Source organism: Cervus elaphus, chromosome 24 (assembly GCF_910594005.1).
Source record: "Cervus elaphus chromosome 24, mCerEla1.1, whole genome shotgun sequence".
Classification (NCBI taxonomy): domain Eukaryota; kingdom Metazoa; phylum Chordata; class Mammalia; order Artiodactyla; family Cervidae; genus Cervus; species Cervus elaphus.
Window position 1 is genome coordinate 24,255,653 of NC_057838.1, and position 284,914 is coordinate 24,540,566.

Genomic DNA, 284,914 nt, shown 5'->3' on the forward strand with positions numbered 1-284,914 from the left:
CTTAGTCATGTCCGAGTCTTTGCCACCCCATGGTCTGTAGTCCACCAGGCTTCTCTGTCCTTGGGGATTCTCCAGGCAAGAATACTGGAGGGGGTTGCCATGCCCTCCTCCAGGGGGCCTTTCCAATTCAGGGATCAAACCCAGGTCTCCCTCATTGAGAGCAGGTTCTTTACCCTCTGAGCCACCAGGGAAGCCCAAGAATCCTGAAGTGGGTAGCCTATCCGTTCTCCAGGGGATCTTCCCCACCCAGAAATTGAACCAGGGTCTCCTGCATTCATTGCAGGCGGATTCTTTACCATCTGAGCTACCATGGAAGCCCCTCTGCTCACTATATGACGTTTGTTAATTTCTTTTCACTCTTTAAAATTTTTTTTTAATTTATTTTTGGCTACGCTGGGTCTTCGTTGCTACTCAGGCTTTCTCTAGTTGTAGCAAGCTGGAGCTACTCTAGTTGTGGTGAGTGAGCTTCACATGGCGCAGTTTTCTCTTGTTGAGGAGCACAGGTTCTAGAGTGGGCGGGCTTTAGTAGCTGCAACACGTGGTCTCATGGGCTCTAGAATTCGGGGTCGGTAGCTGTGGTGCCCGGGCTTCGTTGCTTTCTTCACTCCTTAATGAAAGCATGCAAGAATATACATTTATCTTTTGAGTATGTGTATCCCCAAAGTTCTGAAAAGGATGTTTTCCTTTTCCTGGGTTCTAAACAGTGTGTTGTATTTTGACTTCCTCTTTGACTCAGTAATTATTTAAGAGAATAAGTTAAAAGTACTAAGAAGCCTGAGAGCCAACCCATTACTGCTATTTTGTTTGCTTGTTTTCTTTTTCTTTATTATTTTAGTCTAAAAGTTAAAAGCTCAACAAAACAGAGTAAATTCAAATGCAGAAGTCACTCCCTAACCACCAGTTTCTAAGTCCCACTCCAACAGATAATTGTTAATAACTTAGAGGGGCTTCCCTAATGGAAAGTGGCTAAAACTCTGTGCTCCCAATGCAGGGGGCCCAGTTTGATCCCTGGTCAGGGAACTAGATCCCACATTCCACAAGTAAAAGTTTGCATGCCGCAACTAATACCCGGTGCAGCCAAATAAATATTTGAGTCTGTCTTTGACGGAAAATAAACTCATTAAAAACAAAACAAAACTTGAAGTATATATTTCCAGACCTTCCTTTCATGTATACAGAACTACAGGGTTTAATTATCTGCTTTAAACACTCCTGGAACAGGAGAAATTGAGATTCCCAGGGATAAGAGCAGTAAAATCAGGAAAATTCAAGAGAAGAACACCAACATTTAGTTTTCCTAAATCAAATTCACTGCTGAGGTTAGTACAAACGCAGAAAGAGCAGGAGCTTTTCTCCTCAAAGCTCTTTAGAATCAAAGTCCATCAAACTTTTCTCCAGATGTAGACACAAAATAGCTTTAAAAAAAATCTGAATCTCAGCTGCTCGAGTTACTTATTTAACTAGAGGCAGGACCCACCCCTCACGCTCAGACTTGGATAAACAAATCTGTATGACGTTAGACCTGCTAAGGGCTATAGTTCAAAACATTTATTTTCACTCATAACAGCGTCTCACTGATCTTACAAAAATTTTGTACTACCTTTGAGATAGAACAGAAAGAAGAATTATTTAATTTCTGACATATCTCAAGATGAAATCTATAAGATTTCAGACAGGTATAATAAATTATTGAATATGAAAGTCACTCAGTTGTGTCCAACTCTTTGTAACCTCATGGACTATAGCATGCTTGACTCCTCTGTCCATGGAATTCTCCAGGCCAGAATACTGGAGTGGGTAGCTGTTCCCTTCTCCAGGGTATCTTCCCAACCCAGGGGTCAAACCCAGGTATCCCACATTGCAGGCATATTCTTTATCATCTGAGCCACCAGGGAAGCCCTAAATTAGTGAATCTGAATTATAATTGATTTTTTAAAAACTTTTATTTTTTGGCCACATCATGCAGCTTGCAGGACCTTAGTTCCCCAACCCAGGGCCATGGCAGTGAAAAGTGCCAAGTCCTAACCAGTGGATCACCAGAGAAGTGCCTGAATTATCTATTCCATTTCCCAATTTCTGATTACTTTTGATTCAGTGATTTTATCTTTGTGTTAAAAGTGGAAGGGATAGGTATATATATACTATATATAAAGCTTTATATATAGTATATATATATATATATAGCTTTATATATATAAAGCTACCAGTATACTCCTAACTTTTCACTCTTAAAACTACTTATTTAGAAGGATGTATATATGCCTGAATGGTTTCAGTAGAATCAGTACTAATGAACACAGCTTGAGGTAGGTTGGATAAAAACAACTAGTCTGCTATTATTACACAAACAGAATAAAATATATTGGAATTTAAAAACAGTGCATTTTTATCCAGAAAGCATATTTCTTCAGAGTTTTTCTCAAAGAAAGAGGTTAACTTTGAGAAAAATTCATGTTGTGGCTGCAGACTTTAAAGAATGAAGAGATAGTTCAGGGGTGTTTCATTGGTGAACAGAGTATAGAAACTGAATTTATGTTTGTCTCCCTTTTCCTATTTTACAACCAGTTCTCATTATTATATCTACTAAATGAAATGTTTTTCTTTTTCTGAAAAGCTTACATCTAGTGCTTACCCTCAGATAGATTAGTTTTCACTGACTTGTGTGTCAAGATGTAATATATTCAGTTAACAAACACCTAGATTGAAGGAAAACTTGATTCAGTCAAAGACCTCGTTCAGTTCAGTCACTCAGTCATGTCCGACTCTTTGTGACCCCATGGACTGCAGCACACCAGGCTTCTCTGTCCATCACCAACTCCTGGAGCTTGCTCAAACTCATGTCCATCGAGTCGATGATACTGTCCTACCATCTCATCCTCTGTCGTCCCCTTCTCCTCCTGCCTTTAATCTTTCCCAGCATCAGGGTCTTTTCAAATGAGTCACTTCTTCATATCAGGTGGCCAAAGTATTGGAGCTTCAGCTTCAGCATCAATGCTTCCAATGAATATTCAGGACTGATCTACTTTAGGATGGACTGGTTGGATCTCCTTGCAGTCCAAGGGACTCTCAAGAGTCTTCTCCAGCACCACAGTTCAAAAGCATCAATTCTTCGGCGCTCAGCTTTCTTTATAGCTCAACTCTCACATTCGTACATGACTACTGGAAAAACCAGTAGCTTTGACTAGACAGACCTTTGTTGGCAAAGTAATGTCTCTGCTTTTTAATATGCTGTTTAGGTTGACCATAGACCTTACTAAGAGAAGAAAATGTAGGCTAATATCTTTGTAGAAAATGTCAGAAAGTAGCTTTGTGGCTTGAAGGTGGAGAAACACTTCTTAAACAAAATCAATATGGAGAAAAACTGACAGATTTTATTACATTCAAATTAAATTTTTCCAGCCCATAAAGGGCAAGATGGACCAAGTTAGCAGATAAATGACATATTGGGAGAAGATATTTGCAATACCTAAGACCAATTGGAAACTTACATCTTGAAGTATAAGAAACTCCTGCAAATCCTTAAAATAAGACAAAAATTCCCAATTTGAAAAATGGGCAAAGGGAATAAGCAGGAGATTCACTGAATGGGAAATCCTAAATGGCTAGTGAGTGTATATGAAGAGAAGCTCAAATTCATCAATAATGAGAGAAATGCAAATTAAAGCAAGAACGAGAAACCACTCCTCACCTATTACACTGGCAAAATAAAAAAGGATATAAATGCCAGGTACCATATATAGGATGGAGAAGTTCAGGTACCCTTGGGCATTCCAGGTGGGAGTGTTGACCAGTATAGCGATTCTGAGAAGTAATCCAGCACTCTGATCATACGAGTTAGGCACACGGTATAAACCCTATTCTTGGATATTACCCACCCCCCAAAAAAAAATTCCCTCCCAGAGGTCCGTAGAACCATGGATGAGGATGTTTCAACCCTGTGCTACTTGCATCAGTGGGGAACTGGAGTCCACCCCAGTGTCCCTCAGGGGCAGCTTGCGCAGCAAAACCTGGGGTCAGTGCACTAATCAACACAATAGAGCTGTTACAAGCAACCAAGTGGATCAGGGGTTCCCACACACTTTACGCTTCATGGCATCCTTCAGAATCTTAGTTTTGTCATGTGCTCCTTGGCCAAAAGAACAGGTTAATGGTTCTGTTTATTAAGTATCAACAGTTAGACCCAAACGGCTTCATATATACTTGTGTCCTAACAACTTAAAAGCTCTTTGAAGAAATTAGTGCACATAGGTAGGGAGAGAAAATAATTTCATTTCCTTCTTAAATAAGCATAATTACTCACTAAGGGGATGTGTGTGCCTGTTGGGTGTTGCACAACTCTTCAAAGATTAGGATCAGACTGAAAACCGCTGCCCTTATTTTTTCACTTTAATTTTCCTGCAGTACTTGTTTATCACCATGACTGCTTAATCACCGCGATTTGCTGATCACTGTGACACAGTTGTGCAAAGATATGATGCTTTATCCTAGAAAAGAATCTAGCAAATCCAGTGTTAGAACCGTTGACTGCCTAGTAGTCGACAGTCAACGACTTACCAGTGCCCTTAGAGACTGACAAAGGTTGAGATGAGTATTCCTGTGTTTCCCTCCAAAAGTAAAAATATCCCGCTGCACCCCTGTGGGTTCCCTGCACCTTCCCAGAGCACCTGGGTGCACGGTTTGGGAACCAGAGAATACATATGAGTAAACTGTAAAAACAGTGCTGAATTTTTAAAAGTACTTCAAAACTAACGCCTACGGAATTTCCTGGTGGTCCAGGGATTGGGACTCTTCGCTTTCACTGCCGACAGCGCGGATTCAGTCCCTGGGTCCATTTCCCTGTGTCCCCTAACTCAGCACCATGAGTGGACAGCTGCTCCAGTACCCGAGAGAGACGAACTTGGAGGTCCCAGACTCCGGGCTCTCAGAGTGACAGGTAGGAATAAGCCGGCCTAAGGATGAATCCTTTGGTCCAGGGGTCCTCCAAGGGAACGCAGGCCGCGATAAGGCCGGGTCCGCCCAGGGAGCACATTTGGATGCGAGGCGGGGCGAGGTGGGGTTGGAGGGAGCGGGCTGCCGGTCGATCGCCCAGGTGCGAAAAGCAGGCGATGCCGCGCTGCGGCGCGTCCTCACCTCGTTCACCCGCAGGTGGCGCAAGAGCGCAAGGCGGCGGGGGCCCCGGGTCCGGGAGGTGGGCCGGGCGGGGCGAGGGGCGGGCCCGGCGTGTCTGCGCGTTGGAGCGCGGCGACAGTCCGGCGGCGGGAAGGACTGACGGAGCCGCGCGCCGCCGGCTCCTCCGCGGCCATGGCCGAGCGCGCCGCTCGCCGCTGCTGCCTGGGCTGGGACTTCAGCACGCAGCAGGTATCGGCGCGGGCCCGAGGGCGGGCCCGGGTGGGCCGCTTCCTCCGCGACGCCGGGCGGGCTGGCGGGGACCCCGGCACCCGGAACCCTGGGCCGCGCTGCGAGCGCTTCCTTCTCGGGCTTCCCCGGGGACCCGGCACCTCCGCCAGGCCTGTACCCCGGCTCTCCCAGAAAGGGGGCCCTCCACCCCCACTCCTTCAAGGGATCCGTGGGCACGTGGCGGGGAAATGCCCGGGGAACCGCAAAGGCTCGCGCGCCTCCTTGAGCACAGGTTGCCAGGGACCCGAAGGAACTCGGCTCCTTTAAACAGAGGGCCAGACAGACGGGCAGACACGCAGGCGGAGCCAGTGACCGGGAACCAGATCACCGCTCGAAGCTTTTTTTTAAGTGAAATGGGCACGATGTACACCTGAACTTTGTCCCGCCCGTGACAGCCCTTGGATGGCACCAGCGTGCCCAGGTCAACCTGCCCGACTGTGCTGCTCCCAGAGTCAAGCACGCAGGCAGGCAGAGTCAAGATTTGCTTTCCAGTTTGGGGTATCAAGGAGCTCGTTCTCCTTAACTTAGGACATGGTCGCAGTTAAAGACAAACCGCTCTCCACAGATGGGTCAGCGGAGCAAGGCTGTGGTCAATCCCTGACCAGAAACTCCTGGGAGGACCTTAGATAAGTCAGGTTGTCTTGCTAGGCCTGTTTCCCCATCTGTCCAGTAAAGGAGTTGTACCCTTGAGTTTGGAGGTCTGCTCCATTGGGACATGTATCTCTGGTCCTTGATCGTGGCCTTTGGGAACAAACCGGGGACCTTGCCTGGTCTCTTAGATCCCTGCAGGCGTGGACACCCCAGAGACGTCTCCAAACCCTGTCTCCCATTCCTTTCCTCTAGGACTTTCTCAGACCTTCTTGCCTGGCACAGGAACCAGCTCATCTATGAACATCTACTTCTAGAGGATTTTGGCTTTGACTGTTTGGGAGGGCAGAAATTCCCTGAGTGTTTCGGGGTGTTTCTGTTTAGCTTCCACTTCTTCATTTTACTAAGTCTTTGGATATGTTGTCAGATGAGGCCTCTTACTCAGATAATTGCAATGATGCACCTCAGCCTCAAGGAGGTCTCCAGACTGAACCACTACTAGGGGGCCGGGCTTCACTTGGTGATGTTCATATCCCTGGACCAATATAGAAGCTGAGCAAAAGTCTATCCATTATTTTTAATATTTTACCTTCCAGGTAAAAGTTGTTGCTGTTGATGCAGAGCTGAGTGTCTTCTATGAAGACAGTGTGCATTTTGACAGAGACCTTGTAGAATTTGGGTATGTACCTAGGGTGCCTGTGTGTGTGTAGGGGGTGGTTTGGGGGTCCACCCTAAACCCCCCCTTTTTTTTTTGCCCCACTGCATGCCACTTGTGGGATGGTTGTTCCTTGACCAGGGATCGAACCTGTGCTCCTTGCAGTGCAAGCATGGAGTCCTAACCACTGGACTGCCAAGGAATTCCAACTTTTTATATTTATAAACCACACTATTCTGGTTTCCTCAAATTGCAAGAAGGGTGATCTTGACACATCACTCAGCTTCTTTATTTTGTGCCTGGAATGCACTCTCCTGCATTCTTTCCGAATTCTGCACATGGCTTCATATATGTAGTAGGTATCAGCTGACACTTACTTTGTACCAAGCACTGTGCTGCATGCTGGGATTTGATGGTGAAGCAAAAAGAGTCATGGTTCTTGCTCTCCCAGTTCTTCACATTTAGTGGGGAAGATTAATATCAAGCAAAGACTGATTGATTTAAAAAAAAAAAAGAATGTTTTTTTTTTAATAAACTCAGAGAAAACCATTGATGGACAGGAACTCACTTCTTTAAGTACTTACTGTAAAGAAATGTGATCTAGACTTGGAAGAGTAGGTTAGAGAATGTTTCTAAAGAGGTAGTGCTTAAGCCAAGATCTGAATGAGTGGGGTTAGCCAGGTGATAGATGGTAGAGAGCTTTCCAGGCAGAAAAAATAGCACATGCAAAGGCCCTGTGGCAAGGAGCACTGCTCATTCATGGAGCTGAAGAAGGCTGAGTGACTAGGGAGCAGAGAGGGTGGGTTGGGCCATAGAGGTGGAGGCTGGGTTGGACCATATAGGCCATGGAATGGAGTTTATCTTTATCCTAAAAGCTATGGTCACCCACTGTAGGACTGTAGGGATTGGGGGAGGGTACAGTGTGAGATGGTTGTTTTTGTTTTTTAAAAAGATCTTTCTGGGTGCAGTGGCAATGCAGATAGGATGTGGCCAAAGTACATGTTGGGAAACCACTGAGGAGGTTTTCCAAAGATCATCCGGATGAGAAATGATATTGATTGGATGAGAGAGAGCTGGGTGGTAAAATTGACAGGTCTTGGTACAGAATTTTTTATGAGATATGAGGGTGAGGCTTCTGGCTGGCCTTCAGGGTGGATAGCAGACTGTGAAAGAGAATTCGTTTCTGGGAAAAAGATCATGATTTTAGATTTTTGTATTGGTTTGGTAGGGCTTCCAGAACAAAATCCCACAGACTGGGTGGTTTAAACAACAGACTTTTAAGTAAATTAATTAATATTTTGGCTGCGTTGAGTCTCTGTGGCTGCGAGAAGGCTTTCTCTAGTTGCGGGGAGTGGGGGTTGCTCTCTAGTTTCGGTGTGCGGGCTTCTTATTGGGGTGACTTCTCTTGTGGAGCACAGGCTCTAGAGGCTCAGTAGTTGTGACATAGGCTTAGTTGCCCCGAGGCATGTGGAATCTTCCTGGACCAAGGGTTGAACCTGTGTCCCCTGCATTGGCACTGGATTCTTAATGACTGGACCACCAGGGCAATCCAAATAATAGACATTTATGTTCTTACTGTTCTGGAGTCTGGAAGTCCAAGTTCTAAGTGCTGGCAGGGTTGGTTTCCTCTGAGATCTCTCTCATGGCATTCCAGATGGCTGCCTTCTTTGCTGCCTTTCACATGGTCATCCTTCTATGTGAGTACACCCCTGGCATCTCCTGGTTATTTATATCCTTGTCTTTTATAAGGACATCAACCATACTAGATTAGGGCCCACCCTGATGACTTCATTGTAACTTACTTACCTCTTTAAAGGTACTATCTCCTAACACAGTCACATTGTAAGGTACTGGGGCTTGGGACACGGTGAACTTCGAAGGACACAATTCAGTTCATAGCAGTTGTGGATTCATTGATTTTGAGGTGGCTTGGAGTGGTCCTGGTGGAAGTGTCCGTCCATGTCTGTTTTAGATAGCACTTCCTCCTTGAAGCCTTCCCTTCTGGCCTCTCCGTCTCACTGCCCATCACCTCATGTTGCCATCTACTTCTTCCCCAGCTCATATGTCTCCTTTGAGCTAAGATTGGAGGCTCTCTTGCTTTCATATTTTATATTACTACAGGCCACCCCTCTGAGAGTTTTGGTAGTTTGTATCTTTCTTTTTTTTTTTTTTAGTTTGTATCTTTCAAGGAATTGGTCTGTTTCATCTAGCCTATCACATTTGTGGCCATAGAATTGTTCATGCTGCTGCTGCTAAGTCACTTCAGTCATGTCCGACTCTGTGCAACCCCATAGACAGCAGCCCACCAGGCTCCCCCATCCCTGGGATTCTCCAGGCAAGAACACTGGAGTGGGTTGCCATTTCCTTCTCCAATGCATGAAAGTGAAAAGTGAAAGTGAAGTCGCTCAGTCGTGTCCAACTCTTCACGACCCCATGGACTGCAGCCTACCAGGTTCCTCCGTCTATGGGATTTTCCAGGCAAGAGTACTGGAGTGGGTTGCCATTGCCTCCTCCGGAGAATTGTTCATAATATTCCTTTATTGTTTTCTGATGTCTGTGAGATCAGTAGTGAAGATCCTTCTCTCGTTTCTGATGTTGGTAATTTACGTCTTCTCTCTTTTTTTTTTTTCTTAGTTAGCTTGACTGGAGGTTTATCAGTGGACCTTTCCATAGGATCAGCTTTTGGTTTCTTTGACTTTTCTCTTTTCATTTTCATTGATTTGTGCTCTGCTGCTGCTGCTGCTGCTAAGTCACTTCAGTCATGTCCGACTCTGTGCGACCCCATAGACGGCAGCCCACCAGGCTCCGCCGGCCCTGGGATTCTCCAGGCAAGAACACTGGAGTGGGTTGCCATTTCCTTCTCCAATGCCTGAAAGTGAAAAGTGAAAGTGAAGTTGCTCAGTCGTGTCCGACTCTTTGTGACCCCGTGGACTGCAGCCTACCAGGCTCCTCCGCCCATGGGAGTTTCCAGGCAAGAGTACTGGAGTGGGGTGCCATTGCCTTCTCCGACTCGTGCTATAAGTTTTATTAAATTTATTATTTCTTCTCTTCTGCTTGGATTATTGTCCATGTTTGAGCTTTTGTTTTTTATGTCATTGAATATCTCAGTCTCTCTTTCTGTTGCTTCTTGATTTTGAGTCATCATTTAAAAGGCCTCCTCACTCCAAAATTAGGAAGTGGACTTGGTAGGGCTTCTCATCCAACGCCAAACTTTCCCAACCCCTTTATGCCCACTGCTCCGAGTGACAGCCTTGCAGGGTGAACACCTTATATTTAGAAGGCTTGTTTTTGCTGGTGCTTTCGGAGAATTGCCACCTCTGAGCCACACTGGGCAATTTCCATGCCTTCTCTCTCCACCTTGCCTGTCATCTTCCCTGTTCAATCTAGAGTTCCCCCACGAGGCTGGGGGTGGGGTGCTTTTCCTTCTGCGGGAGGGATCCAGGATCTGCCACTGCCGGGCCCCCACCTGAGGCTCTGTCCTACGTTATCTCTTCTGCTTGTAGGACTCAGGGTGGAGTTCATGTTCACAAGGATGGCCTGACAGTGACCTCTCCGGTCCTGATGTGGGTCCAGGTAAGCCACGGATTCCTGTCCCTCTCTTTTCCCAGCCCGTCTCACCAGGAGACTTGGAAATTTGCTCAGAAGCCTGAAGGTGGCAACTCATGAGAGCGCTTGTTGAGACCAGGTCCTCCTGGGCAAATGGAATCTGCACAGTCCAGGGCCAGCCTCGGTCTTTGCTGGTGTCAGGACTCCTGAGCTGAGGAGACACAGAGGGCTTCCAGGTGCTGAAACCAGAGCAGCTGAAAAGTCCTGCCACCTTTAAAATGCCACAGAGCAGACCTCTCCCAGACATTCTGCTTTCAGGCCCTGTGTCCTCCCTTGTACCCTGAGATCCAGACATGGCCCTTACACTCTTCGCTTAGTGCTCAGTCCCCAGACCCTTCCACTCCAGGGGCAGGGGCCCTCAGCATGGTGACTTGTGACCTGCCCAGTCAGGCTTAGATCCGTCCCAAGCCAGGCCTGCCCGCTCAGGACCAGTGAGGAAGCAAGATGCCTGTTGCCAGATCTGGGTTACCTGTGAGGCCACAGGACTAGGGTGTGGACAGCACAGGCCGGTGTGATAGGAGCCGAGGGCTCTCTCATTGACCACAGGGGACCTGAGACCCTGGAACTGGGGGTCAGACAAAGGTAGCAACTGAATGTCCTCTGCCCACAGGTTTTTCAGTTCTCGGATGCTTAGCTGTGCTGCATGCCATGGGGGATCTAGTTCCCTGACTGGGATTGAACTCAGGGCCCCCTGCACTGGGAGCTCAGAGTCTTAGCCACTGGACCACCAGGAAAGTCTCTGAAGCCTTGTTCTGATGGGAGCTTCAACTTTGCTCTTTGCTTCTCCATTGCAGTGAAGTCATATCAGTAATTGGTGCACTGAAAATGCAAATAAAAGAAACAAAAATTTGAGCCATCTGGTTTCGGCTCTTCCCGAATACTTGCGTGTGTGCTCAGTCCTGTCCGACTCTTTGCGACCCCGTGGACAGTAGCCCACCAGGCTCCCCTGTTCATGGAATTTCCCAGGCAAGAATACTGGAGTGGGTTGCCATTTCCTCCTCCAGGGGATCTTCCCAACCCAAAGGATTGAACTGGCATCTCCTGCATTGACAGGCGGATTCTTTACCACTGAGCCACCTGAGAAACCCTCCGGAATGTTTGGAAGTCACCAATTGGAGAGGCAAAATTTGAGGATTGCTGGTTTCTGATTCCATTTATTTAAAATATTTTTAGCATAGCTCACCCTTTTATTTGGTTGATGCCTACTCTTTTAATTGATGTACTCTAGTGCTTCCAAACCCTGAGTCATCCGTTCCTTCTTTATCTCCACTGACAGGGCAGGCACTTAAAATCCAGGCTTGTGCGTTACCTGGTTCCGTGGTTCAGGACAGTCATGGTGGATTCTGTGTTTCTTCTCAGGCTTTGGATGTCATCTTGGAGAAGATGAAGGCTTCGGGCTTTGACTTCTCTCAAGTCCTCGCCTTGTCTGGGGCGGGCCAGGTTTGTTTGCTCAGCCTCTGTCCGCAACATTAGGGGCGTCTGTCTTGGGCAGTGGTGCAGATGCTGAGGTGTTGGCCCCCCTCAAAGGAAGGTGCATGTCCTTGAGGGTCACTGTACATGTTTCGAGGCAGTGCAAATCCCTGTAGCTGTTTGACCTTGGAGGATGAAACAGAGGATCTGAGACAGTGCGTACAGTTAAATGTTGTACCGAAGAGGACACCGGGTAAGGAGGAACTGGATCCAGGTCCTCCAGGGGATGGAGGAAGCTTTTGACATGAATTTATTATGACTGTTTGAGGGCACACAATGGCTTTTCTCTTTTCTGGAAGTAAAAATAAAGTCAGAAATCATGCTGATAACGATAGAAGTGTAATAATGACAAAGAATATTGAACGCCAAGTGTATGCCAGGTGCGGTGCTGACCATTTTACCTGCGCTAACTCAGTCTTCCTAACAGTTGTACCAGGAGGTATCGTGCATGGTTAGCACAGGGGCTCCAGGTTTGATCCCTAGCTCTGCCATTTGCAAGCAGTGACCTGGGGCACGTTGTCCAGCTTTCTGGTGCCTCCATACTCTAGTCTGCCATGAGCTCAATGTGACTGTTAAATAGATAGGACAGTGTGAAAAAAAAACCCCAAGTTTTAGCTACTGTTTTTATTATCATTGCCATTTACACGGGGAAACGGAGGCACTGAGAGGTGATGTCACTTGTCCAAGGTCACGTAGCTGCTAGGAGGGGGAGTGAGGATTCCAGTCCATTGTTATCGTCTGAGTCACTCTGCCCCATGCTGGTTTAGCCCTCATTAGAGAGCGCTCACCAACTCTTCTGAAGATGCCTCTTCTTCCCCTGACCTGACAGAAGCGTATTGATTGTGTCCTTGTTCCACTAAGCAGAGGCCCTGGTGGTCTTGGCTGCATCCCTCAGCTGAACCCCCAGCCTGGACACCCTCTCCCTCCCACACGTCCCATCTGCCCCCTTGGCCAGGTATCCCAGGAACACCCAAAGCTTAGCATTTCTCTGCCTGAGCGCTCCATCTTGCCCCAGCTGTCCTCCTTCTGTGCCCTTTCTCAGGGAGTTGTCCCTCTCCACCTGGGACCACAACCCAAGGGTCACCCTTGATTCCTCCGTCCTCCTGCCCCCACATTCCAAGGGGTCCCCGAATCCTGCTCATTTGTACCTGACTCCCGAATCTCCCACCTCTTCTCCAACTCCACCTCTGTGGCCCCAGGCCTGGTACCCACTGTTTCTCTGGGCCTCTGTTCCACCTCCCTGCCTCCAGCCTACCTTCTCCAGGACTCTCACAAGCCCTTTCATCCATTCTCTCTGGCCATCCAGAGTCCTCACCAGCCCAAGATAAAACCCAGCCTCCCGAGCATGGATGTCAAGGGGTAGGCTGCCACCTCCCCATCCAGTCCCTTCTTCCCCCACCCGAACCTCAGGTTCCTTCCCTGCACATGCCAGCCGCTCTCAACCGCAGTTACCCTCTTCATGGAGCACCCCTGCACCCAACTCTGGGATCCTTTCCTAGTCATCATATCCACGTCTACGCACGTACACCCCCAGCTGGCTAGACTCCCCTGTGTTTCCGCAGCCCTGCCACTGCCCTTCACAGGGTTTTTTTGGCTGCGTCCGAGTTGTAGCATGCGGGATCTTATGTTGCAATGCAAACTATCTAGCTGTGGCCCATGGGCTTAGTTGCTCCGTGGTAAGTGGGATCTCGGTTCCCTGACCAGGGATCGAACCCATGTCCCCTGCATTGCAAGGTGGATTCTTACCCACTGGACCACCGGGGAAATCCCTTAATAGAGTTTTGTAATTGTCCACTGTGTCTTTTTCCCTGACTGAACTCTAGTATCCTTTAGAATAGGGACGGTACTACCCAGCCATCTGTCCTATCCTGGCGTGATCTAGGTGATAAGTCAGCGTTTGTTGACTGAGTAGTGGTAAATGAGTAAATGAGTGCGTGTCAGATGATATTCAAAGCAATATATTTAAATACAGTTTTACAAAGGCATCAACATCTAGACCCATAATTCTTTGTTCCTCCATGTTTTGAGGTGGACAGGGCAGAGTTCCTCCTCATATTATAGAAATGAAAACCAAGTCTCATAAAGGTGATGAGCTCTGTTACTTAGAAGTACCGGGGCGGACTCGGAGTCCAGTTCTTTGGCATGTAGTCTGGGGTCTTCCCGGTCTCCAGGAGGCTGACACGGGCTTGGGTTTTCCCTTGGCAGCAACATGGAAGCGTGTACTGGAAGACGGGGGCCGGCCAGGTGCTGACAAGCCTGTCACCGGACCTTCCGCTGCGTGAGCAGCTACAGGTGACTATGGCTGGCTTGTGGGAGGCTGAGAAACTTCTGAGGGAGGTGGGAGGGAAGAAGGGCCCCGAGCTCCGTAGGTCCTGAAGCCTCGGGCTTTGGGGCATCGTCAGGGGTGTGGGAAGATGGCTGAGCAGCAGTCCTGTGAGCGTGGCCTGCCATGCACACCCCTGTGGTCGGGACAAAGGCTCGGGTGCTCACCGCCCTCATCACGTGGGGCCCTTGCAGTCCAGCACGACTCTGGCAAGCCCCCTGCTCAGAAAACTCCCCCAGGGACCTAGTGTTTCCCCTGGTGCTGCTAAGGCAAGCTCTGGCTTCTCCTCTTCTCCCAAGCTCCACGTGCCCCGGCCAGCCTGCCCTAGGCTGCAGCTTGGGCCCCCCGCCACCCCCTTGCCGTCTCTCGTGTTGCCTGTGGTGCTCAAATATGCTCACCAGAACCTTCTACCTAGAGCTTTCTGGGGAAAGACCCCCCCTCCACCCAGGCCAGACCAAGGTTTGGACGTGAATGGCTTACCCACGGGTCTTCCAAGGTCACGTCCAGGGAAGAGACGTCTGCTTCATACCTGCTGTGCTGGGCAGGGTGGCCCCCAGGGTCAGCAGGCGGAGCTCACGCCCATGCTCCTTCTTTCCAGGCCTGTTTCTCCGTCAGCGACTGCCCGGTGTGGATGGACTCCAGCACCGCGGCCCAGTGCCGCCAGCTGGAGGCCGCCGTGGGCGGGGCCCGGGCCCTCAGCCGCCTCACCGGCTCCCGCGCCTACGAGGTGATCTGGGGACAGGGGCTGGGCCAGGAGGAAGACCTGATTGCCGGCCCTGGTCCCTTCTCCCTGGGGGTCTGGGAGGACACGCTGGTGACCGGCCCCTGTGGGCATCGTGGGAGGCCGTGTGGCTGCTGCCCCGGGGAGCCAGGCCCGGGCACTCTGGCCTGCGGTTCTGAGCTAGACCCTCTGCACTGCCCGTCCAGCGAGGGCAGGCCTGCTAATGCTGCTCCCAGGTCAGAGCTGAGCTGTGTCTGTGGGTGGTAATGGCTCCTCGATCTCAGCCTCTCTGACTTGGAGATACAAAGAGCACTTACGTTTTGGGTGGTTTTGAAGCTGAAAGGAGTCAGTGCTTACAGGCACTTGGTGCAGCTCCTGGGAAAGTAAAAAAAAAATTGAGTACCTCTTTCCTGTTGGCTTCAGCCGCAGTCCCACCCCCTCCCACAGGGTGGCTGCTGTTGGCTTAGCCAGGATCATGCCACCCTCCCTGGAGTAGAGGTTCTGGGGATAAGACCGGCCCTATTTGGGCCACCTGAGGGAGGAAGGGTGTGGGTTAGGAAAATACATGAGTCCCCTGCATGGGCGCCTTCGGTCAGAGCAGACATCCTGCCACGTGAGAAGCGAGATTATTACTAAGGGTGTTCAACAGACATCACACATTTCCAGATTTCAGAAACCTTCCTAAGCTCTTATTCGGAGCCTGCTGTGCTAACTCTGTACTTTATGGAGTTGATCATTCTCCATAGGACATGGGTTTTTAAGCACTTGCACTCTTTCTCTAGCGATTTACAGGAAACCAGATTGCAAAGATTTACCAGCAGAACCCCGAGGCCTACTCACGCACAGAGGTTGGTTAAACGTTCCTCTTTGATTACAAGTCAGGGTCGAATTCTTTCTGTAATTTTGCATAAATATACATCTCATGTACATGGGCTAAAAACATTGATGAGCGGACATGAAAAATGATATATATTCAATTTGCTTTTATTCTCATTGTCAGGCTTTTTCCAAAGAGGAAGGAAAGAACGGAATTGTAGGAAAGGAAAGTCAGAGACTCTCCTGACAAGAGGGTAGAGGTCAGGGTCAGAATGGGAGCAGGGGGCCTGGTGTGTTCCGGGGACCACCTGATTGGATCTGGGTGCCCTTCATCTCTGTCTCCTCAATTTCCTGGGCTTCCCTGGTGCGTCAGGCAGTAAAGAATCTGCCTGCAGTGCAGGAGACCTGGGTTTGATACCTGGATCAGGAAGCTCCCCTGGAAAAGGAAATGACAACATACTCCAGTATTCTTGCCTGGAGAATCCCATGGACAGAGGAGCCTGGTGGGCTATAGTCTGTGGGGCTGCATAGGGTTGGACCCGACTAAGCGACCAACACTTTTACTTTTGGGCTCACTATCCTGTCGTTGATGCAGATTGCCTAACAGGCGCTTGATAGGCTTGGAGTCTCTGTTTTCTTAGGAAATTTGTAAACCCGGACCAGTGTGTCTCTAGCTGTGGCCCTTCAACACCAGAACCTGTATCCCAGGAACCCAGGTTCCATTCCTTGAGCCACAGTTGCTGAAAGCCGGAACTTAATGCCACCTGAGGGGCAGCTCAGTGGCCTGGCGTCTCTAAGTAACTAGAAAATGATGGGCTTGTGTTAAACCATACTGCTTTTTTAATCTTAACATGCAGTTTACTATTTAGTGAGTCAAAGTTCCAGATTATTCTGCAGTGTTAGCCATTGATGAAGTGGACGGGATGATAAAAATTCTCCAGAGTCTGTGTGTAGAAGAGGTGGCTCGATTGTGAACAGGAGGGGATGGCATTCTCTGCGCTGGTCCACGTGCCTGTGATTCCCATGTGGGACAGACCCTCCGGGTGACATTTGAAATCAATTATCAGTTCCTGCCTTTCATGTTTGGGGTCTCTGGCTTCCAAAGGGGACGGCTTTCACTTCTACTCATTCTGAACTCCTGAGACGGTCTTGCTTGGCTCTGAATTCTGTGGCCATACATCTACTTCCTCTGTGAATAAAGGCCATAGAAATGGAGGAAGGAAATCAGGGCACCACACTCCCCGGCATATGGATTCCGGTGAAAACTGCCTTCCCTCAGGCTGGCTTCTTCATAGCGTTTTGTTTCTGTTGTTTGGCTGCGCTGCGAGGCTTGTGGGCTTCTTAGTTCCCTGACCAGGGATTGAACCCAGGCCCCCAGCAGGGAAAGCCCGGAATCCTTACCTCTAGGCCACCAGGGGACTCATTTTTTCCCTCTGTCGTTGTGAACCTGGCCGTTTTATGACTTGTCAGAAACCGCGGAGCGAGGGGCTTTCCTAAGGAGTCACCGCATGGTGTTCCAGCCACTCAAAGTGCCCTGCGAGACGAGGGATCCTCCGTCCTCTCACTGCTGGGGCATCTTGCTCCAAGTTTCTACTTCCCTCCCCAACTTCAGGCTCTCGTCCTGTTGTGTGTGTGTCACAGGTAGTCAGCTGTTCATGAAGGTGAGTCATAAATCTCCCTGTACCTTTCTCTTTCGCAGAGGATTTCCTTGGTCAGCAGTTTTGCGGCTTCTCTCTTCCTTGGGTCTTACTCCCCTGTGGACCACAGTGATGGTGAGTCTTCAGCGTCCAGGGATGGGCCGGGTGCGCGGCAGCGCGAGCCTTGTCCAGTCTTCCATCCCTACTGTCTGTTGCCAAGAAGGGAGTGTGTTAGTTAGCTTCTGCGGGTAACAAATGACCCCAGTGCTTTGCAGCTGAGGGCCATCAATGCGTATTATCTCACAGAGTTTCTGAAGGTCAGGAATCAGGGAGTGGCTTGACTGGATGCTTCTGGCTCTGGGTCTCTGAGGAAGTGGCAGTCAAGCTGGCCTCCAGCATTGCAGTCACCTAAAGGCTCGACTGGGGTTGGAGGATCCACTTCCAGGCCACACACGTGGCTGTTGGCCGGAGGTCTCAGTTCCTTGTCCCAACCCCCCCAACACCACCATTTGGGAACTAGATTTCACCCCAAGGGAAGGGTAAGAGAGACAGCAGCCAAGCAGAAGCTGCAGAGTCTTTTACGTGCTAATCTTGGGAGTGACGTAGGTCACTCTCCCTGTCCCTGGTCACACAGACCTCTGGGTACCAGAAGAAGGGACCACAAATGGTGTGAACACGAGGACTGGGGGATGAACAGGCACCGTCTTGGAGCCTGGCTCCCTCAGAAGTTATATTTTGAAGTTCTTGTTCACATTTGGAGAACTCAGGAGAGTGATGAGCTTCTGGAATCAAAGCCCTGACAAAAATAAACACAGGTGATGCCAGTGAGGAAGGAGAGCTGGGAGGAGCTTGCTGAAGGAGCTCTGGGTTGAGGCTAGAGCGGAAGGAGGGCCCAAGGAGGCAGAGCAAGAGCCCAGGCCTGCGAGAGTGACCTCAGGAGACCCTTGGGACACTCCGAGTTTCTGGGAGTTCAGCTGAAGTGTCTGAGTGCGTCGTGTGCCAGACACTAGTTTAGTTTGCAAGGAGAGAGAGTGAAGTGACTCAGGAGTGGTCCCCAAGCTTTGCTCACAATCTGGAGAAGAAAAGCTTCCTCCCGCACAGGAGCCCAGCTCCTTGGAGCTCAGGCCGGCAGAGTGCTACACGTGGAGCAGCCTGTTCCCACCAGTGTTCTCCACACTCAGCGGGGCTGCTGATTGCTGCCAGAGAAAGTTCCATCGCTGCTCTGGACATTACTGAGCTCCACCCGTTCCCCTCACTGTCGCCTTGGAAGTCACCTACTAATTTACCAGTTGTCTAACCGTCTCACATGGGGACAGGGCTGCAGCAGCACCCAGCCCGCTGGTCTGCCTCCTCCTGGACCCCAGGAAGAGGGCCGTCCACCTGTGCTCTGGATTCTCCCCACTCTTCATCCTCAGGAGAAGTAGATTATTTTAGGGAAGAGTTAGCTGATCACCAGGGCTTCCCTGTTGGCTCAAAGGTAAAGAATCTGCCCGCAGTGCAGGAGACCGACCTGGGTTTGATCCCTGGGTCAGGAAGTTCCCCTGGAGAATGGTATGGCTCCCCACTCCAGTATTCTTGCCTGGAGAATTCTATGGACAGAGGAGCCTGGCAGGCTACAGTCCCTGGGATCGCAGAGTCAGATACGACAGAGTGACTTTGACACACACATAGCTGATCTTAGTGATGAATATGAGGAAGTTTAGAGGCACATGAGAGCATCCCCCGAAAGGTTAGATGCGATTGAGAAATCCCACATCAGTGCCAGGGCTGCCTCAGAGCCTTGAACCCCAGGGGATACTCAGAGCCATCCCAGATGCTGCTGCTGGGAGCTGCCCTCCCCCCGCCAGGTCTTAGAGAACCAGAGGCCCCCTGCAGAGTGACCCAGAGCCATTGTATACATTCCATCAGGGAAGAGCTCCAGGTACAGGTCTGCGGTGAGAATGATCCGCTCTTGGCTAGATTTGTGCATTTTTACAAAAGTTTTTTTAAAGATTTCTCTCAGAACTTCCCTGGCAGTCCAGTGGTTAAGACTCCACACCGCCAATAGAGGGAGCGCGGGTTTGCTCTTTAGCCGAAGAACTAAGACCCCCTCATGCCACAAGCTGTGGCCCAGAATTTGGGGAAAAAATGAAGAAAGGACACATTAAAAAATTTTTTTTGTGTTTTCCTTCTTGTATCCTTCCTTCCTTAGGTTCTGGAATGAATTTGCTGCAGATTCAGGACAAAGTCTGGTCACAGGCTTGCCTTGGAGCCTGCGCGCCTCGCTTGGAGGAGAAGCTTGGCCGGCCAGTGCCATCCTGCTCCGTTGTGGTAGGTCCCCTGCCCGGCGGCGAGGCTCACCGGGGAGCTGGTTTGCTGCTGGGGAAGTGGTATAGTACACACACGCACCCACCACCCCCCACACACATCCACCCGTTTACACAAGGGCACGCACACATGGGCCTTTGTCTAGCACAAGGTAAGTAGTTGACATGAGTCAGAGAAATGTCTGGATCCCTGCCTTGCACTCAGATGCTGAGGCCCAGTTGCAGATTCCTGCCTCGAGGCAGGAGTGAGGGGGTGAGGGGGTTGGGGAGTGGACTTTGGAAAATTGCACCCTGGAAAATAATTAGAATGGGAAAAGGACTGAAGGCATGTGTTCTGGGTGATTGCACTCCTTAGGAAAAAATGCACAAGATGGAAATTTAAGGGATAGGGACCGCCACTGAAGCTTGGGGCAGGCAGTCTGGAGAAAATAAAAAGAAGTGCCAATGATCTGGGGAGAGCATGGGCCTCGGAGACACACTGTCTGGGGTGGAATTGGGCTCTGCTGCTAACCGCCTTTGTGACCTTGTGCCTCAGTTTCCTAGTCGCTTCCACTGTTTCTGGAACAGCAGGAATACTGCTACTTTCTATCTGTCAGGCTGTTGTGCAGAATGAATGAGGTGATACATTTAATGTACTTAAGATGGTGCTTGGTCCCAGGGCTAATATGAAGAGCACTTGGGACAGCCACATGCAGAAGAATGAGACCGAACCACTGTCTTACTCTAGATAGAGAAATTAATCTATAATGGATTAAAGGCTTGAATCTAAGATTTGAAACTGTGAAACTCTGGGAAGAAAACCGGTGGTTAGCTCCTTGATACTCATCTTGGCAGAGGTTTTTTTGCATTTGAAACTAAAAGCAGGGGGCTTCCCATCGTGGCCCCGTGGCTAAGATGGCACACTCCCAATGAAGGGGGCCCAGCTTCAAACCTGGTCAGGGAACCACATCCCACCTGCCACAGCTAAGAGTTTGCATGCCACCAAAACGAAGATTGAAGATCCAGCGTGCTGCAACTAACACTTGGCGTAGACTAATAAATATTAAGAAAAAAACCCTAAAAGCAGAGGCAACTAAAGCGAACTCAACAAGTATAACTACCGCAAAATGAAAAGCTTCTGCACAACAAAGGAAACCATTAACAAAGTGAAAAGGCAACCTACCAACTGGGAGAAAATATCTGCAAAATCTATATCTGCTTCCCTAGTGGCTCAGATGATACAAAATCCACCTGCAATGTGGGAGAGCTGGGTCCAGTCCCTGGGTGGGGAAGATCCCCAGGAGGAGGGCATGGCAACCCACTGTAGTATTCTTGCCTGGAGAATCCCATGGACAGAGGAGCCTGGCAGGCTATAGTCCACAGGGTCTCAAAGAGTCAGACAGGACTGAGCGACTAAGCACACATATCTGATAAAGGGAACAAATCAGTGAAAGAACTTTGACCATCAGCACCCATATTCAGAATAGCCACTGGCTGTCCATGCTCTGGTTTCTCCTAGTTGGCCAGCTGAGTTCTCGGCTACGCCCTGCACTCGGCCATTTGGTGGGAAGCACCTGCCCCACCCCAGAACAAGTGGGAGCGCTGGGTGGGGCAGAGCGTTAGCTGTGAGGGAGACCAGGGCACGAGGAGAACCAGGCTACCACGAGTGCCTCCTGTTGGCAGTTCCAGCCATGGAAACACTTTTCTATCAACAGTGAGCAGCTGAAAACAGCCTTTGCCGCCATGAGCGAAATGTCAGAGCCAGATCGTCATCATCATCCCGAGGGTGGGGTTCCCAGGTGGCTCAGTGGTAGAGAACCCTCCTGCCGATGCAGGAGACCTGGGTTTGATCCCTGGGTCAAGATGATCCCCTGGAGGAGGAAATGGCAACCCCCTCCAGTATTCTTGCCTGGGATAGAATGACCATGGGATCATAAAGAGTCAGACGCGACCGAGCCCACACGTATCTCGCAGAGGGTGCCGTGAAGCCAGCGCGCAGAGCTAAGGGTGTCCTGCCCCATAGAAGCAGGAAGGAAAGAAGGAAGGGCGAAGAGAAAGCAGCCCAGCCTCTGGGGCTGGTATTGCACTCGGCTCTTCGTTTCCAGTCAATGGAGAGCGGTGTTTTGTCCACAGCAGCCAGCTTTGTTTGCCTTCCACCAAGAACACATGCCTCCGAGAGGGGCCTCGCGCAGACACGAGCAGCTTGAGGAGCAGAAAAGAACTGATTTGGAAAAGTGTGTTTTCGTTTGAAACATATGTACCCACGTGATGGGGGGAAACAAGCAAAATTCATGTTTTCTGTCATCTCTTTTTCTGAAGGTGGTGCCCAGATGGCTTCCTCTCCTTGTCTGCAGGAAAATTTGTGGAGATGTCATGCAGCGACGCCTCCGCCTCGCAACCTCCCAGCCCCCCTTTTCCGCCAGCAGTCATGGCCTCTCGTGTCCCTTGGTGGCCGCCTGCCTGAGCTGGAGCTCATTTCCCTCTTCTGCCCTGGGGCCTTCTGGAATTCTGCACCTGTGCCCTGCCAGCCTGGAGGATCGGGGAGTTAACCCCCCACACACACCTTTCTCCTGCGAGGAGCTGTGGCGAGCTGCTCCCTGTCCCACCCCCAAGAGGACAGCCTGCCTCAAATGCTGCCCACAGCCAGCTCCGGCTCCCCAGAGTACCCTTGGGTGGGCTTTCACCCCTTCCGTTTCATTCTTCCAACCCCCACCCTCATTTCCTGGGGTGATTTCCCCAAATAAGCCACCTGCACAAGCCCTGACTCAGACTGTTCTCTGAGACAACCCAGGACAAGACATTTATCTCCCAGGCTTTATTCTCATGGAAATCTGAAATTTTGTTGGATGGAGCAAAATGGTCTTCCCAGACACTGGGAAATCCCTTTTTAAAAAAATTTTTTGCCTGTGCCACTGGGCACGTGGAACCTTAGTTCCTCAACCGGGGATCGAACTCACGCTTCCTGCAGTGGAAGGGTAGAGTCTTAACCACCGGACCACTAAGGAAGTCCCAGGAAATCTCATCATTTATTTAAAATTTTTGGAACTAAGAGAAAGACAGGGAAAGCTGAAGGTGGCAGGGGGAGGGGGAGCTTTCTTTTCATAACTATGCTTTTTAAAGACTGTAGGTCTGTCTAGAAGGTATCCCTGCCTTCTGATCCCACAGGAAGTCTCGAAGGGGCCCTGAGAGCCTGGTGGAGGCTCCTCTCCCACACCGCCTTTCCTTGGTTTATTTTCTTTAGAACGTTGACCTCCGTGCATGCATGTTTGATTGCTCATGATCTGATTGCCGGGCTGGTAGAGCATGTGTGTAAGGCATTATCTACTTCCACGAGTTTGTTTAATGATTTTCTCCTCTCATTTACTTATATTTAATGCAACATCCAGAATTTGGAGCTTACAAAGCAAGCCCACGTTGGCGACTGTTTTGTTCTAGCTGCCTTGACTCAAAATCAAACAAGCGTGCCTTGAGGCAGTGGGACAACTTCATGTTCATGGTCCCAGCCCTGTGCTGGGCTCCTCTGGTGTTCTGTGAACAGGATGTCCCGGCTGTGATGAGCCTCTTGGCCTCGCCCAGGCCTGTTGCTTTCCCGTGGCCTGAAGGGTGGGCAGCTGTGCCAAGCAGGTGGGATTTGCTTCTACAGAACGCACTTGCTTTCTCTCCTCAGGGAGCCATCTCTTCCTACTTTGTCCAGCGCTATGGGTTTCCTCCAGGATGCAAAGTGGTGGCCTTCACTGGGGACAACCCAGGTGAGTACCTCTTGGGACTTCACACCCCCAGAAGCCTGCCTTGGTCCTTGCTGGACACTGGCAAATGCCAACCAACCTCCTGGGGAAGCTGGTCTGGCAGGCCCTTTCTCCGTGGCCACCTACCCCCCTGCTGACCTGGACTCTGACTCCTTGTCCCTGTCCCGCCTTGGCCCTGGCTGTACCCACAAGAGCCACCCAGGGCTGCCCAGCAAGGTGAGAACTGATCAGTGGAGGAAGACAGTCAAGCCCACCCTCCCTGACCTGCCTTTTCTGTTCCAAAGTAAACATCTCAGTTCCTCCATCTCTTCCTCCAGTACCCAGCATTAAGACTCTGACCCCTTTTTTGACCTATTGTTGCTTAGTCACTCATTCATGTCTGACTTTGTGACGCCATGGACTGCAGCACGCCAGGCTTCCCTGTCCTTCACCATCTCCCAGAGCTTGCTCAAACTCATGTCCATTGAGTCAGTGATGTAGGTACAGCTTACTCTTCATCGAAGCCTCTTGTCTCCTCTTCCTCCTTCTCTTCTCTGGGGTTTCCCCACAGGTCTCTCAAGGAAGGCCAAGTGGCCACAGACTGCAGCCCATCACCACACCCCTGCAGCTCTTTTCCTAATGAGCCACCAAATCAGGGTTGATGGATAGAGTAAACACAAATAGAATAAATGCAAATACAATACCAACGTGAATTCAGAGAAAGGTCAAATGATGAGGTAGGATAAGTGTGTCCCAGGCATTATTTGAACTTCAGAAAACAAATGCTTTCTCAGTGTGTGTCCCAAGTATTATTTCTCTGAAATTGAAACGTGACTGAATGCCCTGTATTTTATCTGGCAACTCTATGCCAAATCGCCACCCTATGCAGCCATTCCTGCTCTAAGAAAGTGCGCCTGAGGTGCACATGAAAGGATTTGGGCTGCTTTGTGGGTGGAGGCTGGGGTGTGGCTTCAGCCTGTCCCCTGGCTTTCACACCCACAGCCTCCCTGCACTTACCTCCTACTGGTTATGCAGATGAGGATGTGGACGGCAAAAATAAAATAAAAAGAGACACTTGTGCTTAGAACTGGAGCTGTGTCCCTAAGAATGGAGCTGAAGGTCTTGTTAAAATGCACTCATCCTTACAGTGTGTTGTGTGTTAAGTCGCTTCAGTTGTCTCTGACTCTTTGTGACGCTCTGGACTGTAGCCCGCCAGGCTCTTCTGTCCATGGAATTCTCCAGGCATGAATACTGGAGTGGGTTGCCATTTCCTCTTAAAGGGGATCTTCCCAACACAGGGGCTGAACCCGTGTCTCATGTCTCCTGCATTGGCAGGTGGATTCTTTACCGCTAGCGCCACCTGGGAAGCCCTTCATCATAATGATGATATTAAATTCCATATTTCCTGCAGTATCTATGTGTACTTTTGTGATCAGGAGAAAAAAACAGTGAAGTTGCCATTACTACTGTTTCTGTCCCCAGTATAAATAACACTCGTGCTCCGAGGTCTGCTCTGGGCCTGTCTGCTTTGGAGCTGGGGGTGCGTGAGCATGTCCCTGCTACCGTGAGGTTGCATCAGTGTCCTGGCTGTGTCCCCCCACTTCTAGGGTTGTCTGTTTTGTGTATATTAATGTGTATATGTTAATTCCAACCTCCTAATTTATCCCCTCTCCCCTTTCCCGTTTGGTAACCGTGAGTCTTTCTAGAGAAATGTATATTCTTTTGCCTACTCTATCAACTAGAAGAATGTCAGGGAAAATAATGGGCCTGCTTTTTTACCACTGAAGCGTGAGCTTCTGGGCATGTTTGAGAGGGAATGACAAAGCAGCAGCTTTTTAAACCTTCCTTTGGGGCTTTGCTTTCAGGTTGAATTTTGGAAGTATCAGGCAGGTAGCCCTCAGCCAGTCCCTCCCCAAGTCTGACCTTCACTTTCCTGCTGCCTTAAATAATGTGTTAGTCTTACGCTTTTTTCTTATATACAAGGGATACCTCTTAGTTGCAGAAACAAATTTTAAGTACTGACAGACCAAAGGAAGAATGTAAAAAAATCATCCATGATCGCTTAATCCAGAGATAACCACAGTTAAAATTTTGAGGACTAGTCCTTCTAACTTTCTTTTTCTGTGCCCATAAATACACATTTTAATCAACCAAGGCAGGATTTTTGTGAACTTCATTCGTGGTTGTCTTGGGTTCCACTGTTGTGGCATTTACTTTGCCAGTCTCCCTCGGATGGAAGTGGGAAGTGAGATAGGAGTGGCTTCTAGCATTTAGACAGTGCAGACATTGTCCTGTCCCCTGTCCCGGAGGGATAAGCTCTTAGAGGTGGGATTCCTGGGTCCAGAGCTCTGACACGCTGGTGTATCAGTGAGCAAGGCAGATAAACAAGCTGTCATTGGCCTCATGTCAAAGGGAACAGTCAATATAATCTTGCCCTTTCCTTCCCAACTGAGGTGGGGGAAAGCCCCATACTCTGACCTCACCTTTGTCTTTCTTGGCCTCGTGTATCCTAACAGTGGGTGGGGAGTGTGGATCCCACTAGATGCAGCTTCTGAGCCCAAATCAGAGACCTGGAGCACAGAAACCCCAGCCTCTGGCCTTTGTTGTTGTCTTCAGTCCCTCAGTCTGACTTTTTGTGAGCCCATGGACTGCGGCACACCAGGCCTCCCCGTCCCTCCCTATCTCTTGGAGTTTGCCCACGTTCATGTCTGTTGAATTGGTGATGCCATCCAACCATCTCATTCTCTGTCGCCCTCTTCTCCTTCTGCCTTCAGTCTTTCCCAGCATCAGGGTCTTTTTCAGTGAGTCAGTTTTTTGCATCAGGTGACCTAAGTATTGGAGCTTCATCTTCAGCATCAGCCCTTCTAATGAATATTCAGGGTTGATTTCTTTTAGAGTTGACTGGTTTGATCTCCTTGCTCTCTAAGGGACTCTCAAGAGTCTTCTTCAACACCACAGTGCAAAAGCATCAGTTCTTCGGTGCTCAGCCTTCTATATGGTCCAACTCTCACCTCCTGGCCTTTGGGGCGTCCTTGGCCCTCATCTCACCCTGTTCCTGCCTCTCTCTCAGCTTGTAGGCTGGGGTTGGAGGTGGGGGCCTCACTCCTATCTGAGGGAGGTGACTGGTTTGCTAAGTGGCTCCCTTGTGACCTCCAGCTAACCACAGGCTCCCCTCCCGTTCTCAGCATCGCTGGCAGGCATGAGGCTGGAGGAAGGTGACATTGCGGTAAGGTGACCTCTGCTTCCCAGAGGCAGGGTCAGCTCCTTCTGCCCCAGGGGACGAGGGTACTGGGTGTCAGCAGCATCCTCTCAGTGGGGCATCCAGGTCAAAAGGCAGCCGAGGGAGGGGAGAGGGAGACCCAGGCCCCAGGACCTGCCCACAGCTCCTCTCTTAGAAGGTCAGTTGCCTGTGCTGAGTAGACGGGTCCCCTGCCTGCCTTAATAGTGAGCATAGTGGCAGAAGGCTCAGACCTCGGGCCAGAGGGCTGTGAGCCCTCCAGGCAATAAAGACATAACCCAGACCCTTCTGCTTCTAGTGGGAAACCAGTCATCATCCAATCCTTGACTTAGAGGTAGTTGTAGTAAGTTCTAGAAAAACAGCCCGCGGAATTCATGCTAGCTCGAATTCGGGGAGCTGACTTTGGATTTTGGTGTGGGAGGGTCAGCAGAGGTTTCTCTGAATAAATGGCGTTTAATCCAAGGATCTGCAGCCTGGACAGTGAAGCGAGGAGGGGGTCAGGGCGCCTCTGCTGGAGTGGCAGAGACAGAGCCGCCTCACTTCTGCCTGTCTCTCTCCAGGTCAGCCTGGGCACCAGCGACACGCTGTTCCTCTGGCTGCAGGAGCCCACGCCCGCCCTGGAAGGCCACATCTTCTGCAACCCGGTTGACCCCCAGCACTACATGGCGCTCCTGTGGTAGGCGGGGGGTGGGGGAGGAGGTGTGGGCAGGGCCAGCACCACATGGAGCCCCCGGGGCATTCCACTGAGCAGGCTCTGGGGGCACTGGAGACCCCAGGGACTCACTGGGTCTTGCTGAGAGCAGAATGGGTGCGAGGCTGGGGTGGGGGGAAGCACCCAGGACCTGAAGTCTCTCCCAAGCCCAGGTACAAACTCCATCCCCAACACTTGTATTGTGTGTGGCCTGAGGCAGACCCCAGAGCATATCTTAGCCACACTTTGCCCATCAAATGGGAGGAACAAGAGGTTTACTTCATAGTGATGTTATGGTGTGTCTGGCACATGGTGGACCTTCAACCAATGGTAGTAAGGACCTCCTGCCTCCTGACAGTTCTCATGAAACGGATCTGTTCTGCACCTTCCAAACAGGCATTTGGAGACCTGCTGGAAGCTACCAAGGGAAGGTTAGCCTTTAAGCTCCAGGAACCCCTGGAGAATATGTAGGTCTAGTAAGTCTGGCCAGTTCTGCCCATTGTCCAGAGGGTACAATGTGCTGAAACCCCAACTCTGTCTCTTCCTGGGACTCTTTTGTGGCAACCTCCTGTGTAAACAGAGCCCCCAGGACAAGTGCATTTTCTGGTGACTCCGGGGGAGGTGCCCTGGGCTTGCTACAGGAGGCGGAACCTCAGATCCCTGCTGCGTACTGGCTGGGGTGGGGTCCAGCCTGACCTGCGGCGCCTCTACCTGGGACTCTTCCCCAAAGCCCGTGGGTCCACTCAGATCGCACCTAGCCCCTCCCTCAGGGTTGTGTGTGTACTTCTGCAGCTTTAAAAACGGCTCCCTGATGAGAGAGAAGATCCGGGATGAGTCTGCTTCAGGTTCCTGGAGCGAGTTCTCCAAGGCGCTGCAGTCCACGGAGATGGGGAACGGCGGAAACCTGGGTAGGCTGGTGAGGGGGCCTGTGAGGGGAACGGTTGCCCCGGAAGGGGCAGGGCCGGGGAGGAGCCAAGGGGACCCCTGACTGTCTCCACTTCTGCTCCATGGGCCCTAAAACTCCTGTGGGAGCCCCCCGATCTGAGTGAGGGGGGAGCTGCAGACCAGGCCCAAGCTGCATCTTCTGTGCCCTGAAGCTCCCAGTGACAGCATCAGAGGTGGCAGCCATAGTGTCTGCTCTGCCCTGGTGCATCCCCGCATGCAGCTTTCCGCCCCAGACACGAGGTCCTGTTAGGAAAAGTGCCCCGCATTGGGGCAGGCCATCTGAGCAGGGAGGGAATGGGCCTCCCTGGGTCAAACCCGTGCTGGCATTTTAGGGTTAGTTGGACAGCTAGCTGCCTCCTGGCTTGGGCTGCCAGATGAGTGTAGGAAGAAGTGTCCCCATGAAGAGCTAGCCTAGGCCTTTCCAGTTGCCCTCTGTCTTGCTGGAGAGAAGGACCTTAGAATATTCACGGGTCTCCTCCAGGGAGTCGGAGGCCCAGGGAACATAGGGTCATTTCACCCTGCTTTTTTTCCAAAGCTGTTGAGAAGCTGATCTTTTATTTTTGACCACTGATAGCTAATCTTATCCTGGTCTTGTTTCAGGTTTTTATTTTGATGTCATGGAAATCACCCCAGAAATTATTGGACGCCATAGGTTTAGTGCAGAAAACCATGAGGTATGTATGTTATCGGTCAGTTGGAGCTACGTTGACTCCATTTATGACTATTAAATTTTAAAAAATACCTATGAAATTATGCTAGCTTTAGGGACCTCATTCATTTACTCAGCCAGTGATAAAACAAATACTTGAAAAAGATTTTTGATTTGAGGTATAGTTGATTTATAATATTGTGTGAGTTTCAGATGTGCAGCACAGCGATTCAGTTTTTCTTCAAATTATATTCTGAAAAAATATGTACCCTGTATATATGTTATAGGTTCTTACGTGATATTGAATATGATTCACTGTGCTCTACAGTAAATCCTTGTTACTTATCTATTTTATGTACAGTAGTTTGTATCTGCTAATCCCATAAGCCGGAGATTAATCCCACACAGACTGAGCCTGAGCTCTCCCGTGCTCTGACTCCCCACGGTGACACACGAGTGAGGCCGTGAGCGTGTGTGTGTGTGTGTGTGTGTGTGTGTGTGTGAGACAGGCAAAGTCAGTGGTTCAAGAGCACCACTATGGGTGAGCTCCAGTGGAGGCCTGTCATGAGCGCCAGATCTAGGCTTTTGTTTAAAAACACACCACACACACACACACACACACAGAGACACACAGACACACAGATGCATACCACACACACAGACACATACGCAGTGAGTGGACAATGAGAGTGCTTCACTCTGTCCACTTTCTCCTGGAGACAGGTCTCGGCATTCCCCCGGGATGTGGAGATTCGAGCGCTGATCGAGGGACAGTTCCTGGCCAAGAAGATTCATGCTGAGGCGCTGGGCTATCGAGTCAGTAAGTGAGCTGCTGGTGGGCTGTGTCCTGGAGCGGGGTCCAGGGGTCCTGCTCACACACCGAGGTGCTTGAGACCCTTTCTGCCTTCAGACCAGGCCTCGTGGACACTCTGAAGGCTCCATCACGGGGGCCTTGTTTTTGCAGGAGGGAAATAGAGCCTGGGATGAGGTGGACGGGCCCTGTGGGCAGGCTTAGACTAGGAGGCGGGTTGTTCCTGCCTCTCTGCTCTGTCACCAGTAGCCTCATCTCCTGGCGAGGAACTGTAGGACTTGAGAGAGCTTTCTGTAACCCTCAGCTCCATCCTGCAGACGAAATGTCCTAAGCTCGGGATCTTGAGGACGCAGGCAGTGCAGGTGGCAAAGGTCTGGGCTGGGGCCATCACTGAACCTTCACCTTCTGGGCACGCCCTGTCTGCCTGTGGGGCACAGCTCTGGGCATTTCAGCTTGAACAGGGAAGAGAAGGGATGTAGAACCGCTGTCAGAACTGAGAGACCTGCGGTGGAGAGGACAGAGCCAGGGCCGGGGGAGACCCATGGGGAGGAAGGGACTCCAGGAACTGAGCGATGGAGTGGGCAGCTTTAGGAGGTCAGTGGGTTACCCCTACTGATGTTGCCGGCATGGTCTGGGGGAGTCTGAAGGATTTTGGACCAGCCCACCACAGAGTCCAGGTTTCCGAGATGTATTTATCCCTCTGGGCAGCAGCTGTGGTCAAGAGAAGGTCAAAACCCCTGGAATCCTCTCAGCTTGAGGGTCTCCTCATGATACTTCTACCGACAATCCAAGTCCTATGTGGTGTGTATTTTATGTCTTTGAACCTGTCAGGTGAAAAGGACACTTTGAAAGTAGGCGCTAGGTAAACCTTTTTAAAAACCTGCTAGGCAGCATCTGCTAAGGCTGCGTACACACCCACCTGGCAACCTCACTTCCCGGCGGATGCAAGACAGAGATGCGGACACGTGCCCACTAGAGCCGTGCGGGAGGCCCCTCCCCGTGGCCCTGTGCGTGACACCCCGTGCCGGAAACAACCCAGGCTCTGTCGATGGTGGGATCAGCGCCTCGTGGGGTGTTCAGATGACATGATCCTACACAGAAATGAGGGTAAATCAGCCTCAACCAAGCCCAGCAAAATGGACGCGTCTCACAAATGAAAATGCCAAGAAGGAGAAACCAGCCCCAAAGTATGTGTGACAGACTCTGCGTACAGCAGGTTCAAAAGCAGACAAAAGTATCTGCTGTCGTTGGAAGCCTGGTTGATTGGTAGTTACCTTTCCGGGGGCTGTGGTGCCTCTGGGGTGCTGGTGAGGCTCTGTTTCATAGGTTATACAGGTGTCTTCCGTCAAAAACATGTCAGGCTGTCAGCTCATAGTGCATCTGTGCATTTGTTAGGATGTATACAGTTCAACATTTTTTTTTTATATTTTTTTTATTTGGCTGCATCATGTCTTAGTTGCAGCATGCAGGATCTTCATTTCAGCATGTGGGATCCTAGTTCCCTGACCAGGGAAGGAACCTGAGTGCCCTGCATTGGAAGCGTGGAGTCTTAGCCATGGGACCACCAGGGAAGTCCCTCAACAGCGTTTTAAAATAGGATGAACTTACTTTTATAAACCCCAATTCATGGCAAATAGATGGGGAAACAGTGGAAACAGTGATAGACTTTATTTTCTTGGGCTCCAAAGTCACTGCAGATGGTGATTGCAGCCTTGAAATTAAAAGACGCTTGCTCCTTTAAAGTTATGACCTAAACCTAGACAGCATATTAAAAAGTAGAGACATTACTTTGCCAATAAAGCTCCGTCTAGTCAAAGCTACTGGTTTTTCCAGTGGTCATGTGTGGATGTGAGAGTTGAACTATAAAGAAAGCTGAGCGCCAGAGAATCAATGCTTTTGAACTGTGGTGTTGGAGAAGACTCTTGAGAGTCTCTTGGACTGCAAGGAGATGCAACCAGTCCATCCTAAAGGAGATCAGTCCTGGGTGTTCATTGGAAGGACTGATGCTGAAGATGAAACTCCAATACTTTGGCCACCTGACGCGGAGAACTGACTCATTTGAAAAGACCCTGATGCTGGGAAAGATTAAAGGCAGGAGGAGAAGGGGACGACAGAGGATGAGATGGTTGGATGGCATCACCGACTCAATGGACGCGAGTTTGAGTAAACGCCAGGATTTGGTGATGGACAGGGAGGCCTGGCTTGCTGCAGTCCATGGGGTCGCAAAGAGTTGGACAAAACTGCACAATGGATCTGAACTTTTATAAACAGTCCCACTCCTCTCCATTCTTCCACTAAAAGTGTAAAAAGAAGTTCCCCAAGGGTCTCCACAGGCCTCTAAGCTCCCTGAGAAGTGAGCACAGGTGAGCAGGACAGGGCCGGTGCTGTGGTGAACATGAGTGACTGGCCAGAAGGGTTCTCTGGTCATCAGCAGAGGGAATTTTGAGGGGCTGTCCCCACTGGCCCTGTATGCAGGGAGAGGCAGTGAAGGCGGAAAGGCCTTCCTGGGCTCCAGGGGACTAGTGTGATCATGTTAGCATTCCCAGCCTCTGAAGCAATTCCTGTGCAAACAACGTAAAGTTACTTATCCTCTTAGCAAGCTTAAGGGGGCGAATCAAACCTGTCTTTCCAGCTCTGCTGAGTTCCTCTCAAAACAAGATCACATGAATGAACACGCTGGAACCTAAAAGGGCACAAGGGCTGCACGGACTGCAGGCATCATGTTCCCGGCTGAGCAGCTTGCAGGATCTTAGTTCCCAGACCAGGAATTGAACCCAGGCCCTGGCAGTGAAAGTGCTGGGTCCTAACCACTGGACCGCCAGGGAGGTCCCCCTCATTTCTTTATTGAACAGTCATCATCTCGTTTTAATAACATCTAAGAAGAATAGAAAGACGTCTGAAGTAAGACTGGTGATCATGATGATAGCAGGTGTCAGTATTTACCGAGTGTCCACTGTGTGCCCAGCCTGGTTCCTAAGCACTTTATCTTTACTAACAGCAGTATCTCTGGGGTGGGTATCACTCCTGCCTCACAAAGTAGGAACCCAAGACTCAGGGTGTTGTCTCACTTGTTCCAGGCTGGCAGACCCTTCTGAACCAAGCCAGTCTGGTTCTAGACTCTAGATTCTTAACCACTGGGTTACATCTGCTCTCTTTAAGGAATGATCCCTGTCTTGATATTTAGACACCAGGAGACCGAGGCACCCGGCTGGGCGGGGCTAACGCCATGGTTCCTTTTCAGCTTATGTTTCCATGTATATTTCATTTGGTTTAGGTTGACTTATAAGAGCAACAAAGCTTTATAGGGACTTCTCTGTGGTTCAGACTGTGCTGCCAGGGTAGGGGGCATGAGTTTGAAACTTGGTTGGGGAGCTAAGACCCCACATCTCGTGTGGTGCAGCCAAAAACTTTTTTTTCAAAAGCAGCCTTATAATAGCAAGTTTTGAAAATAAAGGAGAGAAAAGTACCTATAATCCCATCTCTTCTCCCTAACCACTCGTGCAGTCTGGGAGCACTTTCAGTCCCCTTTATGAGCTTATTTTTATAAAGCCGGAGTCCTGTTCCCGTTTTACCTACGAAGGGTACATACAAACCCAAACTCTATCTAAGCCTTCGTGGTGCTTTACATCACACCCAGCTGACTCCTCTTGCAGTTGTGAATGGAGTATGTTTTGCTTTTCCAACATGGAATCACACAGGAACATGCATCCTGAATTGTCTCCGTAGCTGGCTGTCATCCTTTCCCCTCTTCCCAGCCCAGGCACTTTCTTCATGGCCGGAGGGTGAAGATGGGGGAGGCTGAGAGGGGCTTATAACATTTGTTTTTAAATACTTGCATAATAGATACATGCCTTTTTATGGTAAAAGAGTCCTGTGACACAGGAGGTTAGGGATATAAGCACTATGAGATTACAGAGCTCTCTCTCTGTTTTCCCGCCCTGCCCCTGGCTTCCACATCACCACTTAGAGGCCCCTGGGGGGGATGAGGAGGACTGGCTCTGCCTTTGGGACACCTTTCTGGTACCAACACCACCTATTGATTGGCGGGTTCTCTCTTCTGGCAGTTTAGATGCCTCTGGAGGGTCACTACACCACCTATCTTGTACTATGGTATGGCAAGTCAGCATTTAAGGGCTCATCTCATTCCAGAATTTAATTTATTTACATTTCTTTCCATTTACAACTTTTTTGTGGGGGAGGGAGGCATGCTGCATGGCTTGTGGGATCTTAGTTCCCGACCAGGGATTGAGCCCAGGTCCTTACCAGTGAAAGTGCCAAGTCCTGACCACGGGTCCACTGGAGAATTCCCTGCGTCTACCACTTTTTGTTAGCATTAAATATATTTTTTTTTTTTTTGGTTCAGCAGTCTCTCATTGTTACAGTACAAGGGATGTTCTGTCTTGACCATCTCCATTTTAACCTGAAGTGGAACTATATGTCTTTTACTAGATGGCACTTTGTTATTTTTTATTGCAGAAAATATCTTGCATGCAGCAGAATATATGCTTCATGCAGCTAACTGCAAAGACAGATTAAAAAATCAAACACCGGTTCATTGAGCACTCTGGTTAAGAAATACAACACCGGGGCTTCCCTGGGGCTCAGCGGTGAATGATCCACCTGGCAATGCCGGACATGGGTTCGATTCCGGGTTGACTGTGAGCCTGTGCGCCGCACCCACTGGAGCCTGCATGCCCTACAGCCCACGCTGCACGGCAGCTGAAGCCACCGCAGTGAGAAGCCCTCACCCCACAACTAGAGAGGAACCCGCACAGTAGCAAAGATCTAGCATAGCCAAACGTAAAGAAATAAATAATTTTGAAAAGGTAAAAAAAAACAAAACCTCTGTCCTTGTATTACTCTGAACCAAATGACATAAAAAAAAAAAAAAAGAAATGCAACATGGCCGGAACCTTAGAACCATCCTGTGTATCCTCTTCTCCCAAGAGGTGGGTGAGGCAGTGGCCTCACAAGCAGATTTTATATGACAAGTCTACATGGACAGAGCCAGCTTCAGATCTCCCCCCAAGCCCCGTGTGACAAGCAAGAGGCATTGACCTGACGCTCGCCTTTTGTGGCAGAAGAACTCTGAAAAACAGCCTTTTCTGCCGTGGGGGAATTGTCACGGCCATTTTTTGGTTTTGTTTTTTGTTTTTCCTTACAGTGCCCAAGACAAAAATTTTGGCCACCGGAGGAGCATCTCACAACAGAGACATCCTACAGGTGAGTGCTGGTAGCAAGCTCCGCACTAGGGCCTCGTCCGTGTCTAATACTTCTAAGAGCAAGAGACTCAGCAGTAATACTGCCCCTGTTCCCACTCCTGCAGAGATGGGGAACTTACAGCTCATTCTCTCCCAGGAAGCCAGCTCTTTACAGCTCACAAGGAGAACAGGTTCAATCTTACACTCAAATGAAATCCATTGCCCTGTCCAACTCCACTCTCTGATCCCAGCATCGGCCTCTGGAGTCACACAGAAAGTGCCTGTCTTTCACGGCAGATCTTCTGACATCTAAGGCCACTGTTCTTGTCTTCCTCAAGGTTTCCCCCTTCCAATTTAAACGTCTCTGATTCTCCCAGCCATTCCTCTTGTTATACAGTTGCCAGACTTTGTCACTGTCTTTCTGGTCCTTCATTGTGTTGGAAATATATGACCCAAAGTGGAGTCCACCTGCAGATATCTGACAGTCAGGCCGTCACATCATGGAGCTGTCAGTGTCTTACTGGGACACTGAGCAGTTTTAGATACAGCCTGAGGCTGCCTTAGCTGTTTGAGCAAGTGTATTGACTGTTGACGTGTAACATACTTGCCTTAGGTAAGGTTCTCTAGAAGCAACGCCTAAAATGGGAATTCTTTTAGAAGTGATTTGTTGGGAGAGTGCTCCCAGGAGAGAGGGAGTGAGGGAAGCAGGCAGGGCAGGGGAAGAAGGATAAGCAAGGATGTGGTTCTGGCTAGAGTCAGCTTCAGCTCCATCCCAGGTGGAGATGAGGCACGTGAACTATGCTGCAGACTTGGCTCCACCTTGGAGTAAAGGGGGCAACTAGCTACATGGGAAGAGGTGAGAATAACCTCCTGTGAGAGGGAGCCTCTGTTCAGCCAAGAGCAATTTTTAAAATTTTTATTTATTTTTTGACTGTGCCCTGCGGCATGTGGGATCCTTGTTCCCTGAACAGGGATTAAACCGCACTCCCTGCATTGGAAGGCACAGAGTCTTAACCACTGGACTGCCAGGGGAGTTCCAAGAGCAATTCTTTCTTTTTTTTTTTTTTTTCACTTTTACTTGCATTTATTTTTTGCAATTTTTTTGGCGTTTATTCCAGGGCCATAAGTTTTTGTTTCTTCCATTTCTTCTGGAATATCTTTTTCTTTTGTGCAACCTCCTCTTCTGGTTTAGGAGCAATATGTTCTTTTTTCAGTAAGGATTGCCTCAATGTGGCAAAGAGAGCTCATGTACAGGTTGATCTGACCGTGAGATCTGTAAGTCCTGCGCCCCATTTTGGGGGCTTTGTTCACTTGGATGTATTCAATGACCAGAGAATCTGTATCTAAGCCCTCTGTTCAGCCTCACTCTCTGCATTTTTGAGCATGTGCAGTTTGAAGAGCAATTCTTTTGAGAGGCAGTCATGAACTGTTAGCCAATACTCACGACATGTGGGTGAGGGTGCATGCCAGCCCAGTAAGGGGATCTGGATGGGACATCAACAGTTCTGTCATTTAGTCGCCAAGTCGTGTCCGACCCTTTTGTGACCCCATGGACTGTAGGCTGCCAGGCTCTTCTGTCCATAGAATTTCCTATGGCAAGAATATTGGAGTGTGTTGCCATTTCCTTCTCCAGGAGATCTTCCTGACCCGGGTATCAAACCCGTGTCTCCTCCATTGCAGGCAGATTTTTTTTTTTTTTTTACTGCTGAGCCACTAGGGAAGCACATCCCTAATATCTCTCATGAACTAAGAACCTCGAGTCTTTTCCACATGAGCTCCTCTTAGTACAGGTCCTCTATTCTAAACTAATACAGTTTATCTGGGGGACTTACATGGAAAGCTTTATGTTTATCCATATAAGACCTGTTCTTGTTAGTTTGGGTTTGTCTGATCTTGTTAGTAATAGTCAGAGACCTAGCCGTCTCCACCTTGGCTGTTTGCTAAGCATCTAGTCTAAAACTTCCTCCTTGTCTTTGATAAAATGGCTAAACAGTGCAGGGCCAACATGGAGATCCTAGGCCCTCCAATGGAGACCTCTCCCAGGTCACCCTGACCCTGGGATCACCAGGGTGGCAGGCATGGTCAAATGTACTTCCTTTAAGGCGGTAGAGGTGGAATCGAAGGTATCAGAAGGCATGAGAAAAGAGAGCCTGGAAAATTCAAGTCTGTGTCCACAGCCCCTCTGAGGAACGACTCGCCACAGTCAGAACCTCTGTCCTTTCCAGGTGCTTGCAGATGTGTTTGGTACGCCCGTGTACATCATAGACACCGCCAACTCTGCCTGTGTGGGCTCCGCTTACCGAGCTTTCCACGGTAGGTGGATGGATGGGGGCAGACACCTCTGGAAGCGGTTGGGGAACTAGCTGGGCTGAGGACAGTGGAATGGGGAGATTGGGATGTTCCCAGTCTTCAGGAACATGGCGGGCTTCACTTTTCTCCCCTCCCAAACCCTCTATGCCTTTATTCTTTACTTAAAACTGGAAAAGAGAGGCACAGTCCTAACTAAATGAAGCCTGCTCAGACATTGGCTGAGGGCACTCGGTCTGAGTCTGGACAGTGGTAGGTAGGAGGGGTGGATGATGCCCAGAGCCGTCTTTTCAACGAGAGCAGGAAATGGACACAAAAGTGAACGCTTCAGAGCCAAGCAGTCCAGGACCCTGGACAGCTCCACGGGGGGACCATGGCTCTGACCGAGGCATCGCAGAAACTAGGGGAGCAGCAAAGGCCCACAGGGGTGTTGTTTCACCTGTGTGGTCCATTTGCCATAGCCTCTGCCTGCTCAGGTTGCCCACCCACGTACCTCAAGGGCTGTGTCCTTTCCCTCTGGCGGTTCCATTCTTCACACATGTATCCTTAACTTCTTAACACACTTATTTAACCTTGTATTTTTTTCTTTGAACATTGAGAATTAATCAGGGAGCATAGCCTCCTCTTAATAAACTGTTACTCTTTCATTCCCTTCCCTCCCCCCGTCTTCCTCATCCCACATGGTGCCACCTCCGTATAGAGATCATTGGGCAATTCATCTCTAAACTCTTGTTTTTAATCAAACTTTACATCCTGTTGACTTTATCTACACTTTGAGTTTGTCTTTGTTTCCTTTTTTTTTGGTGACTCCCTTCAGTCTTTTTCCTTCTTCATTTCTATGCTAGTTTTGTTAGAATATACAGCCTGAATACATTTTTAAGAAAAAATCCGGTAGGTGATAGTTTTCTGAGGGCTTACACGTCCACCCTCCCAAAGAATGCTACCTGGGCTGGACAAAGGGCTCTAAAATGTTTTTCTCAGAACTTTGAAAACTCCACTCCATAAGCTTCCAGCCTTCAGTGGGGTTCACTTTATACTCCTTCTGCCAAAACAGGAAAGGAACTACTCTTTGGGGCCTCCACTGCTATTCTGCACTGTTTTTCTTTCTTATTTTTCTGTGCCATTGTTTTTTTTTTCCCCTGCACTGCTTGGCTTGTGGGATCTTAGTTCCCTGACCAGGGATTGAACCAAGCCCTGGCAATGAGATTGCTGAGTGCTAACCACTGGACAGCCAGGAAATTCCCTTCTGTGCCTGTTTAGTTGCCAGAGATTACCTGTGGATACTGCCCTGTACTGCCATGCAAAACTAAAACCTGAGCTAAGTCCTAGAACACCAGTTCCCACTTTATGTCCACACCCATTCTCTCCAGCTATGTCTAGGGACAAAAGCCAGTCACACAAAGCCAGGCTATAAGTGGAGCAGGACCAGAGTCTTTGGAGAAGTCTCTCTGGGGGCCACCCTGCCATCCACTGGCCCCTCATCCACACAGCTCTGGACTGGGATATTCCAGCATTCCGCACGAGAACCAGGCCTCCCATCTTTAGTGGGCCCTCCTTCCCTCTTGGTCTTGAGTTTCCCTTCAGTCTGATACTGCTGCTTAATTTGCTTGGAAATTCCTCTTTTTTCCTTGCCCACCTCCGGCCGCCTTCCCTCTTTCCAGCCCCATCTCTCCTTTGCTTGGTGAGCCCTTACTGAGTGCCTCCTGGACGCAGGCAGTGTGCTAGACACCGGGGCTCCCGTGGAGACCAAGGCCTGGCCTCTCGGAGCTTCCGTCTCAGGCAGGGAGAGCCCTTAAATCTGTGGCAGTGTGTGACACGCCCTGAGGAAAGCGGACGGTGCTGAGGGGCGGCAGGGATGTTCTTAGGGGCAGCTTCGTTGAAAAGAGAGGGGGGAACATTCTGCACAGTGAAAAGGCTCTGGGCAGAAGGAATTGAGAGAAGCTGGGATGACTGCAGTGTAGTGGGCGATGGGGAGAGTGGAGTCGTGTGAGGGAGGGGAGGCAGGCAGACCCTCCCGTCTGTCAGAGCTCAGAGGTTAGCTGCCTCCTAACATGCACTTCCGACAAACTAGGCCCTGCTGAGGACGAGGGCTGCCCTTGAAACTTGTCTTCACTTTCTCCCCCTTTTTAAGATGGTTTTATGGAGGTACAATTTATATGATGTAAAAAAAATCACCCATACTTGACTATACAATTCAGCGTTTTTTAGTAACTTTACTAAGTTGTGGGACTTCCCTGGTGGTCCAATGGTTAAGAATCTACCATCCATGGGTGAGACATGGGTTAACTAAGATCCCGCAGGCCTCAGAGCAACTGAGCCTGAACTCTGCAACAAGAGACACCCCTGTGCCGCAACAAAGACTCGGCACAGCCAATATAAAGGGGAAGAAAACAGCAAACATTTTATTAAGTTGTACAACTGTCACCATAATCCAGTTTTAGAACATATTCTCACTCCAGAGATAAAATGCTATTTCCGGGTAACACCTTCATTTGCAATATGCACTGATACAAAACGAGCTGTCCCTTCTAGGCCTTGCAGCTGGAGCAGACGTGCCCTTCGCAGAGATTGTGAAGTTAGCCCCAAATCCCAGATTAGTTGCAACCCCAACCCCAGGAGCGTCTCAGGTAAGAGACCATCCAAATGTATTTGTGGCACTTGCATTGTGAAAAACCAACTAGGTTCTTATTTCCAAAAGGTAAGTATTTTCTTTGTCACCTACATTACAGTTGATGTGCTCAACTGAAGAGGAAATCTACTTTTTTTTTTTTTAATTGTCAAAAAAATGGAGCAAAGGAAGCAGGTTGTCTCTGAGATTCAGAGATACCTCTAATCTTGTAGCCCCAGGGATCAGATGGCCCACTGGGCGCATCTTCCTTGCTCTGATACCTTGGAGTGGGTGCTTGCTTCTAATTCACAGGGTTACAGAAGCCGCTGAAAGACTCTGTCACTTAAGTGTAAGACACCCTGGGTTTCTACTGTTCAGATCTGAAGTCTGGATCCAAGACAACGGTGTGGTTCCTCAGTTGGGGAACACAGACCCCACTTGCTACAAGTTGCTACTCTGGAAAGCAGACCCTGAGTTGTTGATGAGAATGCAAGAGATTTATGGGCTTCCCTGGTGGCTCAGATGGTAAACAATCTGCCTGCAATGCAGGAGACCCGGGTTTGATCCCTGGGTAGGGAAGATCCCCTGGAGAAGGGAATGGCTACCCACTCCAGTATTCTTGCCTGGAGAATCCCATGAAAGAGGAGCCTGGTGGGCTACAGATGGGGTCTTGAAGAGTCGGACACGACTGAGCAACTAACACTTGCACATATAGGAGGTTTATGAGGGGCACTCTTGGAATCTGCATCTGTGGAAGGGCAATGGAAGAGGCAGGGCTGGGCCGAGGTGGGAGAGGAGCTGCTGCGGTGCCATCTCAGTGGAGCCCTCGGCCAATCCTACAGGAAGTTCTGAAGCTGGGATGACTCTTTCGAGTTTTACCCAGTTGTAGCAAGGGGCAGTCTGGACAGTTTGCACCACCTTTCCAGTTTGCAGAAGGTTCTTGCAGCCCAGGAGCAGGGGCGACCCAAACAGAGGGCTTTATTACTCACAGTACCGCAGGCCGTTTAGGCTCCATGTTTGTATCAGTGTTCCTTGGCCTTGGAGAGCCATGCGACAGTGTGGAGTGGACCCACGTGATGGCGTGCCCTCACGGTGTCTGTGACCCAACTGAGGGGACCCCAAGCTTAGGAATCCCCCAGCATCATAAAGGAGCTGCCAACAAACCCGTCCAGCCTTGGCCCTCAAAAGAGTCCTTATCTTTCTGATCCTGATCAGCACACCAATTTCCCCTCTGTCCATCTTCCAAGGCTGTTTGCTATACAAACACCCCTGAAGAGATAGTCAGGAACAAAAGCTGTCACAAGGTGTGTAGGAACACCCTGGAGAACTGTCTCCCCGCCTGTCTTGGAAGCAGAAGCTCCTACTTTCCAGGTGATTAGATAACCCGCCCACATGGGTCTGCCCAGGCTGCCATTACTTTCTGTTGTGTGTGCTGTTTAAAAGGCAGCTCAATACGGTGGAAAGAGCCTGCCTTGAGATAAAGGGCCTTTGGGTTCTGATTCTTATCATGCCTCTCCCTCTCCATGTGACCTTCACGTGACTTTAACCCGCACTCCTCGTCTGCAGACCTCTTGTTTCTTCATCTGGGAACTGGGGGACATCTGTCCAGCCTGCTTTTAACCTACTCATAGTGAGGCTTAAAAAGAATGCTTGCCTAGCATGGCTTTGTTATACCACAGGAGGTCGGATGGTGTTGCCAGTATTGGTTCAGTGGTTCAGCTGTGTCAGGGCCCTGGGTCAGATTCTTTGACATTCTCCAGATCATCAGTGGACAAAGGGAACATCATGAGAACCATGTATATCATTTAAATTCTCTGGTAGTCTCATAAAAATAAAAAAAAAAAGTACTGACTTTAATATATTCAAAATGTCCAAACTACTGTCATTTCAACATGTAATTAATAAGAAAAGTTGCTCGTGTGATATTTTACTTTGTGTGTGTGTGGATGAGCTCTGAAATCTGGTATGCATTTTCTACTAGCAGCAGCAGTCACATTGCAAGCACTCAGGACCGCATATAGCTTGTGGCTGCCGTAGTGGATCGCGCTGCACTAGCTGTGTTCCACATGGCCACAGGATGTTCGTAGCTGCTTCTAACATCCTGTCTGCCCACAGCTGCATTCATAGGCAGGAATCAGAGCATGGCATTGGGCAGAGAGTGTCTCCTCACACACTCTTGCTTATCAGGGAGAAACATACTACACTGTTCCCCTCAACTCCCCCAGTGGATGACCACTTGGTTATACAGTCAGCCTGGGGTAGAGTCTGGCTGCTCTTTTATCCTCTCTAGAAGGAGGCCAGAAAGGAAGAAGGGAGCTGGGGAAAGCTTTAGGGTAACAAACAGCTGCGCCTGCCTCATGACAGGTGGCAAACACTTAGAGTGTGTCCTGCCACTCTCCCTGGCTTGCTTATGACCATGAGCTAATAGCTCATGGAACTCTTTACTGTTAAACCCAAGTGTAACCTCAGAATCCTTCTCAGCACTAGCTGGCAAGCAGTGACAGCCTGTGATTGTTGGCACAAGTGACTTATTTGAGGACCGGATTGTAAACAGCCGGGCAGCATCCTCTATTTGCCTTCTATGGCGCACCTGTGCTCAAGTGGAAACTCAAGACAGGAACTGTATTTTCCCTGTAGGCTCAGCTGAATGTTCCAATTTCCTCCTTGGGGAGGAGATCAAAGGCCCCCTTACTTCCCCAGTGAGTTCATGGGCAGAGGCCCTGTTGCATAATCAGTTGCTCAAGTCCTTGCTTTAGGGGCCGGTTAAGCCAAATTGAGATTGGCATGACCTCCTAGTGGTATATGTGAGTCCCACTGAAATATGGATCCCTGGTCTTCAGTGTTGCTGGTCTATGATGTCTTATCTGTAACACACACTGACCTGAACTGCAAGGCTTACACTTGTGGAAGCTACAGGCGAAAAGAGCTTTAAACGAAAGGCATGAGGAGGAAGAATGTGGGGTTGTGTTTCTTTCTGGCCCTTTTTCCCTTGTTGGTTTTTTGGTTTGGGTTTTATTTTATAGCACATTATATACATAATTTTGTAGTCCATTTTAGTTTTTTTTTTTCTTTTAGCTCCTTTAGCCACAGACTTTATTGTTTGAATATTTGCAACTATTACTCTATTGACAGATTTTAATGTTACAAATCTCTACATTCCATATTGCAAGCTCTCTTCACTCTCCATTTTATGCCTCATTTTCATCAAGAGATATTTCCCCAAATCACAGTTTGCCTGACTGTGTGTTAAAGCATTCTTTCAGATGTATCCCACTTTTAAAATTCTGCATTACAACCAAATATTTATATTCTTAAAAATGTGCCTACATGTTATTTTTAATGACTGCATAATATTCTGACTGGCTGATGAATCACATTTCTCAAGCATTTTCCATGTCTTAAAAGCAGTTGCTTCTAGTTTTTTGTTTATTATAATTGATCCTATGTGGGTAAAGGATTAACAAAACCTCTGCCTGTTCTGCATGAGAATTTGGGCTTTGGTTAATGTTCTAGCTCTGCTTCCTTCGAGACTTAATAAAAAATGGAATGTCAACAGTGTTACGAGGCAACATTGCTTATGGCCATATGGCCTTGAATGAGGAAACTGCATCTTAAGTGGGAAAAAGCAAATACCTAAGGGTGAGTCAGACTTAGGGCTCCCTGAGTGCTGTGACCTCTCACAGGCACATCTCTTGCCCACAGAGTTGTTGGGAGAGATACTTCTGTGGGAAATGAGGCTACTGCACCTGTAAGATGTGGATTTCATCTCCTTGCATCTGAGCTGTGACCTGGGGGGTAGGGAGGGAAGAAGGCAGGGAGGCAGAGACCCTTCCCCGGACACCTGTACAAACTGTTCATGGGCCCTTTCAGCCACTGTGCCAGCACTCTTGTTTCTCCAGTATATTCTGTTGAGGGTCAAGGTGTAACCCATGGTAGTCTTGTGAGTCTGAATGTTTAGTGGTGTCTGAGAAGACCTTTGGTGTACCTAGCACCCTACATTTAGGATTATTTCCTTAGGAGAGCTTTGCGGAGTAGAATAACCAGGTCGAAAGCTATGGGCATTTTCAAGCCCCTTTATCCAAATGTAAAGTTGAGGTGATTTCCTAAAGTGTTGCACCACCAACTTCTACCAACTGTGCAAAGAGACAGTCATTTCCAGGCACCTTCACCAGAATTTTTAAATGTTTTGTAGATTTAAGAACCAAAATTGGTTTCTTGTCTTAGTTCCCATTTTTTAAAGATCTGAAAACTACAGGTTGGGGAACTACTACCATTTCCTCTTTTGTGAATTGACACTTCTCTTTTGTCTGCCCAGCAAAAAAATTAAATTGCAAGTGAGCGGGATGGAAAAGTTTTTAAACTGTAATTTGCAAAGAGATGTAAGAGGCACCTTCCCTTCCCCATCCTAAACTGCTCTTTCCACCCCTCCAGGTCTATGAGGCCCTCCTCCAGCGGTATGCTATGCTTGAGCAGAGAATCCTGAGCCAGACCCGGGGGCCTCCAGAGTGAATTCTGCAGGCCCAGGCCCCCTGACCCCACCTGGAGATGTGGCCTTGGACAGCTGGGATCCTCTTCCCTATTCTGGGCAGCTCTGCCCTCCCCACTTCCCCACCTGATTTCTTGCAGTGCTACAGCCCTGCCTAGGACCACCTTAAAGCCCATCTTAGCACATCCTCCTGAGTCCAGATGGGCTGATTGCGTCCCCATGCCGTTGTGCTCAGGGCAGGAAGGCATCTCTCTTTTCCTGTCTTTATCCCAGGAGGCAAGATAACACTGAGCTTGGGATATAGCCAAGAAAAGTTGTGACTTCTCCCCTTTCAGGACCTAAATCAGCCGATTGGGAAAGACAAAGCGAAATAAATAGATTCTTTCCTCTTTATTCACCAGTTTTCAGGATGATAAGTTGATCCCCAAACATGCTCTGAAAGCAGTTAGGTTTTTAGTATCAGTATGATACATTTAACATACTTTGTATGTCTTAATCCATTGCAGTGATGATTCTTCTTTTTGTCTTCTTTATGACAACCATTCTCTCCAACTTTTCTCCTCCTTTCCTTGTGTGCATGTGTGCGCAGTCATGTTCAACTCTGGATGCCATGGACTGTAGCCACCTGGCTCTTCTGTCCATGGGATTTCCCAGGCAAGAATGCTGGAGTGGGTTACCATTTTCTTCCCCACCTGCTTTCCTTATTTATCATTCATTCTTTCTTCTTTACTGAGACTTCTGCCCTGTCTACTCTTCAATTATTGCTGGGCCCCAAATCGCTGTTCCCATTCCTCCTTCCCTCCGATTCTGTCCCCTCTTGTTGGATGATTTCATCTAGCCTTGGACCTCAGCTGCTCCTTAAATACTAGTTACACCCAGCTCGGTGTTTGCAGCCAGAACTCTCTGGAGTTGGTCAGCATTCTCACAGGGGTACTTCAGACGCAACTCATCTTCCCATGCCCTTCCCCAAACCTCCTCCTCCAGACTTCGTGTTTCAGTGAATTGGTACCACCATCTACCCATTCATTCATTCATGAACCCAAACTCAGAACTCAGATATCTGCTTTCCCACCTCAGATCCGTCACCAAGTAACTTTGGTTATTCCTTCAGTAGTCCCTTAAAAGTAGTTCCTTTCTCTCCACCCCTCCCTGTTTTACTTTAGACCCTTTTATTCCTTGCTGAAATTATTGCAAAAGCCTCCATAGAAAGTCCTCTGTGATCTGCCTCCTGCACAATCCTCCAGATTTTTCTGTTGCTACAGGCCTGCACCTAAGTTGAACTTGGGTTAAACCTAACTACTTGCGGTCTCATCCAGAGGACACAAATGCTGCAACAGGTTTGAGACCTAGAGGATCAGAGCAGAGACTGGTGGGAAGTCAAGGGAAGGAGTTTAGAGGTTTAAGTAGGATAAGAGATACCACATCTGAAAAAGATGAAGTCATCTTGAAAGGGAGTGATACCCTTCTAAGCTTGATGGATGAAGGCAAAAAAGGAAGCAAAAAGCTGAAGACCACAGCCCATCAACAGCAGGTCAAAGATTCAGAAGAAAATTAGACAACTCTCCCCCCACCTCACCACCACTTGGACTTACTTATTAAAGAAATTCCATTACTGACCAACAAACAAGAAGTCTCCTACCAAAAAACAGAGAAAGTTGCTCAATCCACTCCTCATTTTACCCCTGCCCCCATAGAGTTGCCCATTATTACAGGGATATCAACATAAACAGAAAAAGGAGCTGATTATTTATACAAATATGAGAAGAAAACAAAGTGAGAATGATAACTTTTAAAGCTAATGAAATACTTCACGTAAAAAGGAACAAAGGATAAATTATAACAACCCTCTAACATGAACTTCAAAAAATTAGAAATAATTGTGGCTATGAAAGAATACCACAGATCAGATATCTAAAAACTCAGAATAAAAATGAAAATGTGAACAACAGATAACGTGAAAAGAGAATGGACCAAACTTGGGAAAGAATTTGAACAGAAAGATAAAATCACCCTAGATGATGAAGACTAAATTACAACATATCCAAATGAAAATAAGAATGACCACAAGTACTATAAATCATATAGAAGATAAGAATGAAAAAAGCTAAGGCAGCAAAAACAGCATGAAGAGCTGGAAAGGCCCAGAAAGAAAATGACAGACAAAGTCTCTGAAAAGATCAGGTTGGCATCAAAAAGCAAGGTAGCAGTGGAGCAAATGTTCAAGAAACTCAGAGAAAAGTTATGAACCGAGTGTTTTGTGTCTAGTTAAACTGCCCTTTACGTATCAAGGATTTTTTTTTTTTTTAAGTTTTAATCATGCAAGAGCTGAGGAAATATTGTACTCAACTCCTCGGTATTCTACTAAAACAAGCCTCATCCGACTAGGAGATGATTGGGGAGACTTCAGCAAAAGGATTGCTAGTGAGCACTGAATCGTTTTAGATCTAAGACCAAAGTGAAAGTGGGGATTAGGGTGGAAGAAGAGTATCAAATGGTACATGTTTCGACAAGGTAGAAGTAACAACTAAATTAAAAAAAAGAAGAGGACAGTATAAAGAGCTGTCATGAGAATTCCCTAGTAGTCCAGTGGCTAAGACTCTGTTCTCCCAATGCAGAAGGCCTGGGTTTGATCCGTTGTCAGGGAACTAAATCCCACTAAGACCTGGTGTAACCAAAGAAGTAAATAAATAGATAAATGTTTAAAATATATATATATATATAAAACCTCAAAGAGCTCTGTTGCAAAGGCAAAATGTACTCCTGGGGCAAAGGGAAAACATAAAGCCAAATTTCAGAGTGTCCAATGAAGTGATTGAGGGAATGCCCTGATGGTACAGTGGTTAGGACTCAGCATTTTCACTGTCTCTGTTCGATCCCTGGTAGGGGAAATGAGATCTTGCAAGTTGTACCGCGGAGCAAAAAAAAAATAAAAGTGTTCAAGATCTAGGTGTAAAATACTTATAAAACTTATAGAAATGTGTTAAAAAGAAAAATTAATGGACAGAAAAAAGATTGATAATGAAATCTATAGGATATAATTAAAACAGTGACAGGTGAAGTATAGCTTTATAATACTGTAACATTGATAAAAATAAAACAGTTAAATGAATTAAAAATATAGGAAAAAATAAAATGTCAATTCTACCCAATTAAAAAAAAAGACACTTTCTTTTTTGTTTGTTTGTTTTTTAATGGAAAGATAAATGCTTTACAGAATTGTGTTGGTTTCTGCCAAACATCAACATGAATCAGCCATAGGTACACATATGTCCCCTGACACTGTATTTCTTTTATCTCCTGAAAGTCCATTTCTGAAGTATTTCATTCTCTCTTCATGATGTTCCTGTTTCCAAATGTCTTTCAGCATGTTTAAAATAGCTTTTTAAAAATTCCTTGACTGATAGTAACATCATTTCTGCCATTTCTGTCTGTTTCTAATGACTGATTTTCCTCCTGATGGGTTACATTTTCCTGCTTCTTCTCATATTCAGTTATTTTAAAAATTAAATGTTGGGCATTGGAAATTCTTTTATGGTACAGTGCCAGATGTGTTGAATTCTTTTAAAAAGGTGTTGACCTGTTGTCTGGTAGGTATTTAAGTTACTTATAGACCAGCTTGATCACGGCAAGGCTTGGCAGTGTGCCTTGACTCCAGGGCTAGTTCATCTCCACTGCCCTTGGAGTGACCCTCTGAGTCTTTACTCCCAGTGTCCTGGGTGTTGAGTAAGGACTTGTCCACTTTGACCAGTTAGAAATAAAAAGTGTTCTGTGCCAGTCTTGGAGCTATTCAGCTTGCTTGCTTCCCTCATGGAGTTTGATTCTAAGTATGTGAAACCCTGAATTCAGCAAAAGCCCCAAGGAGACTTGTCTGCAGACCTCCAGCTTTCTCAGTGCCGTGCCCTCCTCTCTCTACTCTGCTCCTTCAGTTTTCTCATCTCCAACCTCTGTCTGCGATCCCAACTCTGCAAGGTGGCCAGGTTCTGCTTGTTTTACACTCTTGCTGCACTGTGGACTGGAATGTGTCTCCAGGCAGAAAGCGGGGGCAATCATAAGCCTCACTTCAACTATTTCTCTTTTCACAGAGTTTCAAGATGGTGCAAAATCCAAAGATAGTTGACTCCTATCTTTTGTCCAGTTTCCTTGTCATGGCTCCGAAGGGCAATTAACTGTTCCAGCTACTGCATGGTGACTGGAAGTAAAACATCTTATCCAGCACTTCCAGAGGTTTCTCCACCTTGTGGGAGCCTGACCTAAAAAGGAGGCTTGGCCTGTCAGTTTTAAGAGTTCACAAGGATGGACCATTCTAGTTTTTTTCTATTCTTACCAGTCTCTTTGATTCACTCACTGTTGAATTGAAGGAAAAAACCCCTCCTAGTTTCACCAACTGTTCTTGTTACTGAATCAGTGCTTTCCAGTGACTATCTCTTAGCTATTTCGGGATTCTGTATTTCCCAGGTGCCTCTTCCACCCCATTCCTCAGCTTCCCCTTGCACAGACTAGTCCATGAAGCTTTTTTTGCAGTTGGTAGTTGTCTCGACTCATTTGTATTTTGGTGTTTTGGGGGAAACCTTGTCACCTGGTTTTATTGTAAATGTACATGGATTTTCTGTTCTTTTTTTTTTTTCTTCTTCCATGTAGTTACTCTGTGAGAATTTTGGAAGATTCAAAAGCTATGCAGCCACCAACCTAGCCTCCATCTTCTCAGAATCTGGTAGAAGTTTTAACAGCTTGAATGTACTTTACCAGGCTCTTGTCCCCCTCTCTCTGCAATAGTAGAAGCATGTATCAAAGTGTAGCCTCCACCAGCCTGTGTCACTAAGTTACTATAATGAGTATAGCTTGCTTCCGGACCCCCAGCAGACTTACAGTATGAGAGAAATAAATTTTGTTGTTTTGAGCCACTGGGGTTTGGGGATTTTCCATTAGCACAGCATAATCTAATCTGTTGTAAGAGCTATGGAGAGTTACCTTTTTACCTAATTACCATCTAAGCCAACTGATTTAGTTGACCTCAAGGTAACCACCACTAAGTTAAGACAGGGTGGGAAGAACTGTGGGGACAAGAAAGAAAACAGTTTTGAAATATCTGGGAAATAACTTTTGAAGTTGATGGCACATGGGACAGGTTGGAAGTAAATGGATACGTTTGGGGAGAATTGTATTGCCAAAAAAGCCATGCACCCATCCAATTAACATACCCCCTGAAATTGTTTAATGTACTGGTAATTTAATGTACCTAAATTACCCACTAATATATATTCATGTATGTTTCCCATAGTTCTCATAATTACCCGCTATGGTATATCTCTATAATCAGGGCCTTTCATGAGCTGAAACAGGCTGGGGCTACTTCTGTATGTTTAAGTAAAAAGGTCTCTAAATAAAATGACAAAAATTGTGCTTCCTTTAAGAGTTTATCTTGCCAGTTAAATATACTTAAGCTTCACATTAGAACGCGTTATAACTATACAGATACCAAGTAGTATAACACTATAGTCTTCTGTCATTAACTTGATATGGAAGGATGCCATGCTCAGCTGTTTCTTCCTGATCCCTTGGTTTCCCACTTGATCACTGAGGAAGGAAGAAAATGGGAAGAGTGGTTCGAACACACAGAATTCCTGAATGGCAGAATTCCCTGCCATAAATTTTAGAGTGGACATTTGCTGGGTTTTTGCCTTTCAACTTCCCATCATCTCATGCCTGATATTTCAGATACTCATCATCACCTTCCCATCATCTCATACCTGATATTTCAGATACCCAGCATCACCTTCCCAAACAGCCTGTGAGCACATGAGCAAATGGTGGTCGAGACAGAGGCTAATCCTATGAGCCTAACAACATGGATTTCAGCTCTGCAAGAGAATCATGGGAACTCCCCATGCCAGTGGGGAGTTCAGCTCCAGCCTTGCCAGGGGGGAGTTTCCGGTGGGGGGCTCTAAGGCAGAAACCACCTTAATGTGTCTTGGGAACAGAGAGTAGGTCAGTGTGTCTGGCTGATGATGGTGAGATGGTGGAGGAAGTAGGGCTGTTCATATACCAATTTGTTAGCCATCATAATAGGAAGCCATGGGAGGATTTGAAGCAAGGGAGAAATGTGAAGTGAGTCCCATTTTGAAAAGATCATTTCAACTGCTATCCAGAACATATAGCCAGGCAAGAATGAAAGAAGGTGACAAGACATGATTTTAGCTCACTGCTCTTGCAGTGGTCCACAAATTAAGATACTGGGTGGTGATAGTCTATTTGGAAGAGAAGTGGATTGATGGTGGATGTGTTTCTGAAACTAGATTGTTGATGGACTGAATATGGGAGGAATCAAGAATTACATAAAATTTCAACTTGAACTATTGGCTGGTTATGCCATTGATTCAGACATGTACAACTGGAGGAGTAGATTTATTGGGGAATGAGGACCTCTGCTTTAGTTAGGGCAAGTACTAGATACCTGATAGGCTGCCCAATAGAGATGTCAGGCAGGCATTTGGTTATATGAATTTGAAGTTCCCAGAGATGCCAGGGTGGAAGATGCAAATGTGTTGGCTGTTTGGACCACCCTGAGCCTTTATTGTGATACCCTACCTGGTGTGGAGTAGCAGAGAAGCAGCAACCAGTCTAATTGTTGGCACGCGGATTATGGTCGCTACCTTCTAGTAGCAAGGAAGTGACAGTTGCTTTTCTTGTCATGTGTCCATCAGTATAGCATCCTATAATCTGTAAGTGACTCCAAAGTGTGGTCCCTGAGGTGTTCCTAGTACTGTGGAAACTAGGGGTGGTGGACCCTCATTTCAACTTCATTGATACACTTTCTACAAAGTGGACTTTTACGTAAGATTTCGTTTGAATGAGGTTTCTGCTATTTAAAAAATGTAGAGCATGGAAGGAATCTAGCCTACTCACATTTTCCCCTTATTTATTTAGCCTCCTCGCTTTCTGTAAAAGGAAACTGAGGCTCAGAAAAGTAAAACAACTCAGACTTCCAGGCTCCACCTCGAGCCTGGCTCCTCTTGTCCTGCTCCAAGAAAGGCTGTGGCAAATCAGGAGCAACCAGAGGACCATTTCTGTAACGAAGGATTCCGCCCCGCATCCCTGAGATGTGAGCGGGCTTTCCCTCTTTAGCTGGGAGCCTCATCTGCTGCTGCTGCTAAGTCGCTTCAGTCGCGTCCGACTCTTTGCGACCCTATGGACAGCAGCCCACCAGGCTCCTCTGTCCCTGGGGTTCTCTAGGCAAGAATAGTGGAGTGGATTACCATTTCCTTCTCCATCATGACCCTCCCAAGCCCTGATTGTAGTAAGGATGGTGGAAACCAACCCAGAAAACAAGGGGCTCTCAAGAAGGCATCTGGGGAGTGAAGAGGGTAGCAGAGACACCCGCTGGACAAGCTCAACTACGGGAACAATTGAGAACAGTTTTGAAGGTGCATATTAAAGCGGGGGTGGGGTGGGTTGGGTTGGGGTGAGGGTGGGCGGGCGGAGGCTAGGTGGGTACAGTGCTGAGAGACCATTCAGGGTTAAGGGTAGAGAGGCAAGTTGCTAGAGGCCCTTTTCCATCTGCTGCTGCTCTGCGGGGGCGGGGCTCCCACTCTCCCTCCCCGGGATGTGTCCAATTTCAAGATCCCCAGCTGTGCCTTTGTGTGTGTTTGGGGTTGGGTTGCAGACGTAACAGACCACTTGTCATTTTAGGGAAATCAGCCTTTTTTTCTGCATATTAGTTCGCCTATCAATACAGACACGTCTCCTGTGGTTCACTGTGACCCCCATCTCAGGTGGGGAGACGGAGGCGCAGAGCGGAATCCAGGCCAGAGTCCGGGGTGACCCAGCCTCTCCGCGGTGGCAAAGCAGCATGCATTCGGGAGCGTGGGCTCTAGAGTGCAAAGCAGGAATCACGGTGCCGCGGCCACGAGGTCCCGGGGTCCCGGGGCTAAGTGGTCCAGGACCCAATCCTGCCAGCTCGCCCTGCCACGCCCTCGGGTCGTGCAGTTTGCACAAGCCTTCCGGACCACGCCGGCCGGGGGGCGGGGCCTTCGTTTGTTGTTTATCTGGGGCCCCGCCCCCGAGGGGGGCGCGGACCACGCGGCCGGAGGGCCCGCCTCCCCTCCCCCTCCCCGCCCAGCTCGCCCGCCTCTTTGTATCCAACATCCGGGTTTCCCCGCTGGCTCGGCTCCGCGGCCGCGGCTCAGGAGCCATTTTGGACTCGGTTCAGCTCCCCTCCCCCCCACCCCTCCCCCCGTTCATGGCCCCTCCGGACTCGGCCCCTGTGCCCGGGGCCCGGGCCCAGCCCCGCCGCGCGATGCCTGAGTCGGGCGCGCCCCGGCCCGCGCCCCGCCGCCGCCCCCCGGCCCCCGCGTCGTCCCGGAGCCCGGGCCGAAGCCTGCGCCGCCCGCAGCGGCCCTGAGCCCGGCCCCGCCGTCCGGCCCTTGGAGCCTGCACGCTGCCGGGGACGAAGGCGCAGGAATCGCGCGGGGAACGAGGCCGAAGGAAGGAGCGGGAACGAGAGCGCAGCCGCCGCCGGGCCCTGCGCGCCCCGGGAGCGCCGCGCGGCCCTGCCCGCGGGCTCCGGGTGTCCGCGGGGCGGCGCCGCGGAACATGACGGCGCCCTGGGCGGCCCTCGCCCTCCTCTGGGGATCTCTGTGCGCCGGTAAGAACGGGGCGCGGCGTGGGGGGCGCAGAAAGGGCACGGGGCGGCTTCGGGCGCCGCGCGGTGTTTACCAACAAAGGGCGGGCCCGCGGCCTCCTTGCCGCGCCACCTGCACCCAGCTTGCACCTCCCGGGGCGGGGACAGGGGGCGCGCAGGGCGCCCCGCTCGCTGATCTTGGTGGGGGGATGATCTTGCCTGTGCGGCGGCCTGCGGGGCTCGCGTTCGCGGAGGCGACCCCAGGGTCGGGGTTCAGGCTATATGGGCGCGTGGAACCCAGAGATAGTGAGATGAAAATCGGAGCATGGGGAATGTGGCCAAGGGGGGCGGGCAGATCTTATACGGACGTAGCGGGATTGTAGGTGCAGCCTCGGCTGGGGGCAGGATTGCGCGACCCTCAGAGCCACTTAGGTGTAGCGGAGCGAAGCGGGCCGCTTCACACAGCCCAGAGGAGTCTCTTGCACTCCACCCCACCACGTCTGCGTGGTGTTCCCCGGGAGGCGCGCCGTTGGCGCCAGCTCCCACCTGCGCCCGCTCTCCCTGCGGCGCCCCGGTACGCGAGGTGCGGTCACCCTGAGGAGCTGCTTTGTTTTGGGGCACCTGGAAGGAGAAGTGGGGCGAGAAGAAAAACCAACAGGTCTCTGTTCGTCCTGACCTCTGGGAAAGCACGTGGCGGGGGTGGGTGACCCTGCTAGCGTTCGGCTTGCGTGCTGGCGGCTGAGGGTGGGTGGGTGCGGGTGTATACACGCGGAGTTGCGCTGGGAGATCGCTTTTCCCCCTGGCCGGCGCACAGATTTTCCTCTTTTAGCGGTACTGGGACGCGCCCTACTCTAGTGTGCGCGCGCGGACAGGCTCCGCACTCGGCTTCGGATGACTCTGGGCAGCCCTGGGAAGCCGCGCGTCAAAGCTTCGGGGAGAAGCTCGGGACGGTCTCTTAGGCTGGTGCGCGGCAGCCGGGGAGCTGGTCCTGCGCGTCTTTGTTCCCAGCCCCCATTACACATGCAGCGCGGGTCCCCTGCCGCCCGCGGTGGCTGCAGCTTAGAGTCTGGGAAACCCGCGAAGGGCGGGGCCGGGAGTGCAGGGGCGGGGCTGGGATCCCCAGGCTGCTGCGGGGGTGGGGATCCCGGATCTCCTTATCCCCACTCCCACTCTACCGGCCTCCTTTCGGGTGTATCGTGTCTTAGCCGTCTGCACCGAAGGCAAGTAAGTTCTCCTTGTGGGGCTTGGAGCTGCGTAACTTGAATGCAGCGACTGGAAGACAGAGACCCCTTATTGGTGGATGCATGCGTGCTCAGTCATGTCCGACTCTGCGACCCGTGAACTGTAGCCCGCCAAGCTCCTCTGTGTCCATGGGATTGTCCAGGCAAGAATACTGGAGTGGGTTGCCATTTCCTCCTCCAGGGGATCTTCCCAACCTAGGGAGCCAACCTGGATCTCTTGCATTGGCAGGCGCATTCTTTACCACTAGCCACTGGGAAGCGCCCCCTTATTGGTACTTAGGCACAATATGGAAGGGGGTCATGGATCTTTTGGAGTCATTTCATGTGTCACAGAAGCAAAGTGTCGGTGGTGTTGAACCTGTTCCCTTGTCTGCCTTTGAAGTTTTGCTTTGAGATGCTTTACTCCCAAGTGAGATCTCTGAAGTGAAGAAAGACATTGGCCTCTAGAGGGAAGGGCTGCAGCTAGCCTACTTACTAGGCAAACAGCGGCTCATGTGGCTGTCTCTGGATCCCTCCTGGAGGTTCTGGGCTCTTCCAAGACCAGGCCTTCAGAGGTGGCCTCTTCCCTAATTAACTCTTCTGTCCTGACCAGGCTCAGGTCCCCACCTGATTAGGTGAGGCAGGATGGGATTGGGTCCCTGGGATTTCCATCCTCTTCCCTGGTTGAGCAGTGCTTGTACGTGTGTGCTTAGTCGCTCAGTCATATCCGACTCTTTGTGATCCCATGGACTGTAGCCTGCCAAGCTCCTCTGTCCATGGGGATTCTCTAAGCAAGAATACTAGAGTGGGTTGCCATGCCCTCCTCCAGGGGATCTTCCCAACCCAGGGATCGAACCCAGGTCTCCCTCATTGCAGATGGATTCTTTACTGTAGGAAGGTGGGAGTCACTGTGTGTTTCTTATGGTCACATCAGCTAGTCCTCTGGTGGCCACTGCCTGACCTGTGAGGAACTATGGGAGGAGCCTCCACAGACCAGGGTGGGGGCTGAGCTGGTCCTCCTGTTCCTCCATCCTCCTGGATATGCTGCCTTCAAACCCTGGGCTTGCTGTTTAGAAGTACCCTCACCCCCTTGTAGAAGGAAGATCTAGGACAGCACTGTCAAACAGAGATGCAGAGGGAACCACACGGAAGACTTTAAACTTTTCTGGTAGTTTTGAAAAAGAAACAGGTGTGTCTTAGCCTCCTCAGGCCGCTATAAGAAAATACCACAGACTGTGTGACTTACCTCTTTTCTCACAGTCTGGAGGCTGGAAGTCTGAGGTCAGTATGCCAGCATGGTCAGGTTTTGGGGAGGGCTGTCTTGCTGGCTTACAGATGGCTGTATTCTCACTGCATCCTCACATGGCCTTACCTGGTGCTTCTGGTGGGCGCTGTTTGTTTTTTTTTCCCCTCTTCCACTAATCCCATCAAGGGGTTTTGCAAAGACACACACATCACATGCCCATCACATTGGGCATTAGAGTTTCAAGTAAGAATTTTGAGGGGACACGTTCAGCCCATAACAAGGGCAAATTAATGGTATATTTTATTTAACCTAATGTATACGCTGAAGCTGAAACTCCAATACTTTGACCACCTCATGCGAAGAGTTGTCTCACTGGAAAAGACCCTGATGCTGGGAGGGATTGGGGGCAGGAGGAGAAGGGGACGACAGAGGATGAGATGGCTGGATGGCATCACCGACTCGATGGACATGAGTTTGAGTAAACTCCGGGAGTTGGTGATGGACAGGGAGGCCTGGCGTGCTGCGATTCATGGGGTCGCAAAGAGTTGGACACGACTGAGCGGCTGAACTGAACTGAACTGAATGTATATAACACAGTCATTTCAACTTGTAGTCAGTATTAAAACAGACATTTTACATTCTTTACTGTCGTCAAAATCCACAGCATGTTTTATACTTACAGAATGTCTCAGTTCAGACTTTGTACATTTTAGATGCTCAGCAGCCTCATTTGGCTAGTGGCTACCATATTAGACGATGCAGGCCTATTCGAAAAGGCAGAATGGATGCTGCGGTCATGGTACACAGTGTTTGATATAAGATCAGTGTTAGTGAGTTTTGCAAGTCTTCTGTGATCCGTGCCTGGCCAAGTGTCCTTTGGAAACAAGTCATTTGGCTCTTTCCTTGCAGCGGGTATCCCAGACACACATCTGTGTTTCCCCCGAGAACTCCTGACCTCTGTCTGTGTACTTGGGCTTTAGATCAGGGCCTGTGGCTTGGAGAGGATGCTGAGTGAAATGTCAGGGGCCCCTGGCTGGGGCGGAGGACCAGATTCCTGTCTGTCCCGTCAGAAAGTGCAAGCCCTGACTGCCCCATGCTGTCCTTGTGGGCAACTACTCTCCCACCCAGAGATGCGCTCCATTTCCTCGGGGGGACGTGTGTATGCAGTGAGTGCAGTGACTCTCAGGCCCAGTGTGGTGGTAGCTCTCAAGGACAGACCAGAGAGTCACGGGCCACCATACCCTTCCCCGGGGAAGCATGTCCGTGGCCTTGTATCTGCTAAGCACTCCAGGCTCTGCCCTCGCTGGCTGGCCGGGCTGCCCCTTGGGGAGGAGCGGGCACTCTCCTCAGCCCTTAGAGACGCTTCCAAGGTAGATGATGTGAGACACTCACCCAGCCTCCCAGGCTGTCCACCTGGGTGAAAACACAGGAGAGAGAACCTGATGGCCACCCACTACTCTGCAGGGTCTTCCTGGGCATCCCGATTCGCCCGGATAGCACCTGGACTTCTGGCACTTCGGCGAGGAACTTCTTTTCCAGGGAGCCGAGTGAAGCGTGCCCATGGTACACGCTGAGGATCTGATGAGTGCGTGTGAGAGTGAGTGCATACTTAGTGCACACTCACTGTTTGCACCGATGTCAGGTAACTGGCCCCCTGGATGGGGTTTTGTGAAGGCAGGACTCCCAGCCTGCCCTGCCCATTGTTTCGGGGCAGCTTTGTTCTGAGGGACAGCCTGCTGTCCTTGGCGGATATGCTGCACCCGGCGGGTCCCACCTACCTGTTGTAGCCACTGCGCGAGACTTCTTCACTTCTGCCTCTTGTGACCCTGCCCACTGTTCACAACCAGCCCCGGTCTCCTCCCCGCACCCCCCCACCCCACCCTTTTCCTTCAGGAAGCCCTCCCTGATTGCCTGTGCCTTCAGCCTCCCACCTGGGAACTTAAGGTAGTGCCAATGAGGACCAGAGTACCCTAGATCTACTTGTAAATACTGGCCTTTTACCAGGGACTGGGGAACCTAGGTAGGCGGTAACTGAGCCAGATCCTTCTTTTGAAAATGACCCTGGACAGACAGCCCTCGGGCAGGGTCCTGGCTGGCTAGACCTCATTCTTAGAGCAGAGTTTCTCAACCTTGACACTGTTGACAGTTTGGATCCCGTGATTCTTTGGTGTTTGTATAGGTGGGAAGGGGGGTGTCTTGTTCATTGTAGGGTGGTTTGCAGTATCCCTTGGCTTCTACCCTCAAAATGCAAATAGCGCTGGTAATCTGGAAAGCCAAAAATGCTTGGCCTGGAGAGGGCATAAATCACCTGATTGAGAACCTGATCTAGAATGTTCCAGATTTTAAAGGGACAGAGAGTTGTGGCAGATGGGGTTAATGGCTAATACCACCCCCCTTCCTCCCTCCCCCCAGCGGCGCGCACACACACTCACACTCACACTCTCCTCATAAGATTCAGGGCGGCAGGTTGGGTTCTAAAAGTCTGGGAGATTCCTGCTTCCGCGTCAGGGTTTGGTTCAAATTTGTGGTTCAGGAGTGCCGCTGGCCACCGTGGAGAGAATCCTGGCGTCCTTGAGTTTTCCCAGAAGTGGTTCAGGTTTCAGGGAGGCGGCGATTGCGGGTGGCCGGACCGCCTGCCCGCCGCCCCCGCCCACCTCTGAGTGCAGCGCCAGGTTCGCATCTCGCCTCGCCCGCCGGCCGGGGCCTCTGCGCCGCTCCGTGTCCGCGCGTGCACCTGGCAGCCGACGCGGGCCCAGCGGAGCACCGGGCATGCCCTCCCCCGCGAGCCCTGCGAGCGGGCCGGCCGCCGAGCACCCTGGGGAGCCGCCGCCGCCCTGGGCCTGGGGCTCCGAGGCCGTGGACACCGGGGCGGGGGCGCCGCCTCTCCCCAAAGGTATGGGGCGTCTAAGCAGCTCCACCCGGGCCTGGGGAGGTGTGGTGGGCAGCGCGGCTGGAGGCCGGAGACCAGATGGGCGCCGGCACCACGGCCCCGACCCGGGGGTTGATCTCTTCCGGCGCCTGTTGGCTGTTCTTGGCAGACTGGCAGCTCCCTGTTCCTCCTCCACTCCTCCCCCAGTGTACTCGCGGCCCGAGTCAGGAGCCTTCTGCGGGGGGGGGGGGATCGCCTCTCTGATCTTGAGATCAGCAAAATACACCTTGCTGAACTGAGTACGATTACAGAGTGGGAGGAAGCAGTCCCCAAAGCTTCAGTTTCCAGTTCTCCCTGTCGCTGCTGTGTGGTGTGTGAAGTGCTTAAAGGTTTTTATTTTGTTTGTATTTATTTGTTTATTTTGTTGGTGTTGAGACTTTCTGCTTCCGTCTTTTGGGGTCTTCCCAAAGGGGACTTTGTTGCCATCTCAGGATTCTTTATCTTTTTTCTCTTCCCTTCCATTCTGTCACCTGTTCTTTGCTCCAGAACAGACACCTCCCCCTTGTTGGGCCTTTCTCCACCAAACTGTGGCCTGCCATCCCAACCCCAGAGGCACCTGGTCTTTGCGGTCCTGCCCCTGGATGCCTCGGCTATCGGGTGGGGATGGGGGAGAGGAGAGGCCCCTGGCCTTTTCTGAGTCTGACGGTGAAATTTCTCAGTGCTCTCTCTGTCTGAGACTGTGGTAGGTGCTGGAAGCCGACTGCTAACGCAGGCTGATTGTTCGGGAGTTCCTCGGGCCTCCCCGGCCCGCGATCAGTCTTGGCTTTCTGCGTTTGGACAGCTCAGTGCCTTGCCCTGGTTCTCCCTGTCTAGCTGTGTGCATACATGTGCCTTTTTCAAACTCTCGCAGGGACTGGCAGCCCTAAGGGAGTGTTTTCAGTCACCGCACGTGATCGCTGGGAGTGGGTGTGGGAAAGGAAGGTTGCTGCCCCAGTGGGCGGATGTGAGTCCTCCTCCTCCCGGGGTGGGGGCGATGACTTCTAGGGGTCTGGCCTGCCACTCACTGGGATGACTGCTCTCTGGCCGGTTTCTGGGGTGGAGTTGAGGCATTTTGTGAGGTGAGTGCATATTCTTGTTTGCAAACGTTCCTCTGCCGACTATTTCAGTTCCACTCTGACAACCAAGGAGGCTAAAATTAGTTCTGGGGAAGGAAAAGGAAGGCTGCTTGGAAACCCAAGCACTTGGCTGGAGGACGGAGGAGGCTGCTTCCTGGGGCTGGTGGCCCAGCGTTTCGGGGAAGATGTGACCAGACCAGCTGTTGTCTGTCCATCCGAGGAGAGGGAGGGGCCCCTGCTTGCCTCCTAGGGAAGCACCAATGAAAATGGGAGGCTGACTTGGAAGCTGCTGCTCCTGAGTGTTGATGCCAGGATGTTTTCTCCTCCTGGCTGGTATAGTGGAGCACAGTGTTTGCAGGTATGAGGACAATGCCTTTTAACGTCCAGTATCACTGACAACCCTCCTTCCCCCTTTCCCCTCATTGACTCAGAAAGCACTCGTGAGTTCTCAGAGTCTTGGACTGGCAACCCTGGGTTAAGAAACCATTACTGTATTCTGTTTGAGAATTACCCTCCTGGCCAAGTTTGACATTCCCTTCAGGGCCTCACAGGCCAGGCAGACCAGAGCCTCCCTTGGAACCGCTGACTTGGGTGGGAGTGAGTGCGTGCCTGCCTGCTGCCAGAGAGTCACGTCTGACTCTCTGTGACCCTCCGGACTGGAACCTGCCAGCTCTTCCGTGCATGGAATTCTCCAGGCAGGAATATTGAGTGGGTTGCCGTGCCCTCTTCCAGGGGGTCTCCTGACCCAGGGATTGAACTCAGGTCTCTTACGTCTCCTGCCTTGGCAGACAGTTCTATACCACTGGAGGGTAGGGGTTAGAGGAGAGCCGTAGGTGCTCTGAGGGCAGAAGGGAATCAGGGTTCATGCGCTCTGGAGCTTAGCAAATAGAGGGGCAGAGCACTCGGGTGAGCTCTGGTTTCCCTTCCCGCCTGGCTGGTGCCTCCTGTGCAGCCCCCGCCCCGACCTGAGAGTGAGTCCTGCAGGGCTCCGTGGGGAAGGCGAGCCGGCCCAGTGCGGTCCTGCCTCCCCTCCCGGAAAAGCCCCTCCCAAACCTCCACTCATCCTCGGGTCCCCTGGTGGGCCACCTGGGGTGTAGTTGATAGTAATAGTCACTTTGGCTGTAATCTCTTGGCCCATTTAAAATTTTTGTTAATTTTTAGTTTTATAAGTAACACATATGGATTCAGTTGCAGAAATTTAGATATTACATGGGAAACCATGGTCCCTCTTGCCAACTTTGTCTGCCCTCTGAATCCTTCTCCAGAAATGAGCCTTCTCAGGTTGGTGGAGTTGGACCTGTATATCTATAGAAGTATCAGACTTAGAGAAAGACAGAAAGCTGTTTTTTTTTTCTTTTTAACCTAAAATGGTATTACTCTTTTTCAAACATTTAACTGAAGTATAAATTATGTATAGGATAGTGTAATTATCATAAGTGACAACTTGAGGAATTTTCACAAACTGAATATGCTGAGGTCATCAGCCGCCAGATGGAGATGCTTGCCCCTTCCCCACCGAGCCCTTTCTCCATTCCAGTCTTGACCCCTAAATCCTGGAGGGTAACCACTGCCCTTTTTTAATAGCATATGTTCGTTTGGCCTGTCATTGTGCTTTGAAGTGAAGGGAAAATCGCTCAGTCGTGTACAACTCTTTGCCACCCCATGGACTATATACAGTCCATGGAATTCTCCCGGCCAGAATACTGGAGTGGGTAGCCTTTCCCTTCTCCAGGGGATCTTCCCCACCAAAGGATCGAACCCAGGTCTCCCTCATTGTGGACGTATTCTTATCAGCTGAGCCACAAGGGAAGCTGTTTTTGTGCTTTAAACGGATGTAATCTTGCAGGGTGAGCTGTTTTGTGTCCCCATCTTTTGCTCACCGTGGTTCGTAACTTGCATCCACATTGTCACATGTCATGGTTTTGGTGGTATTTTTTTTTTTTTTCCCACCACACGGTGTGCAGGATCTTAGTTCTCCTGGCCAGGGATTGAATCTGTGTCCCCTGCAGTCTTAACCACTGGACCACCAGGGGAGTCCCTGTTATGGCTTCTTAAGCTCAGAGACTTGTTCTGGCAGTCTTTTTCAGTGTATATGGATCTACCTCAGTCTTTTTAATAGTGTGAAGTTTCAGAGTTCGGAGATAAGCTGCGTTTTGTCTGGTCTCCTGTTGATGGACTTTCTGATTGCTTGCAGTTTATGCAGGTTGTTTGCTAAGGGTTGATGACAAGAAGAGAGAGTTCGGAGTCCCAGGGCATGTATGTTGTGAATTTTAATACAGATACTGAGAAACGATTACACGTGGTTATACTGTGTGGTGGTGGTGTGTATGTGTGTTTGTGTCCCTGTGTAATGGTAGGTTACAGAGCTTGGAAATTGCCCACCTCATGACGGGTGCCCGGACAGGAAGGATGCCCACTTCCTCTGACCTGATGTCTGAGGAGATCCAGAGAGGCCGCTCCCCACGTCTGAGTTACTGTGCCGACAGGGGGGTGGCAGTGGACTAACCAGGAGACGGTCCGGGTTTGGGGTGGATGTGCACGTGTGTGTGTGTGTGTGTGCGCTCATCAGTCAGGCTGCATGCTGCCTCCACCCCCAGAGAGACAGAGGCTCTCGCTGAAGGTTGTGGGGGGCAGGCTCTCCTGGTGCACCCCATGCGTTTGACAAGCTCTGGGCGTGGCAGGATCCTGGTGTCACATGTGGAGATAATGGAGGTAGGTCGGATGGGAGAAGCTTGTAGAAGAATGGTTCTGGGGTCTGGTGAGAGGCTTTTCGCAGCAGAAGGGGCTGCGGTGAGCTTCAGCTCCTGGATGAGTGTGTTCCTTGTTGTCTTGCTCCCTCTTCTGCCCTGACTGAAGAATTCAAGAGGGCAGGTTGAGACGGCGTGTTCTCCAGAGCCCCTGCTTTCCCAGTTCCTTGCTCACCATGCGCTCGTTCTCTCGCTGCAGTTTCCCTGGGATTCCTTGTGTGAGCCCACTTGTCAGGCCCAGTTTGTGGAGCTGGGTGGCAGTGGGTTAAGGGTACGGTTTCTAGCGTGAGTGGCGTCCCAGCCAGCTTTTCCATATTGCACAGGTGATGGGCGCTGTCTGGGTCGTAATCTGCTTAGGCTGCTGTACCACAGAATGCCACCGACTCGGGGGCTTCTGTAACAGAAATTAATTTTCACAGCTCTGGAGGCTTGAAGTGAAAGACCAAGGTTTTGTCAGGATTGGTTCCTGGTGAGCCCTGGCTCCTTGGCATACAGAGCGCTACCTTCTTGCTTGTCCTCACACAGCCTTCTCTCTGGGTGTGTCTCTTCCTCCTCTTATAAGGACAGCAGTCCTATTAGAGCCCCACCCATGTGGCCTTGACTGACCTTAATTACCTCTTCAGAGACCTTATTTCCTAGTATAGTCATCTTGCCGGTTATGAATTTGAGGGCAAGGAGATGCAGTTCAATTCACAAGAGTCTAAGATAATGAAGTTGGTTGAAAGGGGATTGTTTTCCCTTGACTTACCCTTTGGAAGGGAAGTTAACTTTCTTCAGGACTCTGCTTTGGGGTCAGTGTTCTTGATGAACACTTCTATGGGCAGTCTTATTCACACTGGTGATCTCAGTTGCTGTGAATGTTTGGAGGTGTCCCCTTGAGGTATTATATATAGTCCTGAAAATATATTTAAAAACTGGGTCAAAGTAGATATGGAGGTTCCCCTCTTTTGATGATCAGGATCAACCCTCTTTCTGAAGGCACCTGGACAAGATGAACAAACAGAAAATGCCTCCGGTTGAAAGCTTTGCACAGCTAAGAAGATAGGGAATACCCACCGGCCAGGATCTGTGTGTCAGCAGAGGCCCTGGGTGGTGACTGTTACATCTGAGTCTGTTTTCAGTTCCACATGGGCAACTGAGAGGCCGAGCCTTGCACTTGACAGCCTTGTGGGGTGAGGAAGACAAGAATTGGAATTTTAAACTGAGGGTGAGTATAGTGAGTCCTTCTTTTTGGCTTGGGATTCCAAGAGTTGAGGGGGGAGCCAAAAGAAGACAAACTCTAAAGTGGGATGAAGATGTTAGGTGGTAGAAATCTTGTTGCTTCTCAGCTTTCTCTGCAGCCAGTTTAGGAGTCTCTGTGGCCATTGGCCAGTCGTGTATTTGCTTTCCAGCTTCAGAAATTTACTTCTGTGGTTCTTTGCTGTTCCTTTTGTCTTTATGGGTTTATGCCTTAAAACCCTTTTCTTTGCTGTGGTTTTAGTGGGATTACAGGAGGGAGCAAAAATAACATTTGTGTATAATCCTTGACCTTTTATCTACAAGCTGTCTTGCCAGTGTCCTTCAGGAATGATGGACTCTGGAGAAAGGCAAGTGTTTTGGAGAATGGTCCTGGACCCTTGTTTTTTTTTTTAATTGCTTATTTTAGTTTTGGCTGGGCTGCGTCTCCGTTGCTGCTCGGGCTTTTCTCTAGCTGCGGAGTGCAGGGGCTGCTCTCCAGTTGAGCTGCTCGGGCTTCTCACTGTGGTGGCTTCTCCTGTGGAGCAGGGGCTCCAGAGTGCACCGGCTACAGTAGTTGTGGCTTCCAGGCTCCAGAGCACAGGCTGAGTGGTTGTGTTGCACCAGCTTACTTGCTCCGTGGCATGTGAGGTGTTTCCTGATCAGGGACTGAACCCTTGTCTCCTGCATTGGCAGGTGGATTCTTTACCACTGAGCCACCAGGGAAACCACCCCCCCCCCCACCCCACCTTGTTCTCTGGGTGGTGTTAGGGAATCGTTTACAAAGTCGAAGTTGAATGTGACTCGAGGTGACCTAGCTTCATTTCTTGTTCTGCTGGCACTAGTAGTAAAGAGCCTGCCTGTCAGTGCAGGGAACGTAAGAGATTTGGGTTCCATCTCTGGGTGGGGAAGATCCCGTGGAGGAGGGCATGGCAGCACACTCCAGTGTTCTTGCCTGGAGAATTTTGTGGACAGAGGAGCCTGGCAGGCTCGACTGAAGCGACTCAGCTTGCAGGCTGGTAGAGCTCCTCTTGTCACCCTTGAAAATTGCTCCTGAACTTCCATTTCTGGCGATAATAGTGAACAGAACAGCCAAAAAACCTCATTACACAAGACACATGGAAGTCCTGGATAATGTATAGCGAATATCCTTTTAAAATGTATGTGCATAATTGCATGTATAAAAAAAGGGAGAAGCAAGAGTGGGCTGGAAACTAGAGCTGTACCCTTTCACTGGCTAAAGCTGCTTTTTCCTGAGGGACTTTGCCTCTCTCCATATTTTAAAGATGTGGGTTTAGTAGCAGAGTGTGAGGCACAGGAGATAAGATGTGGAACTGAGACTGAGGCTCTCACATGATAAGACTTCTGCAGGGTTATTCATTCAGTGAAAGTATGGGCCAGAGGGAACATTCTTTTGCTGATAAAGGGAATAGATAAATTGTTGATTTCTGGGGAGGTGGGTAGTTTCACTTGAGAATTTGTAACCATAGATCTGTGTGCTTCCATGAGCTTGGAGTTGAAGTTTATACCATCTGTGTTTCCTGGGAACCTGAAGTTGAATAATTACAGTGATTCCAGATTGGTAATGTCCTAGAGAATTTGGCAGAAGCAAAAATATAAATTATTTCTGGAAGTTTGCCCCCTCAAACTTGGCTTCACTTTTTATTCCCACAGAAAAGGCCGCCACTGAACATAAGTTCTGTATCCAAAAACAGATTCCAAAATTCCAAAACACACAGGGAAACAAGATTCCATGAGTGAAATCATCAAAAGTAACAAGTGGGATAAATAGATGTTCAGGAAGTTAAGTTATGGAGTTTATATAAGCTAGAGATTTGGAAGTATGACAAGGAATGGAAGTATCAAAATTGACCAAGAAGTTTTTTTTTTTTTTTAAGGAGAACTTGTCGAAATAAAAAAATAGATTAATTGAATTTATAAATTAATTAGAACTGAATAGCAAATTAGATCCAGCTAAAGAGAGAATTAATTAATTGGAAGTTGGATCTGTGGAATTATCTATAATGGTGTTTAGACACAGATTTGAAAAATATGAAAGCAGAGTTAAGAGACTGATCTGATGGTCTGATGCTTGTAATAGGAATGTCAGAACATAGAACAGGGAGATATAAATAGATGCGGGAGAAGTGGAAACAGTGACAGATTTTATTTTCTTGGGCTCCAAAATCACTACAGACGGTGATTGCAGCCACAAAATTAAAAGACTCTTGCTTGTTGGAAGAAAAACTGTGACATACCTTGACAGCATATTAAAAAGCAGAGACATCACTTTGCTGACAAAGGTCCATATAGTCTAAGCTGTGGTGTTTCAGTACTCATGGATGTGAGAGTTGGACCATAAAGAACGCTGAGCGCTGAAGAATTGATGCTTTCAAACTGTGGTGTTGGAGAACATTCTTAAGAGTCCCTTGGACAGCAAGGAGATTCAACCAGTCCATCCTAAAGGAAATCAACCCTAAATATTCACTGGAAGGACTGATGTTGAAGCTCCAATACTTTGGCCACCTGATAGGAAGAGCCAACTCTTTGGAAAAGACCCTGATGCTGGGAATGATTGAGGGCAGGAGGAAAAGGGGGCAACAGAGGATGAGCTGGTTGGATGGCATCACTGACTCAGTGGACATGCGTTTGAGCAAACTCTGGGAGATAGAGAAGGACGGGGAAGCCTTGTGTGCTGCAGTTCATGGGGTCACAGAGTTGGGCACGACTTAGCGGCTGAGCAACAACAGCAAAGAATTTTTCAGAGTCAATGAAAGATGTGAAGCATCAGATTAAAAGCCATTCTGCTGAGCAGTATGGCAGCTCACTGCAGTATTCTTGCCTGGAGAATCTCACAGACAGAGGAGCCTGGCAGGCTGCAGTCCATGGGGATACAACTGAAGCGACTTAGCACATAACTGCATAAGCCCATGCCTCTGAGCAGTACAAATAAATTTAAACGTATGGCTCTTTAGTGAAATTGCAAGAAGCAGATCTAAGAAAGCAACCAGAGGGAAAAGACAGAATATCTACAAAGTTAAACACAGTGGAATAATACCTTCAAGATGGTGAGAGAAAATAACTCAACCTAAGTTTGTGTTCTTCTAAACTGTCAGTTAGGAAAAAGAACAAAATGACATTTTCGGAGAGATAAACCAAGGCTTCTTTATCCAAAGATCTGTACTGAAGGAAGGTGTTCTGTGGGAAGGACAGTGGTCCTGGAAGGACGAGTGGAGTTCCAGAATGAATGGGCGTGCAGACAGACAGAGGAATGTATGGACTGAGAAGGAGATGCTGGCTGTGTAAAACCCAAATATCATCTGCTTTGGGAGGCAGATAAGAAGATGAACAATCGATTACACGTGGAACACAAATATTATGTTAAACTAATTTAATGTAGGTTAGACGGAGGTAATTAGAACAGCGAGTTCCAATGAGGGATAGCAGAGATGTTGATTAACTTTCGGCTTTTAGCATAAATGTACATGTTAAAACTTAAAGGTTCACCTATAATGGAATGGAAATAGGGTGCATTACTTCCACACCAGAAGTGGCTGAAATAATGGAATTTAAAGCATACATCTATTTGGCTGGGCCAGGTGTTAGTTGCGGCACTTGGGATTTTTAGTTGCGGCATGTAGGATCTAATTCCCTGACCAGGGATCAGACCTAGTCCCCCTGCACTGGGAGCAAGTAGTCTTGGCCACTGGACTGCTAGGGAAGTCCCTGAAATAATGGGATCTAAAAAGATAATCTAAAGGTGGTAACAGTAGAGAAAAAACAAATTTAAATGTTGTTGTTCAGTCGCCAAGCTGTGTCCGACTCTTTGCAGCCCCGTGGACTGCACGCTAGGCTTCCCTGTCCTTCACTATCTCTTGGAATTTGCCCAAACTCATGTCCATTGAGTTGGTAGTGCCATCCAGCTATCTAATCCTTTGTTGCTCCCTTCTCCTCCTGCCTTTAATCATTCCCAGCATCAGGGTCTTTTCCTGTGAGGCAGCTCTTCACATCAGGTGGCCAAAGTGTTGGAGCCTCAGCGTTAGGATCAGACTTTCCAATGGATATTCAGGGTTGATTTCCTTTAGGATTGGCTGGTTTGATCTCCTTGCAATCAAAGGGACTTCTCCAGCACCACAGTTGGAAAGCATCAGTTCTTTGGCACTTAGCCTTCTTTATGGTCCTGCTCTCACATCTGTACATGACTGTGGGAGAAACCATAGTTTGGACTATACAGACCTTTGTCAGCAAAGTGATATCTCTACTTTTTAATACGTTGTCTTGGTTTGTCGTAGCTTTCCTTCCAAGGAGCAAGCATCTTTTAATTTTATGGCTGCAGTCACTGTCTGTAGTGATTTGGAGCCCAAGAAAATAAAATCTGTCACTGATTCTACTTTTTCACCTTCTATTTGCCATGAAGTGATGGAAACGGATTCTATGATCTTCATTTCTTGAATGTTGAGTTTTAAGCCAGCTTTTCCACTCCTCTTTCACCTTCATTAAGAGGCTGCTTAGTTCTTCTTCACTTTCTGCCATTAGAGTGATATATCATCTGCATAGCTGAGGTTGTTGATACTTCTGCCAGCAACCTTGATTCCAGCTTGAGATTCATCCAGCCCAGCATTTCACATGATGTACTCTGCATATAAGTTAAATAAGCAGGGTGACAATATACAGGTGTTGTACTCCTTTCCCAGTTTTGAACCAGTCTGTTGTTCCACGTCCGGTTCTAACTGTTGCTTCTTGATCTGCATATAGGTTTCTCAGGAGACAGATAAGGTGGTCTGTTATTCCCATCTCTTTTAAGAATTTTCCACAGTTTGTTGTGATTCAAAGACTTTAGCATAGTCAATGAAGCAGATGTTTTTCTGGAATTCTCTTTGGAATTCTCTTGCTTTCTCTATGATCCAACAGATGTTGACAGTTTGATTTCTAGTTCTTCTGCCTTTTCTAAATTCAACTTGCACATCTGGAAGTTGTCAGGTGACATACTGCTGAAGCCTAGTTCGAAGGATTTTGAGCAGGACCTTGCTAGCATGTGAAACAAGCGCAGTTGTGCGGTAGATTGGACGTTGTTTGGCACTGCCCTTTGGAAATGGAGTGTCCTGTGGCCACTGCTGAGTTTTCCAATTTTGCTGACATAGTAAGTGCAGCACTTCAACAGCATCATCTTTTAGGATTTGAAATAGCTCAGCTAGAATTTCATCACCTCCACCAGCTTTGTTCGTACTAGCATTTCCTGAGGCCCACTTGAGGCTGTCCGGCTCTAGGTGAGTGATCACACCATTGTGGTTGTCTGTGTCATTAGGCCTTTTTTTGTTTTATTCTTCTGTGTATTCTTGCCACCTCTTCTTAATCTCTTCTGCTTCTGTTAGGTCCTTACCATTTCTCTCCTTCAATTGTGCCCATCCTTGCATGAAATGTTCCCTTGATATCTGCAGTTTTCTTGAACACAGTGGCCCTTGTAATGGGCCTGGATTCTGGGGCTTCTTTTGGCCATGCTGGGTCTTCGTTGCCGGGCACAGGCGTTCTCTAGTTGTGGCAGGTGGGGTCTACTCCAGTTGCAGTGTGCGGACCTCTCATTGCGGTGGCTTCTCTTGTCATGAAGCACGGGCTCTAGAGCGTGTAGCTTCAGTAGTTCTGGTGTACGGGCTTAGTTGCTCTGCAGCATATGGAATCTTCCTGGACCCAGGATTCAATTTTAGATCAAAGACAGTATTAGATTGAGTTTGGATAAAAAAGGTACAGAAAGATTTGAAGTACGAGTTGGATAAAGATAAATTGGGAAAATACTAACTACAAGAAATGTCATATAGCTGTGTCAGTGTCAATTAAAGTAGGCTTTCTGGCAAGGAGCAAGCAAACAAATGAACGGGGTTATTTTGTAGTAAGAAAAGTTTTATTGGAATATATAAAAAAATTCTATAACCCGAAGGAGAAGCAGCCCAGCGGAAAAATGGGAAAGGATGTGAACAGGCAGTTTTCAGAAGGGGCTGACAAACACACGCACGACCATTCTCACAAGCAGTTAGGAGATGGGGATCACAACCATGACGTCCGGTTTCACCCTGACCGGGTTAGCACATCGCAGGGGCTGAGGGTGTGGCTCAGTGGGGCTGGAGTCTCTTGGGCACGTACAGTGGTACATCCACGTGGGGGAACAGTGTGACTGTGTCCAGGAGTTGGAGATGCTCATCCCTGTGTCCCCCCATCTCTGACCTCTAACCTGTGGTGTATCCCCGCTCATGAGAAAATGCACAGGAGAGGACCCCGGGAGGGGTCCACGGCGGCAGGGCTTATATCAGCAAATGTTGGAAATGACCTAAAGGTCCGACAGGAGGATGGACCGGAGGTTGTGGTCAGGCCGTACAGTGAGCTGTTCTCTAACCCTGAGCGTAGAGGGGTCGCAGAGCAGGTGAAGAGGGTACGTACTCCACAGTGAGGCGGCCCTGGGCTCAAAACCTGGTTTTGACACTTAGTAAGTATCTTGGGTAGAGTTATTCTCTTGAGTGGGAGAAGTTCAGAGACAGACGTAGTCCAGTTTGGGACTCTCTTCTGCCTCTTGTGAGTGTGTGTCATTGCACAGAGCGTGCACACATGTGTGCGCGTGTCTGATGCTCCAGCCCTCCTCCTCACCTCCACTTAGGTTCCCTTTATCCCTCACACACCAGCCATCCTACTCTGGTCGTGGGGAAGATGGTGAAGAGCATCCTGTGTGGACCCGGGGAGGCGGAGTCACAAACTCAGATCCGGGCATTGTCGCTGGGCGCCCCCACCTTCGGGGCCCTCGTTGGCTGCTCTGGAGGGGCCTGCGGTGACAGCAGGCGCTCAGCTAAGGGCAGGTCCCTCCGACGGGGCAGGGAGAGGGGAGCCCAGAGCACGGCCTCCAGGGAAGGGAGCCTGGCCCCCGTGCGCTTGTGTGGTGGTGGGGGGGGTGCCTCTCGTCTCTGCGCAGACCTGGAGGCTGGACGACGCGGGGGAAGGCTGGGCTTGCCTCACCTGGCCGCCTCTCTGGTGGCTCCTGCAGGGAGCCCGGCGGTGGTGAGCTGGTGCAGGGGGCCTGAGGTGGGTGGGTGCTGGCTGGCATCCCATTCTCACCCCTCTACAGTGTAGGGGGATTGCGCCCACAGGGAGGCGGGGCTGTTGAGGGAGCCTCAGGAACCAAGGGCAGAGTGCAGCGGCCGGCTGGCTCCTGGGGTCTGTGGTACCTCTGAGAGCTGCTGGCTGAGCTGAATGTTCCCCAGACCCAGAGCCTGGGGGACCCCAGGGGAGGCGTGGCAGCTCCGGCTGCACCCCCTACCTCCAAGATCTGCCTCAGGCCTCCAGCCCGCGCTCTCCCCATTGGATTTCCCCCTTGTCTCCCCAGGTGCAAGTTGGGTGCATCCAAGGCCAGCTGGCCTGGGAAACAGACCTTGCGTGTCAGAGCCCCTCTGTTCAGGTTCATCCTGCTCTCAGCTTGTGGGTTCTGAGTGGAATCTGCGTGTACTCTTTCTTTGGGAGGTTCTTTGTGTCCAGGATTGGGCTTTCCATGTCTCGCCCGGACTGGGAGCTTGGGGAGCAGCAGGGGTGTCTGCCCACTGGGGTTTAGACCCCTTGGAGCATAAGGACCGCCTCGTGCTTGTATGCCTGTTTCCTTGAGAGGCTAGTGCTTGGGTTGGCTGGTGCTCGGGGTAAAATGAACCCCTTACTCTCATGTCTTCGGGGGAGGTGCCCCTCTGGGCTCTGAGGCAGCAAGTGGGGGCACAGCTGCTTCTCCTGCCGGGATGGGTGAGTGGGCGGGGGCTGGGGGAGCCTCCTGTGTAGGGGCCCCGGCTGTGTGAGTGTGGGCAGGAGCCCTGTGTCTATTAAAAGGCGGAGGCGGCCTTGCGGTTGGAGTGTTGCCAGAGGCTATAAATAGCTGAGTGTGTGCAGGAGGAGTGCCAGGGAGGAGGGAGGAGGGGGATTCCTCTCCAGCTGGCAGCAGAGTCTGGGAGTGGTGGGGCCTGGGGCCTCCGGGGGCTCTGAGTACAAAGCTCTTGCAGGTGTCGGTGTGCACCCCCCAGCCTGACGGGGCGGGGGGCTTGTGCTGTGATGAAATGGCGTTGGTCGTGGGGAGGGGTCTGACTAATATAACAGTGATGGGGCCAGGCATTGTTCTCACTTAAAATTCAGTAACTCAAGTCATTCTTGGGACAGCCAAGGAAGTGGGTTCGTTAGCATCCCCTTCACACGAGTGGGGAAACAGAGGCACGAGGTGGCTGGGGCGCTTGCCGGGAGGCGTCTGAACCAGGACCTGAGTGGGGTCGAGGCCCCTTTTTCTCAGTTGGTGTGTGGGGTTCCCCGGGTGGCGCTAGTAGTAAGGGACCGCCTGCTGGTGCGGGAGGCGCTGGAGACGTGAGTTCCATCCCTGGGTCAGGAAGATCCCCTAGAGGAGGGCATGGCAACCCTCTCCAGTGTTCTTGGGACAGAGGAGCCCGGCAGGCTGCAGTCCATGGGGTCACAAAGAATCAAACACACTCAGCGACTTAGCACGCATGCACGTGTAGGAGGCTCTTGTCAGGTGCGGGTCTGTGGACATCCTGAGCCCCAGGTCTTACCTGCAGCCTTGAGATTCGGAGTTCCCAGCCCTGCTGGCATGGGCCTGCTCACAGTAGTGGCCAGAGGGGTCCCCGCCTGGTCAGCAGCCTGGAGAGAGGAGCTGGGCCAAGGGACGCTCCTGCTGTCTGGTGACTTCTCTTGTTCGGGCTCCCAGCTTTGTACGGGGCGTGGAGGCTTGTTGTCTGAGCGGAGGTGGACCCTAGGGCTGCAGGCTGCGGCCATCCCTCGTTTTCCCCTCCCTTGACAATCCAACTCCAGCGTGGAGAGGACTATGTCCTTCTGTCTGATTATTGGTCCGTCCTTCCTTCGGCGCCTCTGCCCATCTTTCCAGCCTGTGTCTGGACCTGGTTTTAGCACTCAAGACAGTTCAAGGTTTCTGCTGTCAAAGTATCAGCTTTGCAGTCCTGTGGGGGAAGCCTGACGTTTAAGAAGCAATCATCAAGCGCATTTGTAATGTTTTGTTTCTTATATGAGTGTTTATTATGTTATTGTCTCTGGGGGGATTATCTTTGGTTGCATTTTTTTTATACTTTTTGAATGTCTGGAATAACCCTTTAAACAGCAAGAGGCAATTAGTCACGGGGGATAAATGAGGTGATGGAAGAAGTGCAAAGGCCTGTGGAAGTGGAGGGTAATTGGCCTGGCCTCCAGGGAGAGAGAAGTGCCAACATTTAAAGGAGAAAGTGGGGAACGTCTTGCGGCCAGAGGTAGTAACTTGTGTGATGCCTGGAAGCCGAGCATATTCAAGAGCCTGGCAATGTTGTGTGCTGTAGTCGGGGGAAGGAAGGTGGGGTTGTGCCCAGCACCTCATCTGTAGCCCGGCTTGCAGGTCTGGCCCATAGGTCACCAGTCTCTGAGGACTCCCACTAGATTTGCTGCCATGGATGCAGTGGGTCCCGTGTGCCCTCTGGATCGGGGGTTTCGCAGAGTATGCGGCCACCGATGCTGCTGCAGGTGGGCAGGGGGAGGGGGGTGTGTGGGCATCGTTGGCACCAGCCTGGGCCCTGCCACAGCATTTGGTCTCCTAGGTCCACCCCATTCCCTCAGCCCCGCCTCCCACTGGCAGAGATGCTCTGAGACAAGACAGAGACATGGACAGGAAGCTGCACGCCTAGTTTCTCCGAAGTGGTCCCCGAGTTTTGCACAGAACCACCTGGGACAAAGAGGGAGGTTAAAAACACAGATCGGGCCCCCGCTCCAGTTGGAGGGGTCTGGGCTGGGCCCAGGAGTAGACATGTCTAGCATCACCCTCCTGCCCCACTCGAACACACACGGCGATTCTGACATGCCTGGGGTCGAGGGCCCCTGCTGCGGTGCAGGGCGGCACCCCAGAGCCCCCGTGTTGGCGGAGCCCTCCCTGTGCCCCCGGCTGCCAGTCTGAGCCCGCCCCTCCTCCTCCACCCCACGGCCCGGGGCGGCTCAGCAGCAGCTCCCTCTCCCGGGAGCAGGTTCCGGGCGCGGGGAGGCCGAGACGCGGGAGTGCATCTACTACAACGCCAACTGGGAGCTGGAGCGCACCAACCAGAGCGGCCTGGAGCGCTGCGAGGGCGAGCAGGACAAGCGGCTGCACTGCTACGCCTCCTGGCGCAACAGCTCGGGCACCATCGAGCTTGTCAAGAAGGGCTGCTGGCTGGACGACTTCAACTGCTACGACAGGTGCCGGAGCCCCGAGTCCACACGGGCTCTCGCCAGCTCCCAGCCCTCCCGGGTTTTGAGGTCCCCAGTGATGCTGGAGGAGGGCGTCCACCCTTGGATCCCTCTCCTGACCCTGGGTCCCGCTTCCGGGGAGCCCAGCCTCCACAGTTCCCCATAGGGATCTCTGTCTGTGGGGAGGGGTTTGCTGGGCCGCCCTGGGGAGTCTGTCCCTCAGCCGAGTTGTGGATGGGAAACCGTGCCTCCAGGCAGGAGTGCGTGGCCACCGAGGAGAACCCCCAGGTGTACTTCTGCTGCTGCGAAGGCAACTTCTGCAACGAGCGCTTCACCCACCTGCCCGAGGCGGGCGGCCCAGAAGGTGAGGGCGTGGGGGGAGCAGATGTGGGCTGGCTTTGGCCCCCCGATGCTCGGCTCCTGCTTGGGGTAGGGAGTGGCTGCAGGGGTCTCTGGTCTGGCCCTGGAGGTGTGCAGGTAGGCAGACTGTATGACGCTGGGCTCCGTGTGTCCCCCAGTCACGTACGAGCCACCGCCGCCAGCCCCCACCCTGCTCACTGTGCTGGCCTACTCGCTGCTGCCCATCGGGGGCCTCTCCCTCATTGTCCTGCTGGCCTTCTGGATGTACCGACATCGCAAGCCCCCCTATGGCCATGTGGACATCCATGAGGTGAGATGGGGCTGGCTCGGGGCGGGGCGGGGCGGGGCGGGGTAGATCCTATTAAGGCCAGATCCTGTTAAGCCCTCGATCTCCCCAGGACCCTGGACCTCCACCCCCGTCGCCTCTGGTGGGCCTGAAGCCGCTGCAACTGCTGGAGATCAAGGCTCGGGGGCGCTTTGGTTGTGTCTGGAAGGCGCAGCTCATGAACGACTTCGTGGCTGTCAAGATCTTCCCACTCCAGGTGCGTGTCTGCCTGTGGGGGGTCTGGTCGTCTGGCTGGGGCCTGAGCCCTCCTGCCCAAGAGCAGTCCGTACCCTGTGCAAGCGGGGTGCGAGAGGAATGGGCCCATTGCAGTGGCAGCGTTTACGGTGGGCCTAGGGTAGGGCTTTGCGAAACCTTGATTTGCAGAACCTCAGTCCACCCTGGTTTTGAGGGTTTTGCTTTGACAGCAGGTTCTGCTTAGAGGCCCTGGACATCAGGCTAATGGAGCCATTGCCCAGGACACTTGGCACAAGCAGGCCTGCTCTGCTTCTCGTTGGCTGGGTGGTCCTGGGCCACTCATTTCTGTCACTACGGACCTCTCTGCCCCCCTGCTGTAAACCTGGTGCTGGCCGCGGTGATCTCAGGGCTCACCGCTGGCCTGTGGTCCTTGGTCCGGCTCAGTCCTGCTCTGCCCCCTGACAGGCTGAGGTTGGGAGCGGGTGGGAAGCCGCCAGGAGGTGTGGCTGCGGTGGGGTTCAGCCGCGCCCCCCTGCTTCAGGACAAGCAGTCGTGGCAGAGTGAACGGGAGATCTTCAGCACGCCTGGCATGAAGCATGAGAACCTGCTGCAGTTCATTGCCGCGGAGAAGCGCGGCTCCAACCTGGAGGTGGAGCTGTGGCTCATCACGGCCTTCCACGACAAGGTGAGCCTCGCCCCGTGGACCCTGCTCCCCCGGGAGGTGACTGTGGGCCCCACCGTGGGTGGGTGTGGACACGAGGGTCTGCAGGAAGAACGCCTCTCCCTGGGATCAGCTTTTGCAAACAGGAGTAGTGACTTCATGATTATCCCTGTCTGACACCACCCGCTTCCCAAGCCCTCCTGGCCTTGTCGGTGCCAGCCTCCCGGGGGGAGCTCAGCCACCTGGCCCACGGGTATGGCCCTCCGGGGCGGGGCGGGGTCCTGCCCGCCTGCAGAGCCTGCGCTGTCTCCTTAGGGCTCCCTCACGGATTACCTCAAGGGGAACATAGTCACGTGGAGCGAGCTGTGTCACGTGGCGGAGACCATGTCCAGAGGCCTCTCCTACCTGCACGAGGACGTGCCCTGGTGCCGGGGCGAGGGCCACAAGCCGTCTATCGCCCACAGGTACCGGCTAGCAGTCGCTCTCTTTTCTCGGCCTGGGCCGCAGAGAGGGCTGGAGGGTGAGAGCGGGGCCCGGGGGGTCTCAGCCTCATAAACACGCCTGGCTGCTCTGTGGTGTGTCAGAGGCAGCCACACAAAACCCGGCCCACCAGGCCCTTCCCGCGTCTTCCCCCCTTGTCCGCTCAGGCTGTGGTCCTGCAAGCTGGTTCTCTGGTGCCCTCCAGTGGCCACAGAAGGAAGTGCCGACTCTGTCCCTGGTTGGAGTTCTGTGTGTTGATCCTTGCTGTATTAGAGCATACATATCCTGTTAATTCACTCAGAGCGAGGACATGTGTATGTAGCCTCTGGAAAACTCTGTAGTCCTGGGAGAATGAGCTTTAAGAAAGGCACATAATGGATTATTATGAAAGGAGTGTTAACCTTGCAGATCCCCTGAAACAGTCTCGGGGATTCTCTGGCGTCCTTGGATGGTGCTTTGAGAGCCAGTCTGTCTGGTTACCTTCTCATCACAGTGGCAGGCACTCCTCTAAACACTCCGAGATGCCAAGTCATTTAAGCCTCGTAACTGCTCTGTGAGATAAGTACTGTTTTTCCCAGCCCTTCTTACAGGTGAAGAACAGCAGCACAGAAAAGAGGACTTAGTTTAGTGTGGTTCCCTGACTGTGAGGGAGTCTCAGATTCTGGGGTTCAAAGCTGAAGGGCCCCAATGGGAATAACATTAATGACATAGGGTGTGGACTGTATGAAATTACCATTTTCGTAGGTCAAACACAGTTGAATGTTGACTCTTCCATAGGGTCCAGCCTAACACTAGTGCATAGTAAGTGTGCCAGGGATGGCCCTAAGCATTTGTCCATCAGTTTAGTCCTCACAGTAAGGCTGAGACAGGCATGAGGAAGTTGAGGACCGGCTAGGGAAAGGCAGGGCTGAGTGCAACCCCAGCACCCACTCCGCCACCTCCAGAGCGGCTCGAACCTCTGGGGCCGCAGTCCCCAACCTTTCTGGCAGCAGGGACCAGTTTTGTGGAAGACAGTTTTTCTACGGACTGGGGTGAGGGTGGTTTAAAAGGTTGATTTAAACATGTTATTTACGGTGTACTTTATTTTTGTTGTTACTATATTGGCTCCACCCCAGATCATCAGGTGTTAGATCGTGGGGGTTGGGGACCTCTGCCCTGCGGCCTGCTCAGAATCAGGCACATTTGTTGAAACTTCTCTTCTCACTCACATCCCAGACGGTGTAAATTCTGGCCAGGAAACTCACATCCCCAGCTGCAGTGCCCCTCCGCAAACCCTCTGAGAATGTGAGGGCCGGCCTTTGATGCTGGGGACTGGACGGGGGTTGGCATTGCTTTGACAGCTCTGGTGGAAGTGCAGCCAGGGATTCTCATGCCGACGGAGGGGAGTGTCCTCAAGCTGCCCGCCCGTGTGGCTTCGTGGAACTCCACCTGGTGCAGACCCCGCTCCCCACAGGGTGGGATGGGCCCCGGCTTAGGGCTCTGGAAGTCCAGGTGGGAAGGCAGGAGCAGGGCCGATCGGACCACAGGTTCGGCTCCGTCTCAGTCCACTGTCTCCACAGGGACTTTAAGAGCAAGAATGTATTGCTGAAGAGTGATCTCACTGCTGTGCTGGCTGACTTTGGCCTGGCTGTTCGGTTTGAGCCAGGGAAACCTCCGGGGGACACTCACGGGCAGGTGACGAGCCTCGGGGTAGAAGGTGGGGTTGGACGCTGCCGCTCTGGTGTTAGCTGGCCGGGGACAGGGGTCACCCCGTGGGCCCAGAGTTTCCCGAGAGCCCCAGGGGCGGCGCTCTTGCTTCACCAGTGGGGTGAGGCCTGGAGGGGGCATGGCTTCCTGCGCCAGTCAGCGAGAAACAGATCTCCCTCCCCTCTTTCAGTTGTAATTATTAAAAAAGGTAAAAATAATATAATAGATAAGTGTATATTAAGAATCCAAATCAAAAACCTAGAGACAAAGTAACCTAAAGTTAAACCTGAGCGGATCATTCTAAAACAACTGCTGTTAATATTTGGAACTATTCTCCCCCTTCTGATTTTGGTGTCAGTCTCAGTAAAATACGTGTTATCTGTGGAGCCCCTTGTGGTGTTGAGGGAGTAAAGAGGCAGCAGTTCTGTGGTCGATTACTACTGTCCGGAACGGTACTTCAGTCATTGCATCGTGCCCCTTGGAGGCCCCCACGACCACCGGGGACAGCGGTCACTGTCGATGGCCCTGCTGTGCACACGTGATGTAGCTCTCATGTCCTGTGAGTGCAGCTGTGCATGCTCAGTGACCACAGCCGCTCCCCTGTCCTCACGCAGGTGGGCACGCGGCGGTACATGGCCCCCGAGGTGCTCGAGGGAGCCATCAACTTCCAGAGAGACGCCTTTCTGCGCATCGACATGTACGCCATGGGGCTGGTGCTGTGGGAGCTCGTGTCCCGCTGCAAAGCTGCCGACGGTGAGCAGGGCAGGCGCCCCGAGTGTGCTGGCGTGCTGGGGGAGGAGTGGGGCACTCGGGTGACCCCCGGGACTCACCTTCTCCTCCAGGACCTGTGGATGAGTACATGCTGCCTTTTGAGGAGGAGATCGGCCAGCACCCGTCACTGGAGGAGCTGCAGGAGGTGGTGGTGCACAAGAAGATGCGGCCCGCCATCAAGGATCACTGGCTGACACACCCGGTGAGGGGTCGGTAGGGGGCAGGGACAGCCTCCTCGGGGCCGCGGGGGAGGCTGTTGGCGCGGGATGCTGACGGCCAGGAGAGGAGCTTCACCCAGCCGTGCGGTGCGGCAGGGCCGCTCAGGCCGCAGGACCGTCCCCGCCTCCCCCCGCTGCATTCCCTCCCTTCCACCAGCAGGGTGTCTGTGGGTTAGTGCTCTCCAAGGCGGCGGCTCTGGTTTTGACCCCAGAGAGTGATGGGACCTGACACATGGGACGGAAATCCTGGATCTGTCATCAGTAGCTGGGTGACATCAAGCAAATTGCTTGATTTCTCTGAGCTCTTGTCTCCTCAGGGTAGTATTAGATTTAAGGAGTTGCTGTACCTCGCTGGGCAGGGCACCGATCATTTAAGTGTTTCATATGGCTTAGTGCTGATGAAGTAATCGCTTTCCCCTGCCCTCATCAATTTCTTGGGTCTGGGCTGAGCTCCGTGGTATCTGGGCCCCTCCAGTCTGGGGACGTGCACAAAAGACCCCAGCTGTGTAACTGTTCCCATTTCTTGGAAGGACATTTGCCTTGAGCGCCGTTGAATTCTTCTCCCTGGTACCCTGGGGTTGATTCAGAAGGACATCACTGGGGGCTAGCCCTCTTCCCACACGGTCAGGGGTTGAGCCGTGGAGGCCAGGTTCTGCTGCCATGCTGCTTGCTCCGTGAAACCCAGGACTGCAAACAGAAAATGTAGGCACAGGGAGAGGGAAGTTGGGCCTTACCTTCTGCGTCAGACTTTCAGTCTCTCAGGGCAGAGATACTGCGGTTGCCAGTCCAGTTCCCTGATGTGAGCAGGTCCAGAGAGGTCTGAGCGTGGCCTAGTGCCAAGCAGGCTGGATTGTTCCTGGATGTGGGTGGGCTCTTTGCTCATCTTGCGGCCTTTCCCGGCTGCACGCAGTTGGTTCCAGCACAGGGTGTCAGGCCAGGTTCCCTGGACTCGGGAGGTTCTGGGGGCCGTGGAGAAAAGGGTGGGATGAAGCCCCCTCTGTCTGCACTGTAACTGCACACTGGACCCCTATGTGACTTGGGGTTTGCCGAAGATTTTGTTGCAGTGTCACTACTCCAAGGCAGGCAGCCCCGTGGGGCCCTGGATTCCCTCGTTGAGTATTGAGGTTCAGTGGCCCTTTCCTGGGGGCTGTGGGGGAGGCCGTGGGCTCAGGATGCTGACTGCTAGCAGGGGAGCTTCCCCCGGACCCCTGTGGACGGGCCTGTGGGCTCTGTCCTCGGGAACACCGTCTGGTTGGCCTGTCCTTGCTGAGGGCCACCAGCAAAGGCATGTGTTTCCTCTCCCACCGGCATGCAGGGCCTGGCCCAGCTCTGCGTGACCATCGAGGAGTGCTGGGACCACGACGCGGAGGCTCGCCTGTCCGCGGGCTGCGTGGAGGAGCGCGTGTCCCTGATCCGGAGGTCGGTCAACGGCACTACCTCGGACTGTCTTGTCTCCCTGGTGACCTCTGTCACCAACGTGGACCTGCCCCCGAAGGAGTCGAGCATCTAAGCCCAGGACGCGAGTGGATCTCCAGACTCAGTAGATCTGAAGAGGAAAGGAAAAAAAAAAAAACAAAAAAAAAGTTGTGTTTTGTTTTGGAAATCCCATAATACCAACAAACACATAAAATGCAGCTGCTATTTTACCTTGACTTTTTATTATTATTATAATTATTATAATTATTATTATTAATATTATTTTTTGGATTGGATCAGTTTTTACCAGCACATTGCTCTACTGTATCGCAAACAGCGGACACGTCAGCAGGCGTTGAGGTGCTGAGCTGTGAATGCAGAACCAGCGCCATGCTGAAGAGCCTCGGCCGCCTCCCGCCCTCCGGGGTCCATTTTTCCCCGCTTTCTCTTTGTTTGTTGTCTCAGAACCTGTGACACAAAGAAACCCATCCTGTCTTAGGAAACTTAATGCTGCAAACTCTACCTAGAGGAACCTTTGAAGACTGTTACATAAGAACACATCTTCCTCATACGAGGAGTTTCCCTCTGCCCTTGTCCCCCTCCCGCCTCACCTTTTCTGTGTTTTTCTCCCTTTTTAGACAGTGAGTTTAAGAAACAGCAGGCGTGTCTTTTCACGGATTAACGGGTGTTGTCCTGACCGAGGAAAAACTGGGCTGAGGATGAGGATGGTTTGGACTGGAGGGGAGGACGGAGCTGGGGGTGGGTTCTGGAGCAGAGCTACACTGGACTCGGGCACATTCGGAGCAACATCCTTTGCTATGAGACTACTTCTCAGGTAACCCGGAATCGAGGGGAAGGAGCGCCTGGAGGCCGAGCATGAACGGCAAGAGCGGGGTTTGGAGAAAGTCTGAAATCAGGTGTGGCTGTGGCCCATCTGTTTGCCCTGTCCAGTTTTTTTTCCACTCTCTTGGGCTTGGGCATAGGACACAACATTTTTTTCTGCCCTGATTTTAAGGTTTAGCAAGGGTAGAAATCATCACGGTTTAGTGAGTACAGTCTTCATGAGACATTGTACTGTAAATATCTATAATGGGGGAAAAGTTGAAATACAGTTTCCTCCTGGAGCAGTTCAGGGAAATGGCCACAGGGGGGCGCCCTGCACAGCCGGGGCGAGAGGATTTCCTGGGTCCGGCCTGGCCAAGGCCTGACTCTCTGGAGAGCCGGAGTCCTGCGGCGCTGGCTCTGCCCTGGGCGGTGACATTACTGTCCCTTAATGTAGCTCGTGGACACAGCTTTCTCCAGACCCCCTTACAAGAGGTGCATATTCGAAAAAACCGTTTCTCTGTTTTGCCATAACCTTGCTCTCGTCAGTCAAATGTTCCTAATGCTGCTGTTTCAACCTTTTGAGTATTTTTTTTAATTTATGAAACATGCAAATTAAAAAAAAACAAAACAAAACACACACATCCACACAAACGCTTTGCTATGTGGCTTCCGAGGTTTAAATTTTGAAAAGTAAAAGAATTAAAACTTCACGACCACAGACCACCTCAAACCAGAAATACCTCAGAATTTTCTACTTGTGTAAGTTTTATTATATATTTTATTAGTTGTGTTGTCTCGTAGTAAGTATATTTTAATGTAAGTTGGCTTTTATGACAAGAAAGTTTAAAAGAAATAGAGAAAAAGAAAAAAAGTTGTGAGTCTTCTAGGGAGTGCTCCCGTTTTTCGTTGATAACGTCCCCTTGTAAATAATTGTCATCCACTGTAGGTTGGCTGTCTGGGCCGAGTCTGGGCATTCATCACTCTTATTTGTGAAGGCGTTTCCTTCCCATTGCTTTAGACCATTTTATTTGGAAAACTGGATCTCTTCACCTTGAGGGTAGGCGAGTTGGTGGGCGATGGGGAGAGGTTGACTGGAGTGAGAAGGGGGGCGCCTGCTCCTGAGTTTTTTGGAGGTTCCGCTGTTTCCCTTGACTTGAGAGGTCATTGTTCAGAATGACAGGCGACCCCACTTTAACCTGGGAAAACTGTGGCCTTTAGACCCCCATGAGGTAATTTTACTTGAGACTTAATTTCTTAAGCAAATCCGCGGTGGCGAGAGGGGAACTGACCGGCAGGCCTCTGGAGCCTCGCTGCGCGGGCCGCCCTGTGACGGCCGGGCCGGGTGGCGGGGGCTCTGGGCCCCCCAGGCTGCGTCCTGCTCTGCATGTTTGGACACGGAGTGCGGTGGGAGGCGAGCTTTGCTTCATGGGTCAAAATGTGAGCTGGCCAGGGTGGCTCCAGGGGCAGGTTTTTGTATTTTTTAGTAAGTTATTTGTCTATCCCTTCTTCCTTTTCTTTTTTAAACTATTTTGTGCTGTGGTATTTTTCTTCCCTCGGAATGATTTTTAACAGCAAAACAGGCCTTACAGCAGTTGCTTTTCTTTTCCACTTATTTCTTTCAGAAGCTTTAAAATATTTATTGAAAAGTGCCATATCTGGTTTCTCCAGCTTTGTCCTTACTTAGGCAGTGCTGGGCATCTCGACTTTTCAACCCTCAGAAGAAACAAATAAACCCCTAAGAAGTGTAGCTGATTTCCGACAGGAATGATCGGATCCCTGATCCTATCCCGCGGGGAACACTAAGCCCCAGCCTCTGTTTGGTTTTAGATTTCCTCTGGGCAGCTTTTCTTTTGTGTGCTGGCTTGATTCCCCTGAGAGCAGTTTTGCCTGCTGTGGGACCTTCAGGGCGGGCCTTGAGGCCGAGGCAGGGACAGGGCCCCTTTGCCGACCCTGTGCCCGGCCACTGTTGCTTCCTTGGGGCCGTGGCACCAGAGTGAGGTGTCGGGAATTGGCCCCCGTGGTGTGTGTCTTGGCAGAGGGCTTCTGGTGGCACACGTGTGCTGTGCCGAGGGTCCCTGACCGTGCTTGTGGCGGGGAGAAGGTGGGCATCTCTCTCCCCACATGCCGCTGGGGCCTGGGGGTGCCTTCTGCCTCTGGTAGTCATGTTTGCCCTCACGTATCCTCTGGGGCATCAGCAGTCCGGGTCTCCGGCTTGTGCCGATGGGGTTGTGGGGCTCAGCCTGGGCTCATCTCCACAGATGTTTCACGCACCCTCCATTTCCAGGGAGCTCATATCATGCCTACCTTTTTTTCTCTCTCCCTCCAAGCTCTGTGGAAGACTGGGAGCCGTGGAGCCTGGTCTCATTGTCCCTGCCCCGTTCAGGATAGGAGGGTGGCCAAGTCAGAGGACAGAAGTGGCCCAGGATCCCTGCCCCTTCCCGCCGAGTGTGTCGTTGTCCAGGCAGGCTCCTGGCTGTGGAGAGAGTGTTCTCCTTGGTCACTCGTGGGGAGGTCTCCTGAGCCAGAGAGACCCAGGAGTGAGCAGGGGAGGGAGCAGACACGCGGGGACAGAGGCCGCTGGGTCCCAGTGTCCCGCAGAGGATGCTTCATCACAGGCCACGGGAGGGCGTTGGCATGGTCGTTAGCACATCCTGGGGCCGTCGGTCCCTCCCAGGAGTCCTCTGGTTGAATTACTTGGGGTGTGAGGGCCATGGACAGCGCCTGAGGAGGAAGGGAGACTCGGCCCTGTGGCAGTGGGGTATGCGCCGTCAGCCTGGTGTTCAGATGGCCTCCTTGTTCTCTTGGCTCAGGAGGGGCCCCAAGGGGTCAGCCCTGCTGGGGAGGCTTCCTTACGCGTGCCAGCTGCTTCTGACGCAGACTGCATCCTGCCTGGATGGGGCGGCATGTGTCCAGAAGAAGAGGGACCTTGTGTAGCCTCGGACAGCTTCAGGATGCTTGAGCCGCCCACTCTTGCCTTCTCAGCCAAGGGAAAATTTGTCTTCTCCAGGCCCCCGAGGTGGTTCTCCCCCTGCCCCGAGGGACCAGGCTGACCCTCCTGTCGTGGCTGGTCCTGTCGCGCCTTAGGGAGCTGAGCAGGGGATCCTGCGGTTCTTCTCTGTCTCCTTTCTCTCCCGCTGGCCGCCTTCTGCTCCTCTTTGGGTGCTGGGGCTGCGTGTGTGATGTTTCCTTCGTGGCGGGCCGAGCCGTGTATCGAGGGTCCACCATATGTTGTGTGTGGCTCAGAGCGCCCCAGCCCGTGGCCCCGGTACTCCGAACCACGAGGCCAGGGAGGGGGCTGTTCCATTGGGGTGGGAGGACTAGACGGCCCTCTTGCAAATGGAATTCTGCGTCTTCGAGAATACAATGTGAAGTTCCCAGCATCTGTTGGCAGTACAAGGATTTCATGTTTTTTTAAAGTAATATAGTGAGCATGCGTACATAAGTTTTTAGAATTGGTACTAGAAGTTAAGGGGCTTCCCAGGTGGCCCAGGCGTAAAGAATCTGCCTGCAGTGCAAGAGACGTGGGTTCAGTCCCTGGGTTGGGAAGATCCCCTGGAGGAGGAAATGGCAACCCACTCCAGGATTCTTGCCTGGAAAATTCCATGGACACAGGAGCCCAGTGGGCTGTAGTCTGTGGGTCACAAAGAGTGGCATGTGACTGAGAATGCATACTAGAAGTTGAACAGCCAGGCGTTATTCCGGAGAACTTGGCTTACTAGAAAAACACCTAAATTGGAAAGCGTTTTCCAGGACTTAACTCAGTTTGTCTGTCCCAGCTATTTCTGAATCTTTGGAGAGGTGGCCAGGCCTGCCTCAGACCACACTCTTCAAGAAGCACAGAGAACTGACTGACTGCCCCCCACCTCCCACCCCATCCCACTGCCTACCCTTTCGGTTCAGGGCAAGCGGCCAAAAAAGAAAAGGAGATGAGGCGGCCTTTCTGGTTACTGGCTGTTTACAAAAGCTGAACTAGTGAAACACGCAGCAGCTAATGTGCTCAGCCTACTAATGATGAGTTTAGGTCTCAAGCAGGAGTTAGGTTTTAGGCAAAGAAACTGGCCCAGTAATTCAGTTGATGAACTATTTGTTTTTCTTCTTAGTCTAGATTTGTAAACAATGAATTCAGGGTTATAGGCATGTTCTTCCTGACAGTTAATTTGCAACCAGCAATCCACCTGTGAATGTATCCCAGACCTTTAGGAGGCTTGGGGAAGTTTTTTTTTTAAGAGGATTTAGTTTTGTAGCAAAAATAAATGGAAGTTTAAAATGCACCCTTCCCTTGGAAATTAATTCATGTGACTCAGCTACACTTGAAAAACAATTAGTCGGCCCTCCGCATCCATGGGTTCCTCATTCTTGGGTTCATCCAACCTCGAATCAAAAATATTTGGGGGAAAAGAATTACAGAAAGTTCCAAAAATCAAAACTTGAATTTGCCACTTACTGGCAGCTCTTTACATAGTACTTACATTGTCTTTACAATTCTTTACATAGTATTTTATTGTATTAGGTATTATAAGTAATCTGGAGGTGATTTCAAATGTGCGCCATTTTATACAAGAGGTTTCTGCATCAGTGGATTTTGGATCTCCACGCCCCAACCCTCCACATAGAGGGACGACTGCAGTGGGTCCAGGAGAACTACAAATTGCCATCAAGTAGAAGTCCAGATTATCTAGTGGGATATTTTGAATATTCTTATTTTAAACTCATTTTGCGTTCACTGTAAACTTTGGTTTGGACAGAATTTTGAATTGAAAGGATTTACCACTACTGAAAATTTTTACCAAGCTTTTACATTGTTGTGACGGTATCTTCAGGTGTGAATGAAGCAGGACTTTGTGATGGTCATCCTCATGTATCCCTGTAGTGCCAAAACCAGTGAGATTTTATTTGCTCCTATGGCAGCTCGTAGCGATAAGACAAGTGTTTTTTCCTCATGAATTAAAACGCATATTCTCTAAATGCCAGCATGTGGAGATGGGCTTTGCACTGCCCTTTCCAGGAGTGTCTTTGGATTGTCTGGGGCCTAGGCAATTCTGAGAACTGCTGCAAGCCAACTACAGGACACTAGAGAAATACACACACAGACGTGTGTATATGCAGTGGATTCTACAAACGTGGGCTTTTCTGGACATCCACAGAAAAGCGTTTCCTTCGCTTGCAAAGTTTACATTTTGAAGCTCACAGTTACAAAAAGTAGGACCCATTAGCTCATGTTTTTCAGGCAGATGTGGATGGGTCTTTTTTTTTGCAAATGGAGGAGTCCTGTCTTGAGCCCTGGGAATTTCTGCTGTGGGTTGGGCGCGGGCTCAGTCCTGGATTCTCCCAATCACGTTTGCATTGGAATGTTGTTAGGTAGCATTGTAAATAAAAGAATAGGTTATATAATAGAGATAACGACACTTGAAATTTTACTTTAAGAAATCTATAGCACTACATATATATTTAGTTATATCACCCAACAGATTTCTTCTGCACAGTGTGGAGATTGTTTTATACCACAGATTATTTTTATAAAGTCTAGTGAGTTTGAGTAAGAATGATTTTTTAATCAGAGTCGTGAGCTTTACCTTTCAAGATAAATGTACACTGGAGTGTGAGTGGTGTGGGGCTGTCACGGAGTGCTCCTGCGACTTCTCGTTGATACACTGGCAGATTGCAGTCCACCGATGGGTCTTGTTTGGCCCGAAACTCCACCCGCAGCTGTCTGCATGGGGCAGGCTGCCGGGGAGAGGGGCTGGGAGAGGCCAGAGGATCCTGCAGTGTGCTTGATATACGTGCTTCCTCCTGAGGTTTCTTTTGAACAAAGGGTTCTGAGGTGAATAATTCCTTTGTAAGTTACTCTCATGGGTGTAGTGGTGTGAAGGGTTTCGGGGAACAGAAATGGTACCGGGGTGCAGATTGGGGTGGTTTGGGACTCGAACAAGATTCAGGCAACAAATGTGTAAAACGAGGATTCGGTGATTGGGGAAATCTACCAAACCGAATGATCTCGGACCAAATCATCCAGTTTTCAGGAGAGAAGTTTCCATTCGGGAAGGCAGGGGTGTGGTGTGTGGACCCCGCGATCGGATTAAATGGAGGGCTGCCCGGGTCGCCGTGTTCTCTTAAGGGGCCGGGCTGGCTCGCCGCTGGAGTCTAGCGAGCAACCCTGGAGCCCGCGGAGGAGGCTCAGAACCGTGTACCAGCGGGGCCTCTTCCCCACATCTACAAGGTTTCCCTGCTCTTCCTACAAAGGTCAGCATCACTGCCGCGATGTGGACAGCGGTCTTTATGGTAGCCTTTTGGGTTTTGGGTAGAGAATGGATGGTTACTGGGGTGAGCCTTTCTGATGCAGATGTTTAAGAGGTCAGTCGTGTAGCTAATACTCTGGATCCACAGTTACTGAAGGCCCTCTGGCTTCAGCTGCTGGGTTCCAAGGTGCGCTGGTTGGGACGGTGTTGTCAGGAGAGTCTCTGATGTGTCCTGTTAAGCCTGCTGCGCTTCTCTTCCGTCTGGCTGAGAGGACCGTTTTACGCCACCCCTTTTATACTTGAATGAATTGAGTTCCGGCAGATCCAGGAGCACTCTGGGAATCGACCCTGTTCCCCATCAGAGAACATTTGTCTGCCCTCCAGCCACATGTCTTGGAATGTAATTCTGTTGTGCCTTTGTTTTTGTCACCTGCCTCCCCCCAAAAGCAACTGCTGTAAGCTTTTTTCTACTTGTCTTTTCTACCGGAAGTCCCACCTTTTTCCTTTTTCCCAGCTGTATTGTCTGGATGCAGTTCTGTGCTCCAGGTGCGTTAGAACCAGTTACCTCAGACCTCGTGTTGAACAGTGTCACCATCTGGGTCCTCTCGAAACTGCAGGCTTGCGACACGCACACTCACGCATACACACACGCACACGCACACACACACGCAGGAACCCTGCCGAGTATGGGTACTCGTTTGTTTTAAAGTAAAACCCTTCCCAAGGATTGAAAAACAGGGGCTTCTGGCAAGCTCTTCACGGCCCTGTGGTGGGATGGGTCTTGAGTGTCATCTGAACGGTGCTTCCCGTGTTCCACTCTGAATTCTGCCATTTTCAGTATTCTCGTGTCTAAATAGGCAAAATGATTCAGTTGGTTGGCCTTGTTCACAAATGAGTTCTGAAAATGAGCTCTTTGTAACACTCGTCCAGTAGCTAAAGCTCAAGTGTAGAACATTCCCTTAAATGGCAGGATCGAACCCCCACCATCCACCACAGTGCATTTTGGGAAGATGTCTGTAGCATACGTTGCTGTGAAATTAGGCCTTGCGGGTTATGGCTGTTTGTCATTTGGATGTATTTTAAATATATATATATATATATTTTTAAAGAGCGTTTTTTTTTTTTTTTTTTTTAAACCAGTTCAGAAAGTTTAATTAACCAGCAGTCACCACATCTGAATTTGCGTCTCCGGGGCGTAGATGGCAGACCAAGATTAAAGTGGTAACTCAGCCCTATGAGCGTGGGCTGCCTGCCTGGCCAGTCCTGCTGACCGTGGGACAGCAGGGTCAGCGTGTCCCCACTGGGTCCCAGCTCAGCCCTCAGAGTGTTCAGTCTCTACTCTCTGCAGGGGCCGCTGACTTCAGTCCCTGCAAGGACTTCAGTCTAACTGAGGTTTTCTCAGAGCACTGCCACAAGTTAAGTGTATGTTTCGCCAAATAATTTTTCCATAAGGGAAAAATGCACTCATCGAAATTTTACCAGCAACGATATAGATGAGAGTGGGAAGGATGAGGCAACAGCTGGGGTTTGATTTGGAAAGTGTCCAAGTCATTTTCGAGAGGCCGTCTGAGAGCCAGTGACCATGCAGAGATTCTTAGGAGACCTCATCTGAGAGCCTGACGACCTCCTGGGAGGGGAAGACTTGTTAAGATGCCAGCGTCTTTTTCCTTTCCCCCTCCATTTTTTTTTTTTTTAAGAATTCTGTAAAAATGCAAAAGCAAATTGGGTGGTACTTGAGAATTGGGGGGGTGAGGGTTACCGCAGATGAGAAACATACTTGGAGATTTCAGTTCCATACCACAAATCCACACGATGCCATTTTTCAACTGTACAAAAAGAATCTGCTTATGAATTTGACATATTTATGGTAGCATCAAAGGCCAAATTTTCCATGTGTTAACATTTTTCCACATTTGTCCTTGAATCTGAATAACTTCATACAGTACTGTAAATTCAACTTATATTGAGTTTGATGTCAGTTCTTGTGAAAAGAGCTTCTGCATGCAACAGACACAGTTAAAGAACACAGCAGAGTACATTTGCAGGACCAATTTTGGAACCAATAGATGTCACCTCTCATTTGCCATCGTAATATATCAGTTTTACCAGCTCCTTCTAAATGTGTGTATTATTTGTAAGGAAAAGATGGAAAACCCTAAGACTTATCTAATAACTTAGTGGAGAATGTGTGTGTTGGGTTTAGGATGGGTAGCAAAGTCTTCTTGAGCTGTGTTATCTAACTTGTATATAAAACTGTAATTAAAAGTTTGGATTCACCTGTTTCTCGCCGTTTACAATGATGAATAATTTGCAAACTCTGGAAATGTGACTAGGATATGATTTCAGACAGTAGAAGTTGAGGAAGCTCTTCAAGTGCTAAAACTAAAGACTTCTTGTTTTTGGCTCAAATTCAATAAGTACTGTGTACCAGGATATGTGAGATGTAAATGTAATAGGTCACTTTTCACCCTTGTAGCTATACAATAAAAATTTTGTAGAACAGAAATAGATTGTACTACTGAATTAACAAAAGTTATACTAAAGTATCATGTTTAAAATATATATATATACACACACACAGAGTTAAGCTTGTTGCTGTTACCCTGTCTGGATTTGAAAAGTGCTGATTTATATATATATAATATATATATATATATATATTATATATATATAAAATACACCTATATATATGTTAAATACCTGCACACATCTAAAATGGCCTAAAGCAGACATCCATGTAATTACAGTTGCAAAATGAAGACATTTTGGAAAGAAAATTGTATCATAGTTCATTCATTTGCAGTGGATCTTTGTTCCTTTTTACTGTGGTAATTTTAGAAATGAGTGTCAAGTTTGAAATTAGATCTGCTAAGTTGGGGTTTTGCTGCTTAAACTCTGCACTGGGTCCTCAAATAAACCGATGTGAATGTAGTTCCCCCTCCCCCCCGTGTGAAGAAGCAGCCACACCCCAACAGAATAGGAGGAAAAATCTAGAACTATTTCAAGTTTTATCTTTTTGTATATGAAAATAAAATAATAATAATAATAAAACCCTGTGGTCTCTCTTAATCACATGGCAGGGGGGTTCTGTTCTCCCACTTACAGGGCCAACCTGAGCACCTCTGTGAGTTCCTCTTGGGGACACGTGCACTTGTTAATGGCTGGTACCAGGTTGCCAGGGGTCTATGGCTGACTAAGCACAGGTCCAGTTCTGCCCTTCAGAAGCTCAGAACTTAGTTGGAGATACAGTGGGCATCTCCTTCGTGGACCATCTGAATATGTTCCTGCAGAGCAGGGGTGTGTTTTGCAAATCCCCAAGACCTCCTCACGCAACGCTACCCCACAGTCCTATGTGCTTGGCAGACAGCCCTGAGCACTATTTTTGTAAGTGAAGCAGAGAAACCCAGAAGAAACGTTATACTCAGGACTGCTGCGGAATACAAGTGCTGCCATTTCCAAACATGGTTGAGTACCCGGGTCACTTGCTGAGCTTTAAAAAAAAAATAAAAAAGTGATGGAACACCTCGCCAGATGTGAACCAGCAAGTCAGGTCTTTTGTTTTGGAGTTAACCTCACTAGATGCAAACATGGTTCCCTGCTAATAAAATAATTATAGTCTCTTCTACCTAATAAAGCAGGAAAGACTCAGAAATCACCTCACTGCTTTCTGCAGTAAGATAAAAGATTTTTTTTGGCCTGTGACTAGCACTTGCTAAGTGTGGAGAAACAACTGCTTTGAATCCTTCTGGTGGGGTCAGTGCATTTTTATTCACTTTATTATGAAGATTAAATAACTTGCTTGGAACACTTGGGAACAATTTTTGATGAAGGGAGGGGCCGTTTATTTAGGAACCACCTGTTCAGTTTTGGGTCCATTTTGTCCTTTTAAGTGTTAGGAAGTTCACCTTTTATCAGTGAGTGTCCTTAATCATGAGAAGGAGAAGAAGACGAAAGGCTAATAATGTTTTTGAATAAAGACCTTGGTGCTAACAACATTGGAAGTTTGGACTGCAGGGGCCATCTGGTTGCTTTCTCTTCAGCAAAGGAATTTTTTTCAGTTAAAAAAAAGAAATGGAAATACAAGCCAGTTCATAAAAGCAGGCTTGCCCATAAGAGCAAGTAGAAGAAGGCTCAGGGGCCATTCAGCCTGCCTGCCCCTCCTTCCCTTACTTCTCAAGCACCCCTATGGAATACTAGAGTTCCCCTGACGACAGTTTTAAAACTACTAGTCCTTCGTTTTGAAGGTAGGCCAACAGGCCCAGAGGAGGCACCCTACCCAGAGTCAGGCAATCTTTACTTCTAATTCTTGACTCTTGGAACCCAGTATGGGGTCCACCATTGTTTCCAAGTGCAGGATGTGGAAGAGAAGTCACCCACCATTCCCCTCTAGTGCTTAGCTCTGCATGGCACTCGGGAGGGCCTTAAGAAATACCTCTTAAGTGAATGTGTATATTTGTTAAATTCTGGTGGAAGCAGCTTTGAAATCTACAGATAACTAGTGCTGCCTGGATGTATTTGTCTGGACTCTTGACTGCAAATGCCAGACACCACTAAACAAACAGGAGGCTTTGCTGGAAGGATCCTGGGACAAGTGGCCAGCCCAGCTCTGGGTAAAGGCAGGATGTGTCTGGGCTTCTTCAGGGGCCTTGGAAACGGGGTCAGCATTACAGACCTTCACCTATGTCTCAGCATCTGATCCCCTTGTGTTCTGTGCAAAACTAGATGCACCTGCTTCTTGATTACTTAGCAGGAAAAAAGGCCTTATTAGGTGCCAGAGTTCCACTTGTCACAGCTTTGCTACCTGGAGAAAGTTCCAGATTCAAAATCTTTAGGAAGGTTCTGGTTGACCTAGCTAAACCAGTTAGTGTCAGAGGCCCAGGGGATGATACAAAATGACTTCATGACAGGTACTTCTGGGAGGAGGCATGGAGTCATGAAACTGTCAAAACAAGGTCTACATTTAAGTTAGCAATGGCTTCCTGCTTGGTGAACTAAGGCCACATGGAATGCTAGAGATTATGCTGTAAAGTGAAGACCTATTTGTGAGTGGGAGTGCATATAATATATCCTTTCTTAGCAAGCATTCAGCAATCTGGATTTTATATAGAAAGTAGAGCTAAAAAATTGCGAATATTAACAGCATTTAACATGCCTCAGGTTCTCAAGACACTTTACATGCTTAATCTCCTTTAATCCTCACAAGAACCCTAGGGTCTAAGAAGTATTACTATTATTAATCTTGTTTCAAAAGAGGAAGCAGGTGGAAAGTGGTTGAGTGGGAATCCAAAACCTTGTTCTGTGATTCAGGGTCGTAAACTACCATCGAGTTCTGTCTTGTCCAGAAACTCCTTAGGCGGTGCAAAGCTGCCTTCGGAAGTTATGATTTGTGTACCATGCGACTACAAAGCCACGTGTCATGAACACACCTAATGTGGCGCTGGTTTTAGAATCAGATCTGAGTTGGAATCTCGGTTCTTAGGACCCAACTGTAAGCATGTGCAAGTGGTGTACTCACCTGTTAAGTGGTTCTAAAAGGATTTTATGTGCACATACTGAGCCCTCGCGGCGTCAAGCCCTCACGCATCACCCGGTCCAAGTGGACTGGAGGTGGAGCCTGCGTGCGCCTGGGCTTCCAGGTTTGCCGCCAGAGGGCGCGCGCTTGCGCTCCGGCCTCCGGCGTCCGGGAGAGCCTCCGCGCCGGGCGGCTCGAGGTGGCGCATGCGTGTCTCGGCCCCGTGGTTGCGATTGGCTTTAAAGCGGCCGACCTGCCGCGTGCACCCGCTGCGGCAAAAGGCTAGCGTCTCGGGCAAGATGGCTGCTAAAAGTTTTGCTTCCCGTCTCGGAGGGTCCCGGCGCTTTTTGAGAGGCTTCGTGGCCGGAGCTGTCGCGGGCGCTGCAAGCACTGGCCTCGTGGTGGTGCAGTTCCTCCGGAGTCGGGACGCGGAGCCTGCGGTGGTGGTGAGGGAGCCGGACGGTGAGTGTGTGGGCCCCCGGATCTCGAGTCCAGGCTGCTGCCTCGGACGGGAGCCGTAACCACGGACGCTGCTGTCGCCGCTCGCCTAGCCCTTGCTCGTCCGCTGTCCAGTCTCTTGGTTCTGCCTCCTCTCCGCACGTCGCGTCTCACCTGCCCGCTCCGTCTACTTCCTTCCCGCCGGGGTCTACTGTCCCCCAAGTACTGATCCCCACACGTGTTTTCCACTGTCTTCTGTCCGCCCCTTGATTGTTAGCTCCATAAGCGCTTGGACCGTGTTTTTTTTTTTTTAAGTTTTGTTCTCCACCATTTACACGGCCCGGTACCTGGTACATAATTGGCGTCTAGTAAGTATAGATGAATGAACGAAGGACCCCATAGTTTTAACACAAGGGTCCCAAAGATCCGGGATCTAATGGCTGATGATCTGAGGTGGAGCTCATGTAATAATAATAGAAATAAAGTGCACAGTAAATGTAATGAGCTTGAATCATCCTGAAACCATAGGCCCACCCCCGGGGTCCTTGCGAAGATTGTCTTTCAGGAAACCAGTCCCTGATGCCAAAAAGGTTAGGGAGCGCTGTTCTGGCAGATCCCTGAGCTGTCCTCCTTTGATCATTGTTTAAATGAAGAACACCTGCTAGCCTTCTTCAACGCCAGTAAATCTGCAAGTTGCCAGGTGTACCTTATGTTTGACAAAGTAAATGAGCTCATGCTCATTTCTGCCTCCAACACGCGCATTTCATTTGCTCCTTCTGACACTTGGCATTTCGCGAGAGAGCTACTCTGGTGAGTTGAAACCTGGAGAGGTCATCGAGAGAGGGTTATTCGGAAACTGATTCCCTGTTCAGTAGGGACAGGGAATTTTCTCCCACTAGGAAAAGCTGTGCCAGTTTTACCACTGTCTTGCTGCAGCATACATCTCTGCCTCAGTACCAGAACATTGAGGAAGAGTGTCAGTGAGGTGATCTTGTTGTTGTTTGGGTTTTTTTTTTTTTTTTTGCTGCGAGGCATGTGGGATGTTAGTTCCCTGACCCTAGATTGAACCAGCACCTCCTGCATTGGATGCCTGGGGTCTTAACCACTGGACTGCCAGGGAAGTCCCTGAATGAGGGTCTTAAAAAAAATTAAAAGTCTGTGCTTTTGTCCCCACATTAACTCTTAAAGCATGGTGAATAGGTAGGCTGCCTCCCATTCAGTTATATCGACGACAGGAGTTTTTCTTGAGTACACTGCATTGTGTGGTGCAGAGATTCGAAAATTCGATGTGAAAGACCAGTGAAATCGGGTTCTTATATAACAGTTAATGAAATAGCTACAGTTTACTTGGATAGAATTATGCAGTTGATTTTAGGCCAAACTAGTATTTTGCTTACTCTCTTCTTTGCCTTGTAAGTAATTGCAAAAATGAGATCACCTGGTTAATGTGATGGTCAACCCAGTCCTTTGTCTTACCCCCTTCGTTATTATTTTTTGTTCCTAATAAAAGTCACTAACTGTTATTTTTGCACCCTTTCTCATTTTTAGGTTCTTCGGAAAGGGCTGTCTTGGAACAATTTGGATTCCCTTTAACTGGAACAGAGACGAGGTGTTACACTAACCATGCCTTGTCTTATGATCAATCAAAGCGGGTGCCTAGATGGGTTCTTGAACACATATCCAAGAGCAAGATAATGGGTAGGTGGTTACAAGCAAAGGCGTTGATGAAAGATCTTTCCAAATTGAGAACAAGGAGGGTTATTAATAATTTCAACCCTTTATACATTACAGCGCTTGTAGAAAATGTTTGTATGGCTCACTAGATAAATGGACCCTGCCTGGCTGTCTCAGGGGTTGAGAGGATCTGTATCTTGACACATGAATTGGAGGCTTTGTCACAAATATGGCTGCCGTGAGCACCACTCATTCACAACCTCCACACACATTCTTTAAATGCCTGGCACTGTGCTGGGCCTTGGGGTTCTCTGAGTGACCAGAGTAGATGGTCTCTACTCCCAGGACACTTTGGTTGACCTATCAAATACTCATGAACGTGTAGTTATACTTGGCAACAACTGTTTTGGAGGAAAAGTGATTGCAAGTTGAGTTTGTGTAATTAAGGAACAATAAAGAATATGATGAGAGATTATAGCAGGAGAACCTGATACTGCTTAGCGAGGCTTCTCTGAGAAAGTGGCCTGAAGAGTGGATGGCAGTTACCCAGGCAGAGGAGCTGGGTGGGTAGCGGGATACGGAGAAGAGCATTCCAGACAGGGACAGACATTCCAGACGGGAAAGCTGCCTCTTCAGAGGCCTCCATGTGAAGAGTGTTGTTCCATTGGGGAACTAAAAGAAGGCCAGCCTGGCTGTAGGGAGGGAGGACGTGATTTGAGATTAGAGAGGCAGGCAGGTGCATGCGTCTGTTCACATGTCCTCGTGTCTCGATGCATTCCTGTGATCAAGATGACCAGGTTTTGCTATTTACTGTTAGATTGATTTCTAGGTAGCCTTTCTAGTTCACACTCCCACTATCACTGTCCTATTTGTTGTTACACTCCCACCATTACTGTTTGTTGGTTACCAGGGCTAATTAACCCTCACTTTGAGGGTTAATATTTTGTGATTTATTCTTTCTTTGTGAATTTTTCTTTACCGTTTTCAATGGGCATATTCTTTTTTGAATTTTGTAGGAAATTTTTGTATGAAGACTATTACTTTGTCAGACTTGTTTTATTTCCATTCCTTATTTGCCGTTTAATTTGCTATTAATTACAAATTAATTTACAAATTATTTCTCCATTGCTTTATAGTGCATACAGTGTTTAAATATATTAAAATGAGTGTGTGTCTTCATAAAGTACACATTAACCTGCAGAATAGCAGGAGGATTGGAATATGTTTGGCCTCCCTGCTAGCTTAGCTGGTAAAAAATCTGCCTGCAATGCAGGAGACCCTGGTTTGATTCCTAAGTTGGGAAGATCCCCTGGAGAAGGGATAGGCTACCCACCCCAGTATTCTTGGGCTTCCCTTGTGGCTCAGCTGGTAAAAAAATCTGCCTGCAATGTGGGAGACCTGGGTTCGATCCCTGGGTTGAAAGATCCCCTAGAGAAGGGAAAGGCTACCCACTCCAGTATTCTGGCCTGGAGAATTCCATGGACTGTATTGTATAGTCCATGGGGCCACAAAGAGTCGGACATGATTGAGCAACTTTCACTCTCACTTTGGAATATGCATACTGCTAGAAGGGAACTGATGTTAAGTGTAAACTTCATCATAGCAAGTGAAATTGATTATAAATTTAAAAAGTTATTTATTTGGCTGCCCTGGGCCTTAGCTGCAGCACACAAGATCTTTTAGCTGTGGCATGTGTCATCTAGTTCCATGACCAGGGATCGAACCTGGGCTCCCTGCTTCGGGAGCATGGAGTCTTGGCCACTGGACCACCAGGGAAGTCCCTGATTATAAATTGACATCAAGAGAAACTCACGTGATTTAGTCTCAAGCCTGATAAATTTCCTTTAAATACAATTTACCCATGATGGGATTTCAGCTTTACTAATTTTATCTTGCGCTTAAGTTATTATTTTCCAAGGTATCTAAGAAAAAGCACTGTGTTTCATAATGTAAATCATGTGAGCTGTATAGTTTTGAGGAGGTGAAATAGAGCTAATTAGTATTATTTGAAAACAAGAAGCAATATACCTGTGATTTCCTTGATTTTAGTGTGAAGCATTTGTTTCACAGTTTTAGTAATGACAGGCTAAGTTATTTAGGTTAACTCTCCTGCCAAAAACAAGAAATGTTATTAGCAGTATGTAGAAAAAAAATCACTTAAAAAAAAATACATGAAGAGCCTATATGATGATAGAGCTTTGCCAGGCCAATATTTGGGGGAATGCCAGAATCCAGAGAGGGTCAGAGTGGTCCTGGTAAACTAAAGCCATATTGCTTTTGTTTCTGTAGCCTTATGGGGTGAGGGGGACTGAAGGCAAGACTTAGTTCTTGCTAAACTCAAATGAAGTATCTGAACTATCCCAGGAACTTGAGACGTGCATGCCATCAGTAAGGATTGATACTACCTGCTAGCTGCTCAAAGAGATACCAGCTGGCAGCTTGCCTTGCTTAGCGAATCTTGAGAGAGATTTGTCCACTGAGCATGGTGTGTCTTTTTTCTTCAGGTGATGCAGACAGAAAACATTGTAAATTCAAGCCGGATCCCAACATCCCTCCAGCCTTCAGTGCCTTCAACGAGGACTATGTTGGCAGTGGGTGGTCCCGAGGCCACATGGCTCCAGCAGGAGATAACAAATTCTCAACTGTAGGCATATTTTTCGGGAGGGATGGGAACACAGGGCTGGTATTATGCGTTCCATGGGACTTGGAAATTAACCTAAGACCCAAACCCTAACCCTTGAGAATTTTCATACTCAACTTGGTAGTTTTCTTCCTGATTATACTTCTTTTCTTTGCTCAGATGCTCAAGCGTTTTTAAAGGGGTTGAGGGAGGAAAACTAAAAGCTATGCAAAAGCCAATATGAGCTTAAACGACTCACTCATTTGTATCTTGAAAAATTTCAGACCTGTAGAAAAGTTGAGAGCACAGCAAAAATATTTTGACTTGGAGAAAAGTTGAGGATAGGACAGAAAATGCATCTTGATACCTTTATCTATAAATTTTCTTAAATCATGGACAGTAAATTGCAGACATGGTAACACTTCATGCCTAGGTAGATCGTTTGGGAGATTATATTATCTAAGGATGAGGATATTTGAATGTATATCAAGTTGTATCATTATACTAAGAAATTGTGCAAATGTGTTTTTGTACAATAATATCTAGTATAGAGTTCACGTTCAGATTTGCCAAATTGTCCCAATTATGTCATTTACAACTTTTTAAAAAAAATTCAGTATCTATTCATGAGTCACATATTACATTTAGTTGTCATGTCTCTGTAGCCTCCTTTAGTTCAGGATACTTTTTATGCCAAAAAAGGAGAGAAATAACTTTTCTAACGTTGAGATTTATTACATGAACTGTTGGTGATTATTGTCTTTAAGACAGTGATTCTCAACCTTGGATACTCATTATAAGAAGCAGGGAAGTCTTAAAAAATCCTGGTACCCAGACTGTAACCAGAGCAGCTAAATGAGGAGTCCTAGGGCGTGGGACCCAAGCATCCACATTTTTGAAGCTCTGTAGGTTATGTCAGTGTGCATGTAAGCCTGAGAGCCACTTTTTGAAGAGTATTTGGTGACCTTGGCAGTTAGCGTAGATCACGGAAACCTGATGACAGAGCCTTGGGCATGCAGGTCAGAAGCGTGAGGGGAATGAACACTGAAAAATGTGTTAGTTGCTCATTCGTGTCTGACTCTCTGCAACCCCATGGGCCCGCCAGGCTCCTCTGTCCATGAAATTCTCCAGGCCAGAATCGTGGAGTGGGTAGTCATTCCCTTCTCCAGGGGATCTTCCGGACCCAGGGATCCAACCCCGGTCTCCTGCATTGCAGACGGATTCTTTAGTGTTTGAACCACCAGGGAAGCCTGAATGAACACACAGTGGGCAGAAATTCAAAAGAACAGGAAATTTTGGTACCACTTCTGAACTAATGTGTTTATACCATACTACTTAAATACTGCTGTGTTCCTGAAAGATGACCTTTGTTGAGAAACTCTTTGCCAGAGACTTAACACTAGAATTCACCTTTTAGCTATATAGTGGAAATTTTTTGTTCATATAGTCTACATTACATGTATGAATTTAATAAATTGTGAAGAAAGCTAGCACGCCAAACTACTTCTTTTGTTACAGTCCTTATTCTGATGGTAATCCTTACTGAGCTTTCTGTCGGGCAGTAGTTGTGGCTTTCCTGTATCTAAGCAAATAGCAGCTGTAATTGCCTGGGGCTATGGTTTCACTAAAGAACTGGTTCCCTCTCTCAAAGGGGAAGGCATTTCAGTGCGTGTTACTGTTTTTGTTTCTTTTCACAGAAAGCCATGGCTGAAACCTTTTACCTCTCTAACATTGTGCCTCAGAATTTTGATAATAATGCTGGATATTGGAACAGGTGAGCAGGGAGAGTTTTTAAAATGTGATTCTGTGGGAGATGAGTGATATGACAGGAGAATGTGTGCCTCAGCTGTTCCTTCTGTTTTTTGTTTTTCAAATGCTAACAGGACGGAAGATAAATGCTTTGGACTAGTGTTCTTTGCTGGATTTTGGGATAGTTTTCTATGGAAGTATAGACTTCAATCCATAGCTGGCCATTTTGGTCTTGTTTCCACTGGTCACAAGTCAAGTTCTGGAAGAAACGACTGGAAACATTACTGACGCAGTGGAACACTATGCATTAGGCACAGGGCTCTGTATTTTTCTCTGTTTGTATTTAAAGAGCTGCTGAGCCTTTTGAGAACATACCGTTGAACACAACCACGACCAGTGTTTGATAGAAGCTGTCTACAGTAGCCCCTTCTTATCTGTGGTTTTGCTTTCTGCTGTTTCAGTTATTTACCATCAGCCGCAGTCCAAAAATATTAAGTGGAAAATTCCAGAAATATGATTTATTTATTTGAAATTAATTTTCGTAAGTTTTAAATTGGTGCCTCGCCCAGTGACCTGATAAAACCCACTGCTTCCCGGGTTTCCCTGGTGATCAGTGGTTGGGAGCCCACCTGTCAGTACGGGGAACTTGGGTTTGGTCCCTGCTTAGGAATGGTTCCACGTTCCGTGGGGAGCTCAGCCCATGGGCCACAGCTATTGAGTCCAAGCCCTAGAGCCTGCTTGCTGCAACTAGAGAAAGCCCATGCACAGCAATGAAGACCCAGTGCAGCCAAATAAATTAAAATTTTTTTAAAAAGATAAAGATTTTTCTCAAAAAAAATATAGTACCTCCTGCCTTGTCCTGCCCAGGATGTGAATTCTCCCTTTGTCCAGTGTATCCCACCTGTTGGTCAGCAACCATCTCACTTTCATAGTGCTTGTATTCACATTACTTACTAATGGCCCCAAAATGCGAGAGTCGTGATGGTAGCAACTTGGATTGGCTGAAGAGAGGCTGTAAAGTGCTTCCCTTAAGTGAAAAGGTAAAAGTTGTTGAGTTAAGAAAGAAAAAAAAAATTGTATGCTGAAATTGCTGTGATGTAAGGTAAGAAGGAATCTTTTTATCTATGAAATTGTGAAGAAAAAACTCATCTAGTTTTGCTGTTGCATCTCAAGCTGCATAAATTACAGCCACTAAGCATGATAAGGGCTTAGTTTAGATGGATGAATTTGTACAGTAAGATTTTGAGAGAGACTACACCCATATAACTTTTATTATAGCATATTGTTATAATTGTTCTATTTTATTATTATTGGATCTTACCATGTTTAGTTTATAAATTAAACTTTATCATGGATATATGTGTATAGGAAAAAATAGTATAAATAGGATTTGGTACTGTCTGCAATTTCAGGAATTCACTGAGGGTCTTGGAATGTATTCTCTGTGGATGAGGAACTATTGTATAAAATCATCTAGGCATTCCCTATTTTTCAGATGCTTTTGTTCAGTTATGTCAGGGGGTCTTTTAATTATTTAAAACTAATACTAATATTTTACACTACTAATAATATTTCACGCTACTAATATTTCATTGCTATTAATACAGTGTGACAGTATTTAAGAAATGCTAGGATAAACCTGATTGTCCTACAATGGATGTAGTTACATAAAAAATATCAACTTGTTGAAATGATACATAATTCTTGAATAAAGTTTGAGAACTACTGGTATAGAAAAATAAGGGAGGAAGCAAAACAAAATTGTAGTCATAAACTTTACATTGAATGGACACACAGGAAAATGTAGATAGTTGTATAAATGCATGTGTTTTTTTAAGTTTTTTCATACAGCAAACTGGGAAGAATGTTGCTTATTTGTTTCTTAATGTTTTATGCCATATTCACCTGTTTACATTGATTTCTGTAATTCAGTATTCTTGTAACCGCTTCTAAGGACTTGATAGGGTTTGCTGCTTTTCTACATTTGGGTTTGAGACTATCATGTATCTTTTTGCTTTCTGTTTTTCAGAATAGAAATGTACTGTCGAGAACTGACAGAGAGGTTTGAGGATGTTTGGATCGTGTCTGGACCGCTGACCTTACCTCAGACTGGAAGTGATGGAAAGAAAACAGTTAGTTACCAGGTAGAAACATGTTTTAACATTGAGGCTTCTGTGCATGAGATTATAATCTCATTCTGTATTGTACTTTTTAGAATTATTATTTTTAAAAATATTTATTTATTTATTTGACTACACGGAGCCTTGGTTGCTACATGCAGGATATTTAGTTGCAGCAGGCAGGATCTAGTTCCCTGACCAGGGATTGAACCCAGGCTCCCTGCCTCGGGAGCTCAGAGTCTTAGCCACTGGACCACCAGGGAAGTCTCTGTATTCAACTTTTTAGTTTCATTTATTCACAAGGATTTATTGAGCAGTTGGAATGACAGGCATAGAGGATATAACGATGGGTTAAAAAGCAACCATTGACTTCAAGGAGTGCACAGTTTAGAAAAGGAGGCAGACTTGTTATCAGCTGATTATGTTACAGTGTGAGCTGATGTATACATGCATAGATGGAGTGGTGTCAAAAAGAAGTGACCAGCCGTATTTGCAAGGGTCAGGAAGACTTCACAGAGGAGGGGATTTATTTATTTTTCTTTGGCCTGTGGGATCTTAGTTCCCTGCCCAGGGATTGAACTCTAGCTCCTTCATTGGAAGCACAGTCTTAACCACTGGACCCCCAAGGAAGTCCCCCGAGGAGGTGATTTTTGAGCTAGATCTTGATGGAGGAATAAGAGTGAACAGAGGCAGGAGGGGAGCATGGGAACTCCAGAAGATGGAGCGGTGTGAGCTCAGAACTTAGAATCAACAGCAGAGTTGTGGGATTTGGGTATCGTTATAGATACGGGCTGGACTCAAGCAGGTGGAGTGAGCAGAAATAGAGAACTACAGTAAAGACTAATCACGAATTCAGTTTTTGGGGTGAAGAAGAGGGAAACATTGAGGAAGACCTCCAGCTTGCAGTTATTAATAGTTGAATATGTGCTCAGGCACTCAGTCGTTTAGGTCTCTTTGTGACCCCATGGACTGCAGCCCACCAGGCTCCTCTGTCCATGGGATTTCCCAGGCAAGAATACTGGCGTGGGCTGCCGTTTCCTTCTCCAGGGGATCTTCTCAACCCAGGAATGGAACTCAATGTCTCCTGTGGCTCCTGCTCTGTAGGCAGATTCTTTACCATTGAGCCAACCTGGGAAGCCCAGTTAGTTGAATAAATGGGAGGAAAAGCTTTTCTTTTAGATGCTTGGATTTTTTTTTTTTTTAAAGGTGAAAAAAAAATTTTTTTTTTAACATGCATGACATTTGAGAACTTTATGGATTAAAGGAAAGGGAGAATGAAGATATATGCCAGTGTGATCAGTGGTGTGAGAGAGGTAGACTGCTCCTGCTGATGGGTGAGATGAAGGATTCTGCCAAGAGGGTGGCTGAGTCGATGTACTGTGAGATGTACTGCGTGCCCAGGAACGAAGTGGGGTAAGGAGGAATAAGAGAAGTGGTCGAGTCAGTAAACCGAGATTGAAGGACGTCCTGGGAAGCCAAAGAGTGGGTGTGTTTGGAGGGAGCAGATGTTTGGTAGATGCCACCTGTTAGGTTACATAGTTACTTAAGGCGGTCTCTGATAAAACTGAATGACCTGAGAAACAGTTAGGAAAATAAAAACAACTTTAGGGTATATGCTGTCCCCCGTGACTGGCTTTTGATCAGCCTGTCTGGCTCTGAGGAGCAGTGATGTGTGGGTCTATAAGGTGTCCACAGAGGTGTCACACGCTCAGAGTGTTCCAGAAGTGCTTGTGGGAGTGAAGGAGTGGCAACAGAGACTTCCTGATAAACTGTACCTGTGGTGTGTCACGCTGAGAGGGACACAGTATCACCTCTGGTATTTCTGCCCAAGATGCATACTGTTGCGTGTCCCCATGCGGAAGTATTAGGCAAACCCCAACTGAGGGGCATGCCATGAAATAGCTGACTCACATTCTTCAAAAATGTTAGTGTCCTCCAAGACAGAGGCATGTGCTCAAAGACAGAGGCTTGAGATAGTAACCGTTCAAAATGAATGGAGACTAAAGACTAAAATACATGAAATAAAATGCATTGTGTTATCTTAGATCAGATCCTAGATCAGAAAAACAAAAGTTGCTGAATAAGACTTTATTTGGACAACTGGTAACATTTAAGGTCTGTAGGTTAGATAATTATATTTTATCAGTGTTAAATTTCCTGACTTTGATTATTGTACTTTGATTATGTAAGTGAATGTCTTTGCTCTTAAGAAATACAAAAGGTTTAAGGAGAAAACATAGAAAAAGGTTGAGTGATAAACGGAATTGGGCAAAATGTTCAGAGTTGATGAATCCAGGTGAAGGGTGTACAAGTGTTTCATATACCATCCTTACACATTTTAAATTTGCAATTCAGAATGAAGCAAATGTATATACCTCTTTAGTATATCTTTTGTATACCAGAATCCTATTACACTGGGTTATACAAAGTTAACCACTAGTAAGACTTAACCTTGCTTTTTCTACTAAATAGTAGATCAGTGAATGCCATACAGGCGTGTATAGGTATTCTCAAAGAGTTTTAGAAGAGACCCGTCAGCTCTTCTGACCCTAATTGGTGTCATGGTGATGAATGTGTGAGGGCAGTCACGGTGAGCTTCTTGAGGAGTGTACTCTGAGTAACAGTCTTGTTTTTTTGCTTTAAAGCATTATCAGTCTTAGGCCTTTTCTTTCAGATTCGGGGCCTCTGAACCTGTAACATTAGTTTTCCATGTCTGTAGTAATTGATAGGACTTATTCATGTTCACCCTGGCAAATCTTTTAATTCAGCAAATCTTTAAGTACTTGTCACGTGGGAGGAATGTACGTGGAATTATAAATGACATGCTTCAGACTGTGTTCTTGGATACTTTTCCCCTTCTTTCCTCTCTTTCACATCATGGAAGTCATCTCGCTCGCTCTCAATGTCTTTGAGTCAACAACTTTTATCCGTTCTTTTACTTAATAACTTGCACTCAGATTTTGCTGAAGCTCTGAACACCCGCAGTGTTGTGGAGGCCTCGCACAACATTACAGGGCACGGCAGGTGTATTCTTAACCGCTGGACTGCCAGGGAAGCCCAGCATCATTTTTGAGATCAAACTTGACTTCAGGTGGAATTTTACATTTAAAAATCTTTAGTGTATTTATTAGCATGAAAGGAAAATATGATCCGTTAGTAAATTAAATTAGAAAAATTGTCTCAGAGCTCCCCATTTTAAGAATTGCGTTGGGCTAAAAATATATGTATTCATACAAATCTATACACGTATAAACTTGGGTGAATTTGGCTAAGGGAAACAGACATGGGAGGCAAAGCGAGGCAAGCGGAAGAGGCAGGAGAGAGTAGGGTGTATGCTCAGAAACAGTAAGTCCCTCAGGCAGTTGGATTAGAGCACTTGTCTAGGGAAGAAGACAAAAGGAAAGGATAAATAACAAGGCCCTTAAAAAACAAAACAAAACAAGGCCCTGCTGGATGGCACAGAGAACTGTGTTAAATATCTTGTTATGACTGTAATAGAGAGGAATCTGAAAAAGAATATCTATGTGTGTGTACACCTGAAACAAATACATTATAAATCAACTACACTTCAAAAAAAAAGTTTAAAAAAAAGTAAGATTTGTATCAGGTGCAAATGCTCACCCTGAATGCCCAACTAAAAATTCAGGTGATTTTCCGGCAATTTGTAATAAAACCATTATGGGTAAAACCATGTCCTTAAGAGATGCTAAGAAAGGGGACATGGCATCGCCCAGCCCTTGAAGTGGGTCTGTTCCTCTCAAGGAATAAATACGTATTTGAATCATGGATCCTGTTTCCCAGGGAATGCTTTGCACCTACGTATGGCAGTTCATGTTTTGTTTTCTTAAATCTGTCCATTTAGTATTTCCTTCTTGTTTACAACTATACTCTGAACTTATTTTAGTAGAACATAGCTAATAAAAATAATGTATTTGTTTACTTTTCTATCTAGTGACGAAGCTTTATGTGTATCTAGTATGTGTACTTTGGAGGCAGTGGAGCAGATGACCTGGGATTTATCAGGGGCCTTGTATACCTCCCGGTATGTATGTAGCTTTGTTCATGCCATCCCAGTCAGTCCTCACAAACAGCTCTTACAAACAGGTAGGGATTACCTTCTTTTATTGGAGGAAATTGAGGTTTCAAGGGGTCACGTCCAAGTGACATTGCTAGTAATTGTCAAGGGGGAAGTCCAAACGTGGGTCTGTCTCCTTGTATGAGAATTGCCCATCATTCACAGCGTTGTTCTTTAAGCTCTCATAAATCTCCAGTGAAGGGATGGTTCTGCTCTTCATATGTAGAAGCTTAAGGCCAGGAGGTGAAACATGGTGTGGTTGGAGAGGTTACAAGTGATAGTTGCTGGCGTGCAAAATAAGAGCAGAAAACGGGCCAAGAGGAGGATTCCTTCTAGCCAGGCAGAAATGTCTGCTAGAATATGTAGGAAAGAACTGCAGCGTCATAGGACTGGAGTGAACGTGAGCCCGCGGGAAGATGAGAGGCAGTGATTTTATCAGAAGTGAGTCATCTGACAGCTCTAATCACAATCACCCCCTTTATTATAGCTTAGGTCAGCCATGTGCCTATTTCAAGAAGAGATAGAATCCAGGCAAATGAAACATACCTGAATATTCCAGCCTGAACATTGTAATTGTCCTGGCAAGAAAGTGAGCTTTAGATTTGACGGCTCAGCAGTGGTGGTGTCCTGTGAGAAGTGCTTAATAGTCTTTTTTTCTTCTACAGCATTATCCAAACTTCCACTAATTCCAGGAGGGGGAGGAAATTGAAAATAATGCCTTCAGAGATTTCGAGGTGTCAGCTGATGTGATCAGCAATTGTTTTTTTAAATCTATTTTAGCTTTATGCAGTCTTAATTTCTTTATCTATTTAATTGAAATCAGCTCTTTTATTGGATAAATATTTCCTTATGGAACTTCCCTGGGTGGATTCAGTGGTTAAGACTCCCATGTTTCCAATGCAGGGGGCACGGGTTCAATCCCTGATCAGGGAACTAGAATCCTGCACGCCATGTGATGAGGCCAAAATAAATAAATAATAATAATAAAGTCTTGGGAACTTCCTGGTGGTCTAGTAGTTAGGGCTCAGCGCTCTCACTGCCACAGGCTGGGGTCAAAAAGTAAATAAAAATAAAAGTCTTATTTAAAAACCAGGCAAATCTATAAATATATATATTTCCTTACCCCCATCCTAAATCACTCAGCAGAAGTGACCGTCTGGGAAGATGTGCTTGTTCCACTGGCTTGGCATCTCCCGCCCCCTCGCAGGGCAGGTGCCCAGTGTGAGAAGGATGGTCTCCTGGGGTTTGAGCGTCCAAAGTGGCTTCACAGGTAGCACACGGGGCGGCCACACCCGTTGACTCCCCACCCCGTGACTCTCTTGCTTCTTGTCCCTCTGTCCGCTCAGGTCAGGATTCCCTGTTTATCACACCATCATGGTCTCTTTCTTTCACTTGATTAGTCTGACTTTGTTTTAAGGGCTTCATCTCTTGATGTGTCTAACAGTTTTATTTTTGGAATGTCTTTTTATTCTCTTACCGAGGGAATGTAACCAGATACATTACATCTGTCTGTCTTGCGGGTACATGTTTTTTCCCTGTGATGCTGTGCTTATGACATGAGAGAGCAGGTTTAGCCTGGGTGGTGTTTGTGGCCAGTCTCTCTGGCACAGAGTCAGCGTGAAGGCCCAGCTTTGTGTGTGTGGAGTTAGTTGGGGGTGAGACGGGGGAGCAAATTGTCATCTCCAACTCTTGGGTGGGAAGAAACAAGCTCAGGCCGGCAGGTATGGAAACGTATCTCAGGTCATGAGTGAGTGCCAGCTTTCTGATTATATAGTATTTTCTTGTCACTCCCGGTTGATTTCCAGTTTTCATTACAGCCTTGACACGAGGTCAGTGCTTTTTGGTAATTTAACAGCACCAAGAATTTCCTTTGTAAAGTATTTTTATGCCTAAATATTATATGAAAAGGACTACTGCTAATTTACTGATAAATCGGTTAAGCCCTTGGGTTGTTTGTTTAGGGCATCATTTGTGTCCAGCCTACTTTCTTCTCCTGAAACCCTTTTGTTCATGTTGAACTGGTCTCATCTTGCTTAATCCCACTTTTCGCCTGTCCCAGTGCAGAACCATCTTTTGTGCCAAATGCAGTTACATTCCTGTCTCTTGAATGTTGTCTACTACAAAAATATCTTTTTACATAGGCCTTGCTGATTTCAAAATCATTTTTTCTATTTTTTTAAATTAATGTGTCTTTGTGTCTACAGAACTATTCAGAGACGGACTGCTTGGGGATTGTTACCAGCCATTTTATGAATGAAAAAAGAAGATGCTGTGACTTGCAACTTAGTGCAGGGCCTTAGGTCTCTGGGGTTTCAATTTGCTGAACTGTTCTGTTTTGGTGCCCTATTTTCTAGAAACATTTTCTGAAGGTCTTCCGATTTTCCTGAAAGTGGGAAGAATTTATGTTGTAGGTTGAGTTGTCTACAAAGAAGTTTAAAATATTAGGGTTTTTATTTTTTTAAGTTTTAAATTCAATGAAGAAACAATGAGTTTTCTGAATTTCCAAATAATACTGGTTCCTGTATTAGACAAGTTAAACATGTTTACTTTCTGAGAACAAAGCAGATTGAATCAGAGCAGATAGTGAGTGGCTGAGTTTCTATTTTTCTCTTTATTTCTGGGAAGAATATTTTACCCCCCTGTTGTTGAAATATTGTGAGAAGATCATGGGTGGAAGAGTCACACTTTGTGGTTCTTATTAGGAATTCCTGTGTCCATGCAGGTTCTCAAAAGCAGTATTGGAGGCCCCCTAGCTTGGTGAGAGTTTTAAAAAATCTAATAGAAATGATAGATTTCCATGAGTTTAAACAATGAATCTTAAAATGTCAAGCTTCTTTACTTTTGCCTAGAATTTAATGAACCAGGCTGATTAGAAACCCTGGTTGGCAGCACACGGGCATGACCTCTTAATTATTTTTGAGAGTTGTCATTTGTGTGTGTAAACAAAGTGTCCATGAGGAGAGAAAATAATTAAGTGACTGGTCTTGAAGGCTCATCATAGTGGCCATCTGAGGTCTGTGCTGCAGTGACGGAGGCTGTCCACCAGGCGGCACCAAGGATTTGCTTAACTCTTGGCTCCCCAGCTTGAAGGCCATTTAGACTCCCCTCCTTGTAAACCTTGGCGCCGCTGCTGCCGCGCCCTCCGTTCTGGCTCCTGGCTTCCTCTGCACCCACCCCCAGCGCAGGCACTGATGCTCTGCACTGACATCTCACCACATCCCACCTGCCGTGGGAACTCTGGCTGTTGCCGTCTCCCCCCGTGGGACGCTTCTTGAGAGCAGCACAAGTGTGTTTACTTTCAGCTCCTGTTACCTATTCCTTTAGTATTTCCTGCAGCCGGGCACAGCTCCTCTGAGTTGCATTCTTGAGTGAGCATCTCTGGTGATCCGTGGGCTGGTTGTGTCCTCCGTCGGGTTCACTGCGGTGTGTGTGCTGGTCTGTGAGGAACACGCATCAGTGACTTGTTGGAGGGGGTCATGTAGGTTGTGCAGTTCCCTAAACCTTACTCTAAGCCGCACCCTGACCAACCGCCTGTACTGATTCCAGGACGGCTCGTCACAGAGCTCGCTGCTTCGGGCGGGCCTTCCCCGCGCCCTGTGGTGGGTCATGGCGGGGCCTCCCTACGTGTAAGCAGAGGCCTCAGGGCTGTGGGGCTGTGCGTGTGGGTAGGAGCTGGGGAAGGCAGAAGCGGATCCTCCCCAGCTCTCGTCCCTGTCTTAGCTGGGCTCCCGGCGGGGCCTGCCCGAGTTGGAGGTTTTGGTCGGGAAGGGAGGCCTCTTACTGAGGAAGGGCGGGCCTGGGAGGACAGGAGCTCCACGATCGTGTTGTGGGGTTGTGTCATTTTATTGGAGGCCATTAAGGAAATGGATGTTCACGTTTTCTTCTTCAGAAAACAGATAATGGCTCTTAGGCCAATTGGAAGGAAATTTGAACAGGTTTCATAACAGTGTTATTTCATTATTACAGCCAGCCTACACAGGCGACCAAGATGTTTCCAGGCCCGACCCTGGCTCTGGCTGCTTCGTTGTGTGGACACCTTTCCAAAGTGTTAGATTTGATGACACGTTCAGGAGTTGTGTGTTTGATGGCAGCCCCGAGTGTGCAGAGCTCTGAGCAGACGGAGTTTACATTTACCTAATGTAATTTAAAAAATGTTTTTTTAAGATTTTTGTTTTTTGCAGGGACCATTTTAGAGTCTTCATTGAATTTGTTTCACGACTGTGTCTGTTTTCTGTTCTGGATTTTTGATTGAGAGGCATATGGCTCTTAGCTCCCTGGTCAGAGATTGAGCCCACACCCCCTCCATTGGAAGGCTGAGTCTTAACCACTGGACCACCAGGGAAGTCCCTGTCTAATGTAATTTTAAATATAAGCCATAGTCTAGGCGATACTGAAGATATTAATAACTGATGTGGTGTGTCTGGCTGCTTCTTGAAAGGCTATGTGTTTAGCTCCCTAGTGAATTTGATAAACTGAGGCCATATTTTTATTTTCAGAGCTGGGAGTTCCTAAGCTGGCAGTTTTGACTGTTGAATGTTAGCACTGAAAGTTCTGATTATGAGACAAAGAGGAGGCGACGGCTTTTCTTGTCCATTGAAACACCCAGGACTCACTCCTGGCATTGCTTTGTCCTACAAAGAGAGCAGAGAATGGGAGCCCTGGTCTTTGGGGTGACCTTACTTTAAAGATGATCAGAATCTACCTGTTAAATGCTCCTCTTCTTTGAGAATCTGTCTCAGTTTATTATTACCTTTGGCAGTTGAATTTAAATCCATTGGGGTGGGGTGGAGTAGCTTGTTAAGTGCATTTTTGGAAATGCACCTAGAAGTCTTTTCAGGAAATATTTGGGACTTGCTTCCCTGGTGTCTCAGATGGTAAAGAATCCATCTGCAATGTGGGAGACTTGGGAAGACTGGGTTGGGAAGATCCCCTGGAGGAGGGCATGGCCACCCACTTCATTGTTCTTGCCTGGAGAATTCCATAGACAGAGGAGCCTGGCGGGCTACACTCCATGGGGTCTCAAGGAGTCGGACACGACTGAGGGACTCGGCACAGCACAGTGCAAATTGGGCTTCCCAGCTGCCGTTACTGGTAAAGAACCCGCCTGCCAGTGCAGGAGACATGAGAGACATGGGTTCGATCACTCACTCGGTAAGATCCCCTGGAGGAGGGCATGGCAACCCACTCCAGTATTCTTGCCTGGAGAATCCATGGACAGAGGAGCCTGGCGGGCTGCAGTCTGTGGGGTCGCAAAGAGTCAGACACAACCGCAGCGCCTTAGCATGCACGCGCAGCGCACATTAGCATCACTAATACGGGTGCCTTGTTCACAGGTGATCGGCGAGGACAACGTGGCGGTCCCCTCCCACCTGTTCAAGGTGATCCTGGCACGCAGAAGCGCGGGGTCTGCTGAGCCCCTGGCCCTCGGGGCCTTCGTGGTGCCCAACAAGGCCATTGGCTTCCAGCCCCAGTTAAGTGAGTTCCAGGTGAGCCTGCAGGACCTGGAGAAGCTGTCGGGACTGGTGTTCTTCCCGCAGCTGGATAGAACCAGTGACGTCAGGGACATCTGCTCGGTGGACACCTGTAAGCTCCTGGACTTCCGGGAGTTCACCCTGTACCTGAGCACAAGAAAGGTTGAGGGGGCGCGATCGGTAGTCAGACTGGAAAAGGTCATGGAAAATCTTCGGAACGCGGGCATCGAGCCCGACGAGTACTTCATGACTCGCTATGAGAAGAAACTGGAAGAACTCCGAGCTCAGGAGCGGTCAAGCGTCCTGGGGGAGAAGCCGTCGGGCGTCCCGGAGGCGAAGCCCTCATAGTTCTCGTCTCAGAAGCGTGTCGTGGTCTCTAAGGAAGCGGGGGTGGCCTCTTTGGGATACTGTGTTTTAGCGACTCTTGTTCTTAAAATGGTGGAATCCTAAATTTCAGACCAGATTTCTCCCCAAAAGGTGAACGATGTCAGATTTTTCGGCTGGCATAGTATTTGACACGGGAAGTGATTATATAAGGAAGCTGTTACCACCTGCAGATCATGGGCTGGTCTTGCATCCGGTTAACAGGAGGGCTGTGTCTGCTGGATAGGTCCCTTCGGAGGTATTGGATGTGAAGGTGTGACATTTTCTGTCTCCAGATCGGACCGTGTCTTTGTATCTGCTCAGCCTTCTTGGAGCCCGGTATTATTTACATGTTTTCGTTAACTAAGACGTGAGTTGGTCTTAAATGCCTCTTGAGTTGGTCTGATGCCTCTATGCATTATGCTGACCACATGTGTTGTATATTTCTCTCTTGTTCCTCCTCTCGTGGACCCGCTGTTTCTCCTCTTCTGTCATGTAGAAGCCCCCAGCATGTACGTTTTCTGCTCACCTAGTGGGTCGTGTATACAAAGCTCAGTGCTTTCCATGTATTATCCTGATACTGCCCTCTGAGGGAGATGGCACTGTCCTCGTTTTACCCACGAGGAAGCTGAGACTTGGGGAGCTTAGGTGTTCTGCCCAAAGTTCATCTTCCCAAAGAAGTAATCCACAAGGAAAGAGGCACCCAACACGGGGTATGTTAAAGTCTTCTCTGACACAGAGGCTTTTGACTTAGAAAATAGTTCTTCCATGGGTGTCTATGACCCTGGGGCCTGTTTGGTAAGACGGTCTGGTTTCTTGTCTGCCATCCAGCCAAAGAGACTTGAATGTCCTCTGATTTGAACCCTCCTTAGTTCTTTGGGAAGAAATAGTCACAGGTGATTGACTGTGAGCAGTCAGTGCTTTCTGGGGTTTATCAGAGTCCCTACTTGCCTTCAGAAATGCGGTTCTTCTAGTGACTGGCTGGTGCCAAATCCATGTGTTTTGCTTTCCAGATGGGCCTTTTATTCCTGAGATTGAGGGACCTATGAAGGGTCTGTGCCCGCAGAGTCACCAACTTGTGGCCTGAGCACCTTTGTGCTTGCTTGTCTACGTGGATGGCAGAGGGCAGGTGGTTGGGCCAATGACCCAAAGACAGCTAGCTCTAGGGGAAGCAGTAGCTGTGTTTCTGAGCCAGGCCTCTAGTTTGGGATTTATGTGGGATCCTTTCATGGGCTGTCATCAGCGTAGGCAGTAAAATATCTTAAAGTAGCATACAGGCACTTGTCTGACTGTGTCCCATCACTGCTGTCTTTCCAAGCGGTGCTACCAGAACAGTTTTGGTGGTGTTGATGTGTGTATCTCCAGCAGAAATGCCAAGATGTTAAGATAAAGGCACGAGGGATTTCCCTGGTGGTTGAGCGGTTGAGGATCTGCCTGCCAGTGCAGGGGACATGAGTTCAGTCCCTGGTCTTGGAAGATGCCACGTGCCATGGAGCAGCGAAGTCTGTGTGCACATCGTGAGCCTGTGCTCTGCGGGGAGAGGCCTCCGCAACGAGGAGCCCGCACACGGCAACGAGGGGTAGCCCCCTCTCACCGCAGCAAAGACTCAGCACAGCCAAGAATAAATAAAATTATGTTAAAGGAAAAGATAAAGGTAAGATGATGATGGTAGATCTTGTTCTGCTTTATTTGGGTAAAAAAGAAAGAAGTTGGGAGGGTCAGAATACCCCAGCCTGATTAATACCGGCCTCTCTTAACACACTGTTGCCCATTAGCTTGTGCCTCTTTTTCTTCTCAGGGAGAAAGAGCCAAAATGTCACTGTGAAACCAAAAAAACATCTGTTACTTTCCTCATCAGAGAGGTGAAAGGATCTGGGTGTTTCTCCAGGAGCCCGAGGGCGGCTCTGGGGGAGAGGTCCTGCTGCCCCTCTTCAGGGGTGAGCCCCCATCCGATGTTCCCTGGGCCCGTCACCGTGCTGTCCTCCCACGGGAATTTCCATCAGACGTGGGGTTATTTCCATGCCATTCTCACTCCTGTGTCTTCACCTGGAGTGGCAGAGAATCTTGATTTTTAGATCCGTCCAGTGTTCTAACACGTTTTAGAACGTAATGAGAAAATGCTAAAAATTTTCTAATTAGAAAATTAGTCATTAGAAAACGTGTTAGAAGATGCTACCTGGTTGTTGTGGAATATAGAGATAGCTCCTCATACTAAATGCATGTAAATATATAAAATGTGTTGTCTCCCAGCCCTCATTTTGGTATGTAAGAGTTGTGTTGGTATACCACAAGTGATGCCTGAATGTTTTCTCCACACTTCCATTAAGAGTCCCTCCAAGACAAACTTTGAAACGTAAGTGCTGGGTGGAGCTCAGGACTTGCCTCTGAATCAGATCACTTCCGCCTGCCCCGTGGGACAGCTGAGAACTGGGGCTCAGACGCAGCAGGGCCCCAGGCCAGGCGTGTCCACCTCACTACTACCCTGAGCCGATCACCATCCAGCCCTCCTCGGCTCCTGTGAGTTTTTGGGCTCCTGTACCTGGGGCTCTGCCTTCCACCCCAATACACCCAGGGAGCCCCTGGTGCTGCCAGGGGAGAAGGACCAGGCTGGGGTCTCTGCTGCTGAGAGCCCCCGCTGGGGGTGAGGGACTCACTCCCTAATCTCTCTCCACTCACAGTGACATCTTTATTTCGAGGCTTCAGGCTCTTTGGTCTGTGGATTGAGACTGTTTCACCAGTATCGGGTGTGACAAGGGGGACCTTACGAAAGTGGCCAAGGTAGGATGGGCGTGCGAGCCCCTTAAATGCCTGCCAGCGCCTCTGGCCTCGGGCCTCGATCTTCACACTGAAAACCTCCGTCCCTCCTTCAGGACTTAGACTGGAGCCCAGCAGGAGAGGCAGAGTCTGATCTTGAGGGAGTGGCTTCCTACGGGGCCGGGCTCAGCCTGCAGCCCTGCTCTAGGAGTGACCGTGAGTACCCCGCGTGCTCCCTGCCCTCATCCTCGTGAGCCCATGTCTGTCGCTGGTGTCAGCGTGGTGAATCTCGATTTCCCATCAGCAGCCTGGCCCGACCGGGGCCTGCTGTGTGTTCCCTGCTCATCCCACGTCCACTGTGTCTGCCCTTCCCCTTTATGGGCCCTCAGTCTCCTCCTTGATGGGTTCTCTGATTCATTCTGGGGGAGCTGGTGAGGGCTGGCCTCACATCAGCCATGGGACCCCTGCGCTTGCCTGTCTCCATGCCCAGCCTCTCCATCCGGCCGCTGTGCTGGATGTTGTCATGGAGACGACCTATCACGGGATACCATAGGCCCCCCACGTCTAGGGACCGACCCTTAGGTCAGAGGGCTGACCGGATGCCCTGCACTCTGTATAATTTGGGGCAGGGGAGATTGGATGGTTGATTGGTGGTTGGATGGGCTTTTTTCATGTTCCTGAACTTGACAGTTTGGCCAAGGACTGGTTTGCTCTGAGACCACAGCACCTTTAGGGATCACTGTGACCTAATGCATTTGAGTTAATTTCAAGCCTTCAGAGAAGTTACAAGTACAGTGAATGTCCTCTCCCTTGATACTGTGTCTCATTTGCATTCTTTTCTTGAACCATTTAAAATTGTATTAAAAAAAAAGTTGTAGGCACAGGACTTTCTCTTTTTTAATTGAAGCATAGTTGATTTACAGTGTTGCATTAATTTGTACTGTACAGCTGAGTAATTCAGCTACATACACACACATTTTTTATATTCTTTTCTATTATAGTTTATCATAGATACTTAATATAGTTCTCTGTGCTATGCGGTAGGACGTTGTTTATCCATTCAGTATATAATAGCTTACATCTGCTAACCCCGCTTTATCCTTCCCCCAGCGTCCTCCCCACTGGCAACCACAGGTCTGTTCTCTGTGTCTGTGAGTCTGTTTCTGCCTCATAGGCTTTTTTGCGTTGTCTTTTAGCTTCCACATAGAAATGATATCATGTGGTGGTGGTTTTCCCATTCTGATTTATTTCACTTAGTATGATAATCTCTAGTTGCATCCAGGTTGCTGCTGATGGCATTACCTTGTTCTTTTTTATGACTGAGCAGTGTTCTGTCATACATGCACCACATCTTTATCCGTTTCTCTGCTGAGGGACATTTGGGTTCTTTCTGTGTCTTGGCTGTTCTGAGTAGTGCTGAATGGAATATTGGGGTGCGTGTATTGTTTCAAATTTTGGTTTTCTCTGCATATGGTGTGCCTTTGGTTTTGCCAGCAAGTGTTTGACACAATGACAAGCGCTTCTTCATTTTGATTCCATCTAGTAGCCTCCTAGGGAAAATTCTGGGAGACTGGTCAATCTGTAAACCTGCAAATAAGGAAAAGATAACCAACATCATGTGGTCACAGTATTCTTTAGGTGGAGAAAATTGGTTGAAACCGTTTTTAAATTCCAAAACTGATCCTTTCTGCAAGTACAATTAGAGAAAACTGACTTGATTAAACAGAACACTGACCCCTGAGAGAACAAAAATATTCTTAGCAGAAAACTTGAAGTAAACTCTTGCCATGTCCTTGAAGTACAAACACAGCCCACTTTGCCTGGGACTTCAGCCTTGAGTTTAATTGTTAGAACTTCAAGTCAAAGGGGGAAAAAGGAGGGAAGAAAAAGGATCCTTTTAAAATCAAATGTGCAAATTTGACTATTGTGACTATTATTCATAAACTGATCAATTTAAGTGCAGTGACTGAGTCAAGAAATACAAAAACATTTTTAAAAAATGAGATCTCTGGATGTATTTATGTCAGAGTATGTGTCTGAATAATGTTGCTGAAGTTAATTTGTACATGAGCTCTATTTAATTGGCTTAAAGAAAAGTATTTACAAATGAAATCTGCAATTACCTACTTTTGCAAGAGGGAAACTAAGGATAGTTGTGTTCATTAGACTCATGTCTTGTACCACTTTGAGAAAAGAAATTGTAGTTTGAAAAAAATGCCTGTTTTTAGAGGTTACAGAATATGCTGTTAAGTTTGCTGATGCCAATATGACAGATAATTCATAGTTGCTTTCTTCTTTGTTCTCACTAGAGAGTAAGGTTATTTTTTTTTTTTTAGGCGTTGAAAATTATGATATTAAAGCTACTAAAATGGGAAGAGAACCATAATAAGTGTGTAAAGCATGTACGAGATGCATTACCAGCAAAAGAAGGTATAAGGACTGGAGATATTTTTGTTGAGGGAAAAATATGACAATTTTGTCCTACAAGTTGGTGGTGGTTTCTGGATGGAAAAAAGAAGGGAAGAATACGATTCCAGAAAGTGATAAAAAGGGTTGTGAAAAAAGGTACTTCAAGAAAAGAGTTTTCTGTGTTGTTAAGGATGATCCCCTCATTGTCAGGCTTCTGCCATTCAGATGACCCTTATAGCATGGAAATGGTTTACTCCTAAGGCAGGGTATTTAACATTAATAAACAATAGCTGTGAATTAAAAAACCAGGGCTGTGGGAAACCCAGGAGGGCCACTTGGCTTTTCCTGGCTCCCCGACAAGCCTCATCTTCATCTGATGGGTTATAGCTTTCCATCATGCAGGGATGGTCCTGTCACAGTGAAAAGGAAAAGGTTAGAAAATGTGTTTCGCGCTTGGAGTGTAGTTTCTGGAAGTTCCAGTGACCAAGACACTCACAGGACAGGTCATACAGTCCTTAAAAATGTCACAAACTTTTTGAAATTGTCACTGTCAGTAGCATCCTCAGTCATCAGGCAAGGTCAACAAAGCTAATGGGAAAACTGGACTCAAACAGAACAAAGATTAATTGTATGAGATTAAGTGAACTGCTCAATATGATTGTGATCTTTACGATTTGTTTGACGTACTTCTGGCTACTAATCTTTGTTTTTCAAATACAGAAAAGCTCCTTTTCTCAAGCTACTTGTGAGTTACAACAATATGGTAATTTACACCTATGGGTAAAATTAAAATATTTTGGTTTTGTCTCTACCTGCTTCCTCCAGAAACTGGAGGAACTCTTAGCAACCTTATCAGGTGAATGAAAAAGACTCGCTTGTCATCTGTAGGAATCTAGATATTATTGGGACCTGGAAAAAAGACAGATGTACTGTCTATAGATATCATAGGCAGAATCTGAAGGCAAGCCATTGGCATGGCTTTCCTGGCCTTGAGAGGCCTTCAGAAGTTCAATGTCAGATTCCTACTGAAAAGTTCCAGTGCACCCAATTGTGAAGAGCCTAGGGATTTACCTGGTGGTCCAGTGGTTAAGACTGTGTGCTTCCCCTGCAGGAAGCATGGGTTCAGTCCCTGGTCAGGGGACTAAGATGTCACAAGCCACACAGTGCAGCATAATAAATAAAAGCCTATAAGCAATTAAATTTATATAAGTAACCAGGCCAAGTGTATTGAAACCAAACTTACTTTGAACAAATCAGCCTGGGTTTAGTAAAAATGAAGATAATCTAGAGAGAAAAATTGTATTTCAGTTGTATACACGTGTTGATATTGCAGTTCTGTATTTACTGCGGCTTTGTATTTATTATCTATGTCCAAAATGGCTCTTTATTGCTATATTATATACAGTTTATCTAAACTAGTAAAAGAGTGTTTTAAGCTTGTTTCCAAAGCCAGTCATAGTCATCTCTCTTTGGATGGAGATCAGATGGATGGAGATCAGATGCCATGTGACCTACAACTAAGGGGTTATGCACACTGGAAAATACCTGATTGAAAGGACGAATTAAAGGACCCTTACCAGGTACCCTTCACTAGCGTATGTACAACAGAACTGAATGAAATTGACTTTTGAAAAGATTGCTGACCCCAAATGACACCCACGCCAAAGTGAAAGGAAGACAATACCAGTAGAAAAACAGCTGACCTTAAACTTTTATCTGGACCAGGCCTGTAAGAACCATCCAACTATCCCAATCGCACTGTTTACCAAATGTTTGCCTCCCTATCAAAAGGGAAAGTTACTGTTTTACTTCTGACCCCAATATTCAGGGTGAAAAAAGAAACCTCTTAGTGAAGATGCCACAGAGTCTAACTGTTCATGATGTATCAGTGCTTGTTTTCTGTGTCTTGCCAAAAGCGTATGTATGTACAGTGCTGGTGTGACAGTTAGTACAAGTGATGAACTGTACAGCCTACACACCAGTAGCAGAGCTCTGAGCTTGTTTGTGATATCTGATTACTTTTCCCCAAAAGTGGAGAACTAGGCAAAAAAAAAAAAAAAGAGGCCTAGCACCACGGGACATAAATGGACCCCGAGCAGGCAACTGAGCCTCCCCGGCAGCATTGGAGAAACGTATTGACTTATCAGCAGTGTTTATGGAAACAGCTGCAATTGAACGGGGAACATGGTGAAAGACGCTTTCACATGTTGAGGTATGGGGAAATCATTCTGGCTTGCACAAGATTGAATTTGAACTTTGGGCTGATGAAAACAGGCTGTTTGTGGCCTGTTAAACATGCGTTGTACATCTGCTTTAGCCATTTAAAAAATTTACATTAAAAAATTAAGTAACTGTGGTTCAGATATGGGAACTAGGTGGCCATTAGGGACATGGGTTCAGACGCATCTCTATACTCCTGGAAACGTGAGTACTTAAGGATACCATCAGCCATTTTCAAAACAATACCTGATAGCCACTCCCAAATACAGCCTTATGGTCTCAAGGTCTTACAGTCAGGAAACCTTCCTCCTACCTTAGAAACCGGAATAACAAAGGAGAAAGCTCAAGCTACCGTGTGTGCGGAGTCGCTCAGCTGCGTCCCACTCTTTGCGACCCTGTGGATGGTAGCTCGCCAGGCTCCTCTGTCCATGGAATTTTCCAGGCCAGAATACTGCAGTGGGTTGCCATTTCCTTCTGCAGGAGATCTTCGAACCTGCAGCTCTTGCATTAGCAGGTAGATTCTTTACTGCTGCGCCACCTGGGAAGCCCCAGCTCAAGCTATAGCCTCCCAGGAAAAGGCTACTTGGTTACTAAACATAGGTAAAAAGGAAACACTTCAAAAATTACTTTCTTGTTTGACAACTAAAATAGGAGGGCTCTTTTGAAAAACACTACAGAGGTGTGTTTTAACCATTATCTTCATTGTATTGTTGACATTCAGTTGCTAAGTCATGTCCGAATCTTTGTGACCCCATCAACGGCAGCATGCCAGACTCTTCTTTCACTGTCTCTTGGAGTTTGCTCAAATTCATGTCCATTGAATCAGTGATACTTTCTAACCACCTAATTTTCTGTTGACCTCTTCTTTTGCCTTCAGTCTTTGCCAGCATCAGGGTCTTTTCCAGTGAGTCGGCTCTACGCATCAGGTGGGCTGAAGTATTGGCCCATCAGTCCTTCCAATGAATACTCAGGGTTGATTTCTTGTAGGACTGACTGGTTTGATCACCTTGCATTTCAAGGAACTCGCAAGAGCTCCAGCACCACAATTCGAAAGCATCAATTCTTCGGTGCTCCTCCTCCTTTATGGTCTCACTCTCATATCGTACATGACTACTGGAAAAATCATAGCTTTGACTATATGGACCTCTGTCAGCAAAGTGATGTCTCTTCTTGTTTAGTATGCTATCTAGGTTTGTCATAGCTTACCTTCCAAGGTGCAAACATCTTTTAATTTCATGGCTTCAGTCACTGCAGTGATCTTCATTGTAATACATCCAATACTTTCCAAATGTTTGTCTAGGTGCTATGGCAAAGCAATTTAAAACAGAGGTAATATTTTCTTAACACAAAATATTGATGCTGAGCTTGGAAATTAGGATTATTTTAACTCTGTGTCCATTCCCTAAATTAGGCAGGATTATTCCCCTCTTCCAACAACACAAGAGAAGACTCTACACATGGACATCACCAGATGGTCAACACCGAAATCAGATTGATTATATTCTTTGCAGCCAAAGATGGAGAAGCTCTATACAGTCAGCAAAAACAAGACCAAGAGCTGACTGTGGCTCAGATCATGAACTCCTGATTGCCAAATTCAGACTTAAATTGAAGAATGTAGGGAAAACCACTTGACCATTCAGGTATGACCTAAATCACATCCCTTACGATTATACAGTGAAAGTGACACATAGACTCAAGGGATTACATCTGACAGACAGATTGCCTGAAGAACTATGGACAGAGGTTCGTGACATTGTACAGGAGACAGTGATCAAGACCATCCCCAAGAAAAAGAAATGCAAAAAGGCAAAATGGCTGTCTGAGGAGGCCTTACAAATAGCTGAGAAGAGAAGTGAAAGGCAAAGGAGAAAAGGAAAGATATTCCCATTTGAATGCAGAGTTCCAAAGAATAGCAAGGAGAGATAAGAAAGCCTTCCTCAGCGATCAATGCAAAGAAATAGAGGAAAACAACAGAATGGGAAAGAATAGAGATCTCTTCAAGAAAATTAGAGATACCAAGGGAACATTCCATGCAAAGATGGGCACAATAAAGGACAGAAATGGTATGGACCTAACAGAAGCAGAAGATATTCAGAAGAGGTGGCAAGAATACACAGAAGAACTATACAAAAAAGATCTTTACGACCCAGATAACCACAATGGTGTGATCACTCACCTAGAGCCAGACATCCTGGAATGTGAAGTCAAGTGGGCCTTAGGAAGCATCATCACGAACAAAGCTAGTAGAGGTGATGGAATTCCAGTTGAGCTATTTCAGATCCTGAAAGATGATGCTGTGAAAGTGCTACACTCAATATGCCAGCCAATTTGGAAAACTGAGCAGTGGCCATAGGACTGGAAAAGGTCAGTTTTCATTCCAATCCCAAAGAAAGGCAATGCCAAAGAATGCTCAAACTACCACACAATTGCACTCATCTCACACGCTAGTAAAGTAATGCTCAAAATTCTCCAAGCCAGGCTTCAGCAATACGTGAACCGTCAACTTCCAGATGTTCAAGCTGGTTTTAGAAAAGGCAGAGAAACCAGAGATCAAGTTGCCAACATCCACTGGATCATCGAAAAAGCTAGAGAGTTCCAGAAAAACATCTATTTCTGCTTTATTGTCTATGCCAAAGCCTTTGACTGTGTGGATCACAATAAACTGTGGAAAATTCTGAAAGAGATGGGAATACCTGACCACCTGACCTGCCTCTTGAGAAACCTGTCTGCAGGTCAGGAAGCAACAGAACTGGACATGGAACAGCAGACTGGTTCCAAATAGGAAAAGGAGTATGTCAAGGCTGTATATTGTCACCCTGCTTATTTAACTTGTATGCGGAGTACATCTCCCAAGTTTATGGTTAACCTCTCAATCTAAAACTTTTGCTCCCTTTCATATTCTGCATCTCTTCCTCATCAAGCCTGAGGAATGTCAAAGAAAAGGGAAACCTGAAACTGTGTGCAAGGCCCTGTGTCTTGAAGTAAAATGCTGGCCCAGGAGTTAATGCTTGGTCCTCTTTCTGCCATCTTTCCCTGCCGCCAGAATGGTGCGCATGAATGTCCTGGCTGATGCTCTGGAGTATCAACAATGCCGTAAAGAAAGGCAAACGCCAGGTCCTTATTAGGCCATGCTCCAAAGTCATCGTCAGGTTTCTAACTGTGATGATGAAGCACAGTTACATTGGCAAATTTGAGATCACTGATGATCACAGCGTTGGGCAAATTGTTGTGAACCTCACAGGCAGGCTAAGTAAGTGTGGAGTGATCAGCCCCAGGGTTGATGTGCAACTAACTCAAAGATCTAAAAAAAATGGCAGAATAACCTGCTCCCATCCCATCAGTTTGGTTTCCTTGTACTGACCACTTCAGCTGGCATCATGGACCATGGAGAAGCAAGACGAAAACACAGGAGGGAAAACCCTTGGATTCTTTTTCTAGGGGTGTAATACATACAAATAAAATGCCTCAGAGGACCAAAAAAAAAAAAAAAAAATGAGTTAATGATTGGGAAATGTGAAGATGTTGAAATGAAGAATAGCTGTCGCACTGGGTAACTGGAAACGACTTAGACTATAGTTCAGTCACGTGGCAGAATCACTTGACTCACAGTTCCGTGAAGATACACAGAAAGGTCTGACACTCATTCCTGAGTTGTTTTTATAGGAATGAGACCCCTTCCAGGTGAAAACTGGTGACCACAAGAACAGACTTTAGACAGAAGGTTGATGAAGCTTGAAATCTCACCTTGATGCTAACTAATCCGAGATTTGTCTGTAAGCTGTTCACGCCTGCTCCTTGGACAGTATAAAACTCCCTACCCCCTCCAGCGTGGATCTTACAGTCTTGAGGACGTGAGCCTGCTGTGGCCCCCTCTGCCTGGCAGAGCAATAAAAGCTGCTCTTTTGTGCCTCACCCAATACTCCTGTCTCCACCTTTCCATCCCATATAAGTGAATGGATGCTAGGTTTCAACAAGAGTATGATTCACTTGGAAATCATCTAAGTTGCTGCAAAAGCATGATTTCACTCTCTCTTATGGTTGAGTAATAGTCCATACATATATGCAGTTATTGTTTTCTATCAAAGGGTAGTTCATTTACGTTGTTTCTTTGAGTGGAATCAACTTGATTCAGCTATGTATATAACATGTATCTTTTTTAGATTGTACTCCCATGTGGCTTAGAACAGTCCTATCCAGTAATGCCTGGTTCATTATCCATTCTGTCATATATACATACATTCATGTATATGCATTATAGTTATATATAATATGTATAGTGTATACATGACACTAATATGTGTGTTTTAATCCCAACCTACTAAGTTTTCTCTATCCAGATATGTATTGATCTATCTAATCTGTATCTCTCTAGGTAGCTGTCTATAGATTAATCTATATATCTGTATTTATATATATATATCAGTATCTATATCTGTCTATCCAATTATGTTTCCAACTATCCAGCTATCTGTTAATATCTTTCTATATATATCTATAGATCTATGTCTATATCTCTATATTCAGCTATCAGTTTTTCTATATTTGTATCTCTGTCAGTCTCTCCAGCTATCCACAGATCTATGTATTTATGTTTTTGTTTAGTTGCTAAGTTATGTCCGACTCTTTTGTGACCCTGGGGACTGTAGCCTGCCAGGCTCCTCTGTCCTTCAGATTTCCGTGGCAAGAATACTGGAGTGGGTTGCCATTTCCTTCTCCCTATATTTATATCCTTCTATCCAGGTATCTTTGTTTCCAGCTATCTCCACTCTATATCTACCTATCTATGTATATATATATATACACATATATATATAATGCACACATATATGTACACCCAGATATCTATGTGTCAATCTATATGTTTATATCTATCTACTAAATACATCTCTATTAACTTACATTATAAAAGGGCTTTGGGACGTCACCGTGTCTCTACATCTCCTGGTGCTGGGCGTACCAATTCTAGCCGCCTGCTTTCCAGTCACCTCACCATCCTCCCATGAGCGCTCCAACCGAGTCCTTTGGCAGGACCTGGCATGGTGTGGGGGGTGAAGGGTCCCAGCGAAGAGAGGACAGCTCCCACCCCTGGCCCTCTGTGTTCTGTCTGTCTCTGCACTCTACTTCACCACTCAGGATCCCAGCTTTGCCTGGGGCTCAGCGTGCCCCACTGCCCAGGAGGAGGCAGCCTCAGGGGATCTCCTGGGCCAAGACCTGCGAGGTTCTAAATGATGCCAGCCCTAGGGCCCTAGATAAACCACCGAGGTTGCTAAGACAAAAAGAACAACAGGACTGAACTACACAAGCCAAGTGCCATCAAGAGGGAAATTTTCCTCACACTTAAAAATCAGCAGCAAAGAAGAAATCAGTGGAGATTTGTCCGCGTCATTACCCCTTAGAAAAATGGAAACCAAACCTGCAGTGAGGTCTCCTCTAGCACTGGTCAGCAGGCAATCTCGAAACGGTAAGGGGTTGAGACGGGGGAGGACAAGTGGGAATCCCCATTTCCAAGTAGACGGAAGGCAGATGGCTAAATGGACTCGAGCAATGCTTCAGGTGTGCGAACAGCCGTGACTCAGCAAAGAGAGAAGAAAACCATGAGGTCGGGAGTGGATGGACCTGCAGAGGATCACAGGGACCCACAGAAGCCACACTGAGTTGAATTCCATATGCGACCATTCTAGGTGGAATCTCAAATAAATACAAATGGACTAGTCTCCCAGACTTGGAAAATATACCTAGGGTAACCTGCAGGAAATCTGGGGCGGCAGGGGAGGAAATAACCAAAGTGGCAGGGATTTGAGTACATAAAGTTACAGTGACATAGGTAGACCAAGAAAGACATGGCTGGATACATACAGAGCTGGAGAGATGGTGCGATGGACTGTAGCCCACCAGGCTCCTCCACCCATGGGATTCTCCAGGGAAGAGTACTGGAGCGGGTTGCCATTTCCTTCTCCAGGGGATCTTCCTGACCTAGGGATTGAACCCAGGTCTCCTGCATTGCAGGCAGACGCTTTACCCTCTGAGCCACCAGTGAAGCCCTAAATTTTATTTTTTGGCTTGTGCCAACCAGGGATTGAACCCACACCCCCTGCATTGGAAACCAAAGTCTTAACCACTGGGCCACCAGGGGAGTCCTGATAGTGAATGCATTGATGTATACATTAATACTTCCTAGCAGGATATAGGGATACCAGGATAGAGTGACACAGACATAAATATGAATACAGAGGCAAAGGTATCTAGCTGCATGGGCAGAGAGAGACTTTTACCCAGAGAGAGTGAGTCATGCATTCACAGCTGGTAGAGGTCATAGATATGAATCCAGAGTGATCCATAGAGAGAGAACTGCATCTACAGAGCACATAGGCCAATAAATACATGGGAAGAGATAATGTATAGAAATAGATATCAATATAGATTGACAGGTATATTGACATGTAGCTGGCTGGAAAGATAGAGGTACAGTGGAGATAAACACATAAACATATGGATAGATAGGTGGATACCTGGAAAGAGATAGTTTGATCAAATATGTAGGTGTAGCTATAGAACAGAGAGCTGGGCCTAGAAATAGCCAGATAGATACAAATATACATATCGATTGAGATATATATTGACACAGATCTATAGAGAGCTCGAAGAGATTAGAGCCACAATCAGAGAGAGAGCTGTGTCTATTAAAAGCAAGAGAGGACTAGTTAGAACTAAAGATGGAAAGTTAGAGCTGGAACATTGGGGAGCTGAAAAAAGAGACATACACACGAATAAATACATATATCAAGAGCTGTTTCGAGAGTTCATAAGAGATTAACCAGGTATACAGACAGATATAGAGCTGGCCAGGTGAATGTGGATATCATTGTACAGAGACATCAACACAAAGATGGATGAAAAGGTGCATACACACTGGGTAGTACAGGTAGGTACACAGATCTGGAGACAGCTGCGGAGAAACGGCTACAAACACAGGGGTAGATAGCACCATACGTGGGAAGCTGGATAGCAAGAGAGCTGCGTGATAATTTGTAAAGAGGAATCTGGGGATACAGGAGAGAGAGAGGTACAAGGGCAGCATGATGAACCGGGGCATACCGCAAACAGAGAACTCGACTCAACACTCTCTCAAGCTGCAGGAAAGATGTTCAGAAACATTGATGTACATGGAGAAGCGAATCCAGTGGCTGCCCCTCAAATGAGCACAATGGTACAGAAGACGACTGCAGTCACCAATAAACAGGCCGTGAGCAGCAGAGAATGAATACAGCCCTCTGCTCTGTAGCCCTCATCAGACAGGTTGAGCTGGGGCAGGGGTCCATCCCGGGCCCGAGCAGGCGTGGATCTCGAGGGCGGACAGTGCAGTGGCCAGTCAGCTGGGCAGGAGGCGTGTGCCAAGGAGCCCTCCCTTGGATCTCGCGGTCCCGGGCCCTCTGCACGGGACAACAATGCGGGGATCCCAGGGGCCCTCCATGCCTACACCACCAGGCCTGTGGCCCTCAACACACGGCGCACACTCTGGGCTGGAAGGGCTTTGGGTCGTCACCCTGTCTCCACGTCTCCCGTCGCCAGGCGTACCGATTCTGGCCGCCTCCTTTCCAGTCACCTCCGCATCCTCCCATGACCGCTTCAGCAGAGCCCTTTGGCAGGACCTGGAATGTGTGTGTGCACGCAGAGGGGTGAAGGGTAATGTTGAAGAGAGAGTGACTCTCAACCCTTGGCCCTCCGTGGTTTCTCTCTCTGCACCACCTCCCAGGACCCCAGCTGTGACTAGGGCTCAGCGTGCCCCAGTTCCCAGGAGGAGGCATTGAGAAATGTCGCCGTCTTGTGGCCATCTTGGGAACTACAGTTGGAAAGCCTGTGCCTCGGTATCTCCTGGGCAAAGGCCTGCTGAGTTCTACATGCTCCCAGAGCTAGGTGACAGCCTGAGTTGTAAGACAAAATGCAGGATGAACAGGGCCAAATTTTAGAAGCTGTTTTCCACCCAGAGCATAATATGTTCACACTAAAAAGCAAGAACAAACAAAAACACCCCTGGATATTTTTTTCAACATCATCATCTCTTAGAGAAATGGAAACCCAAAGGAATAGTGAGGTATCATCTAGCACTGGTCAACAGGCAGTCTAGGAGAAATAAATGATCCAGGGTGATGGAGAAAACGGAACTGTCATTTTTTTTCATAAAGGGAATGCAGATGGCTAAAAGCCACTCAAAAAAGCAATAAGCAGCTTCCTTTCAAAACTGAAAACATAGCAACCAGGAGATACTGAAATACACTTCTGGGGCTCTATCTGGAGAAAACCATCCTTCCAAATGGCACGTGCACCCCAACGTTCCATGCTCTGCTGTTTACAAGAAGCAGGGCATGAAACCTACGAAAAAGTCCTTGGACACATGCATATACTTTGACAGTGAGGACTGGGTATACATATGCAGTGGATATTACTCAGCTAAAAGATAAGAGTGAAGTCTCCCAGTAGTAGCAACATTGATAAACTGCAGAAGATCACACTGATCCCCGTATTCACAGAAAGACTAATGATATATGGCACAGCTCTGAGACAGAATCCAACATGAATACAAATGATCTACTTTATCAAACAGCAACCTACTCCCAGACAGGTAACAAACTTAGAGTTACCTAAGGGAAGTATACAGTCAGCAAAAACAAGGCCGGGAGCTGACTGTGGCTCAGATCATGGACTCCTGATTGCCAAATTCAGACTTAAATGGAAGAAAGTAGGGAAAACCACTAGACCACTCAGGTATGACCTAAATCAAATCCCTTATGACTGTACAGTGGAAGTGAGAAATAGATTGAAGGGACTAGATCTGACAGACAGAGTGCCTGATGAACTATGGACGGAGGTTCATGACATTGTACAGGAGACAGGAATCAAGACTATCCCCAAGAGAAAGAAATGCAAAAAGCCAAAATGGTTGTCTGAGGAGGCCTTACAAATAGCTATGAAAAGAAGAGAAGCGAAAAGCGAAGGAGAAAAGGAAAGATATTCCCATTTGAATGCAGAGTTCTAAAGAATAGCCAGGAGAGATAAGAAAGCCTTCCTCAGAGATCGATGCAAAGAAATAGAGGAAAACAACAGAATGGGAAAGACTAGAGATCTCTTCAAGAAAATTAGAGATACCAAGGGAACATTCCATGCAAAGATGGGTTTGATACAGGACTGAAATGGTAGGGACCTAACAGAAGCAGAAGATATTCAGAAGAGGTAGCAAGAATACACAGGAGAACTACACAAAAAAGATCTTCGTGACCCAGATAATCACAGTGGTGTGATCACTCACCTAGAGCCAGACATCCTGGAATGTGAAGTCAAGTGGGCCTTAGAAAGCATCACTACGAACAAAGCTAGTGGAGGTGATGGAATTCCAGTTGAGCTATTTCAAATCCTGAAAGATGATGCTGTGAAAGTGCTACACTCAATATGTCAGCAAATTTGGAAAACTCAGCAGTGGCCATAGGACTGGAAACGGTCAGTTTTCATTCCAATCCCAAAGAAAGGCAATCCCAAAGAATGCTCAAACTACCGCACAATTGCATTCATCTCACACGCTAGTAAAGTAATGCTCAAAATTCTCCAGGCCAGGCTCCAGCAATATGTGAACCATCAACTTCGAGATGTTCAAGCTGGTTTTAGAAAAGGCAGAGGAACCAGAGATCAAATTGCCAACATCCACTGGATCATCGAAAAAGCTAGAGAGTTCCAGAAAACATCTATTTCTGCTTTATTGTCTATGCCAAAGCCTTTGACTGTGTGGATCACAATAAACTGTGGAAAATTCTGAAAGAGATGGGAATACCAGACCACCTGACCTGCCTCTTGAGAAACCTGTATGCAACAGGTTAGAACTGGACATGGAACAACAGACTGGTTCCAAATAGGAAAAGGAGTACGTCAAGGCTGTATATTGTCACCCTGCTTATTTAACTTATATGCAGAGTACATCATGAGAAACGCTGGGCTGGAGGAAGCACAAGCTGGAACCAAGATTGCCGGGAGAAATATCAATAACCTCAGATATGCAGATGATACCACCCTTATGGCAGAAAGTGAAGAGGAACTAAAAAGCCTCTTGATGAAAGTGAAAGAGGAGAGTGAAAAAGTTAGCTTAAAGCTCAACATTCAGAAAATTAAGATCATGGCATCTGGTCCCATCACTTCATGGGAAATAGATGGGGAAACAGTGGAAACAGTGTCAGACTTTTATTTATTTGGGCTCCAAAATCACTGCAGATGGTGACTGCAGCCATGAAATGAAAAGACACTTACTACTTGGAAGGAAAGTTATGACCAACCTAGACAGCATGTTAAAAAGCAGAGACATTACATTGCCAACAAAGGTCCTAGGTCTAGTCAAGGCTATGGTTTTCCAATGGTCATGTATGGAGTGAGAGTTGGACTGTGAAGAAAGCTGAGCACCGAAGAATTGCTGTTTTTGAACTGTGGTGTTGGAGAAGACTCTTGAGAGTCCCTTGGACTGCAAGGAGATCCAACCAGTCCATCCTGAAGGAGATCAGTCCTGGGTGTTCATTGGAAGGACTGATGTTGAAGCTGAAACTCCAATATTTTGGCCACCTCATGCAAAGAGTTGACGCATTGGAAAAGACCCTGATGCTGGGAGGGGTTTGGGGCAGGAGGAGAAGGGGACGACAGAGGATGAGATGGCTGGATGGCATCACCGACTCGATGGACCTAAGTTTGAGTAAACTCCGGGAGCTGGTGATGGACAGGGAGGCCTGACGTGCTGTGATTCATGGTGTCGCAGAGTCAGACACAACCGAGCGACTGAACTGAACTGAAGGGAAGTTTGGGGCTCAGGGGTTAGGTAATCTAAGTGGTAGGAATTAAAACATACACAGATATAGTTACATAGATAAATAAAGAGACACCTGAATAGCTGGGTAATAAATAGCTGGAAAGATAGTTATAAATATAGATACAGAAGAGGATATATAGCTAGCTATGTATGTAGTTACTGATATAAAGACAGATGAATATATCTGCATATAGATAGATGTATACAGAGACAGATATAAACATAATTATATAGCTTAATGTATTAATTGCAGCAGATAGTAATTATAGTAAATACGTCTATACATAGCTTGACAGATATTGGTATAAAGAGGGATAGATTAATAAAGAGATAGCTGGATATATAGAGTTCGGATAGACAGACATATATGTTGTTATTCAGTCCCCCAGGTGTGGCCAACTCTGTGACCCTGTGGACTGCAGCACACCAGGCCTCCCTGTTCCTCACCGTCTCCTGAAGTTTGCCCATGTCTGTTGCATCAGTAATTCCATCCAGCCATCTCATCCTCTGATGCTGTCTTCTCCTTCTGCCCTCAATCTTTCTCAGCATCATGGACTTTTCGAATGAGTTGCCTGTTCCCATCAGATGCCCAAAATACTGTAGTTTCAGCTTTAGCATCAGTCCTTCTAATGAGTATTCAGGGTTGATTTCCTTTAAGATTGATATGTGTGTGTGTGTGTATACACCATATATAAAATATATGACATATATGTGTCATATATATAAGACATATATATAAATATACATCAAGAGGTAGTGGGTAGATATATATTTACAGATAGATCTATAGATAACTGGATAGAGAGACAGAAACATAACCAGAAATAAGTAAGTAGATAAATTGAGTTTGATAGCTGTAAACAGCTGGATCCAAAGATATAAATATAGATAGATAGCTGAGTTTATAGATAGATGGATAGATACAAATATGCGTGTGTGCTCATTTGGTCAGTTGTGTCTGACTCTCTGTGACCCTATAGACTGTAGCCCACCAGGCTTCTCTGCTCATAGGATTTCCCAGGCAAGTATACTAGAGTGGGTTCCCATTTCTCCTGCTTGGGAACTTTGCAATGCAGGGACTGAATCTGCACCTTCTGCGGCTCTTGCCCTGGCAGGCGGCTGCTTTACTGCTGAGCTAACTGGGAAGCCCAGAGACGTAAATACACATATAGATATATAGATAGATGAAGAGATAGCATGTTGGCCTTCCCTGGTGGCTCAGTGGTAAAGAATGTGGCTGCCAGTGGAGGAGATGCGGGTTCAATCTCTGGATCGGGAATATCCCCTGGAGAAGGAAATGACAACCCACTCCAGCATTCTTGTCTGGGAAACCTCAGGGACAGAGTAGCTTGGCTGACTACAGTTTATGGGATGGCAAGAGTGGGACGCCGCCTTTGGGACTGAACAAGAACAAATAAATAGCTTGAGTTATAGATATAAATATAGAAAGACAGGTATCTGGATGTACAGAAAGCTGGATAATAAAAATAGGGAGAAAGATAGCTAGATAATTGGATAAATTGATACTTAGATAAACATAGGTATAAATTATTGTTGTTTAGTTGCTAAGTCTGACTCTTTGTGACCCCATGGAATATAGTCTGCCAGACTCCTCTTTCCATGGGATTTCCCAGGCAAGAATACTGCAGTGGGTTGTCATTTCCTTCTCCAGGGGTCTTCCCAACCCAGAGATCTAACCTGCATCTCTACTGTATTGCAGTTGGATTCTTTACCATTGAGTTACCTGGGAAGCCCCATAGATATAAATATACATGAAAAAATACATAGATAGCTGGATATAGTATAAATATATATATATATATAAATAGATATATAGATACCTAGGTAGAGAGCTGGATATAGATATAAATATAGACAGCTGTATACTGAAATGGCTGGATATTAATAGTGAGAAATATAGAGAAATAGACAGTGGTGAGTGTGTGTGTTAGTCACTCAGCCATGTGATTCTTTGTGACCCCATTGACTGTAGCCTGCCAGGCTCCTCTGTCCTTGGAATTCATTATAGATAGATACATTGATAGATCTATAGACAGCTAGATAGAGAGAGATAAATACAAATAGGTAGAAACAACTAGATAGCTATACAGTTGGATAGCTGGATACTTAGATAGCCTGGATAAAAAGACATAAATATATAGGTACTTAGCAAGACTCAGAGATATAACAAAAGTATAATGAACCAGGACTTCCTGAATACAACAGGAACAATCTGTCTTAAGCTACACTGAAAGAGAGTCATAAAAGAAGAGATAAATGTATATATGAATCAAGTTGCTATAGACCTCAAACAAACATAACACTGCTAATAGAAAATAAAAGTTATAAGAGAAGAAAATGAATACAAATGCCTACACTAGAGCCCTCAGGCCTGGCAATCTGAGGGTGTCACACCCCTGGGGCTTGAGCAGGCACGGATCCCAAGGTGGACCGTCATGTTGCTTAAGGTGGTGGTGAGCATGTGTAAGCAAATGAGCCTTCCCCTGTTGGATCTAGAGTGCCTGGTTCCCTCTGCATGGGACAGGCATCTTCAGATCCAGCAGGGCTCTTCTGCAGTTACACTGAGCCTATTTTTCCCAAAAAAAAGGTGCATACTCTGGGTCGGAAGAGCTCTGAAAAGTCATCCTGTCTCCACGTCTCCTGGTGGCGGCCTTCCTACTTCTAGCCTCCTACTTAATCATTTCACCATCCTACCACAACAGTCTCAGCCTAGCGCTCTGGTAGGACTTGGGATATGTCTGGAGGGTGAAGGGTAATGAGTAAGCAGTAAGGACCTTCGACCCTTGGCTGTTTGTTTTCCCTGTTTATCACTGTGCACTCTACTTTACAACCCAGGCATAGGACTTTGGCTATGACAAGGCTTGTCCTTGTTACCAGAAGGGGGCATGAAGAAATGCTGCCCCCTTGAGGCCATTTCCCAGAACAACAAATTTAAAAGTGGTTTTTATGGACATTTCAAGGGCTTGGGCTTTCCTGGTGGCTCAAATGGTAAATATATGCAAATGATACCACTTTAATGGCAGAAAGTGAAGAAAATCTAAAGAGCCTCTAGATGAAGGTGAAAGAGGAGAGTGAAAAAGCTGGCTTAAAACTCAACATTCAAAAAACGAAGATCATGGCATCTGGTCTCATCACTTCATGGCAAACAGATAGGGAAAAGTGGAAACTGTCAGATTTCATTTTCTTGGGCTCCCAAATCAATGTGGATGGTGACCTCAGCCATGAAATTAAAAGACACTTGCTCCTTGGAAGAAAAGCTATGACAAACCTAGACAGCATGTTAAAAAGCAGAGACATCACTTTGCTGACAAAGGTCTGTCTAGTCAAAGCTATGGTTTTTCTAATAGTCATGTATGGATGTGATAGTTGGACCACAAAGAAGGTTGAGCACCGAAGAACTGATGCTTTCAAACTGCGGTGCTGAAGAAGGCTCTTGACAGTCCCTTGGACAGCAAGGAGATCAAACAAGTCAATCCTAAAGGAAATCAACTCTGAATATTCAGAGTTGGTGCTGAAGCTGAGGCTCCAATACTTTGGCCACCTGATGCAAAGAGCCTACTTATTGGAAAAGACCCTGATGCTGGGAAAGATTTAGGCAAGAGGAGAAAGGGGCAACAGAGGATGAGATGGTTGGATGGCATCACCAACTTAATGGACATGAGTTTGACCTAACCCAGGGAGATAGTGAAGGACAGGGAAGCCTGGTGTGCTGTAGTTCGTGGGGCTGCAAAGAGTCAGACATAGAGACTGAACAACAACAAATGGTAAAGCATCTGCCTGCAATGCAGGAGACCTGGGTTCAATCCCTGGGTTGGGAAGATCCCCTGGAGAAGAGAATGGCTACCCACTCCAGTATTCTTGCCTGGAGAATCCCATGGACAGAGGAGCCTGGCAGGCCACATTCCACGGGGTTGCAAAGAATCGGACACGACTGAGTCATGAACACTTTTACAGGCTCTACATGACCTTGGCCATCAAGAAACATCATGTGATATGTAACAGAAAAATAATTAAAAACTGGGCCAAATTTCTGTTGCTCATTTCAAGAGGTAAATTAATAAAAACATGGGGGGGGGGAAAGCAGCTGAAAAGATCGTCAACATAGGTAATTCCTAGAAATGCAAACCAAAATTGTAAGGAGGGACTTCCCTGGTGGTACAGTGGTTGAGAATCTGCCCATGCAAAAAAAAAAAAAAAAGAATCTGCCCATGCAAAGCAATGAAGACTCAGCGCAGTCAAAAAGAGGAATAAGTAAATATAAATAATTTTAAAAAATCAAATTCTGCCACCTGTAACAATGTGGACTGGCCTAGAATGTATTATACCTAGTGAAATAAGTTAGACAGAGAAATACTCTATATTCTCACATGTAGAATCTAAAAAAATGGAAGAAAAAAATGTATATAACAAAACAACAATAGACTTACAGAGAACAAAGTAATGGTTTCCACGGGGGAGAATGAAGCAGGGAGGGAAAGATAATCAGTACCCTATGGAGAAAATCCTCTTCATGTATCACAGCCTTGTCGAGGTGGGGTGGCTTGTGAAACTCAATGAAGCTATATGAGCCATGCTCATGCTGTGTGGGGCCATCCAAGACGAACAGGTCATAATGAAGAGTTCTGACAAAATATGGTCCATTGGAGGAGGACATGGCAACTTACTTTGGACTGCAAGGAGATCAAACCAGTCAATCCTAAAGGAAATCAACCCTGACTATTCACTGGAAGGACTGGTGCTCCAATACTCTGGCCACCTGATTTGAACAACTGACTCACTGGAAAAGACACTGATGCTAGGAAAGATTGAATGCAAAAGGAGAAGGCAGTGGCAGAAGATGAGATGGTTGGATGGCATCACCGGCTCAATGGACATGAATTTGAGCAAACTCCGGGAAATAGTGAAGGACAGGGAAGCTTGGCATGCTGCAGTCCATGGGGTTGCCAAGAGCCAGAATGATTTAGTGACTAAACAACAACAAATGTAGAAAATAAACACACATGGAATTTAGCAAAGTTGCAGGATTCAAAATCAATACACAGAAATCACTTGCATTTCTATATTCTAACAATGAAAAATCAGAAAGAGAAATTAAGTAATCAATCATATTCACCATTGCAACAAAAAGAATTAGATATCTAGGAATAAACTTACCTAAGGAGATAAAAGAACTGTACACAGAAAATTATAAGACACTGATGAAAGAAATCAAAGATGACATAAACAGATGGAGAGATATTCCATGGTCCTGGGTAGGAAGAATCAATATTGTGAAAATGACTGTACTACCAAGTGCAATCTACAGATTCAATGTGATCCCTATCAAATTACCAGTGGCATTTTTCACAGAACTAGAACAAAAAATTTCACAATTCATATGGAAATACAAAAGATCCCGAATAACCAAAGCAGTCTTGAGAAAGAAGAATGGAGCTGGAGGAATCGACCTCCCTGACTTCAGGTTATACTACAAAGATACAGTCATCAAGACAGTATGGTGCTGGCACAAAAACAGAAACACAGACCAATGAAACAAGATAGAAAGCCCAGAAATAAACCCATGCACCTATGGGTACCTTATTTTTGCAAAGGAGGCAAGAATATACAATGGGGCAAAGACAGCCTCTTCAATAAATGGTGTTGGGAAAACTGGATAGCTACATGTAAAAGAATGAAATTAGAACACTTCCTAACACCATACACAAAGATAAACTCAAAATGGATTAAAGACCTAAATGTAGGACCAGAAACTATAAAATTCTTAGAAGAAAACACAGGCAGAACATTCAATGACATAAATCAAAGCAAGATCCTCTACGTAGAAGATCAGAAATAAAGTAACAGAAATAAAAACAAAAGGAAACAAGTGGGACCTGATTAAACTGAAAAGCTTTTGCACAGCAAAGGAAACTATAAGCGAGGTGAAAAGACAACCCTCAGAATGGGAGAAAATAATAGCAAAGGAAACAACTGACAAAGGATGAATTTCCAAAATATACAAGCAGCTCATACAACTCAAGGCCAGAAAAACAAACAACCCAATCAAAAAGTGGGAAAAAGACCTAAACACACATTTCTCCAAAGAAGACATACAGATGGCTAACAAACACATGAAAAGATGCTCAACATCACTCATTATTAGAGAAATGCAAATCAAAACTACAATGAGATATCACCTCACACTGGTCAGAATGGCCATCATCAAGAAGCCTACAAACAATAAATGCTGGAGAGGGTGTGGAGAAGAGGGAACACTCTTGCAGTGTTGGTGAGCATGTAAATTGATACAGCCACTAAGGAAGATGGTATGGAGATTCCTTAAACAACTAGGAATAAAACCACCATATGACCCAGCAATCCCACTCCGAGGCATATACCCTGAAGAAACCAAAATTGAAAAAGACACATGTGCTCATTGCAGCACTATTTACAATAGCTAGAACATGGAAGCTAGATGTCCATCGACAGATGAATGGATAAAGAAGTTGTGGTACACATACACAATGGAATATCACTCAGCCATAAAAAGGCACACATTTGAGTCAGTTCAGATGAGGTGGATGAACTCAGAACCTATTATACAGAGTGAAGTGAGTCTGAAAGAGAAAGATAAATATCATATTCTAATGCACATATATGGAATCTAGAAAAATGGTACTGAAGAATTTATTTACAGGGCAGCAATGAAGAAATAGACATAGAGAATAGACTTATGGATATGGGGAGAGGGAAGGAGAGGGTGAGGTGTATGGAAAAAGTACCATGGAAACTTACATTACCACATGTAAAATGGAGAGCCAACAGGAATTTGTTGTATGGCTCAGGAAACTCAAACAGGGGCTCTGTGTCAAACTAGAGGGGTGGGATGGGGAGGGAGATGGGAGTGGGTTTCAAAAGGGAGGGGATATATGTATACCTATGGCTGATTCATGTTGAGGTTTGATAGAAAACAAAATTCTGTAAAGCAATTATCCTTCAATAAAAAGATAAATTAAAAAAAAACACATGGATATATTATACAACACAGAAATATAACCATTATTTTGTAATAACTAAGTGGGGCATAATGTATAAAAATACTAAAATTTTGTACCATTGAGACTAATGTAATATTATAAGTGACATATACTTCAATTTAAATAACCCATAGGGTGCCTGAATGGATTCAGAAAAACCAATTACATACTATGTACAGGAGATCTGTGTAAATTTTAAGGCCATGTATAGGATAAAATTGAATAACTGGAAAAAAAGATATTCCATGCAAATGATACTTGCCTCACTATTATAAGGCAAAGAAGACTTAAACCTCTCAAAGAAATGAAGGTTATCATATAATCATAAAGGGGCTAATTCATCAAGAGATTATGTATGTAACCAACATACATATATTGTATCCTACATAAATATGTACGTATCCAACATTGGAGCATCTCAGCATATAAAGGAAATATAAACACTTGTGAAAGGGAAAACATGAAGAAATAAAATAATGGTAAGAAATGTCAGTACCCAACTTTCAACACTGTATAGATCACTCAGACAGAATACCCACCCAGAAGCACTGAACTTGAATACACACGTGATATCAAGTGACCGTAACAGACATTTACAGTACATTGCACTCAGTGGCAGCAAAATTTTCATCCTTCTCAAGTATTCATAGAGCATTTCCCAGGATGTTATACCACACCACAAAAGAAATCTTCAAAAATCTAAGAAGACTGAAATCATGTCAAGCATCATTTCCTACCACAATGATTTGAAACCGAAACTCAAGAATAATTAAAAATTCAAGAACACTTAGCAATGTGAACAACAAGCTCCCGAACAGCCACTGCACACAAGAATCAATCAGTAGGGGACGTCCCTGGTGGTCCAGTGGCCACGACTCCATGCTCCCAATGCAGGGGGCCCGGGTTAGATCCCACACACCGCAACTAAAAGTCCCGTGTGCCGCCACCAAGACCTGGCACAGTCAGGTAAATAAATAATAAATATTTTAAAAGAATAAAGCAATAGAGAAATAAAAAATACATATCTTAAAGCAGACAAAATTGGAAACACAAGTATCTAAGCTCATGATGTGCAGGTAAAACAATTCAAAGAGTTATGTTTACAGTGTTAAGTGCATATATTAAAAAAAAAAAAAGCTCTTGAGAGGGGATCAAGAAGATGAGCGTAGGAAGATACTGAGGTCACCTCCTCCCGCAGGCACATCAAAATCACAACAATTCGCCCAGAAATCATCTCTGAAATGACCTGAAGACCAGTAGAGAAATTTTTGCGCAACTGAAAGTATAAGGAAGGAGAAAGCACAGGTGGAGAGGAGGGTTGGAATCACAGTCTAACACACCCACACCTCCGGCACAGTGATTCACGACTAGAAGGTGTCTCAACTGCAGAGGGTCTGGGTCTGGGTCTGGGTCTGGGCCAGGGTCTGAGGCCTCCCTCGGGCTGCTTAGCCCAGGGTTCCGCCCCCGGGCGGGTGGGGAAGAAACAGCACAGCAGGTCCGGCTCTGAGAACCTGCGGGGCTTACGTTCAGGAGGGCCGGAGGCTTAGGAAGTCAGAGGCCACCACACACACTCTCCCCTGTCCTCAGGCCCCGCTCGGAGCCGGCAGTTCCCAAGACACCTGGGTCAGACCTACTTGCTCAACTCAAGAGCGCTTCCTGGGGAGGCGAGAGGCAGCTGGGACTCCCGCTAGGGACTGAGGCGTTGGCAGGCAACATTTCCGTCTTCCCTCGACCTGGTGCGTGTCCTGGCGTGCCCCAGCTGCCACCAAGCCTGCGGCGCTTCTGCTCCACGAGGCCTCACCCCCAGATGCACTGGGGGCCCCGCCGACCCCTGCGCACCTGGAGTGCTGCACGCCGCCACCCATGATGGGGGTGCTGCCTTGCCTACCAGCACGCCCAGGGCAATCACAAAATGCAGGACCTCATGTCAGTTTAGGCCAGGGCCCAACACCGCCTACCAGCCGGTCCACAATAGCAGGCCCGCCACGCAGCCCACAGAGGGGTCGCCCGCCTGTGCTGGCCAGGGAACGTGCTGCTGGGCCCGCTAGGCATCCCCTGGGTAAGGCCACTTCTCCAAGACCGGGAAGTGGAATGAACCGGACCTAATGAAGAGAAATGAAGAGAATTAGGACACCTGAGGAAACAGAGGAATTTGTTACAAATGTGGTAACAAGATACAACATCAGAAAAAGAACTAGATAAAACAGAGATAAGCATTGTATCAAAAAAAAAATGTTCAAGGTAATGATTATAGAGATGCTCATCCAAGTCAGGAGAAGAAGAGATGGACAGAGTGAGAACTTCAGAGAGTAATAAAATATAATAAAGAACCTAATAGCTGAAAAATACAATAACTGAGATTAACACACACACGAGGGAAGCAACATTAGATGATGTGATATAGGAGAACAAATCAGTGATCTGGAGGACGGAGAAGTGAAAATCACCCAAGCTCAATAGCACGAAGAAAAAAGAATGAACAAATAGAAAGTGGGACCTCTGAGACAACATCAGGAAATAGTAACAGGAGCATTATAGGGATCCCAGAAAGAAGAGGAGAGAGAAAGGGGCAGAGACCTTATTAGAGGGTATAACAACTGATAACTCTCCAAATCCGGGGACGGAAGCACAGAGTCCCCAACAAGGTGAAGGCAGACAAGTCCACACCAAGACACGTTAAAGGGTCAAAAATTAAAGAGGGATCATAGATGCAGTGAAATAAAAGCAACTAGTTATGTGCAAGGTATTCCCCCAAGACTGTCAGCTGACTTATCAGCAGACTTTGCAGACCAGGAGGGAATGACAGGATATATTCATGTTCTAAAAAGAAAAAGCCTACAATAAGAACACTACCAGCAAGATTATGATTCACAATTGAAGGAGAGATTAGGAGTTTCCCAGACTAGCAAGAGCTAAATAAGTTCATCACTAATAAAGCAGCCTTATAAGAAATGTTGAAGCAATCTACTTCAGCTTAAAAGAAGTGTCACTAATTAGTAACAAAAAACATACAAAAGTAAAAAATCTCCCTGGAAAAGGTATACATATAGTAAGGGTAGTAGATCAAACACTTAAGTTTTTGTAAAGAATAAAAGACAAAAATATTATTTTTTTTTTTAAAAAGAAAGGGCCCAAGTAAACCAGAAATGAAAGAGATGAAGTTATAAGACACCACAGAAATACAAAGTACCAGAAGAGATTGCTACAAACAGTTATATACCAACAAACTGGACAACCCAGAAGAAGTGAATAAACTCCTAGGAACATAAATCTTCTAAGATTGAATCAGGAATAAATAAAAATAGAAACAGAGCAATTACTAGAAATGAAATTGAATGAGTAATAAAAAAAATTCCCAATAAACAGAAGTCCAGGACTGGGTGACTTCACTGATAAATTTCTATCAAACATTTAAAGGAAAGTTAACATCTATCCTTCTCAAACTATTCCCCCCAAGCTGAAGAAAGAGTGTTTTCACACTCTTATCAGCGGACTTTGCAGACCAGGAGGGAATGATAGGATATATTCAATGTTCAATATTCAATTCTGAGGCCAGCATCACCCATAGATGAAAACCAGAGAAGGACACTACCAAAAAAAAGTAAATCACAGGTCAATATCAGTCATGAATATAGATGCAAAACCCCTTAACAAAAGAGCAGTTAACTGAATTCAACAATACATTAAAAGAACCATACAGCGTGATCAAATGGGATTTAGCTCACCAATGCAGGAATGATTCAATGTATGCAAATCAATGAGTGAGGCACTAAATTAGCAGAACAAAGGATAAAAATCACATGATGATCCTCATACCTCCAGCTAAAGTTATTTGGTAAACTTTTGTATCAACAAAATTCAAAATATGCTTTATGATAAAAACTCTCAGTGTGGGTATAAAGGCAACATAGCTTTTCTACTAGAGGGCATTTATGACAATCAGAGCTACTATCACACCCAGTGGTGAAAAGCTGGAAGAAATTCCTCTAAGAACAGGAGCAAGACAGGGATGCCTACTCTCAGCACTTTTATTCAACACAGTATTAACAGTGCTAGTGACAGTGAAAAAATAAAATTAAAAACTTGGATCTAATTTCTAAGGGAAGTAAAACTGTCACCGTATGCAGATGACATGATAACATGTCGAGAAAACCCTGAAGTTTTCACCAACAAATTAGCATAAATAAATTCAGTAAGTTGGAAATACACATAATGAATACATAGAAATAAGTTATCTTTCTCTGTACTAATAACAAACTATCAGGGAACTTAAGGAAAAAAAATGTGATTGTATCAAAAGTAATACAATACCTCAGAATAAATTTAACCACAGAGGTGAAAGATTTATATACTGAAAGTATGAGACATTGATAAAGGAAATTAAAGGTGACATAAATAAATGAAAAGATATCATATCCTATGCTCTTGGATTGGAAAAATTAGTCTTTTTAAAATAGCCTTATTACTCAAAGCAATGTACAGATTTAAAGCAATCCCAATTAAAATACCCATGACATTTTTCACAGAACTAGGACAAATGATCCTAAAATAAATACAGAGCGGCAAAATACCCACACTGCCAAAGCAATCCTGAGGAAGAAGACCCAAGCTGGGGACAGCACGCCCCCAACTGTGTGAATGCATCGAAACAGGCCTCTTGCTTTCTTGGCCATCCAGCGTGCTGAATTATGAGTTAGTTTCATGATTGGGGGCTGGGAAGAACTCATAGGATTCTCCTAAGACACTAATGTGGCACAGATGCTACTAACTGAATCACGGACTCCATGAAGAAGCCCATCCATGAGTCAACAGGGACGCTTCACTCAAACAGCCTCCAAACTGGGCAGAGGGCGCCCTCGGTGCTCCGCACAGCCCCCCACCACAAATCCTCACAGTTTTGTGGTCAGTTCCCATGTGCTCTCCCCACCAAGGCCCTGAGAGCAAGCTCTGGGCAACAGCTTGAGAACACACCCAGAAAGCTGGGTCACATCTGCAGGACAGAGACAGACCATAAGTTTCTGCAGTAGCACCATCCTTAGGAGAAGAAAGAGGGGCTGTCGGCACCCAGCCTATTGTGTTGCAAGATCAAAAGATGGTATACAAGCTCAAGAATTCTGCCGAAAGATGTGATAAGAAATGTGAAACAGGTTTATCCATACAGGCCTGAGGAAGCCTAGAAAGCCCTCTCTAATTCTAGAGGGCTGACAGAGGGTGTTTGCTTCCTGAAGACAATTAGTAAACCCTGGAGCAGGTGGCTGCTACTTCGGAAGTGAATATAGTAGCACAAACCCCACAGGAACATTTAAAAAAAAATGTAATCTAACAATAATAAATGATTTCACAAGTCTTCCAGTTATCAACCCCAAAGACTTAGAAATCATCAATCTACCTAATTAATAACTTTAAAAAGCTGTTATAAGAGATCTCAGTAAGCTACAAGGAAAGACAGAAAAAGAGTTCAATAAAATCAGGAAAAAAAAAAAAGGAAGAAAAGAGCAGAAAAACACAACAGACAAAAACTGTAAAAAAAGAACCAAAAAACATTCTGGAACTAAAATGAAATGAAAAATGCCAGAGAAAAGTGGATACTTACGACAGCATTTTAACAAACATGCAGGTAAAAGGACATGTTGTGAAATAAAAAACATAGAAGAATAAAAGAATGGAACACTTACAGGCATGCAAAGATAAGTTTCTGTCAGCATAAATGGACTGTTCTAACTTTGGGATGTTTTCTGTATGCCCTACGGTAGCCACAAAGCAAAGCTCTTTAGTAGAATCACAAACAGTAAAAAAAAAAAAAAAGCATAGCATAACAACTTGGTAAATCACTGATTTACAGAGATAGACAGGCACAGAGGGGGAAAGAAACAATGGGTTAACAAAACAGAAAGCAATTAATAACATGTCAGTCATAAGTCCTTACATGTCAAAAATCACTCTAAATGTTAACAGATTGAAGTCACAAATCAAAGCCATAGCGTGGCTGGCTGGATTAAAAAAAAAATAAAGCCTAATTATAGTCTGCATATAAGACACTCATTTCAGCTCTAAGAACACAAATAGGCTCAAAGTAAAAGGATGGATGACTATATTTCATGCGAGTGGAAGCCAAATAGTGTGGAGGTAGCCATAGTTAAATCAGATAAAACAGACTTTAAGTCAAAACCAACAGTAAAAGAAGCTGATTTTATAATGATACAAGGATTAATACATCAAGAAGATATAAATGAAAAGTCAGCCCTCAGGATGGGAGAGAATATTTGCAAATGAAGCAACTGACAGGGATTAATCTCCAAAATACACAAACAGCTCATGCAGCTCAATTAAAAAAAATCCAATAAAAAATTGGGTGGAAGATCTAAATAGACATTTCTCCGAAGACATATGGATAGCTAAAAGCACATGAAAAGATTTTCAACATTATTAATTATTAAAGAAATACTAGTCAAAACTATTCAGTACAATGAGGTATCACTTCATACCAGTCAGAATGCCCATCATCAAAAAATCTACCAACAGTAAATGCTGGGTAGGGTGTGGAGAAAAGGGAACCCTCCTACACTGCTGGTGGGAATGTAAACTGGTACAGCCACTTCTGAGAACAGGATGGAGGTTCCTTAAAAAATGAAAATTGGAGCTACCATCAGTTCAGTTCAGTCACTCAATCGTGTCCGACTCTGTGACCCCATGGCCTGCAGCACACCAGGCCTCCCTGTCCATCACCAACTCCCGGAGTTCACCCAAACTCATGTCCATTGAGTCAGTGATGTGATCCAACCATCTCATTCTCTGTCGTCCCCTTCTCCCACCTTCAATCTTTCCCAGCATCAGAGCTACCACATAATCCAGCAATTCCACTCCTGGGTATATATCCGGAGAAAATCATAACTTAAAGAGACACATGCACCCCATTGTTCATAGCAGCACTATTTACAACAGCTGGGACATGGAAGCAACCTAAATGTCCATCAACAGGGGAATGGATAAAGAAGATTCGGTACATACTGTGGAGTCCCATATTGAGGTCACAGGTGTGAGGCCTTGAACCGAGGCCACAGATGTGGAGCCCAGCACTGAGGTCATCTCCGGAACTGATTGAACTCTACAGAAACCATTGCTAAGCGCTCCCCGCATCATCCTTACCAACCAGTTCCCTGACCCCACATTAGGTAAAAATACCCACCCCGGTACTCATCCAATAGTGCCCTAACCAATCACCTAATGCCACCCTTCCAGCAAGAATTTTCTGTCTTGAGGCTATAAAACTTGGCTACTGGCCCACAAAAGGGCTTCCCTGGTGGCTCAGATGGTAAAGAATCTGCCTGCAATGCAGAAGACCCAGGTTCAGTCCCTAGGTTGGGAAGATCCCCTGGAGAAGGGAATGGCAACCCACTCCAGAATTCTAGCCTGGAGAATTCCATGGACAGAGGATCCTGGCAGGCTATAGTCCATGGGATCGAAAAGAGTCAGACACGACTGAGCGTCTTTCACTCAAGTTCAAGCCCATGAAAGCGTCGGCTCTCCTTTGAGCCTGCTGACTGTTCTAACCCCTTCTCCCTCTCTATTCTCCCTTTGGTCGGCGCTCCCTGATCTGTCAGGAAGTCGGCCTGACCGTGCTTGCACTGCCACATTATCTCTGCTATTTGTTCTTAATAAACACACTCGTTTCTGAAATACTCCATGTCTGGAGATTCTTTTCCAACCCTTGCAAAGACTACAACACATATATACAATGGAAGATTACTCAGCCATAAAAAAGAATGAAATAATGCCATTTGCAGCAACGTGGCTAGAACTAGAGACTGTCATATTGAGTGAAGTCAGAGAAAGGCAAATATCATATTGCTTACGAGTGGAATCTAAAAAAAAAAAAAGGGTACAAACGAACTTATCTACAAAACAAATAGAATTACAGATGTAGAAATCAAACACTGTTATTGGGGTTAAGGTGGGGGAGGGATAAATTGGGAAATTGAAAATGACCTATACACATTTCTATATTACTATATGTAAAATAGATAATAAGGACCAACTGTATAGCATGGGGAACCCTATTCAGTAGTCTGTAATGGCCTATAAGAGAATAAGAATCTAAAAAAGAATGGATATATGCAGATGTATAATTGTTGTTATATACCTGAAGCTAATACAGCATTGTAAATCAACTAGATTAGGAAAAAATATATAAGATCAAACTATATGCTGCCTATCAGAGATTGACTTCAGTGTTAAACACACAAATTAGGCTCAAAGTGAAGCTTTAGAACAAAACATGCCATACAAGTAGCAACTAGAGGAAGGCAGTGGTAGCAAGAATTATACCAGACAGAGCAGACTCTAGGCCAAAAGCTGCAACAAGAAAAAAAATTAAGGTCATCATATGACAGGAGAAGGGCAAGACGGCGGAGTAGAAGGATGTGCGCTCATCTTCTCCTGTGAGAACTCCAAAATGACAACTCGCTGCTGAACCACCATCGACAGGAAGATGTTGGATCCCAGCAAAAAAAGGTGCCCCACATCCAAGGGCAAGGGAGAAGCCCCAGCAAGAAAGTAGGACGGGCGAAATCACGTTTAGACTCAAATCCCATAACCACCAGAGACGCTCAGAGAGCTCAGACAAACCCTTATCTGCACCAGGAGCCAAAGACCCCACAGAGACTGAGCCAGACCTGTGTTTGAGTCTACTACTGTGGGGAAGAATCCCTTAGAAGAAATGGAGTAACCATCATAGTCAACAAGAGAGTCCAAAATGCAGTACTTGGGTGCAATCTCAAAAATGACAGGATGATCTCTGTTCGTTTCCCAGGTAAACCATTCAATATTACAGTAAGGCACGCCTATGCCCCAACCACTAATGCTGAAGAAGATGAATGGTTCAATGAAGACCTACAAGACCTTCTAGAACTAAGACCCAAAAAAGATGTCCTTTTCATCATAGGGGACTGGAATACAAAAGCAGGCAGTCAAGAGGTACATGGAGTAATAGGCAAATTTGGCCTTGGAGTGCAAAATGAAGAGGGCAAAGGCTAACAGAGTTTTGCCAAGAGAATGCACTGGTCATAGTAAACACCCTCTTCCAACAACACAAGAGAAGACTCTACACATGGACCATCACCGGATGGTCAATATCAAAGTCAGATTGATTATATTCTTTGCAGCCAAAGATGGAGAAGCTCTATGCAGTCAGCAAAAACAAGACCGGGAGCTGACTGTGGCTCAGATCATGAACCCCTTATTGCCAAATTCAGACTTAAATTGAAGAATGTAGGGAAAACCACTTGACCATTCAGGTGTGACCTAAATCAAATCCCTTACGATTATACAGTGAAAGTGACACATAGACTCAAGGGATTACATCTGACAGACAGACTGCCTGAAGAGCTATGGACGGAGGTTTGTGACACTGTACAGGAGGCAGTGATCAAGACCATCCCCAAGAAAAAGAAATGCAAAAAGGCAAAATGGTTGCCTGAGGAGGCCTTACAAATAGCTGAGAAGAGAAGGGAAAGGCAAAAGAGAAAAGGAAAGATAAACCCATCTGAATGCAGAGTTCCAAAGAACAGCAAGGAGAGATAAGAAAGCCTTCCTCAGTGATCAATGCAAAGAAATAGAGGAAAACAACAGAATGGGAAAGACGAGAAATCTCTTCAAGAAAATCAGAGATACCAAGGGAACATTTCATGCAAAGATGGGCACAATAAAGGACAGAAATGGTATGGATCTAACAGAAGCAGAAGATATTCAGAAGAGGTGGCAACAATACACAGAAGAACTATTCAAAAAAGATCTTCATGCCCCAGATAACCACAATGGTGTGATCACTCACCTAGAGCCAGACATCCTGGAATGCAAAGTCAAGTGGGCCTTAGGAAGCATCACTATGAACAAAGCTAGTGGAGGTGATGGAATTCCAGTTGGGCTATTTCAAATCCTAAAAGATGATGCTGTGAAAGTGCTGCATTCAATATGTCAGCAAATTTGGAAAACTGAGCAGTGGCCATAGGACTGGAAAAGGTCAGTTTTCATTCCAATCCCAAAGAAAGGCAACGCCAAAGAATGTTCAAACTACCGCACAATTGCACTCATTTCACATGCTAGCAAAGTAATGCTCAAAATTCTCCAAGTCAGGCTTCAACAGTATGTGAACTGTGAACCTCCAGATGTTCAAGCTGGTTTTAGAAAAGGCAGAGGAACCAGAGATCAAATTGCCAACATCTGCTGGATCATCGTAAAAGCAAGAGAATACCAGAAAAACATCTACTTCTGCTTTATTGATTATGCCAAAGCTTTTGACTGTGTAGCTCACAACAAACTGTGGAAAATTCATTTTAAGAGATGGGAATACCAGACATCCTTACCTGCCTCCTGAGAAATCTGTATGCAGGTCAAGAAGCAACAGTTAGAACTGGACATGGATCAACAGACTGGTTCCAAACTGGGAAAGGAGTACATCAAGGCTGTGTATTGTCACCCTGCTTATTTAACTTGTATGCAGAGTACATCATGTGAAATGCCAGGCTGGATGAAGCACAAGCTGGAATCAAGATTGCCTGGAGAAATATCAATAACCTCAGATACGCAGATGATACCACCCTTATGGCAGAAAATGAAGAGGAACTGAAGAACCTCTTGATGAAAGTGAAAGGGGAGAGTGAAAAAGCTGGCTTAAAACTCAACATTCAGAAAACTAAGATCATGGCATCTGGTCCCATCACTTCATGGCAAATAGATGGGGAAACAAAGGAAACAGTGACAGACTTTATTTTCTTGGGCTCCAAAACCACTGAAGATGTGACTGCAGCCATGAAATTAAGACACTTGCTCCTTGGAAGAAAAGCTATGACAAACCAAGACAGCATATTAAAAAGCAGGGACATTACTTTGCCAACAAAGGTCCGTCTAGTCAAAGCTATGGTTTTTCCAGTGGTCATGTATGGATGTGAGAGTTGGACTGTAAAGAAAGCTGAGCGCTGAAGAATTGATGCTTCTGAAATGTGGTGTTGGATAGGGCTCTTGAGAGTCCTTTGGAGTGCAAGGAGATCAAACCAGTGAATCCTAAAGGAAATCCATCCTGAATATTCATCAGAAGGACTGATGCTAAAGTTGATGAAGTTTGGCCACCTTATGTGAAGAACTGAGTCCTTGGAAAAGACCCTGATACTGGCAAAGACTGAAGGCAGGAGGAGAAGGGGATGACAGAGGATGGATGGTTGGATGGCAACATTGACTTGATGGACATGAGTTTGAGCAAGCTCCAGGAGTTGGTGATGGACAGGGAAGCCTGGAGTGCTGCAGTCCATGGGGTCACAGAGAGTCAGATGTGACTGAACGACTGAACTGAACTGAAATAATGATAATGTCAATTCATCAAGATGACAAACAAATAAATATGCACTCACCAGTGTTACTGTGTTAAGCAAATACTAACAGATTTGAAGAGAGACATAGACAATAGAAAAAAAGTGTTTGGGGTCTTTAATACCCAACTTTCCACAGTGAATAGATCATCCAGAGAGTACGTCAGTGAGGGAGTACTAAACTTGAATTATACGTCAGACCAAATGGACTCAACAGGCAAAAACATAGCAGTTCATCCGATAGCATCAAAATTCTTCTCAATTGCTTGCTGAACATTTCCAGGACAGATCAAGTGATGGTCCAGTAAACAAATCTTAGCAAATTTAAGAAGACTGATATCATACTAATTATTAGTGAGTCTGTTATATATATACACACACACACACACACACACACACACATTTTTTCCATTGTGGTTTATTATAGGATATTGAATATAATTCTCTGTGCTATACAGTACCATCTTGCTGTTTATCCATTCTATACATAAAAGCTTGCATTTGCTAACCCCAACCTCCCACTCCATCCCGCCCTGAACCCCTCCTCCTTGGCAACCCCCAGTCAGTTCTTCATGTCCATGATTCTGTTTCTGGTTCATATAGAGGTTCATTTGTGTCATATTTTAGATCTCACATATAAGTGATATCATATAGTATTTTGCTTACTTACATGCTAACCATAATGGTAAGAAACCAGAAATGAACAACAGGACAGAGACTAGAAAGTTTACAAATATGTAAAAATTGAACAACATGATCCTAAAAAATCTATAGGCCAAATAAAAAATTAAAAAAATAAAAAGATTGAATCATGAAGAAATAAAACAATCTGAACAGACCAAATTACTATTATGGACCCTGAAACAGTGCTCAAAAATCTCCCAACAAGGTGGGAATGCAAACTAGTACAGCCACTATGGAAAACAGTGTGGAGATTCCTTAAAAAACTGGAAATAGAACTGCCATATGACCCAGCAATACCACTTCTGGGCATACACACTGAGGAAACCAGATCTGAAAGAGACACGTGCACCCCAATGTTCATCGCAGCACTGTTTATAATAGCCAGGACATGGAAGCAACCTAGATGCCCATCAGCAGATGAATGGATAAGGAAGCTGTGGTACATATACACCATGGAATATTACTCAGCCATTAAAAAGAATTCATTTGAACCAGTCCTAATGAGATGGATGAAACTGGAGCCCCTTATACAGAGTGAAGTAAGCCAGAAAGATAAAGAACATTACAGCATACTAACACATATATATGGAATTTAGAAAGATGGTAACGATAACCCTATATGCAAAACAGAAAAAGAGACACAGAAATACAGAACAGACTTTTGAACTCTGTGGGAGAAGGTGAGGGTGGGATGTTTCAAAAGAACAGCATGTATACTATCTATGGTGAAACAGATCACCAGCCCAGGTGGGATGCATGAGACAAGTGCTCCGGCCTGGTGCACTGGGAAGACCCAGAGGAATCGGGTGGAGAGGGAGGTGGGAGGGGGGATCGGGATGGGGAATAAGTGTAAATCTATGGCTGATTCATATCAATGTATGACACAACCCACTGAAATGTTGTGAAGTAATTAGCCTCCAACTAATAAAAAAATTAAAAAAAAAAAAAATCTCCCAACAAATAATACCAGGACTATATGGCTTCACTGGTGATTTCTACCCAGCTTTTTTTTTTTCCTCTATCAAACATTCACAGAAGAATTCACATTAATTATTTTCACCTGGGTAAATCTTGTCACTGTCTTTGTGGATGATACACTTTACATTTTACAAATACACTAAGGGACACATATGCACAATGATATCAAAAAAGTTAGAACTCTTGGTTCTGAATCTTTAAGGTCTTTGAAAATATTTATCAATTGAGTTCAACTGTATTTCAGAAATTTAACATGACTGAGCATACATTAAAAATATGATTCTTGTAAACTGTTTAGAAAATACAAAGAAGTGATAAGGAAGAATATCACTGGCTGTTACGAGAGTGTGAGAGTAATGGAAACCTACAAGAACAAGCCTGGACTGATTAAAACCTCCACTTGAAAAGCCAGTATCTTTAATAAACAGAGGTGGCTGTTCATTTTGTTTGCAGTGAAGTTGTTTGCACTGCAGTTTTGGTTGAAAATAAACCAATGGCAACAATGGAGGGTGGATTAGCATTTTGTGCTAGGAATGGACAGAAGCCTTTTAAAATGATGTTATGACTACATATTGATGATTCACAAAGGAAATTGTGATTTATGTTAATAAAGCATATTGTAACTGAATCAGTAGATCAGCATTTTTTGTTTATTGTGTGTCTATGTGTGTGTTATGAATTGTGGTGCAACTGACATATTTATATTTTCTCAATTCTCTGAAGTATACTGATTAAGAGAAAAATTAGACAAAACGTATCTACTTTTTCAAATATTCTTTGAGAATACAGAATCTTTAAAAATTTTTTATTTTTAAAAATTAAAAAAATGTAATACAATTTTAAAGGTTCCTTCCCATTTATGGTTATAAAGTATTGCTATTTCCCCCATGTTGTATACTATACCCTTGAGCCTATCTTTTTTTTTTTTTTGGCTGTGGCAGGGCTTAGTTGCAGCATGTGGGATCTAATTTCCTACCAGGGATCAAACTTAGGCCTCCTGCATTGGAAGCATGGGAGTCTTAGCCACTGGATCACGGGGAAGTCCCCCATGAGCCCATCTGACAGCCGATAGTGTGAACCTCCCACTCTGCAACCCCTATACTGCCCCTCCCATCTCCCTACTGATCACCACTGGTTCGTCCTGTGTGTCTGTGAGTTTGTTTTTTCTCTAGCTATAGTCACTCCTTTGTTATAATTTTCAAACAGTATTTGCCTTTCTCTGACTTACTTCACTTAGCACAATGCTCTCCAAGGCCATCCATGTTGCTGCAAATGGCAAAATTTTTTTTTTTTCACTGTTAGGTAGTATTGAAGTGTGTGTGTGTGTGTCAATACACATCTTCTTTATTCATTCATCTGCTGACGGACACTTAGGTTGCTTATATATCTTGGCAATTGTAAATACTGCTACTATAAACATTGGGGTACATCTATCTTTTTGAAATAGTGTTTTGGCTTTTTCTTCAATATTTATCCAGGAGTGGAATCACTAGGCCATACAGTAGTTCTATTTTTAACTTTTTTGAAACTATAGTATATCCCAATAAGTCTCTCATACTCCACATGCCAGTATATTTAAAATTTTAAGTGATCTTTAAAACAGCCTTTTAAAAAAATGTTTTCTGCCTGCGTGAGTTGCAGGACCTTAGTACCCCACCAGGGACTGAACCTGATTCACGGCACTGAAAGCGCTGAGTCCTAATCACTGGACTGCCAGGAAATTCCCAGACCAATTAGACTTTAAAATAAGGACTTTTAAAAGAGACAAAGGAGAACACTACATAATGATCAAAGGATCAATCCAAGAAGAAAATACAACAATTTTAAGTATTTATGCACCCAACATAGGAGCACCAAAATACATAAAGCAAGTATTAACTAACATAAGGGAGAAATTGACAGTAACAATAAAAGTAGGGACCTTTGACACCTCACTTATAACACTGGACAGGTCATCCAGACAGAAAAATCAGTGAGGAAACGTCGGCCTTAAATGACATATTGCACCAGGTGGATATACACTCCTATCTATCTATGTAGATATAGATGCATCAGTTGCTCAGTTGCATTCGATTCTTTGCAACCCCATGGACCATAGCCCACCAGGCTCCTCTGTCCACAGAATTTCCCAGGCAAGAATACTGGAGTGGGTTACATTTTCCTCTTCCAGGGGATTTTCCCTACCCAGCCACTGAACCTGTGTCTCCTGTATTGCAGGCAGATTCTTTACCTGCTGCGCCATCAGAGAATACCATACATAAATGAGCTATTTAAAAAGGCTTCCAAAAAATGAAAGTTCAGGAGCAGATGGCTTTACAAGTGAATTCTGCCAAACATTTAGAGAAGAGTTAACACCTATTCTTTTCAAACTATTCCCCCAAATTGCAGAGGAAATTGCAGAGTCAGGAGTTATAGGGGTGGGGGAAATGGTTCAGGACACTTGGTAACTGAAGACTGGAACATCTGAGGGCATCAGACACACAGACATGAGAAATGGGCGGAAGTCCCTGGTATGACCGGAGGGCAAAGGGCAGAGGAGGAGGAGGAAATGAAGGATGAAAGGCTTAGGGGAGCAGAAGGGGAGGAGGGCTGGGCTGAGAGTTTGTGATCAGGGGATAGAGGTTTCATGGAGATAAAGGTCTTAAATGCACAGGATGGGTGTGGGAGTGAAGTAAAGAGGCCGAGAAGGGGAAGCATTAGTTCCAGAGATATCTAAAGGTCACAGGCAGAGAGAGTGAGGTCAATGAGGAGCAGAGAATGAAGGAGGAGAGGGATGGAGGTGGGTGATGGTAGTTGCAGCAGGTAGACTGGGGGTCACTAATTTTTTCTATTCACTAATCCCATGACTTGCATTTAAATCATAACCTAACTGAATAGTTTCTAGTTTTAGACCTTGAGGTAATAACCTTACTGACATAAAATACTTGTGATGATCCTTTCAACTGAATACACTGTAAAAGATTAGACACAAATGAGCACACAATGACACAGTATTTCTTCTCTCCTCAGGGACACCAGGTGCAAGGTGTGACCATGGAAGGGTGACACAGAAACCACCAGAAGGAAATGGATTCTGCCTAGCACCTGAATGGTCCTGGATGTGGATTCTCTCTTGGAAGCTGCAGATAAGAACCTATGCCTCATGAGCCCCTCCTCATTGACCTTCTAAGACCCTAAACAGAAAGCCCAGCCAAGACTGCTAGATTTCTACTTATGAACTGTAGAGTGTTCTTTAAACTGCGAAATGCGTGGGCCATATATTAAGGCAGTGATAGAAAATGACTATCCAGAGGAACAAATTTAATCATAAAGTAATACACATTATGAAATATTTAATAAAATCAAGTAAAAATGTCCATGAATTAACTCCCCCCCCCACCCCGGGAAGTAGTAAAATGTTATCTCCAGATGTTCTATTCTCAGTTCTAAGTATATCCTCATTGCTATGCAATTTCCATGTGTCACAAACTACTTTTGAATTTGTATAGTATACATCCACACACACACCACCGCTAAAATACTATGTACATGGTTCAACACTGACACATATATTGTCAAGTCAAACTTTCTGTCAATGAAATTGCTTGCCTTTACCAATGATGTTTGAAGGTGATACTTTCACACCAGTAGAAATGGATCTCCTGCATTCCCACAGTGTCTTATTCCATGGTAGTTATGAATAAAACGACTTAACCAAAACGCTTTGCAGTTATGCATTTACATAGCTGCACATGTTCTTTTTCCTGCTGTCACAGACGTGGATCTTTGGTTTCTACACATGTGGCTTATCTGGTGAAACTGTTGCACCAACAGGCCTGTGCATTTCTGTGTTAGGTGGACAACTGCTAAGTCACCTTGCACACAGATGAGAAGTGTGATATTCAGCCTACAGCGTTTCCACTGTTAAAGTGATTAAACAAGGAGGCCACTAGGCTGAGGTGGCTCTCACGCTTTGGTAGCCTGTTTAAGCACACAAAACTTAACCCCGAGTCAAGGCACGTTAACCTGAGAAAATAAATTAAGAACAGCCAATCACACCCAGCCAACTAGGCTTTCCAAAACCAAGGTAACTGGGTAAGATACAATCAAATAGTATCCTTGCTTTCATTTGGCTTCTTCTCTGGAAAAACTGGACTTCCCTAGTGGCTCAGACGGTAAAGCGTCTGCCTACAATGCGGGAGACCTGGGTTCAATCCCTGGGTCGGGAAGATCTCCAGGAGAAGGAAATAGCAACCCACTCCAGTGTTCTTGCCTAGAAAATCCCATGGACGGAGTAGCCTGATGGGCTATAGTCCAAGGGGTTGCAAAGAGTTGGTCACGCTTGAGCGACTTCACTTTCCACTTTCCTTTCCTAGAAAAACCTGTCCCCTAGTTCCTGCAGATAAAGTGCTCTTAACCATCTTTGACTTGAGGCTGCTGGAGCTGAAAAGAAGTAGGTTCAGATTAACTCTTGGAAACCTGAAATGGGCAGAAATTAACATTCTAATGCACAGTGCTGCATTTCACACGGACCACACTCCTCTTCTAGTCCCCGAACACCTCGCTCAGGTGCCTGGGGGCTGAGGACCCTCACTGCAGTCTCTCCCCACTCCTCCCGGCCCCCTCACTCATGCCAACCTCTCACCAGCTCCTCTGTGCCCTACCATCAAAGGCTGCGCCCTTGACAGTAGCATCACTCCGCCTGCCTTATCCGTCTCCCACCACATGCCGAACAGCTCATGGGGGACTTCTGGCACACGCCAGCCCCTCCCGGGGCCAAGACATCCAGTCATGGGCTCCTCCCTTCCCCAGCCCTGGGCACAAGACCACCAGTCCTGAATCCCATTTTAATGAAGCCCACACACCTCAGCCTGCAGTTCAGGCAAGCTGGTATCACAGCGGGTAGCACAGACCACTTCTCCCCCTGATCTGTGGTTACCCCACCAAGGTTTTTGACAGCCTTTCCCTTTTTGCCTTTTATCTCAAACCTCCACACAAGCACACACAGGGAACCCGGGTGAAACTCATGGTGACTTGAATCTAGTACCTCTAACAATGCATCTGCCCCAAGAGCAGACTGGAATCAGGGGTGCTGGTCACCCAGGATCAGTCCCACCTCGAGAGTAGCCCATTTAATGGCCCAGATTCCTGTTTCTTATTTGAGGCTTAACATTGCGGGCACAGCTCTGCTGCTCCAGAGTTTCCATGCAGAATATAGTCCCTCTTTCAAAATCAGACTTGCAGAGCCTAATAGGAAATGTTGTTCAGATTCTGTTTAAAATGATCACTTAAATGACCAAAAAAGGAAAAAATGTCCTGCCATGGACATGTCCACCCCCATTCCCTGGTCATCCTTCTCAGAGCAGCTCAGAGACCAGAGATCCTGGCAACCTTTGTGAATGGATCTGGCATTTCTGGTTTTTGATGCTAAGACTCAGACAGATTAAGGAGAGCAAAGGACTTGAAATTTGGTGGGTGGGTTTTATCTTTATTATCCATGATATGGAAAGAGAAAAAACAAAGATAATCCCTATTCCCATGAAGGCAAGCCTGACATCTAAATCCTTCTGGTAAGGATGAACACAGAACACCCAGTTCCCAGCACTGAATACCCAGTCCCCAACACGGAAGACCCAGTCCTCAACACTGAAGACCCCATCCCCAACACTGAAGACCCCATCCCCAACACTGAAGACCCCATCCCCAACACTGAAGACCCCATCCCCAACACTGAAGACTCCATCCCCAGCAGATTACAACAGTCAGCTCTCATAATGTGTGGATCTTAGCACCATGTCTTTAACACATAGGTGTGAGCATGCAGTAGATCCTCACAAAACATTCCTTTCGTGAATGAATACATGCTGTTCTCCCACTGTTCAGACTCCACTGCTTTCTCCAGTCCCTACTCATTTTGCAAGTGGTGAGCAGAGAATGTCATCTTTTCAGAAGTTGGTGGTGGTCTTCACTGGCAACAGCAGTATTTGTGTTCAGATAGGGTGGTTTTGTGTAAGGCACTCAGGCCCTGTTCTTGATTTCTCTAGATTAATGCTGCTGGGAATGAGGTCTGGGGGAAGCAACTTCATTGACTGCTCACATTGCAAATTAATGACCCAGACTTGGAGAGTCATAACCTCCGAGTGTTAGGCCCCCAGTATGTTTTTAATGGGATCCAAAAGTGATTCATATAGATGGGAAATTCTGATGAGCAATGTTCACCAAAGTCATTTTCACCTTTGACTCTCTATTGGGATCATTTCTGTTATTTTTTAGAGCCCTACCGTCCTCTGTGTTGTAGCCCCAGAGCTTCTGTCAAGAAGTCGTAGGCAGGGCCCAGGATCAATGACATCTTAATGAAGTGGCCCAGGTTATTCTATCATGAGGCTGGGTAAACACTGGGAGGCTCCCAGATTCATTTCTGAGGACCCAGTGGAGGGTCTGGGCCCTGGGGAAGCCTGTTCCACACAGAGGTGAATGGGGGACAGTCAGTCTGCCTCATGTTCCCGGTGTCGTAGTGGAATGTGCAGGTGTCTCTAGGAGACAAGGGAGGAGAAACTCACACAAACTCCATAAAGGAACTCTGTAAATGCACAGATTTTCCCAGGTCCCCAGAAGCAATGGAAGAAGAGTTAGAACATACCTCACTAGGCGTGGGGAAGCCTTTGGTTCTCACTCCGATCGCCATGGAAGATCACCAGAGCAAAAGGAAAACACTTAGAGGATTTAGGCGCATGATACGGGTGGAGCAGGAGAGGTACCTCTGTGACAGCAGGACACAGAAACCTGGACTTCTCACAGTAATTCCCATTGAAGCAGAGTTTCCCAAACAGCATTTTAAGGCCTTGCTTCCTCCTTTGCCTTTGGACATCACCTCTGTGTGATCCGCTTTATTCATTCCCACCTACCTGGGTGCATGACTGTTGTCTCCTTTTCTTCACATCCCAGGGCTCTTCTTTGCTCAAAAAAAGGTGACCAGGTTCAGTTTAGAGACAGCAAGACCTGCTTATTTAAAAAAAAAAAAAAAAGAAAAAAGGAACATATTACTCATCCTGGGGTTTCTACAATTTCCAACCCAGTAGGGCTCAGTAGAGAGGACACTATGTAACCAGCAAGAGTTAATTTTAAATTTACACTGGATCTGCTTCAGTGACTTTAACCCTTTTTTATTATAAACGTACATAATGGCCTGCCTCAGGGAGATAACCTGAGCTGCCCACCAGTGAAGGACTGTAAGGAAGTGAAACTAACACATTCGCCAGCCTGAGCCTTGCCATTCTAGGAGACATTTGCAAGGATTTAATAGTCTTTTTACTTTGTTTCCTTACCTCTCCCCATCTCCAATCCATAAATAACCTAGCAACCAGGCCCTGACAAGATGGTTATTATAAGGCACTAGCCTGCCATCTTCTCCGTCAGCCAGCTCCCGAATAAAGTCCCTTCTTGATCCCAACACCTCTGAGCAGAGTGAGCTTGGACTCCGGTAACAGCTATAAGTTATACAAAATGACTTCACCAAATAGTATTTCCTGACAGCCTCTTTAAAACACTTAGGAAGCATTTCTCATTTGGAGATCCTAACTCTACCTCCAAGTACTACTCAATCAAAAGGAAGGAATGGATATCTGATTTTAAGATGTGGACAATAATATCTTATTTTATTTTAAATATCCAGAATGACTGCTCATCTAGAGTGAAAGATGCAGATGGACTCAAGAAATGAGGACAAGATGAAACATCATGAAGATTTTTTTTCACATAGACAAATCATTATTTTCTTGAAATGATTTCATTTTTCATTTGTGCTGATTATATTACAGCATTTTAAGATACTTGAATATATACTATAGAACTCTTTTTTTTCCCCCACCTGGAGAAACAAAAAGTAAGAAACAAGAAAATAAAATCTGAAATGAAAAAAAAAAAAATCTGAAATGATAACAGAATTGAAGGAAATTTATAGGGACTTCCCTGGTGGTCCAGTGGCTAAGACCACGCTTTCCCCGATACAGGGGGTTCACGTTCAATCCCTGGTCAGGCAACTAGATTCCACATGTAACTAAGTGTTCGCGTGTCACAACTAAAGATACCGCGTGGTGTAAGGAAGACCCAGCACAGCCCAAATAAATAAATAAATGTATAAATAAATACAAATTTTTAAATTAGAAAAAGGAAATTTACAGAACACTTACTAACAAAAGCCTGAACAAAGATGAGCGGCTTCATTTTCCAAAGAAATCTCCAGGCAAGGGTAATGAAGTAGACAGGGACAATTCACATGAAATGTGATGGTTCATGCACAGTTCTCAGCAGACCCCTCCAAGACCCTATTAATGATAATTGGAAAATTATTATCTTTTCAGTCGAGGAATCTGGCCAACTGCCCCTGATTCAAGTGAACAAAATTAACATCAGCTGTGCTGGGACAAATTGCTATCAGCTGCCTGCACGCAGGACTCATCGCCATTGCTGGGACAGTTTTGCAAAAAGAAAAAAGTGAATGAAAACATTAACACCTGAAACATTAATCTGATTATGAGAACAGGGTTAAACATAGCACATTTAAAATCACATATAACTCTGATGTCCTGTACTGTTGTATATTTGAATAGAAAGTCTTTCCTTGAGGCAACTGAGAGCTCTCTTTCTTTTTTAGAACTGTGTTATTTCTAGGCCACATACCAATCAGTTTTATTGGAGCATTTTCGTTATCCTTGTCTATATAGACCAGGAGTCCCCAACCTCTAGGATCTGATGCCTAATTATTTGAGGTGGAATGGATAGAATAATAATAGAAGTAAAGTGCACAATAAACGTAATGAACTTGAATCATCCGGAAACCATCCCCTGTCCCCAATCCATGGAAAAATGGTCTTCCATGAAATCAGTTCCTGGTGCCAAAAAAGGTTGGGAACCAATGACATAAGACTGATGCTGAATCCAAACAGGACCTAGATATTACATATTCTCCTCCTTCACTGATATCCCACGACCTACCCTTATATTCAAGCAGGCATCTTCTCTGTCAATGCATCCCCAAGTTAATAAGAAAAAAGAGAACATTTTCAACATTTGCACATCAGTAACTCATGGCAGGAATTCGTCATGCTCTAAAGGGAGTCTGGATGGAGAAAATGGAGAGAAAGCAGTGGGATATCCTTGAGACCTAACCTTGGCTATCATTAGGAGGGGAAAAAAAGTATTAAAAATAAATTTGTTAGGCAGGACCACCAGAGATATAGAAGTAAATGTTTACAAGGTCTGAATACATGGGACTTCAGCAAGAAAAGAGGACACGCTGCTGACCTGAATCACAAATTTTATCTGAGAACCTACCATTTCTTCTTCTTTCTCCTCCATTTCTAAGTTTCTTTCTCAGATGCTATTATATAGAGAAATCACACCTGTACATCTTTGAAGGAATTATTAGCACAGCATTTTCACCTGCTACCTACACACTCAGGAGGCCCGTGAAATGCAAAAAGACCACACTGCCCTATCCTTTGCCGTGTGGCACATTCAGGAAGAAACGAGCTTCTATATGGAGACCACGACATAATATTCTCCTTCCCCATTTTCACATGCCCTTCCGTCTCACAGCCAGCCACTAATGCTGCCACAGCAATGGGGAGGGTGGCATGCACTGACCTGACCCACCCACACAGACTCTGTTGCCTTGAATCAAAGGTTGACTCAAGTCCCACACCACAAAAATACGACAGCCCTCTTGCATAATCCTGGTTTCATCCAGGAATTGCCTGGAAGACATAATTAAAACAAGTCTGTATTCTATATAAATTATGTTGCTCACCTAAAACTATGTTATACAATATTGTGAATCAAATACAATACTGAACGTCAACTACGTCTGTATGTTAGTCATTCAAATCGTGTCCGACTCTGTGACCCCATGGACTGTAGCCAGCCAGGCTTCTCTGTCCCTGGGGTTCTCCAGTCAACAAGACTGGAATGGGTGGCCATTTCCTTCTCCAGGGGTTCTTCCTGACCCAGATTTGAACCTGTGTCTCCTGCACGGCAGAGAGATTCTTTACCACTGAGTCACAAGGGAAAAGGTCAACTATATTTTTTTAAAAATGTACTCTCGCCCAGACCAATAGACAGAATCTGAGAGGGGTCACAGGTGATAGTAGTAATTAAAACTCTCCTAGTCATCTTTACTAGTAAGCCTAGGGTGCAAAGCACTTATGTAAATATTGCCTCTCAAACTTTAATATGCATACAAAGCATTCTGCATCCAAGGAAGAAACGGTGATTCTGCAGGTTTGGAGTGGGGCCCATCAACTGGCATCTTTAACAAGCTTCTTCCTTGTGTCTGCTGCTCCCCTAGACCAGTTTTTAGTAGCAGCGGAGAAAGCAGGCACACCACACCTCAGCCTCTACCACCAAACACCCTGTCTCAAGACAACTACTGTCGTCTCCACCAAAGACCACCGTATCATGGTTTTGAAGGATCACACGTCTGGCTGGGCACTTTAAGATATACGAAAGCCTAAAGAAGGCTGTAACATCTGAGTACGTTTCTGTTTGGAACACGTGGATATAGTCATCAGTGCAATGACTACTGACTGTGTGTTTGCAAGGAGGTTATAATGCACTGTTTTGGACATCTCACAGTTGTTCTTAGAGTTAACCTTTATGATACCCTGGGATTTTGCCACTAGGAGTCTCACAATAACCATGACGATATAGAGACTCATCTATTTTTCTGTTTCTCTATCATTGACTTTCATTTTTAACATTTGCATACAATAGAGACTACCTATAGACGGCTGGAGGAATACAGAAAGCAACGCTATCTTAGAAGTTCAGAGAGTTGTTTTTAGAAATTTATTATTGTGTGTTTACTCTTTTCTAATAGTGAAGGAGGAAACAGAATGGGGTCGGACTGTGGACTTTGAGCTATATGCCCAATATCTATGGAAATGACATACCAACTGGAAAATCAGACACCCCCGCCATGGAAGAGCCAGTACCTAAACTCTCTGCCGCCTAAAAGAATACCATAACTACCTGTGTAACCAAATAGAATCATACATTCTGTTATGCTTACTGGGGCATGACCACAGGCCTATTGATAATTGTCCACTGTTATTAATTGACCACCTAGGCTTAAGGCATACGAATCAAGGGTGAACTTTGATTGTATCTTTCTTTTTCTTTCTTCAGACTAGTTTCGGAGAATTTGGGGAGGTGGGTTTGACCACGCACACTTAGGGAATATTAGGTTTTCATAAAAACTGGTCGGGGTCCTTGGCTAAGAGGAGACTCTGCCTTGGGCCTGCCGGTGTAATAAACTGCACTCCACTATCTGCACTGTCCTTCTGAGTGAGTTTGTTTCCTGACACACGTGGCTACAACAACAAGGTACAAGATTTGAGTTTTTTAAGTAAAACCCAATCAGCTTTCCTGACTAGATGTATTTTTTATACTCGCATAACTCAAAGGACATGAGTTTGGGCACATTCCAGGAGTTGGTGATGGAAAGGGAAGCCTGGCGTGCTGCAGTCCATGGGGACGCAAGGAGTGACTTGGGCTACGACTGAGCGACTGAACTGAAGCTATACAGGGTAATTTTTATTCCTCTATGTTCTCACTAAAATTTGATGTTACCCATTCTTGTTTTATTTTTTAATTTAGGCACCCAGAAATTTGAGGTGCCATCTTTTCATTGTTTCCCTGGTGTCTAGCATAAAGAAAATGTGACATATTTACACACACACACATACTCAGTCTTACAAAAAGAGACATTCTTCCACTTCAGAGAATGTGAATGAAACGGAAAAACATTAAGTTGAAAAAGCGAACGCAGAAAGGAAAATAGTGTGTCGTCTCAATTTTGTGTAGAATCTACTAAAGTCCAATTCACAGCACAGCAGGCTGTCTGGCCCCTGAGGCACTTGCCAGGCTGGAAATGCCCCCAACACATGCTGTAGTCAGATCTCTGCCCCCTTTGTGAGGCGTGGCAATTTGGGGCCGAGAGTCAGAGCCGCCTGGTAACCAACCACCATCACTCTGGGCATCCCCTGTTCACCACCCCCGTCTCACGCCCCGTCTCAGAGCCGGCACGTCTCACCTGGGAGCCGCAGCCGCGTTCCGCCGGCGCTCCTGCGCCCTCTTGCGGCCATCCTCTCTAACGACCACGGCCATCCTGACCGCCCCGCCCCAGAGGTTTGCTTGGACTTGGGCACCTTCCAGCCTGATTTCTTCCTCCTCTCCCTCTAAGTGCAATGAAGTCTCTACAGAGGGGCGTGTTTCTCTCTCAGAGTCTCCCGGAGCACTCACTCACCTCTCCCTTCTTCACCACACTACTCCGTTCACCCTCCCGCCTCCACCTCTGGAACCCACGGGGCAGCACTTCTTAAGTTCCAGCCCCCAGCCTCCCTCCAGCCTGGATTCTCCCCGGGGCCTGGAAAGTTCTGGGGCTGGAAGCCAGGCTTGCCAGGTCGCTGGTTGCGGGGTCATACCGGGAAGGCGAGGAAAGGATGGGGAACTGGAACTTTCAAGCCCATCCACCTCCTTCCAGTGGGAGGAGGAAGGCATCATTTTAACAGTACTTCTCAGGGGTCAGCCTGCTCCCCCATGCTATGGTGATTAATACTCACTTGAGGCGGCAGGGACGACCTCCTAACTGTCCCCCTCGATTCCGCCAGAAGGGTATAGGGGCGAGTCTATGATACCGCAGGTCCCGACCTCTTTTCTGGGCGGAGGCCAGCGCTCCAGGGGTCCCTTCAGTCCAATCCCCGCTCCCCTGCTCTCGGGACTTGCATCTCAGAGAGGAAGGAGTGCAGAGAGATTTGGCTGAATCCAGGGACCTGCTAGCCTAGGGATGAATTTTAAGCCAGAACGCCCCAAGAAGCAATTGGAGTGAAGTGAAAGTTGCTCAGTCGTGTCCGACTCTTTGCGACCCCATGGAAAGTCCATGGAATTCTCCAGGCCAGAATCCTGGAGTGGGTAGCCGTTCCCTTCTCCAGCGGATCTTCCCAACCCAGGGATCGAACCCAGGTCTCCAGTACTGCAGGCTGATTCTTTACCAGCTGAGCCACAGGGGAAACCAAGACGCAATTAAACGTTATTAGAACCTCCTGTAAGAGGGGGAAGGGAGGTTAGGAGGCTGAGGCCCACCTCAGCGCGTCCAGCCTCGGGGGACCCCCCGCACAGCTTTCCCGCCTTCAGGAGGAGAGGCGTGCGACTTCAGCCCGGACTCTGCGCCTGCCGCTCCCCAACTCCCGTTAGGACGCGCAAGTCGGCCGCCTCCCCACCCCCGGAGGCCCGAGTCAGCAGGGCGGAGGGCACGGGCGACAGGGGGGACCGAAGTCCCCCGGACGGAGACTCGGCGCGCAGCTCTTCCTAAACAGCAGCAGCGACCGGGAGCGAACCCCGCGCGCCGCGCGCAGCAGCCGGGGACGCGCCGCAGGGGCCGGACCCACTTACCCGGCGCGCGGCCCGGAGGGCAGACGGGTTTTCGCAGCAGCGGTGAGGCTTTGGGTGGGTTCAGGGTCGGGGGTCGGGGTCACGGTCACGCCCTCCCCTCCTCGGCTCCGGGGCGGCCCGAGACCCTGAAGCGACGAGAAGCCGAGACGCGCACTGAGGCGAGGCTCCGTGCGGACCCCGGGGCGGGGCGGCGCGGCCGGCGCTCAAATGCCCGGCCTCGGGGCAGCTGCCCCGGCTTAAGTGGCTCCAGGTGTCCCGGCTGACGCTTGGCCGCAGTGTCCTGGGATTTAGGTGTTGTCATCCTGGATGACGCTTTTGGTCCAAGAAAGTATGGGCGGCTCAGAAGCGGGTTGAAGATTTCTATCACAATAGGTAGGACAGGGGGCCGGATAATAGACGGCTTTGTATTCCTTGAAAGCGTCTCGTCGGCTTTAATTTTTAGACATTAGGAAGTCAGGTTTTTAAAGCACGGGTGACTTGACTTGTGGGTTTTGTCAAGAAGTATTCTGGCAGCACTGTGTAGGGTGGTAGGTGAGGAAGCTGGTGTTCGCAGGAGCGGTCTGAGGCGGGGAGGTGCACGTGGGGACCCACGCGGAACTGAACCCCTGCGCGTGGACTGTGGAGGGACCGAGGAGGACGCATGAATTCAGTTTTTGGGTGAGGAAGAGGGAAAAATTTAGGAGGGCATCCCGATTCCACTTAGTTGATTAAATGGGAGGGAAAGCTTTTCTTTTGGATGCTTGGATTTTTTTTTTTTTTTTAAGGGGAAGTTTTTTACATGCAGGATATTTGAGATCTTTATGGACCAAAGGAAAGGGAGATGAAGAACACGGGAGAATAGTTGGTGGTGTGGAACTGCGGACAGCTCCAGCTGATGCCTAAGATTGAGGATTCTGCCAAGATGGTGGCTGAGTTGATGTACTGTGGGAAAGAAAGACTTTCTGGAAAGTCCAAGAGGAGGTGTATTTGGGGGCAGGGGCGGGGGGGGGGGGGCGGCGGAACACCTAATAGATACTTACTAAATGCTGCTTAGGTTATGTGGTTACTTAAGAGGATCTGTGATAAAACTGAATGACCTGAGAAACAGTTAGGAAAACAAAAACAACTTTAGGGTATATTTTGTCGCACTTGACTGGCTTTTTATCAGCCTGTTTGGCTCTGATGAGCAGTGATGTGTGAGTCTCCAAGGTGTTCACAGGGGTACTCACACCCTCAGAGCATTCCAGGCATTCTGGTAGGAGTGAAAAAGTGGTAAGAGAATTAGTATTCTAAGCAGATTAATCTCTCTCCTCTGATCAACTTGCAGATTTTAGTATTTTTTGTAATATTAGAAGAAAAATGGCTTAAAGCTCCCTAGACTCACTTATTTTTCAAATACTGATTATTCTTGAGCTTTGGTAAATCCTCTTTACTCTTACCTTTGGAAGATAGGCTCTCCCAGCTTTCACTTCTACAACTTAGTGAGCAAATTACAATTTTGTGTGTGCTTTGTTTTCATAAAATTTGTATGACTAGCTTCCTGTGTAGTAGAAGCAAAACATATACAAAGTTTAAAAGAGAAAATTAACCAATAATTAAGAGCATTTCAAAAAACAGCTTTGTGTGTGTGTGTGACTATTTCTCTTAAATGTGTTTTGACCAAATGCTGTTATGGAAAGTGTATCATTTTTCTTAACCTGGCTATAAAAAAAAAAAATTGTATGATCTATCCGCTGAAAGGGCCTAGAAGCAGTGATAGGCTATTAGCAATGAGTGTACCTTGAGACAAGATCTTGGTTTCTAAAAAAAAACATCTCCTGCTGAAAGGACCAGGCACTTGCGGAAATGGCTGATCCCAGGGCTGGTGAGGGAAAGTACATGTTGGAACATCTTGTGCCAGAAAGCAAGAAAGTGGTCAAACAAATGGCAAGGGCATGTCAAAGGGACGTAGGAATCAGGTTTATGGAGTTCTAATTTAATGTGTCTGGATCTACTTGATATCAAAATAAAATGAATTACAGACCTCTTAAACAGGAATCCTTATTTTAATATGTAAGTCAATACATGGATGTAAGGAGAAGCTTCTTACACTTAGCTTACTAAGTGTAAGCTTACAATTAGCTTACTGTCAGCTAATAAGTTTGTTAATATGAAAGAGAAAAATCATTTTGTAGCCATTAATGGCAGAAAGTGTTTCAGACAGTCATGAGTGGTTGTTAAAGCTGGAGAGGGAATTTTTATGAGGAATAGGACATTTACATAGTCCAAAAGATTTCCTCCGCAAATTACCTATTGATAACAAAGTGAGAAATGATAACTTCACAGTAGAGAAACTGCCCTTTAACCAAGTGATCAAGGTTAATAGTATATGTGTGGGACTTACTGATAAACTGTACCTCCTGGTGTGATGCATTAAAGTGAAGCAAAACTCGCTCAGTTGTGTCCAACTCTTTGCGACCATGGACTATACCGTCCGTGGAATTCTCAAGGCCAAAATGCTGGAGTGGGTAGCCTATCCTTTCTCCAGGGGATCTTCCCGACCCAGGAATTGAACTGGGGTCTGCTGCATTGCAGGTGGATTCTTTACCAACTGAACTATCAGGGAAGCCCATGATGCATTAAGGAGGATACAGTATTATTTCTGTGATATTTCTGCCCCAGATGCATAATGTTGAGTCTCATCATGCAGAAGTATTAGGCAGGCCTCAACTGAGGGATATTCCATGGAATAGCTGACTTAGAGCCTTCAAAAACATCAGTGTCCTCAAAGACAGAAGCCAAGAAATTAACTGTTCCACATTAATGAAGACTAAAAACTAAAGACTCAAATACATGAAAATAAAATGCCTTGTGTTATCTTAGGTCAGATCCTGGATCAGGAATACAAAAGTTGCTACATAAGACTTTATTTGGACAGCTGGTAACATTTGTCTATAGATTAGATAATTATATTTTATCAGTGTTAAATTTCCTGATTTTGATCACTGTACTGTGATTATACAAGTGGATGTCTCTGCTCTTAGGAAACAGACCCTGAAGGATATTTTACAACTTATTTTTAAAAGTTTTTATTTTTATTTTTTAAAAGGTTTAGAAAGAGAGAGAGAGAAAGCAATAAAGTGGATTGGGCAAAGTGTTAAGAGTTTGTGAATCTGGGTGAAGGCTATGCAGGTGTTCTATGCCATCCTTACACATTTTAAATTTGCAATTAATTCAGAATAAAACATGTATATTTGTACCTTTCAGTGTATCTTGTCTATGCCAGAATTCTTATTACACTGGAATGTATAAAACTAACCATTAAAAAGACTTAACCTTGCCTCTCCTGAAGAGTCAATCAGTGAATGCTAGGCAGGCATGTTCAAGTAGCCTTGAAGAGAGTTTCAAAACAGACCTGTCAGCTCTTCTCAACGTACTTCGTGTCAGGATGATGAATGTGTGAGGGCAGTCAAGATAAGCTTCCTGAGAAGTATACTTTGAGTAACAGTCCTTTTTTTTTTTTTAAATTTTAAAGCATTATCAGTCTTTTCTTTCACGTTCTGAGCCTCTGAACCTATATCATTAGTTTTGCGTATCTGTATTAATTGATAGGACCTATTCATGTTTGGGCTTCCCTGGTGGCTCAGTGGCAAAGAAACCACCTGCAGTGAAGGAGACACAAGAGACACAGGTTCGATCCCTGAGTCGGGAAGATCCCCTGGAGGAGGGCATGACAACGCACTCCAGTATTCTTACCTGGAGAATCCCATGGACGGGGAAGCCTGGTGGGCTACAGTTCACAGGGTCGGACACGACTGAGCACCCATTCATGTTCACGCTGGCAAATCTTTAATTCAGCCAGTCTTTAAGTACTTGTCACATGGGACGAATATATATGGAATTATAAATGACATGCTTCAAACTACGTTCTTGGTTACTTTTTCCTTCTTTCCTCTATTTCACATTGTGGGAGTCATCTCTCTCTCTCTTCTTTGAATCAAAAACTTCTATCAGTTCTTTTACTTAATAACTTGTGCCCAGATTTTGCTGAGACTCTGAACAACCTGCAATAGTGCTGAGGACTCCACTATGTTTCTCTGCACTTCCTGCGTTCTGGTATAACGGGATGTTTCAGACTCAGCTTTTGCAAACTCTGGAATCAGCCATTTCTCTTGGCTCCTTTTAATTAGGGTTGGTGTTTAGAAACCAAGATCTGGACAAGTTGATTCTTGAGTACTCGGTCTGCTGTGTGGCTTGTCACGTGTGTTCACCACATGTATTTTTAGCCTTTTATAGTGAGTGGAGAGAGCCCCCAAGAACATAGTATGTACATTTTATTGCCTTTAGTGGCTCACTGTTCAGAAGACCTTTTTTCTCCATCTTCAACATTCCTGTGCTTTTTGAGAAGGAGATTATAGACCTTGGTTGTAAAGGAAGCAGATGACTCTGTGTGTTATGTGTGAGGACATAAAGTTGAATGTTGATAGGAATATATACCTACTATGGGTATGTAGTTTTTCATCTTCCTTAGAATCATATCAAAGGGACATCAACTTTTATATACGTATTTATATTTTTCACTCACAATTTCCATTATAGCTTTTGTTAAATTTGGCAACATTTTTCAGATCAAATTTGACTTCAGGTGGAATTTTGAATTTAAAAATCTTTAGCATATCTATTAGCATGAAAGCAAAATATGCTATTTTAATAAATTAAATTGGAAAAAAGGTCTTAGAGCTTGCCAATTGAAGAATTTAGCTGGGTAAAAAACATGTATATGTACAAATATACTTGTAGAAACTTAGGTGAATTTGGTTAAGGAAAACAGAATGGGAGGCAAAGGCAGGCAAGGGGAAGAGGCAGGCTGTGTGCTGAGTAACAGTGAGTCCCACAGACAGTTGGATCAGAGCCCTTGTAAAGGGAAGGAGACAAAAAGAAATGGATAAACAATAAGGACCTACTGTCTGGCACACGGAGCTATATCACGTATTTTGTAATAACCATAATGGAAGATAATCTGAGAAAGAATATATATGTGTGTATATATAAAACGAAATGACTTTGCCATACACCTGAAATGAATACAACATTAAAAGTCAACGATACTTCAATAAAAAGTTGCTTTGAAAAAAGGGGGGGAAGGTTTGCGCCAGATGGTAGAAACTTTGAATGCACTGCTAAAAATTCAGGTTATTTTCTCGGAATTCATAATAAAATCATTGTGAGTAAAATCATGTCCTTTAGTGATGCTGAGAAAGGGGACATGGCATCGCCAGACCCAAGGTGGGTCTGTTCCTCTCAAGAAATGAATTTGTATTTGAATCATGAATTCCTGTTTCCAAGGGGATGCATGTAATTACATGTGGCAATTCAGACAGCCTGAGAAGTGTTCGTGTTTTGTTTTCTTAAATCAATCCATTTAGTATTTACTTCTTGTTTATAACTATACTTTGAACCTTATTTTAGGAGAATGTGGCTAATAAAAATAAGGTATTTATTTACTTTTCTACCTAGGTAATGAAGCATATATGCATGTACTTTGGAGGAAGTGGAGCAGATGACCTGGGATTTATCAGGGGCCTTGTATACCTCCGGGTATGTATGTAGCTTTGTTCATGCTATGCCGGTCAGTCCTCACAAACAGCTCTTACAAACAGGTAGGGATTACCTTCTTTTATTGGAGGAAATTGAGGTTTCAAGGGGTCACGTCCAAGTGACATTGCTAGTAATTGTCAAGGGGGAAGTCCAAACGTGGGTCTGTCTCCTTGTATGAGAATTGCCCATCATTCACAACGTTGTTCTTTAAGCTCTCATAAATCTCCAGTGAAGGGATGGTTCTGCTCTTCATATGTAGAAGCTTAAGGCCAGGAGGTGAAACATGGTGTGGTTGGAGAGGTTACAAGTGATAGTTGCTGGCGTGCAAAAATAAGAGCAGAAAACGGGCCAAGAGGAGGATTCCTTCTAGCCAGGCAGAAATGTCTGCTAGAATATGTAGGAAAGAACTGCAGCGTCATAGGACTGGAGTGAACGTGAGCCCGCGGGAAGATGAGAGGCAGTGATTTTATCAGAAGTGAGTCATCTGACAGCTCTAATCACAATCACCCCCTTTATTATAGCTTAGGTCAGCCATGTGCCTATTTCAAGAAGAGATAGAATCAAGGCAAATGAAACATACCTAAAGATTCCAGCCCATAGATTATAATTGTCCTGGCAAGAAAATGAGCTTCAGATTTGACGGCTCGGCAGTGGGGGTGGTGGTCCTATTGGAAGTGCTTACCTGTCTGTATTTTCCTTCTACGGCATTATTTTCCAAACTTCCACTAATTCCAGGAGAGGGAAGAAAGGGAAAGTATGCCTCCAGGGATCTTGAGGCTTCAGCTGAAGAGATCAGGCATTTTTTTTTTGAAATCTCCTGTTTCATCTTTAGGCAGTCTTCATTTCCACATCTGTCTCAATTGAAATCCATAATTTTATTGGCTAAACATTTCCTTACCCCCATCCGAAATCACTCAGTAGAAGTGACCATCTGGGAAGATGTGCTTGTTCCACTGGCTTGGCATCTCCCGCCCCCTCTCAGGGTGGGTGCCCAGTGTGAGAAGGACGGTCTCCCGGGGTTTGAGCGTCCGAAATGGCTTCACAGGTAGCACACGGGGCGGCCACACCCTGTTGACTCCCCACCCCGTGACTCCCTCACTTCTTGTCCCTCTGTCTGCTCAGCTGGGGAGTCCCCATTTATCACAGCATCACGGTCTCTTTCTTTCACTTGATTGGCATGAGTTTATTTTAAGGGCTTCATCTCTTGATGTGTCCAATTGCTTTATTTTTGGAATGTCTTTTTTATGTCTTGCTAGAGGAACGTAACCAAATACCTAACTGAGTCTTGCAGGTACCTATTTTAGCCTCAGCCTGGGTTGTTTGTGGCCAGTCTCTCTGGCACTGCATCAGCACGAAGGCCCAGCTATATGTGTGTGGAGTTGGGGGTAAGATGGGGGACAAATTGTCATCTCTGTCTGTTGGATGGGAAGAAACAAGCTCAGGCCCTCATGCACAAAACCTGATTTCAGGTTGTGAAGGAGTGTCAGCTTCTTAATTGTTATATATATTATATTTTCTAGTCACTCCTGGTTGATTTCCAGTTTCTGTTACAGCCTTGACAAGAGTTCAGTGCTTTTTGGTGATTTGACAGCAGCAAGGATTTCCTTTGTAAAGTATTTTTATACCTAAATATTATATAAAAAGGATTATTGCTGATTTACTGATACTAAAGACTTGGTTCATGTTAAGCCCTTGGGTCCTTTATTGAGGGCATCATTTGTGCCCAGCTTGCTTTCTTCTGAAACCCTTTTGTCCACCTTGAAATGGTCTCATCTTGCTTAATTCCGTGTTTTCCCATGGGAAACTGTCCCTCTGCAGAACTATCTTTTGTACCAAATGCAATTGCATTCGTGTCTTTTGAATGACATTCGCTACAAAAATAACTCTTCACATAGGCCTTGCAGATTTCTAATTTTTTTCCTAAAACTAATGGGTCTTTGTGTCTTCAGAATTATTCTATGAGATGGGCGATTTGGGGATTGTTATTACCCATTTTATGAATGAAAAAAGAAGATACTGGTGACTGTGATTTGCAACTTAGTGCAAAGCCTCAGGTCTCTGGGGTTTCATCTGGTGAACCATTCTGCTTCAGTACCCTAGTTTCTAGAAACATTTTCTGAAAGTCTTCCAATTTTCCTGAAAGTGGGAAGAATTTGTTATGTAGATTGAGTTATCTGCAGAGAAGAGAGCTCTAAAATATTTCAGTTTTTTTTTTAAGTTTTAAAATCAGGGAGGAAAAAAAGAGTTTTCTGAATTTCCAAGTAGGACTGGTTCCTACATTAGAGAGATTAAAGATGTTTACTTCCTGTGAAAAAATAGGACTGAATCAGAGAAGATAGTCAGTGACTAAGTGTTCATTTTTCTCTTTATTTCTGGGAATAGTATTTTACCCTCCTTTATTGAAATATTGTGAGAAGGTCATGGGTGGAAGATTCACACTTTGTGGTTCCTGGCAGGAATATCTGTGTCCATGAGACTCAAAAGTAGTATTAGAGGTCCTTTAGCTATGTTAACAGTTTTAAAAAATCTAATAGAAATGGTGCATTTCCATGAGGTAAAGCAATGAATCTTGAGATGTCAAGCTTCTTTACTTTTGGGTGGAATTTAATGAACCTGATTATAAGCCCTGTTTGGCAACACGTGGATATGACCAATTAATTATTTTTGAGAATTGTCATTTGTAGAGGAAGGAGAGAAAATATTCAAGGGCTTCCTAGATTGGGAGTCTGAGGTCTGTGCTGCAGTGACGGAGGCTGTCCACCAGGTGGCACCAAGGATTTGCCTAACTGCTCCCAGCTAGTTAATGCCTGGCACCCCTGAGCCCATTTAAACTTCTCCCTGCTCCCCGCCAAGCCCACCCCGCCCCAGCTGTAAACCTTGGCGCCGCTGCTGCCGCGCCCTCCGTTCTGGCTCCTGGCTTCCTCTGCACCCACCCCCAGCGCAGGCACTGATGCTCTGCACTGACATCTCACCACATCCCACCTGCAGTGGGAACTCTGGCTGTTGCCGTCTCCCCCCGTGGGACGCTTCTTGAGAGCAGCACAAGTGTGTTTACTTTCAGCTCCTGTTACCTATTCCTTTAGTATTTCCTGCAGCCGGGCACAGCTCCTCTGAGTTGCATTCTTGAGTGAGCATCTCTGGTGATCCGTGGGCTGGTTGTGTCCTCCATCGGGTTCACTGTGGTGTGTGTGCTGGTCTGTGAGGAACGTGCATCAGTGACTTGTTGGAGGGGTTATGTAGGTTGTGCAGTTCCGTAAACCTTACTCTAAGCCGCACCCTGACCAACCGCCTGTACTGATTCCAGGACGGCTCGTCACAGAGCTCGCTGCTTCCGGCGGGCCTTCCCCGCGCCCTGTGGTGGGTCATGGCGGGGCCTCCCTGCGTGTAAGCAGAGGCCTCAGGGCTGTGGGGCTGTGCGTGTGGGTAGGAGCTGGGGAAGGCAGAAGCGGATCCTCCCCAGCTGTCGGCCCTCTGTCTTAGCTGGGCTCCCGGCAGGGCCTGCCCGAGTTGGAGGTTTTGGTCGGGAAGGGAGGCCTCTTACCGAGGAAGGGCGGGCCTGGGAGGACAGGAGCTCCACGATCGTGTTGTGGGGTTGTGTCATTTTATTGGAGGCCATTAAGGAAATGGATGTTCACTTTTTCTTCTTCAGAAAACAGATAATGGCTCTTAGGCCAATTGGAAGGAAATTTGAACAGGTTTCATAACAGTGTTATTTCATTATTACAGCCAGCCTACACAGGCGACCAAGATGTTTCCAGGCCCGACCCTGGCCCTGGCTGCTTCGTTGTGTGGACACCTTTCCAAAGTGTTAGATTTGATGACACGTTCAGGAGTTGTGTGTTTGATGGCAGACCCGAGTGTGCAGAGCTCTGAGCAGACGGCGTTTACATTTACCTAATGTGATTTTACAAATGAGCCGCAGTCTAGGTGACACCGCTGTTAGCCATCCTGATGTGGTGTGTCTGGCTGCTTCTTGAAAGGCTATTTGTTTAGCTCCCTAGTGAATTTGATAAACTAAGGCCGTATTTTTATTTTTAGTGATGGGAGTTCCCAAGCTGGCGGTTTTGACCTTTGAATGTTTAGAGCACCAGAAGTTCTGACTGTGAGACAGAGAAGGCGCTGGCTTTTCTTGTCCATTGAAAAACCCAGGGGACTTACCTGGCGGTCCAGTGGCTAAGACTCTGTGCTTCCAGTGCCGGGGGCACAGGTTTGATCCCTGATCATGGATCCCACATGCCTCATAGTGTGGCAAAAACAAAAACAGAAAAACCACCCTAGGACTCACTCCTGGCATTCTTTGTCCTACAAGCAGAGCAGACAATGGGCCTGCTTCTCTTTGGGGTGACCTTACTTTAAAGACAATAAGAGTCTATGTGTTAATGCTCATCTTCTCTGGGAATCTGTGTTTTGGTTTCTTATTACCTTTGGCCAGTGAATTTAAATCCTTTGGGATGCATGTCCCTTTGCATGGATTGTACAGGAAGGTGTTATGTTTTCTGTCTCCAAATCATGTATTTATTCAGCCTTCTTGGAACCCAATATTGTGTTTTCTGTAATTAGGACTTGAGTTGGTCTGATGCCTCTATGCATTATCCTGACCACATGTGTTGTATATTTCTCTCTCTTGTTCCTCCTCTCATGGAACCGCTGTTTCTCCTCTTCTGTCATGTAGAAGCCCCAGCACCTACTTTTTCTGCTCACCTAGTGGGTCGTGTATTCAAAGCTCAGTGCTTTCCATGTATTATCCTGATACTACCCTCCGAGGGAGATGGCACTGTCCTTGTTTTACCCATGAGGAAGCTGAGGCTTGGAGAGCTTAAGTGTTTTGCCCAAAGTTCATCTTCCCAAAGAAGTAATCCACGAGAAACAAGGCACCCAACATGGGGTACATTAAAATCTTCCCCGATATAGAGGCTTTGGGCTCAGAAAGACATACTTCCATGGGTGTCTGTGACCCTGGGGCCCGCTTGGTAAGAGGTTCTGATTTCTTGTCTGCCATCCAGCCAAAGAGACTTGAATGTTCTCTGACTTGAACCCTCCTTAGTTCTTTGGGAAGAAACAATCACAGGGGGACTTTCCTGGTGGTCTAGTGGCTAAGAGTCTGCCTGCCAGTAAAGGGGACGTGGGTTCGATCCCTGGTCCAGGAGGATTCCGCAGACCTAGGAACAGCTAAGCCTGGGAGCCACAACTATTGGGCCCACATACTGCAGCTACTGAGCCTGTGCGGCTAGAGCCCGCGGCCACAGCAAGAGACGCCTGTGCACCGCAAATGGGAGTGGCCCCCACTCGCTCCAGCTGGAGAGAGCCTGCCCAGCAACATAGACCCAGTGCAGGAAAAAATAAATTAAAAAAAAAAAAAAAGAAACGGTCATGGAAGGTGAGAGGTCAGTGCTTCCTGGGGTTGATCAGAGTCCCTACTTGCCTTCAGAAGTGCAGCTCTTCCAGTGACTGGCTGGTGCCAAATTCCTGTGTGTCGCTTGCTTTCCAGATGGGCCTTTTGTTCCAGACGCTGAGGAACCTAAGAAGGGTCTGTGCCCGCAGAGTCACCCACTCTCACCATATGCCTGTCTGTCTACCTGTATGGCGCAGGACGGCTGGTTGGGCCAAGACCCCAAAACTGTTAGATCTGAGGGAAGCAGTGGCTGTGTTTCTCAGCCAGCTCTCTAGTTTGGGTTTCCTTGGAATCCTTTCATGGGCTGTCATCAGGGTAGGAAGTAAAAATATCTTAAAATAGGATACAGGGTATAGAACTTGTCCGTGTCCCATCACTGCTGTCGTTCCAAGTGGTATTACCAGAACAATTGTCATGGTGTTTTGTGTTTGTCTCTAACAGAAATGCCACGGCTTGAGATAGAGTTAAGATGGTCACGACTGGCCTGATTCTGCCAGTCGTTAACAAAGAGGGAAGTTGGTGGGGTCAGAACACCGCAGCCTGATTATAATGGCCTCTCTTATCACACTGTTCCCCATTAGCTTGCGCCAGTCTTTTTCTTCTCAGGGAGAAACAGCCAAAATGTCACTGTGACCAAAAAAAACCAAAATCCAAAAAACACCTGTTACTCTCTCTCCTTGTTGGAGAGGGGACAGAGGGGTCTGGGTGTTTCTCCAGGAGCCCGAGGGTGGCTCTGGGCGGGGGGAGGTCTTACCACCCATCTTCAGAGGTGAGCCTCTGTCTACTGTCCCCAATCTGCGTGGTCCCCTGACCTGAATTTCCAGCAAATATGGGGTTATTCCGATACTGTTTCCACTCCTACATCTCCACCTGTATGGTCGAGAATCTTGATTTTTAGATCAGTAAATTATAGAGTCTTATTTAAAAGATTTTTTTTTTTTTCTGATGTGGTCCATTTTTAGTCTTTTTTGAATTTGTTAGAATATTGTTTCTGTTTTCTGTTTTAGTTTTTTGGCCACGAGACATGTGGACTCTTAGCTCCCAACCAGGGATTGAACACATACTCGCTGCCTTGGAAGGCGACTTCTTAACCACTGGGTCGCTGGGGAAGTTGGTAAAGAGTCTTAACATGTTTTCAGTTCCTATAAAAATGCTACGTGGTCATTGTGAAAAATAGAGATAACTACTTATAATTTAAAAAAGTGCAATCTCCCAATCCTCATTTTTATATGTAAAAGTTTTGGTGGTGTATGACAGGTGATGCTTGAATTTTTATCTCAGCACTTCTGATAAGGGTCAGAGGGTAAAGAATCTGCCTGCAATGCAGGAGACCCAGGTCCAATCCCTGGGTCTGGAAGATCCCCTGGAGTAGGAAATGGCAACCCACTCCAGTATTCTTGCCTGGAGAATCCCATGGACAGAGGAGCCTGATGAACAATGGTCCATGGAGTCACAGAGTTGGACACAACTGAACTAACACCAAGACAAACTTTGAAACGTAAGCGCTGGGTAGAGCTCAGGACTTGCCTCTGAATCAGATCACTTCCGCCTGCCCCGTGGGACAGCTGAGAACTGGGGCTCAGACGCATCCACCTCACCACTGCCCCAAACCGATCACCATCCAGCCCTCCTCGGCTCCTGTGAGTTTTTGGGCTCCTGTACCTGGGACTCTGCCTTCCGCCCCGATACACCCAGGGAGCCCCTGGTGCTGCTGGGGAAGAAGGACCAGGCTGGGGTCTCTGCTGCTGAGGGCACCCCCTGGGGGTGACGGACTCACTCCCTAATCTCTCTCCACTCACAGTGACATCTTTATTTCGAGGCTTCAGGCTCTTTGGTCTGTGGATTGAGACTGTTTCACCAGTATCGGGTGTGACAAGGGGGGCCTTATGCAAGTGGCCAAGGTAGGATGGGCGTGCGAGCCCCTTAAATACCTGCCAGCGCCTCTGGCCTCGGGCCTCGATCTTCACACTGAAAACCTCTGTCCCTCCTTCAGGACTTAGACTGGAGCCCAGCAGGAGAGGCAGAGTCTGATCTTGAGGGAGTGACTTCCTACGGGGCCGGGCTCAGCCTGCAGCCCTGCTCTAGGAGTGACCGTGAGTATCCTGCGTGCTCCCTGCCCTCATCCTCGTGAGCCCATGTCTGTCGCTGGTGTCAGCGTGGTGAATCTTGATTTCCCCTCAGCAGCCTGGCCCGACCGGGGCCTGCTGTGTGTTCCCTGCTCATCCCACGTCCACTGTGTCTGCCCTTACCCTTTATGGGCCCTCAGTCTCCTCCTTGATGGGTTCTCTGATTCATTCTGGGGGAGCTGGTGAGGGCTGGCCTCACGTCAGCCATGGGACCCCTGCGCTTGCCTGTCTCCATGCCCAGCCTCTCCATCCGGCCTGCTGGGCTGGTTGTCGTCATGGAGACGACCTGTCACGAGATACCATAGGCCCCCCACCTCCAGGGACTGACCCTTAGGTCAGAGCGCTGACCGGATGCCCTGCACTCTGTATAATTTGGGGCAGGGGAGATGGGCTAGTTGGATGGGCTTTTCTTCTGTGTTCATGAGTTGACAGTTCGGCCAAGGGCCAGTCTACCCTGAGCGCACAGCACCTCTAGGGGTCACTGTGATGTAACGCCACGCTGCCGGGACCCGGCCCCAACACGGAGCCTCAGTCAGCAGGCCGGTGGGACGGGAGGGGTCCCGTTGTCCATCGCGCCTCGTGTTTGGTTCACATCAGAGTAGCCTAGGAGGCTTAGCTTTTCCTCCCAGATTTGTTTTGAATAATTTCCAGCCTTTAGAAAAGTTGAAAGTGCATTGAAAGCCCTCTCTCTCGACATTGCGTCTCGTTTGTGTTCTTCTTTTCTTGAACTACTTAAAATTAACTCATTGTCTAAAAAAAGTAAGTTGTAGACACAGCGCTTCACTTTTGTTGTTGTTTTTTATTTTTTAATTGAAGTATAGTTGATTTACAATGTTGTGTTAATTTCTGCTGTACGGCAAAGTGATTCAGTTATATATATAGATATATATGTGTGTATATATATTCTTTTTTATATTTTTTAAAATCTTTTTTTATATTATTCTTTTTAAATATTCTTTTCCATTATGGTTTATCATAGGATATTGCATATAGCTCCCTGTGCTATACAGTAGGACCTTGTTGTTTATCCACTCTCTATGTAAAAGCTTACATCTGCTAAGTCTAACGTCCCACTCCATCCCTCCCTCAAAACCCTCTTCCTGGGAAAGCACAAGTCTGTACTCGGCCCGTGAGTCTGTTTCTGTTTCATGGGTTCAGTTGTGTCATATTTTAGATCCCACAGGTAACTAATATCATATGGTATTTGTCTTTCTCCTGACCTCACTTAGCATGATCATCTCTAATTACATCCATGTTGCTGCACGTGGCATTGTTTCACTCTTTCCTATGGCTGAATAATATTACACTGGATCTGTGTACCACATCTTCTTTATCCATTCCTCTGTCGATGGACATTTAAGTTGTTTCCATGCCTTGGTTATTGTGAATAATGCACAGCACTTCACTTTTTAATACTTCAGGCTGAACTACCCAGGGGAAAAAAGCCCCTATACCCCAAATAACTATTATCCCATCTAAGAACATTATCAAGAACTCAATATCATCTAATAACAATCTCAACGATTGCCTGCATGTTCCCAAAATGTTTTTTATACTTTTTGAAGCGTCAATTTCCATCAAGGTTCATATATTTTGTTATTATATCTAGTCTCCCAATCTTGAATAGTCCACCTGTAAGCTTCAAAAAATATCGTAGATTCTCCAACTCCACACTTGAAGATTTTGATTCAGTATCTGATGTGAAGCTGAAGGTCTTCCCTGGTGGCTCAGTGGTAAAGAATCTGCCTGCAATGCAGGAAACCCAGATTCGATACCTAGGTCAGGAAGATCCCCTGGAGGAGGGCACAGCAACCCACTCCAATATTCTTGCCTGGAGAATTCCATGGACAGAGGAGCCTGGTGGGCTATAGTCCACAGGGTCGCAAAGAGTCAGACACAACTGAAGTGACTTAGCACACACGCTCGCACTCTGAAACAGGGAGGTGGCCCGCTCACCTCTGGGTGCATGCATGCACGTGAAGCTAAAATCTATTTTGTGAACAAGCAACACTGGAGTTCCTGATTAGAATCCAGGATTTGGAGCCAGACTGGGCCCTCCTTTACTCCCAGCCTCCCATTATGCACATGTCCCCTAGACAGGAGTGTTCAGGCAAGCAGGAGGTCTTTGAGCTTGATCTTGTGAGTATTCTGGTGGCTCAGCTGGTAAAGAATCCACCTGCAATGCAGGAGACCATGGTTCAATTTCTGGGTCAGGAAGATCCCCTGGAGAAGGGATAGGCTACCCACTCTAGTATTTTTTGGCTTCCCTGGTAACCCAGCTGGTAAAGAATCGGCCTGCAATGTGGGAAACCTGGGTTTGATCCCTGGGTTGGGAAGATCCCCTGGAGAAGGGAAAGTCTACCCATGCTGGTATTCTGGCCTAGAGAATTCCATGGACTGTATAGTCCATGGGGTTGCAAAGAGTTGGACATGACTGAGTGCCTTTCACTTTGTGATATCAAGATATCAAAGACATCTCCTATGTCTTTGGACCCCCAGGTGCCCAATTTTCTTTGTAGAAGAACTTCATAACATTAAGACAAAACCTTCCTCTGTAACTCTGCTTATCAATGACAGACCCTAACAGCTGTTCCGGGCTACACAGAACCGGCGGGTACCCACGCTCACCTGATAGCCCTTTAGAGATGAGGAGCTCCTAGAGACATCTGTGCATCTCATTTCATGCCCAGGCATTCATGGATTTCAGACCCTTCAGCATGATTTCACATGCCCTCCCAGTGGGTGGCCACATCTGGGGAAAGATTTCAGGGTGAGGTGATAGTAATGCTGAATCAAGTCAGGGGATTTACACCCCATTTTTCTCACAATACCACTGGTTCATGTGGAACTCACTCTTAACTAGCAGCTTCATGTCTTTTCCACATGATCTACTGTCACATCATTTCCCCATCATGTGCTTCCATAGTCAATTTTTGGAACACAAATGTGGCATATGTATGCCCAACTGTTAAGATTCTGTTTTCTTATAGTTTCTGCCCATCTTCAGGTGAGTTCACATTCTTTATGATCCTGACTTGGCCATCTGACATGTTAGCTATGTCTCCCAGCTCTGAGATCGCAGATTGGATAAACAAGCCTCCAGTGTGTCTGTTGAAAACACTGAAGGAGGCAGAGCCAAGGAGGGTCCTTTTGGTAAAAAATTCATTTTACACAGCAACCTCCTTCACATACTCACCCAGCAAGTTTCATGTGATAATAATGGGCTCTGATGTTTTCAGAACTTCCGTTCATTTCTCTTTTATGGCTTAAAAAAAAAAAACCAAACAAACTCAATTGACCGCACAATGCAAAAATAGGTCTTAATGATAATTTGCTGCTAGTGGTAAAGAGCCCGCCTGCCAATGCAGGAGACGTAAGAGATGTGGGTTCGATTCCTGGGTCGAGAAGATTCCCTGGAGAAGGAAGTGGCAACCCACTCCAGTATTCTTGGCTGGAGAATCCCATGGACAGAGGAGCCTGCGGGTGCAGTCCATAGGGTTGCAAAAAGTCAGACACAACTGAAGCGACTTAGCACACATGCTCGCACTCTGAAGCAGGGAGGTGGCCCGCTCACCTCTGGGAGCACACAGCATAGCTGGGTCAGTGCTTTGGACACAGGGGGGCACACTTGTCTGCCCAGCCATCTTCTCACTCACCCATCTAACATTTGACCTCCACCCCCTAAGGCCTTTGCAGTTATTTCACTTTGTTTCATAATCCAGTCATTCATCATTAACTCGCCTTAGCTCTCCAAGGCCTGTTAACTTCCTGGAGGCAGGCATATTGTGGAGGTGGCTCTTCTCTGGGGCCTCTAGAGGGTTCTGTAAATAGCACGTGCCCAGGACTTGTTGTGGAGTTACCAGCAAGTTATCCTGCTTGAGTCCCAGCGTGTCTGGGATGTCTGGGTGCCCAGCACTGCTTCGGGCTGGCTGCAGTTCTCAGGGCGCTTTCCCCGCTCACTCTTCATCAGGCTCCACACGGTCTGGTCCTGAAGCTGCCCTTCCCAGTGGGAGCATGGGAGCAAGGGGGTGCCAGTCGGAGTGTGCTGAGCAGGGTTTTGGTGTGTTTGGCCCAGGGAGAAGCTGAGTTAAATTTAGGTCTTCCAGCTGTGTGCAGGTGTGGAGCCCTGCCCTCTCCCCCGCCCCCAGCCAGGATCTTGGGATTATTTCCAAACTCTCCCTCCCCCAGCCTCAGTTACTTGAAAGGCACAAGATGGACCACTCTCCCTCTGCTGATGCCAGGGCTCCTTTCTGCACAAATTTCTCCTAAGGCTCTGGGGATAGGGACAGTGGCAGACAAGGGCCTTGAATTTGCCAGGCCTCCCCCGCACCTGCAAGACGTTGGCCCAGTCAAGGGCCCACCTTAGCTCATCAGGTGAAGTGAAAATCATCCAGTTGTGTCTGACTCTTTGCAGCCTCATGGACTGTAGCCTGCCAGACTTTTCTGTCCATGAGGATTCTCCAGGCAAGAAAACTGGTGTGGGTAGCCTTCCCCTTCTCCAGAGGATCTTCCCACCCAGGGATTGAGCCCAGGCCTCCCACATTGCAGGCGGGTTCTTTACCATCTAAGCCAGCCGGGAAGGCCGTCAGGTAGGGCACAGGTTTTCGTTCCCACCACCTTTCCTGATGGGCCCCTGACTTCTCCCCTGGCCTCCTGATTTCTGTGCAGGGGGCCCCCTCTCACCTCCCTGCACCCCCCCGTCCCCCAGCCCCCACACTGCAGAGGAGGCCTTCACCCTCTTCCCATCATTGCCATTCAGACACAGGCCGAGACCTTGGATCTTCTCCATGGTCAGTGGAGTCCAGGACGGTATGACGTATCTGTGTCCTCACTCCCCATGTGAGGCTGAAACTTGAACGGCCTGGGGTCCTCAGGGACAAGCGTGCCCCTCACTGCTCCTTCACTCTGGCCCCAGGACCCTGCCTCCGGGGTCCCAGGCTGAGGCTGGAACCCTCACCTGCTCTGGTCCAGGGTCAGAGCCTAGCTCTGCTCCTTGGCCTGCTTGCAGTATGATTTCAGGTGAGTGAGATCTGCCTGGTCCCCTAGGTGCAACGAGGGCCAGAAACCCTCCAGGGTCACCCGGCGGCCAGTGTTCTGGGTGTCTAGGGCAGGCCTCTGCTTCTCAAAGGCAGCCTGCAAGGGGGCTTGTGGGCAGGCGGACGGGGGCAGGCCGCGGGGATGCACGGGCCGAAGGGCCTCTGAGCAGGCGCGGATGAGGGAGGCAGAGCAGGCCGGTGTGGACAGCTCTGTCCCAGCGCTATCTCCCGTCCACGACACCCTCTCCACACCCCGGCCCCGATAAGCGGGTGTGAGCCGCGGCCGCCATGTGACAGGCCCTCCAGCGGGGAAGGGTGGGGGGGTCCATCCACCACCGAGCCTGGACGTCAGCGGCCTCCTCCCCTCCCCTCGTCCCTGGCAGGCTGGACAGGCGCGGGCAGCCCCTCCCGCCCCGGCCTGGAGACTTTGCCCTGGGCAGCGAGGCCCAGCCTGCTCAGGGTGCGGGGAGCAGACCTCCCTCCATCCTTCCTGGCAAAGCGCCCAGGAGGACGGCCGCCCCTGCCAAGCTGCTCCTACAGTGACCTCGTCCCCTCACCCCGTCTCCTGCAGTCCGCGTGCCCACCAGCTTACAGTCATCCCCACCCCCCACCCCCCAGCTCTGACTTTGGGGCCACTGTTCCAAAGGGGCCTCCTTCTTTCCTCCACGGCCTCAGGCAGTGATCATCACCAGCAGGCCAAGGCCAGAAACCCTTCACGGCCGAGTGGTGGGCCGGGGGTCAGGGAGGAGGAGAACCGGAGCTTGGAGCTCTCGGGATGGGGAAGGGAAAGGCCAACTGTCTGGGCTAGGGGCTGCAGGGACCCTCTGGGAAGGGCGGTCTTTGTCCCCCACACCTAAGGCACTCAACTCAGAGCTTCCTTCTGCTTTCTCAGAGGCTCGCCGGTGTGTTCAGAGCTGGAGATTGTTTTGATTCTCAGGCTGCAGCCCACTGCATCGGGCAGCCGGTCTGTGTGCATTCGGGCATGAGTGTGGGCATCCTCTGCTCCCGTCCCTGGGTTCCCTTCTCAGCCTCTGCACGGCTTGAGTCTTCAGAGCCCACGGTCTAAGGGAGCCTGCCGTCACATCCCAGCTCTGCCATTGTACCTGCTCTGGGCCTCAGTTTCCCCATCTCCAAAAGAAGAAGACAACATGGATGATAGTAGCGCATACATTGTAAGACTCTTGCAAGTATCAAATGAGTTACTACATGTAAAGTATTTGGACAGGGCCTGGCACACAGCATGCACCATGGAGTTTTGGCCATTATTATCATTTGTGTAAATTTTACTTTAACTTCACTTACATCCTTTATGCAGAGTCACCAGTTATTTATGTTTTGCTCATTTATTTTATAATTCTCTCTACATATATGTGTCTATAATATACTGTACATGTAGTATATATATGTATATATAGTGTATGTATTTAATATATTTTATACAGTATATGTATATACTACACATACAATATATTATGTATATAATATACTATAAATAGTGTATATTTATACTGTATATATTCTATATATACAGTATATATTCTATATTGTAATATACTATGCACAGTATACACATTTCTTCCTCTGAATCACTTGAGAGTAAGTTGAAGACATGATGCCTTTTTACTCCTAAATACTTGAGAGTATATTGATGAGGACAAGGATATTCTTTTGTAAAACCACAACACAGTTAACAAAATCAGAAAATGTGTTATCTAATCCTTAGGCTATATTCAAATTTCATTCGTGGTCTCAATCCTGTCTTCTATTTGTTTATTTTTTTTCCTTTTTCAGAATCACCTGTTGCATTTAGCTGTCATGTCCCTTTGATTTCCTTTAATCTGGAAGCGTTCCTCAGCTTTTCCTTGTATTACTTGAACTTGACATTGCTGAAGGGTTTAGGCCAGTTATTCTGTAGAACGATGCTGCTCAAATCCAGTCTGCTGTTTCCTCATGATTACTTTCAGGTTGTGCATTTTTGGTAAGATTACCACATAGGTTATGATGTGTCTCTCTGATATCACATGAGGAGGCATGCAATGTACATTTTCTCATTTGTTAGAAATGTTGTCTTCCATCACCTGGTTTAGGAGGTGAGCACCAAATTCCCCCTCCCCACTGTTAAATTAAGAAAGCTATAAAAAGCAATTGTGGGAGGATACTTTGAGACTATGTTGCTCATCAAACTTTTACCTTAATTTTCATCCATTGATGATTTGTCACTCCTCTCCTCCTTCTAAACTTATGAACTGGCCCATTCAAACTGCCTCCTGTGTGTTTTGATGTGTATCTATCAGCCTAAGTACTCTCTTACTTTCCAGGATGGTCCAGGGCTCATCTTGTATTTTTTCTCTGCTCTAACAATGAACCAGCCGTTTCACCAAGGAATCCTATTTCCTTTGAACGGAGAATGGTATTTATAATCTTTTTAAAAAATATTTGTTTGTGTAGTTGTGCTGGGTCTTAGTTGCAGCATGCAAACTCTTAGTTGTGGCATGTGGGACCTAGCTCCCTGACCAGAGATCAAACCCAGGCCCCCTGCGCTGGGAGTTCGGTGTCTTAGCCTCTGGACCACCAGGGAAGTCCCCAGAATAGTATTTAGGAAGCAAGACTCAGGTGCTATGTGTGCTCATTGATACCACTGTATTATTGTTCCTCGTTGAGCATTTTATCATTTGTTCATTTGGATGCGGTGGTGGGAGCAACACCAAAGAAACGGCAGCTTGGAGATGGGAGGGGCAAGGTGGGCTGGATAGAGTCCCTCCCCTCTCTAGCTGTCTGAGTCCTCCCCACCTTCTCTCCCTCTTCATCATGACCTCATGTTCCCTTTCTTGGTCAGAATTCCTCTGGAGATTCCAGCTGTGGGAACCTCTGAAACCATCTCCCCAGCTACGTGTGTGATACCAGAGGCAGACAACTATGCGACCTTTGTGTGTGAACAGTCAAAGGCAAAGATAATTTACGAGAAAGTTTTTGCTTAGAACAATCTGGTGACAGGGTGATTGGGGAAGACACATTTGGAAGATTTCCACCTGGAAACGTTCCTTTTTCCTGCACGGAAAGCACACAGCCTGTGCTGAGGTTAGGGCTGGGGTGCTGTTGGAGCCTCCGCAAGGCTCGGGGGACCAGCAGGAATGGTTACACGCCTAGCACAGCCCACTTGCCATGTCCACAGGGAGCAGGTACAGGCTTCAAAAGAAAGTACCCGGAGTCCAGTGAAGGCCACTTGGCTGGCTTTGTTAGTTATGCAAGCGTTGGATGAGTGGGTATTCCCGGTCCCTCACTTGAAGTTAGTTAACTGTTTCAAGACAAGATCCAAGGCTTCCTCTCTCTGAAATCCGAGGTATGCAAAGCTGGCTTCTGGAGGAACTGTGTCAGTTCCCAGAAGGACCCAGTATCCACCTGCTGCTTCCTGAGATGGGGAGGGAAGGAAGTTGTAGTGGAATGGAGTGGCCACAGTAAAGGCCCTGGGCCAGGGGCTTCTGAAATGAGATGATTGGGGAAACAGAAGTCAGTGGTGGTGGCAGGGCTCCCCTGTGTTTCTTGGGGGGAAGGCTGGCTTCAGTGTGGAGTGAGGCCACTTTTGGGAGGCGCTGAACTGGGCTTGTGCTCTTGACTGGAGACTATGATTATTTATCCACAGAAATGTCCCCTAGAGAAGAGTCAAAGTGGGGCTCACCCATTCAGCTCCCCATGTCTTTGAGGACTGGTGCTGCCTTCTGGGGAGAAGGCAATGGCACCCCACTCCAGTACTCTTGCCTGGAAAATCCCATGGATGGGGGAGCCTGGTAGGCTGCAGTCCATGGGGTCGCTAAGAGTCAGACACGACTGAGCAACTTCACTTTCACTTTTCACTTTCATGCATTGGAGAAGGAAATGGCAGCCCACTCCAGTATTCTTGCCTGGAAAATCCCAGGGACAGAGGAACTGGTGGGCTACAGTCCATGGGGTTGCAAAGAGTTGGACATGACTTAGTGACTAAACAACAACTGCCTTTCGGGAGCCTGGACCCTGCAAGGTATCCAAGTGTCCTCAACAGTGAAATGGCAGCGCTGTCAGACCTCAGCCCCTATTTCGTTTTGTAAACAACTCAAGCAGAGAGTGAAGATCCCTCTGCTGCTGCTGCTAAGTCACGTCAGTTCTGTCCGATTCTGTGCGACCCCATAGACGGTAGCCCACCAGGCTCCTCCGTCCCTGGGATTCTCCAGGCAAGAACACTGGAGTGGGTTGCCATTTCCTTCTCCAATGCATGAAAGGAAAAGTGAAAGGGAAGTCGCTCAGTCATGTCCGACTCTTCGCGACCCCGTGGCCTGCAGCCTACCAGGCTCCTCCATCCATGGGATTTTCTAGGCAAGAGTACTGGAGTGGGGTGCCATTGCCTTCTCCGAAGATCCCTCAAAAAAAAAAAAAAAAGAGGAACTGGATATGTCATGTAAATTCTTGACTAGTTGATAGAAAACATTGTCTGTTCTCTGGGTGGGCTGGGGGCCACTGGGGTTCTGTGTGAAGCAGCAGCCTGAGCCAATAGCATGACTTTTAATAGACCCCACTGGCTGCTGTGTTGAGAATGGGCTGGGCCCAGGACCAAGCAGGAGGCCTTCGGGAGATTCCAGGCGAGAGGCAGTGTGGCTCAGACCAGCAATGGTGGCCGTGGAGGTGTTGAGAAGTGGTCAGACTTGGGATGTATTCTGAAGGCAGAGCCAACAGGATTTCCTGCGGGATTGGATGTGGGGTGTGAGAGAGACAGAGAGAGGAGGCGGGGAGGACGCCAGCTGGAACTGAGTAGCGGATCTCCAGCCGGACACCCCCGTGGAGGCTGTTGACTGGTTTCGCCTGTCCCTCGGGGGCCTGTGGCTGAAGTCAGGACAGAGACCGGCGGTGGGCGGGTAGGGGGGTGGGGAGGAGAGGGGAGGGGAGGGGCTCAGCCTGCTCCAGGCTCTGGGGCTCAGGGCTGCACATACTGGTTATTCCATTACCCTTCATTTATTGGCCTTATTGGCTTTTGTCATTTCCTCGTTGTCTCCTGTCTGGAGGGAAGGCTATAAATGTGATGGATTGATACAGGATACAGGAGGCCCAATTATCTCCATCGAGCTGGCCTCTCCTCTTGGTCAAGCCCTCCCTGCCCTCTGTCCTTGCAGAACCTCCCTTGGCCCCACACGCAGAAGCAGCCTGGCCCCTGGCTGTCCAGGAAGTGCAGCCCGAGAGGGTGAGTGGCAGACAGATGGTCCCCAGGAGACACGGCTCCAAGAGCAAATCCTGGAGGCAGGCTCAGCCCACGGCGGCCAGACACAGAGGACGGCGGGGCAGGAGGACGGGATGGACCGCCGCCGCTCGGCCCACATCCGGGGAAGGGGGCTCTGTTGCGACTTGCATGCCTCTCTGGAACCCGAGCTGGCTCATGCTGCCATGGAGGCTGGGGTGATGGGCCTTTTCTCTCCGGCAGCAGGTGCCTGGCAGCTGACCGTGGATGCCAGCCCCGTGAGCTGGCATGGGAGGAAGTACTTGGGAGAGCGGTGATTGTACGTGCTGGGTTTGGGCTGGCCCAGCCCCCTCCTCTGCCATTTACGCTGACTTGGGACACCCCCAGGAGAGAGGTGCCTCGGGTGGGGGCCTCTTGGGGTCCCCCCCAGACAGAGGGTGGCAGCTGCCAGGCTTTGAGTGTCATTTCTAAACCAAGGCCCTTGTCCCCCACCCCTGCTCTGTCTGCCTCCCCATCCCAAGGATCGTGGTCCATGGTGGTTGGGACAGGAAGCCTGAGGTTCAGTCTTAGGATTTCAGGCATCTCCCTGTGGGCACACCTGCCCCCTCCTCCACACGGACACTGGCTACTGTGTCTTAAGGCTACCCTGTGTGTGAATCTGCCCATGCCCTCCATGTAGGTGACCTCCTTCCAGAAGAATAAGGAATGGAAGGTAGAAATGTGGCTGAGAAGCGGGGCCAAGGGTCGCATAGGACAGAAAGGCGGGAAGGGTTCAAATGGAGGAGAGGGTCCAGGCGAACCTTGTGGGTACTGAAGAGCTGTGTTGGTGGGGTGTCTCTTGTTTTAACGTCCCTGGGCTCCTGTCTGTGCCAGGCACGGGCCGGGCTGGAGAGGGTGGTAGGAAGTGCTGGCTTGGCCTTCCCCAGCCCTTAGGGAGCCCACACACACAGGACAGAGCGCTGAAGGGTGTCCAGTCCCGTGGCACCCCCAGCCCAGGAGAGGTGGCCTTTGGCGTCTCCTGGCTCTCGGCCGCTGCCCGCTCCATCTCCACCTGGAGGACTGAGTGCCTGGCTGTCTCCCTGCCCCTCCCAGCCTCCGGGCACCGAGTCCCGTGGCCATCAGGGCTGAGGCGGAAGAGCGGCCGGCACGGGGCAGGGAGCTGCCAGGGCCGCGGCCCCAGGCTGAGAGCTGACGTCTGTCCAGGAGCATCTCTGTCCCTGCCAAGGGCTGAGATCCCGGGCCGCATGCCTTCCCTCTGACACAGGAGCCGGCGTCTGTCCCTCGTGGAGCCTGGACCCCTGCCTCGCCTCAGGGCGGCCGGGTGACAGCTGCAGTGGTGCATGACCGCAAGGCCCCCTCTTGCCTCCCTCTGGATCAGCCTGCCACCTCCCAGGCCAGTGTCTTCTGTGGGAGGGGTAGGTGATTTACAGTGTTGCGTTAGGTTATTGTTAGTTGCAGGTGTAGAGCAAAGTGATTCAGTTTATACTTGTGCATACCTCCATTCTTGGTCAGATCCTTCGCTCATATAGGCTAATACAGAGTATTGGGTAAAGTTCCCTGTGCTCTATGGCAGGTCCCTGTGGATCATCTATTTTATATACAGTAGTGTGCTGTGCTGAGTCACTCAGTCGTGTCTGAGTCTTTGCGACCCCATGGACTGTAGCCCACCAGCTCCTCTGTCCATGGGGATTCTCCAGGCAAGAATACTGGAGTGGGTTGCCATGCCCTCCTCCAGGGGAATCTTCCCAACCCGGGGATCAAACCCGGGTTCCCCACGTTGCAGGTGGATTCTTTACCATCTGAGCGACCAGGGAAGCCCAGTAGTGTGTCTAGGTTAATCCTCGATTCTTAATTTATCCTTCCCCACCCCCACCTTTCCCCTTTGGTGACCGTAAGTTTGTTTTCCAAGTGAGGACTGGGCCCCCCTGGGGCTGAGAAAACTCAGGTGGACCAGTGACAGGGATCTGAGTCCAGCTCTGGGATCTGGGTGCAGGGTTGTGGGCCAGCTGCTCTGGTGGTGGCTGTGGAGCGCGGGGCTGCCAGGACCGGGCGGCGGGCCAGTGTGGGTGGGGCAGAGGCAGCAGGCGGAGAGGGCCTGTGTGAGCCGCCACCTCAGGGCTACTGGGGGAGCCCAGGGGCTTGGCAGGAAGAGGCTGAACGGACCCACGGGTACCCATGGGCAAAGAAGGGGTCACGGGGCACCCGGAAGAGTGCATCCCCAGGGCTGGGAGACCACCGGGAGAAGGCCCCGCAAGCCTGAAGATGCCCGCATGGTGCCTGTCCAGCCACCCCATCTCTGGCTGTCATGGGACTGGACATGCTCAGAAGGAAGCTAAGGTGGTATTTACAACGCAGGGTGGCTGAAGGCTGCTGTTTCACCAAGAATTGAGTGGAAAAGCCCCAGGGCTGGCCTGGTTTTCATCTGGGGTCAAGGAAGTTTATCTCCACTGAATAAAGTTGAAGGGGACAGGGAGAGGCAAAAACAAAGGCTGGTTGTGATGACATTGGGGGTCATGTCTCTTTACACACCAACTTTACAGGTATCTGTCCCCCGCCTGAAATATATGTGTGTACGTGCAACTGAATCACTTTTCTGTACACCAGAAACTAACACAATATTATCAATTTGTAAATCAACTATACTTAAAAAAAAAAAAAATGGACCGAGTCCAGACCAGGTCATGTAAGCCATTTATTGGTTTGTTTTAAAAATATGCATCTTATTTATGCACGAAGTTTGGTGAGAAGTGCTTGGGTGGTTCAGACAACGGCTGGCGCTTGGTGCTTCTCCCTCCCTCCTGTGTCCTCCCCTCCTGCTCCCACTCTGCTGGTCACTATGCAGTTCTGGAAAAAAGCAATGAGAGACACGTACAAGCTAAGGAGTCGGTCTAGCTCGGCCCCGCCCTCGGCCACACGGGCTGCAGTCAGTGGCCGGCCCGGCAGCCGCCTCAGGCTCCCGGGCTGTCCCCACACACACAACCCCAGCCTCCTTCCAGTCAGCCGGGCCTGCAGCCCGGCCGGCCTCCCTGCCCATGCAGGGTGCCAGGCGTCGCGGAGGGCACACACCTCTCCCAGCCTTGAGAGCACAGCACAGAGAGCTACAAAAATAAGATTTCCACTCAGAGAAGTGGTGCTGGGACAGTTAAAACCATGTCCCACGCCAGACTTCAAGGGAACATGAGAGAAGAGAAATCACTGGGGACGGGGCAGGGGGGCGGCTGGGGCTGCCACCAAGCGAACTCGAGTGACGGGAAGGAACGGTAATACTTGACTCGCCGCTGGCGGTTCCCCCTCAGCTCCCCACAGCCGGCCCCCCGACGGCTCGGCGAGGTAGGTTAGGACAGCCAGCTTCTGGCTTCCGGGGCTGCCCCGAGAGGCGGCCTGTGAGGTGGCCGCCGGGTGGAGGGCGGCTTTGCTGGAGAGTGGACTTGGGCAGCCGAGCCCCTGCCTGCACAGCCTCCACCAGCCACCACTGTCACTCTCAGGGTGACAGTTCTCTACATTGAAAGATTTGCATATGCTCAGTAGGATTGTCAGCAGCTGAAGAGGCCCTGTGGCGGGGAGGGGGCGTGGGGCGAGGGGGGAGGGGGTGGGGGGTGGGGAGGGTGGTGGTAATCGGACTAGAAAAAGTATTTTTCCCTGAAAAGGCCTGCTCACAAGACCCGTGGGCAGCCTGGACCCTGCCCCAGGAGGTCCCGAGTGCGCTGCCACCGGGACTCCGGGCTGAACGGGCGGGGAGGGGGGCGCTGGTCCAGGGTCACTCGACTCCCCTTCCCAGGAGACCTGGGGTCCATTCCCCTCCTGAGCGTCCTGCAGCCCCTTCCGTGCACGCGGCCTGGGTAGCCCTCCCCACTCCTGTGCTGCCGCAGCTGGAGAGAAGCTGGGGTCCACACGGGCACCCCCTCAGCCCTGGGCAGAGGCAGAAAGGTCTGGAGACAGAGCCTGGGTGATAACAGCGGATTCCATTCTCCACGCGGGCTGGAGGGCACCGTGCTGGGGGCTGTGGAGTGGGTTCTTCACCCCAACCCCACGGGCTCAGCCTTCTCTTGCTGGGGCAGGGCCAGCCAGGCTGGGCAGCACGGACAAGCTGGGTGGCAGGACGTATGTGCCTCCCTCAGGCCCTTCCCTTAATGTTAATACTCTAACAGAGGCCAAGCTCTACAGGGAAGAAAGGCAACGTCAGTGCCGAGGACAAGCCCTGGGAGCCGGGCCGCTCTCTTCTGGAAGCTTGTTGTATTTATAGGCCTGACTCCAGGGTGGCCTGCATAAACATACAGGGGAAATGGGGCAATGAGTGAGCCCTGGCTGACAAGAATCCCACCTGGGGGGTGCCGCTCGCCTTGGGGAGTCCAGGCCACATGTGGCTTGTGTCTGGCCTCGGTGAGTGTGAGTGCGCGCGCACATCTGTATGGGAAGGGGTTCAGCCCTCCTGGAACCTCAGCCCAAGCGGCGGGGGACCCCCTTTCTGCCCGCCCCTAGGCAGTGAAGGCCCGTGGGACCCACACGGGATCTCACTTTTGCATTGACAGCAGGGCCCCAGCAACTCCACAGACACTCTTGTTCCGAGTTAGGAAGAGGCAGTGTGAATCGCTGCCGATCCATCCATGAAAAAAAAAAAAAGTTAGTTCTTTGCTCAGGTAAAAAAATATCAAATATAATAAATGTATGAAAGCCCATTCACAACATAGTCTTGGTTTCGCGTTTTGTCTCAGCAGCTGGGACGGAGGTGGTGGTCAGAGCCCCAGGGCGCTGCCGGACCAGACCCGGCCCCCAGGACTGGTAACCCCAGACGGACAGCTCGGCCAAGTGCTCCCAGCCATCGGCGCGGTGCACAGGACTGCCTGGTCGGTCCACAGGGCGAGGCTCCTCTCTCACTCCCGAAGCCCAAAGCAAAGGTCGGACGGCCCAGCGGCTGCCCTTGGGTTTGCCACGATGCTCTGCGCAGGCGCCCCCCTCCCTGGGCTGCGCTCACACGACTGACTCGCGGTCCCTGTCGGGGGTTGGGGGGAAGTCGGCGAGATCCTCGCTAGGGCTGTAGTCAGACGCCCGCACCTGGGGGTTGTCGCTGGTGGCCCTGGTGACGCTGTCGTAGGAGGGCGGGAAGGACGTGGAGGAGACGGAGGAGCTGCCGGGCGGGCCGGGGCGGCGGGAGAAGTTCTCATTCATCATGTAGGCGATGAGGCCCTCCTGCTCCGGGGCGTCCTCGTCCGAGAGGCCGCTGCTGCCCGCCTGCCGGCGGTAGAGGAAGGAGGCCTGCTTGACCGAGCGCTGCAGCAGGTGCCGGCGGAAGGCCCGCTGGATGATCGTGGCCGACACCTCCTCGTGCTTCCGCCGCAGCGTGGTGGTGATGGGCTCGTAGGAGATCTTGGACGGGTTGGCCGCCATGAACTTCTCCTCCATCTGGATCTTCAGGGCGTCCATCTCCCCAGATTCGCCCAGGACCCTCTTGGTGAAGGCAAAGAGGATGTCCATGCAGTGGATGCGGTCCCCGCTCACCATGGGCAGGTCCATATTGATGAGGCTTATCTGGTTGGGCTTGGGGATCCGGAGCGGCTCCGACAGGGCGTCAGCGAAGTCGGACAGGGCTGAATACTCGATGAACTGGGTGGCCTCCGGGTCGAACTTCTCCCAGATCTCGTAGAACATGTCAAAGTCGTCCTCACTCAGGGGCTCCGTGCTCTCCTCCGTGGCCACGCTGAAGTTCTCCAGGATGATGGCGATGTACATGTTGACCACGATGAGGAAGGAGATGATGATGTAGGTGGTGAAGAAGAGGATGCCCACTGCGGGGCTCCCGCAGTTGCCCCGGGAGCCGTTGCTGTTGGGCAGGTTGGGGTCGCAGTAGGGGGGCCCCGTGTTGAGGATGGGGCTGAGGAGCCCGTCCCAGCCCGCCGACGTGGTGATCTGGAAGAGGCACAGCATGCTGTTGGCGAAGGTCTGGAAGTTGAACATGTCGTCGATGCCGGCCTCCCACTTGACGTAGGCGAAGTTGGCCATGCCGAAGATGGAGTAGATGAACATGACGAGGAAGAGCAGCAGCCCGATGTTGAAGAGGGCGGGCAGGGACATCATGAGGGCGAAGAGCAGCGTGCGGATGCCCTTGGCCCCGCGGATCAGCCTGAGGATGCGGCCGATGCGGGCCAGGCGGATGACGCGGAAGAGCGTCGGGGAGAAGAAGTACTTCTGGATGATGTCTGAGAGCACAGTGCCTGCGGGAAACAGCGGAGACTGTGGCTACCGATGGCATCACTGTCCTCCCTCCAGCCCAGCTTCTCTGGGAGGGGTCTCTGCACAGCAAGGAGCCTGGGAGTGGAGGCCTGGGTCACCTGGGGCCTGGAAGGACCCTGCCTTCACCCACCTGAGTCTCCGTTTCTGCATTTATGGTCCAGAAAAGGACCCACAGTTCCTGCATCCTTTGCAAAGTGTCTTCTCAGCCCTCAGCTCCTCAGTCTCCTGAGCCTACCTGCACAGTACAGCCATACTAGGCCCATTATCCAGATTGCGGTTCGGGGGCCTCAGCGGACTTGCTCAGCATCCCTGATGCCTAGCTTGGACCAGAACTCTAGAACTTTTAGCTCCTTGATGCTCAGAGTGTGGTCTGAGGACCAACAGCCTTGGGATTTCCTGGGCACTCATCAGAAATGCAGAATCTCAGCTCCGCCCCAGACCCCCTGTGTTTTAACAAGTCCAGGTGGTTCGTGTGCACACTGAAATACAAGAGGCACTGGCCAGGCCGTTGGCGCACTCCTCACACCTCACCTGTCACAACTCAGCCTCTCTGAGGTGCTTCCTGTGACCTTCCCACCCCTGCTAGCTGCAAGGCCTGCCTACCCCGACTCTACTGACTACGCTGGGTTTGAAGTTTCAAGGAGCATGGATGTAAGTTATAGAAGAAAGAATGGAATATACTTGCCTCCTATTGGCCCAAGTTAACTTTCCAGACTTCTCATATATTAGGTTGGTGCAAAAGAAATTGTGGTTTTTGTATTGTTGAAATTTGCCATTTGATATTGGAATACATTTTAAATAAATGTGGCTAGGTTCTACATCATTTTAATGTGCATTTCTTGCTTTTTTTTTTTTTTGCTAATGACTTATTACCTGCTGTTTATTTTATGTTTATTTTAGACTATGGAGATGATGTTAGACAAAAAACATGTTTGAGCGATTTTCTTTTTTGAGTTCAAAATGGGTTGTAAAACAGCACAGATAACTTGCAACATCAACAATACATTTGGCTCAGGAGCTGCTAACAAATGTACAGTGCAGTGGTGGTTCAAGAAGTTTTGCAAAGGACATGATAGCCTTGAAGATGAGGAGCACAGTGGCTGGCTATTGGAAGTTGACAACGACCAATTGAGAGGATCATTGAAGCTGATCCTCACATGAGAAGCTGCCAAAACTCAATGCTGACCAGTCTACAGTCTTTCAACATTGAAGCAAATTGGAAAGGTGAAACAGCTCGATAAGTGGGTGCCTCTTAAGTTGACCTCAAATAAAAAAAATCATCCTTTTGAAATGTCATTTTCTCTTATTCTATGCAACAACAATGAACCATTTCTTAATCAGATTGTGGTGTGCGACGAAAACTGGATTATATATCACAACCAGTGATGACCAGCTCAGTGGCTGGACCAAGAAGAAACTCCAAAGCACTCTTCAAAGCCAAATTTATACCAAAAAAGGTCATGGTCACTGTTTGGAGGTCTGCTGCCCATCTGATCTACTACAGCTTTTGGAATCTCTGCAAAACCATTACATGTGAGAAGTATGCTCAGCAAATCAATGAGATGCACTGAAAAATGCAACACCTACAGCCAGCATTGGTCAACAGAAAGGGCCCAGTTCTTCTCCATGACAGTGCTCAACCACACACTGAACAACCAACACTTCAAAAGTTGAACGATTTGGGCTGCGAAGTTTTGCCTCATCCGCCATATTCACCTGACCTCTCACCAACCCACTATCACTTCTTCAAGCATCTCGACAACTTTTTGCAGGGAAAACGCTTCCACAACCAGCAGGAGGCAGAAAATGCTTTCCAAGAGTTCGTTGAATCCCAAGGCATGGATTTTTGTGCAACAGGAATAAACACTCATTTCTCATTGGCAAAAATGTGTTGATTGTAATGGCTCCTATTTTGATGAATAAAGATGTACTCAAGCCTAGTTATAATGGTTTAGAATTCACAGTCCAAAACCGCAATTACTTTTGTACCAACCTAATAATAATGTCACTCACTAACATGTGTCAAGTGTTCGCTGTCAATAAAGCACTGGGCTGAGCAATTCACACATCCATTTACCCCTTCCAGTTACCCTAGGAGGTAAGCTGATACTATCATCCTCATTTTCCAGAAGCGGAAACTGAGAGGTGAGGTAACTTATCCAAGTTGCCACCTAGTCGGTGAGAAGTGGGGATTTGACTCAGACACTCTGGCTCCAAGTTGAGCTGTTAACCATGCCTCTCTGGTACACAAGCTCTGGGACCAGTAGTTCCTGAATATAGTCTACACTTCCTGGAATCTTTGAGACTGTCCCTCAGGGCTCCGTTCCAGCTCCTGACACCTGCTTTAGAGAAAAGCTCCTCTCTAGTCCCACCAGGCATGGTCTCACCCTCATCCCCGCCTGAGACCTCCTGGAGAATTTCCTGACCGCACTCCTAGCTTCTAAGCATCTGCACATCACTATAGCCACAGCAACCCCTCTCTTGGCCCCTGCCTTTCCCTCTGAGTCACTGAAGAGTCTATACATGGCAGAAAGATGAAAGCCAGTTATCCCACAGCAGAGGTCTGTGGGGGCAGGGTCCAGATTGGGCTCTGAACACAAGTGACAAAAGAAAGTATTGATACATTGGACTTAAAACCTCTGTGCTTCAAGAGGTGACAACCATGAAAGTGAAAAGACAACCTACAGAATGGGAGAAAATATCTGCAAATTGTGTATCTGATAAGGGACTGCCCTCCGGAATATATAAAGAATTCTTACAACTCAATAAAAACACAAATAAGTCAATTAAAAAATCGAGCAAAGGATTGGAACAGACATTCCTCCAAGATACTTCTCCTGTTATATACCAAGATATACCAAGGAAAATGACCAATAAACACGTGAAGAGATGGTCATCATCATTAGTCATCAGGGAAATGCAAACCAAAACCTCAATGAGATGTCACTCCATACCAATTAGCAAGGCTGTAATTAAAAAATACAGACAGGAACAAGTGTTGGTGAGGATATGGAGTAACTGGAACCCTCCTACATTGAATTTGGGATTGTAACGTGGTGCAGTCACTTTGGAAAATAGTTTGGCAGTCCCTCAAAATTTTAGATTAGTGGCTGCCAGGGGGTGCCTGGCTGTGACTCTGAAAGTTGCTCAGTCATGTCCAGCTCTTTCTGACTCCATGGACTGTATAGTTCTGACCATGGACTGTATAGACTGACTCCATGGAATTCTCCAGGCCAGAATACTGGAGTGGGTAGCCTTTCCCTTCTCCAGGGGATCTTCCCAACCCAGGGATCGAACCCAGGTCTCCTGCATTGTGGGTGGATTCTTTACCAGCTGAGCCACAAGGGAAGTCCAAGAATACTGGAGTTGGTAGCCTATCCCTTCTCCAGTGGATCTACCTGACCCAGGAATCAAACCAGGGTCTCCTACAATGCAGGCGGATTCTTTACCAACTGAGCTGCCAGCGGGTAGGGACAGAGAAAATGGTGAGCTCAGTGGGTACAGAGTCTCTTTTGGGGGTAAAGAAAATATTCTAAAATTAGAGCATAATGATGGTTGCACAGGCATGTGACTATACTTAAAAGTACTGAATTGTACACTTGAAAGGGTGGGTGTTGTGTTATGTAAAGTATATCTTAATAAAACTGTTCTTTAAAGAAGGAAGGCTCTGAGGTCAAACAGATACGGGCGTGTGCTCTATTCTCAATGTTTCTGCCTGCCCCTGAGTTCCTCTGTTGAAATTCCCCCCCTCAAAGATGATGGTCTTGGGAGGTGGGCCATGGGAGGGGCTTAGTTTCATGAGGGTGGAGCGCGAATGAATGGGCTTAGTGCCCTTAGAGAAGCGGCTCGGGGAGCTCCCTGGCCCCTTCCAGTTTGTGAGGACACAGCAAGAAGGTGTGGGTTGTGAGCCAGGAAAAGGACCCTCAGCAGAAAACCTGATCATGCTGGTGCTTTCCTCTTGGACTTCCAGCATCCAGATCTGTGAGAAGTAGATTTCTGTTGTTTGTGAGTTACCCAGTCTGCTATTTTTGTTGTATCAGCCTGAGTAGACTGTGTGGGATTCCTATCTCTGCTTCTCCCTAGTTGAATGATTTCCCTGCCTTGGTGCTGACTTTATATGGTGAATTGCATGAGGCAAGTGATGTCTGAAGAAGCCTGGCACACACCAGGGTGGCCAGGTGGCGATTCTCAACTCCAGAATGTCCATCTCCAGGGTTAACTTCTACTTTAGAGGCCCATCGGCCTCCCAACTCTGGAGACTCTTCCTTGGGCTTGAAGGTTTTCCCTTGGGAAGGCGGGGAACCCCCAAAGGCCCATTCCCTTTCTAGACTCACCCTTGAAGCTCTCCAAACAGAGAGCTGTGTTCTAGGGCCTCAGGGAGGGTGGGACCAGGAGGGGCTGTTGGCTCCTCTGCCAAGCTGGCCCCTTGGCCTGAGTGGCCTTCCCAGATGTGTGTGTGTGATTGTGGGGTGGGGGTAGGAAGGACTGTAGGGAGCAAAGAATGCAGGAAGCTGGCGTACTTGGCACTGAGTACACATCAGGGGCTGGAGGGAGCGAGACGCCTGGCCTGGGAGGCCTTCTCTGCCCAGCTGCCGTGCATACCCACCCACGATGGAGAGGATGACGACCACGAAGTCGAAGATGTTCCAGCTGTTGGTGAAGTAATAGTGGCGCAGGGCAACCATCTTGAAGATGCACTCGCCTGTGAAGATGCCTACGAACAGCAGGTTGATCTTGGCCAAGATGTTGACCTTCTCAGGGCTCTGGTCGTCTGTCTCCACCATCATGGTCACCATGTTTAAGCAGATGAGAAACATGATGGTGACGTCGAAGGCCTGCTTGGTCACAATGTCGAATATGAAGCCCTGGTACTTGTTCTGAAAGGAAGGCCAAAGGACGCGCTCAGCAGGGGCCTCAGACAGGCTAGCAGGCCTCCTTCGCTGCCTCTCAGCCCGGACCACCCACCCTCCTACTCCACCCTCTGGGGCAGGGGCGTCCAATGCCCGCAGACTGTCATGGGGAGAGGAAAAAGGCATGAGGCTGGCCAGCCTGGTTCCCTGCTGAAAACTCCCTGGGCTTCCAGGCCCAGCCCCGGGCTCCTTGTCCCAGATGCCATCTCTCATGGCGCTTCAGGAAAGGACTTCTCTTACCCCAAGTTTCCTCAGCCCATTGTTCATCAAGCTTCTCTTTTTGTTCCCACTGTCTGAAGGCTCAAGGTCAGATCTAAAGTTCAGCTCTAGAAACTGTCTCAGCCGTCAGGTTAACAAAATTTCTTCATTCTTTCTATGGAATTTGTTTTATTTATTCCATTGACTATATATATATGTGTCTTGAATTGTAAGACTATTTTGGGGAAACTGTTAGTCACTCAATCATGTCTGACTCTTTGCAACCTCATGAACTGTAGCCCGCCAGGCTCCTCTGTCCATTGGATTCTCCAGGCAGGACTACTGGAGTGGGTTGCCATGCTCTTCTCTGGGGGATATTCCCAACCCAGGGGTTGAACCCTGGTCTCCCGCATTGCAGGCAGATTCTTTACCATCTGATCCACCAGGGGAGCCCCATTTTGGGGAAGAGAGATGATTATAAATAATTGAAAACACACACACACTTCTAACCTAGACCAGAGCATGGAGAACAGGAAAGAGTCAGATGACATGGATGAACTGGATGCAAAAACGGGTTGCCACTTACAAGCTAATGATTTAGGTACCATCACCTGCATAACCTGGGCTTCCCTGGTGGTTCAGTGGTAAAGAATCTGCCTGCAATGCAGGAGACCTGGGTTTGATCCCTGGGTCAGATCCCTGGGTCAGGAAGATCCCCTGGAGGAGGAAATGGCAACCCACTCCAGTATTCTTGCCTGGAGAATCCCATGGACAGAGGAGCCTGGTGGGCTACAGTCTGTGGGGTCACAAAGAGTTGGACATGACTGAGTGAATAACACTTTCACCTGAGTAACCTAAGTATTGCCCCCATCCTGCTCTAGCACACACACACACATACACACACATGGGTGTGTGTTGGCCTGATTTGGCCAAGGGAGTCAGCCTAGCAGAGAACCCAGCACCACCCACCCCCAGGCCCCGGCCACCTGGGGACTCTACAGGTCAGGACTCTACAGGAGTTACAAGGATGAGGTTACACAGGGGCTGCCCAGCCCTCCCCGGGGAAAGCCTGCAGCGCTGTAGGGGAGGAGGGGCCTCACTCAGAAGTTCCTGGGCTCCCACAGCTGTCTCATGCCTTCCCCTCTACCTCCATGAGACTGAGGCCCCTGTGCATGACTGGAGGTCCCTCCTTCCCTGGACAGGCCAAGGGCCCCAGGTTGCACCAAAAGACTGTGAAGAGGCCCCAGTAGTTGGTCTTGTGGTGTGGGGGCTTCCCAGCGCCCACTTTGGGCAGATCTTCCCCACTCCCACCAAATTGAGAGCCTGACTCACCAGGGGCCGTGGGATGGGCTTCTGGGGCTTCTTGGAGCCCAACTTCTTCATGGCATTGTAGTACTTCTTCTGCTCCTCTGTCATGAAGATGTCCTGGCCCCCTAAGTGCAGAGAGACAGGCACCAGCCTTGTTTGGGGGTTCTCGGGGATCTAGCCTCCTTGGTGAGGGTGCCAGGGTGGCCCGCCTCCTCACTTCCTCTCCTGGGGGAAAAAGGTATGCCTTATCCTACATCAGAGATTCCCCCTCAACCACCATCCCAGACCTGCTTCTCCAGGGTCCCTTTCCCCATTCACCTTGAGCTCTCTCTGACTTTGGGACTTGCAAATGCAGCCCTGACCTCCATCCTCTCTCCTGCCCAGCTCAGCCATCCTGGAAGTTCCCTCTGCCCACTTGGCTTGCCCGCCACCCAATCGTACCTTCTAGGATGGAACTCTGGGAAGACCCAGGCCTCTGTGCAGTGGCTCCCCACCCCCACCCCCATGATCCCTGATCATGGGCCAGGTGAATAGTCCCAACTCTCACCCCAGCTTCTCTCAGGAGCCTCATCTCTCAGACTAGGGCAGGCGTGGGGCCCCTTGTCACACACTTACAGGCCTAAGCAGGTCACATCATGGATACACCCCTCTCGCACCCCATCCCAGTGGGAGCTTAGTCCCCAACAGGAAGGAAGAATGGGGCCAGGAGCCAGCGAGGCCGCCAGGTGCCTGGCACCCAGCCCTGCCCTGCAGCCCGCGGAGACCATGCTCGACGTATCTTTTTCTTCTGTTGGTTGAAGTTGTCAATGATGACACCGATGAACAGGTTCAGGGTGAAGAAAGACCCAAAGATGATGAAGACGACAAAATAGATATACATGTAGAGGTTGTATTCCCACTGGGGCTGCTCCTCGTACTAGAAGGGAGAAAGCAGACAGGAGGTCAGGCAGGCAGGAACAGGGGGTGGGCTGGCTGGGTGTGTCAGAGGAGCATCACCACACGGGGTGTGGGTCTGCGTGTGTGTGAGGGGCGGGTGGGGATGGAGTTGAGGAGGGTGGGTGGTGGCAGGTGAGGGCAGCGAGGGCAGGCACACTGGACTCGGCACTGGCCCTGCCCCTGGGCCACTGTCAGGTGTGAGTATATGGGGGCATCTCTCAGCCTTCAGCTGTCCGTGTGATATGGTGGCTGGTGTATGTATGTGGGGCAGGGACAGGACCACAGAGAAACTTGATTTGTGTCTCTGATGCTCCCTCCCCATCCTCTGGGGGTAGGAGTTTGGTTCAGCTAAATTACAATGAATGCAATTCACAAGATATCTGAGAATCTGGGGAGTCCCCGGGAGACTGTACAACCATGTCCCAGGGGCAGCCAAGGGCATTCCAGAGAGGCTTGACTCTGGGCTGACACAAGAGACCTGGCCCTTATGGGCTGCAGACCCTGTTTCCGTGGTGGCTAAGCAGCTGGGAACCTTGGGTGCTTGGAACCTTGACTGATTCAAGGAGAAAGACCAGCGTGACAACCTACCCCCCTGGAGTCTACAGCTGCATACATGATGTCCATCCAGCCTTTAAATGTTGCCTGGAAGGAAGAGACAAGAGTAAGGAAATAATTTAATTCTGCCTCTATGGAGCTACTTCAGGCTCCTATCTGGACAGATGGGACCAGGAAGTAACCTCCCACCAGAAGCAGGCAGCCTGCTCCACCCTTTCAGTGGTATCCAAATGGCTGGGCAGTTGGGGAAAGGCCTTCTTGTTCAGGGCTGAGGGGGAGGGGAAGCCAGCCAAGCAGACAATCCAGGAAGGTCATTTAGTGGGGGAATAAGCATTTTGATGTTGGCCAAGAGACTACCCTTCAGATCTGCATTCATTTCAGATTCTAAAATGACACAGAGGCCTACAGGGGGTGTCGGGAACAGAGAGGGGGCACTAGGGTTCTCTGCTCTGGCAAGGTGGGCCCAAGTGCTGACCTGGCCCTCTCTGTCATAAGCCTTGGGGCTTCCGCTCTACAGCGTTCCAAGGACGTCCCTCAGGCATCCTAACGTTCCCTCATATGTAAGGGGGTCCTTTTGCTAGTGGTGTGTTGGCAAATGACTAACAGCAAGTGGCTTTCCAGAAGGAAAAATAAAAGCCCTGATGGGGCTTCCTGGTGGCTCAGTGGTGAAGAATTTGCCTGCCAATGCAGGAGACACGGGTCCAATCCCTGACCCAGGAAGATCCCATATACTGAGAAGCAACTAAGCCCGTTTGCCACAGCTATTGAACCTGTGCTCTAGAGCCCAGGAGCGACAGCTACGGAAGCCCTTGAACCCTAGAGGCTGTGCTCCGCAACAAGAGAAGCCAATGAGAAGCCCACGCACGGTAACTAGAGAGTAGCTTCCGCTTGCTGCAACTAGAGAAAAACCCGTGCAGCAATGAAGACCCAGCACAGCCAAAAATAAATAACATAAAATTATACGTTAAAAAAAAGCCCTGACTGTTGTGTTTGCCAACTTCTCTGTGTAAACATTCCCATCATGGCCAACCTCGAGTTGCCAAAGTGTCGTTACTGAACTCAGTGCTGGGAAGAGATGCACAGGACCACAGCCTTGTAGTGTTCCCATGGTATGACTATAATAGGTGTGAGTAACCTCAAGAGCATAGATGATAATAAGCGGTAATGGTAAGTTTTTATTTTGTTTCAATATCGTTGAGTTAATTACAAGTTTATAAATCTAATTTTTAATAATAGCTGACAAAATATCGGAAAATATAACAACCGGCTCTTGCGAGTCCACACTCGCTGGTTCTGGCATGCCAGGAAAGAGGAGGCTGAACAGGACAGGGTCCTGGCGCCGGTTGCATGGACGGCCCCAGACGGGGCTGCTAGGATGATTCGGAACTGAGGGACATGCTTGCTGGTGAGACTGACTACCTAGCGGATCTCATTTGTGTGCTTGGCATAATCCTATCATGTCCTGAGCATCTTTTCAGGGTGTAAGCTGGTCTACACAGATTTCCCACATCTGAGAGTTTTTATGAGTCAGGGATGGTGGATGGGGAAACCAAGGCAGCCGCAGAGAAGGCAGCTGCTTCAGCTTCCTGTGCCATGGGGCCTCACCCGCACAGAGAGGCCTGGAGATGCGGTGGGACCTGCTGGGGACCACCCAAGGTTACGAGATGCCCATGACCGAATTCCTTCTAGCCACTGTGCGGTTGTGTCTGCAACGGCAGGCAGCTCTCAGACTACAACAGGGGGCTTTCCTTCCAAGTGCTGACATTCAGAAGGGAAGGCTCTCTGGGTTGGGCTCTAGTCCTGTTCCCCATGAAGTATTTCGGGGACTCTGGAGAAAGCTACTCCTGGGATTTAAGAGGTGGGTGGGGGTGCTTCCCTGGTGGCTCAGCAGTAGAGAACCCACCTGTCAATGCAGAAAATGTGCAGGAGGCTAAGATTTGATCCCTGGGTCAGGAAGATCCCCTGATGAAGGAAATGGCAACCTACTCCAGTAATCTCGCCTAGGAAATCCCATGGACAGAGGGACCTGGTGGGCTACAGTCCGTGGGGTCACAAAGAGTTGGACACAACTGAGCAACTAAACAACAAAAACAACAGTGGAGGTGTGAGGGGATGTGCCGAGTTTCCTTCTGCTCAGCACTAGAGACAGGTGTCTGGGCTTCGCATTGGGACTGCAAGAAGAAAAAGCTGCAGCTTTATGTGTTACAGTTCTGCTTGCATTTCTGCTGTCAATGCTATTTGCATGCTGTGCGTTATAGTCACTGAAGCCATCGTCCTCACAAATCAATAGAAACTTCGGTAGGGCCGTGAGTGTTTGAACATCTTGCACATTAGAGATGAAAGTAAATATATTCTTTTAAACAATGCAGCAGGAATCACTGCCTTGTATAACAGAGGGGTGGCCAGAGTCACAATTTTGCTAGCGATTCAGTCCCTGGGTGTCTATGGTCATTCATTTGCAACCTGTGCTATCGCGCTGCCAAACAGACAGTGGAGGAGCCAACCTGACTGCTGGCTGGACAGCTGGGGAAAATGCCGCAGCCCTGGAGTCCCACGCCATGTTTGGGAAGTGTAGCATCTTCCTTAGAAAGGAACATCTGGCACCTTCCCAAACAGACAAGAAGTCTCTGGAGAATCCTGACCCTCCTTTGGGCGACACAACCCTATTGTGAGGATCCAGAGCGGCCCCGCTGTCCCCCTCCTGCCCACAGCATAGGGGAAGGTGCCTGTTTCTGGACAACAGTGGGAGGAAGGCAGTCCCCCCACCCGCCCACCATGGGACTCACCACCTGCAGAAGGGCCAGGTACCCGGCCCCCACGTTGTCAAAGTTGACTTTCACCTTGGTCCAGTACAATTCGCCAGTCACGTTGAAAGACTCACAGTCGCTCTTGTTGTTCACGATGGTATAGTTCAAGGGCATGTCTCCCTCAGTTTGGTTGATGCATCTCCCAAACTTCCCCGCGAAGAGGTTCACGCCCATGATGCTGAAGATGAGCCAGAAGATGAGGCAGACGAGAAGGACGTTCATGATGGATGGGATGGCGCCCACCAGGGCGTTGACCACAACCTCAAGTGGGCAGAGAACAGACTCAGTTTCTGGGGGTGCTCAGAATGCACACTCTTTGTAAGACGCCCCCCCCCCCAAACCTACTAAACCCCCTGGGTATAGGTCCCTGTGGGGGTAGGGGTGGGGAACATTTCCTGTCACCAAGGAAGGACAGCCCATGGCTGGAAGCTCTGGTGGGCAGTGAGAGAGAACACACATGCCTTCTGCTCTGCATCCCATAGTCTGACACAGCTCAGAGCCTCTGGTCTTATCCTTCATAGCCCTGCCTGGAATCCATGACCTTCAAACTTAACTTTCAGCACGGTCTCTGCTAGATAGTACACCAGAAATCTGATGGGGAAGAAAGGGTCTCTGGAGACACATTCTCTGAGTTTCTGGTTTATTTTGGGGCTGCTGCTCCCGAGATGGATGGGTATTCTCCCGTAAAGTGTGCCTGGGGGATCTCCGGCTGGTACGTGTGGAGGGTGCTGTGATGGGATCAGGGCTGGCAGGGCGGTCTGTGCGCACTTTCTGCCTCTGCCCTCTCCAGAGAGCGGCCCTCTGACCCCATGGAGCCATGGCCCCATGCTCTCTTCATTTAAACTCACAGCACCCAGGAGAGGCATCCTTGGCAAAAAGAACTGGGGACTTCACTCCAGGGAGAGACCTAGTCCCCAGCTGTCTGTGAGCCAGGGATATGTTTGCCACACAGCTCTGGAAGCAGAGCTGGCGTGGGGCTGTGTGGTGGGTATGCTGCCAGGACGCGTAATGCTGACACGTGCAAAAAAGTGGCGGGGGGGGGGGGTGTCCCTGGCCCAGCATGCGATGAACATGGGAACAGGGTGGGAAACCAACTCTCGCATTTGCCTTTGGCTGGCTCTGTGGCCAATAGCCACAGCAGAGGCGTTCCTGGTAACTAGTGTCTCCCCTGTGTCTCCGTGCCCCATGAACCAAGGGTTTTTTCTCTCATTGGACATTTAACTTAGGTTAATGGGAGCATTTAACTTAGGTTATTCACTTGTGAATGGCTTCCCCCCAGAAATAAGCTGTTTGTTTGTCCATGGATTGGGGATGTGGGCCAAGTTCACAACCATCAAAGGAATGGGACTGCACAGTGGTGTCTTCCGGGTCAGTGAGAGACACACGGAGGTGTCTGCTAAAGTCAGGACAGAACCGTGCACATTCCGTAAAAACAATAAAAAACAAAGAACATTCTCACACAAACATATAGGCTTGTTTTCTTGCTATATATCACAGGTAATGTTTTTTCTTGGTGGGCTTTTAAATTTTCCTTAAATGTGCACATTCTTCGGTAAAATCTAGTTACTGGAAAAAAGGCAGAGCTCTCTGCACTTAGAAAATAGTGCCAAAGAGTTTAGTAAGCAAACCGAACTGCTCTCTGATGGCAGGACTACAACTGGCGCCTTCCTTGCTTGCTTTATCCTCAGTAGCCCTGCCCTACTGCCCGTCCTAGACAGAGGGGCGGCAGGCTGTGTCTGTCAGGAGGCGGGGCACACACAGACACGAGGCCCCGCGGGAGAGCAGGAACCGAAGGGGCTGGTGAGGCTGGGCTGCAGCTGAGACACCCGTGGTCCAGCCCTTGCGTCCTTTCCTTCGTCCAGTGCTCTCTGGCCCTTGTGCAGCCCACCAGGCTGGGGCGTCAGGCCTGGGGGGAGGTTCTTACAGCTCTCCACCTCCAGGCACCTCTAAGCCCAGCCGTACCTCCCGGAGATCTCACACATGTTTGCGGCAGGTCAGGGCCGCCTGAACAGCGAGTAAGTCTGGGGGTCCCCTTTACAGAGCCACTGCCCACTGCTCCCATGAGGAGAGTCACCCCTCTTACCCTCATGCCCTCAAATCGTGACAGGGCTCGCAGGGGTCGGAGCGCACGCAAGGTCCGCAGTGACTTGATGGGGCCCATCTCTGCAAAGCCCAGGGCGTTGGCCACCAGGCTGATCAGCGAGACCTGTGGGAGGCGGGTGGATGGGGTCACGAGGCCAGCTCGAGACCTGTGGCAGGGCTCTTGGCCCACCGAACACAGGCTGGGTGTGTCCAGGCTGCCCTGTGTCCAGGCTTTATGATTTCTGGTGGGATCGTCTTCACAGGCTGTCCTGTGCTGGGCCAGCCTTCCCCGGGCCCAAGAGGCTGGGGCCAAGGCCAGGCATGTCCCAGCTTTCAGACCTTCACCAACGGCCTGCTGTGCGCACTTCACAGACATGTCTGTGACAGCTCCACTCACCCTGGCCTCGGAATGCATCTCCCCATTCTACAGATGTGGAAACGGAGTTCCAAAGCCACCTGCTAGCGTGGAAGAGCAGGGCCACAAAGCCTGGGTGGCTTTAGGTCCCTGTGTGCTTTCCTTCAAATCAGATTATTGGGCTGGCCCCTCCCCTCCCCCAGAGTAGACTCTTTGGGGGAAGAAGGACCATCTTGAGTTGGATATGAGCAGACAGACCACCCTGGAGCATTTCCTCAAGGCTGAACCTTGCAACATTCTGTCATCTTCACAGAAGAGAGGCTCAGATGGAGCCCCTGCGAACTGCTTTCTGCTTCCTCTGCCCTGTTCCCACCGGGACATTTCTACCCCTCGGACTTTATCCTTCTAAAGCTCCACGGGCATCCAATCCCGTCTTATGTCACTGCTGGCCAGTGATCACAGGTTGGAAGTGGCCTCCTGCCTGACCATGCCGGCTATCACCATTACCGCCACCCAGGCTCTGAGGGCAGCCTGGGGTGGTGAGGGGCCATGGGGAGTGGGGAGTGGGGGGTAGGCGTGACACCCATAGCCTGCTCTCAGGCTTGGAAGCGCAGGTTGGGAGAAGGCTGGGCAGAAGAGCTTGGAGGAGCTGCCGCCTCCAAGGACTCCCAGGATGGACTTCTGTGCTGCCCTGACTCACCCCTCGAGGACGCTGGTCCCCACTCTGGAGAGGACGAGGGTCATCTCTCAGGGACCTGCTGCTAAGGCCAGGGTCCCAGGGACCAGGTCTGGCCAGGCTCCCCAGCTAGTCCCCAGCAGGCCACCCTTGTCTGTTCCTTCCCAAGCTCGCCCCGCCTTTCCACCCGATCTCAGCTGATGGCAGCTCCATCCTTCCAGCTGCCCAGGCCACAAGCCTTGGCATCATCCCTGCCTTCTCTCTGTCTCACACACCCGACATCTAACCCATTAGGATTTCCTGTTGGCTCTGCCTTCAAAATACGTCAGAAGTCCAAATATTTCTCACCGCTTCCACTGCCGCCATCCTGGCCAGGCCACCGTCTTCTCTCCCCTGGATTACTGCCACAGCCTCCCAACTTCCCTCTGCTTCCACTTCCCCTCCCCTGGACAGGGTGATCCTTTCATAACGAGTCAGATGATGTCACTCGTCTGTCCAAAGCCCTCCAACGCCTCCCATCTCATTCTAAATAAAGCCCCATGGTTCTACTCCATGCAGTCTGGCCTCAACTCCTGCACTTCCCGTCCCCTCTCCTCTGCCCCAGCCACTCTGCCCTCCTTGAGGTTCCTCAAGTGTCCCAGGCACTCTCCCACCGCAGGACCTTTGCACTGCCGCTCCAACCTCTGCTGGGAGTGCCCTGCGGACATCTGCCTGGCTAGCCCCAACTTCCTTCAAACATCGCCACAGTTGGCCTATTTTTAGCCAGCTTGTAATCTGTGCAAGTTGTAATCTGTGTCTTCCCTTCTCCCTGAGGCCTAATCCCCTTCCTTTTCCACTTCTTTTTCTCCATGTGTAAATCACCAGTGTAATATTATATAAAGTCGGCTCATGTATTATGTTTCTGGTTCCCAGTCACCTTCCTCCACACAGGCAGCGACTTTGTCTATTTCGTTCCCTGAGATCCCCAGCATCTGCTAGGGTACCTGCATATAGTAGATGCTTGACAGTTTTTAAAAACTGCATGAATTGAACATGGAAACACCGTTCTCCAGATCTTGAGGCCCGAAGTCCACTATTTCCATGGGGTGTGGGGATGGGGGCGGGGGGGCATGGCCAGAGTCAGGAAAGCTGGATTCCAGCACCACTTCCTTCTCCTTTTCCTTGGGCCAGGCCCTCCTTTGCTGCGACCCTCAGTTTTCCTCTCCACAGGCTAATTCTCCAATCTTGGGAATTTCAGGACCTGAGGCCTGGCCTCAGCTAGGTTCTCCAAAGTGGCAGGGGGTGGGAGGGGGGTGGGCTTCCCCAGACATCTTTGCAGACTCTGTCTGGCCTGCCCTGGGGGAGTCAGTCCCATGAAGCTGCAGGAACAGGTGGGTGAGGGGGCCCAGGCAGAGCGGCTAGGCTCCCAGGGCTTCCCATGGCCCCTCGGCAGGGAGGCCTCAGAGTCCTTTCCGTCATCTCAGGGAGGCTCTGAGGGCCCCAGGCTATAAGCGCACCCAGAGCCCCTCCTTGTCTGCCACCCCAGCACCCCTTATCCAGCATTAGCATCTTTTCAGCCACTTGTGGGGGCTTGGAGTCACCTGTGAGGAGGCCCAGCCGTGAGGCTCTGTGTCTGCATGCATGCTCTAGCTCAGGGGGCCACTCAAGCTTAACTTTCCACCGAGGCCTGAGCCTGGCCAGGTCCACTGGCCGTCGAGTCCCTCCCTTGGGCCTCCGGGGCTGCTGTAGGGACTGAGCACAGGCCTAAGCTAGAACTCTAGGAAGGACAGCCCCTGCAGGTGGGCAGAGCCTGACGCCAAGCCCAGAAGCCATGGGCGTCTTCTGGAAAACTCTTCCCAGCTTGCACATCCTGACCCACGTTCTGTTGTGGGAGAAGCACCACTGCCAGATGGTGAGCCCTCACTTGGGCCCTTCGCTGTGTTCCCACTGCCCTCAGGGAGCACAGATCCAAGGCTGCCCCATGCCCTGAGCCTCAATTCTGCCCCCATCACCCTCTGGTTACTCTCCACTTGACTGTACTCAGGAGCCCCACAAGACCCTGAACTCAACCTGCATGGACCCAACAAGGTTCCAGGGCCTGGGGAGGTGTGGGGAGGGGCTGCATTCCATCTGCCCACCGGGTGCCCAGAGGACATGCCAACCTCCTACCCCAGGCCCTTCTGGACACATCAGAGACTGGCATGGCCTGCCAGCTACCAGATGACCCAGGGCAGCTGGCCGGAACACCTACCCAGCCCATGTTCACGGCTTTCCTCCTTTTCACAGGTGACTCCACCCGACTCATCCTCCCCGTCGTGGTACCTTCTACCTGAGCCAGGACAATCTCCCACCTGCCGAGCACCCCTTCGCCAACCCATGCCCTCTGGCCTTCGGTTCACTCCATCTCCTATACAGACGGCCCCCTCTCGTGTGCACACATGTAGGCTCGTAACTGGCCACGTGTGTAGCGGTCCTGACGGACACTGCACAAGGTGCCGTGGTGAGGGCCGTAATACAGGCTCGTCAGCACCCTGCTTCTGGCTGTCCTGAGCGGGTGAGAACTCACTCCTGCCCCAGCTCACAGCCCTGCCAGGACTGTACGCACTGACCCCCATGGTGAGTCCAGTTTCTCCCAGGAGCAGGGCCTAGATTTCCCTGTGTCCCTGGCCGGGGGTTCTGATTGCCTCCCCTCCGTGACCGCAGACTCGGCTCTCCTGCCCCTCCACCTGCCTTGCAGCACAGCCAAGAGCCTCCACTTCAGCCTGCCGAACTCCCACCACCCTGTCCTTCCGTCCTTCCGTCCCTCAGCCTCAGCTCCTTCTCGCACTGGCTAAGGGCGCCCCCTCTCCTCTCTTCCCTTCAGGGGTCACACTTACGTCCACGATGAGGAAATCAAGCCAGCACCAGGCGTTGGTGAAGTACTTCTTGAAGCCGTAGGCCACCCACTTGAGCAGCATCTCCAGCACGAAGACGTAGGTGAACATCTTGTCGGCGTACTCTAGCAGGACCTTGATGGTCTTCCGCTCCTCCAGGTAGATATCCTCAAAGGCCTGCAGACCAGGGTGGACAAGGCAGACATGGTGTCCTGACCCAGCTGCTCCCGGCCTGCACGAGCCTTCATCCCTGACAGCATCCCTCCCCCAGGAGGACAGGGCGGAGGAGGCCGCATAGCGGAGGGGCTTCCTCGGCATGCTCTTTGAGCCCCCCGTGTGCACCATTACTGGGTCAGGAAATGATGTTACGCGGTGTGTGGACAAGGAAGAATGTGTAGTGAGAATGCTTCCACCTTCACTTTGAAGAGCAAGTCTCAGTTCAGAGCTAGTGCATCCATCGTTAAGATCTCTCTAAAACAGCTCACAGCCTATTGTTGGAAACAGCATACATCTATCTCCCCCCTACCCCCCTCCACTGTGTTTTCTACTCTGGCACTTACCTACTTTTCATAGGAAACAATATTGGTTTCCAATGACAACAATCATTCAAAGTTGCCCTTTACAATAAATTTATTTAAACAAACAAAAAACCAGTGAGTGTTTATCTAATGCAAAATTTCACAGAAGTGATAGTGAAGGCAGTCTATAGATATGAAGATTAGGGAACACAGGACTAGATGAAGTCAAACCTTCTGCACTCCTCAGAATCTGGGAGTCAGAATGTCTAACAAGCTAGCTGTTGGTCTTTCCCCACCTCCTCACTCCTGCCTCAACCCAAATCCCTGGGCCGGGAGAGACTCGGATGGCCTCCGCTGCCCTCCTCCAACTCCAGGCTTCCAATATGTATCTGCCCCTCCCCCAGGATGTGCTCTGGGGCTCCCAGTCTAGGCAACTGACCGCGTCACTGCGGGCCCTGGGGAGTGCCTCCACCTTTCACTCTGGGCCTCCCCATGTGACTGCAGGGCCTCTGAGAGCTACAGCGGTCCAGGGGCCCAGTGCTGTCAGCAGCGCCCGAGGACACCCCGCCCAGGGAACATGTGGTTAACCTGGTCTATGGAGATGGGACAAAAGGTTGGGATCAGGTCCCCAGATGGAGTTTGGGGATTCTTCAAGATAAAAAGTAGGCTTTTTTTTTTCTGATTATAATATATGTCTTTTATAAAAAAACAAAATAATACAGAAATTATAAAAAAGAGAATAAACAACAATAACAACCCCCTCTCAAACAACCCAATCAAAAAATGGGCAGAAGACATAAATAGACATTTCTCCAAAGAAGACATACCACAGGCTAACAAATACTTGAAAAGATGCTCAACATCACTCATTATTCAGTTCAGTTCAGTTCAGTTGCTCAGTTGTGTCCGACTCTTTGCAACTCCATGGATCACAGCACGCCAGGCCTCCCTGTCCATCACCAACTCCAGGAGTCTACTCAAACTCATGTCCATGAAGTTGGTGAAGCCATCCAGCCATCTCATTCTGTCATCCCCTTCTCCTCCTGCCCCCAATCCCTCCCAGCATCAGGGTCTTTTCCAATGAGTCAACTCTTTGCATGAGGTGGCCAAAGTATTGGAGTTTCAGCTTTAGCATCAGTCCTTCCAATGAACACCCAGGACTGATCTTTAGGATGGACTGGTTAGAATGCAAATTAAAACTACAATGAGGTACCACCTCACACCAATCAGAATGGCCATCATTAAAAAGTGTACCAATAACAAATGCTGGAGAGAGTATGGAGAAAAGGAAACCCTCCTACACCCTTGGTGGGACCATAAGTTGGTGCAGCCGCTGTGGAGAACAATGCAGAGGTTCCTCAGAAAACTAAAAATAGATCTGTCATAGGATCCAGCAATCCCACTCCCGGGCAAATAGCCAGACAAAACGCTAATCCAAAAAGATAAATGTACCCTCTATGTGTGTAGCAGCACTATTTACAACAGCCCAGACACAGAAACAACCTAAATGTCCAACAGAGGAGCATATAAAAAGATGTGATGCATGTTTACAGTAGGATAGTACTCAGAAAAAGGAATGAAACTGGGTCATCTGTAGAGATGTGGATGGACCCTGCGTCTGTCACACAGAATGAAGTAAATCAGAAAAACAAATGTCATATATTAACGATATGTATGGAATCTAGAAAAATGGTGCAGGGCAGTACTATTTGCAGGGCAGTAACAGAGATGCAGATGTAGAGAATGGACATGTGGACAGGTGGTGGTGGGGGTAAGGGAACGGTGGAATGAATTGGGAGACATATATACATATATAGCGTTGACATATATACACTACCATGTGTAAAACAGATAGCCAAAGCAATCTAAGAAAGAAAAACAGCTGGTGCAATCAAGCTGCCTGACTTCAGGCTATATTACAAAGCTACAGTAATCAAAACGGTATGGTACTAACACAAAAATAGGAATATAGATCAATAGAACAATATAGCCCAGAAATAAATTCACACACCTGTGGTCAATTAATCTATGACAAAAGAGGCAATAGTATACAATGGAGAAAAGACAGTCTCTTCCATAAGTGATGCTGGGAAAACCAGACAGCGACATGTCAAAGAATGAAATTTAGAACATTCTCTAACACCATGCACAAAAATAAACTAAAAATGTATTAAAGACCTAAATGTAGGATCAGATACATTAAAACTCTTAGAGGATAACAGGCTGAACTCTTTTTGACATAAATCATGGCAATATATTTTTGGATCCACCTTTTAGAGTAATGAAAACAAAACAAAAATAAACAAATGGGACCTAATTATACACAAAAGGATTTGCACAGCAAAGGAAACCATAAACAAAGCAAAAAGGCAACCCGCAGGATGGGAGAAAATATTTGCAAACAAAGTGACCAACAAGGGATTCATCTCCAAAATATACAAACAGCTCATGTAGCTCAATACCCAATAAAAAGCCAAACACCCCAAAGGAAAATGGGCAGAAGACTGAAATAGACACTTCCAAAAAAAGCACACAGATGGCCAAAATGCACATGAAAGGCGGCTCCACATCACTAATTATTAGAGTAATGCAAACAGAAACCACAGTGAGGGATCACCTCACACTGGTCAGAAGGGCCATTACCAAAAAGTCTACAAACAATAAATGCTGGAGAGGGTGTAGAGGAAAGGGGACCCTCCTACGCTGTTGGTGGGAATATAAATTGGTACAACAACTATGTATTCAGTATTGAGGTTACTTAAAAAGTAACAGCAGAACTACCACATAATCCAGCAATTCCACTCTTGGGCATATAGCTGAAGAAAACTGTAATTTGAAAAGATGCAAGCACCCCCAACGTTCACTGCAGCACTATTTACAACAGCCAAGACATGGAAACAACCTAAATGTTAAGTGACAGAGGAATACATATATACAATGGAATATTACTTAGCCATAAAAAAGAATAAAGATTCTATTTGCATTATGGATGGACCATGGAGATTATCACAGTAGGTTAAGGCAGAGAAAGACAAATATCATATAATATCACTTAAATGTGGAATCTAAAAAAAAATGATACAAATCAATTATTTACAAAACAGATTCAGACACAAAAAAAGAACTTATGTTGCCAAAGGGAAAGGCGGCGGGGAGGGATAAATTAGGAGTGTGGGATTGACATGTACACACTATTCCATAAAAACAGATAATCAGCAAGAACCAGCTGTAGAGCAGAGGGGACTCTACTCAATGCTCTGTAATAAGCTACATGAGAAGAGAATCTGAAAAAGAATACGGATATATGTACATTTAGAGCTGAATCACTTTGCTGTACATCTGAAACTAACACAACATTGTAAATGAACTATATTCCAATATAAAATGAAAATTTTAAAAAGACTGCAAAAAGTTAAAAACAAAAATAATGAGGTGCACATGTGAAAGAAAGTAAAAGAAAAAAGAAAGCCCTTGCCTATTCCAAAGGCTAGGGGAAAAAAAAGACCTTTCTTTTCTTTCTATTTCTTTCCTTCTTGTTTCATTGTTTTATATCAGAAATTTAAAAATCTAATATATTTTGGTAAGGAGTAAATATCTATTTCAGTATTTTTTGCAGAGTGACTTGTCAAGTGTCCTAACACTTTATTAAAGAACCCACTCTAAATCCACAGGGTAGAAGTGAACACTAGAATCTGCTACTAGAATCTGCACTAGAATCTGGTCCTACTGCTTTCCTGGTCTATTCCTGAATTAGTGTCACACGAATTTTCCTGGTCACTTTTCATAATTTTTAAGATACATTTAAACAATGTTTTGTCAAATTCTCTTTAAAACATTAGAAATTTATTACTGCATTGAGTTCATCAACTGTTTTAGGAACTAATAACAGTCTTTCTGCTCAAGGCTGGAGTATATTTGTAGTATGTTTATCTGTTTGTCTTCCCTTACACTCCAAAGCAAAGTTTAATAGTTTTCTTCATGTATCTATTATACATTGCATGTTATATTTATTCTCAGTTATTTTATGGTTACAATGCCTGGCATCTAAGGACTATTGGAGAAATGTTAATGTTTCTATTACAACAGCAACAATTATTCGTACATTTGTTTTATAACTAGCCATAAAATGTTTTTAATGAGTTTTAAATTTTTCTCTAAGCAATCATTATCTACAAGTAATGATATACTTGTATTATTTTAAACTCATTTTACACTTGATCATATTAACTTCAATTCTTCTATTTTCCTATTTTTATGCTGTATGTTTAGTTTTCTTGATTAACTGCACAGGCTAGTACTTCAAAGTTATTACTAAATAATGAAAAACAGCTAAAAGGTAGTTAAATCATCTTTTTCTTATTCTTGACTTTAATAAAATGTTTCTAGTGCTTTACTACTAATGACGATGTAGAAGTTAACTTGAAATTTTTTCATTAAGTAAAGGAAATCTATTTTATTTCTATTCTTACCAAAGTTTTAAAAATCAAACATTCACTGAGATAATTATATGGCTTTTCATCTTTGTCTGATTCATATAAATAGATTTCCTAAGAGGGCATCCTTCTGACTTTTTAGGATATACCTCGCTGTGACTCATTTAATCTTTTAAATATTTTACTGAATCCTATTTGCATGTATTTTAATATTTTTGCATCACTACTCACAAGTATAGAGTATGAAAACTAGTGTGTTGTTTTACTTTTGGTATACTGAAGGTTTTAAAAATCAGCACTGTTAGCTTTCATAAAAATAATTTATAGATTTTCCATCTTTTTTCATACTCCAGAAGATTTTAAAACAGAATTTAAATTATTTTTTTCCTTGAAAGTATGAAAGAACCCACTCTTGGAGATGTAAGAGATTAGATTAGCTAGTGGTTTATTAATCACTTTAATTTTTCAAGGAATCAGCTTTGGAATTATATCAATTTTACTATTTATTTTCTAATTCATTAATTTGTGTTTTTACTTTATTAATTATATCCTTTGCTTTCTTTACAATTATTTTGTTGTTATATTTCTAATTTCTTGAGTTAATAAATTTATTCTTTCTATTTAACAAATAAAATGTTTATGTCTATGAATTTTAGTCATTACAGCTTTGGCTACATCCCACATAAAGTATTAGCAATACTGTTACTTTCCAGTTTCTTCCCCTGCCCCAAGTCAAAGTTTTTTCTCTACCTCTATTTTTCCTTTCTTATTTTTCTAGATATCAGGACAAAACTGGCTGAATCGTAATCTTTGATTTATGACACACTGCCATATTTGTTTCATGAATAATTTCTTTACTTATTTACTTCTTATTAATAATATAATGAACACCCATGAACCCTCCATGAAACTATTTTGTTTAATCCAAAGTTTAAGAATACATTTTATGTTTCTACAGGTTTGTTGTTAATCTTTCTATTTTTGCTACATCCAGCAGTTTTCTTATCTGTAATATAGTACCTACCTCACAGGGCTATTATGCGAACTAAATGTATTAATGCTTGTAAAATGTTACAGTAACAGAGCCTAGCACATAGTCAGTACTATTTAAGTGTTAGCTATTATTATTATTCAGTTCAGCTCAGTTCAGTCACTCAGTTGTGTCCAACTCTTTGTGACCCCATGGACTGCAGCATGCCGGGGCTCCCTGTCCGTATTAGGTTAGATCAAATTTATTAACTGTATCTTTTAAGATATCTTATAGTCTTATTCTTTCTATTAATACTTGATTGGCCAAGTACTAAACAAATGAGGTAAAATCTCACTGTATTATTGTACTGTTGCTACTTTTTTTCTGATTTTACTTTATAAAGTGCCCAAGTAAATATATTCATAATAGTTGTGTTTTTCTTATAGGTTGGACCTTCTTTTTTTAGCTCAAGATTTTTACCTTGAGTTCAACCTTGTTTAACATAAATAAAAGCACTCTGATTTTTGTTGTCACTGTTTACACTTTCCTGCTATATCTTATTATTTCACTTTTAATATTTCTGAGGTACAGAGTTTCAGGGTTGTCCTTTGAGAACACACAGCTGTAGTTTTATTTTTTTCTGATCCACTTAAATCCTTTCCTTTTAAAATGATGAATTTTATCCAATTACATTTATTAGTAAAACACATGTCTGATCTTGCCTTTGCCATATTATTTTGTTTCCTGATTTAATGCTTCCTGGTTCCTTCTTTTCTCCCTATCTTTTGCTATAAAATCTGTGTTCTCAAAATAAATTTTTTTCCCTTCAGCAATTTCAAAGTGATACATAGTCTGCTTTCTGTTAAACGAGTTTATAACTTTAAATAACACCTCTCTGACTTATTTTTCTCAATATATCATTGATGTGGGTTTCTGTTTTTTTTTTTTTTTAAAACAGTGCTTGGCTGTCTACCCTGATGAGATTCACCATTTGCTTGCCAAAACACCTCCTCACTTATGCCAGGCTGAGCTTTTCCTCCACAGCCCAGACTAAATGGCTCTGGCTGCCCTTGTTTGTGGCTGTTTAAAAACAAAACTTGTTAACATATTGTCAAATCCTCCTCTGAAGCCTACAGAGATTTGGCTCTAGCCGATGGTAAAACAGCATGTAGCCTGCAAGCAGCCACTCCAGGCCCACTCTGGAACAGGGGCAGGATAGCACAGAGCGGGCGGGAGGCCCAGAGGTTTAGAAGTGACAGCTGCAGTGTCTCCCCATGGCCTGGCCCCATCGGAGGCAGCATGTGGACTGTGGACTGTGTTAGTTGCTGGGTTGTGTCCGACTCTTTGCGACCCCACGGACTGTAGCCCGCCAGGCTTCTCTGTCCATGGAATTCTCCAGGCAAGAATACTGGAGTGGATTGCCATTCCCTTCTCCAGGGGAACTTCCCAGCCCGGGGATTGAACATGGGTCTCCTACCTCGCAGGCAGATTTTTTACAATTTGAGCTACAGGGAAGTCTCAGAGGCAGCATGAGCTGGAGGCAGACAGCCTGGGATCAGAGTAGCCCTCTCATTCTCCCTGTCTTAAGTCCAAAGCATTCCTTGTTAGTCGCTCATTCATGGGGCCCTCATCTCCCCAACAATATTGGGTTCTTGCTCCTTCTGGGCTAGTGAAGTTTATGTTTCTTCTGCCTTCTTGATCACCCCTCTCCCTGTTCACAAGTACCCTTTACAGCCCTCTCCAGGGCTGTTTCATCTCCTTCTAGAAGGGCTCCGAGACATGAGTAGAGTGCTTGGGAACCGGCTGGGGCATCTCCAGAGGGCCTCGCTGCTCCTCCTGGCCTCACCAAACCTCCCTGTTTTCCACAGTCCGGCTCCATCTGCTTCCTTTAAGGAGTCTTCCTGATTGTTCCAGTTCCCCTGACCTTCCATCACTCTGAGTCATCTACTCCATTCTTGTTCTCCTCTCTTTGGAGCTGATCTCGTCTGACTATCTCAAACCTGCTGAATCTGGTTTCCCCAACTAGACTAGGAGTCCCTGAGGCCAGAGCCAGGGTCTCTTCCTTCTATTGCTCCTCCACGCATCACAGGACCAGTAGATACAAGGAGAGCTTAGTAAAGATCTATTGAACAAATGGAAAGTGAAGACAAAGGACTTGGAATCTGACTCCCTGGGCTCAAATGCCACATCTGCTGCTTGTGAGTGGTGGGGCTTTGGGCAAGTTACTTAATGTTTCTACAAAGGGTTGCTATGGGGATTAAACGTGATAATGTGTGAACTACATAGCTTGGCCTCTAGCCCTAGAAGACATGGAATGAGTGGAGCTACCAGTGTACTATCAGCCTGCATTGTTAACTGCTTTGACCCAGTCTGATGGAGTGTCTGATGCTGTGTGCAGGTGGGTATGTCACCGGGGCTTAGGTGTAGGTAGCTGGTGACCCGAGACCTACACCAGCTGAGCACTGGGATCTGGGAAAATCGCTTCCCTTTGTGGAACAAGGAGGCCTGGACAGATGACCTCTGCCATGATCCCTTTCTGCTCTGACCTCCGTATGTGCTCTGGGCGTTGACAGTTTGTGAGTTGGTCCTCATCTGGGGCCCTGTCGGTGGGGGGGGTTTCATTTTCAGCAGAGGGCTCTGCCCCAGTTTCTAACCTGGCTTTCCAGCTGGAGATCACCTTTCTCTGCCTACCCCTTCTCCTTCATGCCTCCCTGCCCACCCTGTATCCCCAGGAGGGTACCAGCGCGCCACTGCTGAGCAGGATCATGAAGATGATGAACGTCTCGAACCAGCTGTGCTCCACGATGCGGTAGCAGGTCTTGCGCAGCCTCCACCAGACCTTCCCGGGGGCCTGGGTGGTGTCCACAGTACAGCAGGGACAGCGTCGGACACAGCCTGTGGGGGAGGGGGAGGGCTCAGACCCAGCCCGGCACCCGCCAATGCCCACATCTGATAGCAAGAAGCTGGACACTCGAAGGAATGACTGAAGGAGGTTAGCGTGATGGATAATGGGCTGGGCCATGGGGTGGCTGGGGCCGTGGTGCAGGGTGATCACTGCGGGAACCGCCCTCAGGAGGCTACACGCAGCAGGTACTCCGTGGAGAGGGTGGATGGACTAGGCTACCAGTAAGCAGATGAAGGGCCTGGCAGGTCTGGGCCGGGGCAACGCTGGGGTTGGCTTGGGCTCCAGCTTGTCCCGCGCTCACCCGGGCAACTCACCCCCTGGGGGAATGCTCCAGAATCCCCTGGGGTGCTCGGTCCCTGGACTTTCTCCATGTTTGCAGTTTCTGAGCCTTGGGAAGGGCAGACGCCTCACTGACAGTCCCAAAGGGTGTGCCACACGGAGGGCAAACCCTCATTCTATCCCCAGCTGCCCTCCAAATATAGCATGGACTCGTAAAAGCTCCAGATGCTGTCACCAACATGGCCGCATGTCACAGCCACCTTGACTGTTTACAGAGGGCCTACTACCTGCCAAGCGCTGTGCCATAGCCCGCGGGGATGGGGGAATTAGGCCAGCCCCTGCCGCTCTGGGGGCCCCCAGTCATAGTACCACTCCACAAATGCAGCCGACCCACAGCGGTCCAGCCAAACACGTCTGAAGGCACACCTGCCGTAACTCACGTCACGGCATGGGGGGAGGCCCCCAGGGTCTTGAGGAATGGGGAAAGGATAACACGCATGCGGGTCAGAGCGGGATGTGACACAGGAGCTGTGGGTCCCCCTGCCCCTCTGCGCAGGGCTGAGGCTGGGCCGCAGTGCCAGCCGGGGCCGTACCTTCAGTGAAGCAGTCCTCCGGATCTTTGACGTCCTCTCCGAGGTCAGGGATCTGCTCCAGGAGGTCAGCGGTGTTGGTCATATCTGCTGTGCTCCCCTCAGAGTAACTGTCTTCGGGCAGCTGCAGGCAGGATCGTGAGGTGGGTGGGTGAGCGCATGAGTGTGGTCTCTGTAGCAGCCTCCAGCCTGGGGCTCCCAGAGTGGGGGTGCCTAGGCCATCCCCCACGGCACACCTGGGGAATCTGAGCCCAGGGGCGTGGGAGCCTACCACGAAGGTCACCGAGACTGGAACTTAGGGCCCCTGGGTCTGTGATTCTGGGCTGCTGGTGTCTAGGGCAGGGGTGCAGGGGTGGGACAAGGGTTCTGGAAAAACCCCAGGAATGGGGAAGGCATCCAGGTGGAAGTAAAACAGGCATGAGGTGCAACAGGGACACACAGTGGGACATGGACACACAGTGGCAGCCCAGCACACGCGGAGGAAACAGGCAGGCCACACCCAGAGCAGCGTCAGCGCCAGGCTCAGAGGCACACACAGGCACGGGTCAGACATGCAGCGAACAGGCCAGTGACCTCAGCCCACACTGCTCACTCAGTTCATACGGGCGCGGGTGTGAGGCATACAGCCTAGCGCAAGAAGGTGCTGGAACCGTCCCTGCCTGGCCACGCAGGTTTCTGCTGCCCTGATCCCGCATAATCTGATTATGACAGGTATGTGCAGGTGCCCTTATGAGCATCTCTGGGTGTCATGTGTGGGTACCAGTGTATAGGTGTGCTGTAGTTCTGCCCAGTTTCCCTCCTTGGGCCAGGGCACCTGTCTCCAGCTGCTGCGAATACTGTTTCTCTGACCCCATCTCCAGAAAAGTGTCTTTAGCCAGGGACCTGCCCATCCTTGGAAATAGTTTGGGGGTTACAACCCAAGTCCAGGGTGGCTGACACCCAGTGACTGACTGATATGGGAGAGACCCAGCTGAGGCTGGAATCCAGCCAGCATAACGTCTGGACCTGCTGCTTTTGCCTTATCCTGCTTTTCTCACTTCCTTATGGGTCTCTCCTGAGGGCACCCTCTCAATGAATCATTTGCACAGGAAGCCAGGCTCTGGCTCTGCCTCTGGGAATCCACCTTAATGACAAGTATGGCAGGGAAGAGGGTTCTGGGGAGGAGGGAGGCCTTCATTTGCTTCCGATCACGTCTGCCACACCAAGTTCAGTCCACCTCACGCTGCTCAGGCTCCACTCCACTTTGGGGAGAGCTGTTTTGAGCCTTGACTCTCAAAGCTGCCTTCTTTTCTCTTCCTACCACAACTCAATCCACTGCTGTCTCAGAGTCCTCTTTAACCTTGAGGCTGGCCGTAAGGAGTGAATGGATCCCGGTGAAAATGTAGAGTGCTCCTGGGTGCAGGGCGGTTTCTGTGGCTTTGAGGGTCACGTCCTTACTCCAGGTTCGTTGTGCAGTGCTGAACTGGGAAAGGCACAGTCAAGGGTCTCTGTGAGCCTTCTCTTTTCAGACACTAGGGCTTTCCCATGGGACGACAAGTTTTCAGGATTCCCCGGGCAAGTGAGATGAGGGGTCCTTCTCCTAGGAAAGTCCCAGCCCACCTGGCTGTCTCCTCATTTCCCATGTGACTTGATCTGAAAAGGTGATGAAGGTACCAGACTTGCTCAAAGTTCAGCATTCCAGTATGGGAGCCCCTTCTGTCCGTGACCTTCTGTCCCTCCCATGTCTTCCTGTTCCCCCCTCCTTGGTGTGTGAAACCGTCCAAGAGGACAAGTGTGACCTGCACAGTCAGGGCGATGATTCCACTAGGCCCTTGTACCCTCAAACTGGCCGTGAAAACAAAGCTTCCCATGGGCCCACCCCATGAAAGGAACAAGACAAAGGAGAAATGTCGCCTTGGAGCAAGTCACAGCTGCTAGACAGCGGCCGCAGTCAGGCTGCAGGACAAGGGCCCTGGGCACGGCCTCTGAGCACATGACCTCCACCTTCCTGGGTGCTTGGCGGAGCAGGGGTGGGGTGTAGCCAGTAGTGCCACAGTCCGGTTAGCTCAGGGCCTGCAAGCCCAAATGCTTCTTCCAATGTTTTTTTTTCAAGACAAGCCAGAATGCAGACTTTTTACAGAAAAGCCTCTGGGTTTTAAATGTTGGTCGTTGTTGTTTTGTTATTCAGCAGCTCAGTTGTGTCTGACTCTGCGACCCCATGGACTGCAGCACACCAGGCTTCCCTGTCCTTCACCATCTCCTGGAGCTTGCTCAAACTCATATCCATTGAGTGATGCCATCCAGCCATCTCATCCTCTGTCATCCCCTTCTCCTGCCTTCAATCTTTCCCAGCATCAGGGTCTTTTCCAATGAGTCGGCTCCTCACATCAAGTGGCCAAAGTATTGGTAATGAGCTCAAATTAAAACTCTTTTGTTTCCAGAACAAATTCCTCTGACAGGCCTTGTATTCGCCGCCTCAGCTTCTGTCCAGGTGAGACGTGGCTAGTGGCTCGTGTGTTGAGAGCCTGCGCTCAGAGCTCCCCCAGTCCCCCAGGATGGGCTGACTCATAGGACAGACGTTCACCAACAGGACCAAAGCACAGGAGCCCAGTGAGGAAGGGGTGAACACGCAGGGGTTTGGGGTTAGTCCTGTGGCATGCTCCTGGGGGGCTGCTTCCTGAATTTCCATGTGGCTCTGGGCCCCAAGCCATCCCTCCCCTGTCAGGATGGGGCCACTCCGCAGACGGGTCTCCCACACTGGCTGTGACGGCGGCTGTGGCCTCCGCCGGCAGCAGCAGGTTGGTGTCCTGGCCTCTCGCGGCTTCGGGGACAAAGGTGTGCGTTACCTCACTGCGCCCTGGGGCCGGGGCCTCTGCTCGCTGCTGCTGCCGCAAGTCTGCCTGAGCCTCACTGGCCTCGGCCCCAGAGGAGGTGGTCTCTGACACCTGGCTCCAGACCCTCGGCTCTGGGAGGGCCTCTGGGCTGCCGGACGCAGGCTGGGATTCCTGCTGAAGAGACCCCCAGCCCGTGAGCTGCCCAGCCAGTGTTTCCAGGATCCTGGCTCTGCTTCACGACTCTCTTCGTGAGGCGTCAGCTCACTGAAGACCCTCCCTCAGGCATTCTAAGGCTGGCGGAAGCTCCTGGGAGGACCAGGCAAAGGGCCTGAGGCTAAACAAAGCCCCTGGCCTGGCTGGCACAAATCTCCCCCTCCTCTCACTTCCTGAAGGGTGTCAGTGGGCCGTGATGTCCAGCTCCCAGGTGCTGGCAGCTCCACTTCGGAAGGACAGGCTTTCCCCAGGAGTTCCCATGGCACCTCAGCTTGCTTGCTTGCTTATAAACACACACACACACACATACACACACACAGGTCTCAGGGCCAACAGGCTCAAGAGAAGGAAAGGAGGAGGACAAGGAGGGGCAGCCGGAATTGCACTCCTATGCTGGAAGCGTCCTGGAGCTAATTCTAAGCCGTGGTTCTGGCAACACCAACCCTTCTCCTCCCCCAACCGACACGGTGGCTGTCCCGCCGCCTGCCTGAAAGGGCAGGAGCTGGCCTCTGGGACCACAGGAAGGCAGGAGTTTGTGGAATCAAGCCTGGAGCCGCAGATCAAATTCCGTGCAGGGGAGCAGCTGCTCTTCTCAGCCAGACCCACCCAGTGCAGGCCCCAAGGAGGTGGCCAGCATGGGCCCAATGAAACCGAGAGACCCAGTCCTCACTGTCAAGGACCTTGGGAGACGCCACCTGAGCTGGGCTCAGGCCGTGAGAACACTGAGGGAGCCGGGGTGGGGGTGGGGTGCGCTGTCCCTTTTGTTCAGACTCCTGTCCTAAGTGTTAAAAATAACAGGTTGGGAGATAAGATAGGGCTGTCTCTAACACCTGCCATCTTAGGGATGCTTATTTTTAAACCTCAGAATGAGCCCTGGGCCTGGGGGGAGGGGAGGGGGCCGTGGTGAGGTCAGGAGGCCGCACTCCCCCACTCACCAAGATATTCCTCCTTGTTAGTCTTGGAGGGGATAAGGCCAGGGTTGGGTCTGGGAGCCAGGGTTCCTGGCTCTGTCCTAGACGTGTGAGGAACTCCTAGCACGTCTGTCTCTCTTGTCGTGCCTTGGTTTCCCTCTCTGAACAACTGGCTGCCCGTGAGCAGCCAGGGGCTGAAAGATAGACAGCAGTCCCTCGGAAGATGCCCTCCTGGGCGGGGCCGGGGAGATAGCATTGAGGGCTGGCTCAGCATGCCTCCAAGAGGCTGGTTCTGGGGGGATGGCCTGAGTTCTCCCTCCAGTGAAGTTGGGCCCCCCCGACAGGAGGTGGCGCTCGCGCGCACGAGGGGCGGGGCTTGGGGGCTCACCTGCTTGCTGGACTCTTCCTCTGTGCTCAGGCTGTTCTCATCCTCGGGGTCCTCCGTGTCTGACTCGGCCACGGCGATGGGCACACACACGGGCTCGGCCTCCCCGGACGCGCCCTGACCTGGCCGCTGGCCTTCCTCAAACCGCGTCTCCTTGCGGGCTGGGGGCGCCTTCTCGGCCTCTGGTGGGGGCGGGGGGCTGGAGGTGGCGATGCAGCCCGGCAGCTGGCCCTGGGAGGCGAGGGCCGCGGGCTTCTGAGGCGGCCGCTGCAAGAGCCCGCAGCAGAAGTCCCAGGTGGTCCGCTTGACGAAGCGCAGGCCCCGCTGGATGCGGGCCAGGGCCAGCTGGAGGTTGTTCATCTCCCCGTCGTCGTCGGGGGCTGTGAGGTTGTCGGCGCTGAAGGAGCTGAGCAGTAGAGCCAGGAAGAGGTTTAGGACCTGCGGAGGCAACGCCAAGCCCGGGGCGCTCAGGACGGAGAGCGCTCGAGGAGGGCCGGAGGCAAAGAGTGCCAGGCTCGGACCGGGGCCTCATTCTGAGCACCCACTCCCTTCAGTATAGAGAGCGTGGCTTTAAAAGGAAAGACGAGTTCTCCTCCTGAGGTGGGAGATACACAGACCCTGGACTGAGCAGCTGCGGCTGGTCTCCTGCTGATGCTGTGAGCTGGGAGACCAGCAGGAGCGCTGGGTCCTGACTGGGTGTGTTCTCATGGGGGTCCCGGCCCAACACGCGGGCAGAGAAGGCCCTCGATCTAAGGGAAGGACAGAAGGAGTGAGAATAGGCCAGCTAGACTGCATCTTGGCTGAGAGACGCGTGTCCACACTAGGGACAGATGTGGAGATGACTGGCTAGAAAAAAAATACAATGGAAAACTGCCCGATTTAAGCAACCTAAGCTGCTCCCTCCTAACTTGCCTGTCTGCTCTTCCACACGCACTTTGCTTCTAATAAATGCTTTTATCTTTTTCACAGTCTTGGTCTCTTTGCTGAATCCTCTCTTCAAAGAAGAACCGAGGTCCTTCTTCCAGCTTTTCACCACCAGAATCAACCCCTCCTCCCAAGGGTTCAGATACAGTCTGAATTGAGGGCATTCAGACCCAGGTTTCTTGGGTGTTGGTGCACATTCAATGGGAGAACCGTGGGTTCCTCTGATGTCAAAGCCTTCAGATACTGCCATGCTGTCTTGGGAATAATGGGGGGCCATGTAGTCATGGCCACTAGGGCTTCCCTAGTGGCTCGGCAGTAAAGAACCCGCCTGCGGTGCAGGAGAGAGGGGTTCTATCTCTGGGTTGGGAAGATCCCCTAGAGGAGGACATTGCAACCCACTCCAGTATTCTTGCCTGGAAAGTCCCATGGACAGAGGAGCCTGGAGGGGCTACAGTCCATGGGGTTGCAAAGAGTCAGACATGACTGAAGCAGCTTAGCATGTACACACACAGTCATGGTGAGCACAGGACGGCTCCCTGGGAAGCGGGATCCAAGCTGGGATTACCAGGGAAAAGACAGACTCCCAACCCAGAAGCAACCCAGGGCATCCATTCATCTGCCCACCCATCCATCGCTCCTCTGCTCTTGGGGCCCTCCTGGGAAGGGGCCTGTGCATCTGTTGGTGAAGGAGGGACCGTGATGTGCCTCTGAGTTCCCCACTGAAGCTAGTTCCCCACTCAAACGTCTGGGGGCTCCTGCTGTGGAGCACACTCCACTGGTGTACCCCGATCTTACGATGCTCCCCAGGGGAAGGACATGGGATACCGAGCATAGAAGAGGGCGACGGCAGGAGAAGAGGCCAGGTGGCAGCTCTCGGGACTAACTGCAGGGCCAAGCCACTGAGAGGGGGTTGTCGTGTCCAGGTGGTGAAGGGTGCTTGGGTGGGTGCTGTGTAACACTAGACCACTGGGATGGAGTGGAGAGACCTGGGGCTGGTGCCAGGGGCCAGCCTTGGCTCCAGTGCCCATATGCTGCAGGGAGTCAGGGGAGGCGCTGAGGCCTCAGAGGTGCCAAAAGACACAGACTTACTGTTATGGATCTGAGATCCCTAAGGAGGGGTTGCACAATCCCTCTGTCTTTGGATGGTTCTCAACTACTGCTTGTTGCTAAACCATCCTGCAAGTCTGAAGCTTTAGTTTTGGTTGAAAAAGCAAACTTCTGTTGAGTGACAAGCGACTGGGCTTGGGTCTTGGGGAGGGTAACTGAAGATGGCAGCGGGCTTGTTCCACACAGGGGGCAGACTGGCTCCCGGGCACCACCAGGCCAATGGGCTAGAGAAGCAACCTCCCCCACCTTGGGCTTGTTCTCCCCCCCAGCCACTCCCAGAAGGGAGTCCAGTCGGATGGGGGCCTATAAGCAGGGTGGTGTGTGAAGGTGGACACCCAGTCTGAATCCCTCCTTGCCCTGGCTTCTTACAAGCCCCTGAGACACACCTGTCAGCAAGCTGGGAAGGAGAATTCTGGCGAAGGCAGTGGGCAAGACTGGCGTGCCAGGTCTCAGAAAGCTGCCTTTGGTTTCAAAAGTAACACTCATTCATGTGGACAGTATGAAAAGGTTAAGAAGTGGTCTCTCCTGTCCTATATCCACAGAGAGATGATCGCTTGTGACACCTGGCAGCCTTTTTTTTTTTCTTTTTATGTCGTCACTGGGGCGGTGAAGCATGTGATGGGATTCAGAGCTGCTGTCTACACTGACCCCTGGCCAGGCCCCTGGCCTCTGTCCACACTGGCCCAGACCTGACCTGCCTCTGTTCCTGGTAGCCCACCCTGGATACACCCACCACAGCCCTCGCTCACGCCTGGCTTAACACCTGATCACCAGGCGTCTGGGGCCAGGCTGGGGGTGGGGCAGGGGGTGCCTGGGTAGCCTCCTCCGCCCACAGAGTGTGCCAGGGCCTTCCTTGCCGCCGGCTTCGGAAGTTCAGCAGCTTCCGGTGCTTTCCCCGTCAATCACACGCTGCTGCTCCCTGGCCCCTGCCTGATCATCACTTCCCATTTCAATGGCAATCTTGCTTCCACCCACGCCAGGCAGCGGCCCAATTCCTGAGGCGGCCAGGGAGGGGGCCGCGTGGGCTGCGTTTGCTTCCCTCCTCCAGCAGCCTCTAATCTTCTCATCCCCAGGCAGATCCGCTTGGAAATCGCAGGCTGTGTGTGCGTGAGGGCAGCTCAGCCTGGCCCTGGACTGATAGCTCTGTGCACTCACATCTTCCTTGGAACACACAAGAGTCTGGCACCCTGGGGCTGGGCCGGGAGCTGAGTGAGGGGCACCCCGAGTGGCGGCAGCGGGTTTGAAGGGATGGGAGGGGGTTGCGGGGCCAGCCAAAGAAAGATGGATTCCATGGGCACTGAGCACCCTGCTTCTCTCTGGGCTCCACCCACTGAGCCCGAGGGAGATGGACCTCAACTCAGCCTGAGCCCACCCTGGCCTGCTTAAGGCACATGGGAGGAGAAAGCAGGCAAGCCTGAGAAGGGCTTTGGAACCTGCAGCCCATGGTACTCACATCACCTAAAACCTCTTTGTGAGCTGCTGCGGAGCCTGCGCTGCCTACACCATGGGCAGTGGGAGCCAGACCCTGCAGCTGTGACGGTGGACCGTGTGTGGTCCCGCTGTACGCCCAGGAAGAAGGCTGCATGTCCGCAGTGGACGCTGACTTCTCCCTGAACCACTCACCCCTCTCAACCTTGCTTCTTCCAAAGGCTCCATCTCTGGCATTTAGATTTTGATCTCTCTCAACTATAAAAATTTCCCACGTTGTAAAGACACAAGGCAAGATGCACTCGCCCTGGGACAGACAGGTGACCAAGAGGGCAAAGACCTGGCTCCTTAGGACAGGACGGCAGGGCCTCTCACCACAGCTACCCAGGGTGACATACAAGGCTCCCTCAGGCCCCACCTCACCTGGACCACCACCTGCCTGCACCTATGCTTTGCTTAACCTGCTTCTTCCCTCTCTAGCAGCACTTGTCTTTCAGGTCAGCAGGTCTCCTCTACCAGAAAGGCCTCCTTGATTTCCCTAGCTGAAAGGAATCAGTACCCATGGTCTCCCCCTTAATGGTTCTGATCATTCTGACCAGCTTCATTCAGGCCTGTTTGAACTCTCCACCTGCTCACTCTCTGAAGGTGACGAGCAAAGTCAGGGCCACATTCACCTCTGTATACCCAACAGCATCTGGCACAATATTTTGCATGCACCAGGGGCTCAGCAAATGTTTGTTAAGCTGAATTGAATCAGGTGATAAATCAGATAGTGAATAGCTAATAAAGTAATGAGTAGCTGAGCAAATAATTAATTAATGGATATAAACTGAATACATAAAGAATAAATAGGTAAATAGATGGGTAAATGAATAAATGAGCAAATAAAGAGTGATGTGGATGAATGGATAGCTTAATGAGTGATAACTGGCTGGATAAATGAGTAGATGGATGGGATTGACAAATGAATGAATAGATGAGCGGATTGATAGATGGATGTAGAGATGGATGAATGAGCGGAGGGATAGATGAGTGACTGGAAAGATGGGTGATGGATGAATGAATGGATGGATGCGTGGGTGAGTGAATGGGTGTGTAGATAGATGGACAAATGGATGGGTGAACAGGTGCACGTGTGTGTGAATGAATGGGAATTGATAGATGGATAGCTGATGGATAGATGAATGGGTGGGTAAGTGAATGAGTAGATGGGGTTGATGGGTGGATGGCTGGGTGAGGGGGTGGATAAATGGATAGGCAGATTGGTAACTTAATAGATTGTTAAGAGAGGTAGACAGATGCACGGGTGGGTTATTGATGAGTGGATAGATAGCTGGATAGGTAGAGTAAATGGATGAGTAGAGAGAGGAAAAGAATGAATGGGTAATACATGGATACATACATGGATGGGTAAATGGGTGAATGAATGAGTATTGCTGTTGTTGTTTAGTTGCTAAGTCATGTCTGACTCTTTTGTGACCACATGGACTATAGCCCACCAGGCTCTCTGTCCATGGGATTTCCCAGGCAAGAATACTGGAGTGGGTTGCCATTTCCTTCTCCAGGGGATCTTCCTAACCCAGGGATTGATTGTGTGTCTCCTGCATTGGCATGCAGATTCTTTATCACTGAGCCACCAAGGAAGCCCATGAATGAATGAAGAGGTGGAAGGATGGGTAAATGAGTAGATGGATGGATGACATTGATGGGTGGATGGGTGATTTGATAGAAAACCGACAGAGGGAGTGGATGGATGGAAGGAAGGGTAAGTGAATGGACAGATGGATGATTGGGTGGATGGGTGGCTAGGTAGATGAATGGACGGGTAGGTGAGTGAGTATGAGAGAGGCCTCTGGCCAACTTACCACAAGGTTACCAATGACCATAACAAGCAGGAAGACCAGCAGGCATAGTGACTGCCCAGACACCTCCATGCAGTCCCACATGGTCTCGATCCACTCTCCACAGAGGATGCGGAAGATGATGAGGAAGGCGTGGAAGAAGTCCATCATGTGCCAGCGCGGCAGGAGGCCTGAGTCACTGATGCGGTGCCTCAGCTCTGAGTAGTTCTTGCCGAAGAGCTGCATGCCCACCACAGCGAAGATGAACACGATGATGGCCAGCACCAGCGTCAGGTTGCCCAGCGCGCCCACCGAGTTCCCAATGATCTTGATGAGTGTGTTCAGGGTGGGCCAGGATTTGGCCAGCTTGAAGACCCGAAGCTAGGGAGGGAGGGGTCCTTGTGAGGGCCTCTGGCTCCCACTGCCCATGGACACCCTCATGCCCCTGGCTCCTGCCTGAAAACCCAGGGCTCCCCTGGAGGTCACCAACACCTGTTTCTCCCCTTTCTCCAAGAGCACACACTACTGTTTCTCTCCAGAGGCTGAGGGCAGTTTCACTGGGCTCTGATCTGGGAGTCAGGCCAACAGCTCCAGACTCCTCCCCAACCGCCCCTTCTATTTGTCCCCACACCAGCCTTCTACTCATCTTGGTCTCACTTCCAGGAACCACCCAGTAGATTCCCCCATCATGGAATGTCCCCCTTCCAGAACTTTCCTGATCAGGGGTCCTTCCAAGCAAGCTCAAACCATCCCTGACTTGCCCAGTCAACTCCATATATCCCTCCTCTCAGTCATCATACAGAAAGGTAGCCAGTGCTTAGCAGTTATTGAACACCTGCTGTGCCAGGCCTAATGCTTGGATCAGCTAATTAGGAACTCTAAATAACTACATGAAGATGGCGCTATTATTATCTTATTTGACAGGTGAAGAAGTCAACCTCAGAGGTGGAGTAACTTGTCTAAATCCCTTGGATCTTGGCAGTGGAGTTGGGATTAGAATCCACAGCCTGGGCTTCCTCCTTTGCCCCAACCATTCTGCTTTCCTGGCCCAAGTTGAAGCCACCTCCTCCAGGAAGCCTTCCCTGACCTATTTCCGGCCCCATGCCTGGACCTCTTAGACAGTGTGAACTCAGAGCATGGTCCAGAGACTCATGGCTTTGACATTATCTGAGACCTGCTGAATCCACATTGGAACTTTAGCAAGATCACCAGGCAATTTGTGTGCACAATAAAGTTTCAAAAATGCAGATTTTAAAACCAGCAGGTAGAGCCCCAGGTGAGCTGTCAGGAGACTTGGTTCCACCTGTTACCTGCCATGCGGCTTTGGAAAACCGTCTGGCCCTTCAGTGTTAGTCTCCTCATGTGTAGAATGGGAATGCAGTAACACTAGCTCCTCTCCTGGGATACTGTGAGGACTAAAGGGAGCATGGTGAACCATAAAGGGCTTTGCAACTCATCAGGATGGATACCACCCCAAATGGCCCTCTGGAGGGAGGGATATCTCCCTCGCCCACCTCTGTGTCTCCCACATTGCCCACACTAGCCTACGCTGTACCTAGCGAACAGCCTCTGGGTGAAGGTATGAAGGATCAGAGCAGGGGTGACTGATGATGGCCTCAGAGAGGACATGCCTCAGTGGCCCCAGGGCCCCACCCACCCATCCCTGCCAGGCCCAGGCGGGTACCAGGCGGAAGGAGCGAAGCACCGACAGGTTGCCCATGCGGGACAGGCCCAGCTCCATGAGGCTGAGGATGACGATGATGCTGTCGAAGATGTTCCAGCCCTGCTGGAAGTAGTAGTAGGGGTCCAAGGCGATGATCTTGAAGGTCATCTCTGCTGTGAAGATCCCTGTGAAGACCTGGGAAGGAGTGGGAATGAGGAGTTCCCAACATTTTAGGCTGGCAAGAACCTCTGGCAGCAGGGTCTCCCTACCTCCTAACTCTTGTTCCAGGAGGGTCCCCCTCCAGGGCTGCCAGCTCTGACTGTGCCCAGAATCCCAGTGGGTGCTTGCTTGGGCCTGGCCCACTTCCTTGAGGACACCTCCAACCCAATGCCTCCAGCCAACTCTGCTGTTTCCCAGACATGACCCACCAGCCTGGGCCTCAAAAACAGCCAAGCCCACTGCCGGCTTAAAAGACTGACAGTTCTGGGAGGCACCTGGGATCAGGGGAGGCTGGGGTGGACCTCGACACCACCCAGCTCCAGACTTGTTCAAGCCCATGTTGCCACAGGAAATTTTCCCGGCTTCACACACACCAAATTCACACATTTCCACAAGCACTCATGCTTCCATGGCTCAGCACCTTCGCCCATGCTGTTCCTACTTCCTCCCTGTCCATGTGATGACTTTTCTCACTGTAACAACAATCAGCCACCATTTCCTGGGCTTGACTATGTGCCTAGAGCTGGGCTAGAATGCTTAGACTAAGTCGTTTCTTTTAACCTGCCTAACAACCTGGCAAGAAAAGTAGCATTAAACCCATTTTACAGGTAAGGAAATTGAGGCACTGAGAGGTTAAGTAATGTGCTTGGAGTCAAGTAGCTCATAAATTTGAGAACCAGGAGAAGAACATTATGGCAACGTTTTTAATAGGGACAAAAGAATGTCCATCACAAGGAAATGGTTAAACTCCTTATGGCTCATCTGTACAGTAGAATATCCCACAAATATTTTTCTTACAGGAAAAAAAAAGATGCTGTAGATGATGTTTAATTGGCACGGAAGGACATTCACAAGGTGTTATGTTTCAAAAGTAAGTCTATAATGCGTACAGAATGATCCCATTATAGACATAAGCCAAAGTTAGAGAGTTTTGTTGTTGTTCACTCACTCAGTTGTGTCCGACTCTTTGCGACCCCATTGACTGCAGCGCGCCAGGCTTCCCTGTCCTTCACCATCTCCCAGAGTTTGCTCAAACTCATGTCCATTGAATCAGTGATGCCCTCCCACCATCTCATTCTCTGTCATCTGCTTCTCTTCCTGCCTTCAATCTTTCCCAGCATCAGGGTCTTTTCCAATGAGTCGGCTCCTCACATCAGGTGGCCAAAGTATTGGAGCTTCTGCTTTAGCATCAGTCCTTCTAATGAATATTCAGGGTTGATTTCCTTTAAGGTTGACTGGTTTGATCTCCTTGCAGTCCAAGGGACTCTCAAGAGTCTTCTCCAGCACCACAGTTTGAAGGCATCAGTTCTTCAGCACGCAGTCTTTTTTATTGTCCAGCTCTCACATCCTTACATGACTATTGGAAAAACCATAGCTTTGACTAGACACACCTTTGTAGGCAAAATATTCCCACTTTCTGGGAAGCCACTATTAGCACTGAGGGCTCTGAACCATCTGCTGGGAGTCAGGGGAGGTGGGTGCCCACACTCACAGCCTGTCTGTCAGATCCCAGTGAGCTTGTAAAACATGAAGAGCTGTTTGTATCTCAAGCCCCTGCTGGGGCCTGGAGATCTCAGCAGTCATAATAAATGAGGCCAAAGAGAACAATAACCACTCTCTCATAAGTAGCATCCAGTTGACAACTGTGAACTCTAACTCTTATAAACAGCCTATGGAGTTATTATTCTCCCCATTTTACATATGAGGACACTCAAGGCTCAGAGAGAATGCAGAAACTGGCCCAAGATTCCCCCATGGCAGACCCTGCTTTGGAACCCAGGCCTGGCTGCTGTTCTCTGCACATCTTAAACTATCCAGCTTTGCTTCCACACTCTTACAATACCAGCGATGATCCTTGGTCCAATTCATTTCTTGTTGTAAATTTCTGGAAACGGAATTGCACAGTCAACAAGCATTTTTAGAGATTCTGACACATAGGTGCTAAATGATCCTCAGAGATAGGTTTTAACCAATTCCATGAACCACGTGGGAAAACTGTTTTCCTTATAAAGATGCTAATTCCTGTCTCACTCACCTCTCCAGTCCAACAGGACAAAGGCCATTTTTTATTGTTGTTTTGTTGGACATTTCTTCAATTTTTTAAATTTCTCCTTTTGTAAAAGTTACCTCTTTGTATCCTTTACTTCTTTTCCTGTTAGGGTGTTTGCCTTTTTTGGGTGTTGTTCATAAATAAATGTACTTTATGCCTTGCAATAAATGCATTGTATACATTGTGATTTTCTTATAATATTGGTGCAAATATAGAAAAACAGACTAGAGCTAAAGAATTAAGAACTCAGAAATAGGAAATGCATATTTGGAGGCTTGATAAATAACAGAGATGACATTTTAAATCAGTAAGAAAAGGACAGACTATTCAGTAAACAATGTTGAGAAGAATGGTTACCTCTATGGAAGAAAATAAGTTTAGATTCCTACCTCACACTATATTAATTAATTAGTTGCAGGGAAATGGATTCAGTACCTAAATAGAATAAAAATTTAAACTTTCTAGAATAAAAATGGGGGGATATATTTAAAATTTGGAGGTTGGGAAGGCTTTCTCTAACAACACAGAAAGTTTGTACCATGAAAGAAAAGACTGCTAAATTTACATATATTAAAATTTATATCTGTATAATAAATGATACAGTAAACAAAGTGAAATCACTACCACAAACTGGAAGTTGAAGTTATGAAAAGTATTTAACTGGAAAGACATGGAATCCAGAATATATACTGAATGTTTACACATCAGTAAGGAGAAGAGGACAACTCAGTGGCAAAAACACAACCACAAGAATGGATGGAGGAAATGACAGAAGAGGAAATTCAGGTGGTTATAAACAAATGAAACACAGAAGAATGCAAATTAAATCAACATTGAGTTACTATTTCTCACCCATAAGAGAATCAAAAATAAACTGTGTGTTGGCAACGATACAAAACAGTGGGAACTCACACCCTGTAAGAGCATGGATTTGGTACAACCGTTTTAGGGAACAGTTGTACAGTATCTGGTAAGTCACAGCTATGCATACCCTAAGCTGTATCAATGTCAGATATGTATATTCTTAAGAAAGTCTCACATGTCTGTACAAGGAGGCATGTCCAAGGAAGCTTCTTTGCTGCATCGTTAGTCACGGGAAGGGCTTCCCTGGTGGCTCAGATGGTAAAGCTAAGGAGCCTGGTAGGCTAGTCCATGGGGTCACACAGAGTCAGACGCAACTGAGCAACTTCACTTCACTTCTAGAGCAACAAAGCCAAACACCTAACTGAGTCTTGCAGGTATCTATGTGGGCTTCCCTGGGGGCTCAGATGGTCAAGCGTCTGCCTGCAATGCGAGAGACCTGAGTTCAATCCCTGGGTCGGGAAAATCCCCTGGAGAAGGAAATGGCAACCCACTCCACAGAACTACACTGACTCCAAGGTAATCGCTATCATGCGTGTTTCTACAGTTTTGATATGTAGTATTTTTGCCTGGTTTTAAGGTTTATATAAAGGGGCCATGCCATATGTGTTCTTTTTTTTGCAAGTTCCTTTTATTCTTCACATCATGTTTGTGAGATTTATCCATATTGAAAGACATATATGTATTCCTTCTAATTGTGCATAGTGTTTCACTGCATGAAAATACCACAATATATTTTATACATGGGAGGTAAGCTCAGGCTTCCCCGGTAGCTCAGCAATAAAGAATCTGCCTGCAATGTGGGAGATGTGGGTTTGATACCTGGTTCAGGAAGATCCCCTGGAGGAGGACACGGCAACTCACTCCACTATTCTTGCATGGAAAATCCCCATGGACAGAGGAGCCTAGCAGGCTACAGTACATAGGGTCACAGAGAGTCGGACACGACTAAAGCAACTTAGCATGCACGCATGCAGGGTAAACTCCTCACCTAATTCCTAAATTTATCTTGACAGACTTTACTTTTCCATATGAATTATAGGATTGCCTTGTCAAATCCCACGGGTAAAAGTATGTTAGGAGTTTTATCAGAATTACACCAAGCATCTAGGTGTAATTTGGTAAGAACTTATATTTCTACAATATTCAGACTTTCCTCCATGAAAATCGCATATTGCTGCACTAAATGAACTGTTTTTCAATGGTTTTATAATTTTTCATATCAAATTTATAATCTTCTGCTATGTTTATTCCTATATCCCTCAGTTTTTATTGCTATTGTGTTAACTCATAAATTCCTCTCTCCAAATGATCACTCATGGTGGCTTGGAGCATAATTAATTTTAATATATTGAGCTGCGATTCATGGGGTCGCAAAGAGTCGGACACGACTGAGCAACTGAACTGAACTGAACTGAACTGAGTCTGTACCTACCAGCATTGCTGAACTCTCTTACTAGTTCTAATATTCTTTCTGTAGATTTTCTTGGATTATTTCTCTAGACGACAACATAATCTAGGAAATAACATTGGATCTGTTTTCTTCCATTCTTTCTTCTTTTTCTTCTCTTACTACACTGATAAGGACTCCAGTATAATTTGGACTGGAAGCAGGGAGACGGGAACAAAGCCAGAGCCGCGGCACAGCCGTGTAAGCTACTAGGGAAAAGCATGGGCTCTAGAAACGAAAGGCTTGGGTTTTAACCTTGGGGCTTTCACTTCCCGGCTGTGTGACCACTCTGTGCCTCTGTTACCTTATCAGTAAAATGTTGTTTTTGTTTAGTCACTGAGTCGTGTCCAATTCTTTTGCGACCCCATGGACTGTATCCTGCCAGGCCCCCTCATTCATGGGATTTCCCAGGCAAGAATACTGGAGTGGGTAGCCACTTTCTTCTCCAGCGGATCTTCCTGACCCAGGGATTGAACCCGCGTCTCCTGCATTGGCAGGTGGGTTCTTTACCACTGAGCCACTTGGGAAGCCCCATCAGTAAAATAGGGGTAATAATAAGAGCACTTCCCTTACTGGTTGTTATAAAATATTAGGTGTTCAACAAGTGTTAACTATGCTTACTAGAATCTCTTTGTGTGTTAATTTTTTAAACAGGTTCCAGGAACAGTCAGGTATAAATTTGAACTCCCAAATCTGTATAAAGCCAAATTCATAGTCACAAGCTTCCAAGGGTTACTTTTTTCAGCCCCTCTCTCCAGCCCTGCCTGAGACTGACAACCTTCCTTCTTTATCATTTCCCAGGGCCAGCATGTCAATTTTTAATAGTTCACCATTGTATTGAATGTAGGGTCATATTCCTATGGGGCTACTCGGTTCCAAACCCTACTTGCACTGTCCCAAACACAAGTCTTGCCTCTGCATGATTACTGAAATCCAAGCTCCCAAAATTACTCGATCAGCACCTGTCCCACCCCCTAAAGCAAACTACATAACGATCTCACATGTTTACTGCTACGGTTTTTAAGTCCCTCTTTGTTTTTGGCACTTGGGGATTTTTGTTTCTTTCTCATGAACTTTGCTATGCGTGTCAAAGAATATTTGCTATATTTTAAATTGTTTTGTAGTTGGAGACATCTCAGGTTTTCTTGTCCACAGTATTGCTAAAAACAGATGTTTCATTTGCCTTTTACCTTTGTTTATATCATGGGCTAGTTAAATCTATCAATCTTCTCCTTTATGGAATTTGTCTTTAGCGACATGCTTAGAAAGGCTTTTTTCACACCAAGATTATTTACCCATGCTTATATTTGTGTTTTTTTTTTCTTTATATTGAATATTTAAACCATTTAGAATATATTAACTGCAAGACAATTAAAACCTTACATACTAATAATAAAGCTATTCAAACAGAAAAGAATAGCTGTAATCCAAAGACATGGCCTATTACTAATAAACTAACCACAAGTTTAACACAATCGCAATTCAACCACAACTTAGTGGTCCAGGGAAGCCACCGGTGCTCTTCATCACCTTGACTTATGGCTCAGTCCAACCCAATGGTCACATTCCATTAAAACTGCATTCAGCTGAAACCCTACATAACCACCACTTGGAGACCACCCAATACAAGGCAGGCACAATTGTGCAAAGAGACTCCTACAGACTGAGAGCTAGCTTTTCCTTCTGTTTATATACAGAAGAAGGAAAGGAAAGTAGAACAGACTCACATTTGTGAAAAAATGTGAATAGACCCTGTAGAGAATTACCTAGAGCCCTGGATATGGAAAGTAATGAGGGAAAACGAGCCTCACACTCCACAGTGTAGGAGACCTCCCTGCCCGTGGGGGCCACTGTGGAGCTGGCACTGAGACAGACTGGGCTGGGTCTGCAAGAGGAGAGAGCTTGGACTGAATGAGCCCTCTGCCCACTCGACCTCAGCAATGACCCCAGGAGCTCCTTCCAGAAGCCAGCGGGCTCTCTGCAGCCCTGCCCTGGGATCTGCTGCAGAAGGGCCAACCCTGCATTTACCTGGACAGAGCCAGCAGGACCCTGTCCTCTAGGGTCAGGAGACAATAGCCACACGCCCAGCCCTGCCACCACTATGTCACCTCTCTGGCCTCAGTTTTCCATGTTTAGAGTGAAGAGCTAGGACTTGATTTGGTGTCAAGAAAAAAAAAATCAGAATTAGAACTGACACATTCTGACTTCCAGGGATAGTCTCTTCAATAACAACAAAGATAATAACCACAGCCATCATTTATTTTGAGTGCTTATTGTTTACCAAACTCTGAGCCAAGCACATTACACACATTATCTTATTCAATCCTCATTAGCTTCCTGAGTTTGATATTGTCATACTAACTTTACATTTATTAAATTCAACAAATACTTACTGTACCAGTTACTGAGACTAAGTAATTTGCTTGAGGTCATATAGTAAGACTGAGTCAGAAATCAAATCTGTCTCTGCCTGATTTAGTCACTCACTCCATTCACCCAGCCAGCCAGCCATCCATCTCTATCCTTCCCTTCCTCCTTTCTCTCCACCCTACCATCCATCCATCCTTTCCCTAAGAGAACTGCCTCTTTTTGGCACATTCTCCTCCTCCATTACTGCCACACCCCATGTCCCCACACATTTCAGGTTCCCCTCAACTCGCTTTTGTTTTCTAGCCTTTGGGCATCTTTATCCCTAACCTCTCACTCCCAACTGCATCGCCCAGCTCCTCGAAAACTGATCCTGAGGCTCCTACCAGAATGTCTTCCATAAAGATGTCTATCTTCAGAAGACGCTTTTGTGCTCGGAGTCCCCCCTCCCTCACCCACGAAGGCTGTGCGGGCTGGCCAAGAGCCCTTGACGCCACGATGCCCATTTGAGAGGGAGCTGCCAGCGGTACTCACCAGGTTCCCCACCTGCAGCATCTCCTCAAATTCGGTCGTCATGTTGTAGTGCTCCAGGGCCATGAAGAGCGTGTTAAGCACGATGCACATGGTGATGGCGAGGTCAGCAAATGGGTCCATGACCATGAACTTCACTTTCTGCTTAATGGAAATCCACAGCGGGCAGCACTCCCAGATCAGGTAGTGCTGGGCGAAACGGATCCAGCACGGTGGACACTTGCGCTGAGACTCCTCCAACTCTGGGGGCAGGGGGCAGGGAGAGCCAGTGAGCTGGCTTGTTTCTGTTGACTGCGTCACATAACTTTCCAGAAAAGCTGTATGACGTACCCAGCAGATGACAGGGCTGTTACATGACAGGGGGACAGAGAACGGGCCAGGGAAGGCTAAGGGGAAGCGGGGCCGCGTCCTGACTTCTTCCTCTTGGAATGTGGGAAAAGGGAGCCACGGGGACAGAAAGCCAGGATGGGTATGGGGAAAATGGGGACAAGACAGATTAGGACAGGTGTGAGCTCTCTGGAGACAACACTGCCACACAGATGTGGGGCCCCTCAGGGGAGGTCAGGCAGAGACAACATCTGAGATGGGCAAGTGCAGATATAAGGACACTCAGGACCCAAGAGGTAGGAATAGATGCAGATATCTGGGACGTGTCACGACAGATGTGGGGCGGGGGTGGTGCCTGGGACAGGAGTCATATGGGACAGGAGGGAACAAATCAGGGGGCTCAGGATGAAAGAGATGTGGGGTTGCCTAAAGTGGGACTAGCTGAGACAGATGTGGGATGCTTGGACTAGCCTGGGGAATGATGGGGAATAGGCTAGAACAGGCCTGCTTGGGGTGGGGATGGCCCCAGAAGACCTGGGGATACTCGGCAGAGGACAGGATGAGACCAGTGATCACCTGGGATGGGCCAGGGCAGCTGCAAGGACGTTTGGAAGAAACACGGGCATGGCTCGTGATGATGCCCAGGACAAAACAAGCTGGCACAGATGAACAGACACCCAGGACAGGCGACAGAGACTGAAAAGTCTGGGACAGCTGTGGGGATGTTCAAGGCAGGCTCAGCAGCTGGGGCGAGCCAGGCTCAGGTCCGGATAATGGCTGAGACCAGAAGCAGGGTGGGGAGGGTGTTTGGATGACGCTGGGGTGCTGACCTTCCAGGGCACTGGTGAGGACGCTCACTGCACTGAGGGCTCGCTGCCGCTCTCCTGGCTCCTCAAAGCCGTCCACACATGGAGCCTGCGGCGTCAGCGTCTGGGGCCTGCCTGGCTCCTCCGATGGCGTGGTCTGGGTGTAACCAGGAGATCTGCATCAGCCTGGGGATGGATGGGGGTCCACCTGGACCTGGGGCAGTTGCCCCAGACTCAGGCTGGGGAGGTCCCAGGGGGCCACCACAGGGGTCTTGATGTGACACTGGGCACTGGGCTTCTCTGCTCCCAGCTCCCTCCCAGTTAACACTTTCCCTCTGGCCAATCATTATCTCCTTCGTTTTCTTTCTTCCTGCACTATCTCTCATTAGTGGTGACTCCTGGGTGGGAGACTACATGTACCGAGTTCTTTAACCAGATGCTGTCATATACATTAGTACATATGAAAACGATCTGGGAGTCTTAATTGATCCCAAGCTCCCTAGAGTCAAGAGCATAAAGAAGCTGAAAAAAAATATGTACCATGCTCTAAGGTGACATTAATGGAAGCATAAAGTACAATGCTTTGACATAGCTGGTCGGAGCTTTTGTGGAGGTAACTTAGCTATATCTACTAAGAAAATTTTCAATTGGCTCTGAGTTTCTTGCCTAATAATCGAACTTCATAAATAATTATACACATGCAACCAAAAATATGCATGCAACGCCGCTCACTGCAGCATTGTTCCTAATACCATAAAAACAAAACAACTGATCAATAGGAAGAATGTTAAAATCAGTTAGGGACACAATCCAACTCTGGACTCTGACACAGACAATAAGGAGAGCAAGCGTTTTGCATGCGTGTCCCCGCGGGAGCACTTCCAGGACAGTTTGATGAGAAAACAGGAAAAAGATCTGGAAGATAACACACTAAATTGTTAAAGTGGCTATATCCGGGGAATCGGATTGTGTGGGGAGGGCAGGGACTTTGACTTCTGCACTGTTAGATTTGTTTTCAACAAGCTTACACCAATTTTGTAAGTAAAAGGACCAGGCCTGTGAATGGAGATGGCGTGTGTCCTGATGAAAAGAGGGGCAACATACATCCCTGGGCTTACTCAGAGCCTCCCACAGAAACAAGCAGGGCTCACAAAGGCTTCATTTCAGCATGGCCGCACATGGCCACAGTCTGTGAGCCCAAGGTCGGGCTGATGAAGACACTGGGCTGTTCAGCGTGCAAGAGTGAGGCACTACAATCTCTGTGGGTCAGAGGGAAGATGGGCCTAGGCATCACAGCGCAGGGTGGGAGGGTCAGGGCCTGGGGTGGGGTAATAAATTGATCTGAGCTCAAGTTAAGGTCAGCTTTTGTGATCCGTGGAATTGCCCTAAAGTGTTGCCTAGGGAGGCAGTGAGCTCCCAGTCATGGAAGTCTTCAAGCAGAGGTGCCTGAGAGGGTTGGCATAGCTGGTGGAACAGCAGTAACCTGGGTCCAGTGCATCCACAAATCCTGCCAGCTTAACTCACAAACATGTCTTAAATTTTCCCAACTTCTCTCCTCTACCATCTGTGATAGTTCGGGTTTTCATTCAGCAGATTTCACTCTTTCCTCTCCCACTGTGACTGAAGCAAAATTCCCTGTCCTGTTGGTGACACATTTGCTTTTGGCCAAGGGAATGTCAGCGGATATGATGTGAACAGAAGTTTTAATTGTCCTTGTGCCATTCACCTTGCTCTTGTGTTCCAGTAATCCTCCAGGAAAACAGTTTCCCCAAGTAGCTGTCACCCTTTCAGCTCAGGACAAATACAAGGGGAGCATCCCTGAGCCTAACCCATAGTATGGAGCCAGGCCATGTGCAGTCTGAGGCACAGCTGTCTGGCCAAGGTCAACCTCGACCAGGCAAACCGTGGTCGACCTGCAGAGAAGTGAGCGTGAATTCTCACTCGCTGTTAGTCATTGGCTTTGGGGGTAGTCTGTTACACAGCAGTATTGTGGAAATAACCTGACTAACACACTGTTCTAGTGCATGCTATCATCATCTCTTTCCCCAAAATACTACAACAGCCTCCTAACTGGCCTCTTCTCTCTCCTCTATTCTCTACACAGCTGAAAAAGATACCCTTAAAAAGTAAATCAGTTCATGATAATCCTTTGAATAACAACTCTCCCCCATCTTATTCGTAGCAAATCCAAACTTCTCTATAGCTTACAAGGCCCTGCACGGTCTACACCCTAACTGCTCCAACTTATTTTATATTCCTTTCTGTTTCCACCACAACTAGCCCTGCCCAGCCCTCTCATCCCTTAAACATGTCAAGCTTATTTTCCTTCAATGCCTTTACACTCTCTGTTTCCTCTGCCTAAAACACTATTCTTCAACATATCTGTGGCTGGCTCCCTAAAATCTTCTACTGGTCGATTTTAATATTACCTTCACGGGAAGGACTTCCCTGTGTATTCTAACCTATAGCTTCCCATTCCCAGCCCTCCCCCTAGCAACTTTCTATCACATGACCCTTATTGGCCCCTAGAAATAATGATCAGTTTACTCTCTGTCTTTCTGACTCTGATGCCAACTCCACGAGGTCAGAGCTCTTGTCTGCCCTGTTCATACCCTTGGTGCCTTAAACACTGGTTGGCACTCAACACAGAGGGCTGGTCCTGGGTAGATGTTGGATGGATGGATAAACACTTGGCAGCCAGGGGCCTGGGTTAAATTCTAGCTCTGTCCTTAAGATGACTGTGGGGGTGGGGAGGGGAGGAGGGAGAAGAGTCTGTTCAAGGTGCCTCTAACACCCCCTCTGCCTTTGGGGCCAGGCACATATTCAGATAGCAAGCAAAGCAAACCTTCACCCTCTGCTCCCAATTAAAGCCAGCTGTCGGTCGGGTCAGCTCTCTCCCTGTTGATGAAGCACCCACTATGTGTCCGACACTGTGCCCTTTTTTTCAGACTAAAACTGGGCAGGAGTGTTACCAGGGGCCCAGCAGAAACAGGGAGGGCCTCCTCAGGGGCCTACAGCCCGCTAATCTCTTTAACTTTTCAAATAACCCCCTTGGCCTGCTAATCCCTTTAAGGTTACAAATGGGCCCCATAGAAGTGAGAATGGGTGAAGTCAGAGTTCCTGGTAATGAAGTGTTTGAACTTGGATTCCTCCCGACATGTGCAGTACAATGAGATGATTTTCTCCCTAATGAGATTAGGAAATTCTATTAGCGCTCCAGCTGCTGACCTGATTCCACAAGGCTGAGGCTCCAGGGCTGGACCCATGGCCCTGGAAATCTGTGTTCCTGGGAAGTCGGACACCCCAACCTCCAGGTGATGGCCAGGGACCTCCCCAGACCCACCCAGAAGCTACGGTCTCCCCCAGTGTGTTCCCAGGACCCTCTCCTTGACTCCCCACTCCAGAGCAGTGTGAGGGCCCAAGGCACTCGGGAGGTGCTCCTGGAGTCTTCACTCCTTCTTGCTCTCTAATAACAATAATAGCTAATAATAATAATTCCTTGAATATGAGGCAAGTACTGGTCTAAGCACCAGACAGGTTTTAACTCTTTCAGTCCTTGCCACAACTTTTTTTTTTTTTAATGCTCTATGATTCCATTTATATAACATACAAAAAACAGGCCAAATGAAATTCTGGTGTTAGAAGTTGGGATAATGGTTAACTTTGGGTGGGACGGTGGGAGGAAACTGGGAAGAGGGATGCTGGGGGAGCATCTGAGGTGTTGGTAAAGTTTCTATTTCTTCATCTGGATGGTACATACTCAGCTCACCAAAACCTGCTGATGTGGATATTAACTTTATTTCTGTAACAGGTGACAGGGCTTCCCTAGTAGCTCAGTCGGTAAAGAATCTGCCTGCAATGCAGGAGACCTCGGTTCGACTCCTGGGTTGGGAAGATTCCCTGGAGAAGGAAATGGCAACCCACTCCAGTATTGTTGCCTGGAGAATCCCATGGCAAGAGGAGCTTGGCAGGCTATAGCCCATGGGGTCGCAAGAGTGGGACATGACTTGGCGACTAAACCATCACCACCAGTAGGTGAGGACACGGAGGCACAGAGAAATTCATTAACCCATGCAAAGTCCCACAGCTGCAGCGCCTATCTGAGCTGGAGCAACACAGTCTCTCTCTTCAGCCTGCCCTCACCTTCCTGCTCAGGGTTCCCCGTCTCGTCCTGCTTCCTCAGAAAGTCTGCCCTCCTCTACCTCCTGCCGGCCTCAGGGTCTGAGCCGCACGTTTGCCCTTTTCCTGGGTGGGCTGCTCCGAGGCCTTTGTTGGGGGGCAGCGGTCAGCAAGGGCACTCAATGACTGGTTGGGCGGTCACCAGCCTGTCATGGGACCAGCTGACTGATCAAAGCTCTGACTAGCCTCTCACTATCTGGCACCTCCCTCCCCGTCACCTTTCTGACAGTTGCTCCAACACCTCTTCCCTTTACGCCCTGGTTTCCAGGACACTGCCCTCATATGTCCTCCAATACACTAGGCATGCTTCTGCCTCAGGGCCTTGGCACTTGCTGTTCTTTAGGCCTAGAACATGCTTCCCCCAGATGAAGCAAAGGCAGTATGTTACTATGTCGTTATCACCACATCAACATATGAGTGCATGTCCTGATTACGCATATTAGCCCTTCATCCGGACGTCAGTCCTGAGGTGGGTATTTTATTTATTTTCGGCCAAACCGTGCAGCATGAGGACCTTAGTCCCCCAGCAGGAATCAAACTCATTCCCCCTGCAATGGAAGCCTGGAGTCTTAACCACTGGACCACCAGGGAAGTCCCTGAGGTGGCTGTTTTAAATCCATTTTACAGACAAGAGATCTGAGGCACAGAGATATAAAATACTTGCTCACAGCCATGCAGCTGGTAAGCAATGAGGCGAGATTCAAACCCAGTTTGTCTCCAGAATCTGAGTGCTAACCTGTTTGCCATAATACCCCCTCCACTTGCCTCCTTCAGGCTGTTGTTTTAACACCCTGTAGTAAGGAGGTTTCCTGTTCTCTCTTTCCTACCTTTGTTCTCCCATAATACTTAGAGTTTGGGCTAGCATTCCCCGACATTTACTGGTTTGTAAAGTGCCAAAATATTTCAAACTTGATGAGGTTCTTGTTGCCGAGAACCTCAGAAATGTTCCCTTGCCACTCTGGCCCTTCTGCAGACTGTCCAAGATCCACAACCCTGCAGGGCCCGCCCCGAGCACACACAGGGCCTCCAGAGCACTGGTCCTTGGCCACTAGAGCCTCAGTGCCTTACTAGTTGCTAAATATTTAACTATCATCCCTGTTTATCACCATTATATGCATATATTCGTTCGTTTGTTGTTTAGTCACTAAGTAGTGTCCGACTCTTTCGCGACCCCCTGGACTGTAGCCCACCAGGCTCCTCTGTCCATGGGATTGTCCAGGCAAGAATACTGGAGTGGGTTGCCATTTCCTCCTCCAAGGGATCTTCCCGACCCGGGGATCAAACCCAGGTCTCCTGCTTTGGCAGGCAGATTCTTTACCACTGAGCCATCAGGGAAGCCCTGATATGCATGTGTGTGTATATATATATATATATTCCCCCCCCCCCCCCCTTCTTCTTCTTCTTCTTTCTTTGATTTGTGTCTGTCTGGGAAGTCTAGGAAGGAGAGATTTTTTTTGGTAGGCTTATTTATCCCTGAGCCCAGCACACAGTAGGTGCTCAGTAAATACTTGGCAAGTGGTTTTAGACCTGGCTGTGGCGAGCAGCCTGGGAGATGGGATGTGCCTGGTGCTGAGTGGTGGGGCGGGCTCACCGTGTCCGGGGGGCGCTCCAGCTTCATAGGGTGGAGGAGGTGACTCCCGGGGGAGGTGGCCTCAGGGTCGCCTGCCCCCAACAAGGAGACCACCCCGTTACAGTCCACAGTGCTGTTCCTCTTGCCGTTGAGCACGTGGCCGGGAGTTGAGGTTCCAGGACTGGGCTGTCCCTGGGTACTAGGCCGCCGCAGGGGCCAAGGCACCAGCAGGGATGTGCGGTGGCTCTCGCTGTCCCCGGCGGTGCTGTTTTCATCGTCCGCAAAATCTGTCTCGGAGCCCAGGTCCCGTCGGCGGAAGGTGAAAATGCTCCCGTGGCTGGAGCGCGGCTTCATGGAGGTCCTGCTGAGGCTGTGGGTGATGCTGAAACGATTCTGAAGGCATGGAGAGAGAACGTGACTGGGACAGCGTTTCACATGCTCCCGGCCTGTCACTCACGGTATCAGCCCCGGCTCAACTTGGAGCACTGAGGGCTTCTGTCTGCCACACAGGAACTGAGTGGGCTGAACTAGGGGTGCTTCGAGGAGGGGTGCAGGATTAGAGGCAATCCTGCATTTTCTGGGATCTCTGCGTACCTGAGGCCTCTGCTCCTGGGGCTCTGAGATTGACGCTTATATGTGAAAGAAGCAGGCAGAAGGCTCCTGATGGTATAGACAGGCCTGGCCCGAGCAGGACCTCGGCAATCAGCCATGTCCCTTGCTCATCTGGGCATGTCTGTGAGCTCCTACCAATCCACACGATGGGGGTGCCCCCCAGCTCCACTGCTGGGGACTTAGCTGAGGTTGGGGATATGCTAACACCCAAACCTACCCTATCCCTCTGCCCAGGGATTCTCCACTCTAAGAGTGGCCATGGGAGACAGGAGGGACTGGGAGGGGGCTCAAGGAATATTTTCCTTGGGGAGCAACCGTGGGGGCTCTGACAGCACCAGGCTTATCATGACGGCTTTTTGATGCCAGATCCATCCTGAAAGGGGCAGAGCCGCAGCTGGGGGTTACCACTGCTCGGGGACCATCCTCCGAGTCGGACTTGGGGAACTTGTCATCCCCACACTCCTCCATCCCTGAAGACATTCGTTTTCTTCTCTTGCTCCTTCTCTCGTGGGTGGTTACTGGGGCCAATGGGGACATCTCCAAGGAGCTGCGGGACACGGTGTCCACACCCCTGATGGCGAGGGCCTAAAAAACGGTGGAAGAAGGGATGTCATGGTCATGGAGACAGGGTGCAGACTCAGGCCAAGGCCGTCCAGGCAACTGTCAGCACCTTGGTTTTCCCCAACAGTAAGTGGACTTGCCCACTCACCCCAAAGGAGGGCATCATGGAGAGGGGTGCACAGACAGACCCCGGATGTTTTGAGAAAGATCCAGATCCAGGGAGGGGGAAAGTAGTGGCTAAAGTGGACAGCTCATGAAAGAGTAGAGTGTTGGGTAGGTGCAACTGGGGGTGATGATGAGCAGAAGTGATAGAACTAGAGGGCAGGGGACCGTCTAGAAGGTTTGGCTGGCCAAAATGGGTGCTGGAGGAGGTGACATTGGGCAGTGAGAAGGAAGTGGATGTCCTTGGCCTGGCTTCTAAAAGGTTTGTTCTGCAGTTAGCTGCCAGCACCCATGTGTGGGACTGTGGGGACCGCCACGGCAGCGATACCAGTCCTCGCTTGCTGAGCCTGAGCCTTTGACCTGGGGTCTCCCTATCCCAACAGAAGGTATCCCTTGACCAGGATAAACTATGCCTATGGACACAAGATTCTCTTTTACCCAGCATGCACTGGGCTCACAGTGACTACTTTTAGCCAGGAGCCACCACCTTTATCCACCTGGCACCACCATCACCCGGAAGATACCACGGTCATAGGGAAGAGCTTTCCCCAGCAGGCACCATCCTCACAAGGCCCACCTTTACTCAGAAGGCACCACTTATACCCACCTCATGAACAAGCTCTGTCTTCACTCAGCAGCTAACAAATTTTTATTCAGCAGATGACAATGCATTTACAGGAAATATAACCCACCAGGCACTTGCTTTATCCAGCACGTACCAGCTTTACCCAGCATGCATCACTTACAGCCACCAGCTGTACCCAACATGCACCATACCTCCAGACACTGGTTTTACACAGCAGGTACCAGCTTTACCCAGCATGCACCACACCCCCAGATACCAGTGTGACCCAGCAGGTCTCACGCTTGTAGGCACCCATGGTCAGGTGAAGGCTTGTTCTGGAGGTTCCTTGGCTGTACTGCTCACTCACCTCCTGCTCTTTCTTGAGCAACTCCATGGCTTCCTGGAATCGCTTTTCCTTCTCCTCTGTCTCCGCGATGGTGGCTTGGTTTTGCTCCTCGTAGGCCATGGCGACCACAGCCAGGATCAAGTTCACCAAGTAGAAGGAGCCCAGGAAGATGACCAGCATGAAGAAGATCATGTAGATCTTCCCTGCAGACCTCAGGGTCTGGAGGAGCAAGGGGGCAGAGGTCATCTTCACTGGGGTTCCTTCTGGGTCACGCATGGTCGTAGATTCCACACTGCCCAGCCTGGCTGCGCCAGGGGTTCAAATGGCCACAGCGTGGGGCGGCAGTAGAACATGTCCCGCCTATAGACAGAAGCATCTTAACCTACAGAAGAGAGGGACCTACATGCGTGGGGCGGTGCCCCACTCATGGGAGGAGGCAGAATCCTCCAGTTGACAGAGAAAGTGTTGCATCACATAGGGTGAACTAGGGTCCCACTCACAGAGCACAGAGTGTCTTATATAGAGGGCTGGGTCCTTGGTCACCAACAAAAGGAAAGTTTCTTTGCTTGCTGGGCCCCTGCCCCTCTGTGCCCACTCTGCTCTGGCCAGTGGGGAGGCTGCTGGGGCCGCCCGTGGCTGGTCACCTGTGCAGCCTGGGCGCTGGCGCTGGGCTCTCAGCCCCTCCTGGTGGCCTTGCGCACCCACGTACCTGCTGGTAGAGGCGCTCCCAGCAATCTTGCGTCATCAGTCGGAAGAGGGCAAGGAAGGCCCAGGCGAAGGAGTCGAAGCTGGTGTAGCCATGGTCAGGGTTCTCGCCTGCCTTCAGGCACGTATAGCCCTCGGGACATGTCCTGTGGCCAGACACACCGACTCTGTTCCATGCTGTGAGGGGGCCTCTGTCCCCGAGACTCTAGCCCCACACAGCGGGGTCCTGCTGTGCTGATTTTTCATGTTGTGCCTCCCACCCGGGACACTGTCTTCTCCTTTTCCCTTCATCTGTCTGCTGTGAGGCCTAAATCCAGCTCCCTCTGTCCACACGACATGCCATCCCAGCTGGTGTCTGCATTGCCTCTCCCCTCCCAGGGGAAGTGTCAAGGGCCTGGCTCAGGTTTCTTCCCTGTCTGCCTACCCCAGGGGAGCTGGGCATAAGGCAGACACCGTGGGGGAGCACTGAGGCTGAGTCGAATAGAAGAGACCCGGGCAAAGGCCAGACCATGGGGTTGTGGGATGATTCTGGGGGAGACAGTCTGGGGGCCGGCCATGTCTGGAGGGGACAGTCTCTCTTCCAAAAGGGAGCACTGGGCTGGAGCCATGAGAGGAGTGTGAGACAGAGGATGGAGACAAGGGAAACTTGGCAAGTAGGAGGATGCAACCAAGGGGCCTCTGCACCTTGCTAATGTGCTAAATTAAGAAAAGAAGACTTTCTCTTTGGCAACAGGAAGGGCTCCGGAACTTCATATTCAGACATGCAGGCCTGTTGTCCCGCAGAGCACCTCCCCTCGGGGAGCCTGTGTGACCCTGCGGGACAGGTACCCTGACCCAGGTGCGGTGTGCACGGGCCCTGGAAGATGCACGTGGCGACTGGGCATCTCTGGGAACCGCACCCTGCTTGCCCTGGAGGAGAGTCTAGGCTGCCAGGGGAGGCCATACTTACTCTTAACCTGATGGACAGTTCAAGATGGAGAAAGCGAAGACAGGAAGGGGAGGGTGCCACCCTGGGGGGCTTTGGGAAGGGAATGGAGCCAGGGTTGGACTGGTGGGGGGCCCTGCAGTGCTTCCTGGGTCCTCTCTTCATCATTCTGTCTGCCCTCCCTGCAGAGGTGAGCCCCCTTCTCTTTCTTTACCTCTCCCAGGTGTATCCCTGTGGGGGTAGGGGGGCATCTTCCAGAGACCTGGCAGGGAAGAGAGCCAGGGAAAGGTCTTGTGGTCCCTGGCATCAGGGCATAAACAGAAAGCATTGGAAGGAGATCCCCCTGGCTGGGTGAGGTGGCCCTGGGGTGGTGGGTGGTACGTACCCAGCGTCGGAGCTGTTCCCACAGAGTAACACGTCAGAGGTGCCATTCTTGAGTAGGTAATTTTCTGGAAGAGAAGCATCTGATAATGAGGGGCATGTGGGGCCCAGACTCCTGGGGTTTCCAACCTACATCCTGGGCGTGGGGAGGGGTAAGAGGCACCTCTGGGTGTCTTCCGTCCGCTTCTCTACCCCGGCCCTGACCTCTGCCCTCTGCCTGGCCAGGTTTGAGAAGCTGGCCACTTCTCTGGCCTTCCGCTTGCCCCTCCTCAGACAGTCAGCTGTCAGTGTCCCCAGTGGACTCAGGAAGTCCCCACAGGGAACTTCTACACCTGCTCCAGTCACTCAGGGGCCAACCTCGGTCATGAGAGGCCACGAACTAGGAGGCAGGGGTCTGTTCAGACAGGGCTAGGGTTGGACCAGGTGAGACATGGGGCACCAATCATGTCGCCTCCATCTGTGGCCATCTATCAGTCCCCCTCCCGCCCCACTACCTGCCTCAGTCTTAGGCAGCAGTTTTCCAAGACCAGCAGCATCAAGCACCAGCTGGGAGCTGGTTAGAAAGGCAACTTCCCAGAGATACTGACTCAGAAACCCGGGAGGTGCAGCCTAGCAGTCTGTGTTTCCCGGAACCTTCCAGGTGACTCTTGCAAACATGAAAGTTTTAGAACTGCTGCTACATGGCCACAGCTGAATCACAAGCAGATTCACTCACAGAGTTTCCATCTATTTCATTTTTCTAAAGTGGACTGCTGGTGTAGGTTAGAGGCCTTGACTTCAGAATGGCCATCGGGGCCCTTGTCGACTAGCACGTGGCCTTGTACCAGCATCTACCATCAACCTTTGGTCCAGACTGATCGCTCTAGACAAGGAGGGTGCTGGCCATCAGCCTGGAGGATGGAAGTGTAACCCACAGGGCAGTGAAAGAACCTGAGGGGCCTGTATGGCTTTGCACCATCACAGAACTTGTCCTGGGCTGCACGCGGAAGGAATTAACGTCCTGACAAGGATCACTGACGTCAAGTGACAAAGCCCAGGCCAAGCAGATGGGCTCTCCACTCCGAAGCCTCAAAAACTGTCCCAGCTCTGTTCCCAGACCCATTCCCAAGGGAAACCCCTCCCCCTGGAAACCAGCAGGCAGGCTGGTTTCTTCATCACTCCCGACCCTGCAAACATTGTAACTGCTGTTCTCCTATCTACCTCTCCATCCTCCTGTCCTTCAAGGGTCATCTCCCCGTACAGCCTGAGACCTCAGGAGAACTCAGCCTGAGAACTCAGTGCTAAGACTGCTCCTCTCCTGACCTCTTTCCCAGAGCCCCAGAGGGCAGGGGCGGGGATCCCTGACACCCAGCCAGGTCTCGGGGGGGGCTGCAGGTAGGTCTTGGATGTCCCCGGAAGGAGGCTTCTGTGGGAGATGCCTGGCCCTGGGTGGGAGACGCCCAGCCCTGGTGGGGATGTCAGAACCCTGCCGGGGGCCACAGGGCCAAGTTGGCACCTGGGGCGTTGAGGTAGCGGTCCAGCGATTCCCAGATCAGGCCGTCGGCCTCCACGGAGCCACTGGTGCCGTTGGTGCCGTTGAGCATCGTGAAGTTGCGAACGCACTTGTGCCTCAGGTTGCCCATGAAGAGCTGCAGGCCGATGAGGGCGAAGACGCTGAGGCAGAAGACCGTGAGGACCATCACGTCGGCCAGCTTCTTCACAGACTGGATCAGGGCCCCCACGATGGTCTTCAGGCCTGGGGGAGGTGAGGCGGAGCGCAGGGTCACCCACGGCACCATGTCCCCTGCTCCGGTGAGCAGGGGCTGGGCCTGAGGGGTGCTGGACTGGGTGGGCGATCATGAGCTGGGGGCAGGGGAGGGCGGCCTCTCTTGGGTTTTTCAGACCAAAGCTCCCCCTTTCCTCTGCTGCCGAGATTCTGTCCTGATCCCCTGCAGCGGGAGTCCAGCCTGGAGTGCCTCTGTGTATTTTCAGAGGGGCCTCATTCTCTTAGCTCTCCCGCAGCCGGATACCTGATATAAGTCTGGAAAGTGCTGTTTCCTTGAGGGACAGAACACTCAAAGCTTGTCCCTCTCTCACTGGTCCCTTTAAATGCAGCCCCTGGGAAGGAGACAGAGGGCCAGGCCCGTTCCAGGGCAATGGAGAGCCTTGGCCTTGATCCTGAGATGGGAAGAGACACAGCCATTCTCAGCAGGGGAATGTGTGTGCCAGGGAGGTGTGTGTGGGGGCGTGTAGGATCCGGCAAGGCCGTGGTGGGTGATGTCCCACGGAGCCTGTTCTGCCTCAGGTCACACCTTTTGGGAAAGGCTCAGGGGCACCTATTTTGCATTTTCCTCCTCTGCCCTGCACCCTGGGGACTCGTCCCCGTCCATCCTGTGCCCCAGAGCTGAGAGGCCGTGATGTGTTAGTTGCACGGCCCAGTTCCCTGCAGAAGCCAGCACCACACAGAACAGCACGTGTAGACACCTTGGGTGTGACACTTGGCTGCGGTCCTGTGACAAGTTCACAAGTTCGAGCAGAGCATGGGGAGCAAGGGAACCTCTCTGCCAGCAGCGGGGACTCACCCCCCCACCCCTCCTCCTCCCCGCCCTCCTCCCTCCATCAGAGCCGCCAGATCTCAGATTAAGCCCCATCCATCCATCGTCCAGCCGGTTAATGTGTTAGGAGCACCCGCGTGGCAGTGTCCATGACTCAGAGACAAGGAGGCAGCGCTGGGCAAACCCGGGAGAGGGGAGAGGAAGTCCTCCCCACAGCGCCAGCAACGCTGCTGCCTGCCCGGGGCTCGGAGGCACTCAGCGTCCTCTCTGAAATCGTCCTGGCAGATGTTGGCAACTGCCTGGGCAGTGAGAGCACCTCGCAGGGGTCTGGGCCCGGAGAGGTGGTGGGGATGGGATTCACGAGCCCTCTAGTCCAGGACTATGCTTCATCGCTAGCGGAGCTTCTGGGACCCTGTGGTAGCCTTCTGGTTCTCCTCACCATGCCCACTGAAAGAGGCATGGGGAAGGGGGCAAAGTGAGGGGCAGTGGGCAGCAGCTCACAATTCCAAACTGGACTCTGCCTCCACAGCATCTTTGGCCTGAGGCACTCAGTTCAAGGCTCTGAACACCTCCTAATCTATGGGGATAGTGTTCTTGGGAACAATCAGTTGGTGACCCATCCCTTTAACCATTTCTCAGATTGATGACAGAGTCTGCTTCTGGCCAGGAGGATTCCAACTAGGGAGAGGGGTTCTCTCTGAAAAGACCCAGGAAGGGCTGGGTCCTGGCGGATCAAATGGGAAAGTCTCCCTCCACTGGAAACCAACCATTCTGATTCCTTCCCATTTTAAAGGAAAGGAGACTGAGGTCTGGAGAGAGCCACGGCTATTAAGCCTCAGTGCAGGGGACACCTCCTCCAGGGAGACTTCTGTAATGCTGACCACAGCATTTTCCTGATGCTCACTTTCAAGAGCTGCTGTCTGGCAGCTTTGAAGAGACCCAGTGGGACTGGGCTGGGAATGGCGGGCTCCCTCTCCTTTAACTCCAGACAGAGAAGGCGTTTCTTGTCAGCCTTTTTTTAAATAAAACAAACTGGCACATGCCTTTTCCTGATGGCTCTGGTCAATGTGCATGCCTACCTTTGCCGGGTGTGTGCTGTGAGGTCCCCGGGGCCCTAGAGGACAGACCCCGAGGGATCTGAGGATGGGTGTGTACCAAGGCCAATGACACCTGTTGCGACTGTGGGCTGGGGAAGGCTTCATGGGAACTGGAGCGTCCTGTCTCACTCGCTGTGACCTCTTAGCAGGCCTGGGCCCCTTGTGGGAAGTGTGGCTGCAAGTGGCTCCTGTGATCAGCCCATGGCGGGATCAGAGCCAGAAAGGGGCATTCTGAGGCTCAGGGTGAAGTCAGCATGAATGGGGGCTCCCCTTAAATGGTAAGTGAGCCCCACCAGGGGAGGCAGAACTTCAGGGAGCTCAGAGCAGGGCCCCTGGCTCCCTGGAGGCAGCAACAGCCAGAAGCAGGCAGAGGGCCCAGGACCCATCCACTTTCCGCATCAGGAGTGGGTACCACCATCTGGTTCTGCCACCTCTCCAGACTGGTTGGCGTACAACCTGTTTCCAGCTGCCTGTTCAAAAGAAGTGCCTGCTCCGGTTCTGAGTGTGGATGTGCTGGGAGGGGCCTCTGGGCTCGGACAACGTCAGAAGTCTTAGAGAACTTTCCTAGGCGGATGGGGTCAGCTGGCTTTCTAGAGAGGCCACTTGGGCCTCGGCAGGTTTCCCGGGGACAATTGCCAACATGTTGCCAAGGAGAATTTCTTCCCGAGGCTACCATGCACGGTTTGCTAAACGTCTACCGCACATGCAGCGAGGGCTGTTAGACGCCAAGGCCCGGCGACACCTGTCCACAGAGTACACTCTATCACAGAATGGGGCGGGAGTGCCAGCCATACCTGTGTCACCCGAGGGGGTGGTTTCCCTACAAACAGTTCTTTTAGTTTTCTGGTTGCAGGATGATGCTTCGAGGGGAAGCCACACACACATAAGCTTTCACCTCTTCCGACAGTTGAGTTCAGTTTGGGAAAGCAATCACTGTCCTGGGAAGAATTTGGGTCCAACCCAGGCCCTTCCACGGTGTCCTCTGGGCCCCCAGGGGTCTGCAGTGGTGGGCTTTGCTGGGGTGGGTCTGGAGCCCCTTCGAGGCACTGAGGGGACAACCGTGTCCACTGCCAATAGCCCCCACATCTGAGTTCTGGGAAAGGTACTCTGGGGACAGGCATATTTGGGGGGACCTTTCCAAGGGTTGCCTTGGCCCCCAGGTGGCTGGAAAGGCCCAAGCGTATCCCTCCAGCCTTGGCGTTTAACCTGATTTTCACCTGAAATGACTGATATAGTTTTCAGGGCCCGGAGGACTCGGAAGGTACGTAAAGCTGAGACATTGCCCAGGTCCACAAATTCAGTGGTGTATCTGTAACAGGGGAAATTCACACACAAAACAGTGACAACACACCAGGAGGACACACGGTCAGAGGAGGGGGGTGGGGGAAACAGAGAGAGAGTCACTTGTAGCTGAGATCTGGGAGGCAAACCTGAGCATCTTACCTGGGATAACTGAAATAGTTTTTAGAGCTCTCAGGACTCTGAAAGTTCGAAGAGCCGACAAATTGCCTAGTTTTATATTTTCTGATACATACCTGCAGAATCAAACCACAGTTATTGGGAATTACAAAGCAGCACCTCAGCCCACCCTCCCCGACCAGCCCTCTCTCTCCTCCCGCTCCCACGGGAAGGGCTGGTCATGACCCACGGCCTCCCCCAGGTCTTATTCCTGCTCTCAGTCCCTCCTGCCATGGGGACCTCGGCGAGGATGCCTTAAGAGGGTCCACAGAGCAAGCTCCCAGGCAGCTCTCTTGGTGACGGTCCCGTGAACAACCGGCGCTAAGAGGTGGCTACCCTGCCACATGCTCCACGCCACTGGAGACTGTGATGCACGGCCACATGGTGGGGTCTGGGGCTGGGGACATGGCCAAGAGGGAAACTCCATTTTCCAGGGGGAAAGTGATAAAGGAAGCAAGCGGGTGTCTGGTCCTAGCTGTGCTCTGCATTTTCTGCAGTGTCACGGGCTCATGCCTTGAAGCTCTGACCTGTGGGACTCAGAAGCCCCAGAGACCACTGTGGAGGCAAGGCGGGGTGTCTGAAGGCAGCCTGCTTGCTCCTTCCAACCACAAATCTCTGTGCAAGGGCTGATTCAGGAGTCCCTGAAGTCAGAAGGTGGCGGTGACCTGAGAACTCAGAGGGAGAAGACTTCCCAAGAAGATGCTTTGGAAGGTGAGACGGGAGCTTGCCCAGACAGTGAGCTCTTTGACCACAGGCAATGACCAACACAAGAAGAGGAAAAAAGCAGGTTGTGGAGTCCTAGGCATGTGCCAACCCCTCTCCCATGAGTCCACCTCTGTCTTGGTGTCCCCTTATGATGGGTCTCCATGGGAGGAGTCGCCTTGGGAAGTGAGCAGCCCTCCTGGGGATGTGTCCTTCTCGGGCCTGAGTGGTGCTTAGCTGGGCTGAGTGGCCATGGGCACAACTTGGACAACAGATTCCATAGGCCCAGAAGGAAGGCGTTGGTCTCTGGGGGGCTGGGCCCACCCAAGCAGAACACAAGGACACGCGTGGATGGGTCCCATGACCAGGATGTCTGAGCATGGATGGATAGTGTGTGCCCGGGGCCGTTGGGAGAGTGGCAAGTGACTGGTGATATTTAATCAAAGGTTTCACATCCAGGGTGTCTGACATTTAACCGAAGGTGTCTGATGTTTGACAAAGAACAGCGGACTCTGGATGGCTCATGTGTAACCAAGTGTGTCTGACCCGGTGTCTGAGTGACGTCAGCCCAGGGACACTGGGTGAGTGTTGAGGGTGGGTTGACAGGGCTGATGGACTCACTCTGCCAGTCATTGTGGCCCTCCAGGCCCTTCCACTCTGCTTAGAGCTTCTGAATCTGCCCTCAAGCTCTGGGGGTCTTCAGGGAGGGACCTGGCAGGCTGCACCAAGGGACTCGGTGACCTGAGGTTGGTCGGGTCCAGCCTGGTCCAGCGCTGACACCAGCTTCCTGTCCGTCCACTCGTGGGGCTCCTCCATCCTCATGGGGCGCTGTGGACCAAGCCTGCTCCCTCCTCATTCTCCATATCCCTTCAGGGATGGGAAGTCAGCAGACTCATTCTCAGCAGAGCTTTACTTCTGTCTACCCCAGGTCCTTTCTATGGTGTGGTCCATTTCTTCCATTTCTTCCACTGGACTCACGGCAGCCTGAAAATCTTTCTTGGGTGCAACAGTCAGATACAGCCTTGGCTTCCGATGGGAGGTAAACATCACCTCATCTGTTGATTTGGTTGAAGCTCCCTCTCAACTTTGGATGGCTAGTCCACTTTCTGTGAGGGCTCTGACCCTTAGGCCTCTGAGGGTCACACATTCTCCTCTCAGGCTTGGACTCTGTCCTGACATGGTGTGGCCATGGGATTGTCAGGAGGAGCCTGGGCCATTGCCAATGTCGCTGTTACATGGAAGCCATGGTTCTAGCCTGCAGGAGGCTCTGGGTCCATTTTCTGTGGCTACTCCAGTGGGTGTGCCCCAGAACAGAGTTTTCTTGCTGAGGACGCTGGCGTCAAGGCTGTGTCTCCTGGGTATAGGGAATGGGCAGAGAGCTGTGCCAGAGAGGGATCCCACTACTTCAGTCTCTTATCCCTTCCAGGCCCTGCCTGTCCCCTTGGGTCTCCAGGGAAGCCCTGCCCATCTCCTGCTTGGATTTAGCCAGTCTGTGTCCATCCCAGCGTAGACCCTGCCTCCTCCATCCCCTCAGGGTCCCTAGTCAACACCTGCTGGGCACAGGGAAGCCAAGACCCCAAGGGGTATGCGCCTCATAGCCTTCCAGGCCAGTGGCGTGGCTGAGAACGGGGCGGGGCCAGCGGTCAAAATACTGAGGAGGAAGAAGCCTGGAAGGTGGGTGCAGGAAAGGGTGAGGGCAAGGTGTGTCTGTGAGCACGTCTGTGACATGGGGGCCTGCTGCCTCTTTCACTCAGCCCAGCACCTGGTGCCTGGCTGCTTCCCATCTCGGGGCCCGAGACCCTCAGCGAAGCCTCTCGTGGGGCCCTGGGGTACGGCAAGGCAGGAGAGACCCTATATCTAGCAAAGGGGCAGCTTCAACAGTGGCCCAGAGTGGGGTGGAGCAGAGATCCGTGCTGCCCAAATGCTCCATCAAGCCGTTCTACTCTTTCTGCAGTGGCCAAGTCTCAGGGCAGGGGCAGACAGCTGGGGTGGGATCGCGGGCCCTGACACAGAAAGAGTAGACGGTGGTGGGGTAGAGTTCTACCCCATCACACCAGCCCCAGTGCGAGAGGAAGGCTTCTGGAGGCTGAGGAGCCGTGAGGAAGGCAGAGCCCGGCCTTCCTCCTGCTCGGCCCCCATCCGGGCATGCAGCCTTCCCATTCCAGGCAGACGGCCCCTCCTGGGCTGCGAGGCAGAGGTGCAGCCAGCACGTTAGCTACTGCAGTGATTGCCACCCTCTCCTCTCTGCCCTCCCTCCCTTCCCCTCCAGGTTTGGTTTCCATAACAACCCCAGAAGGTGGGAGGCAGCTGGTAATGCCCAGCTGAAAGGGGGGCCACAGGAAGAGCTCTGGCTGGAGGGTTGCAAGTGGAGCCTGACAGGCTTCCTGGCACCCTCCTCTGACCCTCCACAATCTCTAAAGTGGGTGGGACTGGGGATCAGGTGGAAGCCTAAGTCAGAAACATCAGATTAGGGGTGCTTCTCAAGGTTACGAGTTAGGAGACCTGGTTTGAGTCCCTGCGTTGCTGCTGATTCATCCTACAATTTGAGGCAAGGAGTAGGCTCTCTTTGAGCCTCAGTTTCTCCGTCGTTAAAACTGAGGGGAGGTGGGGGAATGTCACTGAACAGAACTTTCCTGCCACTTTGATTATCCTAGGAGCCCCACATTACTGAATCACTTTGGTTATAGCAGAACGCTTTTCACTGCATCACCACAGCAGTAATTCATTGTTTTCACAAAGCAGGAGCACTGTCAATCAACGTGCTGGGCCAATCTAGCCCAGAGAGCAAATCTGGCATTCCAGGCAGCCCCAGGGGAAGTGAGCAGGCCATTTCTTGTGAGACACTCAGAAACGTGGAAGCAGTCTGGTGGCCTTGGAGGTTTTGCTCTGCTTTTTCAGCCCAGGGTCAGTATAGAATGACAGGAGGCCTTGGTGAGCAAGGCACTCCTGCTCTGCGATTCTGAATGAAGGGAGTAGTTTCCCTTGGGATTCCGTGGAGGGGCTGACTGGGATTCTCTCACGAGACAGGACAGGAGGACTTCCTAGGAGTGAGATGGAGAGGACTCAGAGCACCGCCCAGAGTCACGGGCTGAAGACAAGTTAAAACTTGGCTCCTGACATCAGACAAGGGGCCCAGGGTTCTGGGCATGTTGTTGCAATAACCCAGTTCTCTGCTCAGGCTCCAGGACGGGAAGGTAGGGGAGGCTGAGGCAGACGCTGTATCCTCCTCCTGTGACTTCAGGCCCTCAGGGGTCTGTGGATCACCGCCCACCTCCCGCAGGGCACCTGAGAGCCGGGGCCTAGCGATCCTACCCCGCTCTCATCAGTCCTGGATGATGAGACACAGAGAACTCTACCTCCCTCCTCACACCTTGGACTCACCTCCCAGCTCTGGGTTCTCAGTTGATGACCCTGCCTCTCACCACAGAGAAAACAGAAGCAATCAGAAGAGAAATTCTTGCTCTCATCATCGGCTCTATCAATCCACCCCCACTGCCACTGGGAATTCTGTCTTCCCTGCTCTTACGGCCAACACTCCCCCCCGATCCTGGGTTCCCGACCCCTCGGGGCCAGCTCAAGGGCCTTGCTCCTGCAGTCGGCCCCTTTCACCATCACGGACTTGCCCTCTCTCCTGGATCGCTCCCATCAACCTGCACAGATGCTCCCTTCTTTAAGGGTCCTCCCTTCACCCATCCTCCCCTCTGATCACCATCTTACCTTGGGTCCTCTTTTAGAGTAAACCCCACAGACCAGATGGGTACACCTGCCCTCCTCCACTCTCCTCCCACCCTCCCTCGAGCCCTCTCTAATCAGGTGTGTGTCCCCCGTCTTGTCAAGGTCAAGGGCATCCGCCATTTTTATGTTGTTGACTCCAACAGTGCACCTCGGGTCTCACGAGCCTCCTTGTGGTTTCCTTCGAGTCACGTCCCCTCGTTGGCTTTCAGGACACTGCTCTCTCCTGGTTTTCCTCAGCCCTCCCCGGGGGTTCCCGCCAGTCTCTCTGCTCCATCCTCCTTCCTCCTGACTTCACGATGCCGGAGCGTCCCAGGGTACAGTCCCCAGGCGGCTTCCCTGCCCTGGCGACTCTCCCTGATGATCTCATCCGGTCTCCTGGCTTTAAATACCATCCGTATCCCGATGGCTTCTAAATTTATACCTCCGAGTGGACCTCTTTCCTGAACTCCAGGCTGGAAGATCCAGTTGCTGATTCGGTATCTCACCCTGGATGCTTTCATACTTAACATATTCCAGACCGGATATTCGAGTCTTCTCCTCCCTCCGTTCTCCAGGCCGACACATGGTCACAGCAGCCACCCAGCTGCTCACGCCAAAAGCTGCCTCGAGGTCTCCTGTCAGCCCTACTTTCAAATACCCCCAGAATCTGACCGTATCTCACACCTTCTCCACGGGGACCCTGGTCCCAGCCACCATCCTCTCTCTCCTGGCTACCAAAACAGCACCTGCGCTTACCCTTCCCCAGAGTCCCACCCACAGAGCAGCCAGGCCACCTCCTCGAAGGTAAAGCAGAGTGCGCCCCGCCCTGCTTTTAACCCCCATCAGTTCTCATCACACTCGACTCTTTTCTCAGCCTGTAGGGTGAAGTCTGTCTCCCACAGCCCAGGGCTCTTGCCCTTGTTAGCTCAGCTCTGTCCAGGCCTAAATCGACACTGGACCCCGGGCGAGTGGTAGCCCCTCTCCGAGCCTCAGTTTCCCCACCTGTAAAAGGGTGGGCTGGAGTCAGCTGACCAGTAGTGTGCCTAGAAACAGGGGCTCTGCTGCCTGTTCTGACCGGCAGACAGAAAGCGCCCCATCATCAAGGTCCAGCTTCTCTCTTTCCCTCTGTCCTCCAGCGTATGGCTGAGCTCAGAGCCGCTCACAGCCAAGGGCCAATAAAGACTTCGTCATGAACAGGCGGATTTAGTCAATCTGAGAAACCTAGAAAGCAGCAGCAGAACTGCACCTCAGATAGCACCCAGTTCAACACCACCCCTTCACCAGTGGGGAAAGTGAGGCTCTGAAGGGGCAGGGAGCATAACCCACACGGGCTCTGCTGTGGCCAAGGTGTAGTGCCCAGCCCTGCACACCCTGGGCTCTCCACACACATCGGTCTTTCAGAAAGGGTTTGACGGCTAAGCCCCTGACCACAGCTCCTGCATGAGAGGCCTGCCCTGATCCCTCAACCCCGCCAGAACCCAGCATCTGTTGTCTGAGATATCCAGAGTGGCATGCCTCAGTCCAACCCCTCAGCAAGAGGTCTCCTCCCAGGCAAGGAAGTGGGGCTTCAGCCGGTGGAGCAGCAGGCCTAGGGTCATGTCTGCTCATCTGTGAAATGGAGATAAGGGACCCCAATCCCGTCTACCTCTCTGGCTGGTGTGAGGACCCAGTGGATCGTGTCAGTGACTAGGGGTCTCGCAATGTGCCAGGCGTGGGGTCTGTGAGTGGAGACTGGAGCCACGCCAGGGTGCCTGGCAGGAGCTCCTGGGGGTGTTTGGCCACTTCTCTGGGCTCCTTTGCTCTCTCTCCTGCAGTTTAAGTCACCTTGGGATCCAGGTCACTTTTCATAGTGGTCCAGAGATTCCAGGTTGTAACACTGGTTTCCCTTGATGGAAAGTGCAGAGGATGCGAAACCAGAATCTTAATGAAGCCCCCTTTGAGCACAAGGCTGCCATGGAGCAACAGGTGAGCCAGTGGCCCTGACCCCTAAGAAAGCCTGAGTTACTCTGAACCCATCTCTCCCCACCAGGATGAGCTGAGGGCCTCCATGCCATCTCCCGCCTCCATAGCAGGAAAGTGGGTTGCTCTCTAGCCACCTGCAGAGCTGACGTGGCCTCAGCCTGGGGCCAGGAGGCGCCCACGCCCCTCAGCGTGGCCTCTCCCAGAACAGCGCAGCGACAAGGTACTTACGCCATGATGATCACACTGAAGTCCAGCCAGTTCCACGGGTCCCGAAGGAAGGTGAACGCGTGCAGGCAGAAGCCTCGAGCCAGAATCTTGACCAGAGACTCAAAGGTGTAGATGGCAGTGAAGGTGTACCTGGGGAGGAGAGATCAGCGGGAGGGTGAAGCCTGCAGGCCAGGTTGGCATGAGCCCTATGCATCTTTCCCCCTCTCGAGGGCCCTCACGCCAGGCTCTCTGCAAAGCCCCCACGGCAGAGCTGGAGTTGGGAGCTGGAGCTTTGTTCCAAAAACCTGGTCGGCTAACGCATCATCCTGTTTACTCAGCATCGTGCACAGGGCTCGCACGTTCCCATGTGAACTCTCTATCTTCTATCTCTCGGTTGTCTTGATGTAAGAAGACCCTCCACCTATCTCCTCCCCTCAGCCCTGGGGGTTGAGGTACCGCTGTGGCCACTGTAGGACTGTCAGGACACTCAGAGTCACGGCCCTGCACTTTTCTTTGTGGTTTCTCAGAGGATAGCCTGGTCTATCGTCAACCACCTACAGGTAGGTGGGTACAGGTGTCTACCTTGGGCTTTGAAAGGGAGTTGATGTTCTAACACCTGAGACTAGAAAAGGGCTATTCTCTGTGCTCGGGGCCAGCTGAGCAATCCCAAATGCTCGGATGCTGGGACTGCAGCCCACAGGGCCAGACGAGGAAAGGGTCACAGCCCTGCTGCTCCCCGGGTCTTAGCAGTTGGATGCAGAGCGCAGCATCAGTGATGCTGCTGGGTCCTGCATGAACAAGGCAAGCTGCCTAGGGAAGAGAGGCTTCCCTAGCCTTTTGTTGAGGGCCAAACGCACCAGGGGTGTTGGGTCCTCCTAGAGCCCATGGGTCAGGTACTTTCATTTGGGAAGGAAGAGCTAGGCAGCTTTCTAAAACTGGTTATAGAAAGTAGGACTTAGAGAAAAAAGGCAGCAGAGTGTGGTACTGAGCTAGGGAGAGTCCAGGGCCTTTCGTGGTGCCCACAGCCCCCAGCTGCACGGTTTGAAGCGGTTACTTCTCCAGTTCTCTCTCATCTGTCAAATGGGCCCAGAGGCTGTGCCTGCCCTATGGGGTTGCCGTGAGGGTTACGGGACATGATGCATACAGTTCTAGGACAGTGCCTGGCGTGCACTAAGTGTTCATTCAATTATTAGTATCATCTCTGTGTCTTCTCCAAAACCATCGGGTGGGTCAGGGAGAAAGCCCTCCTTTGCCAACCCAGAGAGCTTCCTCTCCTGAGGCCACAAATCAAAGCACAAATTTGGCAGGACTGGAAGCAGCAAGAGAGGGAAGGGCTGGGCCAAGGGCGCCCCAGGTGGGTGAGACCTGGGGCTCTGCTCAGGTGACCTTGAGGCCCAGAGTCTCGAATGGGAAAGGCAGAGGGGGCAGGGCCTGCTGGAGAGGCCCTGGGGATACTCACTCGACATATTTGGTCCAGGGTGGAGGGTCGTGCTGGGTCATGAACACGCAGTTGGTCAGGATGGTACACATGATGAGCATGCTGAAGAGCGTGGCGCAGTGTCAAGGAAAGTCACCTGCAGGGGCCACCACCAGCGGGCCCACCCCTGGGCTCCACACCACCAGGCCAAGGCTGCCAGGTCGACGAGACGAGGGCTCCCAGGAGACACACCGGGGCTCTGCCTAGTCCTTGCCAATCCCTCCCCTTTGGGGCCGGACACCTGCCCTGCTCCACAGCCTCTGACAGGGACCAGACCCTTGAGTCTGAGCTATTAGCAGAGTCCCTTGTAGGGCCCATCCCACAGGGATGGATGGAAGGTAGGAACCTCCCAGACCTCAGAGGTTTTTACCCATGGCCACATTGGAGGGAGACGGGCATTTATAAACAGCTGCTCGGAGGCCACTGTTTTGGGGAGAGGGAGGTCATGATGGCAGGGCTCTGAGTGCCCTCCTCCACTTCTACGGGAGTGGCCCAGGCTGACCTTTGAGTCAGGACTTCTGCCAAAACGTATATGCCCTGTCAGGACACAGTGAGCTGGGGGAAGCAGGACACCACTTCTCTGGCCGTTGCTTCTTTTGCGCAGGCTCTTCACTCTTGGCCTCTGCTCCACCTAGCACCCTGCTCCTCTCCTTCAAGGAGCTCCCCCTCAGGGCGGTCTGCCCCGACTCCTTGCTTGTTGCATCCCCAGGGCACCAGGCACCCCTCTGTTAGCATGGCTGCCTCCCTGAATGACAGCGTCCCTCTGTTCCCACCACAAGGGGAGCTCTTTAAATGCCACGACTGTGTCTTGGGCATCTTTGGGGCCCTTGGCCTCGAACCGAACTGCTCCAGGCCTTGTCTGATCCCTGACTCCTTGGCTCCAAGTCCCAGACGCTGCTTCAGACTGGATGAAGCTCTGACTGACCGCCATGGCCTCCCTCACTTCTACCAGAACTGCGGAGGAACACAGGTCAGACCCTGGGCCTCCTGTGGGCGGGGACACCCCTGAGAGGCCCGGCCCTGAACAAGGACACTCTGCTGCCCTCAGGAATCTTCTCCCAAGTTCGACTGGGGAAATTGGGCCTCCCGCCCCCTGCAGCTGCTCCAAGGGTCACCATCTTGCCTTGGCATCGGCCCGTGGGGCGATTCTCATGGACGCCCCAGGTGCTGCAGTAATTGAACTCCGGGGCCTGCCTTTTCCCTCCCCATCACAGTTCCACCCTTTCGCATGGCCTGCCCAACCTCAGGCCCAGTGCGGAGTCCGGTGCAGTCAGACCGGAGATGGGGCTGAGCTAGGGTTTTGATTTCTAGAGGGGGGGCTGGCCCAGCTGGGGAGAGAGGTGGGATGTCTTCCACACCTCCAGTGCTCCTTCGAGAGAATCCAGGGAATCAGGCAATAGCATGTCAGATCCAGCCCCCAGTTTTATAGCGGATTCTCCAATTTCTCATCTGAGATGACAGGGGTCAGGTTTGGGGACCCTCACCCTTAGTCAAACCAGGGTTAAGTTCAGTTCAGTTGCTCAGTCATGTCCGACTCTTTGTGACCCCATGGACTCTAGCACATCAGGCTTCCCTGTCCATCACCAACTCCCGGAGCTTGCTCAAACTCAGGTCCATCAAGTTGGTGATGCCATCCAACTGTCTCATCCTCTGTCATCATCTTCTCCTCCTGCCTTCAATCTTTCCCAGCATCAGGGTCTTTTCCAAGGAGTCAGTTCTTCGCATAAGGTACCCAAAGTTTTGGAGTTTCAGCTTCAGCATCAGTCCTTCCAATGAATATTCAGGACTGATTTCCTTTAGGATTGACTGGTTGGATCTCTTTGCAGTCCAAGGGACTCTCAAGAGTCTTCTCCAACACCACAGTCCAAAAGCATCAATTCTTTGGCGCTCAGCTTTCTTGGTAGCCCAACTCTCACATCCATACATGACCACTGGAAAGTCATACGACTTCTGGAAAGCTGGTAGCTCAGCTCAGAGGCCGGGGCTACAGGGAGCCCTGACTTCTCCCCAGCTAGGGGGTGCCTCCCCAGACACTGGGGTCCCTCCCTCTGCCTGGGGGAGGGTCTTCACCACTGGGCCTAGCTCCTTCTCCAGCATTCAAGGGCAGGTTAGATAATCATCTCAATAGCCCGTCTCCCCTACACACACACACACATTCCTCACACCCCGGCTCCCTGACAAGGCTTTCCTCACTGGGCAGGGAGTTAACAAGCCCCTTAACCAGCCTTTATTCATCCCCAAAGATCCATTGCTTAACTGCCTACTGAGGATCAGATGATTCCTGACATGTGAAAGTACTGATGCTAACAGCAAGTATTTATTGAGCCCTTCTTAGGTGTCAGGCTCTGCTCTCTGCATCCACTGACTATTTCTCTTCTCCCAAGAATGCAGGAGGTGGAAACTTCTTCTCCATTCTAGAGATGAGAAGACTGAGGCACAAAGAGGTTACCTTGAAGGATACTCTAGTAGGTAGAATAATGCCCCCCAGCAGAGAAAATCAAGTCCTAATCCCTGGATATAAACGCTCATGTAGATGGCAAAGGGGACTTTGCAGATGTGATTAAATTAAGGATCGGGAGATTATCCTGGATTATCTGGGTGGGCCCAATGTCATCACAGGGTCCTTATAAAAGAGAAAGAGGCAGGCATCAGCATGATGTTCGTGAGAAAGACTCCACCAGCTGTTGCTGACTTTGGAAATGGAAGGGGGCCAGAGCTGAGGATTTTCCGCAGCCCCTGGAAAACAGAAAAACCTAGAAAATGGATTATCTCTGAGAACCTCCAGAAAGAACTGCGGCCCTGCGGATACCTTGTTTTTAGCCCAGTGAGATCTTTTTTGGACTTCTGACCTCAAGAACCATAAGATGAAAAAAAAAAAAAGAACCATAAGATGACAAGTCTGCATTGTTTCAAGCTGCTAAGTCTCTGGTAATTTGCTGTAGCAGCCGCAGAAAATGACTGTGGGTCCGACCCTGGTCAATGGCAGAGCCCAGATCTGAGACCTGGCCGTCCTGATGCAGGCTCCACTCTGAACTCACCATCTGCTGCTGCCTCACCATCTCTACACGATGACAGCAAAGTCCCCTGGCCCCTTCCCTCACCTCCAGATTGAAGGGCCTGTGGGAGTCACATTGTTTCAGGCCCTCAGCTGCCAAGTGGGAGTGCTGTACCACACTTGGACTCTGACACCTACACGGCACGATGAAAACCACGGGGTGAAGGGCTCTGTAAATTGTGCTCAGACAGCCATCCAGGAAGACGAACTGAATTCTTTGTCATTTTTAAGAACCCACCTCACATGAGCACATGGGCATGGCTCTGTGTGGGAGATAGGGAGACCTCCAAGCCATTGAGCTGCTCCGAGATAGGAGATTATGAGAAATCAGACTTGTCTCTGGCAACGGTGAGCAGGGAGGCTTCCTGGAGGAGGCATTCACATAGGCCCTGGAGGCTGGTTAGGGTTCCTCCAGCAAACAGTCAGTCCAGCTGTTCCTGGGGAAGCTCAGGACTAGAGAGATGCCTGTCTGAGGAGCCACGCCTCTCCCCGCTGTGGTCTTACCACTCATGGCTCTCATCAGAGCGGAGAAAAGGCAGCTTGGCAGAGAGCAGCAGTGTGGACAGGCTGCCTTGGACCAGAGGACTTGGCTGGACACAGACAGAGGTGAACTGCAGTCTAATATCAAGACCTCGGGAACAGCCAGAGCAGACAAGTCTTCTGAGCCCTGCCAGCCACGGCCTGCACTGCACAGGGGGGAAGGAAAGGAATTTTGGCTTCTCTAGACACAGCAGTGCCTTAGCGTGAGTTGCCTGGACTCCAGTCTCTGCCACTTGACTGCTCAAAACCCTGCCTGGCTCTCCAGTTCTTGAGGACGGCCCTTCCATTGCTCTCAGTCATGTTCGGGGAGGTGTGTGTGTGTGATCTTTTCCTACGCAGACGGAGCCTCTGGTCCACGTGACTCTGCCCAGGCATCCCTGAGTTCCCACGGAGCCACCACACAGCCAATCCCGGAGAAGTCAGGTGTGCTCCTGGCCAGGGCACAGCTGTTGGCACTGCCTGGTGGCTTCAGGCCGATGACGGAGCTGGTTTCATGCGTGGGCAGTGGCAGAGGCCAGTTCTCCAGGGCTGAGCTGAGCCGAACATCTTCAATCCTGTCATGTCATTGTCCCTAAACACCCACTCCCAGCCTCATAATTAAAACACCAGCAAGGACTGCCAGCCTGGGTTGTGGGGAATGCCTAAAACTGGGGCTGCCTGTCTTCAGATGCTAAGGAGTCAAAAAACTCCCAATGAGAAGGGAATTAACAGTTGGCGTATTTTCATATATTTGTTCTATTAAATGAACACACCACACACACACACACACACACACACACAAACACACACACACACACGGTTTGATTGCCCATTTGAATCTAGAAGAACGTGGGAGGATTTTGTGAACAGATCCTGTGCACCCAGGAAGGCAAAATGCTGCTCGCCATGAACGTGCAGCGTCTCTGAATGTGACTGCAGTGGAATTTGGAGTTCTGTTGGTTTCTTTTATTTAATCCTGGCAGGAACACATTTTGCAGGATTATAACAAAAATACATCGGGAAAAAAAGTTCTCCATGCCCATATTTACTTTTTAGGCAACTTCCCAGGGACGCACTGCGAGCGTGGAGCCCAGAGCAAAGCTGAACGGAGTTACGGTGCGCTTGCCAGCCTGTCACTGGGAATGCCTGGATTGTCACAAGTGAGAGGAATTTCTTTCTGGAGAGCAGGGCCTGTGTTCCTGCCCCCTTTCAAGTCAGTCTTTGTCCCTACTGCCCTTTCCAAAGGGCCTGGCACAAAACTTTGCACATTGGGGGCTGAGATGTTTGAATATTTTTAGAAATGTAAGCAGACAATTAGCTTCAGTTTTGCAACATGAAAAAGTTACTAGAGATCTGTGGCACAGCATGACTGCTCTGGACACTTAAGAATGGTTAAGATGGTCAATTTCATGTTATATGTTTTCTACCACACAAAGTGTGTGTGTGTGTGTGTGTGTGTGTGTGTGTGTGCGTGCGCGTGCACTCAGTCACTTCAGTCCTGTCTGACTCTGTGACCCCATGGACTGCGGCCCACCAGGCTCTTCTGTCCATGAGAGTCTCCAGCCAAGAACACTGGAGTGGTTTGCCATCTCCTTCTCCAGGGGATTTTTCCAGTCCAGGGATCAATCCCACATCTCCTGTGTCTCTTGCCCTGCAGGCAGATTCCTTGCTGCTGAGCCACCAGGGACGCCGGCTCAAGTGTGCGTATACATACGTATATTCTGTGTTGTGCTGAGTCACTCAGTCATGTCCGACTCTGTGACCCCATGGACTGTAGCCCATCAGGTTCCTATGTTCTTGGGGATTCTCCAGCCAAGAATACTGGAGTGGGTTACCATGCCCTCCGCCAGGGGATCTTCCCAACCCAGGACTGAACCCAGGTCCCGCACTGCAGGCGGATTCTTAACTCTCTGAGTCACCAGGGAAGCTCAAGAATACTGGAGTCGGTAGCCTATCCCTTCTCTAGGGGATCTTCCCAACCCAGGAATAGAACCAGAGACTTTGGCATTGCAGGTGAATTCTTTACCAGCTGAGCTACCAGGGAAGCCTATCTATATACAGTCATATCTATCTATCTATACACAGAGAGAGAGGGGGAAATTTTGTAAATCTATCTATCTATACACAGAGAGAGAGGGGGAAATTTTGTAATTCAAGACCTGAAATCAGTATGCCTTAGAAATGCATGGTGACTGCTGATGGGCATGGGGCTCCTTTTTGGTGATAAAAATGTTTTGGAACTAGTGGTAATGGTTGCACAAACTTATGAATATACTGTACTGAATATACAGTGTACTGAACTGTACACTTTAAATGGTAAATTTTATGGTATGTGAATTTTATCTTGATTGAAAAATGCATGAAGAGCTTGTAGATTTGAGGTCTCACACTGGTGGTTCTGGTCTGGAAGGGGCTAGGAGTCTTCATTTTTAACAAACTTCCCTGGTGCCGCTCAGACTGACATTTAGAAGTGACTGCCTTTGAGCAGTGAGGGCACAAATCATAGTTGTTTATTGCTGCTGTGCCTGACCCTTTGCAACCCCGTGGACTGTAGCCCGCCAGGCTCCTCCGTCCATGGGCTTTCGCAAGCAAAAATACTGGAAGTGAGTTGCCACTTCCTTCTCCAGGGGATCTTCCTGACCCAGGGATTGAACCCCCATCTTCTGCACTGCAGATTCCTTACCAGTGAGCCACCAGGGAAGCTACAGATCACAGAGACTTTCCTAAAACAGAGGTTCTGGGCCACATTTTGAGGGCAAGACCCAAGGACACAGGAGGGCTGCTCCCCAACCCCACAACCCAGGCCCCTCGTCTCCCTCAGTGCCTCCCGAGCCCGCTAAGGGGCGCTTCCATCCCCAGGTAGCAGAGCATCAAGGAGCCGCTAAGAGCCCAGCGCGGGGCCTCCCAGCTGCTGAGCCGCTTCCCTAGGGCAGCTGCCCTGGGAGACGAGGCCTCCCTTGGAGCCCTCAGGGCCAGCCCTGCCGGGCGGAGCCAGCTCCTCACAGCCTCGGAGCCAGCACTTGGCGGACCCTCTGGCCAGGCTGGGGACTGCATTGTCCCTGCTGTCCCCCTGGCCCACCTGCCTCCCTGGCCTCAGCCGCCCCATGGCCCAGCCTTGCAGGGACCCCGGCGCTGCAGGTGCATCCGCAGGGGCTGAGCTGACTGCTAGAGAGAGCTGGTTGGTTAGATACCTGGAGGAGAAGCCCCAGGAGGGAGCCAGAGCGCAGAGAGGCCACGCCCTTGCAGTAAGCCCGGAGAGAGGCTCAGCGCAAGACGGCTGGCGTTGCCTCCTACCGCACTGCTCTCACCAGGCTATGCCCACACGCCGGCAGGAATGACAACTCCTCATGTGGTTGTCTAATCACTCTTGGGCGGGGGCTGGGGGGGTGGGATGTAAAATTCCCAAGGGGGCAAGGACAGGGACTTATCCAGTTTGATAAGCACCCCAGAGTGCCAGGCAAAGTGTGTAGCACCTCCAGGGAGCTTGGGAACAGCTCAAAATTAAATCCAGAACCACCCATGCCTCACAAAGTAGGATGCAGCTGTGAGTAGTAGGCTGCTCCATGGATATAGTCCCTCCCCACAGTGTCTGCCCACCCTGGAGACCGCCCTGCTGATGCCACAGCCACGCCTAAATGGGGGGCTGGAGTTCCCTGGATGTACACGTCCCAGGATCCCCAGGAGAAAGGCCAGAGCAAGCTGGAGGGGGCCAGAGAGCATCTGCCTGCAGAAAACGAACGGGCCCTAAGGCCCTCTGAGTGGCCCCTGAGTTTGGGATCAGCGTTGGGGCACAGGTGGGCAGACCGCGGAGCCAGGAAGGAGCGCCTCTCATCCCTGCCTGGATAGGAAAGGCCCCCTGAGTAGTCAGCATTTGGTGACTCAGTTCCCCACTAGACAGCCATTTTCCCCAAGCCTCCTGCCCTGCCCAGAGGCCTTGGCCTTCCATCCAGAAGGGGAATGGAGAGGGGACTTTGGGGAGCTCCCTCGGGCCCAACCTGCCAACCCCACAACTAATCACACTGCTGAGCCCAGCGGCGTTGATCAATTAACAGCCAAGCCAGCTGCAGCTAAAGCAAAGCTGCCCCGGCCCTCATGCTGAAACAGGTGCCTCTGACTTCATAACCAGACACCCGCCCTCCCCAAGAGGCTCTGCGTGTGGGATCCCTTTTCTGAAGTCCAAAGAACAGTCATTTCCCTGTTCCATGCTCGGTCTGAATGGGACCCTTCTAGGACTCAAAGACCACTACCCATCCCTCATCACACCACAGCCCACCCATCGGTCTCCTCCACAGCCTGAAGCTTTTTCAGGCTGTGGTTTACATAGTTTAACGCTAACCAGAGTTCTCTGAGATACTCTGAAACTGCAAACGTTTTGTCAACACCTAATCAAAAAGCAAGTGTTGCCTCCCTTGAAAGAGGCCCACATGTGACTAAACCAGAGGCCTCCTGATTGGGAAGCAGTTTCTCCTTGGCTGAGCCCTGGTGACCTGCCGGAGGTCCCTGCCAGTGGGTGGGGAGGTGCAGGGCGTGGCAGGGTGGGGTGGGGTGGGGTGCAATGCGAGGGGACATGGGGAGCCAAGACCAGAATCAGGGGACACTGACCGGCCTCATTTCTTCTGGTTTCCTTGATAGCTCAGCTTCTAGGACGCTTCTCTCCTGAAGAATCAGCCGAATCTCCCAAGCCTTCATGTGTCCACTATCCCCCAGGATCTTGTTAAAATGCAGATGCTGAATCGGTAGGTCTAGGGTGGGGTCTGAGAGACTGATGTCCAACCGGCTCCCAGGTGAGGACTGACCAGGAATCAACATCGCCCTCAGTCCTAAACGCCCTGTCCACCCTCTTTCCCCGGGTGGGGCCCACACAGCAGGGATGGATTGCAAAGGATATGAATGAACCAAGATCTTCACAGCCGCTCTCCGGATGGGGTGGAAGGGGCTGAGGACATACAAGGCGTTGGTGGCACTGAACCGGAAGATGGTCTTGCCTTTGTTCAGGACGATGAAGGTCTGTGGACAGAGAGCCACTTTAGGTAGGGTGGCAGCCCTAGGTCCTTATGGAGAGGAGCTCTTGGGGGGCAGCTGTGGGCTCAGAGGCCTAGAAGTCTGGCAGACGGGTAGGGTGAGAGGAAGAGGAGAGGGCCTGACAGAGGGGTAGGGGTACCAGCGGCTGGAAGGTAAGTGGACCCTCATACCTACGGCTGGGCTGGGACAAGATCAAGTTCAGGGGATTGTCAGGTTGGGTAGATTTAGTTTCGTTTCAATGAGAAGGGGCCTTTCATGATCCTAGCTGAGCTGCCATCATAGCAGAGGCCAGGACCCAGCTGATGCCCCCGGTTCCCCTCTCCCTCTGACCCCTCTGTGCTTCCCCGCTGGGCCCACTGAAGACTGAGCGTGCGATGAGGGAGCTGGGTCAGCAGGGACAACCAAAGAGGGACGAGGAAAATGCAGAACTCAGCCCAGGAGATAGAATCTTTCCCTGGGACCCTGTCTCCTGGAGTCCAGGCAGATGGCAGCCCCAGCTGACACCAAAGGCCACGACCTGGAGTCTTCCTCACGAGGGTCATGTGTTGCCCAGGGTAAACTTCACGTTTCCGGAAGATTCTATCTACACAGCACAATGAGGCATGGGAGTGGACAACGGGTGCTGGAGGCTGCACCATAGCACATGGAGTGGGCATCTGGGCCCAATGCCGTCTTTGAGGACAGCGGCCCATCCCCGTTGGCTACAGCAGGCACTGCGGAGGTGGCAAGGCCTAGGGCTGGGCTTCTCCCAAGGGCTGAGCTGGTGAGATAAGGTTCTATTTAATCTGGGCTAGGGAGACAAGCTGTCCAGAAAGATCGGGACTGAAAGTTCTGCTGTGGTACCTGCGTCACCCCATGGGGTTGCAGGCAGTGTGACCAGGCATCAGCAAGGCAAGACACGAGGTTAGAGACCAGAATCCTACCTGGGGCCACTGCTCAAGTGCCCCCGGTCACAGGGACAGGAGAGAGCCCCTGACTGCCCCCAGGCTCAGCTGCCACCAGCCCCCAAAGCCCAGCCCAGCTCTGGCCCACTCTCAGCTGGGTCCCTCTGCCATGACTCCAGGCTCGGACTCCAACTCCATCACTGCTTTGATGCACCACTCAAACCATGACTTGTCCCAGCTGTGGCCTTAACCCCAGCCCTAATTCCAGCTCGGACCAACCAGGATCTAGGCCCTCCCACCTGACTAATCCCAATGCAGCCACAGCCCTCACCTTCACCCAGCCTGAGTCACCTGAATTGGGGGGTGGGGAGTGAGACCAAATTCAAGGTCTCTTGTCCCACATGTGCACATAGCCTGGGTGGGCTTTACCTCCACCCATGCACACGTGTGTGCACACAGGGAGACAGTCGTGCATCACTCCCACTCTCAGACCCCTGGTCTCCTGAACGCAGTCTCAGTGCAGAGTGACACCCCGTCAGATGCCTGGTAACACTGACCACAACACTCACAAATACCAGGTGCTGACGCTTGCCCTGGGAGCACCAACCTGTCTGCCCCCAGTGCTCCCTCAGCCCGGGGACGACTGCAGTGACGTGCGCAGGACCCATCTTCCTCGGCACCCAGCCTTCTGGGGAGAGGCCTCCACCAAATTGAAACCCACCTTCCCCTGGCCATGTAGCCCAAAGTGTGGGCAGCTGGGGTGGGATTCAGGCCTCTGCAGGAGCCCTGGGTGCCCACGGTCTGGCCAGGTACAGGCCTGGGCACACGGTCTTGAGAGGTGAGGCCAGGGCAGGGGCCCCAGATGGGGGAATTTATCTCCTGGGTAGAAATTCATGCTGGAGGAAGCTTGAGTTACCCCATCCACGTGGACAAAGGGCTTCCCTGGTGGCTCTGATGGTAAAGAATCTGCCTGCAATGTGGGAAACCCAGGTTTAATCCCTGGGTCGGGAAGATCCCCTGGAGAAGGGAATGGCAATCCACTCCAGTATTCTTGCCTGGAGAATTCCATGAATGGAGGAGCCTGGCGGGCTACAGTCCATGGGGTCGGACATGACTGAGTGACCAAGACACACAAACAGTGGACCAAAGTCCCTTCCTCTCCCTACACTCTGAAGGGACAATGGCAGAGCCACCGGCTTCCCACTCCTCTCAGATTTCCCACAGTCCCATCACCAGTCCACAAGGCCCAGATGCTGCTGCTGCGGCCCCCAGCCCGAGCCGCGCTGGCACAGCCAATGCCCAGCAAATTCTCTGGGGCGGGGCGGCGGGGGCTACATGCTGTCCCTGGTTGGGGGAGGGATCCCATGCTGTGCTCTGGGGCCCAAACTCAACTCAGGACAGGACTCAGGGCCCGACTCCGAGTGGCACACACACCATGGGATCAGGAGTCCTCCAGGGCTGGAAATCTGACCACGGACTAGTCCCTGAGTAGACACTCCACCAGGAGGCAAGATTTCCAGAGTGGTTGCCTGCTCTTTCCTTCATAGCACTGAACCATCTCAGGCTGCATAATTCTGGGCTTTTTTTTCTGGAACTCCAAAGTTAAGGCGATTGGAATATAGATTACTAATGACTTACTTCCCCGAGGCCCAAAGGAGGTAGCCCCAAAGAGAGCCCCGTATGCAGGCGAGACCCTCTCCCTGTCTGCCTGGTCGACTGAGATGCTGCGGGGAGGCGGGGTGGGGGTGGGTGGCAGTCACCTTTTGAGTGCTATAGAAGGGGTCCAGGTCCTCCAGGGGCTCCCCGATGAGCTCTCGGGGTGGGTTGCCGTAGAGATCCGGCAGCTTTTTGGAGGCCTGCAGGTCCAGCTGGGGCCGGGGAGCCTCCTCCTCGGGCAGCCCGTCGCGGCTCTCCTGCGAGGCGGCGGAGCTCCGGGCCTGCTTCTCCGCCATGCGCTTCTCGATGGCCGACAGAGACTCCCGGGTGAACCTGCGGAAGCTGCTGGTGCCCCGAGGTAACAGGAAGTCTGCCATCTTCTCATCCTGCTTCTGGGGCACAGGCTGTCCTCACGCTGCCTGTAGGGAAGCTGAAAGACACACAGACATGGGGCTGATGCTGCACCCAGGGCCCGGGGGCACGGTGGTCAGACCTGGGGGGAGCGTCTGGGCCTGCTGGAGGCAAGGACCCGCATGCTTGCAGAGATGCCCCCCACCTCTCCACAGGCACACCCGGCAGATGCCGACCAGGGGAAACCCGGAATCCTCCGGGCTGCAGGGAATGCAAGGGGATCTGCAGGAGGGGCACTCGTCCCTTCCCCATCCCAAGGAGCAACTTTGAAAGCAAGTACTCATGAGAAACTGGGTCACCAGTGACCCTTCATTCTGCCCTATTCAATACAAAAGGAAACCCTCACACCTGTGGGTTCCCTGACCAAGCCCACTTTGACACGCTTCTCACAACTGGTGCCCCCCAACACTCTGGGCTGAGGGGTGCACTCCACGGGAAGGGGCTGGTCATCTTTTCCTCCCAGATCTCTGGCAGGACTGGTCCTGAACAAATGAATGAGGGAATGAATGATGAATATGCAGGCGAAGGGCAGGTGCATTAGAGGTACCCGGTGCTGCCCTTCCTCAGTTTGCCTCTTCTACAGGACACCCTGGGGCCCTGCGAGAGTGATTAGAAGCCTTCCGGGCCAGTGTACAGACTCTGGGCTTCTTTTCCGGGCAGCTCTCTGGCCTGAGTGGTGGGACCAGAGGGCGGGGGGCAGTTTGTCTGGTCTTCCCACCGTGTACCTGTGCGGGGGAGGGTGCCCAGACTTCACCTGGGGCACGGAGGTGCCAACATCTGGCAATGGCTGGGGCATCTGGATCTGCTGACCGAGGCCCAGGAAAGTCCTGCAGGTTTGGGGAAACAGCTGGGTAACAATTTGGCAGCTGCCATCCAGATGTTGGCAACCTGGCGTACACAGCTGCCTCAGAGCCCACCCCCCCAGAGGATCTCAAGGAAATCCCCGAGGGAGACAGCCTTCCAAAGGTGGGAAATGCTGACGGAGCATCCCAGACTCCCCCACGCCTCCACTCACTCCCCTCCCCCTGAGTCTGAACAAACCCCGAGAGATAGCAGAACCAGAAAACGGTGACCCCGCCTCTGCTAGGATGTCCAGCATGTGACGCCATGCGGGGAGAATGTGGCCCCCAGTGGCCTCAGATGATCCAGGAGCTGGTGTGAACAGGCTCTGACTCCGACACCAAGGCTGGACAAAGTGTGCCCGACCGCCCCACCAAAACAGGATGTGGTCAGCCCAGCTCCCCAGGGGGACACCTCAGCCAATGGGCGGGGGAGGCCGCGTCGCTAATGACCACATCAAACCCAGGCAGGGCCGGGCACCTGTTGGAGGTCTCTGCCAGGACAAAATCCCTTTCCGTCAAAGATCGGCTTGGCCTTGATCTGACTCCTGACACACGTCACTGCTGACCCCAACGAGCGGCCGCCACCCTGACCCCTGCGCATACCCCGCCGAGGGCCGGGGCCCCATGCACCGTGAAGTAGGCGCCTGGCCAGGTGACAGGTAAACAGTGAGCAAACACAACACAGCCAGGTCTCAAAAGGGCGCCTCTGGTCCCGGGGGAGGCATGGCGTGGAATGTGTGAAGGGAAGCCAGAGGAGAGAGGTCCCAGGATACTGTCAGAACCATCCGTCCTTCAGCTACTTGCTCTTCTCTTTCCCTCCAGTAAAGTTAAAGGAACATCCTTGTTGAAAAGAGCAGGTGAAGGAGTAGGTCCCCCTTTAATCAAAGGCCGTCCCTCTCTACCTCCGTCTTTGCAAGCACAAAGACAGGCAACTGTATGTAATACTTATCACCAAACGTGAATGGTGATTTTTTTCCCCTGGCTGGTGGGAATTTAGGTAATTTTAAACTTTCTTCTTTGTGCTCTTCTTCAGTTCTTGAAATATTTATGATGATTCTGTGCTACTTTTACAAAAACAATAAACTCATTATTCTTTTTATTTTTTTAAAAAAAGAAGCCAGCCAGGATGCCAGCAGCCCTTCCTTGCAGGGCAATCCTCTTCACTCTGAGCAATCCCTAGTCCTGTAAATCAGGAAACCTCCTTTCTTGCCTGGAATTATTTCCTAAAAATAGTGTTCTCTGTCTCACTGTATCCATCTGTGTCCACACGCCTGCAAGGTTTCTGGAGACACGTGGATGCCCATGGACCTATGGAGTCTTTACCAGCACATACCCGTGTATGTGTGTGTGTGTGCGTGCGTGCAAGCTTGCACCTGCATATACATCTGTTCCAGTAAAAGTGTTTGTAAAATTTGTATTGAAATCAACTTTTCGTACAGATTGGTGTCCATATCCTAAGTGTACACACATGTGGATGAATTTCCACAAAGTGAACTCACCCAGTATCTAGCATCAGGTCAGGAAATAGGTAATTTCTAGTTTCTCTGAAATAGGTAATTTCTAGTTCCCCTTCACTCCCCAACTGAATAACCAACTGCTAACAGTCAGGAGACCAGCTCTGTCTCTGTGTTCAGAGGCACCTAACAGACCTCTTGGAGTGGTGGGGAAAAAATTCGGGGGAGGGGATTGCATCTCATTCTCAAATTAACCTCTACCTGAAACTTAACATCTCCTTCCATTATGAATATAGGCAGCAAAATGGAAGGACCAGCATTACCAGTGACCAACAGAAATGCAGCTATTTCCCTGTCCATGACAGGGGCTGCAATATCTCAAATATCATTACTGCCATAGCCACTTTAAAACTGAGGCTTCCCAGGTGGTTCGGTGGTAAAGAATTCACCTGCAATGCAAGAGATGCGTGTTCGATTCCTGGGTCGGAAGATCCCCTGGAGGAGGGCATGGCAATCCACTCCAGTATTCTTGCTTGGGCAATCCCATGGACAGACAGCCTGGTTACAGTCCATGGGGTCGCAAAGAATCAGACACGACTGAGCAACTGAGCATGCACATGTATTCGAACCATTGTTAGATATCATCTAATAAAGTAACCACGAAGCCCCAGCAACGGGGCCCTGGGTCCTGGGAAGGATCTTTCCCCAGCTGGCTTCCAGCAGGGAACCAAACCCCTGGAGCTTGGTGGTTTGTGAAACCAGATTCCAGAGGAAGTTCCCGGCTCCCAAGCAGCAGGGAAGCTTCAGGTTCCAAAGTAAACCTGCCAAGAGCGTGCTTTGTCTCTGGGTCCCCACAGGCGGCCCACTGTGGGCGGGTGGGATCCGTTTTCTCCCTTGTTCTCCACTGCCCGCACCTGCCTCTGGCCCTGCCCTTCCCTCAGAAGCTCGGGGCCCACGCCCTGCTGAGCCTGAGGCTGAGCTGGCTGAGCCCCGGCTGCAAGCTTTCTGGTGACACCAGGGTAAGGAGACGTGAGGGTAGATCTGAGGACACCCCAGAATCCATACCCTTCTGGCATAGGTGCACAGGCCCTCAGCTTTGTGGGAAGAACCCACCTCTGGCTGGGGAAGTACAGGGGGCCTCTCTCACAACTCCATCATGTGGGGAGGCCGGTGCCAGATTTGATTCAAAGATTACACAAAGGTCGTACTCTTCTAGATGCCAGCATTTCATGACTTGCACCCTCACCCAGGACAGCCTCTCCATCTGCACCAACTTCTCCCCTGGCAACAGTCTCTCCACCTGTACTCGTCTCTCTGCTTGAACCAGTCTCTCCATTTTGGACTGCCAGGAGATCACATCAGTCAATCCTAAAGGAAATCAATCCTGAATATTCATTGGAAGGACCACAGCCGAAGCTCCAATACTTCAGTCACCTGATGCAAAGAGCCGACTCAACTGGAAAAGACCCTGATGCTGGGAAAGACTGAAGGCAGGAGGAGAAGGGGATGACAGAGGATGAGACGGTTGGATGGCATCACCGACTCAATGGACATAAGTTTGAGCAAGCTCTGGGAGATGGTAAAGGACAGGGAGGCCTGCCATGCTGTAGTTCACGGGGTCTCAAAGAGGTGGACATGACAAGAGAGACTAAACAATAACAACAACTCTGTTTATACCAGCTTCTCCATTTGTACCAAATTCTCCATCTGCACCAACATCTTCACCTGCTCCCTAGGCTGGGTCAACCTCTTCCAGTTGATCCCTCTTCCTGGGCCAGTTTCTGCTGTTCTGTCACTTAAGCTCTAAGGAGCCCTTACTCCACCCTGTTCCAAGTCCATCAGCAGATTACCACGTGCATCTCTCCCTAAGTTCTGCTGGCTCCTGAGAGTTCTTGGGGGTTCTCAAACCGGCTCCTCCTGACATCATTTCCTCGGACACTGGCCACAATCCCCTAGCTCCACCAAGCATCAGGCCTCCATCTCCACAGCCACTGCCCTGGGATGGGCTTCCTGGCTCCAACTGGGACTCGTCTGATCCCACTGCCACCGCCTCCTCCCTCTTTCCTTCCACCCGCCACGTGTGGCTCCCACCACTCCTTGGCTCAGACATTCCCAGCACTGCTGCTGGCCTGTGCGATGGTCTGAGCAAGAGTCACCGCAGGCTCCTCTCACTGCCCCACCTCCTCCAGGAGGCCCTCTCTGACTGTCCCCACCCACACTGACCTCCCTCCTCTGGGCCAGGAGGCTGAGCCCGCATCCTGTCCTGGAGCCCTTTCTGGCCTCAGCTGCCCTCTGACAGTCGGTGGAGCGGGTCCGGTCTCCCCAGGCGTGTTGGAAACCTCTTCTTAGGGCAAGGCTGGGTCCCTCCCTCCTCTGAGTCACTGGCCTGTAGGTACAGGAATTCACATCAGGGAGGAGATGCTGTAGGGGGCGAGTACTGACTGTTCACACCAGAAGCGGGACCTCCCTAGACGATCTCATCCTTCTACACCTCCTGAAAGGTTTCCTGGATGCACAGGGCACACAGCTGGTGCTCAGTCAATGGTGGTTATGATGCCAGGACATGGGACACGACAGCCTGGCAGCCCGCAGTGCAGCCGCGTAGTATCGGGGTGGAGGGACACGCAGACATGCAGGGTGTCAGCACTGAAATTCCTGAATCCCCAGATGCCCCTCAGTCCTGGGAAAATTCGGCCAGCTGGCCGTTCCCTGGGGTGAGGAGGGACCCGACTCCAGCCTAACCCCTCCTTGCAGCCCTTCCTGCCCACTCTCCTCCGGGATCCTGAAGGCAGTTCCTGAGTCACGTCTGGCGTTTTGGTCGCCTTGGAATCGAAGCCTCTGGAACACAACAGGCAAAGAGTATCCTTTGCCATGTAAATTTATGCAAAGTGCTCTGTGGAAGTGGTTCCCTGGCTTCCTAGAAAATCTCCGCTGGCTTCCTTGGCTCTGGGCGCCTCCTTCCTGCCCTGCAGCCCAGGTGACCTCAGGCCGGAGCACCCATCGCCCTGGGCACTAGTTTCACCCCTGACCTATGCCTGCCCCTCAGTCCCGGGGGCCCAGCGAGCTCAGGAGGTAGGAGCTCACTCCTAGGCAGAGGTAGGGGTACCAGGAGCCACTTCATTTCTTCCTTGAGGAGAATCTGTTGAAACTAATCAATACCTCAACACAGACTCATTTTATTAACTGAATGACTCAGTGAACATTTAATCGGCACCCACTGTACAAATGACTTCTTAGAATACTCTTCTTCCTCAGGTGATGGATTCCAAATCAACAGGTGCAATGATGAGAAAGGGAGAAGAGTCACCAGCTGGTGACTACCCACTGTGGTAGCTTGTAAGGATATTTCCACTGGGTGTTGTTGAGACTGGCATGAGGAAATGCCCTGGGCCAGAGAACCCAGCCTTGCATCCAGGTCTGTTGCCTCTCTCTGAAAGACTTCCAAGTCCAATGCGGGACAGTAGCAAAGTCAGGGCTGTGGCTTGGAAGCAAGACTGCCCGTGTGAACCTGGGTCCTGGCCACTTGTATGTTCTTGGGCAAGTTCTTGGGCAACCATCAATTGATGGTTCTCTACCTCACTTTTCCCATAGGTAAAGTGGGGTTAATAACAGTACCTATTTCACGGGGCCATTCTGAGGCATAAGTATATTAATATTTGCACATGCTCAGCCCACAGAAAGCGTTCAGTGAGTGTCATTTGCTATAATCATTGTGGTTATTGTTGCCATTCTTTTTTCTCCCAAGAAGTCCAGCTCAGAAGACCCCTCTCTGAAAAACCTTCTTGTGTCCCACACCTGTCCTCCCTGCCTGGCTGGACCCTCCCTTCCCTGTGTTCCTGGCATACTGCATTCCCATACTTGGCTTCATCACAGGGTGGAATAATTTGCTTCCACATCTGCCTCTCCCTCTCCCAAAGCACAGTCTGGCCCCCAAGAGGAGCCTATAAGGGCCTGGTGAATGACGGATTGGATGCGTGAATGAATAAGTGCCAGAGTAACCTTCCTATTGCCCAGTCACTCACCACACTGTACCCTGGACAATGTTACCCACCTCATTCTTTCTGGACCTCAGTTTCCCCAGCCATGAGCTGAGGTGGGTCATCCCAGCAGCGTCACCTGCTCATTACCTTCCTGGGAGTAATTTCACACTTAAAACACTCCTAGGACGAGAGGAGGTTATTATCCCCATTTTACAGATGGGAGAGCTGCTGCTGCCATCTGTGGTGAAGCCAGGCCCGTGAGACTAACCATTGCACGACATTGCATCCTGCCTCTGGCGGCATGGAGAGCAGGGAGGAAGGGTCAGGGCTATCTGTGGCCTGCCCCTCTGGACTGAGCATGTCTGTGATCCTGGCTCCAAAGCTAAGAGCCAGCCCATCAGCCTCCTCTGAGGCTGGTCCTCCTCCGGCGCAGCCCAGATGGCCAGGCCCCCCAGGTGCCCCCACGTGGCCAGGGAGACCTGGCTGATTTCTGCCGTTGACCAGAGTCAGCATTTTCTCTGACAGCGGTTTTCTCTTCAGCTCAGGCACGGTGGAGCTGCTTGGTCCCACGGGGAAGCCACCCCACCCCGTGGCTCGTGAGCACTTGGCATGTGCCTGGTGCTTGTCCAGATGTGCTGTTGTTACATCCACACCGGTGTGGAAAGCTGATTAGCACGATAAAGAATGTCAACTATTTCATTATTAACTTTAAAACATCTATTATGACTTAAACTGATCATATGTTGCATATATGTACTGGGGGAAATAAAACATATTAAAATTAATTTCACTTGTTTACTTTTGAAAATGTGGCTACTAGAAAATTTTTACTTGCCTCTGGGACTTCGCATTTGTAGCTCAAATTATATCTCTATTGGGTGGCAGGCACTGTCACCCAATAGAGTTCCAGCCAAGGGACCCTAAACCCTTACAGAACTCCACCTGCTTTGGGGCTGGGCCTCTGTTTGGCCTGGGGGTGGGGGAGGGGAGGGAGCTGGAAATGAAGGGGAGGAGGGATGGAGGGGCGGGGGATGGGTGGGAAGCGAGCCATCCTAGGCGGAGTAGGTAGTGGCCACCTGGGTTTCTGGTCTTGGCTGTGGGTGGCTGTGCTGGCTCCAGCCACAGGTTGGGATGGGAGGGGGGAGGGAGAAGGGGAGGGGTCAACAGCGTGTTTCGGGCCAGCCCTCCTGCCCAGGCAATTATCTGCACAGTCCTGGCTCTCCCGGGGTAACAGCTTGGACAAAGGCTCAGCGGGGGTGTCAGCTGGTGCTCGTGGCCTGTGCATTCAGGTCCCTGCTCCCAGATCAAAGGCACATTGGCACGTCCTTGTGCGTGCCGGGGCCTCAGCTAACCGGCTCCCTGCAGGCTCCATTCTGTTGAGGCTGCACAGGCATTAACCCTGTCCAGTCTGGAGCTGGGTCCTTGGGAAGGAGGGGAGGGGTGGCGCGTCTCGAAGGGGCTTTCCTTCCCCAGCTGCCCTCCCAGCCCCCAGCAATCTGGGGAAGTCCTGCAGAATCATCCTCATCTCTCTCCGAGGTGAACACGCCCACCCCAGAAGCCGGGGATGCCCTCATTTACATACATTTGCATCTCATTTATTCCAACACTCAGGCAGAAGCTGAGGCTAATTCAGCTGACAGCAAAACCTCACCAGCTTGCTCTGCCCAAGTGATTCCCCAGGCAGGGATGAAAAGGGGATCCTTGAGACCAGGCCCCCTTCTGGACTGGGAGCTGTGGGGAGAGCTCAGGTCCAAAAGGGGCACTTTTGAGCCGAGCCCTGGATTCAGCCCAAGCCTCCTGCCTTTTCATCCCCCCTTCCCCACAGTAAGGGTGGGGCCTGGGGGCTAGGAAGTGGCAGTTCATCTCATCTGAGTGTTCTGTGGTATTTTGGTGACAGGTCAGGGGAAGCGCAAACCCTCCACTGGGCACACGGCACCCCCTCGCCCCAAGCTCAAGTCTCCTCCTCCAGCTCCCCTCCAATGCCCATGACTAAGGATCCATAATGTGCTGGGCAGCTCTGAGCTGTCACTCAAGGCCCAGCACTGCCTCCGGCCCTGTGTCTCCTGGGTGGAGACCTGGATCATCCACTATTCAGAGACCAGAAGTTGGAGAGCTGGCTCAGTCACCCTGGGCACTTCGGCCCCAGACCCTGTAGCAGCTACACCCACACAATACATACAACTGGGCCAGAAAGGTGCCCAACTATGGCTCAGGAAACGCCCTCCTGGCATAGAGGTGCCCCCGAGACAGCAATCAGCATCCCAAGTCTCTCTCTGACCCGGTTCCTTCCAACTCACTTTCCTCAATACCTAGGTCAAAAAAAAAGGCTCCACAGGGGAACTGTGTACAGATGCCATGGCAACCTAGGCATTTATGGGGGCACCTACTGTGTGCACTGAAGAAAACACAAATTCCCCCAGAGAAACCTAGGAGTCCCCAGAGGGAGAAGCCAATCCACTAATCCACAAAGTTCACGCCACAAAAGTGTCCAGGAACCAGCAGAGCCAAATATGCGACCCTTGATTCTTGACACTCTTTGAAATTGAGGCATAATATACACCAAAAAATGCACAGATTTTAGGTGTACAGTTGGTTGAGCTTTAACAAATGTATATATATGCCTGTGTAACTACTGGGGGCTTCCCAGGTGGCGCTAGTGGTAAAGAATCTTTCCCCAATGCAGGAGACCTGGGTTTGATCCCTGGGTCAGGAAGATCCCCTGGAGAAGGACATGGCATCCCACTCCAGGATTCTTGCCTGGAGAATCCCATGGACAGAGCAGCCAGGCGGGCTACAGTCCATAGAGTCGTAAAGTCAGACACAACGGAAGAGAGTTAGCAGGCATGCACATGTAACTGCTACCCCAGTGAAGATGGTTCCCCACTGTCCCTTTCCAGTCAGCTTCTCTGACCTCTATCACCGCAGATTAGCTTTGCCTGTTCTAGGACCTCTTATACGTGGGATCACAATGTATGGACTCTTGTGTTGTGTTCTTGCTTAACATAATGCTTTTGAGACTTCTATGTTTTATTTGCTGGTGAGTGCCATTTAAATTACTTGTGCAATTCACAGGAACACAAGTGACCCATCTGGGGACAAGTCCTTAATTCAATCATAAAGCACAAGGGCTGGAAGGGGCCCGAAGTCCAGCTGTCTCTGGGGATGATCGGCCCCGGGGGATTCTTATGGAGCTTTTTTTATTTTTCCCCTCCTTCCCTCAGACATTTCCTGAAATGGAAGCTCAGCAGTTACACATATAATAAGCATCCAGGCCCAGCAGGTGAGTGGGGGCTTTCCCCTGCATTTCCAGTTTCGTTATCAACTAGCTGTCGCATTATTTAACTGGCAGTCTGCACTGCCTGTGACCCAGCACGGTGGCAGGGCTGGCACCGGAATGGGCTTCTGAGCTCCTGGGCCTTCTTCTGCTCAAGTCTAGCCATGGTGGGCAGGCCTCTGTCGCTCACCCTCTCTGCACCGCTACACCAGTTGGGTGTTCCTTGGGTGGGGCCCTGGGCCCTAAAGGGAATGGGCCCAGGGCTGAGATTTTTCCCAGGAAGAGGCCCAGAAGCAGGCAGCAGTGCTGGGCAGCAGAGAGCAGGCACCTTGGCTCTTAGAGGCTCTCTGGACCACTTCCCTGCTCTCGGCCCAGGTTGATGAGGCTGGGGCTTTGATGGCCACGCGAGAGGTATTGACTGGGATGGGCTGGTCCCTCCCATGGTCTGATCTCCCCCTGCTCCCATCTTAGATCCTCCTGGGCACCTCGCGGTCCAGATGGAAGGATGCTAATGTAGCCTGAGAACTGAGTTGGCACTTCAAGCCAGATTACCCTGCCCCCCACCCTGCTGTCCCTCTGAAAACTGCCTCCTGAGCCAGGTTCTTCCTTCACACAGGCCTTCGAGGAATCAATACCAGCCAGAAAGGTGTTTCCTACCCTCCTGATGCCAGCAAGAGCCTTTCTACTGTTCAAAATCCATTCCCAGAAAGCACGGGGACTGCCTGGGCAAGGCCTGGGTGGGGCCAGGGAGACACCGCTCTGGGCTTAGAGCCACCTGCCTGCCCGTGTGACCTTGAGTCTAGGGGGTAACCAGCAGCGGCCCTGGCCTCCTGGGGCTGTAAGGAGGGAAGTGAATGCCCTTGGAGATGACGGGCAGCGGGATCTCCAAGTGGGTGAGGCATCTTCTCGAGCCCACACAGACTCCGTGAGAGCAGCTTTGTCCTTCCACTCAGCTAATATCTCTGTGGGGACGTGACTTTCCACTGTCTCCCTGGGAGATTTAATCAGGAGAAGAACTGAAGAGGAGAGAAAGAGAAAGAACTCCAGCCTCAGATCATAAACATTCTTCTGAAAACAGGCTGAAAACTTGACCTGCTCTATTTTGCCTCTCCAAATGCTGTGCGCTTTCCATGGCTGGGCTCCAATTCCACCTTCTCCAGGCAGCCTCCCCTGGCTGTTCTTGGCCACAGTGACCTCCGGCTGGAGAGACTTAAGCTCCCAACTCCAACCGGGCAGTTACTCCTGGGCAGACCTCTCTCTGGCTTGGGGGGTGAACCTGGGAGGCCCCGAGGGTCCTTTTCTGCTCACCCAGAGTAGTAAACAGAATGAGGAATGAACAAGAGATTGACAGGCTGTTCCACCAGACTCTGGTTTCGACAATCACAGTAAAATTTTCTGTTGGGCCTGGGGCACACCAGGTACTCCTCCAGAAAAAAGAGTTGAGTGCTTGTGTCGGCAGCACATATACTAAAATTGGAACGCTACAGAGATTAGCATGGCCCCTGCCCAAGGAGGACACACAAATTCATGAAGCATTTCCATATTTTTTTTTTTTAAAGAAAACAGAGTTGGAGATGGATAGACTATGGACATCCAAGCTCCCCACACCAAGGCTGTGGTGACTCTGCAGAGATGAGTGAAGTGGGGCTGCCACGAGAGGTGATGCCACTTTCAGAGCCCATGAATCAGATGGCTCCAACACTCTGCCAGCGGTGGTGGCCGGCCCCAAAAAGCCTAGTCCTGGATCTCCTCTACCATTTAAGGGCCCCAGGTCCCAGGAATTGACTTGGGGTCTCTATAAATAGCACCCATCCCATATTGATCATCTTAAAAACACACAGTATGTTCCAGGTCCACAGAGAGGAGAAAAGTCTAAATATAGTGTCATCCCCAGGAACTGCTGCCTTTCCGAGGTGAGTGGTATAAGCCGCGCATAAACACAGGGGCGGTCTGAGGGGGCTGAGAACTGGGGAGGGTGGGGGGACAGACACAAGGGACTTCTCCATCCCCACACCAGTCTCTCTGCTACAGCACAGAAGCCAACCCTGCTCAGAAGCTTCGTCCTGCCCCCGGGCCTTTGCACTGGCAGTCTTCTCTTTACAAGACACTCTTGCCCCAGATCTCCTCAGGATTGCTTCTTTCATGTTATTCAGATCTCAGTTCAGTCTCCTCCTTCAGGATGCCTTCCCTGACCAGCCAGTCTAGAGTCACTCCCATCTCTCCACCACCTTATCCAGTTTTATTTCCTTTATAGCACTGGTTGGGCTTCCCTGGTGGCTCAGACGGTAAAGAATCTGCCTGCAATGCAGGAGACCTGGGTTCGATCCCTGGGTTGGGAAGATCCCCTGGAGAAGGGAAAGGCTACCCACTCCAGTATTCTGGCCTGGAGAATTCCACGGACAGAGGAGCCTGGTGGGCTCCATACGGTTGCAGAAAATCAGACACAACTGAACAACTAACCCATAGGGTTGCAAAGAATTGGACACGACTGAGTGACTAACACACATACACGTAGCACTGGTCACAGTCTAAAATTAT

General features: G+C 49.1%; 4 protein-coding genes and 1 non-coding gene across 29 annotated transcripts in view; 4 read left to right on the plus strand and 1 right to left on the minus strand.

Annotated features, from left to right (window-relative positions):
* The first annotated feature begins 5,239 nt into the window (after positions 1-5,239).
* On the plus strand, positions 5,240-49,563 carry XYLB (xylulokinase). Of its 7 annotated transcripts, none has more exons than XM_043885585.1 (19): positions 5,240-5,358; positions 6,582-6,664; positions 10,144-10,213; positions 11,606-11,686; positions 13,922-14,008; positions 14,638-14,766; positions 15,543-15,608; positions 17,276-17,348; positions 19,405-19,523; positions 21,818-22,170; positions 23,166-23,247; positions 27,022-27,137; positions 27,945-28,060; positions 28,698-28,771; positions 29,470-29,566; positions 34,722-34,780; positions 36,984-37,071; positions 39,598-39,692; positions 44,105-49,563. In XM_043885585.1, exons 1-19 carry the CDS (start codon positions 5,302-5,304, stop codon positions 44,180-44,182), a joined length of 1,923 nt encoding a protein of 640 aa, XP_043741520.1. In that variant the 5' UTR covers positions 5,240-5,301; the 3' UTR covers positions 44,183-49,563. The 7 variants fall into 7 exon arrangements, with proteins under 7 accessions (XP_043741520.1, XP_043741523.1, XP_043741524.1 ...); XM_043885588.1 differs by lacking the exon at positions 21,818-22,170 and adding an exon at positions 26,409-26,449; XM_043885589.1 differs by lacking the exon at positions 21,818-22,170 and adding an exon at positions 26,409-26,449 and having other exon boundaries at positions 27,064-27,137.
* Positions 49,564-52,415: 2,852 nt separating this feature from the next.
* On the plus strand, positions 52,416-87,743 carry ACVR2B (activin A receptor type 2B). Of its 4 annotated transcripts, none has more exons than XM_043885602.1 (11): positions 52,416-52,800; positions 73,211-73,418; positions 73,664-73,773; positions 73,928-74,079; positions 74,168-74,311; positions 74,831-74,974; positions 75,266-75,414; positions 76,990-77,104; positions 77,731-77,869; positions 77,959-78,089; positions 79,421-87,743. In XM_043885602.1, exons 1-11 carry the CDS (start codon positions 52,749-52,751, stop codon positions 79,613-79,615), a joined length of 1,539 nt encoding a protein of 512 aa, XP_043741537.1. In that variant the 5' UTR covers positions 52,416-52,748; the 3' UTR covers positions 79,616-87,743. The 4 variants fall into 4 exon arrangements, with proteins under 4 accessions (XP_043741537.1, XP_043741535.1, XP_043741536.1 ...); XM_043885600.1 differs by lacking the exon at positions 52,416-52,800 and adding an exon at positions 52,971-53,082; XM_043885601.1 differs by lacking the exon at positions 52,416-52,800 and adding an exon at positions 56,861-56,884.
* Positions 87,744-92,319: 4,576 nt separating this feature from the next.
* Positions 92,320-151,916, plus strand: EXOG (exo/endonuclease G). Of its 9 annotated transcripts, none has more exons than XR_006337457.1 (8): positions 92,320-92,556; positions 94,081-94,230; positions 96,711-96,850; positions 98,524-98,600; positions 100,605-100,719; positions 110,104-113,382; positions 113,475-113,574; positions 151,896-151,916. XR_006337457.1 is itself a non-coding variant. In XM_043885607.1 (6 exons), exons 1-6 carry the CDS (start codon positions 92,394-92,396, stop codon positions 110,587-110,589), a joined length of 1,131 nt encoding a protein of 376 aa, XP_043741542.1. In that variant the 5' UTR covers positions 92,320-92,393; the 3' UTR covers positions 110,590-117,616. The 9 variants fall into 9 exon arrangements, 1 of the variants encoding a protein (XP_043741542.1); XR_006337455.1 differs by lacking the exon at positions 151,896-151,916 and adding an exon at positions 119,399-119,455; XR_006337453.1 differs by lacking the exon at positions 151,896-151,916 and having other exon boundaries at positions 110,104-112,258; positions 113,283-113,382; positions 113,475-117,616.
* Positions 151,917-188,303: 36,387 nt separating this feature from the next.
* The window catches only part of SCN5A (sodium voltage-gated channel alpha subunit 5), a 101,247-nt gene continuing 4,636 nt past the window's right edge, over positions 188,304-284,914 (minus strand). For 2 of the 8 annotated variants that reach the window (XM_043885565.1, XM_043885568.1), the window contains exons 2-28: positions 272,520-272,845; positions 269,742-269,860; positions 261,262-261,351; positions 259,824-259,952; positions 252,977-253,068; positions 249,624-249,863; positions 248,133-248,196; positions 246,827-246,968; positions 246,139-246,336; positions 244,889-245,068; positions 243,893-244,264; positions 238,147-238,279; positions 236,993-237,231; positions 229,533-229,706; positions 227,873-228,229; positions 222,552-222,986; positions 221,052-221,213; positions 218,230-218,350; positions 217,193-217,347; positions 208,535-208,708; positions 204,650-204,772; positions 202,546-202,827; positions 199,793-199,846; positions 199,047-199,184; positions 198,293-198,397; positions 196,459-196,729; positions 188,304-191,833 (exon numbers count right to left, since the gene is read on the minus strand). In XM_043885565.1, coding sequence (XP_043741500.1) covers positions 190,593-191,833; positions 196,459-196,729; positions 198,293-198,397; positions 199,047-199,184; positions 199,793-199,846; positions 202,546-202,827; positions 204,650-204,772; positions 208,535-208,708; positions 217,193-217,347; positions 218,230-218,350; positions 221,052-221,213; positions 222,552-222,986; positions 227,873-228,229; positions 229,533-229,706; positions 236,993-237,231; positions 238,147-238,279; positions 243,893-244,264; positions 244,889-245,068; positions 246,139-246,336; positions 246,827-246,968; positions 248,133-248,196; positions 249,624-249,863; positions 252,977-253,068; positions 259,824-259,952; positions 261,262-261,351; positions 269,742-269,860; positions 272,520-272,792 — 6,063 coding nt within the window. In that variant the 5' untranslated portion in view covers positions 272,793-272,845 and the 3' untranslated portion in view covers positions 188,304-190,592. Of the gene's footprint in view, positions 191,834-196,458; positions 196,730-198,292; positions 198,398-199,046; positions 199,185-199,792; positions 199,847-202,545; positions 202,828-204,649; positions 204,773-208,534; positions 208,709-217,192; positions 217,348-218,229; positions 218,351-221,051; positions 221,214-222,551; positions 222,987-227,872; positions 228,230-229,532; positions 229,707-236,992; positions 237,232-238,146; positions 238,280-243,892; positions 244,265-244,888; positions 245,069-246,138; positions 246,337-246,826; positions 246,969-248,132; positions 248,197-249,623; positions 249,864-252,976; positions 253,069-253,202; positions 253,295-259,823; positions 259,953-261,261; positions 261,352-269,741; positions 269,861-272,519; positions 272,846-273,551; positions 273,654-284,914 lie in introns of all 8 variants that reach the window. The other 6 variants (XM_043885567.1, XM_043885569.1, XM_043885571.1 and 3 more) reach the window with 6 other exon arrangements.
* On the plus strand, positions 283,820-283,923 carry LOC122683350. The gene has a single exon (XR_006337701.1). It is a non-coding gene; the product is annotated as a U6 spliceosomal RNA (small nuclear RNA).

Excerpts from the sequence above, each read along its gene's own strand:
- ACVR2B (XM_043885599.1), top strand. The coding sequence starts at position 58,012 with ATGCCCTCCCCCGCGAGCCCTGCGAGCGGGCCGGCCGCCGAGCACCCT. Across the intron at positions 58,136-73,210 it reads GGCGCCGCCTCTCCCCAAAG|GTTCCGGGCGCGGGGAGGCC; the intron begins GTATGGGGCGTC and ends TCCCGGGAGCAG. Across the intron at positions 77,105-77,730 it reads CGGGGGACACTCACGGGCAG|GTGGGCACGCGGCGGTACAT; the intron begins GTGACGAGCCTC and ends GTCCTCACGCAG.
- XYLB (XM_043885585.1), top strand. The coding sequence starts at position 5,302 with ATGGCCGAGCGCGCCGCTCGCCGCTGCTGCCTGGGCTGGGACTTCAGC. Across the intron at positions 10,214-11,605 it reads CGGTCCTGATGTGGGTCCAG|GCTTTGGATGTCATCTTGGA; the intron begins GTAAGCCACGGA and ends GTTTCTTCTCAG. Across the intron at positions 17,349-19,404 it reads CCCTGTGGACCACAGTGATG|GTTCTGGAATGAATTTGCTG; the intron begins GTGAGTCTTCAG and ends TTCCTTCCTTAG.
- EXOG (XM_043885607.1), top strand. The coding sequence starts at position 92,394 with ATGGCTGCTAAAAGTTTTGCTTCCCGTCTCGGAGGGTCCCGGCGCTTT. Across the intron at positions 92,557-94,080 it reads GGTGGTGAGGGAGCCGGACG|GTTCTTCGGAAAGGGCTGTC; the intron begins GTGAGTGTGTGG and ends TCTCATTTTTAG. Across the intron at positions 96,851-98,523 it reads GAGATAACAAATTCTCAACT|AAAGCCATGGCTGAAACCTT; the intron begins GTAGGCATATTT and ends TTCTTTTCACAG.